At 40.7% G+C, this 288,358-nt stretch overlaps 1 long non-coding RNA gene across 1 annotated transcript; it reads left to right on the top strand.

The window, feature by feature from the left end:
- The first annotated feature begins 62,693 nt into the window (after positions 1-62,693).
- On the top strand, positions 62,694-222,239 carry LOC142101602 (uncharacterized). Its single transcript, XR_012679068.1, has 3 exons — positions 62,694-62,773; positions 63,613-63,696; positions 222,169-222,239. It is a non-coding gene; the product is annotated as an uncharacterized LOC142101602 (long non-coding RNA).
- The last annotated feature ends 66,119 nt before the right edge of the window (positions 222,240-288,358 follow it).

A 288,358-nucleotide genomic window follows, 5' to 3' on the forward strand; every position in this document is an offset into this window, starting at 1 on the left:
AGTTTACATAGTGGAAATATTAGCAATTACTAGTGTCGTCAAGAACAAGATACACTTTTCTTTTTAATTTAAAAAATAAACTTACATGCAATATATGATGTGGAAGAATACACAGAATTATTTGCCACTTCTTGGGAGCCCCTTATCACTTATTACTCATCAGTTATCTTCTTTTCGTGATTCATTCCTTATCACTCATACTTCATCACATTGTCACCCATCGTTAGCCTCTCGTAAATTGTCATACTTACTCTTCACTCTTTACAAACTTGTTTGATTCTGACAAATGATGATGTCTGGGTCTGTCAAATGTGGATGTTCAATTTGATTTTAATGTTTGATTTTGATGAATTATGATGTTCCAAAAGGAAAGTCCTAAATGTGACTATACCTGCATATTTATTAATTGCCATTTTAATCAATTAAAATCTCCTTTACTTTCTGCAATCCAGACAAAGATAGTACTAAGAAACATGGTCTGGAAATCTCTTAGAAGTGGTTGCTAGGACACATTACTGCTCGTCTATAGATCTTTCTGATGTTTTGAAGCAAGAATTTCATGATATGAAATGAAAAGGTTGTGGTTTATGTTTAACTTTAAAAAAAGGCTGAGATCTATGGGGTTTATATATCTCTCCAATATGAAAGAGATTTCAGTTGTCAATATATGACACACATAAAATCCTTTTAGACAGCTAAGTGTTATAGTAAATGACAAAGTTAGTGAGTACTTAATGTAGCACTCATCAGTGTCAATTGCAGTTACCCACCTGGGGGTATATTTACTAAACTGCGACTTTGAAAAAGTGGAGAAGTTGCCTACATCAACCAATCAGGTTCTAGCTGTCATTTTGTAGAATATACTAAATAAATGATAACTAGCATGTGATTGGTTGCTATAGGCAACATCTCCAGTGTTTCAACCCCCCAGTTTAGTAAATATACACATTGCAGTTGGTATAGTTGTGAATTTATTCTGCAGAAATTTACAGTTATAAAATGTCTGACAATAATGATTTCCATTCTAAACTTGCATAAAGTAAATTCCAGTAGCTGGAAAGATATAACAGTTTCAATTGCACATATGTACTTAACTCTAGACACCAACACAAAAATACTTTAACTGTTTGAAAAAATACCATGACATCCCTTTTTTCATATAAGATATTTGTATCTTCCAAAGTATTTCAGATATTTTTATTGAATTTAATGTTGAACAGATTAGTAGTCTACTGTCTCTAACTATACACAGCAGGATAACTAGCAACATAGTACCTCATTTAGACTGGCATGTAAATTGTTGTCTGTATTTTGTTTTGGCATATTTTTAAATATATGTAATCTAAAATGTCAGTTCTCATTATCAACTAGTAAAACATGCACCAGTCTTATGGACACGTAAACATACGTCTCCTAAATGGTGTACAGTATCTTGAGATACTTGTAATCCAAAATAGGATGCATATCACCTTACTGCACCTGCATATGAGCAACCCTGACCTGCCTGTCAAAACCTAAAGAGGCATTGTGTATAGACACATGTTATGTGCTGGTACAATAACAACAAAGGTTAAGCAAACTGTAAAGTTACATAATGCAAATGCACTTACCGGCAACTCTACATGAGGACCATAGTTGCCAACATTGTAAAATGATTTCCAGGGACACTGAGCCACTGCACTGAGCACTGCAATCCCCACTATGCCCTGTATACTGAAGCATACTTGCCAACTCTCCCGGAAAGTCCGAGAGACTCCCAAAATTCGGGTCAGTCTCCCGGGCGAGCTGGCATTTCTCCCGCATCCCAGGTTTCACTGAGAATCGAGTCATTTGACGCGATTCTCGGTGATTCACCCCATTTAGGAGGGGGCGGGGCGAGGCCAATCGCGCCATTTTGGCCCTACCCCACGTCACGGTGGGTGGGGCCAAAATGACGCGATTGGCCTCGCCCTCCCGCCCTCCAGTCACTCATATAGAGTGTAAGATCGTTAGAAATACATGTAATATGTAGACATTTCCAGGACCAAAAGCTTTAAACCCTGGGGCAATGTTCTATGGATCTGTAGGTCCAGATGTCAGAGTACCATGTCACATAAATAGCTAGAGCTCCATGATACCTGTAAAACATGTCTATAATGGCACTAAGCAAAAATAATTGCTATCAATTTACAACTGCTGTGTCAAAGGGGAGTACCAAACCCTTCAATTGCTAGAAAAAAATCACTAGAGCTGAGAACTAAATGTTTCAGCAAGCACTGGTGAAAAGTAGAATGACACCATTAACCAGTACAGAAGCAGAGAGGTTATTTATTGATTATCATTTATTTATATTCATATTACACAGCAATATACAAAAAATATTTAATAATTCAAATCATTACCTGCTCCATTGGAACTTACAATCTAAATTCCGTACCACACACACATCACTGTCTTTATCTCAGCAGCCAATTAACCTACTAGTATGTTTTAGGACTGTAGGAGGAAACCTGAAGGACTACGAAGAAACTCATATAAACATGGGAAGATTTGGTCTAAATCAAACCCAGGAAAAAATGCTAATATCTGTGGTTTGTGGTATAGGGCTCCAATGCCTCTGAGAAAGTTACACTTGATTCCCATGGTTAGGTTCTGTGGCCTAAATGGCCAGATCACACCATCTAAGTAATTTTCCATCATCATCATCATCAGCTATTTATATAGTGCCACTAATTCTGCAGTACTGTACAGAGACATCACTCACATCAGTCCCTGCCCCATTTAAGCTTACAGTCTAAATTCCCTAACATACACATAGAGTCAAAGAGAGAAAGACTAGGGTCCATTTGATAACAGCAAATTAACCTACCAGTATGTTTGTGTAGTGTGTGAGGAAACCGGAGCACTCAGAGAAAACACACACACAAACACAGGGAGAACATACAAACTTCACATATAAGGCCATGGTCAGGAATCAAACTCGTGATGTCCCAGAATTCCAAGTGTAGGGCCCGGTATTCTGGAAAGCCAAATTCAGTTTTTTGTAGAAGAAAAATAATCATAGAGCAGTTAATCTCTGAACAAGTAGACTCATGCTCCATAGTGTCAAGGAAGTACAGAAGGGAAATAATGTATGATTCGTACCCCTCTGAGTAAATGCAGAGGAACAGCATGGTATGTGAGGGGTTTATGGAGAGGTTATTAATAAAGGATGAGATTATTGATGGAGGGAGTTAATGATAGTGTGTCAGGTTATTGAGGGAGGAGTGAATACTGATGCACAATGCAGGGGTTATTAATGATGCACAATTGATGGGCTAATGCAGATTAAGGCATTGGTTGGAAAGGAGTTTTGGAAAACTGGGGTTAATGATGTAATAATGATAGAGGAAATAGAGGTTAAATATTTCAGGGTGTGGTGGGTTTATTGAGGATGAGCACGCTAATTATGACTTTGTGCATGGTTGTTAGTTATTATGATTATAATGATAAAGGAGAGATTATGTGAGCAGGATGAGGAGGAGAAGGGTGACAAGATGGGGATAGTGAAAGTGATATGTTAATAGGGGGATTATGTGGAGAGGAGGATGATGAAGGGAGCAATGGAACTGAGAAGGGGATTGAGTGGGCAATGATGATGCTGAGGGGGGTGGATGGGTGAATGAGTTTGAAGAGAGAGTGTAACATAGAGCATAGACTTGATGAGGATACAGATATGCTATGAAGAAAAGGATTGAGGTGTGCATAAAGAAGGGTTGTGATGTGGTTTAAAGGCTTGTGTGTATGGTCCACTTTTTTTTACGGATACCATATAGGTTTTTTAAAATGTTCCTGGCTCCTAACTTTTTAGGTTGGCTAATAGATCCTAAAAAACTTCTCAACTCCTGAGAAGGGTATAGTGGCAATAGTACAAGTACTACCTGATAATACCTGATAAATAGCTGCAAAATCATACTTAGGGTCATAGATAACCTATTAATATTAATATACAGGATGAAGTGAAAAAATTCCTATTGCGGTAAAACAAAAAAATTAACTTTGATAAATCAGCCCCTAATTTATAAAATGTAAATGGTCTTTGTGTTATTGAGGATTAAATATCAAAATTGAATCTGACCTCTTTCTGTGGTCCTGGCAATAACAGTTAATCACTGACTGTGATATTTATCAACTCAGAATAATCAAACCTTTTCCTCAAATACGAAAAAAAACTTGCTCTAAAAGATGGATTAGGTGAAGTAAAGGGTATGTCATGACAGATTTGACGGAAAGATATTTTGCTGTCTGAAGTACCCAGTAAAGAGATCACAGATATGAAGCCATAAAGTCCATAAAAGGATGACTTTGCAGCTTACCCTTTATAGAAAATAAATGCTTAGTGTCTGTTTAAAAAAAATAAAAAAACTGAATTTATGTGTTTTTCAGAGACCTATGTGTTTAGCTTTGTAATAAAAAAAAAAGTCAGGGAAAACGTGATAGTTGTTTTCATGTTTTACAGCCGACATATGTTGCTGGAGAAATAAATGAAAAGAAATACCAAATAGTTTGTCAGCTACGCTAGGATTCAGGTTAATAATAATTGTAAACTACTGTTTAGCATTTGTAAAGGACAATTAATTATTTATTTTGGAAATTAAATGAATCGAATATTGCAAAAAAAAGTACACAAATATCTGAGTGATGTACCATTCAAACATTGCTTGTACCAGCAAGCATTTTTCTAGCTTTCATTTTACAAATACCACATGATGGCACTTTCTACTGAAGTCCATAGACAGGGTAAGCAATATGGCAGCACAAGTTCTCATTATTCTCCGAACAAATGACTTTGCTAGTTATGCCATTAAAAACCTACATAAAACTTGTGTGCAGAATGTGTAGCCAGTTATCTAATGCTAACAGTCTCAGACAGGGGCAAAAAGGGTCCACTGGGACAATGATAGTGTGGACGTTGCTTCAAAGCGGCGTTGCACTGCTGAAGGGGTGTGACCAGCGACCAGAGAGACATGTTTGGCCATTAAACAGGGTGGCCATGGTACAGTTGAGGGGAATGCGGTGGTTCATAAAGAGAGTTTTCAAAGGTAGTTAGATGGGCAAAATGGAAGAAAAGGAGTATAAAGGGTTGGGAACTCTGAGTGGGCTCATTAAATATATTAACCCCAAACATATTTACTAATGCAAAATAATATCTGTAAGCTTTAATTTAGAAGAACCAGCAGAGTTTGGCCTCATTTGGAATTATACTATTTAGCTGTTATAGGTAAACTAGAAGAGAGGGTATACCCTACTTGGGATGTTTTCTAGGTTCTGGTTCAGAATCAGAGTGAATCAGAACACTGTTTCGGGAGTGATAACCCATCATCAGGTACTAGCATAGAACAAAAATATTATAGATGTCTAAAATTAAATATCATGTGATATTTGCATGACAATCACTACAGCCAACCTAACAGGGGTATAAACTACAAAGAAAAATTTACACAATTTTATGAATAAGATTTAAATTGTTTGTGACCATCACATTAGGAATACATATTGTAAGACACATGTATCATTTTATTTATAGATGGAAACTTATAACATCAACATCCATAAGTTGAAAATGGTAATTATATATCACTTCATTTGGAAACCAATGAGATTTCACATAAAACAATTATGTTTTACATCAGGCTACAGGACTCATGCTAGATGCTATAGGGCAGGAAGTCAGTCTGACAGATATGTGAATTATTGTTCAACCACAGCCTATAGTTCTAATATATGTTATTCCTTAAAAGTTAAATTATAAAATCTATTCGCTAAATAATTTTGTACATACTGCGTGACATATGAACCATTCACAAACATATTAGACATTAAACCTGCAATTATATTCCCTATATCACAAAAGAGGATCTTTACAAGAAACAGCTCAAATTAAATTGTCAATTTACACCTCTAGGGAACAATATGCTTAACTTATATATTCATTTGGCTTCTCATCTGAGGAGCAGTTCATTTTTATCCCACCTTTCCTCTGACTACCATCTATATTTCCTCTATAATCTACCAGCATCATTGAGCCATTGTATATTAAGATTCAAACCAATATTACCAACTGCTAGAGCCAGAAACTAGCACAATGCCTGTAATTACCAACTGCCTGGAGCCAGGAACTAACACTGTACCTGTAATTACCAATTACCCAGAGTCAGGAACTACTACTACACCCCTTATTACAAATTGAGAGGCCAGAAACTAGCACTGTACATGTAATTACCATCTGCCCAGTGCCAGGAACTAGTGCTGTACCTGTAATTACTGTCTGCCTGGAGCCAGGAACTAGCACAGTATCTTTAGCCACAAATTGCCTGGATCCAAGAATTAGCAAAGTGGCTGAATCCATGAAAGTGTGTCTCCACTCTCCACCAACATTCAGAAAATTCAGTTGCTTTATGTTTACATTTTTTCCCACCTCTAACATTTTAAGCTTGTTTGGGCAGAGATACTTGACTGTGTCTGCCATTAGGGTGAAGATAAGTTCATAGTGGGGATAAGCCCTGAAGATCAAGAGCACAGGGATATATTGGAAGAAAGGGTTTTAAATGACATTGATAAAGTTTGAGTGCAAATCTGCTGTTGAATTTGCGGCACTATAGCTCCCAGAAAACTGTAAGACAACAGTATGCATTAGCTGTTGTCCATTTCAGGTGTAAATACCACCTGTGGAGGAGATTCTGTTAGTTCAAATCCACTGTACATTTCAGAGAGTTCCTGAAGAATAAGGTCAGCTTAAGTTAGCAGTTACAAGTACCTGTTGTCAACAAGATTAGTCTAGTGTTCAAGGTTAATTATTTGGGATCTACAGACATCAGTAAAAAGTAGGTTACATTCAAAGTGTCTTTGCCTGCTCTGCTTTCTGTTTATTCGAGTTGTAGAAAACTGTGTGCACATCTTATTCAAAACTCAGGCTCACAAAAGTGACTAAACCCTCTTTAGAGCACTGAAGAGCCCAAAATGCACCAAGCCCACAGCTATGTGCTCCTATATTATATATAAGATATTGTAAATGCATTTGTGACATTTGAAATGTAGGGCAGATCCAATATATCCTCACTTTCATGAGAAGGATGCCGGAGATATGCCGTTTATTTATAAAAAGTTTCTTGACGACATGTACAAATGATAAAATCACAAGTTGAAACATCTTTAATTAACATTTACATTTCAATTACATTTCAAATATGTGCTTCTATATTAAGCTACCGAACATTTCACTTCTGAGTTTGGCTTATATGATCTTTTCCAGGTCCAATTGTACAAAATAAAATTTGGCTGAATTTGGACCAACTGCTGTATCATTAGTTATTGAAATATCAACTACTAATACTAAAGATAAATCATAAACACTGTTCTGTTATAACTACCCCACCTCCCACAATAATTACATTTCAGAAGACCTTATTTAAATAGTTTGTCTATTATTAATGTTTAGTTTGATAAAGCTTGATTTCTCTTTCTTTAACACACACCAGCTTATTTGCCCATTGTAACCAGATAGGTTTCAAATAACAGAGCTTTTCTTCCTCTTGTTGCAGAAATCCATTAACTGACCTGTTCTCATTGCAATAATGCAGTTTAGGCTGATTTAAAGCCTTCATGGCTCAGCAATGTATACTGGTAAATGGATGGGAGCTGACATGTCTATTATATAAAATAATAAGGGGATAAAACCACTCAATGACCATTTTCCCTGCAGAAATAAAGTACAAAAAGTAAGGAGAGTAATAAAGTTTTGAACTCAATAACACTTTTTCAAAGTAATAATCAATAGCAGGTGGTTTCCATACTTTTCTATGAATGTTATATATATCGGAGCCTAGGCTAATAACATTACAAATGCAAGTAAAGGATGCAAAATTTTAAACACCAGATAATTCTGTTTGATCATCCCAATAAGATCACATTAGTCACATGTGTGTGTTTCTTTAGTGTGGTTAGTATACTAAGCGGTATATTTATTAAAGAGAGCTTTTTTAACATGATCTCTTTCAATCCAATCCTTATCTCAAAGATAATGATTGAAAGATCATGTGTATTTATTAAAAAACTTCAACAAAAACAGGAGTCGGTCCCCTGAAAATATCCGTTTTCGGGGGAATTTAATAAAAAAAACCTATAATAAATAGGCCCCTAAATGCTTTGATATATCCCTCTGTCTATTATTTTACAGCTAGGACCAGTCAACTATAATGCTACAGTTATGAAACATATTAAAAACTATGGGCCTGATTCATTAAGAATCTTAAGTTGAGAAACTTCTTATTTCAGTCTCCTGGACAAAACCATGTTACAATGCAAGGGGTGCAAATTAGTATTCTGTTTTGTTTTGGTTATCATGTGTATTCAAGGATGATTGGATTCATTGTATTTACAGTGTGCATTAAAAGCATCTTGATTTATGTATTTAAAGAAAAATAATAATATATATTTTAAATCCATATTTTTTATTACATTTGAATTTGAATACTATGCACAAGCTATCTGAACATGAATCAGGCCCATTAAAATTAAATACATATATTAAGAAAACTTTTTTGTATGTGCGACTTACCTCTGGAGTCTGCACATTGAGTCCAGCCATCTTCTGCAAAGGAGGAGCTACTGTGGCTGGGCACGTGCATCAGCTTCATTTTGGCCATCTTCGTCCACTTGAGAGAAGCAGCTGTGGTGCAGAAGTTAAGTTTGGGTGTGCACACGAGGCACACCCTGTGTGTATGCCTATGACCATCATTATTATTATTGTGATTTCCAAGGTGCTACTGTGCTCTGCAGTACTTGATAGTGAGTTCACCCTGGCATACATAAAACAGGGAACATACAAGGTAGCCAAAATAAATGCAGACAGGAAAACAAAGTCAATAGAGAGCCCTGAGAAAGTTTACAATCTAATAGAAGCACAGTTGAGACAAAAAGAATGAGTGTGGCTCATAGTGGAGATTGGGACAGTTCTGAGGGTGTACCAGTGTGAACAGTACAGGTGGGAGTAGGGTAAACTCTAATAAAAAGATCGGTTTTCAGAGAGTATTTAAAGATTTAAAGGTTTTAGCAGAGTTTGATCAGTTATTGTAGGGAATTCCATAAATGGATAGGGCACGAGATAAGTCTTGTAGACAGAGTGAGAGGTGGCTATCAGAGGTGAGACACAGGTCAGAGATCTAAGAGGGCATGAAGGAGAGCTTGTTGACATGAGATTTGATATATATGTGGTGGTGTAGCAGGCTTTGTCTGTGAGGGGGATTTCTTTGAAACAGATTCTGGGGAACATGGGCACTCAATAAAGGGATTTGCAGAATGGTGAAGTAAATGTGGAGCTGCTGGAGAGGAGGATTAGTCTTAAAGCAGCATTTAAGATGGACTTAAGTGAAGATAGATAGGTGGGGGACTGCCAGAGTGGAGGAGGCTTCAATTTTTGAGGCAGGAGATAATGAGAGAATGAATAAGAATTTTGTTTGAATCTTGAGGAAGAAAATGGCATAGCCTACCCATATTGCAGAGGTGGAGGCAACAGGACTTGGAGAGAGAGACTAGATGTGAGGAATAAAGCAGAGAGTGGAGTCAAATGTCACACAAAGATAGCTGGCTTGTGAGACTTGAGATTAATAGGGAGGTGTGACTCTAGGAGGAGGAAAGTTAATAAGCCATGTTTGGGACATGTTGAGGTTTAGGTAGCATAGGAACATCCATGTAGAGATAACAGAGAGACAGTTTGTGATACAATAGAGTATAGAAGGGGAGGAGAGGTATATTTGAGTTTCGTCAGCATAGAGATAGTACTGGAGCTTCAATGAACAAATAAGTTCACCAAGAGAAGTAGTATACTTTGAGAAAAGCAAAGGGATGAAACTAAAGCTTTGTGGGACCACAAAAGGTAGTGGGATTGAAGGAGAAGATATGCTAGAGGTAGACATACTAAAGGAGCAGTTTGATAGGTAGGAAGTGAATGAGGAAAGAACTGTCACAAAGGCCAAAGAGGTAAAAGTTGTGCGGCAGATGACCGTAATTAACATTGTTGAAAGCAACACAGAAGTCCAGAGGATGAGTATAGAGAAGTGACTCTTAGAAGTGGGTGTGAAAGCTCAATTGCAGAGACTCGAGATAGGGATTGAGAGGAGAAAATATAAGATAGGCAGTTTTTCACAAGTTCCTCAAGTAGCTTGGAGGCAAAGGGGAGGAGAGAAATAGAGCAGTTATTGAAAAGAGAGGCACGGTTGAAAGATAGCTGCTTTAGGAATGGTTAGATGAGTGCATGTTTAAAGGAGGAATGTGCCATTTGAGACAGACAGGTTGAAGAGATGAGCTAGAGGCAGGAATGCAGTGGTGGAGGGGGAACAGTGGGAGGGAATTGGGTCAAATACATGCCTACATTGTCATCAAAAATAAAAATAAACTTACCCAGTAGTAAATGTATTATTATTATTAATATTATTATTATTATTATCTTAAATTTATAAGGCACCGCAGTGTTTTGCAGGGCCATACAGTAGGGAAAACAAGACACTCATAAAACAAGATGATAAAAGGCAGACAAAATAAATGCAGATAGTAAAACAAAGGGTATGACGGACCTTGCTCATTAGAGAGCTTACATTCTAAGTGGAAGAGGTCACAGTTGAAACAAGAGGAGTGAGAGTGGGACAGCTGTAAGGGTGTATTAGTGGGAATAGTATAATCAGTGATAAGTTAAGCTTTAAAAAAAGAGATGGGTTTTTAGAGAACGTCTAAAGATTTGAAATATGTAGAAATGCCTGATTGGGTGTGGTAGGGAATTCCATAAGTGTGGAGCAGCATGTGAGAAGTCTTATAGGAGCAAGTGATAGCTGGTTACCAGAGACGAGACATGGCACAGGTCAGAGGTAGATCAAAGAGGGTGGGAGGGAAAACATTGTGATATGAGATTTGAGATGTATGAAGGGGTGGTGTTGTTGAGGGCTTTGTAGGTGAGGGTGAGTAATTTAAATTGGATTCTCGAGGACACAGGGAGCCAGTGTAGGTAATTGAAAAGTGATGCAGCAGATATGGAATGGTGAGAGAGGAATATCAGTATTATAGTAGGATGGATTGAAGTGTGGCTATATGAGTGTTGAGAATGTCATATAGTAGGAGGTTGCAGTAGTCAAGACAGGAGATGATGACAGAATGGATAATAGTTTCGGTAGCATATTGAGTAAGAAAAGGGTGTATTCTGGCAATGTTTTTAAGGTGGAATCGCAAGGATTGGGAGAGAGTTTAGATGTGAGAAATAAAGCAGAGGGGGGTTGTCAAGTGTGACACCAAGGCAACGGGCTTGGGAGACTGAGGAAATTGTGCTGTTATTGACAGTGAGGGAGATTTGAGGGGAGGTGGTGATTCTAGTAGGAGGGAAGATAATAAGCTCTGTTTTGGATATGATTAGTATGATTACTATGTACAAATACATTAAGGAACTTTCATGGAAAATCATTACCCCAAGGACTGTACACAGGACATGCGGTCACCCCCTAAGTGTAGAAGACAACCAGCAAAGGAAGAGGTTCTTTACAGTAAGGACAGTCAAGATATGGAATTCACTGCCAGGAAAGGTTGTGATGGCAGATTCAATTGATATGTTTAAGAAAGGGTTAGACAAATTGTTAGCGGAAAATGATATCCAGGGTACGACCGCTAGTTAAAATGTAGTCTAAGTATGGATCCAGGGAGAAAAAGGACTGCAATATTGGGTCAGGAGGGATTTTCCAGATTAATACAGACTGGCAGTTGCTTCACCTGGATCCATTTGTAATATAATAGAGGGATCACAAGAGATCCAAAATAGGTTGAAATTGATGGACTTGTGTCTTTTGTCAACCTCATCAAATCATATGTTGAGCTTTAGGTAGTGTTGAGTCATCCATGTGGAGATAGCAGAAAGACAGTGGGTTACCGGAGATAGCAGAAGGGAAGAGGTCAGGGGAAGAGATATAGATTTGGGTGTCAGCAGTGCTGGAGGCCGAATAAGTGAATTAGTGCCTCAAGAGAAGTTGTGTACAATGAAAAAAGTAAAAGGTAAAGAATGTAGCTTTAGATTAAAAAGTTTTTAAAATGATGTCCATAGCAGGCAAAAAATATAACCAAACTGCCCATTTTATCTGTTGCTAACAAAGGTAAAGTGGCTTACAAGTGATGATGAATATGAGTCAGACCCCTCCCCTCAGGTACCTCATGCTTTAAAAATGCAAGTTCAGCGGAGGTTTTCATTGTCACAGTCTGATCTCACTTAGCATTAGTGAGATGGGGCACTGATGTTGAGCGATAAGGCCTGGTTCACATTCAGTGTTCTAATTCATCCCAAAGGTGTGATGGGGTTGAGTTCAGGGTTCTGTACAGGTCAGTCAAGTTCTCCCACAACAAACTCAGGAAACCCTTATTTTATGAATCTCAAACTGTTGCCACCAAGCTGGAAGCACATAATTCTATAGCATGTCATTTATGCTGTAGAATTAAGACTTTCCTTCACTGGATCTAAGGACCCAGACCAAACCATAAAAAACAGACCAAGGTCTCCACCTCTTTCTTTACAGTATTTAATTAGGATGTGTTCTCCTAACATCCAACAAATCCAGATTCATCCCTCAAACTGCCAGATAATGAAGCATTATTTGTCACTCCAGAGAATTCATTTCCACTGCTCCAGAGACCAATGAAGGTGTGCTTTACACCACTCAAGTTGATGTTTGGCATTATGTATAGTGTTGTAGATTTAGATCGCGGGTTCGGGTATAGCTGCCAGACCCGGTTGTTCTTTTAATGTCGGCATTGTGATTGGCGACACTGTAAACATCGCCAATCACACCGACAACATGGTAAACCTGTCTACATAACATAATTGTCAGCATTTAGCCTGCTGACATCTTCATGTTGGCAGGTTAAGTGCCGACATTACCTCCTTTGCAATTATGACCGCCACTGGAAATTTAGAGTGATTATTTACTACATAAAACATTAGTAAAAACTTTGCCAGTCTTTTAATTTAATTTGCTGGGTATTTACATACAAGTTAACCCGTGCATGATACTCATGCATTCTAGTCAAATCAAGCTACTTAAGGTGTTAAAAAGGTTCTTGTCATGCATTTGGGCCTAGCCCAGGCCTCCTCAGGGGAAGAGCGTTACTTCCCGACACAAGCGACCTTTTTTAACGTGGTTTTGTCCACATGTCACCACCTCATCATTTTTCTCCATCAATTCATCCTTCATCTTCATCGCCACATCCTTCATCAAGCTACTTAAGGTGTTAAAAACTCCCCACTGTCACCCCCGGCAACCACCAACCACTCCCAACTGTCACTTCTCCTTCAAGAAATATATAGGTCAGTGTATAACTCTTCCCAGCAGGTGGCGCTGCAGCTTGTTTTGTTTTTGTTCACACACGCCACTAGGCATTTATATAGTAGATATACATGGAGAATTTGTCTAACATTGAGCTCTGTCTTAGTGGTCATATTACATTATATATACTGTATATATACCATTTGTTATGCACAGCTTTAAACTCCACTGCATTGACTTTCCACACTTCTATTGCACAGAACATTCTGAAATCTTGACGATCCTGTTATAGACCAGAACAAAAAATAGTGTACGTGGGGCAAACCTCCCCGAGCCAGTTAATTTAAGACTTAGGAAACTTAGTTAAAATTACATCAGTTGATATATTATATAATAAATAATATTCAAAATATATCATTTGCAGCATTAATGTATTAAAAATGTAATCCTAGCTCCTTGTGAAAAAGTTAATTTTATGTTTTAAATGAATAATTGTATCAAAACAGTTTTTGAAAAATCAACTGGCTGTGCATTAAGTTGCTGATTACTATGTTAGATATCATAACACCTTTTTCGTTCTCAATACACATATTTATTGTATGGACAAATTATTGGTAGTATTGTTTTTTTAAGGCATAAATATTTATTAGTTTACACCATGTATACCAATCAGAGGATTTGCTGTGTGACCTCCAAGTCTCCTCTGATTGAATGAACTGTGGAGTTAAAGTTGTGCTGATGGGGAGATAGAACCTATGGCCAATTGAATGCACAGAAGTCAGCAGGGGATATGTTACTGTGGAAGAGTGGGAAGGAGGGAGGAAGTCAGGGATGGGAACTGCCAGTGTAAAGGAAGAAAAAAGAGAGCTCATGGAAGATACAGAGTAAAGATAAAAAGAGCTGGGTTGTAAAAATAACGTGTGTGTTGCAGGCTTATTGCAGCAAGTTTTTTTCGTTCTGCATTTTGAAACCGCCCATCTAGAATTTTAATGATTGCCCCTGTACCATTCATGATGAACAGATTTTTAAAAAATATTCTTTAATCTTATTTCCAGAGTTTATACAGTTTAATGAATTACATTATATCAGGGTTGTGTTGCATTTATCTTTATGCCTCTTAGGGGCTGGTAGTATAATTATTTATTATTCTTTTGTGTGGAGAGTGAAGACTGTACATATAGCATGACCCTTATTAGTCTACTTATACTGAGATTTTTTCCTATTTATTTCTATTTTCTATTTTTATCTGATCTGATTTATAATTGTTTAATCATATGTGTTACATTTATTTTAATTATATAAATGTGAATGAGTTATATTGTTGTCCTAGATATACAGTATTTCTTTACTACAGATAATTTGATGTCTGTATAAAAGAATATTTATTTTAATGATATAAAAGTGGATGTGTTTTATTGTATCCCTAGATGTACAATATTTCTTTATTACAGATACTTTGATTTCTTTATAAGAAATTTTTTGAATTTGTATGCTACATGGACACATTTTATTATTTTTATGACATCTAAAAATGTATTTGATGTGTTTATTTTTTTCTAATAATTTTTTTTAATAAATCATATAATACTATTGTAAATTACATACGTAATACTTTTTCTGCACTAAAATGCTAGGATTATTTTGATTTTGGACCTGTGGCTGTGTTTTCTTGTGTAGTTCTTATCTTGTATGCCAATCAATATTCAGGATTGTGAACCAAAACATTTCCACTGAACTGAAGCAATGAAACTGTTTATACAATAAAGCCACATAATAGGGAGCGTTTTGGATTCTGACTTTCTAGTACTAGGAAAACCAAATTACAATAGTGAGGGATAACAGTAATAGATGGTGCATTTTCTATGTTTGATTACTGGAAGTTGCTTATGCTTGGGAACAGATAGAACAGCCGTGCGTACCAGTGCTCTCTCTGAGCATTCAACACAGATTTGTAAAAATGTTAAGAATGATGAATGAGGTATAAATAAGACTGCAGGCCAGTAAATGGATTACATTGAGCAGCTGTAAGATTAATAGTGGGCATTATGCAGACACACAAGAATTGTGTTTGACAATAACTAGTATCAAACCCTATTGATTACCTATTATGTGGAGTGTAATAAAACTATCTTACAGAATAAAGAAACAAACAAGTAAACAAGTATAGGTAAACTATGCTATTTAATCTCTTGGCGTTGCATATCATTTCTATTTTGTGACTGTTATAATGCAGTACCTACAAAGTTTAATCTCATTTGCTTTTAATCTATTAGCTGTTTACCTAGCAACCTTTCCTAAATATAGAAAAATTCATGTCATAGAATATGTGATGGTTATGCTTAAAACGCTGTCTGTATACAACAGATTTTCTTTCTAACCAAATAAACTAAGAAACAATATCGGGAAATGCAATTTCTCAAGGTCAATGCTATATAATACATATGTTTTACATGAATGGTTTTAAACCCGATGGGTTGGATTGTTTCATGCTGCAAATTAGAGTGATCTGCGTCACACAGAGGTGTAGAAACGATGAGCCCAATGTCACAATTTGGCTCCAAACAACATACAATGCCTAATCCAGTTTAAGATAGTAAATAGTCAAGTATTTTTTAATGCATTTACAAATGCTATAGAAAAAAAGCAATCAATTTCCGCAACATGTATTATGAAGGATTATATATGCTCACACAGAGGATAATATACAGAAAAAATAGGTTTTAACAAGTTAACTATAACTTTATTTCTTCATATACAGCTCAAAGCAGGAAAAATAAAACAAGACAAATGGAATTAAAAGTAGAAACAAGACAAGAGATTATCCAAGGAGTCACAAAGGTAGGTCCATGTGATGATATTTTACATAATCAACTCAAGACCTTAAAAAATACTTTAAAGAAAGAAATGACAATAGCAGAAAAGATGTATGTACACGTCTTTAATTCTCCAGTAACTGAGGACTTAACTACCGCTTTTTCATAATCGTGTGCCACAATTTGCCTACTTGTTCCCACTCTCTCTATACACTATCCTACTCATGTCCATCTATGCAATCTTGAGCTATCCATGGGCACATTTACTTCTGCATTGGTCATTTGTATCCTAGTGATTTCAGTTCCTGTCTCCATCTCTAATCTCACTTGTATGTCAAGTATTTAAAAATACTGGGGCTCATTTAGACTTGTACTCATATGCACTCAGAGGGCCTAATTCATTAAGGCACACAAAATGAACATACCAGGCCAGATTCATTAATGAAAGTAAAAAATTTTTTTTTTAATTTTGACCCTTGGCAAAACCATGCTGAATTGGAGGGGGAGGAAAATTTAAAATGTGAGGATGGATTTACAAATGGGGTAGACAATGTGCTAGTTCAACTTTTAATTTCAGTGTAAAAATAAAGCTATTAAGTATTGCAACCTACATGAAAAAACAGCCATTATTTTCTTTATGTGCAAAATAATAAACTCATTTGCACTCCTTGCATTGCAACAAGGTTTTTCCTAGGTTCAAAGTTACTTCTTTTTTTTGCTCTACTTTCCTTAACGAATCAGGCCCTTCATGCGTCTTTTTAAAAAAAAACGTACGTAAATCGGGCATACGTACATCCGTATTCAACAAGGAGCAGATGTAAACATACGTCTGTTGTTGAATATGGGTCTACGTGTGCTCTGCTCTAACAGACAATACACTGCAGGATACCTCAAAAACATATATGTTATATTAAGTCCCAAAAGAATCACAAAAAGCAAAACAAAACAAAAACTATTCCATTAATGTCACACAAAACATTTAATATATAAAAAAAATCTTTACAATTTTTCTTTCTGTCATAAAATACATTTATTAGGATGTTATAAATGTCTACTGTACAAAAAAAATATTTTTACAGTTGCATTTTCCTGATTGCAAGCACATGTTCTAGCATGCAAAACATCTGTCATCACTATCACTCTGTACTTACACCAGATAGATAGTCGGTGCAAGTGATATGACAGATAAACACATAACTTTGAAATGCCCAAAGCTTGAATCGTATTTGCTGCATGCACTCATCCTTGACACGCCTTTACTGTATACTAACTACTTGCATACACCCAGACCCCTTCCCATTCCGCCCATGAAATTGCAGGTTGTCGTAAGGGTCCTTTGCTTTTAAAGATTAAATGAATGTTGTGCTGCGTTCACTAGTGCATGATCCAGATCTGTACGTGCCTTAAATGAATCAAGCCCCGATGTACAGTACATTGGGAAAAGACTCATATAAAAAAGTGTATTTATGTACATATGTTGAGTTGGACGCATCTTAAGATACATCCAGGTAAAAAACAGAGTGCACTCAACATCCTAGTATGTCTTCTGGGATCAAATGTTACAGTTTTTAACCAAATCCATCATTGGAGGGCTCAGAACAGGCTCTCCGGGTCAATATTCTGCCAAATATACAGCAACGGGAGGTCCGATTGAGACCCTAAACCCCTTAAAACTTGACCAGGATCCAACTGGACCACCTTGCATTGGTTTCATCCCAATCGGTGCAGGGGTGTCCAAATGCATAACCTGACAGGCAAACAAACATACCAATGAATTGTATATAAGCCAAGCAGGGTCACCCAGAGCTGCTTGGGTCCGACTTGTAATGTGTAGCAGTTTTTATATTTATATTAGCCAATTATTTGGTGAATAGACAAAAAAATGCTATTTCGAAAAGATGTGTTGCTTTGTCGAGTTGTCATTATGTTGTGAGGTTTCCTATCAGTCAAACAATTGTTTACAACCAAAAAATTATGTTTTCAATATTTGTCGCTCTGTCAAATTGTTGCCATATGGTCTAATAGCTTATTTGTCAATATTAAAAAACCATATAAGATTTGACAGCTTGATTTTAAAAGCCTTGGAAGATGTTCGCCAACAAACTTCTTATATATTGTAACAAAAGGAGGCATTTAGCTGGCAATATGCAGAGAAAGCAGGGAAGTAAAGTAAAACATTTGTGCAGCAATGCACCTAGATTGAATGTAAAGACCTATGTGTAACAAACAATAGTTTAAGTTTGGTTAACTTACATGATAGAGAAATCCTTCCTCTCAGCAAACAGACAGGGTGTGTCTGTTTAATGCAAACAGAGCCAGTGAAGGGGCGTTTCCTTTTAAAGAGAAGGTGGGTGTGTCACCCAGGGCTGCCAAGAGGAATTCAGGGCCCCGGTACAACAAATTCATGGGGCCCCCCTTATAGTCGAGGATGTAAAAAAAAAGGAGTGGGGTCATGCATTTGGGGGCGTGGCAAATGCGCCATTGGGGTGTGGCTAACAAATCAAAATCACTAGCCTCTGAATTCTCCAGAGCGTCACATTTGTCCAAGCACTCCTGACTTTCAGGACATCAAGCACCGCAGTGTAGTATAGAAAGAATGCAGTGTGTACACAAAGAGTTCAGTCTTGGCCTGCACCTTACATTGGGCAGAACACTCACCAAAAATTGGCATTGTCCCTACTAGAATCACAACATTTCACATACTGTCCTGCTCTCTCCTACCTGTTCTTCTCACTTTCTCCACCTGTGGCTGCATGTTTCTTTAGTTGCGGCTTGTCTGGATCCTTAAATGCTGGGGGCCCTATTTGGAAAAGAATAGCTACATTTAGATAATTCCAAACAACCCTGGCGTTAAATCAATACCATCCACGATTAATAATTAGGCCTTCCTCCAGCTCCAATATTACAATAATGTGCCCCTTCATCATCGTCATGCCTTATGATCACACTGCGCCCTCCATGCTGCTTTTGCCCCCTTCACCTGGCTCCCCTTCATCACACTATACTATGCTGCTCCCCCCCCTTTTTGCAATCCCACTGTGCCATGCCTCCTCCCCTTTTTAACCCCACTGTGCCATGCTGCCCCCTCGTTTTTTAACCCTTCCGTGCTGGGGCCCCCTCGTTTTTTAACCCCTCTGTGCTGGGGCCCCCTCGTTTTTTAACCCTTCTGTGCTGGCCCCTCCTCATTTTTTAACCCTTCTGTGCTGACCCCCCCCCCTCATTTTTTAACCCTTCTGTGCTGGCCCCCCTCGTTTTTTAACCCCTCTGTGCTGGGGCCCCCTCGTTTTTTAACCCCTCTGTGCTGGCCCCCCCTCGTTTTCCCCCCTTTACTTACCTTTTCCTTTTCTTCTCCCTTCATTCTTGGTCCTGGCTGCTGCTCTGCTCCATGCAGACTGACTGCCGGGGGCGTGACATGATGACATCACGCCCGGCATGCAGTCTGAATAGAGCAGAGCAGCAGAGAGGAGGGACGCGCTCACGTGAGTATGTTTATATATTGTTAATTACCCTGCTCCCCCCACCAACGATCGAGCCCCCCCACCAAAAAAAAAAAAAAATTTTTGAAAAAAAATTAGTTTTGAAAAAAAAAGAAATAATAAAAAAAACCCGGCAGCGCGAGGGCCCGGCGTGGGCCCCCTGACATGCCCGGGCCCGGGTAATTAGTACCCGCTCCCCCCCCTCTCGGCGGCCCTGGTGTCATCTGTCCATCAAGCTAAGGCTGGGGGGAGGAGTATCAGGTATAAAAGCTTGTTTGTATCATTTGTGCACGGAGACCAACGCTGGGTAAGCTGGCTGGTCCTGAGAGAGAGCTGGTCTATGTATAGCTAGCGTTTAGGGTCTCCAAGTATTGCTGTGAAATCTGTACGGTGTCAAAACATTTACCATCCTGACAATAAAACTACATAAAAAGGAAGAAGTTGTTCGCGTGTGCTTCTGCAGTGGCGGGCTCTTGCCACAATATATTGTAGTATAATTGTATTGGGGTCGCTGTCCTCTGGGGTGGACAGTTGCACTTCAGCAAGAGAAATCACATATGTCCAACGTTCCAGGTTAATAGCCTCAGCTAGTTTTATTCTTCAGCTTGCAACACATAACAAAATCATAAACAAAATCCTAGCCATCTGGCTACTAGATAACACAGTGTAATATACTCTCTAGAGTGAGGGGCCTAATGTCTCTCACTTTAAATCAAACAAGTGGAACTCACAGCATAAATTGCAGCTTCTCTCAGGATACCCCTGATCTCCTCCCCAGACAGTGAGAGACTGTTTGCATATTCTATCTGCATTTTAACAAGCACCTCACAGGTGCAACTTCTGATCATTCTGTTTAGAGACTGGCAGATCAGAAGACTCAGACTGGGCCTTATGTATGGAGCCCACCCTTCTCTTTCTCCATACATAACAGCAGAGACCCTTACCATGTTTTATTAGTGCAGGGAAATACCCTGTGGGAAGCTTTACCTACACTTCTACACATTCTCCCTGGTGTTTTTACGTACACAATGCCGGAAGCCTGGGACACATACCAGCCATTTAGGTTCCTTCCAGTGACTCTGTCACAATATGATATATATATATATATATATATATATATATATATATATATATATCTATAATATCAAAAACACAGGGGCGCTTCCATAGTGTATTATCCAAGTAAAATGTTTTATTCCAAACATTAAAATAGCACGTACCAGATGGCAAAGGTATTCAGGCATAAATAGTACAACAGCTCTGATATTCACATACGAACAGCAATATTTGAAGCAGCTCGAAGTCAGAGAGTCTCCATAATCACCTCTACGCGTTTCATCCCTTAGAACTTCGTCAAGAGGCGTGGATCTTCGTATCACAATTCACCTATTTCTAGGGAGTGACTAATTAATTAATTAATTCACAGGTGGAGCAGATGCCTTTGAGAGGAGAAAATCCATTCAAAAATATATTTTTTATTTTTATTATTTTTATTATTGTGGCTATCTTATATGATGGCTGTTTTTATTAGTTGAATTTTACTGTTTTAAATTGTGTATGTACGAATTGGTATATGAACCTGCTCTATAATAGATTTGAAAATGGTTGTTAATTTGTGCATTTACTAAGAACATCTAAGGAGTGGAGATTGCTCCACCTGTGAATTAATTAATTAATTAGTCACTCCCTAGAAATAGGTGAATTGTGATACGAAGATCCACGCCTCCTGACGAAGTCCTAAGGGATGAAACGCGTAGAGGTGATTGTGGAGACTCTCTGACTTCGAGCTGCTTCAAATATTGCTGTTCGTATGTGAATATCAGAGCTGTTGTACTATTTATGCCTGAATACCTTTGCCATCTGGTACGTGCTATTTTAATGTTTGGAATAAAACATTTTACTTGGATAATACACTATGGAAGCGCCCCTGTGTTTTTGATATTGTAGGTGTGTTGGTTGTTTCCCCGTGGAGATCGGGAGACGGAAGGGAAGATGCGCAGACTATATACTGCTGGTGTTTAAGTAAATTGCATGAGAAGAAGAGTTGGATCACGAACAAAGTACGTTGGAACTTTTAATATCTACTATATTTGACTTGAGCGCACCGAATTGTTGGTATTGTATATATATATATATATATATATATATATATATATATATATGAGTTATAGGTCTACAACGGTTGCAAATAAAAATATTTATATTTATTACATAAAATACATTAAATCACCAGAATCAATCTAGAAAAACAATAAATCTTGCTGGCACGTAACGGATATCAATATCACTTCCTCTTAAATAACCACAATGATAGTATTAGTATCAGAATCAATCTGAGAATAATATATGATGTCTATCAAAACCGATTTATCTTAAATATCCACAGTTACAATAGTCCCAATTCCGATATTTCCTCCGACCATAGAATCTCATAATCTTCAAATGAATGAATAGCTGTCCCGCCTGTTGGGATAATTGTCCATTGGAGCTCCTATAGATGTATATCTCCTCCACTATTATGCCAATCTACTCAATATATTAACAAACATACCAGCATCAGCTAGCTCCCTTCTCTCAGCTAAATCCCAGCACCTGCAATCTACATCATTATCCTCACCTGCATCAGTGTGTACATCATTCTTACACAATATTAATTCAACCCCGCTGGAATCCACCATTACATAAGACTCTGTACTTTGATGTAATTGCCGGTAATGGCCTTCCCTGTGGAATTTGTAGTTTATTTTACAATAGAGCTGTCACGATGTTTGGGCAATTCTTTAGACCAGACCAACTGTCAAATTGTTCTGCTGACTCATCTGTATCACCACTGGGTGTCTTGTGAAAGGCAAGTTTTTTCCTAGCAGCAGTTGTCAAAGAAACTGAGGGAGGATGAGTCGTCGTGTCATGTACTACTTGAGCTGTCAGCTTGCTGACCAGTAGCTCTTTGCATCTCTTTGCATCTCTTGAGATCTGGGTCAGCTGGAAGGAAAGAGAAGACTTAGCTCTTAAACCTAGGATCATGCACAGCTGCCAAAATGTAGTGATCCAATTTCAAGATGTTGATAACTCTCGGATCCTGGCAAAGTGAATAAAGTGCTTGAATTACAAGACCAACATAGTTAGCAAAATTGCTTAGATTCATATCGTCCTTCAATTTCTCTAGCTGCTTTTCCAAAAGTCTAATTAGGGGAATCACTTCACTAAAGCTAGCAGTGTCTGCAATCACTTCACAGGTGACTACTTAGAGTTGTTTAAGCACCTTGCACAACACGGAAAGGATTCTCCACTGCGCTGGACTAAATTATCCCCCCTCAAAATCGATTCTGCTTGCAGCAGCTGCAATCTCCTACATACTGTTGCAGAATGACCCAAATTATTTCGGGACACAGACAGCACCTCCTGCATGTCACTGTCAATTTTTAAAAAGCTCGGTACCACCAAGTTGATTGTGTGAACATAACAGGGAATATCATGGAGTTCTCCCCGCTGTAATGCTCTCAAAATATTGGTGGCGTTATCACAAATGACATATCCTCAGGAGAGTCCAAATGGGATAAGCCATGTTGCAATGACATCCCTTAGTTTTTCTAACAGGTTGTCAACGGTATGCCTCTTAGTGTAGCCGGAGATACACAAATGTAGAATACCACTTTGTATTTGCAACAGGATGAGGGGGATATTTGTGTAGCTGACGACGGCGCTTATGAGGATGTTGATAAGGATAATGATGAGGATGATGTTGTTTGGCAAGAACTGCTTCCACTGGTACAGGACTTTCACAGTGATAAGATGAAGGCGATTGTCATGCCTGGGCAGAAGACCAAAACATCCACCTCTTATGTGTGCAATTATTTTTACCCAACCCTGACAACAGTTGTCTAGCCATTTGTAGCGTTTGTAAAGCCACACCGACAATACCCTCCTCGTCAATATCCTCACTACTAATCGGAGTTAGTCCTGCATTCAAGTTGCTAAGGCTAGATGACTTCTTCCCTATCCAGGAATTCTTGAGCATTAGTCCCGCTGCTGCTGCTGCTGGGGGTGGATCTTCAACCCAGAAGCAGACCAAGAAGAAGACTACTAGTAGTTTACAACAATTGACTGTTAAACAATCCTTTGCAAGAGAAAGCTAGTATGAAAGCTGTCACCCAGTTGCAAAGCAGATCACAGATGCCATAGCGACTATGCTAATATTAGATCTGCGTTCAATATCCACAATTAATGTAGCTGGTTTAAACAGTTATTGAGGTCCTGTCACACGCCGGACTCCCGCTGTCTCCCCGGGAGCCAGCGCCTGTCCCCGCTGATTCCGGAGACCTCCTCCACCAGGATCCCCCCTGTTTAACAAAACTCACTTACCTGGTTCCACGCCGCTGCCACCGTCCAGCGCTGTCTGTTCCCCTCTTCCGTTCAGCGCTCAGTGTCCTGCGCATGCGCAGAGCTGTCTAGTGCTTTTCTGTGCTCTCACTGCCCTCTATTGGCTGCCTAATAGGAACTGCACCATATCTAAACCCTATGACCAGAACTCAATGCTGGTTCTTTCAGTCAGTCTCTGACTCTAGTATTGGATACAGCTCCCGTGGTTTTGCTCCTCTCCGAGTTTCCAAGCCGCTATCCCTCCGGGAACACCACCTCTAGGTGGCTACGCTACCGAAGCTCCGGTCAGCACCCCCAAGTGGCAACTATTTTTTACTTCTGCAAACCAACTTCTGAGTATCTACGTTGCAGTACCTTCCTGCTATTTCCACTCCCAAGTGGCAACGTCGCTGAACATTACCTGCATCATCAATATCAAGTGGCAAGTTTATTCCTAATTGATTCTACGCTCTCTCTATTGTGGTTCACTGGGAACTTCCTTAGGGGACCGCGACCTGCAAGTGAAAGCCGCAAAAGCCCATATTCCCTTGCGGGAATCACTGGTGAACACCTTTCACTTGTTAGACTCCGCGCCCCTAGCGAGAGTAACGCCAATCCCGGCTGAACTACTAGGATACGGTTTTAACCCTACTGGTACGTGACACTAAGAACCAGCCATGTCAGATCCTGATAGAGAACCTTCCGCCAAGGATACGCTTCAACACTTGGTTGGAAGAGTGGAGTGCCAAGATGCAGTTCAGATGCAACCTTTACAATGTCTGCAAACTCTGGCTACCCGTTTAGACGCACTACAGGTGGCTCCGCCTCAGCCGGCTATTCAACCACAACCACAAGTAGCTGAGGGTCCTCCTGCAGCTGCTTCCTCTCTGCGTTTGCCAACTCCCTCCAAATTCGATGGTGACCCTAACTCCTGCCGTGGTTTTTTAAATCAATGCTCCATCCAATTTGAGTTATTACCTCAGAATTTTCCTACCTCCAGGTCAAAAGTGGCCTACATGGTCTCACTCCTATCCGGCCAAGCCCTAGCATGGGCCTCTCCTCTGTGGGAGCGTAATGACGAACTCCTCAACGATGTTACAGCCTTCACCTCAGCATTCCGGAGGATTTTTGACGAACCAGGACGAGTGACATCTGCTGCTACAAGCATCCTAAGACTCCGTCAGAACTCACGGTCTGTGGCTCAATACGTTATTGAGTTTCAGACTCTATCCTCCAAACTCCAGTGGAATGATGAGGCGCTTGTCGCTGCCTTTTGGCAAGGGCTGTCAGAGAAAATCAAGGATGCCCTTTCGACTCAAGAATTACCTCCCACTTTAGATGCATTAATCTCTCTCTGCAACCGGGTAGATCTTCGGCTTCGGGAAAGATCGTCCGAAAAAACTTTCCTAGACGTGCTACCCTTCGGCTAGCTCCTCGCTTTCAGCCACCCACGTCTATGGACGAACCTATGCAACTGGGGCGCTCCCGTTTAACTCCGGATGAAAGGGAGAGAAGGATGAAAAATAAATTATGCCTATATTGTGGAGATTCTGGTCACCTCCTGGCTTCTTGCACCCGGCGTTCGGGAAACGACAAACCCTAGCCTGCACTGGAGAGGTCAGTCTGGGGACTCTTACTTCCTCTCCAACTTCTTTTCCAGACCTAACCTGTTCCTTTCCTGTCACCTTGCATCTACTTTCAGGGCCCAGGTCGTCCAAGGCCTTGTTGGATTCAGGAGCAGCTGAGAACTTTATATCACAATCGCTAGTAACACAACTTGCGCTGCCCACTGTTGCGCTGAGGAGGCCCATGGCCACTACTAGCATCGATGGCTTCCGTCTCCCTCACGGCAGTATTCTTAGACGTACCAAACCTATCTCCATGCAAGTGGGGGCCCTCCACTGGGAAAAAATTTCCTTTCTCGTCCTGCCATTGACCATCAGCCCAATCATCCTTGGATTACCATGGCTCCATCTACATTCACCCCATCTGGATTGGCCTTCATCACAAATCACCGCATGGGGTCCAGCATGCTCTCACCACTGCCTGACACTGGTCAAGCCTCTCGGCTTCACGCAAATTCCAGAACCCACTACTGTTATCCTACCACACCAGTATTCTTCGTTTGTTGATGTCTTCTCTAAAGTCTCCTCCGAGCGTCTACCACCCCACCGACCTTGGGACTGTCCCATCGATCTCCTTCCGGGGAAAACCCCTCCTCGAGGCAGAGTCTATCCGCTCTCACTACCCAAGACAGAGGCTACTACATGTTACATCAAGGAAAATCTGCAACGCGGCTTCATTAGACCTTCCTTATCACCGGCCGGAGCCGAGTTTTTCTTTGTGAAGAAGAAGGATGGAGCACTCCGTCCTTGCATTGACTACAGAGGCTTGAACACCATCACTATTAAAAACCGCTACCCTATTCCTTTGATCACCGAGCTATTCGATCGCATTAAGGGTGCGAGGATCTTCACTAAACTCGATCTCCGCGGTGCATACAACCTGATTTGGATACGCTCTGGGGATGAGTAGAAGACGGCTTTTAATACACGGGACGGTCATTACGAATACCTAGTAATGCTGTTCGGCCTATGCAACGCCCCTACTGTTTTTCAAAGCTTTATTAACGAAATCTTCCGTGATTTGCTTTATTCTTACGTAGTGGTATATCTAGACGACATCCTAATATTCTCCAGAGACCTTTCTTCTCATCGCCTACATGTGGCTGAAGTTCTTTCCAGATTACGCATCAACCGTTTATTCTGCAAGTTGGAAAAGTGCATTTTCGAGGCCTCTAAATTGCCTTTCCTGGGCTATTTAGTGTCTGGATCAGGCCTACAAATGGATCCCGGGAAAGTTCGTGCTATAATCGACTGGCCCCAACCAACCACACTCAAAGCCATTCAACGTTTCCTGGGTTTCTCCAATTATTATAGACGGTTTATTGTTAGTTATTCCCCTATTGTGGCACCTCTGATAGCTCTTACCCGAAAAGGAGCAACACCACATGTTTGGTCCCTAGAAGCGTTAGAAGCTTTCCACTCTCTCAAAAGAGCCTTTTCTTCGGCACCTATCCTCCAGCAACCTGATATTTCTCTTCCTTTCTTTCTAGAAGTGGATGGATCCTCCGCCGGTGTGGGGGCAGTTCTTTCTCAAAAAAACTCCCAAGGCAGGTTCCATCCATGTGCATTCTTCTCCCGCAAATTCCTGCCAGCAGAGAGTAATTACGCCATCGGGGACAAAGAACTTCTGGCCATGAAGTTGGCCCTAAATGAGTGGCGCTATCTTCTGGAGGGGGCTCGTCATCCAGTTACGATCTTCACGGATCATAAAAACCTACTCTATCTCCAGACAGCCCAATGCCTGAATCCACGTCAAGCCCGCTGGTCGCTTTTCTTTACCCGATTTGATCTGCGGGTCACTTTCAAACCCGGAATAAAAAATAAGAAGGCGGATGCATTATCTCGGGCTTTTCCAGGAAATTTGGGAGCATACACTTTGCCGGAACGTCCTATCTTGGACTCTAAATGTCTAAAATTATTTTCAACAACTCCAGCCCCTATTCCCCCTCAGGGGAAAACATTTGTTCCTCCTTATTTACGGAAGAATCTCCTACGCTGGTCCCATGCTTCACGATTTGCAGGTCATTTTGGCTCCCGTAAAACGTCAGAATTACTCTCTCGACAGTACTGGCGGCCCAATTTACACTCCGAAGTTAAAGATTTTGTAGCTGCCTGTCCTACCTGTGCTCAAAACAAAACCCCCCGCCAAGTCCCACAGGGGCTACTCCACCCTCTTCCACTACCTACCAAACCGTGGACTCATATTAGCATGGATTTTATCACTGACTTACCCCCAGCTAATAAATTCAATACCATCTGGGTCATTGTGGACCGCTTCTCTAAAATGGCACATTTCGTTCCACTCATCGGTCTTCCATCCTCAGTATGTCTGGCTCAACATTTCATAAAGGAAATTTTCCGACTACATGGCTGTCCCGCTGAAATTGTCTCGGGTCGTGGGGTGCAGTTTGTCTCGAAATTCTGGAGGTCCCTCTGTCATCTTCTGGGCATCCATCTGAAATTCTCTTCCGCATATCATCCCCAGACCAACGGCCAGACGGAAAGGGTAAACCAAGATCTTGAAACGTTTCTCAGGATATTTTCCTCAGCCAATCAGAGGAATTGGGTGGATTGATTACCCTGGGCGGAATTTGTTCACAATAATTCCTTTCATGAATCCACATCATCCACTCCCTTCTCCGTGGTATTTGGGCACCATCCTCGCATGCCAGAATTTTCAGCCCTCCCTCCCACCCAAGTGCCAGCAGTTAACACCCTTCGGCAGGACTTTCTATCCATCCGGTCTCGAGTTCGGAAGGCTCTTAAAAAATCCTCCACTCGCTACAAGTTAGCGGCAGATAAGAAACGCAGAGCTGTTCCTCTGTTGAAGATTGGCGACAAGGTATGGTTATCTACGAAGAATATTCGTCTTAAAGTACCCTGTATGAAACTGGCTCCTCTCTACATTGGTCCTTATAGGATCATTCAAGTAATCAGTCCGGTTTGTTTTACGTTACGACTACCATCCACTCTGCGTATTGCTAATGCCTTTCATATTTCCCTATTGAGACCGCTCATCATTAATCGATTCACTGTGCCCATTACATCTACTACTCCTCTTTCCCTCCAACAAACTGATGAATTCGAGATCAGCCATATTCTGGATTCCAAGAGTTCTAGGGGAACAATCAAGTATCTAGTTGACTGGAAAGGGTACGGCCCCAAAGAACGCTCCTGGGTACGGGCTGCAGACATCTGTGCTCCTCTTCTACTGAAAAAATTTAATTCCAGATTTACGAAGAAACCAGGTCCTAGGTGTTCAGTGCCCACCTTTAAAGGGGGAGGTACTGTCACACGCCGGACTCCCGCTGTCTCCCCGGGAGCCGGCGCTTGTCCCTGCTGATTCCGGAGGCCTCCTCCACCAGGATCCCCCCCGTTTAACAAAACTCACTTACCTGGTTCCACGCCGCTGCCACCGTCCAGCGCTGTCTGTTCCCCTCTTCCGTTCAGCGCTCAGTGTCCTGCGCATGCGTAGAGCTGTCTAGTCCTTTTCTGTGCTCTCACTGCCCTCTATTGGCTGCCTAATAGGAACTGCACTATATCTAAGCCCTATAACCAGAACTCAATGCTGGTTCTTTCAGTCAGTCTCTGACTCTAGTATTGGATACAGCTCCCGTGGTTTTGCTCCTCTCCGAGTTTCCAAGCCGCTATCCCTCCGGGAACACCACCTCTAGGTGGCTACGCTACCAAAGCTCCGGTCAGCACCCCCAAGTGGCAACTATATTCTACTTCTGCAAACCAACTTCCGAGTATCTACGTTGCAGTACCTTCCTGCTATTTCCACTCCCAAGTGGCAACGTCGCTGAACATTACCTGCATCATCAATATCAAGTGGCAAGTTTATTCCTAATTGATTCTACGCTCTCTCTATTGTGGTTCACTGGGAACTTCCTTAGGGGACCGCGACCTGCAAGTGAAAGCCGCAAAAGCCCATATTCCCTTGCGGGAATCACTGGTGAACACCTTTCACTTGTTAGACTCCGCGCCCCTAGCGAGAGTAACGCCAATCCCGGCTGAACAACTAGGATCCGGTTTTAACTCTACTGGTACGTGACAGGTCCTGTGTCCCCGCTAACAAATTCCATCATGACACCATTTTACTAGAAAAGCATTTACTCACCTCTACCAGTAAGTTACATAAAATGTAATTATTGGGCTACAAAATGCCATTCTACCCACTGTACACTTACCCACAGATATGTGGACAAGCGGAAATGGGAAACTAAAGATTATATGACTGTGACAGCCCACTGGGTTGGTGAATTTCCTTCAACAGCAGCAGCATGTACCCGACTATGTCACATTTATCAGAGGCATGCTACTCTGTGTATCATCTGCTTCACTAAGAGTCATACCGATGATAACCTGTTTGAAAAACTAAGGGATATTATTGCAACATGGCTTATCCCGTTTGGACTCTCCTTAGGATATGTAATTTATGATAACGCCACCAATATTGTGAGAGCATTAGAGCTAGGTGAAATCCATCACATTCCCTGTTGTGTTCACACAATCTACTTGGTGGTGCAGAGCTTTTTGAAAAATGGCAGGGACGGGAATGTATTTTAGTCCAGCGCAGTGGAGAATACATTCTGTGTTGTGCAAGGTGCTGGAACAATTTGAAGTAGTCACCTGTGAAGTGAGTTCCGACACTGATAGCTTGAGTAAAGTGATTCCCTTAATTAGACTTTAGAAAAGCACCTTGTAAAATTGAAGGAGGAGATGAAACAAAGAAATTACGCTAAGTATGTCGGACTTGTAGATGATGTACTTTAATCGCTTCGCCAGGATAGATGAAAACAACTTCTGGAAATCGTTTCACTACATTTTGGCGACTATACCTGATCCTAGGTTTAAGAGCTAAGTCTTCTCTTTATTTCCCACTGTCTCAGATCACAAGAAATGCAATGAGCTCCAGGTGAGCAAGTTAATAGCTGAAGTGATACCTGACACAACGGCGTCCACTCTTTCAGTTTCTCAGGCAACTGCTGCTAGGAGAAAACTAAGCTTTTTGAAGAGACCAAAGGATGATGCAGATGATTCAGTAGAACATTTTGACATTTGTTCTGGTCTAAAAGAATTGCCCAAATATCTTGACATCTGTGTCGCAAAATGAACTTCAAATTCCACGAGGAAAGCCTTTACTGGCATTTAGATCAAAGTACAGAGACTTCTGTAATGGTGGTATCCAGCCAGCATTAATTAGTATGGAGTAATGATGATGTACACACTGATGAGGGTGAGGATGATGAAAATGTAGATTGCAGGTGATGGGTCCTAACTGATTGAAGGAAGCTAGCTGATGCTGGAATGTTTATTAATATTTGGGTAAAATGACATGTTGTCAATTTTATGTTTTTCTACAGTAAAGTTTCAGGTTTTTTAAAGATGTGTTTTTTTCTTTAAAAAGTTAAAAGCTGTTTTTTTGCATTTTTGTTTTTGACATTTATATTACAGAGACTTCTGTAATGACGATTTCCTGCGGGGTTGAATTAATATTGTGGATGATGTACACACTGATGAGGGTGAGGGTGAGGCTGAAAATTATGACAACAACATCTTGCCACTGTTGAGTTCATTGACAGCACTGTTACCTGAGCTACCTTAAGCCTATTGTTACCTTGATTTTGTGGGGGGGTCAAACAAACCAAGCACTTTAGTCACAAAAGTGACACTCTTTGTCGCTGAGTGCTTGGTTTGTTAAAGTGTGCATTTCCTTTTCAAAATCCATTATAAGAGTGGGTGGGATGGTCCCAAAGCTGTAGAATTACCACAGTTATCCAAGTAATGGGTGGACCGATCAAAGGAACCTTAACTGATTTAATGAGCCATTCGCAGTTTCAGTGTGCTCTGGGTGACGGCGATCTTCTCATCTTCATCTTCCAAATCTTCTTCTGCAAGGGCCCTTGACACACGCATTTGTTTTCTCAGGTGTCTTACCTGTTCTTTAAACTGGACATATTTATCATCCTGCCTCAGGGTGTCACAGTCTGTCTGAAGCCGTTGTAATGCCACTCCAGTTGTAATGTCCATTCCTGTGTCTATATAAGTTTGGCAGTTCTTCAGAGATGAGAGGGAGGTATCCACAGAGGAGAAGGAGATCAAAGATGCAGCACGAACAGACATGGTTTAAAGTTGGGCTAAAGACAGCTAAGCTATTGGTAGCTTGTTTTGTGGGGGTCAAAGCAAACCAAGCACTTCAGCCACAAAAGTGGCACCACTTGTCGCTGGGGTGCTTGCTTTGTTAAAATGTACACGTCCTTTTCAATATCTTACATAAGGGTGGGTGGGAGGGCCCAAGGACAATTGCATCTTGCACAACTTTTCTTTCTGCCACTCCTGTGTGGAAATGTTTTCTAGATGTGCTATGAACTGCCGTGTGTTTGTGTCATTACTCTGTTGTTTATCATCCAGCCAGGTCGCTGTAATCTTTGCTCGAAAGTGGATGAAAATAATATTGTGACCTGTGAGGTGGTCAAAATTGACTGGAAATGTCTGAAAATTTGTGTTATTGAGGTTAATATTAATGTAGGAACAAATAAAAAAAGCTAAATTATGTGATTTTTGCACCTTTTAGCTATTTTTCTAAAAATACAGATCCAAACCCAAAGCCAAATCCAAAACACGCGAGGGTGGTTTTGCCAAAACCAAAACACAAACTTAATCCAGATCCAAAATCAGAAACAAAACACGGGAGTCAAGCCGGACCCGACTTTTAAATGTAGTTAACCCTAACCCTGACCTTAACTCCTTACCCTAATACTGCTAACCCTAACCCCTAAAATAATACTTACATTAGATGAATAAGAGCCGGGTCCGTCCATCGCCACTTTAAGACAAGTCGTGTTTTCATGTGACGTCATTTTCCACAGTCGGCAAGACATCGGATCTTCACATAAAGTCATCTAGATCACGGTAAGTCGTTTTTCTTTTCAGGTCGGGTGTAGCAATTCTTTGGAATCCTCATGTTGTTGTAGTCCATGTCAGGGTTGTCAGTATCGTTGAACTGGCTACCACCATGCACACCTGTTGTTAAACCCTTTAAAAAGTAATGGAGTAAACAACAGACTGCAGCAGTCATTATGGGAATTATGTTTAATTGATGCTAATAGACAGTCAATAATTTCATTAACTGATCTATTATGGACGTGATGCTAGTAGATAGTGCTGTTGGTAGTCATCATCACCATCACTTATTTTTGCACCAGACGTCCAGCACAGGCAATACATGTACGCCTCCCAAAAGGCATGTCAGTGTATGCTTTCATGTGTAATTGAGTCTCAATCCTACTGTACTTCACCTAACCCATCCCTTGCCCTGTTCCACCTCTCAAAATGTAAGGAGTGGTTAGTTGCAAAAATCTTGATATAGATGTATGTGTGTGTTTTTGTGGTGCACATGCACAGTACAAGCATGCTTATCTTATTCAAATAAAGAGATATAGGTCCACCTCTAAATGATTCCAATAATGCATATTTTTAGGCTTTCATTACTGCAAAAATTATGTTGTTTTGCATAACCCTTTCATTTCAAGCAAGGTCAGTTTGGCAAAGTTTCTTATTATGAACTAGATCTTGGGCTGATGTTTTCCCACCTCAAAATAACTTATCTTTTACATATACAAGAAGATGATGGTGATCAGCCATGGTTCATTAATTTTCAGGTGCACTTTCCTTGGAAAAGGTTACATAGGCTTACAAATATAATGAAAAAAATTAACAAAGACTCTATACTATATTCATGAATTATATAATATCTAAATGAGCTCCCGACTTGCAGAATTTTAAGAGAAAGAGGTAAAAGTTGTTTTCAAGGAGTTGATGCAAAAGAGATAGTAGGTAAGTGATGTTTTACCTTTGCTGGCATGAGTACTCCCATCTGGGACTATAAAGCCGTGCAAAATTAAATGAACCGCTCATCGGTTTATGGTACTTTTAGATTACACAATTGTTAAAATTTTAATACCATACTATGTACTTCAAATGTCCACAGGCCGGTAAAGGAAAATATTACTGAAGAAACTAAACAGTATGAAAGCTCTGAAAACAAAAACAGAAAATTGAAACTCTCCTTGACTGTCAACAAGGAAAGTGGAGGCTGACTCAGTATCTCCTATAACCAGACTGTAACTAGGACTGTGCAAGAGGGGCAAGTGCTCAGGGTCGTGTAAAGTTGAAAAGGGGGTGTAGAGACATGAATGTTTGATGTTAGTTGAGTTACAATTGAGGGCTAGGGGGCGTCAAATTTCCTCCTTTCCCCCAGGTGCTAAAATTTCTACTTATGACTCTTATTATAGCTATAGAATATATAACTTTATTACATTTTGATGAAGAAGTCTATTGTTTACCAGCCATAAGGGCTGATATTAATACAATTTTTGTAAGGTTATACAGGGGCATGTCAGGGGTAATTGCAGGATTTCTAGAGTATTCATTCCACTATGTCCGAGTGTATGAAACGGGCATGGCTATCATTTGAGACAGTGCATGGCTGCTCACCAACTTTCCCTTCACCTTCAAACACATTGGCAATTGTAGTGAACTGTCCTGATTCTGGTTGGATAGTCACAATTTTATGTGACTGTTCCAATCAGTCAGAACTTTCTTCCAACTGCAAGAATAGTTAGAATGGATGTTCTGCTTCACACTGTACTTATTAAGGGCAAGCTGCTTGCATCTAACTGTAGTGTATGTTGCTTGCCCTTAATGAGCAGTACAGTGCAAAGCGGGACATACATTCCAAATATCCTTTGCGTCGGAATAGTCCTGACTGAGCGCGATAATCGCACGATAATAGAACTGTCCCACCAGAATCAGGACAGTTGACAGACTGTGGTGTGCTCTCCCACCTGTTCTTGTAGTTTTCTCTGCCTGTGGCTGCTGGTTTCTTAAGCTCAGTTTCTGCTTGTCTGGATCCTGGAATGTTGGGGCCCTGTTTGGAAAAAAGGAAATACATAAATTATGGAAAGTCTAGTAGTGAGTGAGCCTATTTAGGCCTCCCTCCCCCAACCATCCCATAAGTTAAATTAAATAATTAGGCCTCCCTACATTGAACTAGCCCAACATTAAATAAAATATAATATCCATTTTATATATAGACCTATTTCCTCCCTACAAGCACCAACATTAAATTAATAGCATTCACATTTAACAATTAGACATATTTCCACCAATTAGCCTCAACATTAAACTAATAGCTTTCACATTTAATAAATAGACCTATTTCCACCCTACCAGACATTAAATTAATAGCATTCACATTTATTAGCTTTACCTTATAAAGTGTAAGACTGTCATGCGTAATTTGTTTATGTAATCTTGCAATACATTACTACACTATTAAATCGTTACTGTTGTTTATTACTGTGTATAACAACTAACACTAATATAATGTTAAGACAACATTGCATAATGTTGGAAGACAAATAAAATTTAAGGACAAAGGCAAAACCAAGTGGAAAATTAGGTCCCTGCACTGAGAATGGCTGAGATTCTCAAGCAGATTAAAATAGCAGGAAATGCATCCTAATTAACTCCCATGCATTTAATAATGCTGATTTGCTAAATATGTTTAAGTAGCCTGAGCCTGCAGCATATATATAATAACAGAGGGGGCAGAACAATGCAACCCAACCCAATATTAAAACCTGGGCAGGGGGCCGGCAATATCGTTTAGCCTTCCAAATGCTGCAGGAACATGATGGGTAAGGGGTTAGTAAAGGGGCCTCAGAGAGAGCTGCATCCCCTGTCTCACCCCCTGTGGTAGTTCTGTCACTGAATAAACCATTGTGGCTCTGTTGGTTGGCACACATCGGTAAAGATACCCAGTAAAAATTAAAGCAAAATGTTTTGTATGAATACTAGACACATCTCAATTTATCACATTTTTGTGAACTGTCACTCAGTACTACATTACTGTTGTCAAGATCATAGTATATTGCAATTTAGGGGTAAGCCTAAGTACCTGTGTTAGGAATATTTCTACCTCTGCTATCCCTGATGGTCTTATTTTGTTAGAAAGGATCAGAACATAGTAAGGGTCCTTGGATTACTACAATCTCTAGTATGTCATGTTTGCTGGAATTGATTATAACATATATTTTTGCATGTTAAATATTCTTCTTCAATAAATATTAACTTCTAAAGCCTAGAGAATAACAATATATAGTAAGTATTGCACCTAACATGCAGAATAGAGACACAAATTGCAAGGTATAAATTGAAAATGAAACAAACTAATTAGTGTGTTAGACCATAAACTTACCATCTATCTATTTATTTGTAGGAAAATGACTAACATTTAATCTTACACTGGCTGTTATCAGTGTATTTTTTGTAGCAGTGGTATATACAATATAGATTTATTTAATGAGGTGTTAGTCTATATAAGGTGAGCATATAACTTTAGCCATACATCTCAGTACTTGATTTCCTATTTATTCAGAAGTTTGTTTTGTATGAAGCACATATTAAATGTCTGGATAAATCCTCTTTCTAATGCAGAGAATTATGTTCTGAAAGAAGAAGCTAGGTTTCCCTTGAGCATCATAAATGTGAGGACTTGATCAGTAGGGGGAAGTCTTGTCTCATATACCAATAAGAGAAGCTGGAAGAAGAGAAATGGAGAAACTAGTAGGGAATTGAAGAATATTAGCAGATGGACAAACATGCTGAGCTGGAAGCTGCAAAAACTCCCGTTTTCTGACTGAGAATAGAACAAGAAGCAGCTACACAGGTGAAAATGTTTAAAGCTGTGTTTGGGGATTACCAGGACTACTGCTTGTACAGTACTTGTAAAAATTGTGCACTGTTATACTGCACAACTTTATATATAGCCTTAAAGTATACAAAATGTTTTCCAATACATAGAATTTTATATGCGTTTCATTTGACCACAGTAGTTAAATAAGGTCAAGTTATCATTTTGACATTTTAAAACATTATCATTCAGTTATTTACATTCTTAAGAGTGATCTGCATATTTAACATGCTTTGTTAACAATATAACTAGCATAACAATACAATCTATACTAAACTAATTTTCAATTTGCCTTTCCCAGTTTAACTGTTTACAGTGTATTGTGTTGGGGCTTATTAAACGCATTGCAACTATTGGTACCATTTCTCAAAAATGTAAGTGGTATATGAATCATCTGGGTTACAGTCATCTCAAAATAAAGAGACTGAATGCTGAAGAATGATTGTCCACACAGTGAAGTTAAGTTCAGAAATGCCCAATTCAAGCTACGTGGAGACACTATCTTCTTAGTTAGCTGATACACAAGGTTAGAACAGGGGAAATCGGCGGGTGAAATCACAGTTCTAGGGATACGTACACATTATTAACAGGAGCCCTGCAAATTCTTCTACGTGGAAATTGTTAGCAGAAAGCCCTGACACAACTATTAGAAATTGGCCAAATAGCAGTGAAATTTCATGCAAATAGAGTTTCACAAGTGAAGTGCTCATTTCACAAAGTTGCAAAGAAGTTCAGGTAATGCAATGTTAAAGTTACAATTTTGCTTTGCTATTCTGCACTGTGTTTGTAAATATGCATTTCACAAAATATATAGTCTTTAATAGAGCTGGAATAATGACGTTCAATTAATTCTGCAGTGTTCTGTGGTGTGGTTAGGGTAAGATTGGGAAGATTTAAGGCTTAATTCTGACGGTCAGATGATGAAAATTTCACAGCCAAATGATGAATTAAGTAAATATTACATGGTATAGATTTGAAAATTTTACTCATCTTTAGTTCCTAATACCTATTCATCTGAAAGGCAAGTGTTTCTCTGAAAAGAACAAGGCGACTAAATTACGTGATGTGACATTAACAGTGAAAATCATTGCAGGTTGCACAAGTACTGACTTGGTTTATTATGTTCTACAACATATTTTCAAAAACACACTACACATGCAATCATTAAAAACTAGAACAGAAACTGGTAATTGGTTGCACCTGTCCAGACTAACAGTCCAGCGCTTAGTACTAGAACTTTGTGAGAATACAAAAGATGGAGTTCCTTTTCATGTTCAGTAGGAGTTCCCATTATCTCCACTTACAACCACCCAACAAGGTATCTGGGTTAATCCACTATGTCGCTGAAGTATAGCCATTGCGCATTCCTCAGGGATATTTATTAGCCTTTTTGAAATATTTCTCCTTGCCACTAGTAGATGTCCTAAGTCTCCTTAGTGTCTTTTTTTAGGACCTGATCCTGCTCTTTCTTGTCTGCTGTTGGACCTTGAGAGAACTTGGCACTGGCTGTGTTCCTTTCATCCTTGTTAGCTCAATGAGTAATTATTTCCCCAGCCACCATCTGTCAGGTGCCGCCCGCGATCCCTGGGATGGCCGTCTGTGTCTCCTCTATAGCGCGTCTGGTTGCCTAGCAACCAGACGCGTCACTTCCGGCCGCTCAGCTGCAGCTACAGTGGAGCGTTCCCGTTGCCTATCAACGGGGCGCTATACTGAGGGCAATGGCACTAATTATGACAGCGCTACAGTGCTGACCTCCCATTGGCCCACAGCAGTATATTAACCCCTCCTGGCCCTCCTACCAGTGCCAGAGTTTCAGGTCCCTACCCTGCCTCCAGCATTTTGTCAGTGTTCCAGTTTATTGCTTGTCTCCTGATATTTGCCTGCCTGCCTGTGACCCTTGTGACCCGGATTGCCTTTGACTACCCCTTTTGGATATCCCTGTGTACCACGCTTCCAGAACACTACTGACCCGGCTTGACTCACCTTCCCTTCGGATTCTCCTTGTGTATCTTCATTGCCTGCACCGTTACCGAACCGGCTTGTCTGACAATTCTTTCTCGTGCTTCGCTATCTGACTCGTGGAAGGACCGCGACCTGCGTGTCTCCTGCAGCTGAGTCCATACCTCCTTGCGGGGGTCCCTGGTGAATATCAGGGGCACGTTAGACTCCGCACCTTCCTCCGAGTAGTGCCAACGATAGCAGGTACGCTATACTAGTCGTGACAACATCAAAAGGGTTGGAACTAGCTCTACCAGATACATGTTCCCTTAACAAGATGAGGCTAAAAAAGGACACACAGCTTATGCTCTAAGTGGAGCGCTATTGAGTGAACTTATAATGGAAAATGATCCAGGGATACTTGTAGATCATAGAATCAGTAATATAGCATGGAAAACCCTTCCACCACTTCTAAAGTCAGAAGGGGGATGGTCTCCAGAGAAAAGCATAGTTTCTCATTTGTATAAACCTCTAGTGAGGTATAACCTTGAATTTTTCAAACCAATTCACAGAAAGTATGACCTGGAACTGGAGAGAATGCAGAAAAGGACAACAAAATTGATAAGAAGTGTGTAACATCTTAGTTATGAAGAAAAACTGTCCAAGCTAAAAATTTTTACTTTAGAGGAAAGACCATTAGGGGGGATTCCTTTGTATAAATATATTAATTGACCATACAGAAAATTCTGTGTCAGTCTGCTACAAAATGATTATTTATTATAAGAGCCATGAGATTGGTTTATGTACTCCGGCTATCACTAGTGCTGGAAGACACTGTAGATAAATTAAAAGTATGATTGGGCATCTCTTTAACAAAAAAAAATATTTAGTCTTTATCAATAAATATACAGTATACATAGCATAACATAATAAATATGATAGTATGTTTGTTTATCCAAAGAATTTGCAAATACTTAAGGGAACATGGATTATGTTTTTTTCCTTCCTTGTTTGAAAAGTTGAACTAAATGGACGTTGTCTTCTTTTTGTGGACAATTCTGTAAGTAGATCATTCCTCCTGAGAAAGTGAACTTAAGGACCAAAGCCTGGGTAACTCCTAATTTCCTCACACACAGATACTGACACTGTCATACAACAAGATAGTTCTATTTATACCCCATTCATACTGCACCAAAATCCAGGGTTTTTGCCGGGGCGAGCTCAAACGACCCGGGTCTTGTTGCAGTATGAATGGTACAAGTCAAAAATCCCGGGTCTAAAAACCCGGGATTTATCGAGGGGTAATTCTCAGGTCGGACCCGGGTTGCCTGCACTATGAATGGTGCAACCTGGGTTTTTCAACCCGGGTTGCACAGAAAACAAGTTGATTGGCTGTCTGCCTGTCTCTGGAGGATGATGTCATCGGTGGGAGCCCGTGGAAGAAAAAAAAAACAGTCACCTTTCAATGGCATCACCATTTTTCAGCCAATGAAAACTGCTCTGGTGATGACTCCCACAAATTGCCAGGGCACAGACTTGCGCAGTATGAATGGGGTAAACCCGGGAAATTTCCGGGTCCGAGGTGCAGTATGAATGGTGTTTCTGAGCTGGGACGCTCCGAGCCCCGGCAAAAACCTGGCTTGAAAAACCCGGGATATTGCCGGGGCGGCAGTATGAAAGCGGTATTATTCAGGTGTCAAATAATTTGTAGGGCAATACACCAATCAGCCACGAAATTCCTAAAATAATTTGCAAGATGCTGTCACATGTTTAGATCCCGTCAAACAAAAATAGACCAGAGTGCTTAATCATTGAGGGGAGAGACAGCATATGTCCTGGAATCTGGACATCACACCCAAAAAGCAGGAAATCTCTCCAGTATAATTTTCTCAAATTTGTATTTCAATTTCATATTTTAATTTGTTGTATGTTTTATTTGATGTACTTCAAATGTCCTACACATACCTGATGTAAAAAGATGTTCATTAATATCTGTTGTATGTGTAGTACAATTTTATTTTTTACTATAGTATATAGTATAATTTGTTTTGCTCTTAAGAATATCACAATAAAAGATGTGAAGCATTGAGCCCCTTAATGCTTTACCTACATGCTGTATATATTTCTCTATCTTATTTTACTGTTGAAAAGATAAATATTATATTTTGTTGCCATGTCCTACCTGATATTTCATCATACTGATGCCATTCATGTGCATGTGACACCAGACACCAAATTCCCAGATAAAAAAAGCTCTAGAACCTGTGGTCTTCATCTTTAACAGCCCCCTTTCCATTAAAGCTCAGTTGCCCCATGTCTTGTATATATGAGAATGTTTTATTTTCTTTAAATAGCAATTAATACCTTTTAAGCATGTATTGGATAGTAAATTTTCTTAGCTGTCATTCTACAAAACCTTATCTGTTTTTCAAATCTCACTAGAGGTTGCAAAAAAGTTTGGCTGCCAGTTACACTAACACATGCTTAAAGCTCTTAGCATGTCAGGTGAAGATGTGCGGGGCTGGGGGGTGGCTGGTTTACAGTACACAGAACATACAGAGCTCAGAGGGGAGTTTCAAAGGCTCTATGATCACTACATTATATGCAATGTGAGTGCATTTGCCAGGGTAGTCTGTGGCACTGTGCAGAAATATGAAGTATTAATAGCCTCCTGAAGAAACAAACCAACAAAAAATGTTAAACACTAACAGTCTTCTTATAGCCTGTCACAGTGATTTATGTTGAAAAAACACACCTTATTATTTCATGGGAATACTGCTTTAAGATGTGCTTTTATCAAGGTTATTTTAATAAAGTCCAAAAGGGACAATTCTGACCAGGACAAGTGGCTGGGAGTTGGGGGGCATCTTTACACTTCCTAGTAATGGAGTCTGGATTGCTGAGGTCCTAAGAGCTTCTTTTTCAGCCCTAGGATGACAAGTGCATCAATGTTTTAAAGAGCAGAGTCCACATTTTCAAGTGATATGTAAATTTGAAAAGTTCCACTTAAAATAATTACTAGCCTCAACAGTAACCCCAGTATTAAAACTTAAAATGTCCATATCAGGCAATACAAGTAGCTTAAAAAGGAAACCACTTTAAAGAGATGTTGGGTTTATTATAAAAAAAAATACCTTTTTATGGGTATAATATCGTTTTATTGAAACGGTAAACCAATATCATACGAGTAATAAACAGGTAAGTGGATAAGTGCAAGGCAAAGCTAAATACACTTTGTTAATTCTTCATTTTCCAAAGTGGAATACAAGGAAGTATAATGAGGTACCAGATCAGTAATATGGATAGACCCTACGGCTTGAGTAATGTCAACAACTGTAACAGAGAAGAGAGAGTACATTGGTATGAACCAAGCAGTTATATCCACTTGATGAAAAATATGGTGGTGGGGAAAAAGAACAGGATAGCAAACAAGTGTGGGGTGGGGGAAGCAAGAGGGGAAAGAAGGGCAAAGGGAGGAATCGGTGTGTGTTGTAAACTAGGGTCTCTCAGAGTCAACCAAGGGATTATATATAAGAAGTCACGAGTAGAGACTATTTTCAATCATCTCATGATTGTATGGGAGTATATACCATAGAGTTGATGAATTCTAACCAGCTGTCCCAGGTGGCGCAATAGGTTCAAATTTGTCGGTGGAGGACAGGATAATGTGAAACAATTTAGAAATATCATTACTCATTAAAAGATTGAACACTCTTTGCAGGATTATATTAAAATTTGGTGTTTTAGGAAAAATATACATGTCTGTATTAATTGCTTATTTACAGGACATATGAAACATATATATAAGTGGGTGGCATAACTGGATTGGATTGAATTACAGTTAGCATGTTACAGTACTTGGATAATTAACATGTTAAACTTCTCTACACCATACTTACCAACTTTCCCTGAATGTCAGGGAGACTCCCTGAACTAGGGGTGATCTCCCTCACTCCCTGAAGAGTCTTGTAGTCTCCCTGATGCTGAGCCAGTACAAGACGTGGTTGGCTTCGCCATCTATGACATGATGACACAGTTCAGAAATTGTGTCCTATGTCCATGTATTGATGCCTATGGAGGAGGCCATTTTCATGGAGACCAAGATTTAATCAAAGACTGACAGGTAAGACAACATGACTTCGGTAATGGAGACCAAAATGTAAACACACTTCAATCTCTAGAGATTCATTAGCTGCTTTTCTTTAACGCATAGTTGCCTACTCTCCCGGAATGTCCGGGAGACTCCCGCATTTCTGGGAGACCTCCCGGGAGAACAGGGCGACCTCCCGCTTCTCACCCACACAATAGATAAGTGGTGGAGGTGGAGTGCAATGACGCAAATATCGCGTCATCTTAGCCCCACCCCCTGCTGTAATTGGCCAAAATTGTGACAGTCATTTAGGGGGTGGGGCCAAAATTATGCGATTTGTCAAGCCCCGCCCCGCACGCCCACCTCCCCCGGGATCTCCCTGAAGCCAACAAGGAAAAGTTGGCAAGTATGCTCTACACTTCTTCTCTACACTTCACATGCACATTGTCAGACTACACAATCAGGGAAGTGATCAAATGCAGTGTTGATAATGCAGAGAGTTTTCATTTTGCTGTAGTGACAGGTTAATAAAAACATTTCTAATTACATTAAGATGATGGCTGAAAAAGTGGGCATTATGATTTCAATATTACAGTTTTACCTGTGTAAATATAGATTCAGACCTGAATTCTCTAAAAGCAAAAGGGCCTACTCAAACTAAGTACAATATTGTAATGTAAAAATTACACTGATCCCTGCTTGATCAAGGGGTTTATTTACTAAACTGCGGATTTGAAAAAGTGGAATGTTGCCTATAGCAACCAATCATATTCTAGTTATCATTTATTTAGTACATTGTACAAAATGACAGCTATAATCTGATTGGTTGCTATAGGCAACATCTTCAGTTTTTCAAACCCGCCGTTTAGTAAATATGCCCCCAAGTATTTGTGTCCTACACGAAAAAACAGCCAGTATTTTCCTTATGTGCAAAATAAAAAACTAATTTGCTCCCCTTGCATTGCAACATGGTTTTTCCAAGGTGCAAAGTTACTCCTTTTTTTGTTTTACTTTCCTTAATGAATAAGGCCCGTTGTCTCATTGGTAAGATCACATTTTAGTCTCTGGCTACACAATAGAACTGCAGAGTCAGATGTAATGAAACAGAGGCTTCTTTGGGAGATTTTTCCCTTATTTTTATATATGGTGCTTTTGTGGTAATTATAGAGATTGCAGGTCACTTCCTCAGATACCTCATTAATCAAACAGTAAACAACATAAAGTAACTTTAGAATTAATATCATAGTCAAAGAAGGTCTCTTTTATTTACTTTACCAGGTGTATATTTTTGTTATAGCACTGTTTTCCAAATTCTAGTTCTAGGCAAACAATATAAATTGTCCATTCATAATACCATACCTAAACAGAAGTGGAAGTTGCTCAATCAATGTATAGGTTTATAGCAGGTGCTTGAAACAAAGAACAAATACAGATAAATATCCATATATTTGCAAATGTGTGCAACTGAGATTTCTTCATTTTTATGTACAAATAGATATAGCAGCTTCTTTCCTGGTTATAGCAGTGTGCTGGGGATATTTCTCTATAATACCATACCTCCCAACATTTGGGTATGTATCATCCTTAGCAGAGCAGCAGTGGACGGAAAATCTCTCAATTTTTCCACAATAAAATGCCGCTGTATTTTAAATACTGAGCAAACATTAACTTACATAGATTCTGAGTCAGTACAAAACAAGTCAAGTGGTAGTGTGCAGCTGGTATAAATGCTGATTATTATACAGAATAGGAAAATACTCATAATTATCTCTAACATGAAAAATAATAATTGTACTGTGCAGCAAAAATCAGTGTCTTATTTTAGGCATTTCAAAGATCAATAGGGGGTAAGCCAGATAAACAGTACACAAAAAACACCAGAATGGTCGATAAAAACAATATCAGGAAAATTAGTTGGAGAAAACCTGTACGTTTGGGGAAGTGTACAGGGAAATATTGAGAAAGGGTGATAAGTAGGGATGTGCACCGGCGACTTTTGGTGTCTCGTGTTTTGTGTTTTGGATTCGGATTTTCGTGATGTTTTGGGTTCGGATTTGTTTCGCAAAACACCTGCCAAAAGGTTTTGGTTCGGATTTAAGGTTTTGGATTCGGATTTTTTTTTAAAAAAGCATAAAAAGTTCAAAAATCAATTTTTTGGGCTTATTTTCACTCCTACGCTATTATTAACCTCAATAACATTCAATAACAAGCATTTCCACTAATTTACAGTGTATTCTAAACACCTCACAATATAGTAATTAGTCCAAAACGTTGCAACGAGGTATCTTTCTGGACTGCGTAGTGGAGTGGTCCCCACAATATAATAAGAAAACCATCAACTGGTCTTAATCGCACCAAAAAATGTACCTGGACTGCGTAGAGGAGTGGGTCACCACAATATAATATGAAAACCATCAACTGGTCTTAATCGCACCAAAAAATGTATCTGGACTGCGTAGAGGAGTGGTCACCACAATATAATATGAAAACCATCAACTGGTCTGAATCGCACCAATAAATGTACTTGGACTGCGTAGAGGAGTGGTCACCACAATATAATTTAAAAACCCTGAACTTGTATCATTCGCACCAATAAATGTATCTGGACTGCGTAGAGGAGTGGTCACCACAATATAATAAGAAAACCATCAACTGGTCTGAATCGCACCGAATAATGTACCTGGACTGCGTAGAGGAGTGGTCACCACAATATATATAATAAGAAAACCATCAACTGGTATGAATCGCACCAAAAAATGTACCTGGACTGCGTAGAGGAGTGGTCACCACAATATAATTAATAAAAAACCCTCCACGGCTCTGAATTTCCCAAAAAAAAAATTCTGGACTGTGTAGTGGGGTGGCCCCGGTACTAAATTTGATACCGGGGCCACAATATAATAACTAGTTACACCCTCAACTGGTCAGAATTCCACCAAACAAGTATCTGGACTGCGTAGTGGGGTGGCCCCGGTACTAAATTTGATACCGGGGCCACAATATAATAAATAGTTACACCCTCAACTGGTCAGAATTCCACCAAACAAGTTTCTGGACTGCGTAGTGGGGTGGCCCCGGTACTAAATTTGATACCGGGGCCACAATATAATAAATAGTTACACCCTCAACTGGTCAGAATTCCACCAAACAAGTATCTGGACTGCGTAGTGGGGTGGCCCCGGTACTAAATTTGATACCGGGGCCACAATACCTCCTCCAAGTTCCAAGTGTAGTGTTTATAACATATTAACACTACACTAATTCTAGCACGTCAAACCCTCTTGTTTTAAATAATGACAGGGCATTTAACTTTTGATTAAATTTTTTGAATTTGTTGACATTTTCTTTTACTTTTTGAACATGGCAAACGACTGGTCACATAATGCCAAAAAAATACTTGCAAGATGGAATTGTCCTTGGGATATGTTGTTGAAATAGGACATGCACACTTTAACAAACCATTCATTTCAGCGACAGGGCCTACCAAACAACTGTGGCTGAAATGATTGGTTTGTTTGGGCGCCCACACCAAAATAACAATTAATCTCTCCCTGTACAAACTAAACTTGCTCTACTGAGGAAAGATGTCGTCCTCATCCTCAACTTCTGATTCCTCTCCCCCTACAGTGTGTACTTCCTCCTCCTCGCACATTATCAATTCGTCCCCGCTGGACTCCACAACCACAGGTCCCTCTGTACTATCTGGAGGGCAGTGCTGTACTTCATTGAGGAATTTATTATTCATTTTTATAAACATCATTTTTTCAACGTTGTGAGGAAGCAACCTCCTTCGCCGCTCACTGACCAGGTTCCCTGCTGCACTAAAAACTCTTTCCGAGTACACACTGGAGGGGGGACAACTCAGGTAAAATAGAGCCAGTTTGTACAGGGGCTTCCAAACTGCCTTTTGGAGTTCTACCACGTCACTACCTCTAGTTAATTTAGATTGCAAGGCTTGTAAATACTTTGAAGATAAAAAAAGCAGGCTGCACAGACTGTGGAGCTAGAAAGTGAAATTAAATGGACCACGTTACTTTGGTGGCTATCTATGCACCCCCCGACCCCCCCCCCCCCCAGCCTACACTTGTAGTTGAATATAAAAAAGGCAGGCTGCATAGACTGTAGAACTAGAAATTCAAATATACAAAGAAATGGACAAAGGCAGTTTGGTATCTGTCTGCATCAGATCCCCTCTCCACTAGGAGTAAAATAGAAAACTATTCAGCCGTCATATAATCTAGAATATAAATAGAAATTGAGAAAGGCAATTTGGTATCTGTCTGCATCAACATCCTCCTCAGGGCCAGCTACATCAATATCCTCCTCCCGGTGTACAACATTCACACCTTCATTAGCCAAATCTGTAACTGGACTGTGGGTGATCCTTCCAGCATATGCAGAGGGCGTGCTGCAAATGCTGGATGGAGTCATGTCTTCCGGTACAGTGATGGGAAGGTCAGGGTTCACAACCAACAACACCCTTGGACTTGCCTTGGGGATTTGTGATGTCATCTTGTCACGGGCGCTAGGAGTCTTTACCCAGGGATCACCAGGTGATAAGCTTACCAGAGCAGTATAGGTGGTAATATGGTACTCTGGTAGCGGGGTGATCACGGAACAGGAGACAGCAGATGATAGAGATGCTCGGGAAAGTCTATGACTAGCAGCACTGGTAATATATATGTAGAAATACACGAGGAACTGAATGGACAAAGGACACGTGAGGGTAGTCAGTGGTCTGCGGTAGCAAGTTGTACCACTGCTATAGTGAGGAGGAATGTCCAACAGAAATGAGGAGGTGATGAGAGTCAGTGGTCTGCGTGTAGCAAGTTGTACCGCTGTCTGGGTGAAGGAATGGGATCCAGGTGAAGGTATCCGGGGAGTCAGTGGTCTGCGTTAGCAAGTTGTACCACTGCTATGTGAGAGGAGACTGGAACAGGTGACACTGGAAACAGGAATCAGTGGTCTGCCTCTAGCAAGTTGTACCACTGAATATATATGTGAGGAGGAGCACGGGGAGAGACTGCAATACAGAGGATACACGGACACCTTGAACTTGATCCACAATGACATGCACAATATAGTAATGACTGAACAGCTCTGCAATAATACAAAGTCATAGAAACTATCCGGGCAAAAGATAACACAGTCAATGATGGCAAAAGTCTCAGCGGATAGTAAGCTCCAGAGGAGAACAACTCAGTCCAGCAAGATATGCAATACACCAGCACAGTCAATGAGAAGTATGCATACCGTGGTTCAGGAGCAGGCTGTCAGACAGGAGTGCAGAGATACCTGAACGGCTGGAGGCCGGCAGGATGCGAAGTCCCTGGAGGGTGAAGCGGTAATCAAGTAGGTGCAGCGCACAGGTAAGTAGACCAGCAGGGGAACAAATACTCAGGAAGCAGTAGTATGTAGAACTGGACTCCTGGAGGACCCTGAAGAGTAGCGATGGTCTAGACGAGATGAAAGCAGTGAGGCGCAGATCCGATGCAGACTGGCGAGTAGAGACCAGCAGGAACACTGAGAAGCACGGAGAGCGGATCAGCTGCTGCAGACACAAGTAGAACTGAGGAGTAGCAGCCAGCAGGACTCTGCAGGTACAAGGAGGTAGCGGATAGCAACCAGCAGGTGCAGCCACGATGAAACACGGGAGAGTAGAGCTGAGCTGGAACTGTTGAGCACGGAGAGCAGCGGATAGGAATCAGTTGTAGCAGTCTCGAGGAAACACGGGAGAGTTGAGATGAGCTGAAGACTGTAGCGCACGGAGGCAGCAGATAGGAATCAGCTAACAGTCACGATGAAACACAGGAGAGTTGAAGTGGTCTGAAGACTGTAGTGCACGGAGGCAGCGGATAGGAATCAGCTAACAGTCACGATGAAACACAGGAGAGTTGAAGTGGTCTGAAGACTGTAGTGCACGGAGGCAGCGGATAGGAATCCGCTAACAGTCACGATGAAACACAGCAGAGTTGAAGTGGTCTGAAGACTGTAGTGCACGGAGGCAGCGGATAGGAATCAGCTAACAGTCACGATGAAACACAGGAGAGTTGAAGTGGTCTGGAAACCACAGGAGTAGAAGTGGTCTGAAAACCACAGGAATCAGCAGCGCTGAATACACGAGGAAACACAGGAACACCTTCAGAGGCTCATGGGGAATGAGACTCCAAGATCAGGCAACGAGGTATGGACAGCAGGTGCTTTAAATAGGGAGTGTTGCCTGATCAGCCAATTAAGTTAAAGGAACAGGTACTGAAGGTTTTGAAAGGGCTGCGCATGCGCAGACCCTCAGGATGGTGGACGGCCACGGTTCCTAAACACACGGGAAGAAGCACTCACAGTCTGGTGAGTGACAGTACCCCCCCTTTTAAAGGTGGGCACAGAACGCCTGGAACCGGGCTTGTCCGGATTTTTGGAATAAAACTTCTTAAGAAGAGCTGGGGCGTTGAGATCTTCAGCTTTGATCCATGAACGCTCCTCAGGACCAAAGCCCTTCCAATGAACGAGGAAACGGAGAACTCCTCGCGAAATTTTTGCGTCCAATACATGAGTAATCTCGAAATCTTCCTCCTGAGGAACTTGAACTGGCTGAGGTGCTGAAGGAGGAGCCGAGAAACGGTTGATGATGAGAGGTTTGAGCAAGGACACATGGAAGGCATTGGAAATACGAAGGTTCTTAGGAAGTAGAAGTTTGAAACAAACTGGATTTATCACTTGAATGATCCTATATGGACCAATAAAACGGGGAGCGAATTTCATAGATGGGACCTTCAAACGAATATTTTTGGTAGATAACCAGACACGATCTCCAATTTTCAGTGGTGGAATAGCCCGCCTCTTCTTATCTGCGAAAGACTTATATTTGGCAGATGTCTTCTTTAAACAGGTTTTGACCTGAGACCAAATATTTTTGAAGGTCTGACAAACAGTCTCTACAGCAGGAACTTGGGTGGGAAGGAGGGCAGGAAATTCCGGAAAAGACGGATGGTGACCGTAAACCACAAAGAATGGAGTTTTGGACGATGACTCATGGTACATGTTGTTATGAGCGAATTCAGCCCAAGGAAGCAATTCTACCCAGTTGTCTTGATTGGCTGATGAGAACATCCTTATAAAGGTCTCGAGATCTTGATTGACCCGTTCAGTTTGTCCGTTTGATTGCGGATGGTAAGAAGATGAGAGTGCTAATCGTTTGCCCAAGGTTTTACAAAGGGCCGCCAGAATCTGGAAACGAATTGTACTCCTCTATCTGACACAATCTCAGACGGACATCCATGAATACGAAAGATTTCCTTAACGAAATGTTCAGCCAGAGTAGACGAGGAAGGCAAACCAGACAAAGGGACAAAATGAGCCATCTTCGAAAATCTGTCTACCACTACCCAAATAGTATTACAATTTTTACTAGATGGCAGATCAGTAACAAAGTCCATACTAATATGGGTCCAGGGCTTGGACGGAATGGGTAGTGGTTGCAGCAACCCCGCTGGAGTTCTGCGGGAGGATTAAAAATGAGAACACAATTCACAAGAAGCAACAAACTCTTTGACGTCTCTCCTCAACGAGGGCCACCAGTAACTTCGAGAGAGAATCTCAAAGGTCTTGCGTTCACCAGCATGTCCAGAAAAACGAGAAGAATGGAACCACAAAAGGATTTTCCTCCTAAGAGTAGGAGGCACGAGGGTCTTCCCAAATGGTAGCACTTTAGTGGAAGAAGCAGCCAGCGAGATACATTTGGGGTCTAGTATAGAATGGTTGGAAACCTCTTCAACGTCAGAGGACGTCACAAAAGCTCGAGATAGAGCGTCAGCTTTCTTGTTCTTGGCAGCTGGTTTGAAGGTTATGATTAATTGGAAACGGGAAAAGAAAAGAGACCATCTTGCTTGACGAGGATTCAAGCATTGGGCAGACTGTAGGTATGACAAGTTCTTATGATCCGTGAAAATCGTCACAGGGTGACGAGCTCCTTCCAATAAGTATCTCCACTCCTCTAATGCAACTTTGATAGCCAGCAACTCCTTGTCCCCGATAGTGTAATTTTTCTCCGCAGGCAGGAGACCCCGAGAGTAAAAGGCACAAGGATGGAATTTTTGTTGCTCCGAGCGTTGGGAGAGAATGGCTCCTAAGCCCACATTAGAGGCATCTACTTCTAGGAAGAAGGGAAGTGTCACATCAGGCTGTCGAAGAATGGGAGCAGAGGAGAAGGACTCTTTAAGAAATTGAAAGGCTTGGAGGGCCTCGGATGACCATTGCTTAGTATTGGCCCCTTTACGAGTCAGGGCCACAATAGGAGATGCAATGGACGAGAAGTCTTGAATGAAGCGTCTATAGTAATTGGCAAAACCTAAAAAACGCTGGATAGCACGAAGAGTAGTTGGCTGGGGCCAATGTAATACAGCATTCACCTTTTCTGGATCCATTTTCAGGCCAACTCCGGAAACAATATACCCCAAAAATGGAATCTGGGGCAACTCGAATGAACATTTTTCTAGTTTGCAGAATAATGAATTTTTCCGGAGTCTGGAAAGGACCTCTGCCACATGTTGATGATGAGAAGGCAGGTCCTGTGAAAAGATCAATATGTCGTCCAGGTAGACAACGACACATACATATAACAAGTCCCGAAAGATCTCATTAACGAAGCCCTGGAAAACAGCGGGGGCATTACACAACCCGAAAGGCATTACTAGATATTCATAATGCCCATCTCTGGTGTTGAACGCTGTCTTCCATTCGTCACCGGGCCGGATTCTAATTAAATTATAGGCACCACGAAGATCCAACTTGGTAAAGATCCGAGCTCCCTTGATGCGATCAAATAACTCAGTGATCAACGGAATGGGATACCGATTTTTAATAGTAATGGCATTTAATCCACGAAAATCTATGCAGGGGCGTAGTGATCCATCCTTCTTTTTTACGAAGAAGAACCCGGCTCCAGCGGGAGAGGTGGAAGGTCGAATAAACCCTCGCTGGAGATTCTCCTGGATGTAATCAGATGTAGCTTGAGTTTCAGGTAACGAAAGTGGATAGACCCGACCCCTAGGAGGAGTCTTGCCAGGTAGAAGATCGATCGGACAATCCCATGAACGATGAGGAGGAAGACGTTCAGACTGAGCTTTATCAAAAACATCGGCAAATGAAGCATACTGAGAAGGGAGTCCCGGTGAGGAAGATGAGATGGAAGATTGCTGTATTTTAAGAGGAATGACTTGAGAAAGACAACGATGATGACATTCAGCTCCCCAAGACGTAACTTGAGGAGTGCGCCAGTCAATCTGGGGAGAATGACATTGAAGCCATGGAAGGCCTAAGACAATCGGACTTGTCGTAACAGGAAGAATTAAAAACGAAATCTCTTCATGGTGTAGCACACCAATCTGAAGCGTTACTGGAGACGTACTCTGGGTGATGAGACCATTGATGAGACGTGATCCATCTATAGCAGTCACAGTAATCGGTGTTTTCAAAGTAATCACTGGTAGGGACCATTGATTCACTAGGGATTTAGAAATGAAATTTCCTGCCGCTCCAGAATCAATCAGTGCTTGAGACTCAAAGGATTTGGTAGCAAAGGAAATCGTAACATCAAAAGCGCAGACTTTTAATTTCGTAGAAGATGGAGAGGACTCCAGGGACCCTAACTTCACCTCTCCAGAACTAGTTAGGGCCTGGCATTTCCCGATTTCTTAGGGCAAGAACTGAGCATATGTGTGGAATCAGCACAATAGATACAAAGTCTATTCTTTACTCTTCGGTTCCTCTCCTCTAAAGTTAATTTGGAACGTCCTATCTCCATGGGAATCACAGAAGGTGAAGCTGGACGAAATTGAGGGGTTGAGCGAAGAGGTGCTTTAACTGAAGTTGTTTTCTCAGATTCTCTTTCACGAAACCTCATGTCTACACGATGGCAAAGAGAGATCAAATCTTCTAATGACGTAGGAAGCTCTTGGGTAGTCAGTGCATCTTTAATTTTATCGGAGAGCCCCTGCCAGAAGGCGGCAATTAATGCTTCAGTGTTCCACTGAAGTTCAGAGGCTAATATCCTAAATTGAATGACGTACTGGCCTACTGTATGAGAACCCTGACGTAAACGAAGAATGCTGGAAGCAGCGGAGGTCACACGATCTGGTTCATCGAACACACTTCGGAACATAGAAATGAATTTGGCACTATCTTGTAATACAGGATCGTTTCTCTCCCACAGAGGGGAGGCCCAAGCCAGAGCTTGTCCAGAAAACAATGAGATAAGATAGGCCACTCTGGAACGATGGGTAGAAAAATTTTGAGGTTGGAGCTCAAAATGAACTGAGCATTGGTTGAGAAAACCCCTACAAGTTTTGGGGTCTCCATCGTACTTTGACGGAGTAGGCAGGTGTAGCGTGGGAGCTGTAGACACCTGGGATGGCACTGGGGAAACGGAGGAAAGCACAGGAGCTTCAACATTAGCTGTAACGGTCTGTCCAGATGTTCCTTGGGAGGCTAACGACTGGTAGCATTGAAGTAACAGCTGTTGGCGAGCATCCTGTTGCTCCACACGGGTGACCAGATGCTGCAGCATCTCTTTGGCTGTAGGTTCCGTATCTGGGTCTGTCATGGCCTGATCTTACTGTCACGGGCACTAGGAGTCTTTACCCAGGGATCACCAGGTGATAAGCTTACCAGAGCAGTATAGGTGGTAATATGGTACTCTGGTAGCGGGGTGATCACGGAACAGGAGACAGCAGATAATAGAGATGCTCGGGAAAGTCTATGACTAGCAGCACTGGTAATATATATGTAGAAATACACGAGGAACTGAATGGACAAAGGACACGTGAGGGTAGTCAGTGGTCTGCGGTAGCAAGTTGTACCACTGCTATAGTGAGGAGGAATGTCCAACAGAAACGAGGAGGTGATGAGAGTCAGCGGTCTGCGTGTAGCAAGTTATACCGCTGTCTGGGTGAAGGAATGGGATCCAGGTGAAGGTATCCGGGGAGTCAGTGGTCTGCGTTAGCAAGTTGTACCACTGCTATGTGAGAGGAGACTGGAACAGGTGACACTGGAAACAGGAATCAGTGGTCTGCCTCTAGCAAGTTGTACCACTGAATATATATGTGAGGAGGAGCACGGGGAGAGACTGCAATACAGAGGATACACGGACACCTTGAACTTGATCCACAATGACATGCACAATATAGTAATGACTGAACAGCTCTGCAATAATACAAAGTCATAGAAACTATCCGGGCAAAAGATAACACAGTCAATGATGGCAAAAGTCTCAGCGGATAGTAAGCTCCAGAGTAGAACAACTCAGTCCAGCAAGATATGCAATACACCAGCACAGTCAATGAGAAGTATGCATACCGTGGTTCAGGAGCAGGCTGTCAGACAGGAGTGCAGAGATACCTGAACGGCTGGAGGCCGGCAGGATGCGAAGTCCCTGGAGGGTGAAGCGGTAATCAAGTAGGTGCAGCACACAGGTAAGGAGACCAGCAGGGGAACAAATACTCAGGAAGCAGTAGTATGTAGAACTGGACTCCTGGAGGACCCTGAAGGGTAGCGATGGTCTAGACGAGATGAAAGCAGTGAGGCGCAGATCCGATGCAGACTGTCGAGTAGAGACCAGCAGGAACACTGAGAAGCACGGAGAGCAGATCAGCTGCTGCAGACACGAGTAGAACTGAGGAGTAGCAGCCAGCAGGACTCTGCAGGTACACAGAGGTAGCGGATAGCAACCAGCAGGTGCAGCCACGATGAAACATGGGAGATTAGAGCTGAGCTGGAACTGTTGAGCACGGAGAGCAGCGGATAGGAATCAGTTGTAGCAGTCTCGAGGAAACACGGGAGAGTTGAGATGAGCTGAAGACTGTAGCGCACGGAGGCAGCAGATAGGAATCAGCTAACAGTCACGATGAAACACAGGAGAGTTGAAGTGGTCTGAAGACTGTAGTGCACGGAGGCAGCGGATAGGAATCAGCTAACAGTCACGATGAAACACAGGAGAGTTGAAGTGGTCTGAAGACTGTAGTGCACGGAGGCAGCGGATAGGAATCCGCTAACAGTCACGATGAAACACAGCAGAGTTGAAGTGGTCTGAAGACTGTAGTGCAAGGAGGCAGCGGATAGGAATCAGCTAACAGTCACGATGAAACACAGGAGAGTTGAATTGGTCTGGAAACCACAGGAGTAGAAGTGGTCTGGAAACCACAGGAATCAGCAGCGCTGAATACACGAGGAAACACAGGAACACCTTCAGAGGCTCATGGGGAATGAGACTCCAAATCAGGCAACGAGGTATGGACAGCAGGTACTTTAAATAGGGAGTGTTGCATGATCAGCCAATTAAGTTAAAGGAACAGGTACTGAAGGTTTTGAAAGGGCTGCGCATGCGCAGACCCTCAGGATGGTGGATGGCCACGGTTCCTAAACACACGGGAAGAAGCACTCACAGTCTGGTGAGTGACACATCTGTTTAGAAGGCAGAGTTCTTTGCTGTTTTGTTGTTGTTGCTGACAGCATAACTCTCTTAAATTTTTTGTAGGGGGGGGAGGAGGAGGGCTTAGATCCTTGGGTGTAGCTGGACCACTAGTCATGAACACGGGCCAGGGCCTAAGCCGTTCCTTGCCACTACGTGTCGTAAATGGCGTATTGCCAACTTTACGTTTCTCCTCAGATGATTTTAAGTTTCTCTTTTTGCTATTTTTTGAGAACTTGGGCTTTTTGGATTTTTCATGCCCTGTACTAGGAGATTGGGCATTGGGCTTGCCAGACGACGTTGATGGCATTTCATCGTCTATGTCATGACTAGTCGCAGCAGCTTCAGCATTAGGAGGAAGTGGGTCTTGATCTTTCCCTACTTTATACTCCAAATTTTGGTTTCCCATTATATGTAGCACAAGAGAGCGTACCCCTAAGCCACACACACTCGGCAAAGCCTTTAAAAATTATATGCGGCACAGGAGAGTACCACTGGACTTATACTGCTGAATCAGTGAACTTTGTAATATAGCAGTACCACTGGACTTATACTGCTGAATCAGTGAACTTTGTAATAGCAGTACCACTGGACTTATACTGCTGAATCAGTGAACTTTGTAATAGCAGTACCACTGGACTTATACTGCTGAATCAGTGAACTTTGTAATATTTCAGTACCACTGGACTTATACTGCTGAATCAGTGAACTTTGTAATATATCAGTACCACTGGACTTATACTGCTGAATCTGTGAACTTTGTAATAGCAGTACCACTGGACTTATACTGCTGAATCAGTGAACTTTGTAATAGCAGTACCACTGGACTTATACTGCTGAATCAGTGAACTTTGTAATATTTCAGTACCACTGGACTTATACTGCTGAATCAGTGAACTTTGTAATAGCAGTACCACTGGACTTATACTGCTGAATCAGTGAACTTTGTAATATATCAGTACTACTGGACTTATACTGCTGAATCAGAGAACTTTGTAATATATCAGTACCACTGGACTTATACTGCTGAATCAGTGAACTTTGTAATATATCAGTACCACTGGACTTATACTGCTGAATCAGTGAACTTGGTAATATTGCAGTACCAATGGGCTTATACTGCAGGATTGGTTTTGCAAATTTTGTTGTACTTAAAAAAAAATGTAATTAGATTTTTGTATTTTTTTTTATAACTATTTTTTAATTTTTTAAACACTTGGGAATATTGGGGAAATAAGAACTATGCCCTTAGAAGCACAGAGCACAGGACACAGGACCACTGGACTGAACAGGACACAGCACAGGACCCAGCTGCACCACTGAACTCAAAATTGACAGAGCACAGCACACAGCACCACTGGACTGATACTGCAGGACACAGCACAGCACAGCACAGAACTAAACAGCACAGCACAGAACTAAACAGCACAGCATGAGATCTGCCAGGACAGAGGACCACCTAACACACCCTCCCTCTACCCTGATCAATGCCCGAGTGAAGATGGCGGCGACTAGCGGGGAATTTATAGGTTCCGAGTATCGCAAGATCCGACAGCGGGATTATGACTCCGAGCCTCGGTTTCAAGTTTTCATTTGGCGCCAATACCCGGATCTGTCTCGGATCCGACTCGGATCGGCAACCTTCGGGTGGGCTCGGATTCAGGAAATGCGAGTGCGCTCATCTCTAGTGATAAGTACTGACAAGGCGCAGGAGCCAGTAAGAAGGTACAAGAGAAGTACAGGATACAATTGAAATATTGAAATGATGAAAGGTAGAGTAACAGTGTGGAAGATAGGAAGAGAACAGACAGACAGGTGAATTACAGAACAACTGATTCAAAAGAAGTAAAGTAGAGATATAGACTAGTTAGTCACATAGTTTAATAATTGTTGGCAAGCTTGTCAGTAAGTAAAATATTGTTAGTCATTTAGGGGCTCATTTAGTGGTAGGGTGAAATGCCAGGGTTTAAACATAAAATATGCTTATTTGAACAGTGCTTGCACATGAAAAATGCATCCTAGGCCAAGTACAGTAAAAGCATTCTACTTAGAAGCAAAGACAGCTACAGCTAAACCTGTCAGAAACATATCATATTGTGGGTATTCTACCCCAGGAGGAAAGGTTCATGCTAATGAAGCTAATTGCAGTTAAATAAAAAGGTTTGAAGTTAATATAAAACCCTACATCACCCCCCAAAAAATGCTCCCAGCACCAGCACTCATTGCCTAGCTTGGTAGCGCCAATTGCCCCCCCCTTTTAGCGCTCATTGCCTAGCCTGGTAGCGCCAATTGCCCCAACTTTTAGAAAAGCTAAGGCCATATTGAAGTACTAGAGTTCTTCTCAACGCATGTGCCCAGTGGGGTAATAAATAGTTCAAAGACAGATTTCAGCATTTTCTGCTGGTGCTCTACAGTCCCAGTAAGCCCTGGCAGCCCTAAACTGCTTGGGTATGCTGTTGCAGCCTGTCAACTATTAATCAATTCAGAGATCTCTGTCTACCATTCGTGTCAGGTGTTTTCACCAGCAATATGGCTTTTTATCGCTTTGTCCTATACATTCAAGGGGTTCAAGGGGTTACCACCAGCAGTAGCACTGCACTGCATGGAAAAACCTATTTAACAAACATGACTTTGTTACATTTAACGTCACAATACTTTTTGTGTTATCACAATCTCTGAATGTTTTGAATAAAGCACTTTTTGAATATGTAAAGATTTTAAGATTTTTTTTTTTTACATTTTTAGATTTTTTTACCTATTTTTTTTTTTTTCAATTTTACTGGAACTCAAACCCCAAATCAGGGCTTTCAGTTGCAGGATTCGCTAGTTGTCTCTTGGCTGAGGCTGGCCAGACAAAGCAGTAGGTCATCTATTCCCCTGCAGATGAGTTGCCTAGGCAGCTGAGTATACCATGCACAAAAACACCTCCTACTTACCCTGCTAACCCATGGTACCACCAGACATATCATAGAAACAAATGTATCCACATATCCTAAAGGATACCACTTGCCTCATGGTGTAAATATGGAAGAACCCTTACCCACTGCACTTGCTGTGATGATTAATCATATTTGGAAAGTCTACCATCACTTGGTGATTTCTTTCACCACAGTCTGGCAGCCATAGGAAGATGAGTTTGATGACTCTCTTGACATTTGAAAGCTCTCTAACTTTCTCTGCAGAAAAGATATTTAAACTCCTCTCTTCTAGGGTCCATGGTCTGCATTCTGTTTGTATAGAGCTTTCTCTCTCACTTGGTAGGATCTAGGATTGGATGTGTCCCTCCTGGCTCCATTGCCCAACCTCTTTTCCCTCTCTATCCTCTCTCCCCCTCACAACATCCTAGGTTTCTGCTGTATAAAATGTCTATGTTACCATGCTCTTAGAAACACATTATTGTTCCATGTGCCTAAGTAGATTTATGTAATCCCTTGCTGTAATTACATGTATGTATTTTATTGTGTGTTCCTAAGGTTCAATAAAGGTCTTTAAAAAAAAAAATCATTCTTTTCCCACTTTTCATAAATAGGCCCTTATGTTAGTAAAAAAAATGTCCATTATGTTAAATACCTTTTATTTGTCAGGCTGCCTATTATGGGCAGAGTGAAAAGTAACAAGGATTAAGGGGGAATATTGATAGGAGATAGACAGAAACAGCAAGAGATAGGGACCAACAGAACAGGATCAGAACGAGTAGGGAGTAAGCCACAGCCTCATCCAGTAGTGATCCATAACTAGAGAGACACTAAGAGCAGCAGACGAGTCGTTTCAGAGCCACCTTGGACAAAAGCAGGAAGGTATAGACTGGGAACTTACAGCAACTTTAATGCTCTTCAAAGACATAAGTAGTACCATTAATGAATAAGTCAGCTAAGCAGATAGGTACTATTAAGGATCAAGCAAAAGGATACAAGGATATATTCAGGATCTGCTCTGTGATGATGGACAACAAGATTATAATGAACATTCTAACCCCTAATTCTGTCAAGGACAGCAACTGCAAAGATGAGACATTTTCACTGGTTTAATTATTACATTTCTTAGATAAGGGTAATATAATTATAATCTATTGTTGTGTCTTACCTTAATTCAAATATAGTATCAATTATGATTAAATATTTGTTTTGCTTAGTAAGTACATCCCTCTGCATTTCCCTTTGCAACTATCCTTTGTCCTCCTCCCCACCAAATTCCTCTGTAGTTGTTTCTATTTCCTCCAATAAAATTATCATGCATTTAAAAGTGTCTAGCTTATTATGGGGTCTTGTGTTGGTTGGGGTACTGAATGGGGTCAGTGGCATTACCTCTCTAAAGAGAAAGACACAGTGGACCGCAGACCACCATTCGACAACAGGACCTAGGGAGATTACATTTTTATTGGTGGTATTGAACTCTGGACTATTATACAGTAACACATCCTCAGGAGTTTTGAGTCATTTGTCTGACCTGGAGGCTCCTAATTCACCGTCAAGCCACACCTGGAAAGCACATTGAGAGAAGATTTATGCTGTTTATACAGCCATATTTTTAAATGCAGAATGGCCACGGTTTCAAAGCACACCAGGTTGGGTGCTAAATGTATTATTTTTATCTTTCATGGAGCATATTCCCGTTTGGAACTTTTTCTAGGGGATATATCTAAGTGAGAGCAGCACTGTTTGGGTGCAATTATTACAGGCTTTTTTGCACTCTATATTTGTTTCAACATATGCTCCAAAATATTTTTTGTGTGAAGTTGTATGTTCTCCCCATGTTTGCGTGAGTTTCCTCCGGCTGCTCTGTTTTCCTCACAGATACTAAAACATAGTAGGTTAATTGGCTGCTGACAAAGTTAGCACTACTCTGTGTGTCATTGTCTTTGTGCGTTAGAGAATTCAGACTATAAGCTCTGATGGGGCAGGGACTGATGTGAATGACAAATATTCTCTGTACAGCGCTGCGGAATTGGTGGCGCTATATAAATAAATGAGAGATGATTATATCTATATATGTTGTTCACATTTAGATTGCAGGTTTCGGATTCATTGTGGATATTGTCATTTATTGATACTGTTACATAAATACATTTGGATACATTTGTACACAAGTAGAAATTTTGCAGTTGCGTTATATTTTGCATACAGATGAGAAAAGCTAGAGGTTTTTACTATGTTATTTGGAATGCCCCTACAATCATGAAATCTGTACCTCAATGTTTGCACAGGCATTACATGTTCCATCTAGTCTAAAGATTCAATTGAATGGAAGCCTCAGGGATTACATCCAAGAAAATTACGGTGGTTTCAGCCAATGAAACAATCATGTTTCCAGGAAGTGAAGCCACAGTAGTTTCTGAATGAAATCGTTTGGCTTTTTTGTAAAAAAAAATGTTTCAAAACTGAAATGTCATCTGCTGTGCCTTTCAAGAATCAAGCGTGTGCAATTAGTGAAAGTGCTCAGCTTTTGGACAGTAGTGTGGCCAGAGGGCAGCCAGTTGATCAGCACAGCGTTAGGGGGATCGTAACTAAGATCATTGTTTTAACTACAACGCCTAGAATGCCAATAGAGCCAAAGCAAAATGAAAAGCTATTGAAAGATGAGCCTGTATGATGACTTCCTGCGTGCTAATTGGCTTGTTTCTATTTCCAAAATATTTTAAAGTAACAGTAAAATGTTAGCCCCCGGCAAGACATTGAAACAATGATAATAGGTAAATTGAAACTCAATGACATATTTCACTCATCTCTGTTGATAAGTATGTGTATGTGTTCCTGTATGTATGTACAGCTATCGTATTTATAGTGTGTAACTTCGAGGAATGATGCCTCTGGAATAAACACCTTCTCCCATCTCTCCATTATAATATTCCTGCTTTGCTCCTGCTAATATGTACATGCAACTGCATTATTTTCAAGTTTTCAGACTTTTTAATGTGCACTGTTTTTATTTATCTGAACTAGAATAAACACATGTCTACAAAATTGCCAAAGGCCAACTTCATGAATAAATTGCAAAATATGTCAGAGTATTCATACCAATCATGATATTTTGCTTTTGGCAGCTGTTTCGAGTAGGATATGTTTTTCTTTTCTGCCTTGACATTCAGATTACATCAAATCCTTGTACCAGAATTTACCATTCATGCAGCACACATAAGTGATTTAACATAGTAAGCCAGGTGTATATTGTATATAGCTGTTGTATATTGAACCGTACATTTTTCAAATTAAACTATTTATTAGCTTAAATTACACTATATATAAATGACAAATTTCTAATTATTAATTGTGCAATGTAAGCTAATTTGTTATTTGCTTATTAACTATTAATTATTTTCTTAAAGTTAACCTTAAACTATGTACTGTTACATCTAGCAGATATAGACATAGAGAAAAAAACAATGTATAAAGTACTTGATCACAAGCAGCTGGAAAGTTTTCTGTGCCAAGAACAAACTTGTGTACCCAACATAAGTAATAGCACATAAAAATGACTGTATGCATGTCAGTGACATGATCAGATTAAGGAAATAAACAGATTATCTGCACTGCCCAGTAAAGAATGTTGAGGTGCAGCCATTATGATACAGTGCAGAGGGAACTCCCAGAACCTCCTATAGATAAAAGAAAACTCCGCAAAGACGTTAAATAATTAAGTGGAGAGAAAGTTTCACTATAGTGTGCAGTTGTTGCTGATATCGGGTGGTGTAATGAAAAGGGACCTACATGTTTTGTCTGTAACCAGATGGGGCTTCTTCAAGGATAGTCTATGAATGATCAGATTAGTCAATACTGTTAAATCTTTATCAGCTTGCATTTTGGGAGAAAATTGAGTTTCAATTACATATCTGCGGATTATGTTTCATGGCTTCTTACATTGTTTATGATATTTATGGATAATCAAAATGTGTGTGCCCAGCAATGACTGTTGTGAAGCCAAAAACATTTTGTAGTAAATAGTATATTATAATGCACTTTGACCAAAATTAATTTATTCATAATTATTATATTGGAAGAACATTACACTACAGCCAATGTTCCCTCTAAGTAGTACGTCCACTCACTTTCTACAGCATCCCTTACATACTTCTTCATTTTCCGTACAGAAAAGAAACAGGGGTGAGAGTCCTCTGGCTAAAGTAGAAAGAAAGCACAACAAATCTCCAACATGTCCCTTTTGTCAATTGCTGTCAATCTGTCACTTTGACTACTCTAATCAAAAGGTACATTGTATGGGCTGCACAGCAGTCTGAGAAGATGTAAAGCAGGTCAGGAGGGGCATGTGAGGCACAGATTGGTGAGATGGGTGGTATGAGGCACAGACTGGTGTGGAAGGAGGAATATGGGTTACAAGCAGGTGAGGAGAAGGACATGTGGTCTATAAACGGCAAAGGATTGGGCATCTGTGGCATTGCCTGCTGAGGTGGAGAAAACGTGGGGGTATGGATTGGTACTATACGGATTATAAGTAACACAGTGGAAAAAATCAGAGAAGATTAGATTACATTGCTCAACAACATTTTTATTTTGCTTATGTTGCATTTATGCCACAGGCAGGCCCGGCGCTCCCATTAGGCAGCCTCAGGCAGTTGCCTAGGGCGCTGGGACCTGCAGGGCGCCGCTCCCACTGACTAGATTTGAAAATCTAGTCAGTGGAGAAAAGTGTGAGAGAGGTGCAGCGGCGGCCGGGTGCCGACACTGTTTCTTCAATGTCCGCCCGCCCGGGCTGCCCGGCGCATCGCACAGCTGATCACCTGATCACTCACGTCAATGATCAGGTGTCAGATCTTCCCATCGGCCGCGGCGCCTGTGCTGGCAGACAGTGTGAATAAAGTTTTGTAATACCCAACACCCCCCTCCCTTCCCAGCATGCATCGGCTGCTCCACCCCTCTCCCTTGTGGTAAAGAAGGTGAGGAGCGGTGGGCAGCCATTAAAGAAGAGCCTCCCAGCCTTCAGGATCCAAAACAGTAAGTATTTATCTTTTTTTGGGGGGTATTATTAATTAAATTTAATTAATTAAAGTGTGTAGTAAAAAAAAATGTTGGGGGTGAGATTTTTAATTATTATGTCACCCTTTTTTGGTCTATGTTCAATTTAAAAACTATGGTGGTTAAAATAATTATTTTATTGCACCTGATGCTCTATATTTGACTTGCTTAAAGTCAATAATAGAGCATGACGTGCCAATAAAATAATTAGATAGATAGAGCATGAAGTTGCAAATAATATTAATTTTTCTCCCACGTAGCTTGAAAATTAAATATAGAGCATGAGGTGGAAAATAGTATTTTTTCAATGATATAAACATTACTATTTGCCACATCATACTCTATATTTAATTTGCAAAATATGCGGTGGAAAAATGACTTATTTTGCACTTCATGCTCTAACTTTGATTTAAACACTATTGTGGATAAAATAATTATTTTATTGGCACCTCATGCTCTATTATTGACTTGAAGCAAATCATGGTGCTGCAGTGGGGGGGGGACAGAGGACATGGGGCTGCAGGGGGGGAGAGAGGACATGGTGCTGCAGGGGGGAGGACAGAGGACATGGTGCTGCGGGGGGGAGAGAGGACATGGTGCTTCGGGGGGGGGAGAGGACATGGTGCTGCAGGGGGGGCAGAGGACATGGTGCTGCAGGGGGGGGGCAGAGGACATGGTCAAGCAGCAGGGGGCAGTATGCTGCAGGGGGGGACATGGTCAAGCAGTAGGGGGGCAGTGTGCTGCAGGGGGAGCAGTGTGATGGGTCATTCTCACAAGTTTTTGTTCCCATATCTAATACTTGGATACTTCCCCTCTAGAAATCCTGTGATTGCCCCTGGACAGCAGTGGAGTCTGGACAACGTTCTCTATGAAACATCACGGCAGCCAGACCGCTGTAGAAGGTAAGGGTTATCTTTTTTTTTTTTTACCAATAATGAAGTGTGTGAGTGTCTGGGAAGTGGGTATTTGGCGTGTCTTGGGGTGGGGTGGAGGGGGGGGGGGGGCGGTATTTTGAAATTTTGCCTAGGGCGCTGAGAACCCTAGCACCGGCCCAGGGGGCTTCTTATAGTATTTTTTGTGCTGATTTCATATCTATTTTCCAAATTTATGTGGAGGGTAAGATATTTAACTTGCTTTTAAATTGATAATTTTTCAAAATATACACAATATAATATTTGTATAGTTAACTCACCTAAATGTACTTTTAGTACATTTTTATTTATTTTCCTTCTGTATTGGAATGTCCCTTTTTAGTGTTCCCAGTACAACGGTATTAGATTCATTAAGACCTCTCCTACATTGCACTAGTATAAAATAAGTAAGTAAAACAGAAAAATGGTTAAAGCATTGTTTATATTTAAATAATGACTCCTCAGACATCTCTTTTATCACTTTATTAAAAATATTATGCCCAGTGGATTACATAATGTAAGAAATTTATTTTAGATAAAGTGATATTTTGTTAACCTATTGGGTGTGTATTTTATTTAACTACTTATTATATATTGGTACAAGCAGGCTCACCTGGCATTGTGCGTATATGATTTGTATTTCAGTGTTGATATATTAGCAAATTATTTTGTAAATAGACCAAAAATAGAATTTAGAAAATAAAATTTGTTGCTTTGTCTTGTTTTGTTATGTTATGTTATTTTTTAACGATACAAAAAGTGAGAATAGTAAACATTCTCAACACATAAACTTGAACTCGACTTATGGATATGAAAAGATACACCTTCTAAAAGGCACATGTAAAGAAAATATTAATTCTACCTAGGATGCATCTCTAAGGAGCGTGCTTTGCTTGCGTGTGTATGCCCTTACTGTACTGCATTTGCAAGTGAACTTCCCTGGTCTGCCTCTCTAGGTGCAAGGTTCTGAAAGTATGTGATATATGTAACGCTAAATACTAGTTCTTTAAAGCACACTTTTAGTTGGAGCAAATGGCTTTCAATCCAACTCTAAATGAGGACTTACTTGTATAATATTTATTACAGCTTTATTGGCAACTGTTTTCGTATCTTTAAATGTTTGTAATTGTTGCTGGTTCATTACTGTGGTTTATTAATACCATGTGATGAGACTGAGCATTGCTCATTACAAATACAGTGGTTAAATATTGTTCAGATCATTACTGCTCCAGCAATTGGGGGATACAATTAAAGGGAACATTGTTTACAGTAAGATACCAAGAATATTAAGTTAATCATGTAATGTTTCTTCATAAGGTATCATTTCAAAACATATTTAAATGTCGAATACACAAAGCTGGACGTCCACAAAGCACAATTACCTAGAAAACTGACTACAACTTCACTACACTACACTGCAATCATTCTGCAATAATATAGCAACATTTGTGATTTCCTCCAACAGTGAATGCATCAAGAATTCCACTTTTATGAACATAAAGAGTGAATTCAATTGGCCGTGATACTCTCGAAGGTAACACGGCCTGCACACTATTGCTGTTACTACGGTAATGGTGTGCATTATTACCATTAGTATGGTCATTTTTAACGCTGATTTTTGCTTTCTGTTTGGGGAGTCGTAAGCAGAAAACCGGGTTAAAATTACTGTATAAAAGGTAATAGTGCGCAGGCAGCATTACTTTCGAGAGTAACGCAGCTAATTGAATTCCCCCCAAAATGTGTGATTATGCATTTGCATGATAAATATGAAAAATATAGTGAAAGTGTAAAAATGTCTCTTTAAAGTCCAGGGGGTAAAAGTATCAAAGTGCGAGTTTGCCATCGTGTTTAAATCGCGGCAAATTTTAAAAAAACTGGAAATGTATCAAGCTGCGATTTTGACACTCATGTTCAAAATCGCTGGTCATCTCTGGCGATTTTGAGCGATGTAAACACTCCCGAGTTTAGCTAACTCTCCTGTGTTTGGCAAACTCTCCTGTGTTCTAACAGTGAGTTGTAAACACATCACTGTTACAATGACCTGTCATACTGCTGCCAGAGTTCCGGCAGCTGTTAAAATGTTAAAGAACAGATAAAAGTTTTTTTAAAAAAACCTTGAATTTACTGTATTACAGGTTACGCAAGTAGCGTAGAGCATGTGCAATGCTCTACGTTACTTGCGTAAGCGCTAAATACAGTATTATGTGATTTCCCCACTAGCGTGGAAAAATACCATAATACAGTAGTTAGCTCTTACGCAAACGGCGTAAGAGCATTGCAGCTAGGACCTCCTACTAGGTAGGAGGTGTTTGCAGGGCCTCAAGTTTATTTTTTTTAAGAACTTCAATCAAGCCTAAAGAGTCGGGATGTTACAAATATGTGCCCCTTCTGGGCGAAGAGTTCCTGTTGGAAAAGATTCCCTTATGGAGGTACAAATGGCTGGGACTGGGGCAAGCCGGCAAGATGGATTTACAAATACTTAAGGACAGGACCAAGCCATCAAGAAAGAAGACATCATCGGTAAGTATTTGGGTTTTATTATTTTTAATAAATACTTGTGGTTTAAAAAAGGGTGGTTAGTGTCTTTATTGTGGGGTTTATTATTTTTAATAAATATGTGTGGTTTGTATGAGGGTGTTGTGGCTTTGTAAACTTTTTTCTTTGTGGAACTACAGGGCCCAGCAAGCCAGGGATGTCAGGGCATGTTGGCACTTGTGGTTCTCCAAGTGCCAACATGCCCTGGCTGCCGTGGGTATGCTGGTGCTTGTAGTTATACAAGCACCAGCATTGCCACATTGTTTTTGGCAACCTGGCTGGCTGGGACTTGTAGTTCCACAAACAAAATTGGTGTCAGTTTTTTTTTTTACTACTTTACGTCGTATTACCCTACTACCCACAGCCCAGGGGTAGTAGGAAGAGCCCAGGTGCTATCAGCACTGGGCTGGTTCTTTCTAGGGGGGGGCCCGTTCGTTTTTTTCAGCGGACCCCACTCCCTAGGGAATCCAGCCCAGCGCTGAACAGTCTAGGGTTGGTTAGTCATAATGGCAGGGGGACCCCTGCCGCGCGTCCCCCTGCTATAGTGCCGCCAATCCTGGCTGGTTTGCCTAGTGCTGGTAAAGTGAAAATCGGGGGAACCCCACGCAAAATTTTTCCCCGATTTTCACGGGACCAGCACTAGTCAGGCAGCACTAGGGTTAAGCATAAATAGCGGGGGGACCCCACGCTTTTTTTTAAAAAAAAAAACTTTTATCTGTTCTTTAACATTTTAACACTGCCAGGGCAGTGTAACAGTGATGTGTTGATACAACACGCTGCTATCAAGCAGCGTGTTGTATCTGGCGTGTTTAGAAGCAAACTCTCCTGAGTTTGCTTACTCGCAGCTTCATACATTGTAGACTTGTATAGCTGCAGTGGCAAACAGTGGTGAGTTTGATCTCTGGCGATTTTGCAAGTAGCGATTTTGACAGAAGCAGAACTCTGGCGATTTTGTATGAAAACTCAGCTTCATACATCGGCTAGTTTCAACTCTCCTGAGAAAATCGCTGGAGTTGCAAACTCGCAGCTTGATACATTTACCCCCAGATAACAGTACTTTCACTTCAGTACCACAGTCTTTGTTAATTTCTTAATTTTTAAAATTAAAATACTGCTTGTTGCAGGTATCATTTATGTCCGAAATCATAACTCCCATCATTCTAATATCCAGGACAGGGGACATGGCCACTCCCCCAGAGAGCTGCCTAGGCTGTCCCTTAGATATCTCCCTTCCCCTCCCAGCATTGCAGCACCAGTAGCAGGGCGACGGCACCCGTTCATTAAATGTAAGATATCTCCCAATACTTCCACCCATGGGACAAATATGTTTGCAAGTGAGACAGCTGGACAGAGCCCCAAAATTGGGACTGTGCCGCCGAAATTAGGACAGTTGGGAGGTATGCTTAAGTTGATTATGTAAGTGAGAGAGCAATGGGACTTTATTACAATTGTCACATTTGTGTGTTGTAAGTGCATGGGTATTTGTGCTCATTTAAATGAGATTCCATCCATCAAATGAGCTTGGTTAGTATAAAAGCTGTCCAATTGAAAGTATTTCTGACTACTGGCACTTTCTGTGCACCTGTAATGAACAGTACTTTTGTGGATAGAGGTGATGGGGTGTGTGCCTTGCAAGATGCACTCGCTCTATCCCTCAATCGTATTTTTTTATCCTAATGCACAAAACAAGATCTTGATTTTGCATGGGGGCTTAAAACAAGGTGTATAAGAGTATCTAACCCAAATTCAGCTAAAAATGCCCCGATCTACAAAGCAGGAGATTCCTGCCTTTGCAGTCTGCAGACGCTGAATCTTGAGACTTGTAATTATAAAGAGACATAGAACAAGTTTACTGGACAAGGATTGGTTGAAGCCATTGGAAATCCCTTTAAACGTAATGCATGATATTGCACTAATAAATGCAAGATGTTATTAAATACTGTAGTAATATTTTTGAAGAAGGTCTTAGCAACTTTATAGGGCCACCTCAGTCAATGCAACTTGCATTGCTGATCCAATAATGTATCTACAAGTTAGACATAAGCAAACATTTAAAAACCATTCCAAAAACATACTAGTTGGTTAATTGGCTGCTATTAAAATTGACCCTAGTCTCTCTTTCTCTGTCTGTGTGTGTATGTATGTATGTATGTTAGGGAATTTAGACTGTAAGCGCCAATGGGGCAGGGACTGATGTGAGTGAGTTCTCTGTACAGCGCTGCGGAATTAGTGGCGCTATATAAATAAATGGTGATGATGATGATGATGATGGAACATTCACTTCACTCCACATTTGGGATAGGTATTTTATACATTTAGTGGAATTTGTATTCCACATAGAACACCCTCTATCATGTTTTTCACATGGAATTCGTGCTAGACTGAATTGCATAATGAATTGACACAGTAATTATCCCAACTCTTTATATACAGTAAACTAAAGCAGAACATGATGATTATATGGCAGGAACTGTGTACTTTTGCGAAACAGCCTTTTTGAATCACTTGAAATTCCATTGCCACTTCACTGATGTCTACTATATTTGAAATCACAGAATGCTGCAATTATTCAAAGGTCAAATATAGGTGACTTAGTGCATTATGAATTAACAAAGCCTGCCAATTGCACTTGTGATGCCTCTTCATATGGCATTGGTGATGTTCTAAGTTACAGTGTACATTGAGGCTATAAAGCCTAATCACTTATTTTTCAAGGGCTATGAGTACAAGGAGGAACTGTCCTAAAATTCATAAGGAAGCTATTGTGTGGTAAAGAAATTGCTTTTACTCAGTACAAATTTTGCTTTTATAACTGACCACAAGTCTCTGTTGGGACTAGAAAAATGGGCATAAAAGAAATCTAACCTTGCTATTAAATGCTGTAAGGAAGAGGTCAGCTTTTATCTCAACCCCACAGTAGACTTCAATGTAGTGTAAGGAGGATTTTAACTATGCATTTTCCATTTTATAACCAGCTTGTAATGAGCTCTCTGCTGTTTGGGTCCTGTTCATTTGCTCCCTCTGTGTATTACCACTGACTCCTGATCTCCTGTGTCATAATCTCTGGTTCATTAGAACATCCTTGATTTCTGACTATGATTAACTCAAGGCAGACTGTTGCATCATTCTGCTTCTGTCATTACGCCTCTGGAGGAAATCTCGCTCCCTGGCTGACTTCCTCCACTTTAAATTCATACTCTCTTCTTTCTCCTCTGCCCTCTCCCTCGCTAAACAATCCTTCTTTAAGTCCCTCATTTCTTCTCAGTCCTCCAATCCCCGCCGCCTCTTTGCCACCTTCAGCTCCCTCCTCTCCCCCCCCTCCACCTCTGTCCCGCCTTCCCTCTCCGCTTCTGACTTTGCCACTTTCTTCTCTTCCAAAATTAAGGCCATCAGACTGAACATCTCCTCCTCCCCTTCTCCCATCACCCTCATCGCTTCACCTCCCCTAATCAACCAACTCTGGTGCTCCTTCAGCCCTACAACCGGTGAAGAAGTTCGCTCCCTTATTCTTTCCTCTCCACCCTCTACCTGCCCTCTCGATCCCATCCCCTCCCACCTCCTTCGCTCTCTCTCTCCAACGGCCTGCTCTTACCTAGCACACCTTTTCAACCTATCACTCTCCTGTGGTGTAGTAGCCTCCTCTTTTAAACACGCTCTTATCTCTCCTATCCTCAAAAAACCCAATCTTGACCCGACCTCTCTTGCTAATTATCGCCCTATCTCTCTTCTCCCCTATGCCTCCAAATTACTTGAGTGGATTGTCTGCAGCCGCCTAACCAGGCACCTCACGGACAATTCCCTCCTTGACCCTCTCCAATCTGGCTACCGCCCCCTCCATTCTACTGAAACTGCCCTGGCCAAGGTTACTAATGATCTCCTATCAGCCAGATCCAAGGGTCACTTCTCCGTACTCATCCTCCTTGACCTCTCTGCTGCCTTTGACACCGTGGACCACCCCCATCCTGCTGCAAACTCTTCTCTCTCACGGCCTCTCTGGTTCTGTCCATGCCTGGTTTGCCTCATACCTCGCTAATCACTCCTTCTCTGTATCCACGTCTGGTTCTTCCTCCTCCCCTTACCCTCTCCCCGTAGGAGTCCCTCAGGGCTCTGTTCTTGGCCCTCTACTCTTTTCACTCTACACTTCCTCCCTTGGTGCTCTCATCTCCTCCTTCGGTCTTCAGTATCACCTTTATGCTGATGACATTTAACTCTATATCTCCTCTCCTGATCTTTCCTCCACCCTCCTCGCTTGGGTATCCGACTGCCTCTCCGCCATCTCCTCCTGGATGTCTGAGCGCTTTCTCAAAATCAACATCTCTAAAACTGAACTCATTGTCTTTCCTCCGCCCAGACTCCCATCTCACCATGACCTCTCTATTGTTGTCAACAACACCACCATCTCCTCTGTCACCCAACTTTGCTGCCTGGGTGTCACCCACGACTCCTCTCTCTCTTTTGCCCCCCACATTCATTCCCTTGCCCAAGCCTGTCGCTTCCAACTACGCAACATCACCCGCATCCGTCCTTTTCTCTCTCAGGATGCCACCAAAACTGTCATACACGCACTCATCATCTCCCACCTCGATTATTGTAACCTCCTCCTCACTGGCCTCCCCCACTCCCCCCTCTCCCCCCTCCGCTCTATACTCAATGCGGCTGCGAGACTCATCTTCCTCTCACGCCGCTCCTCCTCTGCCTCCCCTCTCTGCCTTGCCTTACACTGGCTCCCCTTCCCCTACCGAATCCTTTTCAAACTTCTCACCACCACTTACAAGGCTCTCTCCAACTCTACTGCCCCTTATATCTCTAACCTCCTCTCCATTCACACTCCTGCCCGCTCCCTGCGCTCGGTCAACGACCGCCGCCTCTCCTCCAGTCTTATCACCTCTTCCCACTCCAAAATCCAAGACTTTTCCCGTGCAGCCCCCCTTCTCTGGAACGACCTCCCTCGTTCCATCCGTCTCTCTCCTACTCTGTGCTCCTTCAAACGTGCACTCAAAACTCACCTCTTCCTCAAAGCCTACCATCCATCTACTTAACCCCCATCTCCTTCCTTTAGCTCGTCCTCCCTTCTCTCCTCTTGCCTCAACTGGCTCCTCTTGTGCCTGGTCTGTTTACCCTCCCTTAGGATGTAAGCTCGTATGAGCAGGGCCCCCTCCCCTCCTGTCTCCATACCTGTTCTTCCGCTCCGTCTTTACTGCATATGACTAGCCGGAGTTTCTGAAGTATTGGTACTTTTTGTTCATTGTTCTGTATGGTTTCACCCTGTATAGTCTACTGTTAGTACTGTGTGCGGCGCTGCGGATACCTTGTGGTGCCTAACAAATAAATGATAATAATAATAATAATTACAGGGTTAATCTTCCATTACTTGCCAGGAATATTAATCTGCTCCCAGCATCCAGTGACTACTACTCTTGTCTGCTAATCTGTTTTAAAATCACATTTACAAGCCACTAACTTATTATCCCATGTATTTAATTTGGCATGAAAGGAATAGCCCAAGACAAGGGGGAGATTTATCAGTGTGGTTTTGCAAACACAACAATTTTCGGTGTGTTTTTGGGAGTTTTAAAATTGCAGATTTGACATCGCCATCCCAATGTTTTGACATTGCAAGAATACAAATTACTAAATGAAAAAGCTCTTCCTGCATGGGTCACATGCCATTTTATGTGAACAACAGAATTCGCTGCATTGCATACACCATTCAGGAGATTTGTGCTTACTGCTTTGAGGTCCTCTGGCAGCAGGCCTCCCTAGTATCTGTGCATAACATGGAACTATGCTATGAATTAGAGCACAGAGCACGTGATGCAAGAATCTTATATTCCAACCAGTTTTTGCAATGGGAATCTGCCCATTCGCATCAGCCCCCTCAAACCTTACTGAGCTTACTCTTACTCTACCTTCTTCCATTGGCAAAGCAGAGGCTGTTTGGACTAGGCGTGGTTGGATAGTGTCAGTTGGGAGTTGGAAGTAGAGTGTGTGGAGCTGAGAGTTGAAAGTGAGAGACAGAGGAAGACGTATGTGCCGATGTGATGCAGTAAGGAAGAAAACATCAGTTGTAGATTAGAAAAACATTGTTAAAGCGTATCATATAAAAAGAATAGCCGTGTTGTAAAGTAAAATCGTCGATAGGCAGAGTGCAGACAGATGGAACGGAATAGCTGACATCGTGAAAGAGACACAGGACAAAGATATATGAACTTCACAAACTCACAATCTAAGTGTTCCATTCATAAAACAGTCACTGTTAACGTGAACCACAAGATAGACAGATACAGAGAAGTGGTCCATAAAGATTTACTAAAAGTCAGTTTCTGTAACACCCGATTGATATGGACATGTTATTGTTATATTTAATGTGGAATGAAATAACCTACCTCTCCGTAACTTTTGAACTGTCCGGTAACTACTTCTAGACCCAGTCCTGATTCATTTGTAAGAGACTCCAATAAAGTAAAATGAATAGTTGATTATTCTGTCACCTTAAACTCTATATAATAGACTTTTATTGATATTGAAATATTCAGTGAAGATCTTTAACTTTTCACAGATTACAGTAATACATAACCATACCAGCTACACAGATATTTACACAGGTATCACAGCAATAATATTAACAGACAAATGGACAACAAAATAGCACAAGACAACTTTCAGCAATCACAAAATACCAAATACGACTTACAACTACTAATCAAACTCTCCTGTTCTATCACCTCAGACCTCTATCAAAGAAAATGAGGAAAGTGTCCAGGCCTTTATGTTATGCTGTCACAATCCTGTTTGTTTTTTAAGGATTTTTTTTAAAAAAAAAACCTACTTTTGAGCAGAAAAATGGAGCTTTGCAGTAAACCACCATTCCATTTTCTTTCAAGTCAGGGAAGGGCACAGGTGTGTGGGTGCACAAGTCAGGGGATGGAACAGGTGTGTGGATGCACAAGTCAGGGGAGGGCATATCATATGTGTGTGTGGATGCACAAGTCGGGAGGGCATATGTGTGTGGGTGCACAAGTCAGGGAAGGAACAGGTGTGTGGATGCACATGTCAGGGGAGGGCATATGTGTGTGGGTGCACAAGTCAGGAAGGGCACAGGTGTGTGGGTGCACAAGTCAGAGGAAGGAACAGGTGTGTGGATGCACAAGTCAGGGGAGGGCATATGTGTGTGGGTGCACAAGTCAGGGAAGGGCACAGGTGTGTGGGTGCACAAGTCAGGGGAGGGCATATGTGTGTGGGTGCACAAGTCAGGGAAGGGCACAGGTGTGTGGGTGCATATCAAATAAACACACAAAGCATAGCCTTAAATTCCACATTACTTGATGCAACATATATTATTCTCATACAACATATGGACATATGAATACATTTCATGAAGTTATAACTGGTTCAGTATCACCTGTGTAATTTTTGGACGAAGTGAGTACTATGAAAGTGAAAGACTTACCACAAGAGTCTAGAGGTTAGTATAGAGACTTACCAGGAGAGTATAAAGACTTTACCACTCTTAGAGACAGTGAAAGATGGGAATGACAGTACACCCTGCATCGTTACCATTCTCTAAGAGCAGGTTGCCATAATAACAGAGAGAACTTCTAGAGAAAAGGCTGTCCGCTTGGTGAAGAAAGCTATCCTTCTGTCAGCAAGATTATCATATGGCAGTGCCATTCTCATAGTGAAGTCTGCCATAGTCAGAAAATAGCTTGCTATGGGTTCTTGTTCAGTTGTAAAAGAGGCAGAGAAAGTACATGTCCTGAAGAAAGGAGAGATACCAACCTAGAGGAAAAAGGAAAGCAAGTAGCTGACACACATGGAAGAGGAGGCTGCAGACTATCCCCATGATTCCAGGAAGAGTACAGGTGGTAAATGTATCAAGCTGAGAGTTTTCCGACGGGTTTAAAAAGTGGAGATGCTGCCTATAGCAAGAAATCAGATTCTAGCTATCATTCTGTAGAATGTACTAAATAAATGATACCTAGAATCTGATTGGTTTTTCAAACCCACCGGAAAACTCTCAGCTTGATACATTTACCCCCAGGAGTATTCCAGTTGTCTGCTGCTTGTCTTGATTCTTTGATGCATTTTCAGGTTACTGCTGCTGATATTGCTGTTGCTCACTTCACATTATAATATGGTGAGAATATTCCAGATCTTTGATTTGTGTTCAGAGAAACATAAAACTTTCCAATGTTGGTCAGTGTCCTCGGCATGTGTGAGTAACCTGCCTAACACTGCATTGCACCACACCCATGACAATATATTCATGAGACAGTCTGTTTGAGACAGAGGTACTGACTTGCATTGTCCTACACAGGTGAGACTATTCCACCCTCACTTCACCCTACCTTAAACTTAGTAGTGCCTACTATTTAAGGGGCTACTTTACTCCAGTTCACTACACCTGTTCAGGAATAGTACCTTCCTGTGTGTATTGAGACTCAAGTTGCCCCACACACTGAGCATACTACTTGCTCACCTAGCCCTTTCCTCACATTGACTAAATCAGGAACTACAACCACTATTATTATTGCTCACCGCATTTTGAAAGGTATCCACATATGCAGATACATTCTTACAGATAACACTGTTTATCCTAACTTAAAACCAGTTGTGGCATTATTTCTAATGCATTTAAGAGTGAAGCCTGATTTGTCCCCGAATGTAAACTTGCACATTTGTGTGATCAATAAGAGGTCCAACTCCCTTCCAAGTGCTAGATTTACTAAGCTGCGGGCTTGAAAAAGTAGAGATGTTGCCTATAGCAACCAATCAGATTTTAGCTTTCATTTATTTAGTACTTTCTACAAAATGACAGCTGGAATCTGATTGGTTGCCATAGGCAACATCCCCACTTTTTCAAACCCGCAGCTTAGTAAATCTAGCCCCAAGAGTTAATTCTAGTATATTGTCACTTTGCTATGTGTGTGTGTTTTTGGGAAGTCAGGTAGAAGTTTCTCAGAGTCAATCTATTCTACACCCTGCAAGGACCCATGATCTGATCGGGCTCATACACAGTAAAGACTGTGAATGACTGAAGTTTTCAATAGCCTGTTGATCATATAAGGTGTTGGGAAATAAATCTAGCATATCCAGACACTTGAAAACTTGAAATTAGCAAAAGTATTTTCTTATCTATACTGCTAATCAACAGTGTAGATAACAGATTATAACACTACATCATGTAGGTATCTTGAAAATATTAAATAAATAACTTTTTGACTGTGCTTTATAAACATAAATGAACTCTCCAAAATGACATATATATTTTTTTAAACTAAAGTAATGGCTCCATAATCTTTCTCCACCCCTCTTCTTTTCCTAAAATATAAATGGAGCAAATAAAATCGAAGATGTGTATAAAAATGATTAAAATGAGTAAAAGTATCTTGTACCAATTGATAGGATAGTATAATATATTGAGTTTCTGGAGTACTTGAGAATTAGAAAACGTGTCATATCATCTTTAAAGACTAGGGGGTAAATGTATAATGCTGCGAATTTCCGGTGGGTTTGAAAAGTAGAGATGTTGTCTATAGCAACCATTCAGATTCTAGCTATCATTTTGTAGAATGTACTAAATAAATGATAACTAGAATCTAATTGGTTGATATAGGCAACATCTCCACTTTTCCAATCCCGCAGCTTGATACATTTACCACTAGATATAGTAATCTGCCCTACAATTCTAGGTTGGTAATTCTGTCCTGTATCAGCCTAAATCTTAGTGCCCACTGTAGTCGTGCACTTAGTGGGGGTTTCCAGTTGCCCGAAAAACACCCCTACTCCCAGCCTGAAACTTGGCCTGCTCCTGCTCACCAGGAGTTCCCACTGCATTTGCATTTTGCCTGTTTAAGCGTAAGCTGCTACAGGACTGACTGAGAAGCGAGCGGCCATTTCTGAAATGTGATTGACTACTATTTTTTATTATCTCCCAATGAATCTGTGTATTGATCATGCTGATGACCATGTGATCACACAGGAAAAGAGCAGAAAAGTCAGAGACAAGTGCAACACAGCAGTCTCAAGATGCATCAATCTTAAAAACAGTAGCATTTGTGCCAGGCAAACACCAGGAATAACATTTGAAAATATGCATGATAACACAGAGATAGCATAGAGATGGGGCTTGACAGTGTTTGTAAAAACATCACTTCACATTCCGCTACTTATGCACAATTTAATAATAAAGTGAAATATCATATGCACAAGAGAGAATAGAGTCTTGACAGTATTATTAATACATGTGAAAATTCATTTTATCAATATTAAATATAATTAAATACAAATACAAAATGACACACAAATTAAATTAAATCATATTAAAACATTGTTTTCCATTTAAAAATTCCAAAGGAAATCTTCTTTCATGCAGAAGTCTAAGTGGAAATGTGATTTAAGTTATGCAGATAAACAAGCATGACTTAATACAATATAACGGCTAATGATTTAAATACTATCAGTTGGAGAGTTCAATACAAAATCAGAATCAACTTTATAGTACTGCTAATAGTCCTCATAATCATTGTCCATCGTTGCAACAGCCCTAGAGAAACCGCTACAGATTTGCCCCCCTAAAAGATGTGTAATGTAGTGAATATGCCCTAATTGTACTATGCAGAGTTGACCAACTAGTCAGAGACCAAGAGCCAAACAATATTTATAGATACTGCAAAGAGTCAACTTTACCTTTTATATACATGTGCATATACATATACAAAGTATAAATAGGTGCATACAGTACATACCATTCTCACATACAGTGAAAATATAACATCATTTACGATAACCTGCTAAGCGAAAAAGAAAGTATCCAACATTGCCAAAATGCTCAGACTAGTCATCAAAACAGTACAGTTCTGCACTTCACAGCTCTTACCTGGCTGCTCTGTCCAAGGAAAGCCGGGTTCAATGGGCTACTTACAGTCTCTTCACAGTAGCTGCTACTGCATCCGCAATCGCAGTGGAGGGAACTGTTGAAGTGGGGATAAAAAAAGTAATAAATGTTCAACAGGCCCCTCAGAACTCTTCATGTGCCACTCTGACCTCCGTACATGCCCATCAGACCTCTCTACATGATAACAAATCTAGCCACTTGCCCCATTCATGCCCATCAGACTTTTTGAAATGCCCATCAGACCTCTTCACCTGTCATCAGATTTCCCCACATGCCATCAAACTTAACCAAGTGCCCCTTGCGAGCCATCAGACCTCCCCACATGCCATCAGATTTTTCCACATGTCCATCAGACCTCCCCACATGCTTTTGACATGCCAGCAGAACTCCTCACATGACCCTTACATGCCCATCAGCCTCCTCACATGCCACCAGATCTCACTAAAAATATCCCTTAAATGCCATCAGACCTTTACAAATGTTCCATTCATGCCATCCCACCTCCCCATATGCCCGTTACATGCAATAAGACCTCCCCATATGACCCTTACATGCCCATCAGCTTCCTCACACACTACCAGATCTTACCACATGCCCCTTAAATGCCATCGGACCTTCACACATGCCCCTTACATGCCATCAAACCTCCCTACAGTCCTCATACATGCCATCAGACCTCCACACATGCCCCATACATGCCAACCATACCTCCCCACATGCCAACAGACCTCCACACATTGCATCAGTTCTTTCCACATACCCATCAGCATCTTCATATGCCATTTTATCTCACATCCCCTTACCTACCGCTCACACCTCCCGCACTTTGCCAAAAATATATGCTTTCCTCCTCCTTCCCTGATTGGCTGTGACACTGCTACCTCACTCTTTTGTGCAGAGGAAGTCACATGATGTGGCTGATCTCGGTCAGTTGAACAGCTGAATGTTTTCTGATTTGCTCTTGCTGGTTCCCGGAACACTATGCTTTGGTGATACTTTTAGCCAGGAGCCACATTTCAAAGCTAAATGAGCCACATGTGTCTCAAGAGCCATGGATTGGCCACTTCTGGTTCTTAGCCAACACTTGGCCACCTCTGCCAAACCCCATTACGCCCCTCCAGGTGTAAGGAGATGCAAATTGAACAATGCAGAAAATAACTATATAGGGACATATGCATATGCTTTTCAGATGTACATGCAAAGTAAGGAAATGCGTATTTTGTGCAAAAAAAAAAGAAATACATACAACTCTAAATGTGCCTGTTAGATACATAGTCTGAGCATACCACCATACATCCATATCATATTACCATATAGCCCCATAATCCCTCATGTCGCCTCTGTGTAGGACCATAGTGCCACAATATAACTTCATCGTGCAGCTCCATAATACCACCATATTGCCTTCTTGTGCCACTATATAGGCCTATTATATAATCATAATAGGAACATACCTATATCATAGCTGCCTACTCTCCCGGAATGTCCGGGAGACTCCCGATTTTCTGGGAGTCCTCCCAGACTCCCGGGAGAGCAGGCATACCTCCCGGTTCCTGGCCCGTATGGTTAGTTGACTGTTCTGGGCGGGGCTCAGTGACGTGGTGTCCCGCTTGGCCATGCACCCAAAAATCACCAGTAAGATCTCCCCTCCCAGAAGGGAGATCTCAAAAGTTGGCATGTATGACCTATATGGATACCATAAAGACTCTTAAAGCCAACACTCAGCCACATAATACAACCAAAGCCCCATACCACAACAGTACTCACTCCTCATGCTTCTTATACGTTATTGTGCCAGATTGTAAAACTGTTTGTAAAATTAAGGGTGCACTTATTGTGAAAATAAAACACCAGAGATGTCTGATCGGATGGAGTTGCCTACAGGATGTGCAACTTTAGCATGTTAACCAATGACAACAGGTAGATTTTGCCAGGCTATTGTCTTTTTTTCTGCTGGGTAGGGCTCAATCCATGATGTTCTGCAAGCACCAAGAAATTGTCAGATTTTAGGACTTTATGATATGACAGGTCTACTTATATTTGTTCCTGGAAGAGAATACATTTGTAGAAATAATGCTGCATGATAGGTTTAATTTTTAGAGTTTGGGGAGCGTGATTTAAGTTTGTTAAAGAGCATCTGTCTATGGCTATGTTCACTGGAAAACAGTATCAAATCTGACATGCTCGTTATGTGACTTAAAAGATCCCAGGAGAAAGTCCAACCTTTTTAAAGGTGGGCAACAGGACCTCTCCCGGTGGACTCTGGGTGTGCCTGGTTTGGGCTTTTAAAAGAACCCTCTATTTAATGATCATGTCAAATTTGGGGTGTAGCTCCCTATATCCATTTAAGCGTGTGATGTGCTTAGAGCAGTGATAAGCAACCTGCATCTTTAGGGGCTGCATGTGTTGCACTCTACTCTTTAACAGGGCTGTGCATTACCCTTAATCTTTGTAATAATTTAAAATAATAAATACAATTAAAGAGACACCTATCAGTATAATCGTATCATCATACATTTCAAACAAGTGTTGCAAAAAATAATAAATAAGCCTGACAATAAAGCAGAAAAGAAATGAGGGCTTAAGGTGAAGTCCTGGAGGGCCGCATGCAGCCACAGGGTTTCCTGTTGCCCATCACTGGTTTAGAGGCACCTTTCCATCTCTAAAGTGTCCCCTTTATAAGTATACTGAAATATCTTAACAGAGGCCAATGATATTGTGTTTTTTCACATCATTAGGTTGTATTGATTTTATCTGTACAGGTTTCATCTGTTACCACAGCTCAGTGTATACAGAATTCGAAATCATAGAAGTTGTAACGCCAATGTGAAGTTTAACTATCAGCTTGTTACTGATGTGCATATCCTTCATTTCTAGCACCAAAAGCACCTCATTAGGTTAATGTTGTTGCTCCCTTGAGAAAGACCTAAACACAATTATTAACATAGATTTAGTACTAGGTTTTATAACTGACTTTATGTGATTTCGGTGGATAATATACTGTAAGTTCAACTGATATTTATGACAAGCATATTTCCAATTTTTGTTGGAGCCTCTGTTTAAATCATATTCTGTGTTGCAAAAGGCTCAGAAATGATATTTGTTGGTTACCTAGCAACTCTAAGGGTTAGATTTTTACTGCCAGACATTACGATAGGATTTTAAACTGAGCTCTAAGAGTAGGTTTTTGTAAGTGATACAGTATCATTTGAGACACACTTGTGTTTGTAGTACATAAACCAAACCATGAAATATTGTGCAATAAACACCCTAGAGGAAAACGGTGTGCTCTCTGCCCTTGAAATGTGACTACGGCCTTGCCGTTGACTTTTAACATTGCAGTTCTCTGTTATGTTTAGGAGGTTTTCTACTAAAACAGGCAGAAGTCTAATTCAACAAAAGTTTTTAGTGAATTTAACTTTCCAATCTACAATGTTATAAACTGAAACAACATAAAAAACCTGAAATAAACAAAATGTTACTTCTGCAGCAGATACGAATATTGCTAACTGCAGTTCCTGGATGAACAAACGAATATATTTGACAATTATTAGTTATCCATTCTCTTGTTGTTGACATTTTCTTTACAGGCTTGTTGCAAAATAATCTTTCCACAAATCTACTTATTAAAGGATTATCAGGCTGAGCCAGGAGTCAAAAGTTTAAATGGCACAACACACAAGCTATGTATCAGAACTAACCTTAGTTAGGAACCGGATACTTGTTTTTAAAGTGACAACAGGAAATTGAACAAGAACAATATGCTGCAACAATTCTGGTACTATCCTACAGAAGCATGAATTAGGTAAGGACCACAAAGGCCCAGTTCTAGGGAAGTAGAATTGCCAGAGGAGCAAGCTGCCCTTGTTTCATTATTTTTCTAGATTTTGTAATTGAGTCTCTTTTTATTATTGTTGTTATATAAAGCTCCCAAGAGTGAAAGAGGGATAGTATATTTGTACCAGATTTTGTACACAGTATTTTACACTCAAAGGAGAGTTTTGGTTAAATCATACTGTATACCAAAAAACATCTCTTCACCATCTCAAAACCTGGCATGACAAAGGTAAAAGAGGTCTAGACATTGCCGATTAGCAAGGCAGAGACCTTACAGCTACAGAATTCCTTTACATGTTCACTGTGCTGCCTGGAATCCACTTAAAAAAGTAAACATAGTGAAAAAAATGAGACACAATGAAAGCTCACCAAATCAGATAATGTAACTCAAAAAGTACCCTCCAAAACTACTAGTTAAAAAAAGTAGGGAACTGATTGTAGTCATCAAAAATAGCAATACCAAATGCAGCTAAATATCATCAGGAAAAGAAGTTGAAAGGCCTACTAAGCAGAAAACCATCAATCACCTATAGGCAACACAGAGTTGGATTGCTACTAAATGGACTGTGAGAAGAGATCTGCGACAGGAAAAATACAGTGGACATAAAACCTACACACCGTAAGAGGGGGAAGTAAAAAAGAAATAGTGGAAAGTTATCCACATATAGATAGTAAAAGACAATTCTGAAAATGAGATACAACTAATAAAAACACCCCAAACCAATGTAACTGGAAATGCCCAAGCTAAAGTTTACTCTGTTCACCACTTCAAATATGTTATACTCCCAAACACTTCCTGATATAGTCAGACTTTTTTCAAACTTTCAATGTAAAAATGAAAAAAAAAAAGCTACATTTTACTGACACAACTTGACAGAGAGATTCACTATACTGTATTTTGTGATATTTTTGGATTATTGAAATGTTGGGAGGAAAAGAGATGCAAATCTGAGTTTGTGGTCTCAGTGAAGAATGAAGTAGAGGCAATGGGGCGGTTGACAGAAGGAGACACACTGGCAAGACAGATAAAGAAATTGTTCAGAACAGTGGGATACACAAAGCTACGGTACCATATGACTAAATAGGTTACATACTTTGACTGATAGTTCAGGGAAACACAATGACAGGAGAGGAGATACATGAACAGAATACATTCAAATATACTATTTACCAGTAAGTTCTACAGAACAGGCACTGTTAATTATCTTCCTCAAGCAGTGCCTTGAACTCCTCCTGACACAGGAGCGGGCCATGGTTATAGGTTCACCATTTCTGTCACCCTTTCTTCCCTCAACAATCAGCATCCACCATAGCACACAAAGGGGGTGGTTTCAGGTCTCTCCAGTAATAACACATATCACAACTTAAGAAAGCTGCTAGATGTGTGCAATAATATTACCTTATTAAAAAACAAGTAGGTAGGTCCATGTAGGATAGAGGAAGCAGAGCCATTGATCAGCCCCATGGAGCTGACCAAGTAACTTATTTATAAATTAGGGTGAAACATATTTTCATGACCCAGAGAACTTGTACTTTTATTAGAGCATTCAAAAAAAGTTCTCAAAATATCCCTGCAACATAGTGTACTATGTAATTAATGAATGAGGGATTATTTGTTGTTATTTGTTGATTATTTGTGTTGGGACATCCATGACATTCCAATCCCTCTATCGGAAGTGATGATAAATGTTTTTTCTATCAGACTAATTGTCACACACCTCTTTTTCCTCTTGCCTTTGACAGAACTGAATCAGTTGGCGAACTTCTTTAGGCATGACATCAGGGTGCACCGGCAGTGATACTGCCTCCCAGATGGTACCCTCCAACTTGCCAAGATCAGCAAACTTTTAATGGCTTTCGAAAGTGGCAGACTGGGCAAATTCAAAGGCAATTATTTGGAAGAGATGCACATTGATCCAGAAGGTAAGTTGGAAATCTTGTGTCTGATGACTTCTACCTCGGTCATTTACATATCGGTTTCTTTTCAGAACCGGTCCAGCTACAGAGCGACAGGTCGGATAATGAGCAATCCCCTGTGACAGAGGGACAAGTGGTCAAGCAGTTGGTAGACACTTTCATGTCAGAAGAGATGCAGTCTAAGGACCCAGCAATATCAGTGCACAGCCAAGGCTTCCATAGGTTGTTATAGCACACAGTTTCCTTAGGCAAAAGCACTTTGCCTTCTCTGTACTTCGCAGAGTCATAATGGACTGTTTTGCTTCCTGTCAGGTTGTAAATAATGCTTCGAAAAACCTGGGACAGAGAGGAGATCCAAGTTGTAGAGAAGCACATGACCAAGTTTATCCAAACATGCCAGGTACCTGGAAAGTGTGGCTGCAATGCATGCATCATAGCTAAACCATTAGCACTGAAATATCGGAACTGGTCAGGGGTGAAATTCTACATAAAGACTTAAAATAGAGATCAAACATGTTGAAACGTTACGCAGTGGTTGATCTGAACTATAACCTCCACAGCTAGGTGTCGGTGTATACAGGCGTGTGGATGTCCTCAGACTGTCAAAATAAATGAAACTTTCCCCAACATGCATTCCATTTCAGTACTTGGAGCAAGTCAATCTGTAAATCTCAAGTGGTGACAAACAGCTCCTACACATACCCATATGATTTGTTCTGTTAATAGGTCATTAGGAAAGGGGTGTCACATATTCTCTGACCAGCTCTGTGAAATTGGTGGCGCTAAGAAATAGATGATGACGGTGGTGGTATAGGACCTGTCCATAATGGGGATGACGTTGATGATATTTGGCCAGCTGTGCATGTATTTCAGTATATAGAACGGACAATCCCTACTTTGATACTTCATTTAAATTGGGTTGGGTCCTAATTTCTGATGCTGTAAATACAAACGGAAGAAATCCTGATGTGAGAATGCCGACATGGACAATATTCTGACAGTCAGATTTCAGACGTAATGAAAATTACACGAAATATCTCTACACATAATATTGTAACTTGTATACAATTCCTACAGAAACAAAACCTGACACAACAGATGCCTATAATGAATATTTTCAACACTACAGAAATCCTGAACCACAGAAGCCCTACTTGGATATATTCCCAAAAAAATTAAAAAATCTGATACAACAAATGCCGAAAATCAATGTTTCAGACACTTCAGAAATCCCAACACACAAAATCCATACTTGGTGGCATTCCCTGCAAACTAAAAATGTCGACCTATAAAATTATGAATCTAACAATGCTGAAAATAGAAATCCCGACAAGATTAATATATTAACATATCAAAAGCTAATGTACTTACCATAAAAACAGGTTAAGTAAACTGTTAGTTTACAGGTTAGTTAAATAAATCCCTTTAATTATTATGTAATTCTATATGTACTAAATATTATAGATGAGCGGGCTCGGATTATCGCAATCCAAGCCCACCCGAACAGTGCGGATCCGATGGCGATCCGAGCACTGTTCGGGTATTTCCGGCGGGGAGAATCAGTGAAAGCGAGGCTGAGCTCCAAATCCCGCTGTCAGATTCTCGCGAGACTCGGATAGTTTAAATTCCCCGCTTGCCGCAGCCATCTTCAGTCGGGCTCAGATCAGGAAAGAGGGAGGTTGGATTTTTTAGTGGTGCTGTCTGTGTCCTGTCACTCTGTCCTGCTGAATCCAGTGGTTACTTTGCCCTGTGCTCTGTCCTGCTGAGTCCAGTGGTGCTTTGTCCAGTGCTCTGTCCTGCTGAGTCCAGTGGTGCTGTGTCCTGTCCTCTGTCCTGCTGAGTCCAGTGGTGCTTTGTCCAGTGCTCTGTCCTGCTGAGTCCAGTGGTGCTGTGTCCTGTGCTCTGTCTTGCTGAGTCCAGTGGTGCTTTGTCCTGTGCTCTGTCCTGCTGAGTCCAGTGGTGCTTTGTCCTGTGCTCTGTCCTGCTGAGTCCAGTGGTGCTTTGTCCAGTGCTCTGTCCTGCTGAGTCCAGTGGTGCTGTGTCCTGTGCTCTGTTCTGCTAAGTCCATTGTTATTTTAAAATTATTTAAAAATTATAAAAAAAAATATAAAAAAATGATACAAAAATAATTTTAAAAAATTATACAAAAATCATACAAAAATAATTTTTAAAAAATATAAAAAAATTATAAAAAAAGTATAAAAAAAATTTCTACTGCAATATATAAATACATTCACTGTTCCTGCAGTCCAGAAATATTAGTACTCCAATATTTAACTACGTTCACTGTTCCTGCAGTCCAGAAATATTAGTACTGCAATATATAAATATATTCACTGTTCCTGCAGTCCAGAAATATTAGTACTGCAATATATAAATACGTTCACTGTTCCTGCAGTCCAGAAATATTAGTACTGCAATATATAAATACGTTCACTGTTCCTGCAGTCCAAAAATATTAGTACTGCAATATATAAATACGTTCACTGTTCCTGCAGTCCGGAAATATTAGTACTGCAATTTTTAAATACGTTCACTGTTCCTGCAGTCCAGAAATATTAGTACTGCAATATATAAATACGTTCACTGTTCCTGCAGTCCAGAAATATTAGTACTGCAATATATAAATACGTTCACTGTTCCTGCAGTCCAGAAATATTAGTACTGCAATATATAAATACGTTCACTGTTCCTGCAGTCCAGAAATATTAGTACTGCAATATTTAACTACGTTCACTGTTCCTGCAGTCCAGAAATATTAGTACTGCAATATATAAATACGTTCACTGTTCCTGCAGTCCAGAAATATTAGTACCAGAGATTAAACTATGTTCACTGTTCCTGCAGTCCAGAAATATTAGTACTGCAATATATAAATACGTTCACTGTTCCTGCAGTCCAGAAATATTAGTACTGCAATATATAAATACGTTCACTGTTCCTGCAGTCCAGAAATATTAGTACTGCAATATTTAACTACGTTCACTGTTCCTGCAGTCCAGAAATATTAGTACTGTAATATATAAATACGTTCACTGTTCCTGCAGTCCACAAATATTAGTACTGCAATATATAAATACGTTCACTGTTCCTGCAGTCCAGAAATATTAGTACTGCAATATTTAACTACGTTCACTGTTCCTGCAGTCCAGAAATATTAGTACTGCAATATTTAACTACGTTCACTGTTCCTGCAGTCCAGAAATATTAGTACCAGAGATTAAACTATGTTCACTGTTCCTGCAGTCCAGAAATATTAGTACTGCAATATATAAATACGTTCACTGTTCCTGCAGTCCAGAAATATTAGTACTGCAATATATAAATACGTTCACTGTTCCAGCTGTCCAGAAATATTAGTACTGCAATATTTAACTAAGTTCACTGTTACTGCAGTCCAGAAATATTAGTACTGCAATATTTAACTACATTTACTGTTCCTGCAGTCCAGAAATATTATTACCAGAGATTAAACTACATTCACTGTTCCTGCAGTCCAGAAATATTAGTACCAGAGATTAAACTACGTTCACTGTTCCTGCAGTCCAGAAATATTAGTACCAGAGATAAACTATAATGGAGTACCAAACTTTGGAGGATAAAGTAGGGAAAGATCAAGAACCACTTCCTCCTAATGCTAAAGCTGCTGCCACTAGTCATGACATAGACTATGAAATGCCATCAACATCATCTGCCAAGGCCAATGCCCAATCTCTTAGTAGAGGGCATGTAAAATCCAAAAAGCCAAAGTTCACTAAAATTAGCAAAAAAAGAAAATTAAAATCATCTGAGGAAAAACGTAAACTTGCCAATATGCCATTTACGACACGGAGTGGCAAGGAACGGCTTAAGCCCTGGCCCGTGTTCATGACTAGTGGTTCAGCTTCACCCAAGGATCTAAGCCCTCCTCCTCCCCCTCTAAAAAATTTATAAGAGTTAAGCTGTCATCAAAAACACAGCAAACAACTCTTCCTTCTAAAGAGTTGTCATCACAAATCCCCAAGGCGAGTCCAAGGGTGCTGGTGGTTGCGAAGCCTGACCTTCCCATCACTGTACGGGAAGAGGTGGCTCCTTCCACCATTTGCAGCACGCCCTCTGCATATGCTGGAAGGATCACCCACAGTCCAGTTACAGATTTGGCTAATGAAGGTGTGAATGTTGTACACCGGGAGGAGGATATTGATGTAGCTGGCGCTGAGGAGGATGCTGATGTGGTTATCTTAAATGAGGCACCAGGGGGGAAACAGTTGTTGTCCATGGAATGAAAAAGCCCATCGTTATGCCTGGGCAGAAGACCAAAAAATCCACCTCTTTGGTCTGGAGTTATTTCTATCCCAATCCGGACAACAAATGTATGGCCATATGTACCTTATGTAAAGCTCAAATAAGCAGGGGTAAGGATCTTGGCCACCTAGGGACATCCTCCCTTATACGTCACCTGAAGAACCTTCATAATTCAGTGTTTAGTTCAGGACCTGTAGCTAGGACCGTCAGCAGTCCAGGGACACCTAAATCCCTTGGTCCTGTTGTATCCACACCAGCAACACCCTCCTCGTCAATTTCCTCCACGATCTCGATCAGAGATAGTCCTGCAGGCCATGTCACCGGCATGACTGAGTCCTCTTCAAACCAGGATTCCTCCGGAGGATCCTGCAGCGGTACGCCTACTACTGAGACTGCTGCTGTTGCTGCTGGTAGTCGGTCATCTTCCCAGAGGGGAAGTCGTAAGAACGCTACGTCTTTCACTAAACAGTTGACCGTACAACTGTCGTTTGCCAAGAGCACAAAGTACGACAGTAGTCATCCTATGGCAAAGCGGATAACTGCGGCCGTAACAGCTATGTTGGTGTTAGACGTGCGTCCGGTGTCCGCCATCAGTGGAGTGGGATTTAAATGGTTGATGGAGGTATTGTGTCCCCGGTACAATATCCCGTTGAGATTCCACTTCACTAGGCAGGCGATACCAGAGATGTACAGAGAAGTACGAAAAAGTGTCCTCAGAGCTCTGAAAAATGCGGTTGTACCTACTGTCCACTTAACCACGGACATGTGGACAAGTGGTGCAGGGCAAACTAAGGACTATATAACTGTGACAGCCTACTGGGTAGATGCATCGCCTTCCGCAGCAACAGCAGCAGCTATATCAGTAGCAGCATCTTCCCAACGCCTGCTCGTTCCATAGCAGGCAACGTTGTGTATCACCGGTTTTAATAAGAGGCACAACGCTGACAACCTCTTAGAGAAACTGAGGGAAATAATCTCGCAGTGGCTTACCCCACTTAGACTCTCCTGGGGATTTGTGGTGTCAGACAACGCCAGTAACATTGTGCGGGAATTACATATGGGCAATTTCTGGTAAAGCATTGCAATTCCACAAAGCATGTAGCTCTTGTGGATGAAGCCCTTCGTACGCTTTGCCAAGATCCGAGGGTGGTCACTCTTTTAAAGTCAGAGAAATACATTCTGGCCACCGTGCTCGATCCTCGGTTTAAAGCGTATGTTGTGTCTCTGTTTCCGGCGGACACAAGTCTACAGCGGAGCAAAGACCTGCTGGTCAGGAGATTGTCCTCTGAAGAGGACCGTGACATGCCAACAGCTCCTCCTTCATTTTCTTCCACACCTGTGGCTGCGAGGAAACAGCTGAGATTTCATAAACGACCCACTGGCGGGGATGCTGAGAACATCTGGTCTGGACTTAAGGACCTGCCAACCATTGCAGACATGTCTACTGTCGCTGCATTGGATGCTGTCACCATTGAAAAAATTGTGGAGGATTACTTTGCTGACACCATTCAAGTAGACATGTCAGACAGTCCTTATTCTTACTGGCAGGAAAAAAAGGCAGTTTGGAAGCCCCTGTACAAACTGGCTCCATTTTACCTGAGTTGTCCCCCCTCCAGTGTGAGCTCCGAAAGAATTTTTAGTGCAGCGGGGAAGCTGGTCAGTGAGCGGCGAAGGAGGTTGCTTCCGCAAAACGTTGAGAAGATGATGTTCATAAAAATGAATTATCAATTCTTCAATCAAGACCAGCACTGGCTTCCAGAGACTACAGAGGGACCTTTGATTGTGGAGTCCAGCGGGGACAAATTGATAATGTGTGAGGATGAGGCAGTACACAATGAAGGGGGCTAAGAATCAGAGGATGAGGATGAGGACGACATCTTGCCTCAGTAGAGCAAGTTTAGTTGTACAAGGAGAGATGAATAGCTTTTTTTGTGTGGGAGCCCAAACAAACCAATCATTTCAGCCACAGTTGTTTGGTAGGCCCTGTCGCTGAAATGATTGGTTTGTTAAAGTGTGCATGTCCTATTTCAACAACATTAGGGTGGGTGGGAGGGCCCAAGGACAATTCCATCTTGCACCTCTTTTTTTTCTTTGCCAGCTCATTTTGTGGGGGTCCAAACAAACCAATCATTTCAGCCACAGTTTTGTAGGCCCTGTGGCTGAAATGATTGGTTTGTTAAAGTGCGCATGTCCTATTTCAACAACATAAGGGTAGATGGGAGGGCCCACGACAATTCCATCTTGAACCTCTTTTTTTGGCATTATGTGCTCTTTGGGGCCTAGTTTTTCAAACTGCCATCCTGTCTGCCACTGCAGTGCCACTACTAGATGGGCCACGTGTTTGTGCCGCCCACTTGTGTCGCTTAGCTTAGACATCCAGCTACCTCGGTGCAACCTTTTGGCCTAAAAACAATATTGTGAGGTGTGAGGTGTTCTGAATAGACTGGAAATTAGTGGAAATGATTGTTATTGAATGTTATTGAGGTTAATAATAGCGTAGGAGTGAAAAAAAAAAAAAAAAACAGTTCTTTAGCACTTTTTCTGCTTTTTTAAAAAAAAAAATCAGAACCCAAAGCCCTAAGTCAGAACCAAAATCTTGAGTGGGGTGTTTTGGCAAAACAAATCAGAACCCAAAACCTCAAGCTAATCAGAACCCAAAACCCAAAACACAAAAGACTAAAAGTGGCCGGTGCACACCCCTATATATAACATAATAATATTTAAACCATTAAGTCTGGTTCTTAGTAAGAGGATACCAATATTATAATATAAATGGTATCAATAAAAGTTTGATATAGTAAAGTTATTGTTATAACAGGAATTCTCATTACTTATCTTTTTACATTCTTTCTTATCTATGTATAAGTATATTAGGAAGTAGTTACTTAACAGGCTTAGCTTAGGGTATCAAAGATTCTGATCACACAATAATAACATGATCATACTATAATAATACATTTTTGGCTTTTGATTATTTTGCTCTCTATTATTATCTTACTTCTGCATGTTCAACTATCTTCAACAGAAAAATCTATGTATCATTTTTTTACTTAAGTATTTTGTTGTGGCAGAATTCACACTGGATGTTTGTGTTTGCTCTTTTCTAATATTTTTCTCCTTCCATTCTCAAATTCTTCATCTTGTTCCATCTGTCTCTAAACAATTAGTCAGCAAAGTGAATCTCCCCATTAAAGCTGACTGAAAACATGCATCTTTGTCTAACTTGGTCACACATATTTGACAGAAGCTGCCATTGAAGCAGTCAGGCAGCATGACTGCATCACACTGAACCCAGTTAGTGTTGTCTGGTGATGACACATTATAAATCATTGGTCGATCTGTTTTTTTGCACTTGCAAAAAAAAAGATTGACCCATAGAAGAAAAGAATGATCATAGTAGAAAAGAATTATAAAATTTAGATCTGACAGCATTAATAAAATCAGATCAGAATTTGATTATCCTTTTCTATTATTAGTAGACAGTGGAAGCCAACACATGACATGATTCTGGGCCAATTTGGTATAACATGATGGCCCGATCTCCATGTATGAAGTGATTTCAAGAATCAAATTATAGATGCAGGAGAATAATAAGAAAACTGAGTATGTCTATTTATTCTCAAGTTCTGTTAAGAAATAGATATATACTGCCAAAATAGTGAAGCCACCATTAAGGGTTTGTGTGTGAAAGACTTTAGTGTAGTACCTTTGTAGATTTATATATGATTAGGGCTGTTTTGTTTTTCATTCTTAGATGCCTTTAGTTCAGTATTCCTGGGTGTGCTGTAATGATACGCACTGTAACAGTCTTGTGTGTCCCTAGTCACCCATGAAAAGCAATCTCTGTCTACCAAGCACAGAACAGAATGGGTTTCTGTGATGGATATGCAAGATGAGGATATTGGACCTTATGTAGTCAGACGCAAGTCTGACTCGTAAGCACAAAAAGTGATTTAGACTACTACACATGCGCAGTAGCCAAGGATCCATCTCAGTTTGCATTCAATCTGAGACAGATCACCACCTTGCACCTCTCTATACTTAGAGAGGAAGGACAGGGGGAGGTAGTGGGCAAGCTTAGCATGAAAAGGCTTTTTCCATGGTATGCCAAGTTGTAAGCAGCCGCAGATAAGGTCTTTAGGAGAAGTATCTGTTGTGGGTACTTTCACTTGATGCAAGCTCTGTCCTGATGATGAAAATAAATAATTACATTTTAAAAACAAATGGCAAGTCCCTCCCTAACACCTTAACCAACCCAAGTGCTGACAGCCTAGACTGGTACTGGAAAAATTGGGAAGATAAAAATCCTGGGGTCCCCCCCGCAAATTTACTATTACCAGCACTAATCTTTGCCAGCCTGGGCAGCCTGCCCTCTGCCATAATGTCAAACCTACCCCAGTCTTGTCAGTAAGGGGCTGGATTCCATATGGAGATCAGGTACACAAAGAAATGCATTTCCCCCTAGGTTTAATCAGTCACGTGCGGAAAGCACTAGGGCTCTTCCCACAACACTGGGGTGGTGGGCGTGGAGTAATAATAATAAATTAAACATTAAAAACCATTTTGTCCCATGTGCACTACAGGTCCCAGCATGCATAGGCTGCCATTAAGTGTTTGGGCATACTGGAGCTTGTAGTACTACTAGCAGCAGAATACCTATGGTTGCCAGGGCATGCTGGCACTTAGGAAACCACAAATGCCAGAATGTCCTGACAACCAAAGCATTCTGGAACCTGTAGTGTACCAAAGAAAAATGTAAATAAAACACAGACACAAGTGTAAAAGTGTAAAAATAATTTTATTTGAAATACAAACACCCCAAAACATCTCTCATTCACCCTCTTTATTTCTCACTTAGATCCAGACTCCTCATCTATAATAAATCCAGGGATCGTGGGCTTTGCAAAATAAAAAACCTTCTTACAAGTCGCACAACCAGCTCCTAAGGGGTGGTAATCGTTTTTACAATTACCACCATTCCGACACGCAGAATTCCTGAAAAAAAAAACCTGAAAGACTGAAAAAATGAAAGATGATTAAACAGAATTTACCTTCAATCCGGCGCTGGAGATGACCGTTGGAAACAACAAGCGTCGGATTGAAGGTAAGTCTGTTTAATTTTCTTTCGCTTTTTTCAATCTTTCAGGGTTTTTTTTTGCAGGAATTCTGCGTGTCGGAATTCTCACTATAGTTATATCGTACCCAATCCCTACTAAGAGCTCCCACCACAAATTTAGATCCCCATGTTATAAATATAACTGAAGCCCCGTAAGAGCTCATTTGCGCTGGGAGCTCTGAGGAGCTAGTATTGTGTCGTGTATCAGGGTTTTTTATTTTGCCAACCAAGGATTCCCTAGGTTATTACAGATGAAGACCTTGGATGTATTTTTTCTATATTTTTTTTTTGGATGTTTTTATTTCTAATAAAAGTTTTTTTACACTGGTAATTTACATTTTTCCTTGGTGCACTACAGGTTCCAGCAGGTCTTGGGTGCCAGGGCATGCTGGCACTTGGGAAACCACACATGTGCCTTTGCAGCCTTGTAATACTACAATCGCCAGCATTCCCAAACACTTAATGGCAGCATGGACATGCTGAGACCTGTAGTGCACCAGGAACAAAATACATTTTTAATTTAAAATCATTATTATTACTCCACACCCACCACCAATGGGTATGGGAAGAGCCACAATGCTATCGGCAAGGTGCTAAGCCTAGGGGCTCACCCACATTTTCTTTATGTGGACCCAATCTTCCTAGGGAATCCAGCCCCATATTGACCAGTGTGGGGCTGGTTTAGCATTATGGCAGGGGGGTCCTATGCTGCAGCTTTCTCTGCTATAGTGCAACCAGCCCGGGTTGACAGAGCATAGTACTAGTAATAAAAAATTTGGGGGGACTCCATGCTATTTCTACCCCGATTTTACTAGTCCCAGTCTAGGCTGGCAGCACTAGATTTGGTAAAGCTGTTTGTGTGTCACAGAGTATCATGCGCACTGGCTTGATACAGAGGTGTATGGTGTTAGGGGATCCTTTCTGGAGGTCTCCTTGGATGTCTGCACTTGTTTGGATGCTTGTTTATGTTGTGTCTGTTGCTGCTTTTGTGGATTTCACAAGGGTTCCGAATCTGTGAGTACTAGTTTGCAGCGGGGTGTTTCCGTAGCACAACTTTGGGTGTAATGGGAGTTGTTAAAGGTGTGTAGGTGCTGCCGGGAACAACCTCCCCTCTTGATCCCAATCCACCCCTCCTCACCCTGCACAGTTTATTTCTCCATCTCTCTTTTCCCCCTCCCCTACAGGTATATCAAATCAATAAGCGGACAGAACAAAAAGAAACAAAAGCCCATAAGACACCACAATGACTCAATTAGACAGACAACAATCAGCAAACGCTAAGCCAAGACTCAACACCAACAGCACCAACACACCTTCAACAACTCCCATTATACCCAAAGTTGCGCCGGGGAAACACCCCACTGCAGATAAAGTGGTGTGTCTGTGCAATTTGCACGGTATTCTGAGTCACATGGAACAAAAGATATTTTGCTAATTTATTGAGCAATTTCATATTTACAGATGACACTAGATTTTTTTTTTTTACTTTTACATAATATTTTATAAAAAATACAAGTGTCAGAGCAGCAGCAAATATTTTAAGACCTATCCAAAGGCAACAGTTCCTACAGTCCTTGGTTGCTTTGCAAATTGAACAGTCTTTGTTTCCTCCAATTAATTTAATTTGTTTAGATCACAACGAAGAAATCCTCAATTCCCTGACACGTCAAACTACGGTTCATTCTTAAAACTGAGGCAATTCCTCATGAATCCCCAGCCTGCCACAATCAAAAATCCTTGTCAAAGTCCAGCTTATCAACAGTGTCTCATTAAATCACAGGTGCTTTCTAAGTAGAACCATAGAAAGTAATACAATCTGAGCCCATTCTTCAATGTAAGCAGTTATTCCCACTACGGATAAACTATTTTGTCTTACATAGCTCATCTTTTTTGCATAAAACATCTAATTTGCTGTCATAGCAGATTAACAGTTGGAAAACATTTTTTTTACCACAAAATGAAAAAAAAAGTTATTAGGTTATCTCTATTATTAATGTCACTGCATGCTGGTCTGAAAACGGACAGGAAAGAAATTCTTAGAGTGCTTTTAGAAAATGAGGTTTGTTAAAATAAATGTGTATAGCTTGTGAAAGGGAATCATATCAGTATTTTTCAATGTTGAATGAAAAAAATAGCTGAGTATGTGATCCTAAAATCTCAATATATTTTAGCTTACTAGTTCAGTTGTACATACCTTTCTATAGGTGGATGGTATCTGTTTATCTGTTTATTGATTTAAATTTATATAGAGATCATCTCAGTATACTAGCAAAGTTAAGAAAAGTAATCATGTTCAAAGATTTTTAAATTGTTCTGTGGAACATTTGCCTCGTTGCAATTTTTGCAATTCGCCAGTGAAATTAATATATCATTAATTCACTGTTGTCATCCACAACATACAAATGTGAAAATTAGCAAAATTGTATTCTATTCAATGAAATGTTGAAACCAAAAAGTTTACCCAAAGATTGCATTACCATAAAATTTAATTTGCGCAACATTGTACTGAATCTTCATTAGTAGAAAAGGCTAGCCTAGCTTGCCAGCCTTCGAGGTGTGTCAGTTTTACCAAATTACAACAAATTATTTTTTATTATGTCTGTCACACAGCATAGATCATAGATCCACATTTATATTTTTATATTCATATTGTTTATGGGCAGTGTCGAAGGTTGACAATATGGAACTTTGCAGTGAAAGTTATATCAAGTAGTCTAAGGGAACAGAAAAAGTAAATTGGATGCTTCTTGACTTTTTGATAACACATTAATTGAGGGATAGAATAACCCAACATGAGAAGCATAAACCAACCTTTATTCATTACACTGGTTAATAAAAAAAAATTATATGTATATATATACTAGCTGAAGTACCAGGAGTTGCCCGTGTTTAAATCTTCAGGCTATTAAGTCAACAATGAGTTGGCTGTAACTGTCAACATTTTGAAAATAATTAGCAGCTTAGAAGCTCTTCCAACACACCCATCAGGTGGCTGCCCAGTGTCGTTTATGTTTTTATATTAAACGCTATCCAAATCCATCCAGTGGAAGGCTCAGAACATCAAATTCTGCACAGCGTACACCAATGAGAGGTCCTACCAGGACCCTAACCATCCTAAAACCTGTAAGGGATCCAACTGGACCACCTCGCGTTGGTTTCATCCCAATTGGTGTGGGGTGTCCGAATGTATAACCGGACAGACAAACAAACCAAATCCATCTAGTGGAAGGCCAAGGATAGGCTACCCGGGTCAAAGTTCTGGCCTGCATACACCAACGGGAGGTCTGCCTGGGACATTAATCCCTTAATATGTTTTCTTGGATCCAATGTTACCTGTCTGTGAAGTTTTTGTCCAAATCCATCCAGCCGAAGGCTCAGTTAAGGCTCCCCGGGTCAAAGTTTTGTCAAGCATACACCAATGGGAGGTCCAACCAAAACCCTAACTGCTTTAAAACCTGCCCAGGATCCAACTGGACCACCTTGCATTGGTTTCATCCCAATCGGTGCAGGGGTATCCAAATGCAAACAAACCAAATCCATCCAGTGAAGGGCCCAGAACAGGCTCCCCAGTTCAAAGTTCTGGCCAGTGTATACCAAGGTCCAACCAGGTCCCTAAACCCCTTAATATCTGCCCGGTATCCTACTGTACCACCTTGCGTTGGTTTCATCCGAATTAGTGCAGGGGTGTGAAATGATATTCACCTACAAACAAACAAACAAACAAACTTCTTATTGTGTATATATATATATATATATATATATATATATGTGTGTATATATATATATATATATATATATATATATATATATATATATATATATTAGTTACTAAGGATAATTGAACAAATTCAGGGTATTTTGTGGTTGCTTAATTCAAAAAATAAAGTTTTATTTTCGAATTGTCTCTAGTCCTTGAGATTATGGAAACCCTCAATTAATAGGGAACCAAACCATAATGCGTGCATATGGGAATGTACCAGCAAATTCTAGAAGGTGAGACATATGAAAATTCTAGAGTATTCCCCCTCCATATATAAGTAATCGGTCACCCAACCAGCAATCAGGTGACAGTTGACAGTTGAGTGGCTCGCATTGTCTATTGTATTTTTTTTTTCTCTCGTCCGTATAATATATTTGTATACATGTAATTAATGTAAATAAATCTATTTGTATATGAAGTGGTTGCAGTGACAATTTGTAAATGCAGAGTGTTTCAAGTAAGAATAAAGTCAATTAACAATAGAATCATTCTCCCACCACTCCTTATCAGGCTTGGATTAATGAAACAATTTGTTAAGGCCTTGTACAAAGATGGTGATCGCTTCAAATACATTTGTAGATAATTCTCTAGGCTAAGTATGGAAAATCTAAAAGCTGTAATCAAGTAATGTTATCAAGGATTCTAATTTTACAAAATTTATGAACGGTGTTGAAGCTTATACCTGGTGCAGTTATGTCTCAGTTGTCAAGAACTTCTTGGGTAACCACAAAGCAGACAATTATGAAGAACTGGTGCAAAACATGCTCACAAATTTTTAAACTTTGGGTACTAATATGAGCATAAAGGTACATTTTCTCCATAGCCACTTACACATATTGCAGGATTATTTTGATGATTTTAGTGAGGAACAAGGAGAAAGGTTTCATCAAGATATAAGATGATGCAGGAAAGGTATCAAGACAGATGGGACAGACATATGATTGTTGACTATTCCTGGAGCCTCCAGCAAGAATCCTGGTAAACTACATAAAAGACAATTGTGCAAACAACGTATAACTATGCATTAATTGTAATTATCCAAAACAGCTTACTATGTTTATCTATTATTATACCGAATAAATTGCGACTATGTATTTCATGTGTTAACTTTTGCAGGATTTGAAACAATTTCAATGCAATTTGTAAGTAGGCTCTGTCTGACCATTTCATTTGTTGCATTTTTATGTTTTTCAATGGGCTATCAATTATCTTAAAAATTAGAGCCAATCTAGCAAAACCAATGTCATATTCGGAATCAGTACCACAAAGTAACCGCAAAATCACCTTATTATGATTGGCAATAAAATGAGTGTTGACCAGTATTATTGTCCTCTACGCTCCTTTTGTTTGAGAGTTTCTAATAATACTTTGTTAAGTCCTGTCACCTTTAAGATGAGAAATGGGTGAGAATGATATCTTAATAACATTTCAGAATTCAAAAGACCAGATCATGGACAATTTATTTAGCACTTACTAAGAGTCCATGCATTTTGCATCCTCCATATAAATGAATACACGATAGTCACGAACCACAGAATTATAAATGTGTGCAAAATGTTTTTATTTCCTGCTTAGGAGAAGCCAGACTTGAAAATATTTTTATTAAACACTAGCTATTTTTTTTAGAAAATATTTATTTTGTAGCCCAAAAGCCAAGCATAACAAGGTTACCATACTCACAATACCAAGATCCATGTTGGGGGGTAGACAGTTTTAATTTTGGAATAAAATCCAGTTTTTACCTACATTCTATGTATTCATTTTTTATTATGCTTCAACGGATAGAGACTAACTTTTTATTTATTTCCTCATATTTGTTTGAGGTAAATATTAACAGAAGAATGCATAGTTTTTAGCATAGGTCAAAAGCATGTAAATTGATGTGAATCTAAAAACATGAGTTGAACGTGTGTTGTTTTGCTGTGTTTTTTTTAATGCTACATTCATTTCTAAAATGCATGCTAAAATGCAAGCACAAATGCATTTTAGATATGTATCAGATACATATATGTTTAATATGTGTTTTTACTTGCATTTAAAAGAAAACATTAAAAAATGCAGGTTTTTTTGGTCCAATATCCTTATATTCTTCTAACAATTCTCTAAATTTTATTCATTGGTGGTAATCCTTCACAATACACCAGATTAGCACCATGGTCTATTGGTAGATGGGGGTATGACATCCTTGAGGTTGTGGTATAATTTAATTAAGGGCAAAGGTCCAGTGGTCCACACATTTTCAGAAACAGTTAAGGTAGAGCAGCCCAAGTTTGATCATAAAAGAAGGTGTTTCAAAATCCCACTCAGGTACCTTGGACTAGGGTTGTCTTGAAAATCTGCTGTAATATTGTGGTGTCCCTTCCTCCAACATAAAGTAATATAAATTGATTGATTCAGCACTAATCTCTGGTGTACTGGTACATGAATTGGTGAGTGTTGGTTGCATTTGAAGTAATCTAATAGTATTCTGGATCTGCATCAACGGTAACATGATATATGCATTATGTTAGATTGTTAACACCTTCATAATTAATTGTTTGCAAAAAACAATTTATAATATCAAACTTCCATTGCCTACATATTTCATCAAAATACTCTATTAAATAAAGGAATGTCACGGTGTACTAGGAATAGACAAATCACATAACCAGAAACCTTTCTCCATTCATGAACCATAAACATGGTTGAAAATATGGGTAATTACTATCAATTATAATTCCTTATGAAATGTCTTTTACCTTAAACTCAGCAATGCTCTGAGTAACTGATGTTTTAAATAACTATCCCACCGTAAACTAACTAGCATGATATTATTAAATCTTAATTTTGGAAGACGCTACTTATGTTACATTCACCAGAGACAATGCAATTTCTCTCAGGATCTAATAGTGATTGCTTGTTTGCCCCTCAGGTTTTTTGTCCCACAGAAGATGGCTAAAGATCTGTGTCCACTGTCAGATTCTCTTGTCAGTTCTTTGTCTTTCCCTGGGCTCTGAAACCCTGTGTAGCTGTCTCTTTTTTTTTTCAATCTTTCCCCACTTGCACTTCACTCTGGCTGTATCTTATTACTTGCTTTTGTAGCTGCACTTTCTAAGCAAAACATTTTTTCTCTGTACCTGTCTCTCTTTCAGCTCTCTTTCCTGTCATTCTCTGTCAGCTCTTATTTTTCTCACTAACTATAACTGCCCTCACCTGATGTTAGTATGGCAACTCATGCAAAATTAATATTTCAAACTAATAGAACTTGATCAACCCATAAATTGTCAATTATAACACCTGCCATTCTTCACAGTATTAATATTTTATAACTGGATCACCAATGCAACATAACCCATTAATAAATATGTTTACGTAATAGTTGGTATATATAAGACAGAAATTATAGTCTTCCTCCCCTCCAGGGCTCCCTCACATCACCTCTTCTCTATTTATGGTAAGAATACTACTCTCTTCTCTATTTCTCAATTTCACTGCATGGTGGTTATTCTTGACTCCTTCTCTCCTTCAAACCTCATATTGAGTCCTTCTCCAAATCCTGCTGCTTCCACCTGCGGAATATGTCCAAGATCCAGCCTTTTCTCACTGTAGAAGCTACCAAAACTCTTATTCACTGTCTTGTAATCACATGTCTTGGTTACTGTAACCTCCTCACTGCTCTCTGGCCTATCCAACTCCTACCTTGCCTCGCTTCAGTCTATCCTTAATAACACTGCCCTCTCTATTTTTTTCCTTTTTACCTCTGCTGTTCCTCTCTGTCAGTCACTGCACTGGCTTCTCTTGGCTTACATAACTAAATTTAAACTCCTCATTCTCACCAACAAAGTCGTCAGCCAATCCTACTACCTACATCACTACCAACACTACTTCCAGCCCCCTCCACTCTGCCAGTGAACGCATCTTACCTTTAATTGTCAGCCTTTAGTTGTGCCTTTAAAACTCATTTATTTATTCAAGTCTATCAGCCCTCCCCCTAGCTCTTTTACCTCTACTATCACCTCCACTCCCGCACTCAATGCCACCTTATATGTGTCTTCTCCTTTCTTTTAGGATGTAAGCTCTCATTAGCAGACCCTCATTCTCATGTTCTCCTTCTGCTATTTCATTACCCTCTGTACATCTAAGTCTGCTTCCCTATCCTTGTTTCTTGAGCCCAGGCCTACTTCACATTGAGCATTTCCATCACTCTTACTCACTGTACTGTAAATAACTTGATTTTCATTTCCAAGTTATCTGTATGTAATCTGTTAATTAGTAGATGTCTGGTCTTTGTATAATTATGTTTAGTGTATTAATGTATTATACATTGTATTATGGATCATTGCTGTTTGTGCATTGTATACTTAAATGTCATGTATGGTGTGGCAGAACCTTTGTAGCTCCTTATGAATAAAAATAATTATAATAATCCTATGCTTTAATATCCCTGTATACCCAAATGGCCACTACCATTTAAAATGGTAAATGGCATTGATTTGCGGCTTTAGTATTATTGGCTAGGAGAAGAAAATTAGTCAAATTTACAGTTGATGGTACTGAACTTTAAAATATACATACGTGCAACAATGAACAGTATTTTAGCAGACAAATGTAAAACTTTAAATTAATGATGAGAGAGATCCTAAATTGTTATCGAAAAGTACTTTGAGTGACATTTTAACTCTGCACCATGCACATTTTCGGGTGGGTCCACAAAGCTAGAAGTAGATTGATTTTATGGAGAGAGTTCCAAAGACAGGAAAGAGTGTGTGCACCTCAAAATATTCTCATTAGTCAAATATGCCTTAAATTACCAACTGCCTAGAGCCAACAACTAGTGCTGTATGTTAGATTTTCATCTACTTTGTATTCTGCTTGCTAATCAGATCTCCTATGCACTTAAGGTGTGTCTCCACTGCTGATGGAAGGCTTCACTTTATAAGCTCTCACCTGCCCTGCACTTATTGCCCATAATAGCATTACACACTAGCTTCCTGTTTTTTGTATCTCTATCCTGTGTGATTGTGACCTTGTATTAAGCAGTTCCTGGCTTTGCATTCAGCAATCTCTTGGTTCCTGATACCTGGATATGCATCTGCATGCTATTCATATAACTTTACACAGTATCCTTCAGGAACAGCCTGCAGTAATTATCTTTGCTCACTCTGATGGGCATTCACAGAAAAGTCTGTGCATATTTCTGTATTGCTTCAAAGACTGTTAATCCTGCATTACCACATATATTATGTTATATTCATTGTATCCATTGCTTGGAATATGTGTTTTCAGCTTGCTTCTCTTGATTACTGCAATATCCAGTATGCTAGTATTTAGACCATCATTAAATGCACTTAACTGCAATAAACCCCATTATGTTTTTACTGCAACATCACCTCAAAATCCTGTGAATTCCTAACACTGTACCTGCTATTACCAACTGCCTGGAACCAGAAACCAGCACAATGCTTGTGCTCACTGGCTTCCCAGAGTCAGGAAATAGCACTGTATCTGTGATTACCAACTGCCTGGAGCAAGGATCTAGTGCCGTACCAGTGATCAGCAGCTGTCTGGAGCCCAAAGGTAGCACTGCACCTGTGATCATCAACTTCCAGAGCCATGAATGTTGTGCCTGTAGATGCTCATTGCCTGGAGCTAGGAACTGGCACTGTGCCTGTAATTCCCAACTGTTGGAAACTGGTTACCTGCCTGTGGTTATCAACTGACTGGAGCCAGGAATTAGCACAGTGGATGTATTCAAAAACATGTCTACCCCACCCCTTAGATTGTACGCTCCTTTGAGCAGGGTATTCTCTCCTCCTGTCTTCACCACTGTTAACTCTGCTCTCCAGCTACTTAGCCCTCCTCCTTGAGGACCCTCTTTCCCGCGTCCTTTCTCGCTCCTTCCTCTCCCCTCTAGGGGTCTCCCTGTCATCCGTGCCTTCCCTCTTGGACTCCGTCATTGGCGGACCTTCCCCTCTCCCCTCCTCCGCCCCTCTAGCGGTGCTTTGAGCTCACTGAGTTACTGTGATTATTGTTTACTGTACTGTGCTGTCTCACCTCGTATTCTAATCTCGTTTGTCCCTGTACGGCGCTACGGATACCTAGTGGCGCCCTATAAATAAAAATTAATATTAATAATAATAATAATGTATGCCTCCCAACAGCTGCGATTGTTATTTCTCTTTCTGCATATCAAGTGTTTCTCGCACCGCTTAGATTGTAAGCTTGTTTCGCCAGGGTCATCTTTAACTTATGTTTAATGTCATCGTGTGTTGTCTGTATCACAATTGCCAATTTGCACAGCGCTCAATAATATGTTGGTGCTTTGTAAAACAGCATAATAATAATAATATTAATAATAATAATAATGAAAAATGTGTACACTTTATTGCATTATGTAATTATGTCTTTATAAAGAATAACTAGTCCTTGACAATGAAAAATACCAGGCAATGAATGCAAGTATTAAATCAGCATGTCTGTTTCACATTCCTGCAAAGTGTTATAGATTCTGAATATTGACATGAAGGCAAAAGTAGATAGAAAAATATAAAGAAGGAAAACATTTCCCTTGCCTCTAACTTGGCAGATTTGATCTACATAACCCTGGAGCCAAAGGAATAAAATCTACACACTTTCTCACATTAGCTTTCCCCTCCCTGCAACTCCCAAAGGGAGTTCAGTCTCCAATGTGAGATAATCTGTGGATCAATGAGGCTGGATGTAAAACTCCTACTAAGCCATGTTTTCCCAGCTGGGGGTAAATTATTTTCCCTGTATTTAAACTTCCTAATTTCAAATGTGAGTTTGTCCTAGAAATCTAAAAAAAAAAAAAGAAGAAAAAAGATTTTGTGCCAAAACAACGTTAACTATTTCCTAAAGAGATGTAGTGTCAGCATTCAATGAGAAAATAGACCTAGTAATTTCAAACTTATTTTTTTACACATATTGATGCAACAAATAAGTACAATATATCTAAGTTTGTGAACAGGCCACATTTGCATATCATTGTTTTAATTTTTTAATTTTGTATCTTAATAATTTTTGATTTACATATTATAAACACATATCCTAGTAGGGTAATGTGACTGGATACTTTACATATGGAGATGGCTATCCTTGGCTATGGAGAGCTATGACGGTGTGTTGAGAAGGTGCTGATATGGGGCTGCTGATATGCTAGACCTTGTAGTCATTATTTATCCTTTTAAGGTGTTCTCTCATCTTTCTCTAACATTCATGACCTATGGAGAAGCATATATGCAATACAAGTATTAAAATATCAGGCGCAAGACACACATCTCCAAAGAAGTTAGTTTACAAAATGCAGTGGGTGTACTTAAGGGTCCAAGTTTTGGTAAAAGTTTCCCTTTTACCAATTGGCAAATGTGCTATGAAGCTTTGAAGTTTAGCACAGAGTCAAGTTATGAAAACTAAATGATGTGAAAGAAAAGAGGGAAATTAACTGCCATCAGCAGTTTACTCAGCTCAGGGACCCTTTTCAATTGAAATTAGACATACTGGGCCTGATTTGTTAAGGCATGCAAAGCAAACATACTGTGTATTTTTTTTTAAAAAAAATGCACATACATCGGGCATATGCACGTCCGTATTCAACAAGGAGCAAATGTAAACATACGTCTGTTGATGAATACAGATCTAGGTCCACACTATTCTAAGAGGCAATGAATACACTGCAGGAAAAACGTTAAACAATACAAACATGTATATTAATGTTTATTGTAGATAAAATGCATTTTTACAGCCGCTACTGATTGAAAACACATGTTCTAGCTTACATACACAACTGTCATCACTAGTAATCGGCACTTACACTAGATCTGTAGCTGATGCAAGTGATATGATAGAAAATCACGTAACTTTAAGATGCCCAAACCGTGAACTGGATGCTTCAGAATTGGATGCCTTTATTGTACATTGACTACATGTATACTCCCATTCCCCTCCCCTTTCCACCCCTAAAAATATAGGCTGTAGTAAGGACCCTTTGCGCTGGCAAATGAAATAGACAGTGCTGCGTTCTCTGGCATATGGTTTGTTTCTGGGCATGTGCAGAGAGATTTTATGCCAAATACTGCACAAATCAGCATCTACGTGTCCCGATCAGCATGCTGATTCATGTGTAGACATTAAAAACATTTTACGGGGCATGGCGAGGATGCCATTTGTGCAGGACACATACTTCGCAAGCTCCATATTCCACCCTTACAAACCCCACCAAAAACGAAGGCACCCTCATCCCCCTTCACACCAGGCTGACTGTGGAAGGAGCTGTGAGTCAGGAGGACCCACACAATCTGAGCCTGGCATCCCAACCTACAGTTCTCACACAATACTATAGAGAGGCCTTCCTCCGTCTTCCCACCCGCAGTGCATCCCCCTGCCCAGCAATTCTCCTTCCCTCCTAAGACACCCTTGTGAACCCACTCCTGGGAATAAGATTGCTCCTGCACACCTCTGCCCACCTGCAGATAACAGAACATAGTCTCCCCTTGGTCAGGCCATACCACCTACGGTGCACTACAACTTCCGGGTCGAGTGTGGAGAGCCCTTCTACAACATCGAACAGAGGTGGCTTACCTAAATAGCACCGCAGTCCATCGGAGCGGCCCTCATCTGCATCAGTCCGGCCAGGCTTGTTGCGCGGCTGACCATGCTGCATCTGCAAACCGGAAGTGGCCACTCCGCCATTTCCGTTTCATTTCCGGTGCGACCAAGCACAGCACCTCAATTGACCACTAGCATAGAGACACATTATTGCACACGCTACAGCTATCAGGAAATCTACAGCTATCAGGAGTTCAGTTTACCATTGTCTGGGCGTGCCAACCCACGTGGAACTACTCATTTTCAGGACAGCCGCAGGCATCATGCGCTGGAAACTTGGCCGCCTGACTCCCAGAGCCAACGGGACCCCTGCTGCCAGCAACCTGTAGGGTTTGGACCCTCTACACACCCCTGGCTGCGACCTGAAAACAGTGGGTGCACCTGTTGAGAACAACCTGCCACTTGGAGCTGCGCCTGAGAGCCCAGACAGCACCTGTCTCTAACAGCAAGTATAGATCTGTCTTTTCCAATCTATGTACCTGATCTGATAGACACTGCCTATCACCTCTCACAGGGTTGTAAGTGCTAATTTGTTTCCTGTGCAGCCATATCACCTTAGGCTGATATATCTCCACATACTGACACTCTAATAAGCCTTTAGCATCACCATTGTGCTGTTTTTTGCAGTACATAAGGCTGTTTAGTTGGTACAGGGGCGCCACCTGATGGAGACATTTATTTATTACCCGGCTTATGGCTAAACCTGGTTTCGTGGGATACTGAAATTGCCTATGTGAAAAAGAATTGCTTGAGCCCTGCTGGAGCTGAATTGCACCTCACAGCAGGACATCTACAGCACTCTTTCTTTTCATCTAACATCTTGCAGACTTTAATGTTCATCTAGGTCATCCTGGTTCACCCCCTGCCTGTCTGCTGCATAGTCACTACTCGACTACCAGATTCCTCATTACCCTGCCTTTAACATGAATAGAAACGCTGGTAGAGTTCGCCGGTGTACAGTGGGTGACATTACACAGCATTTCTCTCATCAAGACAAAACAACTATCTTCCCCTGCCAAGGGGCCCAAATTGATTCAGATCCTTAAAGTACAATGGTCCCCTCCACTAAAGCCAATTTTGCCGAACTACACAACCTACTTGTGGACCGCACTAACCCCTTCTCTGCAGACCTTCAAAGGGCCATAGGAGACCTTAAATCAGAAGTGGTCACAATATCTATAAATACCATGGTTCTCGAAAATAAGGTGGAGTCTACACTTAAATTCCAAAATGATGCAACTCAAGACATGGACTATTTGTTAATGGAAAATGATTTTCTAAAAGACAAATTGAAGGATTTGGAAAATAGAGAGCGCCGCAACAATCTTCGCTTATGTAACATTCCTGAATCAGTTGAACCAAAAGAATTAGAAGAATATGTAAGCAAATTTTTCACTTCACTATACACTACACTGTCTAACTACCCCATACAGATAAAATGGGTACATAGAGCATTGATGCCTCGGCTGAAGGACATCGATTCTCCCCAAGATATGATCTTACTTCTCTTATCCTTTAAGACTAGAGACATCATCTCCTCTGCGATCAGGAACTTTCCCTATGTACTTTACGAGGGATGTCACATTCAGGTGTTCCAAGATCTTGCCCCTTCAACGATCGTTAAACATCGAGACCTCAAAGACGTGACCGTACCCTCAGAGACAATGGATACAAATATCATTGGGGGTTTCCTTTCCGCTTGGTAGTTGAAGTGGGAGGTCAACAATTGTCAATTTGTACCCCAAACTAAGGCAAAGACTTAATTCACTGGCTCAATCTCTCACGCCCAGGACTGGATATTGGAGAGGGTTCCCAGAGCTCTATTGTACAACAACCCCCGTGATTAGCAGTTCTGACTCCCTTTAATGGAGGAGCCAAATATGTATTTTTCCTCCTGTGTACAGAATATTATGCTTTGTTGTTAAGCTGTTTTTTGTCTAATGGCAAATGTTTAATCTTTAATTTTCTAAGGTAATTTCTCCACTGCACTTTTTTAGATGCAGCTGAAACTGGTTGTTTAGCACATATGTACTTTTTTTCTACTTTCTCATAGATAGGCAGGAGGCTTTCTCTGCCCTCTAGGCCATGCACCCACACATACAGGGAATTATATACCTTTTTCCCCCTAAAAGCTTGCACGTTTAATCTCACTCCCACACTTTGTGCCTTGAGATAGTTTATTATGTAGGTGTGTTCCATCTAGTTTACAGTTATCCCAGTTCAAAGGCACTCTTCCTGTAGGCTAACTCTCTGCCTGTGAGACTCGAGCCTATGCATTCACCCTCTTTTCTCCCCTGTTATTGGCCTTCTAACCTTAACCTCACCTCTTTTTTCCCTTTACGTTCTTCCCCCCTTACCTTCTCATAGCTTACTAACTTACATCACCCCATCTAGGGACCTACCTTCTCTACTTTAGCGGTCCCTCCTTCTCCGCGGGGTATACCCCCCCCCCCCCCCCACACACACACACACACTTTTTTTTTCTCTCTGTTCGCTCCAGTTTATTTTGGCTCCATACATAAAAGCTATGTCTTTCACAATTTTCTCTCTCAATGTCAAGGGCTTGAAGGCTCCCCAAAAACAAAATGTCCCATACTTTTTCATACAAAACACAGGATTAAAGGTGATATTATTTTCTTGCAGGAAACGCATTTCAAGGCTGGCTGCCATCCCTCCTTCTCCACCAAGTACTACTTCTCTCAATCTACCACAAAAAATGGCGTGGCAATACTGCTTTATAATTCTGTCCCCTTCGTCTTGTCAGCACTCAAGAATGATCCTGAGGGCCAGTTTCTCATCCTAATGGGCAAGATCGGATACCTTGAACTAACTCTTGCTAACATTTATGCGCCTAATACAGGTCAGATGACTCTTCTCATATTTTTTCTCAGTGTAATTAACTTTAATACTGTTATGTCACCTTCCTTAGACAGATCAGTTTCCAGACTCTCCCCCTCCCCACCCCCAAACACAAAAACTCGACAAAAGCAGAAGCCCGAGGCCGGACAATTTGACATCTGGAGAGCGCTCTACCCCTCATCTAGAGATACCACCAATCCTATTCCCGGATCGATCTATTTATGGGTTGTACACACATTTTCTAGCACATAAAGCAGGTCAACATCATCCCTAATACGTGGTCCGACCATTTTATCACTCTCGATCGACCTCTTTCATAAACCCCTGGGCAGGACCTCTTGGAAGCTAAATGAGATTCCTCAAATTACCTTCATTCAAGGAGAATACCTCCAAAGCCATAAAAAACTACTTCGACTTTAAATCAAACTCAGAGGTCCCAATCTCCACTATCTGGGAGGCCCATAAAGCAGTATTATAAGGAGACATTATCCAATTTGCCTCATGTAGGAAGAAGGAGCATTTTGAAATACTTAATAACTGGTCTGCCCAACTTAAAGGACTAGAAACCCTGCATAAACAATGTAATTCGCGCCTATTATTTCAACGTATACAAAAAGTTATAGGGAAAATCCAGATTCACCTGGAACAGACTGAACGTCAATTACGCTGGCTTAACCAGCCTTTCTTCGATAAGGGGGACAAAGCAGACACACTTAATGGCCAGTAGACTGAAAGCCAAACGACTACCCAAACAATCACTTCTCTCAGGGACAAAAAAGGTAATATGTCCTACGATCCTAGAGTCATCAATGACATGTTCCGTAGCTACTACGAGAACCTGTACAACCTTCATGGAGGAAAACGCCCCTCGGAAGCTGACTCTCAGGCCATCCATGCATATTAAGACAAGTGTTCCTTGCCCACACAGTCCTCTCAACAGATCTCCTCCCTAAATCAAGATATCACTGATGAAGGAGTTATATTTGCCCTAAAATCACAGAAAAACTCTAAAGCCCCAGGCCCGGACGGCGTCATGATGTCGTACTACAAAATATTCTCCAGAGAACTCGTGCCCATTTGATCCACATGTTTAATAATATATTACAAGGAGGGAAGTTTTAAGAAGAATCCATTTCATCCACCTTAGTGGTTATCCCCTAACCTAACAAAGACCCAATATGCTGTGCTAACTGTCGTCCCATCTCATTAATTAATGCTGATGTAAAACTCTTTGCCAAAATTTTGGCTACCCATCTAAATGTCTATATGTCAACCCTGGTTTTTCCTGACCAGGTAGAATTTGTCCCTACCAGGTAAACTCTGGACAACACTAGACATACTATAAACATTATTACATGTGTTAACCAACACAAAATCCCCACTGTCATCCTAGCCTTAGATGCCGAAAAGGCCTTTGACAGGCTTTCATGGCCTTTCATATTCCACACACTCAGGCACTACGGTTTGAGCGTGGCGTTCCTATCTGCTGTTCAGGCTATATATCACCACCCTTCTTCGACAGTGCTGACCAATGGCTCATTGTCATTTGCTTTCTCCTTGAGCATTGACACAAGACAGGGGTGCTCCCTATCGCCACTGTTGTACACATTGTGGCAGCTGCTATCCTGCGAAACCTGGATATAACCGGGATTCAAATAGGGCCGTGACATTTCAAGTTATTTTTATTTGCTGCTGACGTCTTGTGAACACTTTCCAACCCCTTAATCTCACTTCCGAATTTTCTCAAGGAGTTGACGGAATATGGTTCCCTGTCGGATTACAAAATCAATAACTCCAAATAGGAGGCCCTGTCGCTCCAAGTCTCTAGCTCAGTTAATGCCACACTAGAATCCTCATTCACTTTTAAATGGCGCCTTAGGCCCTACGGTATTTAGGGATCAAGATCACTGAAGAGTACAAACAGCTGTTTTAGGCCAACTATATTCCTCTTCTTGAATCAATAAAGCAGACCTTCTTAAGTGGAACTCGCTTTCTATCTCCTGGTTCGGCAGGATTAGTGTCATTAAGATGAACATCCTATCCCAGGTCTTATACCTGTTTCAACCGCCCTCCAGGCCTCAAAAACATAGTATCTCGGGTCTGGTGGAATGTATTATATGGAATATATTACCACTTTCTAAAAGTGTGGGACCCCTGGCACTCCTTCTACCATTCTTCACTGCCTGGTACCCAGTAAAACACTCCACTTGCCTACAACACGTGAGTCTTATATATTTTTTTCCATTTATTCTTGCACCTGCTATGCCCCACAGAGATGGAGACGGGACCCCCTTGGGGCATTTCTTACCCCTTTTTTGGGGACACAATTACCTTCCATGTTTTTCTATGCTTTTGGATGGTTAATGCACGGGACTCATCATCTCTTGGGGCCACACTGAACCCCTCCTCTTTCTTTACTCCTTCTCAGCTTTTTCTTTCTGCTCCCCCCACCCCCTTTTCCCTCTCCCTCTCCCCTTCTTCTGCTAACTCCCTCCCTTTTCTCTTCTTTCCCAGTTAGGGAAAAATATATAACAAAAAAAAAATATATATAAAAAATCCAATGACATGTATCTCCACTAAGAGGAAATGAGGCATTACGGATGAAACTTTCCTGTCTTTCTGGGCATATTGCTATGGACATTGTCTTTGAAACTGTTACACTGTCAATTCAACGCCCTCTGACTGTTTTCCACTGACTCATTGTCCCTTCTATGCACATATTGGAATGCATGTTGTTGAAAATAAAGAGATTTAAAAAAAAACAAAAAACATTTTACATGATTTACCTTCAGATCGGTGCTCTTCAATCTGTGATAACCATCGGCTGAAAAGATTGTGTCTCAGCACACACCATAGAGATCGATGGATACTGCTGGTAGTTAGTGCTTACACACTGCAGAATTGGAATTACATTGTTCCATTATTGAACGAGACTTTTAGTTTGGTTTGAAAATCAAATGAAATGACAGGATGGGCTTTGGAGCGATAATTGTTCATCGTTAGAGAGTACACACTAATGCGATATCGAGCTGAACGGTCATTTATTGTGTGATTGGCCCGATAATCAACTGCAAAACCTGTAGTGTGTATCCAGCCTTAGTGTATGTTGTATGTAGGTATGACTTTGTCCCAAGAACTGTAGCTGCAATAAAGCAGTTAGGATCACTAATAAATCATATTTCCATTTCAGTAACACAGTGTAACCAACCCATAAGACATTTCATGTTATCAATCTACTGCATCCTGCATCCAGTATTAATTACTGGATACTGGGTTTTGCTATATTGTATTATCAATACTGTGCATATTGTACATATAGCAAGACATAAATATTTGTGTAATGTTGTATACTACTAAATTACTCAACACTTATACCTCCTCAAAGGTAGCAGAGTCATTTCAACCAAGTCTTCTGTTACATGTAGGCATAAGTATACTGCAGCTTATCAACATTGGTGAAATAGACAGTATATTGTGAGGAGGAAAATAAAGTTTAACTTAATGATGGGAATGGTCCAAATGTTATAATAATCTTGTTAAATGGCAAAGTTTTCACTTGTGCATGACATTCACTTTGTGTAATAGATCATACATTTCTTGCACACCCTACTCAATTTCAGCTCTATTCTGTGAAAAAAAAGCACTATCCTAGCAAACACCTTCTTTTTCTGATATAATGTAGAGTCAGTGTCGAGCTGATCAGAATGCAAATAAGTTGAGAAGGTACAGAATTGGTTAGCTAGTGCTGGCAACCTTCATTATCATCAGTGTGTATTTGCACCAGTCATTAGGCATCCGCAAGTAATGCACTTAGTGACAGGTGGGTCTGCCTCAGTTTGCAATATGCAAACACAACTTTACTGTACTCAGTCTGCATTTGCACACCCCTTTCCTGCTCCGCCTCATCAAGCAAAAGGAGGTACAAGTACCAAATCTGCATAGATAAGTACATGTACACTTTTTTGGAGACATGCAGAGTACAATTTTTTATTTTACTTTACACTAACAGGGGTGCACCCAACTCAGCATGTATCTCATAATGTTCAGTTGTTGGATATTGAGAATTGCATACACCATACAGAGCAAGAGAAGTGGTACTGTACAAATGTTCATAGTACAGAATAAGAATATTAAAATAAAAGAAAAAAAGTTTTCCCGAACTACAGATGTCAATACATACAAAAGACAGATACCAATCTATTTTTACACTTTCGTGAATAATATTAAGCAGAAAAAAATAAATACTTGTTACCAAACTATATATATGAATGTCACATTATTAGATAACACGGAATACATTAAAAAACTTTAAATACTTTTAAATATGTTTCCAGTAAAATAACAAATGCATGAAATCTAACAAAACTCGCAAAACCTTACCAACAGCTATACATCAATTTTGTTACTGAACATCAATCCCGTTATTCAGTTCAACAGTGCCACCAGGTGTGCATTTATAGACCAAATACCCCAGTCCTTTATGTATCATTAGATGCTGTTGGCTGCACTGCAGTGTAAGGTATAGTCTTAAAATCCCAGTGCAATATACACTTACATTGTCACAGGCAGTCAAAGGGGTGCAAGACGTTGCTGTAAGACAGGTGAGAAAAGACACTGAAATGTATTCATATCAATAAAAACATTAAAAAAAAACATGTGTAACAAGCGCTTGTATGTTGTAGAACAGTTGCCATGAGAGCAAACCAGCTGGGTAACATCTTTGGAGAAAACTGAGAGTCTTTCTGTTTTTGTAATCAGTTCACAGTTTGTCTATTTGTTTGGAGTTTCATAAATTGTAAATGAACAGGCCAATGATTAATCTGTTGCTTTAATTTCCTTGATGCTTCAACCAGTAGGCAAATATGAACTGATTCAGCCAATTAAGTAGTAGAGATTATGTTATTTCATTTGATATCTGTTTGGCTTCTCCGCCAAGAATCCTCTCTGCTGAGCAGGTCAAGTACAGCCATCAGCAGTACAGCACTTTATTAGCATAACAAAAGTGTCTGATCACCAGTTTGTGCTCATTAAGATCCATTGTTATGCTAAATATGTGACAAGGCGAAAATTCCTCACAATTTCTGGACAATCACAGAGATAACTTCTCTGCCCAGGATCCTTATGCTTATTAACTGAGCAGTGCAGTAGTAGAATGGGATATAATATAAGTAAAATAAATGAAGTGCTGAATGTGCAATTCCCATATCTTGAAGCTGCTATAGAGATCTTGTTACATAGTCAGCAAGGAACACCTTGATCTACATGATTCATCCCAAGAGCAAAATTTTGCTCCCTTGCAAGCTATGACATTTTTGGATGTACTATAGTTTCTCTCTTATCCATACAAATGGGCACATAAAATTTTTTCAAAAATGGATCACTAAATTGCATTTGCATAACAGCCTCACATTTGTGCATGTTTGGAAATAAGAATAAGGTTATTAACAGCGCTTCACTATCAATTGCAGCTAGAATGTCTCTACTTTGACTACACAATAGTTGAAAAGGGTAAAACATTCGATATAAAAAAATGTAAAGAACATATCCAGCGCTATTTCTCTTTCATACAACAAATAAAACACTGAGCCAAAGTGATACTTAGGCTTTGGTATCAATGGAGTGGAAAACCCTCATATATCCTCAATTTAGAGTATGGATATTCAAAGAAAAAAAAAAAAAGAGATAATAGTGCAACACTCTATGCATGCTGTATAAATATCTACAAAAAAGTAAAGTGATTGTAATTCTTTTCCACGTGATTTAAGTGCTCGTTCAAGCTTTAATACCCCTCTTGTATATAAACTTACAAGAGGTCCACTTTGCAGTGGTAGTCATCAGTACAATGACCATCATTCCGACCGGATTTTGAACACCTGCCAGGTCCTCGCATTGCCCCCTTAATACCGCAAATGTGATTGTCGTCATTTCATGTGACTACAATCACACTTACGACATTTTCTACTGTCGCGGTTTATAGGAGAGCTGTTGGAAATTTTCACTATCACCTTATAAGTAAGTCTGCATTTCCTACAAGTTGGAATTATAGCGATCGTCATATTAGTGTCACTATACTTCTTGTCGGAATGGTGGCCATCATAATGATGTACCCCAACCCCACTTTGAGTACCGCAAGATTCTCATGTAGATGACAATTCCTGATAGTGTAGTCTGTCCATCTCAGGGTACACCATCCAATGCATTTTGACCCAGGTAAAGGGTCTTTTTCAATGTTTGTAAATAGCTTTAAGCGATTTGTAAACACAACTGAATGATTAATTTTACCCAATATATCGGAAAGACACTGCTTTGAGTATTTAGATACTCTCATTCCTGCTAGGAAAGACACAGCAAATCATTGGGTATGAGATAGAGTTGGATATACATCATGCCATTTTGCTCATACACAAATGTGAATGTGCATTTTCACACTTGGATTTTCAGTTAAACTCATCCTTGATCCATTTTCTTGATGTGCAAGGGGACACTTGTGTCAGATGCGTGTGGCTGAAATACTGATGCAAATTGAGCATGTAAACTACTATCATTGGAGCAATTATCAATATCAAATAGAAAATGAGGAGAAGAATGGAAAATAACTTTCATGCAGAGGGTTATTTGTTTTTCACTTTATTTATTTTAACTAACCATTCACCAATGATTTCTTTATGTATGTTTTGTTTAAAAAAATACCAGTCCTTCCTAAATTTCTGTAGAACTCTATTAAATATTTTAATCAGTGGAAACGATTATTCTGAAATATTTGTCAACACTATTTAAATAGATAACATGAGGTTGGTATTTTTAAATCCGAAAAATCGCAAATAGAATTGAAAGGGAAAATTTTACAATATTTATCCAACAGAAATAGAACCTTCTATTTTTTTCTCTTTCCCCACAGTGTAATTGTATATAATACCTAAAAAAAAAATCTCATTTTATAATGGCCTGCAGATAATTGCAGGCCATTATAGGATGTAAGGCCACTTATTCTTTTAGTAATAAAAGGTACTATACTTGGTTTTATAGTAAATAATGCATTCTGTACTTTAGTAATATTTTTAATACCCATATGTAGCAAGCGTGTGGATCTATAATGTTTCCAGATGCAATCACAAGTGGTTAAATGATCAGATACACCATTATTAGAGGGAATGAACATTTTGCAAGACTTTGTACACTGAAATATAATGGTCTTGGAAGAGAAATCTTGGTGATTTTCTAAACATGTGCCTAGAAACATATATACTTCATTTCAACTTGTTCTTTAACTTGCTCTCATGGGAATGTCAGTTTCAGGGAGAAGCAGGGAAAAAAATATTCTTATCGCTGTAGGAAAAAGCTTCAGAAATGTTTAATTCTTAGGAAATTCTGCAATCTAAGTGAGGTTAAACAACTTGTTCAGACAATGTTTCCCTTAATAGAGGTTTCTTGGACATCCTTGAGAACTTGGTGAAATAGTAGTGCTAAACAGTCGTTGTATGGTTATTAATTAATAACACATGGTTGCTTTTTATGTAGGGTAGCAATTAATCACTAGCAAGTCCATTTTCATATGGCTCTACACCATATGCAGTGGCGCACGCAGGGGGGGTTTCTGGTTCTCCAGAAACCCCTCCCCTCTGGGAACCAACGATACAGTACAGCAGCCGCGGCGCTGTCAAAGAAGCGCCCGCGGCAGTGCTGTATTGTAGTATAATACAGCACTGCCGCGGATGCTTCTTGACAGTGCCGCGGCTGCTGTAGGTTTCAGCCTCGCTGAAATGGAGCTGCTGCGCATGCGCAGCAGCTCTCTCTCGCTCTATTTTTTTTTTCCCGGGGGGGCGGAAACCCTTTCTTCTAAACCCTGCGTTCGCCCCTGCTATGGAAAACAATTCTTTAGTTCTTGTCCTGTGTCTTCCAAGCACCTATTACCTGTATGGTATAAGTTAAAATGTCTTGTAAGCACTTAAGACAGTCTGTGTGCCAACACAAAGTGATCAAGTAGATGTAGATGCATACAATGTGCACCAGAAACTGACATGTAGTGTCATAGCATATATAGCTTCTTGGTAGGATTTAGTCTGTAAATTGGTACACATAAATGTATACTGTAGTTAGACAGTGTATAGAATGTATATTATCAAAAACAATTCTGAGTTTATACTTTGCCAATGGGATGAACAGTTCGGATTCTGAGAAATCTGACAAGATCGGGCATTGGGGATTCCAGTTTAAACCAGTCATGACTTTCTTGAGCCAAAATCGTATATGAAAAAGAGGCAGAACATTATTTCCAGGAAAATGTTAGGTCTCGTGAGTTTTGGGTCAATATCTTTCTTTCAGCTATATTAATCCCTCCTGTTCTCATGTGCCATTTTAGAAAAGAGAGTGTAGAGAGGAGGGTGGCTGCAAGGCTGTGCTCCAAAAAGTGCAGTTACACTATAGACTACAGCATTAGGTTGGAAGACGTAATTTACATAGATAGCAAAAGAACAGCTGTGATTATTTTATTGGAGTTTTTTCTATAGAGATCAGTCAGCTAGAATAGTTTGCTGATCAATTGGGTTTCATTCTGTCAGAGAGTTTAGAGTAGTGGCTACTTGTTGTTATTAATGCATATTTATAGTATGCTACTATAGACATAATTCTGAACTAGCCTTTAGTAGAGGAAAACAGGGTGCTTTTGCTGTCTGACTCTTAGCAGACTCTGCATAAACCAAAAAACAATTATATTTATAATTTTAAAATCTAAAGTATTTCTATTGAAAGTAATCGTGTGATTGGCAGTCTCAGTGACATCTTTAGTAAGCAGGCAAAAAACAGGGTGTTTTTTGAGTGTGACCAGAACTCACCAAAGAAATATACATATATACATATATACAGGGCTTTTTTTGTAAGAAGAAAGGTGCCAGAAGTCACATCTTGTTAATTTTTTATTAAAAAAAGATCTTTTGTACTGATGTTATACGACTTATTGAGCCACTCTATAATGTACTATGCCGTGATTAGCGTATACAAACTGTACAATGGTTCCTTACCAACACCTCTGTGCTAGATAATCAAATACTTCTCACTAAGCACCGTGCCTGCAGAGTTAGTGCAAGGTTGCTCGGCAACCCAAGCAAATCTTCAACCTACCGCCCTTCCTCCCCCCAATACTACTTTCCTTGCCCCTCACACACTTGACAATTGTAAAATAAAAATAATAACTCTTACCTCCTCCTGGCTGACTGGCAAGGCTGCATTCCAGATGCACTGATGTCTAAAGCACAATGCTGTCCAGTCTTCACTGCTGCCTAGGAGCAAACACAGGATATCTAGAGGGGAGGCCCCAAATGTTAGATTTAATAATACAAAACAAAACAACTGGATACCACTCACCAGTTACACCCTGACATGTCCCCTGCTGCCTACCAACTTTTGTCACATATGCCCACTAGCTATTCTCACCCTTTCGCTGCCCCCCTCATTTTTTTGTAGCCCACTTTCTGACCCCCCTCGTTTTTCTGTAGCCCTCTCTTTATGCCTCCCTCGTTTTCTTGTAGCCCTCTCTTTCTGCCCCTTCTTTTTTGTGTAGCCCTCTCTTTCTGCCCCTGTCGTTTTTGTGTAGCCCTCTCTTTATGCCCGCTTAATTTTTCTGCAGCCCTCTTTTTCTGCCCTCTCATTTTTCTGTAGCCCTCTCTCTCTGTCCCCCTCGTTTCTGTGTAGCCCTCTCTTTCTGCCCCCTTCATTTTTCTGTAGCCCTCCCTTTCTGCCCCCTCATTTTTCTGTAGCCCTCTCTTTCTGCCCCCTCGTTTTTCTGTGCCCCTCCCCCGCTCCCTGTAGTCTGTACTTACCTTCTATACTTCTTTTCTCGCTTCTCTGCTTGATTGCGGCTCCTCTCACTGGCAGCATTGTGACTTCACAACCAGGGCCGGACTGGCCATCTGGCACTTCTGGCAAATGCCAGAAGGGCCGATGGCTGGATGGGCCGGCCTGACTCCTCCTGTCCTTGTGGTGGCTGGTTCCTCCCCAGGAACCAGCCACCACTGTTGCGCGCTCCTCAGCTCCCTCCTCCATTATGCTGTATGATGTGAGCTTCCTGTTTTCCTTTTTACTGAAGGGAGGGGGGTCGCGGGGGTAAGCAATTTTCGGGGGGGGGGGGGTCGCGGGGGGGCGAGATTTTTTTTTGGGGGGGCACAATTTTCGGGGGGGGGTCGCGGGGGTGCCACAAATTTTTGCGGGGGGGCAAGAGTGTGAGAGAGCCAAAGGGTAGGGAGTGCTAGGAAAGGGGGTGAGAGGGCCAGGGGGTGCTGGGAGAGGGGATGAGAGAGCCAGGGGGTGCTGAGGGGGGTGAGAGAGCCAGGGGGTGCTGGGAGAGGGGTTGAGAGAGCCAGGGGGTGCTGGGAGAGGGGGTAAGAGAGCCAAAGGGAAAGGGGGTACTGGGAGAGGGGGTGAGAGAGCCAAAGGGGAAGGCGGTGCTGGGAGAGGGGATGAGAGAGCCAAAAGGGAAGGGGGTGCTGGGAGAGGGGGTGAGAGAGCCAAAGGGGAAGGGGTGCTGGGAGAGGGGGTGAGAGAGCCAAAGGGGAAAGGGGTGCTGGGAGAGGGGGTGAGAGAGCAAAAGGGGAAGGGGGTGCTGGGAGAGGGGGTGAGAGAGCCAGGGGGGAAGGGGGTGCTGGGAGAGGGGATGAGAGAGCCATGGGGATAGGGGGTGCAGGAAGAGGGGTGAGAGAGCCAGGGGGGTAGAGGGTGCAGGAAGACATGTGAGTGCCAAGGGGGTAGACGGTGCAGGAAGACGTGTGAGTGCCAGGGAAGTAGACGGTGCAGGAAGACGTGTGAGAGCGCCAGGGGAGAAGGTGGTGCAGGGGGTTAAGTGAGAGTGACAAAGGAGAAGATGGTGCAGGGACATAGGTAAAAGTGTAAAGGGAGAGATATCTTAAGATTGGGAATATCAGGGATGCAGCCATCATAAAACACAAGTAGTAATGAAGAATGGAAATGGACAGAGGGGATAAGTGTTAAAAAAAAAAAAATCAAGCCTTCATACTTCATTCACTTATATTTTCCATACCCCCACTTCTAAATTTCTGCTTCGACCACTGTCCTCTGTTCCTGCTCCCGACTTCCTGTGTGAGCTGACAGCTGCTGATCCCTTCTTGCCCAGCGCCCAGTAGGAGAACAGAAAACAGGATGCCATAATCAGGTAAGTTCATATATTTTCTCGTGTGCAATGTGTTTTTAACCATCCTTTCTTGAACTGGGGACACTACAGCGTATCCAATAATGTTTAACACTATGTATTGCTCATTATTGCGCTGTAATGTTTGTTGCATATTTATCTGTACAGAGATTTTTAAGTAAGAGAAAAAAAACATTGCTTGTCATAAATTTTATCTGTGATTGTGTCAATATATCTATTTTTTATTGCATTGTAAATGATGTATTAAGCTGGTCTTGGGACTCACACTCAGTATTTGATATGCTGTACCAATTTTTATTTGTGAATGAGTTTTTGTCTGGGCACTACTAATGATTTGGGGGCACAACTATGGCATAATGTTATTTGGGGGCACTATTGTGGTATAATATGATTTGGAGGCACTGTTGTGACATAATATGATTTGGGGGCACTACTGTATGGTATATGTTTTGGGGGCACTACTATGCCATAATATGATTTGTGGACACTTCTGCATGACCAAATATGAATTGAGGGTAATACTATGTGGCATAATATGACCATGGGGCACTACGATGTGGCATAATATGAACTGGGCACACTACGGTGTGGCATCATATGAACTTCTGCCAAAGGCAAGTATTTCATTGTTGAATATGATGGGAACCCAAAGAAGTTGCTGTATCGGGGCCCAAAATTCCTCTTGTCAGCCCTGCCTGTGAGTCAAGGGGTTAGACGTCTCCAGGTAAATAATCTAAATGTTTCCTATCTAATCAAACTGATGGATCACATCCAATTATCTCTCACCCACCTCCTCTATCCCCCTCAATTTATATACTGTGTTATTTAAAATGAATAGAAAAGACGCATATCCAGTTACTGTAGTAAAAAAGAATATTTTTCTCTGACATTTTGCTGTAGATGGAAATACTTTTAATGCGGCCGTGTGGCTTCAAATGATCATTCAATAGTTATGTTTTTTTTTTAGATATATGTTAGAGTTTTATTTCATGTGGAATGATTCATGAAAATTCTGCCATTACTATTTAATTGAGGGGAAAGGGTACCTGTTACCTATATGTGTGTAAGTATTCTGTTTGTTGTTGCTATTTTGTGGGAGATTTGAAAAAAGCAAAACATTGGTTTCTTACAGTGGCACCTGTATAATTGGTGGTATTGCTGTAGTATGGGGTGGCGTGCTGGTGGCAATGTTGTAGTGTGTTTGGGGCTTAGTATTGTTAATAAGTAGGAGAGGGTATGCTGTAATGTGGGGGGTGATGCCGGATGCTGTAATGTGGGGGGTGATGCTGGACGCTGTAATGTGGGGGGTGATGCTGGACGCTGTAATGTGGGGGCTCATGCTTGACGCTGTAATGTGGGGGTGATGCCGGTTGCTGTAATGTGAGTGGATATCGATTTAGTATGAGTGTGTGGGGGGGGGTTATTTATTGCTGTAATTTGGATACTAATAATGTATTGTCATGGTATTTATTGATGTAATTGGGGTGCTAACAATGTAATGTTCAGGGTCATTAGGAGAAATAAATACCCCCCCCCACACACACTCATACTACATCATGTTGTACTGCACCAGCAACGCGCACTGCGCCAGCATCAGTGCGCAACAATATAGTGCATGGAGCCCACAACACGTGGGCCTGTGTGCTTTAAATGCCAGGGCTGATTTTTAGTCCCAGTCCGGCCCTGGTCACAACGCTGCTGGAGCTGGAAGCCAGCACAGGACATACACAAAGATGTGGTGCTGCATTGTAGCAGAACCGCAGAGAATTTTTTTTTTAAAAAAAAAGTTGAAGTGTGAAAACCCCTCGAAAAAAGGTGCCGGAACGCCGTTCGGAGCGCTCTATGAGAAAAAAAGCCATATATATATATATATATATATATATATATGTATATATATATATATATATATATATATATATATATGTGTATATATATATGTATATATATATATATATATATATATATATATATATATATATATATATTATAAGGGCACAATTGTGCTCTTATATTAAGGTTACATGTAAAAAACATCATTTTGCCATAGGGAATCTGTGAGAGGGGGGCATGGTGTTTTAAAAAGTATTAAAGCTATTAAACTGAAATTTGGCATGCGAATGGAGAACTGTCCACAGGTGCCGCGTGTGAAATTTCAGAAAAAAATAATAAAAATTACAATTTAGGAACAATCTAAAGTTTAAAAGTACAAGGATGTAAGCTCGTATGAGCAAGTCCCCTCCTCTCCTGTCTCCATACCTGTTCTTCTGCTCCATCTTCACTGCATATGACTGGCCGGAGTTTCTGAAGTATTGGTACTTTTTGTTCATTGTTCTGTATGGTTTCACCCTGTATAGTCTATTGTTAGTACTGTGTGCGGCGCTGCGGATACCTTGTGGCACCTAACAAATAAATGATAATAATGATAAAATTAAAAATCTCGCCATTTTTTTTCCACTTCCTGTTCTGCAAAAGTCGCCTTTTTTCTGGGTTTTTTGGGAGACTGTAACTCGGTGTACAGGGCATTTAAAGACACGCGGTAAGTTTTGTAAGAAAGCTATTAGGGCTGAGGAGTGCCTTTGAGGGTTCACAAGTTTGAGAAAGTTACAGTTTTTTTTACAATTTGGTAAAACATGCACCATTTTAAAGATAGGGGATTTCAGAAAAGTTCATGACGTTGCGCATGTCAGATAGAGTCTTGTGCTGGGTGTACTGAAAGTGGCTTCACTTGAGAGCACAAACATGGCTGACCAAGCTCTCGCTAAGAAAAAATATTCTGTGAGCAGGAAAAATTAGCGACATTTGGGGGGTAGAGGGAGGATGTCTGGGGTTTTGGGACTGAGGGGGGGACACACTAGCATTTTTAGCCCTGGCACCACTCTTATTTCAAAGTTTAATCCCAAAGAGCCCGTTTTAAACCTCCTGCCCCTCAGTGACGTCAATTAATTTATTCACTGCACTGAGCCGAGGGGTGGGAGATTTAAAAGTGCTCAGGTTCCTGCGGTGATTTACAAAAAAAAAGCGTGGGGTCCCCCCTCTATTTACTTTTAACCCAAGTACTGCCAGCCTACTGCTGGTTCCGTGAAAATCGGGGGAAAAATTGGTGTGGGGTCCCCCTGATTTTCACGGAACCAGCAATAGGCAAACCAGCCGGGGTTGGAGGCACTATAGCAGGGGGACACACGGCAGGGGTTCCGCTGCCATAATGACAAACCAACCCCAGGCTGTTCAGCGCTGGGCTGGATTCCATAGGGAGTGGGGTCCGCCAAAAAAAAAAATGAGCACCTTCCCCCCCAGGGACACCCAGCCCAGTGCTGATAGCACTAGGGCTTTTCCTACACCCCTGGGCGGTGGGTGTAGGGTAATAACGCCGATATAAATGTAAAAAAAATAAACAGACGCCATTTTGTTTTGTGGAACTACAAGTCCCAGCCAGCCAGTTCACCCTATACAGTGTGGGCATGCGGCTACTTGTATAACTAGAAGCACCAGCATATCCACGGCCATTTGGAAATGTGAGAATGAGTAGTGATGATTTAGGCATAAAAGTTGAAGATGAGTTTAGAACTTGCAAATGTGCAAGAGGATGAGGGGGATAATTGTGGATCTGAAAATAAATGTGCTGTAAGTAGATATAGGGAGATTGATACTCTAGGTACCTCTTACCCATTATGTCATTTGGAGCGAGTTTATTCAAGCCATTTTTTCTAATGTGGAAAATTAAATCTAATATCAAGCAGTGCATCATAAAGTTTAACCAAATGGATAGACAGTTGCAATACTCATCGGGGTCAACACCCTTATCATCAAGCTTCTCATTATTATACCGTAGTCTAACATCCAATTCTCCAATTCCAACTTACTGTCCTAATGTTATCCATGATTCCAAAGATACATCCTTGCATTCTACAGCTGCAGCTGCTGAGGGTGATACATATATACAGAAGGGGAGCAGGAAGAGTTAGGACCATCGTTTTACATAATTGTCTGTGAAGCAACCATTTGTAAGAGGAACCACGTATGACAGTCAGCATCCTGTTGCACAGTACATGACTAAAGCCATGATTGCTATGGTAGCACTGGATGTGTGTTTAATTTCTACAACCAATGCATTAGGTTTCAGCAAATGAGTTGAGGTCATGTGTCCAAGCTACCAAATTCCATCTTGATTCCATTTCTCCCAAACAGCAACTCCTCAGGTGTACTGTGAGCTTAAGCAAAAAGTAATTCAGTCCCTATAAAATGCCATTGTGCCAACTGTCCATTTAACTATGTATATATTTGAAAAATCCGGACTGGTCAAACAAAAGGCTACATGACTGTGACAGCCCAGTAGTAGGATCAGTAGTTTCACCATCCTCCTCCTCATACTTTCAGTATAGTGGTGCCAGCACACAATGCCAGGTCTTTGGCAGGTCTTTCACAGGCAAGCTACACTTTGTATCGCTGGTTTCACAAAAAAACATACTGGTGTCAATTTGTTGGAAAAACTATGGAATGTCAAAGCAAAATGGCGCCCCGCTAAGACTCTCCTCAAGATTCCTTATTGCCAATAACGGAACGAACATTGTGTGTGCATTACAACTGGGTGAATTTCAACACGTACCATGCTTTGCACGAACAATAAACTTGTGCTGAGTTTCTTAAAAATGAGAGGTCAGTGCAGGAGATGTGGTTTATGACCCATAAAATTTGTGGGCTTTTTTCGATATTCAGGAACACACGTAAAACATTGCAGCGGCTGCAAAAAATATCATCTGCCATGCCCCTAACTGAAGCAAGAGGTAGTAACAAGGTCAAATTCCGCACTTTATATACTTCATCTACTAGAGGAACAGCAACAAGCCATCAAGACCACATCAAGCCATGAAGATAGGGAGAGCCGGGACATGTTACCTTACTCCAGAACATTGGAGAATCCTTATTGTTTTATGCAAGTTACTGAAACCATTTGAAATTGTAAAGCTGTCAGTCAAGTCATACCCTTAATCAAACTACTGGAAAAGCAGCTGGAGAAGTTGAAGGAGGAGATGAAACTTAAAGATACTTCAAAGTATATCGGCCTTGTAGAGTTAGTCCTTTATTCACTTCAGTGGAACCAAAGGGATAGCAGCCTCTTGCAATTAGATCACTATATTTTGGCAACCATGCCCAATCCTAGGTTTAAGCCATATGTAATGTCTTTCTTTCCAACTGACACAAAGCTGGGAACATTGTGAGTGATTATTGGACGAGACTATTCACCAAAAATGTAGAAAAACTGGTGTTCATCAAAATGAACTACAAATTGAATGTTGCCAGTTACAAAGAGAATCTGTAATTCTGGATTCCAGTGGAGATGAACTAATATTGTATTATGATGATCTTAAAATCAGTGCCGATGATAATGATGAGGGAGATAATGATATTTTCACCATTGAGCAAGATGACCATTGTTAGCAAAATCCACGTGAGTAATTTGTTAACATCCCTATCTATTCTCCAGTTCAACAGCCAACAAACAAAATGTTGGCTTTTGTAGGGCTCAAGCAAATCAAGCACTTCAGCCACAAAAGTGGCAGTCCCTTTCGCTGAAGTACTTGGTTTACTAAACTCTGTGCATGTCAGTTTTAACATATGGATGGGTGGGTGGGCACAAAGACAATTCCACCTTGTACTATTTTACATTGTTACCATGGTCTATCATCTTGTGTAAATGTGGTCCACAGCTATATATTCATTTGATCAACTTATAGAAAGTTGACAACATTAGGTCAACAATTCAAATGTCAAGGGTATTAATATATTATTGTAAACCAAATATTACTGTCTACATTTAAATAGTCAACCTAATAAATACTTATATTTATATTGCCACGCAGCTGGTACCACATACAATATGGGATATACCAAGAGCGGGTTTATTGCCAGCAGCTGGTACCATATATAATGGGAGATATAACGAGCGCGGGCTTTTTTTTCTCTGGTTTTGTTTTAAAATATTGCCTTTTTGTCATAGCAGCTGTCCATTAAGCCTATTTAAGGCACATGTGGGTGTGGTTCACAAGCCAGCCCTTGCTAGATGTAAACCCCTATACCTGGGAGGTGAGTGCATCTGATTTTAACTGCATTTTAATGGTTTTTAAAGCATATAGGTCAGTGTAGGACCTGCTTATAATGAGACGCCCTTGACTTTGGGATGCAGGCTTAAATCTTTTGATCATAATATGAACTAATACCTCATGTTTTCATTTTGCTAGACACACACAGATATGCAGTTTAAAGGATAAGCGCTGACAACTGTCTTTTTGTTTTGAAAAACCTAATAAATACTGTCTACATTTCAATTGGCATCCTAATAATACTGTCAATGCCATTATTGTCGACTTTCCAAGCTGTCTATATTAGGGAACCCACCATATTTTGTCAATCATGTAACTGTTGAACATATGTATCATACCTGGGTGGGAGGACCCAAGGACAGTTTCATCTTCCACAGTTTACATTAAAGTCTTGGTCTATCATCATTTGTTAATTGTCTACTGTGTCACACACTATGGTTTTAGCCTCTCTTACCTTATCCAGTAATGACACCTCATGGCCATCCATGCCCCTGATGGCTGCCTATGGCCCCTTTTAGTCCTGTATCACTATCTGTAAACATACAATCCCTGCAGTTCTGATACATGTTTGTGACTAAATTGGATTGAATTCTGACAAACCCGCCACCAACAACTCCACTTACATGATTCAGACAGCCTAGCAGTACACAGGGCACCTACTTAAACCAGGAACTGCTTGTTGCACATTGCCAGAACAACTCTCATCCTTTAGGTGAAGGTCTCCTGGCTCAGATTCTGTTCCTGACTGCAGGTTCTCCTACCAGCATTACCAAGTGCTCTCCTCCTGACTGAATATCTCCTGCCAATATTACCAAGTGCTCTATTCATTACTACAGTAACTCCTACCAGCTTTAGAAATTGCTCTCTTCCAAACTGCTGTATCTCCTAATAAGTGCCTCTGGTCCTGTCCACAGCATGCTTCCCTTGCATCTATCCACCAGTACCCACAGAAGCTGTGTCACTCTTCCAGGTAAGGTCTAGAAGATCAGGTGCTTCCTCAAAGCTCCCAGCTTCAATTTCTTATGTACTAAGCCAGCTAAGCCAAAGGATCCTGATCCAGGTTTCCAAAACCTGACACTTGTGACATATTGATCCTACTGCTGTCTGTCTAATGAGCTCTGATGCTGACACTGTCCCTCTGCAATGTGTCGCTGCTGTCCATCTCCAATGTGTCGCTGCTGTCCCTCTCCAATATGTCACACATGCTGCCTAATGGTTACCTACTTGGTGTATCTTCTTTTTTAAAATGAAAATGTAATTGATGTAGACATCTTTGATAAGGATGATGATGAGGGTGATGATATTGTCATTTGTCACAACTGAAGAAGATGACCACTGTTATCCAAATGCCCATGAGTAATTTGTTAACATCCCTATCTATTCTCCAGTTCAATAACCAACAACCAAAATGTTGGCCTTTGTGGGGGGATCAAACAAATCAAGCACTTTATCCAGACAGTGTCAGTCCTGTCACTGAGATGATTGGTTTGTTATACTATGTGCATGTCCTTTTTAACATATGGGTGAGCGGGTGTGCCCAAGGACAATTCCATATTCCACCATTATATATAATGCCTTTGGTCTATCATTATCTGTGAAATGCTAAATGTCTGCTTAAATGTCAAATGCCTACTGATGCTACTGTCCATCTCATGACCTCTTCTTCTTACTGTATCTTCACTTGTCTAAATGTCTAATGATGCCACTGTCAGTTTGTTGATCTCTTCTTCAGCTTCTTGTTGCTTCACTATCAAAGTGCCCTCTGCCATTAAACATTTATTGTGTACATAGTCTTTCTATTTTTTTTTAACATACATTGACATTTTAATCTCAAATTGGACATTAGTTATAAAACGTGACCAATATTTTCACAAAACTATTAAAAAAAATTAACATTAACAACCCTTCAGTAGAAGATATAGGATGTAGATTTACATGGTAACTGGCAAATATATACAATTCCCAGTGTTTTATTCACAGAGAAAGCATACCGGAATATTTTTCCATTACCTAATTCATTGCATAAACAACTCTTCCTCTCCCCCTTATTTGTTTTCTATTGAAGTCCCCTAAGGCTCTGTCCCTGGCGCGCTGCTCTTCTATTTTTACACCTCTTTACACCACCTCTCTCTGTGAACTTATTCAATCATTTGGCCTCCAATACCATCTCTATGCTGACGACACACAAATTTATTTTTCATCACCTGACCACTCTCCTGCCTTCCTATCTGAAGTATCCAACTGTCTCTCGGCTGTAACTACCTGGATATCACAGCGCTTCCTCAAACTAACCAAATCCAAGCCCATCATCTTTCCTTCTGCCATTGTTGCTACTCCCCTTCATTGGCTACATATCCATTTCAAAATTCAATTCAAGCTCCTTATCCTCACTTACAAAGCCCTTGCCAACACTTCTCCCCTTTACATCTCTTCTGACCTTTTCTCAAGGTACATACCTACCTGGCCATTCTGTTCTGCCTCTGACCAGTGGCGCACGCAGGGGGGGTTTCTGAGTCTCTAGAAACCCCCCCTGCGCTAACTAAGTGGCCACTGTCCTATACAGCAGCCGCGGCGCTGTCAAAGAAGCATCTGCGGCGGTGCTGTATTGTATACAGCACCACCGCAGATGCTTCTTAGACAGCGCCGCGGCTGCTGTATAGGACATCGCTGGCGAAACGGAGCTGCTGCGCATGCGCAGCAGCTCTCTCTCGTGGGTTTTTTTTTTTTTTTCGGTCGGCGAGGAGAAACACCCCTCCGAGAATCCTCCGTGCGCCCCTGCTGACCTCCACCTCAATTCTCCTCTCATTACCTCTTCCCATTCTCTTCTTCAAGACTTATGCCGTGCTGCCCCAATAATAATACCACTGTCTGTCCAATGACCTCTACCTGTTACTGTAGCTTCAATGTCTATGATGGATGCCCTGTAATGTTCAAAATGTATTGAATTATAATTATAATATATTTTTTTAATATTAGTAATATATTACAGCCAGATCTACCTTACTTGTAGCATAAACAACCACTAATAAGTAAAACAAGGTATTTGAAAGTTACACTCTTGGCTCCCGATGACTACTCTGCCCAACTAGAAGTGTGTAGTCCTTGAACATTTTTATTATGGGTGTAGCCCACCTCTATCTATTTACTTATCTGTATGTCTATTCATACCACTGTCCATGCAATGACCTCTGTTACTGTAGCTTCACTGTCTATAATGGATGGCCTGCAACATTTAAAATGTATTATGAGTGTAGTCTTTGAGCATTTTTAATATGGATACAGTCCATCTTCATCTAACTTGTCCAAATGTCTACTGATGCCACTGTCTGTCTAATGAATCTTCTTCTTATTACTGGTGTAAATATGTTGGAAAAACTCAGGAATGTAATTTGCAGCATTCATCAATCACATAGAGATAATTTATGCACTCTGTTGTTTCACTAGGGATTTTATTAAACTGCCATGTCACTCTGTCACTAATTTTAACCAACCAGCTCACTAAAGGCTTTGGCTAAAATTGCTGAAAATTTGGACAGTTGTGAAGAGTTGTGAAGAGAGCATTAGAAAATAGACTGTAAATGACTGAAATTAATGTTAATGTTATAAATAGTAATGTACGGGCAAAAACAGATATGCTGGTAAAGACGTAAGGACAGTGTTTTGTGCAGTAGGTCACAAATTTTAAAGGGAACATAATTAAGTTCCCATTCTTCCTCCAAGTAAGTTATTGTGACCTATGATCCCTAGAAACATGAAGAGGATCTGCTACAATGTGTCAAGTTTGTCAATACAATGAACTTACTATTGTTGTTTGACTCCTAGGCCTTATAGTTCACTATTACAACTCTCTTACTTCACTTGTGCCAAAATCCTTTCCATTCTTTGGACAGACTTTTGCCATTACTTTTTCAGAGGAAGCAACCCAACAGTTTGCAGAGAAGAAACAGCAGGTGGTCTGGAAACGTAATCATGGACTAGTGTAAACATTTTTTAACAAAACTGTGTATCTGCAGTCAGCCACATCAGTTTCTGACTTAAATTGCATTGTAAACCATGTAACCTGTGCAGCGGGAAAGAGTCATGGTAATTGTTCTATAAGGACAAATCTAAATGGTACATTTTATAATAAAATCATGTTTCTAGATTATGATTCAGCACAAAGAAAAAGCACTTAAAAAGGATACTTTTTTTATTTGTGCATTAAAAGTTAATCTACGGTTACTAGTAGTTGTATGATTACCTGTGGTCTGGGAGCTGTCCTTTAGGATATATCCTGCAGGTAGTATGCATGTTAATTATGTTCCTATAAGTAAGGATGTGAGAAACATTTTTAAAATTGGTGTTTTCCTATCTTATTCCCCACATATGGAGAACTACCAGGAAATGAACCATTGAGCTTGTTCAACTGGTAGGAACTTGGGAACAAAAATATTTTATGGTATCTTGATATTTATTGTGCTTGTTTTCTAATGTATTTGTATATCATGTTAATCCAGTGGTTCCCAAACTTTTGCAGTTCGCGGCACCCTTAGCGTCTCCAAATTTTTTCAAGGCACCCCTCCAAAATAATTATTGAGCAGTCCTGTTTTAGAAGTAGTTGGGTGAAAAAAATGTAATAAGTATTTAGGTCAGGACAGAAATACTTATTTAGTTGTATGCAAAAATGCCCCCTCTGCATCCAGACACTCTGACCTCAGGCACTCTGCCCCCTCTGCATCCAGACACACTGCCCCCTCTGCATCCAGACACAGTGCCCTCTCTCACACTGCCCCCTCTGCCCTCTGTCACGATGTCCCCCCTCCTCTGCCCTCTCTCATGATGTCCCCCCTCCTCTGCCCTCTCTCACGATGTCCCCACTCCTCTGCCCTCTCTCACGATGTCCCCCCTCCTCTGCCCTCTCTCACGATGTCCCCCCCTCTGCCCCATGTCACGCTGTGTCCCCCTCCACTGCCCCATGTCATGCTGTGTCCCCCTCCACTGCCCCATGTCATGCTGTGTCCCCTTCCACTGCCCCATGTCACGCTCTGTCCCCCTCCACTGCCCCTCTCACGCTGTGTCCCCCTCCACTGCCCCTCTCACGCTGTGTCCCCCTCCACTGCCCCTCTCACACTGTGTGCCCCTCCTCTGCCCCGCTGTCACACTCCTCTGCCCCGCCGTATGCCATCTGTCTGCCCCGCTGTATGCCCTCTGTATGCCCTCTGTCTGCCCGCTGTATGCCCTCTGTCTGCCCCGCTGTATGCCCTCTGTCCGCCCCGCTGTCTGCCCTCTGTATGCCCTCTGTCTGCCCCGCTGTATGCCCTCTGTCTGCCCGCTGTATGCCCTCTGTCTGCCCCGCTGTCTGCCGTCTGTCTGCCCCGCTATCACACTCCCTCTGACTCCTCTACCGCGAGCCATCCATAGGAAGAAACAAAGAGCACATAAACTTACCAATCCGCGCGGCGCCGAGACCCAGCAGACTCCTCTCTCCCGCAGCTGTCACTGAATATGGACGTCAGTGACAGCTGCGGGAGAGAGGAGTCTGCTGGGTCCCGGCGCCGTGCGGATTGGTTAGTTTATGTGCTCTTTGTTTCTTCCTATGGCTGGCTCGCGGCACCCCTGTGACAGCGCCGCGGCACCCCTGGGAGCCGCGGCGCACACTTTGGGAACCGCAGTTAATCAAATGCTGTTTTACTCATATGTGTAGTAAAATGACTAAGGGTTAATACTTAATTTCATACTTCATAGAAAGAAAGCAGCTTAAAAGTATGTATCTGATATAAAGACTATGAGAAAGGAAAATAACAAACTTGTGGATGTCCTCATGTAGAGGGGGAGGCAACAAAGGCTCAAAGATGACAATGTAGCATAAGCCTTATTAGTAGGACCTTCATGAGTTAAAAGTATTTCTATATGTAACATTCAAAGTATCATAGAAGAAAAAAAAATGTTGCACTTGCCTAGGGAATTATGATTAATTAAATGTATGATCTTAGGTGCAGAATGTGTGCTGATATATAAATAACAGATCAGATTCAGGAAATAAGCAGGACGATTATAGGTATATTCTGTCAGAGTTATCATCAGAAGTCTAATCCCATGGTTAGCTTTTTAATGGGTAATCAAAGCATCTGCAAGTATTACTATATCAATGTATTGCATTACAATGCAGCTAATATATACTAGGTGCACATAATATACCAAAATACATGTAGCAAAGTATCACAACATGCTGCAGAAGTTGTCCAGGTATACGTTTGTATAAGTTTGACTGAAAGTAAAAGGAAGAATAAGGACTTAAGAAAAGATGATTGCACATTAAAGTAGCCTAGAAATCATGCACACCAAACATGTGTATATTAAAGGGAACAGCAACAAGTGAAAACAAGCTCCAGACTGGTTAGCACAGGATAGTGTCTCTTTGGGGGAAGTGTATCACAAAATGGCATGTGCCCAATTCCCTCGCAGAGGCTATAAATCCGTTGCTGAAAAACACTGAAGTGCCTCCTGGTCCACTAGGCTTTGTGTAAATGGAAAATTAAATTAATAACTCTCAAGCGCTCATGAATCCCCAAATAAATGATATCATAAATACTTTAAAAACCAATTGAAAAGCCACCCTATCTTAAGAATGCCAATCCTACAAGTAAACACCAATGATGTAAAGAAATGGGCGCCTTTAGAGAGATTGCTATAATTTAGATTGGATTACAATTTGAAAACTCGGAGTTTGAATATAAATTAAGTTATTAATAATTAGCAAACATATCACATATATAATTCATCTAATGTAATACATCACAATAGCAATCAATAAAAAAATAAATAATAAAAACCCCACATAATATAATCTTCTGCTATATGCAAATTCATATATAATGATGTCCAGAAAGAAATGGGTTTGTTTCCTTGGAGCCGCATTATGTTAATATATATTTCTGTTACGTGTACTCTATATACACCAACTCAAAACACATCAAACATCACTATTTAGAGGAATGCAAGTGAACAGAACTGATCTTTGATAAAGTCATCATATGATGATGAAACGCGTCAGCCCATTATCTACTTGTTACTAAGATTGGGTTTGACAAGCAGCTTTTTGATTACCTGGGCATATACTGCTCATTTCACTGCAAAGAAGGATTGTACAATATTACTAAGAAATTGCATAGTATCCTATACGAAGCTGTAGGGGGAGACCGCGACTGAGGAACATTCTACACATTTTTTTGCCTAACCTTTTAGCCAACTCAGATATTGTAGGTATATTTCAATTTTCATTATTTATTAGCTTAAAAGAGATTTTGTGGGCAGCTGTTCTCTCATTTATATAATCTTCAAATAATAAAACTTTTGGGACTCTGGAGAAGCCTTGCTTAATTGAAGTTGGTGCATACATCACATTTATCTCTCCAGACTCTGAAACAGCTTATTGTTTAGGCCGCTAATACAAGAGCCCAGTTAATTTGAAACAGCAAGATTTAGTTGAAGGGAAGTTGAAGGTCAAACGGGTTAGATGAAACTGAACTCTTAATATAAAAGTTTGCAGAATGAGACAGCTATTCAATGCAAAATTATGATACTGAGTTTTGTTCCAACTAAATTTAAAAAAAAATCTATTGTATGAGGATAATTTCATATCTAGGGACCTCTAACATGGGGTACTACAGGAGTTGTGCTGATCATTACATAGACTTCAACCTGACCAACCCTGGCTATATTCTGGCACAGTCATTTGTCTATCAAAGGAGAAAGGGAGGGCCAAGGATGGTTGCTTGCTCACAGAGCACCCATAGTTGACTCCCCAATCGCCCTCCATCTTACCACCTGGAACCAAATGTTGACACTAACTTGCATCTATTCGTGCCTAGGTTGATTGCCCATTTATGTTGAACACTCCATCAGTTAAATGCAAAATCTAGGCTTGTGAGATCAAGTGAACAGCGACTTGCAGCCCTCTTCCTCACTGCAGCCAGCAGCTTGCCTCTGATGTACAGTCATACTTCTCTCTGAAGTTGGCACCTTGCCACGAACCCTGCTGCCTAACTCCACATCCAACTCGGTGGCTTGCCTTATACATGATCTACACTCCTTCCCTTAGCATTTACACCTGACAGAATTGCATGGCAGGTCGTTTTATTACCATACATCAAAATATACACTGCTGCCATACATTTCACCCGGACTGTTGACTTACCTACAGCTTACTTACTTCAATAGTAGCCTCTTGTGTGACACAGATGCCTGACCCATCTTGTGGAGTTCGCTATCTATAACTATTCTACCGACTCTGAGTGCACGTACCCACAGCCATTTACACCACCAACACACTCATATGCACCTACTACACCTACTTGCACAAGCTACACCAAAGCCTCCAACTCAATCTTGGTTTACCAATGTGAGGGATTCTTACTGCCCAGTTACTGTGCTTGTGCCTTCTCTGAGTGACTGGTTCCTTCCTGATCCATCACTTATGCTTTCTCCAGTTATTTTACTCTAAGCACAGATAAATCATATTTGCATCAACGCTTTCCTCAGAATCCCTTGTGTTAGGTTGTACTCTCTTATATCTGGCAGAAAATATAAGTGGTTAGCACTTCTGCCTCACAGCGCTGGGGTCATGAGTTCAATACCCGACCATGGCCTTATCTGTGTGGAGTTTGTATGCTCTCCCTGTGTTTGCGTGGGCTTCCTCGGGGTGCTCCGGTTTCCTCCTACACTCCAAAAACACACTAGTAGGTTAATTGGCTGCTATCAAAATTGACTCTAGTCTCTCTTTCTCTCTCTCTGTCTGTCTGTGTGTGTATGTTAGGGAATTTAGACTGTAAGCTCCAATGGGGCAGGGACTGATGTGAATGAGTTCTCTGTACAGCGCTGCGGAATCAGTGGCACTATATAAATAAATGGTGATGATGATGAAGGTAGATTTGGTTCAAGGTTATCTGTTTCCCATCAAACACAGGCCGTACAAGGATATCCAATACTTATGCCTGTGACAGACTCCAGTCTATGTTGCCACTTGAGCATCCACTACTGGGGTACTCCTCATAACTCATCAGCCTCCCTACTCAGGCACCTTATGAACACTGACTGATCTATCCCTTCTGCTTCTACTGTCTCTCATCACTCCCTCCCTTTACAAAGTAAGCTCTCACAGGCAGGGTCCTCTAGCATATGTATCATGTTTGTCCATGCTCCATCTTCCCTGTTATTATTCTGCTCAATTGCCATTTCATAGGCTATTTTTTTCTGTATACCATTTGATATTCTGCTTAACTATACATGCTTCTATGTATGTCTTATCTATATGACTTTTTCTGGCACTATGGAATCTGTGGCACCTTATAAATAAATAAAGATGATTATAATAATTGAAGAGACAGAGGCTTTCATATTAAATACTGCTCTTCTTGAATATGTACTAAAACTTTTAACTTGATTTAGTAAATAGTCTGGATTTTAAATTAAATTATCTAACTAATTAAGTTCTAGCAACAAATGATACTTGTCTTATACCTTTGCTCAGGATGCTGTGAGGAAACTAAAGTAATAGTCGCTGATGTACCACTTGTGGCTAGCAAGTAGCTATGTAAACTATGCCATGTTGTATTTTGCGTCAACTGTTTGTGGATGATGGAACAAAGAGTAAAACGTTATGTCATAACAGCATGCTGCTACCAATTTCTCTGCACCCTTTGTTTTTCCTCTGAGCCAATGCACATGGTTTTGTGAAGCAAGATTACAGCATTTGTGGAGCACACAAGATTTCTCTTGATAATAAGTGTCTTACTCATTTTAGCCTATGAGACCAAAAGTACATGCGGGCAAAAATATTTATGTACTATTATTTAAATAAAATATAAAGAAATGAACAAAAGTGAAGATGTTCCCACACTATCTCTAATTTGTGGCTTATCGTGCTTGATAAACAACGGTCTCTTCCATTAGAATCCAATGGACATCATTTATGAAACTCAAACTACCAAAAACTTAGCACAGAATCAGCTTGGAGGAGCTAAGATATTTGAAATAAGATAAAGGAGAAGAAAGGGCACATTTTTGGGTTATTCCTTGCCACACAGGCATTCAGAGATAATAAGCTTGTTTTTTTTAGATGGAATTGATCACATATGAAGTAAAGTTACCCTCAACAGCATCCAAATATTACGTCGTCCCACAACAAAATGGTTAAAGACTAGGCTAAGGAACAAACTGAAAATCAGGCCTTTTTCAAGGGAACTACAAAATAATCATTTTAGACCTTGATCTATACCTGAATAAATACTCGTACAATTATGCAAGCTGATTTCTAGGTTGATGCATAATAACCTGTCACCAGCACTACAAAGACAATTGTGGCCTTAAGCTCCAGGATTGAAACAGTAAACCACTAGTGAGGAGTTGGCAAACTCACATAAACATGATATTTCTGAATTAGAACATGTCCATCTTTAAAAGGCATTATATTTGGAGGAAATAGATAGCAGTGGCAAGTATAATAGCCTGCAAATACAGAGCATATTTGAACAAATAACAGATTATCAGGATTTCTTCAAGGAGTCTATTCAAACAGTTGTTGCCCAATATTTTCTAATGGACTCTGCACATCGATCTCTCTTGCCCAAACAATAAATCACAGGATGTTATAATCCTTTTTTCAGTATTATTCTACAAATGAACATTTGAAATTTACTGGGTACAATACAAAATTTCATTGCCATCACCACAGCAATGTTGTAATATAGAAAAGATATAAAGCACATAACAGAAAACAAGAGCAAAATGAAATGCTGTATGTGACAGCATATTTTGACCTCTACTATGCTTAACTGAAACCAGTGGCGGATCCAGGGGGGGGGGCGATCGGGGCGATCGCCCCCCCTACCAGGGGCTTGCTGCCGACAGCTGCACACTGTGCAGGTCCGTTCAGCAGTGACAGTGTGCTGCCCGGCTGCTCTGATTGTGTTTTAAACACAATCAGAGCAGCGGGACAGCACACTGTCACTGCTGAACGGACCTGCACATACTGTGCAGCCGCCGGCAGCCTTAGAACACAGAAAGGGGGCGGGGCCTAAATCGCCCACCCCCTAAAATCGCCCCGGGTAGGGCAAATGTCTGGGTCCGCCCTTGACTGAAACTCCCTTTAGTAAGGTGCCAGTGCACAAATATTTAGATAGAATTAAACTGGGTATTTCGGAAAGATTGTACTTTAAAAATTTAATTCTTTAATAATTGGGCCCCATTCATTACAAGTAGAATTTCCAGCCATCCTAAATGCAAGTATAGACATGAGATTTCCTATCTGGAAACCTGTTATCAAATAAGTTCTGAAAAACAAAGATACATTATTAAACAATTGCTACTTCTCATTGATTTGTTCCCTTATACTTAATGTTTTTCTTGCACATAAAACAGGCTGCTTAAGGTTGTAAACGTGTCTTTGACATTAGATTCAGTCTGAGCAACTAATCCATTCATTTTTGAAAACTGGCTACACGCAAAAATGTAGGCAATGAAGTGGGTTAAGCTAAAACAAACTATATATAGACAATCAGAGCATTAGAATATTGAGAGCAATCAATTCCTGCTTGCCCATGCATAGGCAAGTTTAAAGTGTGAGGGGCATTGTGCTAGTGATTTTGTGGTTTTAACTCTGTTAGTAAAGTCAACAAAATCTTAAGAAATAGAATGTTAACACCAATATATTAACACCTTTGGATCCTAGCTACTTCTCACTAGTTTTTTGGATTGTTATTGTAACACAGGTTTTGTTATTTATTTTAAAAGTCCCTGATGAAGTGACGAAAGTTCAAGCTGTGGAGCTGAAAGAAAGTACTATCATTTATAATAATAAAACATGAGTGATGAATAAGCATTACAAAACTGTACTGCATTTTTAACCTTTTACAGCTAAAAAAAATAGATTTCAAACATTAAGGATGAAAAGCGATGTGTGAAAGTCAAATAATTGGATGAAGTAAAGTAAATTAATTAATATTGTTTTACCATGTGATTGCGACTAGTATGCTACATGATGCAATCGCACAGATTAATAACACACACATTTACATTCGCACTTACACAATACACATTTATTTAGGTTCCAATCCACATTTATTTATTAGTAAAATGTATTAGAGATTAATTATACATATATAATATTAAAGATAGGGTATTTATAGTTCAGGTCAGCTAAAAAGTAAAGAGTTTATTCTCATTTTAAAGCTTATTTAATCCGGAATTAACCCGGTTTTGACAGAGTAGCGATCGCATCTAGCGGTCGCAAGTTATAAGCAATATGAGATTAATACTCAAAAGTACTTTGTTTATGGGTCAGTTTGAACTGGTTATTTGGTGGGATGATAGGTAGACAACAGTTGGGCGAAGTTGCCCCCACCCTCTGTTGAAGATCAAATGAACTGACCTATGACCAGCAGACATCTGGAACATCAATAACCCTGGACCAATGAAGACCTCTGTGTTATCTGTGTACATAGTGACATCATCAGTGACTTTTTGCTAACTGAGAATGCATATAAGCAAGCTCCTGGGCCACTGTAAATCCACTATCTACCTGACTACAGACTGAAGCTGAACAATGAACTTGGGCCCAGGACGCACTTGCAAAACTGTAATGTATTCGGTTTTTATACTTTCTTGTTTCTTATAATATCTTTTATGCGTCATTATGGCTTGTTGTGAATCCTGCTATATTTTGCAATTAAATATCTTTGTGCGCTGGAACCACAATAATCACATTGGACAATGTTTATTGGTAAGCGAAAAAATGAACATAACAGATGTCAGCTGTAAATACATTTATTAAAAATACTTTTTTTATTGCAGTGCATTAACAATTGCAAATATTTGTAATGGGAAAAGGTCCTATTTTCTCTTAAATATGCTGTCCCCCTTCTCCTTACATGAGGTGTCTCTAGTTCATAGGTACTGCCCTTTTTTTACATCTGCACAACATACTTAAAAAATATGTGGCACTAAAAAAATCACTAACGTGGGGACCAGGATTCAGATTTGCTGGCATCTGAGTGTTCTATTCACTACTCATATCACGGCTGGGTTTTAGCTGGTATATCTAATGTAGGTAACTTAATAGTCTTCTCTACCATTTACTCCTCCTCAGACTTTAGCCTCATGTATAGCCTGCAATGACAGGACATTTACAAATACTTGCAAGTTATCTTTTTAATGGCCGTTTGCCTGATATCGTCATAGTCTTTTACTTAGGAATATGTGGTAGAGGGATTGGGAAAACTCACTGTTTTCTTTCTGTATACTCACCGTATAACTATCAATTGAAAACACTGAAAGTAAAAATAAACTCTCACAGTAGATTAATGATGGGTGTTATAGTATTTCTGATATTAGCCCCTTGGCACTGGTATGCTGGGGGCTAGTGGGGGCTACTTTTGTTTCTCCTGATTGAGGACAGCTATAGCATTATCAATAATACAAATATTAATAACAGGCATGCATTAGCTGGCAGTCATGAAGTCCTCCCAGCTCCCTGTGTATGAAATCTACATATATAAATCCTTCATGCTATAGTGGGATCACCCAGCCCCACCAGGTGTGGTATGGGGCTGGGATGAAATTAACTCTCCATAACATTGTGCTGGTGCCCTACCTATTTTCCATGGAGGCAATTGTGGATTGGGAAAACTAAAGGCTTCCTGCATAGAACTGGGGACTCCACAAGCACCACTCTGGTGCAAGCTGGGGAATAATGCAGAGTAACATTCCCCAGCCAAGTACTGGGACACTAAGTTACCCCCTTTAGTAACAGGTGAGGAGTTGAACTGTGAACCCCAGAAGTGACATCGAATGCAACCTCCAGTGTTTTACCCATCCCTTATGCCATTGGGAGGAGAGGAGGCTTAGACCACCTGTTTATCTCTAGCTGTTATGGAATTATAAGTCTTAAAATTAGCTGTGGCAAGAAATTGACATTTTAAAATATATCTACCAGTAGTGAGTACACTGTCGATATTTAGCAGGGCTAACCCTTACCATTGTATGTATGAATGACATTTGTGGTGAGAAATGTAATCTGTGTGATGATGACATCAATGTAGTTGAAATAAGGTTTTCTCCTTTGCATTACTATGGAGGAAAATAATGATGACACTTTGTTGTTAGCATATAAAGTATCATTTACAAACATTTCTCAAAGCTACGATAAATTACAGCATTAGTTTGACAATTGCTTTCATTGTATAACCATAACTGGACAGATACAAGTTAATTGAGTTGTTATATGATGGAATGCCATTCCGCTACTTTTACTGCTTTTATTGTAAAACTATCAAATCCCAGTCACTTACACAATCTTTACAACCATTTCTATATTTCCGCTTTGACCGCTGTGCTAATGTTGGTAAATAACCCTCATAATGTACACAATAATAATAGTAGCTATGCTATCCTTTACTGAACAATACTTCAGGAGGTTGACCTCTATGTTCAAGGTGATTACTGATGTAATCTCTGATGTCATAGGAGATGATGTGTGTAGGGATTGCTTATATAATACTAGTAGAAATGTCTTATGTAATATCATCTTTGAAATGACTAATGATGTTATTTCATTTTTTGAAGCAAGTCAGCAGAAAATCCTCGAGGGTGGGATCAGATAAGGGTCTTTATTTAACTTTGTACAGAACTTTAATCATGCTTTTAACCATTTAATAAAACTTTGCAAGGATAGATAGATAGATAGATAGATAGATAGATTTGATCCTGCAGTTACCAGTAATTTTGACATCATGATTATGTAAGTATTGACCTTGTTTTTTTGTGATTATACTGTACCAGATAGATAGATAGATAGATAGATAGATAGCAACAATACGATACAGTGGTGCTCACAGAGGGAATTACTCCCTGTATCTTATAAAATGAAATGAGCAGAGGTTTAACCAGAAATATACAGTAAATTATAGTCTAAAATATATTCTTGAGTTACTAAGGACTCCCAATGTCTGCATTTCATTTACCCTTTCTAATTTATTCTTCAGATACAATTTGGAAACTCATTTATATTAATTCAGTAATATGCTAAGTCATTACCATATCACAGAATTATTGAAATTGTGTAATGTATTAAAATAGCTATTGAAAACTCTAAGATCAAATTACTTTTTATAACTACTTCAAAGTTGGTTGTTTAAATATGATATCCATTTTTGATTGGAATAGGTTAAGATAAATTATATGGATCATTACAGTTTAATTTTAGATTCATGACGGCTAATACATTTATACATGTGCATTATACAGAAGGAATATATTTGAAGAACTTTAGCTTTTATACTGCAATGTTATAGCTTTGTTTTCTTTATAGAGGAAAATTTAGAGCGCCTGGTTTTCTAAAATAGGCAGTGTTTTCTCTTCAAGCTATAATTTGGTATTGAATAATGCTCGCTTTCACATAAACCCAGTACACTCATTACGTACTTGTTCGTCCATAAGTACAACTATGCAATCCTGTCTTCATAAGCCTTTGGGAAATTGAAAACATTTTTTAAGCAAATATGCCTATGATTGTTTCATAAAATCCCTAAACTACTGTAGTTTCCTTGCATATCTATTGACCACTGCTATATTTTTGAGCCTATACAGATAATCAATGTTTTATAATGCCTCATAAACTAAGAGATTTTCACCACTTCTGTTAGAGGAAGTTGTTTAAATATGTAACAGTACAAGATGAAAAGTAAATAGTGGTAATAAATACACTGCTTAATTGGAACTATAACTCGATCCAATTTAACAAAACCATCAAGGAATTATATATCTTTATTAAATGGAGTTCAGTAATTGGAGTTTTTGTTGTTTATTTTTATTTTTTACAAAACAAACAGGACCCTCACCTATTGTTTATGAACTTGACACATGATATTAGTGATATAATCTCTATTATTATTTTTTAGATCTTCTTATAGGCTAGTAAACTAAAATAATAGGCTTAACAAAAGGTGATATATATTTGCACCAGCACTAAATTGCATTGCCACATTTGCGGAGCCTTGGGGACTGCTCCAGGCAGCAGTTTCTCCAGGGAACGTATTGTTCCTGGTCAAAAATCAGGGCTGTGAAGCAGGTTGTGAGTGGGAAACCATTTAGAAACCATAATTACAGGCATTGCTCTTTTAGATTCTCACACTCACACTCACACTTACATTCTGCAGCCATTTCAAAGTGGTGAATGAAAATTACCCCATGTACCGTAGCCATTCAACCTTCTCATGCGTTCGCTGTCACAAAGCAGCTGCTCATGAATACTGTCCCGAATAGGAACAACCAAAAGTTGAGAGGTATGCAAAAGTGTCATGATGCGTGATAATTCTTTCTAGCCATTGTATTTAGATATCTTACACATAACATTTAATAACTGTATTATTCAAGTGGTAAAGTGTAATAAACATCTTTATTTGTACAATTGTACATAGATTTAGGTCTCTTGCATATTTATCTGTTTACACAGATAAATGTGTATGGGAAAAGATTCCCAAACTGTGTTTCTCAGCTGTAGGAAAAACTGGTAAGTGTCCCTGGGGGTTATGTATGATGGAAAAAGGATGGGCTCCATATACAAGTCCCAGTTCGGGTCCACTGATCTACCAATCTCATAGCAGACTAATCAGGAATTACACCTGTAAAGTGCTGACAAAAAGCTACTAGGCAGTTTCCTCTGTCAGACCTAGGGAGGAGGTTGGATGCTTCCTGAGAGACTCTGCAAATGGTGAGCAATTACCTCTATGTATTGTATGTGTGTGGGACACAAGTGCTTCACAAGAGAGAGAGTCTTTTTGTGTGCTTAGTGCCGGACTAGCAAGGATTTTTTTTTCTGTTTATGGCCATGTCCCTGCACATGTGTAGCTGCCATCTTTAAATGGTCTCTGGCATTGGGAGAGTTAAAAAGCACTTACTTTCCCTGGTGGTCCAGTGGGGGGGAGCCTTCACCCACTGGCGGGCCAGCTTGCAGTGGCTGCTGGAGGGGCTTACACAGAAGCCACTTTGGGTCCCAACAGGTTGAGCTGCATACTGAAGCTCAGAGAGCTCCAGGAATGGCAAGCCAGGGACTGCTGCCCTGGGACCTGGTCCCTCTTCCTCTGGTACTAATTTGGGCCAGGTTAAGAGCCAGACCCCAGTGCACATTTTCGGGGTAGTTTAGGTGCGAGATTTAAAAGTTAAATCTCCTGCCATAGACTTTCTGGCACCAGGGAGGAGAGGAGGCTGAGCCCCCTTGTACTGGCAGCTCAAGGACAGGGGAGAGCACACTCCCTCCTGCCACTATCAGCAATGTAAAAAGGTGTTAGCCCCTCCTGGCTGATTCATGTGCAGGCTGCATGAATCAGCTCTGATTGTTTAAAGGGAAAGGAAGTTAAAGGGGCAGAAGGCTGGATTACCTTCTGCCAGGTTATGTGTCCAAAACTGTATAAAAAGAGTCCTGTATGACCATGTTTTTTATTATTCTATTTATAACTTCTGGAGATCACTAGTACCTCAAACTAGTGTATAACTGACCTTGTATGAACTACTTGAGCTAATAAAACATCACTGCTTCAAGATACTGCTTTTAAACCTACTTACCTGCTGTAATTCCTGTGACCTACAGATTAGACCACTCTAAACCATTATCCGACTGTTCCGAGGTTGGGACCCAGCATCGAGTACCAACACTCTGCCCACTACACTGCAGCTCTGGCCAGTGTCAGGGCCACCTTAACAACAGTATGGGCCCCCGGGCACAGCAGTGCACCGGGTCCCCTATATATAAATATATATAAAAAAAAAAAAGGATATATATATATATATATCCCCCTCTTAACTTACCTTTACATCGCGATAAGTTGAATCCTCTTCGCTGTGCTCCTCCATGCTGTGCTCACAGTGAATGTCTGGCGTGATGACGTCATCACGCCCGACATTCACTGTGAGCGCATCACGGAAGAGAGGACCAGGGAGTGAGCCGGATCGTCACCTGACCTGAATGGTCAGGTGACCGCAAAAGGTAAGTTGTTTTTTTTTGTTTTTTTTTCATTTTTTTTTCTTCTTTACAGGATTTTTTTACAGCAGCAGACCTGCCAGGGCCCCCTTTCCCCCTGGGCCCCCGGGCACCTGCCCATCATGCCCAATGGGAAAAACGGCCCTGGCCAGTGTGATAGGCCAGGTGGAACCATCCACAGCAACCCTGAAAAATTGCAAGGTGCTAAATCGGGCGAATATGGAGAATGTTCAAGTGTAGTAATGTGTTTGTCGATCAAAAACTGCTTCACAGAAAATGCTGTGTGAGCAGGCGCATTATGCTGATGAAGAAAGAAACCATTTTTCCACAGTTGCGGCCGTTTCTTTCTGACTCTATCAGTTTTTGCAAAACTTCCTTATAATAATGCTGATTAATTGTTGTGCCTTCTGGAACCCATTCTTCCAAAATTACACCCTTAATTTCGAAAAAAACAATGAGCATTACTTTGAATTTTAACTTGCTTTGACGAGTTATTTTCATTCTTGTGATGACGGTGTTTTCCAATGAATTGACTGTCTTTTGGTGTCAGGATCGCACTGGAAGACCCAGGTCTCATTACAAGTGACTACTTTATGAAACAGGTTTGGATCTGTGTCAAGTTGCTGCAGAATGTCAACACAACATTCCTTGCGATGTTCTTTTTGCTCTGGTATGAGAACCCTTGGGACCATCTATGCACAAACTTTCATTATGTTAAGATCCTCACGCAAAATTTACCATACGGTGTCTTTGTCAATGTTCAAGGACTCAGCTATCATTCGAACACTGAGTCAGTGGTCTTTTTGAACTATCTGACTGTTTTTTTCTACATTTTCTTCGGTTCTTGAAGTGTAAGGTCGTCCAGGGCATTCATCATCTACAACATTCTCACATCCCTCGCTAAATCTTTTGTGCGACTCAAACACACGCGCACGAGACAGGCAGTCATTCCCATAGGCATAGTAAGCATTTGAAAACATTCTGTTGGTGTTTTGTGCAATTTTTAAACTCTGCATTTTTCGGCACTCTAGAGAAAACACAACCAAACTAAATGGTGACTCACAATCAACTGAACGTCATAGAGTGTTGCAGCTTGTCATGCAGGTTCAAACCAGTTCAAGGTTACTACGTATGCAGTTATAACCGGTTCTGACTGCTTTGATTACTACGTAGAATCACAGTCTCGTTATTTAATAGACATACCATATATATATATATATATATATATATATATATATATAGTAGCAAAGAGGCTTATTTATCACACTTTTCTATGGGGAAAGAGATAGAAACCCAGGCAGTCTGCAGGAGCAGGCTGCAGGCAGGGTTACATTTTCCCTGGACTCCTCTTTCAGCACATATACACACAGATGTTCCACTAGGGTCTAATTAGTTTGTTGTTTGTTGTGATTTGTTAGTAGTGCTGGGGTGAGATATAAAAACACTTTTTGATAGTAAAAGAAAAAACCCAGCAGTGTCTAACTGTAGTTGGTGAAATATCTAAGCGGAAAAACAGTGGTGCTGCCTTTGGGAAGTGAGTGGTATCCCTAGCATCAAAAGATACAGATTGTGTACAATAGCCCCTGGCTATTGTACACAACCTACTGATTCTGTTCTTAAATGCAATATAGTCAATGAATGTTGAAGTTTCACTTTGTTTATTACAAACATGATTGTCCTGCAGTATATAAACCTTGTAACACAAATCATATGTGATTCTGGCCAGATCGTTATTTACATAACTAAAGGTTCTGAAAAAAAGATAATTTAATAATGGAAAGTTAGTCCAGATAAAATAAATAGTCTCTAATAGTCCCAATTGGGAAGGTGCAAGGGCTCTGGTGTGATGGATCCTGGTTATCCATGGTCTCAGTGTTCTAACAGACACAGTTCATGAGAAATCCCAGCGGATATTGGAGGTGGTAGTCAGCATGGTACGCTGATTGATCCAACAAAAATAAGAAGAGACACTTAAAGTTTGTTGGCTAACTCGGCACTCCATCCTCTCCTCCTTCTTGCTGTGCTGGAGGCAGTGTTGATGTCTTTCGAGTGAAGTCCTTGCGCATGTGCACTGTGTATGCTGTGATTCCATGTGTTGTTCTTTTCTCAGTCTGCAGCCGCTTACGTCCTGTAGGCGGGTGATTCTTCCATGGTGACAGTGAGAGTGAGATAATCGGCGGACATGTTGAGTTGGTCAATAAAGTGTAGTCTCACACAGATTCAAATGGTGGTAGTCTGTGTTTTCCAGCACGTTTCATCTCATATGTAGAGGCTTCCTCAGGGATATATCAATAATGAGCAATTAGTCAGCTTGAAGGTTTAAATAGCCCTCCTAGCAGTCACTAATTGGTATTGCACTAAAAGTAGGAGGTGCTGATTTGCCGATTAAAATGGATATGTGGAATTCTTGTTCTGTGGTCCCATGTGCTCTTATAATAGAAAGTCCATATAACTACATCTGTGCTTTTGCAATAGAGTCCGATGCTGCACCAAACTATATAATTAGATGGTACAGTCTTCACAGAAAGAGCAGTAGTATAGCATAAAGACAAATATCAGCAAAAATCTTAAGCTATAAGATAGTGGACACATTGCTCATATTCATACTAATAAGTGCGTATAAAGACTGCATCTATGTATACTTAAGCTAGTGATTGGTATACATAAGGTAATGTGTTTGGAAGTATATAACAGAGTGTCCTAGTTTTTATTTATTTTCAACTATTTTCAATTCTTCAGAAAACTCCCTAGGTCAAAGTCTAGATTAAGCCCATATAGTGCTAAGGATCTTACCTCATATTTAATTTGGCTTTGACTTTTTTAATTCCTAAGAATTTTAGTGAGGTGGGATCTCCATTGTGGAATTGTGCGTAATGTTGTGGCACACTGGGATCTTCTACTTTCTTTTTAATGTTTCTACAGTGGTCTGCAAGCCTGATTTTTAGGGGTCGAGTAGTTCTTCCTATATATTGTTTGTGGCAAGGGCATTGGAGGAGGTAGATCACCCCTGCTGTGTTGCATGTAATTTTTTCTTTAATCAGGAACTTCTTATGATTATGGTTTGCCGTGAACTCTGTAGTGGGTTTGGTGGTATGCACATGTGTGTTCTTACTAGTAGAGCACTTGTTGCAGAAATAGAAGCCGCCAGTGTTATCATTAAGCCATGTGTTCTGAGATATGCGCTTTTCTAGTGGTATGGTGCTCTGGACTAGGCTGTTCTGGAGATTTTGTGCTCTTTTGAAGGTTAGTTTGGGCTTATCGGAAATAAATCCTGTAAGTTTTTCATCCTTCGGAAGTAGTGGCCAATACTTGGACACTATGTTGCTGATCTTATTTGCATGGACACGTGTGATAAATCTCAGACCGTCATCCTTCTGTTCTTCTTTTGGCTTACATTTTGTTGCAAGTAGGAGATTTCTGTCTGTCTCCCTTGCTGCTACAATCGCATCTTTGATTAAGAATTGATTGTACTCCTTTTCTTTGAATTTGACAAGTTCTCTGCCTGGGCCTCGAAATCTAGGATGTTAGTGCAATTTCTTCTCAGCCTCTTGAATTGACCCCCAGGTAAGCTTTTAATCCACAGGGGGTGGTGATGGATGGTAGCCAGTATATGGTTACAGCAGTCAACTTCCTTTATAAATGTTTTTGTTTTTATCTCACCACTTTGCACAATAATTTCTAAATCTAAAAATTCTACTCTCTCACTGCTGATAGAGGTGGTGAACTTAAGATTCACTTCATTAATGTGCCTAACAAAGAAAGTGAGTGAATCAATGTCTCCTTCTCATATGACTATCACATCATCTATATATCGACGCCAGACCATAATATGGTCTAGAAAAGGGTTGGCACTCCAGATGTTGAGGTTCTCCCAGTGTGCCACAAACAGGTTTGCGTAACTTTGTGCGAACTTCGTTCCCATTGCGGTCCCGCAAACCTGTCTGTAGCACACTCCCTCAAACCAAAAATAATTATGGTTCAGAATGAATCTGATTGATTCTACAAGGTGATTTGTTCTTGTTTGAGTGATGATTCTGTTCTCAGAAGATTTTATTAAAGTGTCTTTTTTTCAGAACCTTTAGTTATGTAAATAACGATCTGGCCAGAATCACATATGATTTGTGTTACATGGTTTACATACGGCAGTACAATCATTTTTGTAATAAACAATGTGAAACTACAACATTCATAGACTATATCACATTAAAGAACGGAATCAGTAGAGCGCCAGGGGCTATTGTATACAATCTATAAACATATCCCGAGGCTATAACTTTGCGTAATATAAAATCTAGAACAATAGAACAATAGCAAAAGAACTCCTTCTGTATTGTACCAGATTGATGATCCCCAAAGAAATCTTGACTGATCAGGGTACTCGCTTTATGTCCAATCTAATGAAAGAGCTGTGCCAGTTGTTAAGAGAAGAAACGTTACACACATCAGTATACCACCCACAGACTGTCAGGTTAGTGGAACGTTTAATAGGACACTCAAACACATGGTGAGAAAGCACAGGAAAAACAGGACTGGGATGTGCTATTACCCTATTTAATGTTTGCAGTGAGGGAGGTACCCTAAGCATTTACAGGGTAAATGCTTAACCCCTTCGAATTGTAGTATGACAGGCAGCCAAGGGGCATTTTGGATATTCTCAAGGATGGCTGGGAGTAACAGAGTCCTAAAGAACCCAATGTGATCCAATTTGTGTCCCAATTGTATGACAGGTTAGGAATGAACACCTCGATGGTACAACATATGCGTGAGGCACAGACAAAAAAAAGAATTATGACAAGTCAGTTGTAATTAGGGCTTTCCAACCAGGTGACAAAGTTCTTGTCCTGGTACCTACATAAGAGAGTAAGCTCTTCGCACATTGGCAGGGGCCATATCAGGTGATTAATGCTGTTGGGCCTGCTAATTAATAAGTCAGGAAGGAAGGCAGGAAAAACCCCATTCAGACATATCATGTCAACTTGCTGAAACCATGGCATGATAGGTAGGAGCCACAAGCTGCGTTGGTAAATGCAGTTGTGCAGGAAACCAAAGTTCCCATAAGGGACGACCTGTTGCCAGAGCGGAGATGACAGACTGAAGAAATGGTTCAGATTAATCTTAATGTGTTTTCTGAGATACCTGGACATACCATACGGGCATACGGGCAGCATGGTGGCTTATTGGATAGCATGTCTGCCTTCCAGTTCTGGGATCATGGGTCCGATTCCCGACCATGGCCTTATCTGTGTGGAGTTTGTATGTTCTCCGCGAGTTTGTGTGGGTTTCCTACGGGTTCTCCGGTTTCCTCCCACACTCCAAACACATACTGTTAGGTCAATGGGCTGCTATTAAAATTTACCTTAGTCTATCTCTGTCTAGTGTGTATGTATGTGAGTTAGGGAATTTAGACTGTAAGTTCCAATGGGGCAGGGACTGATGTGCATGAGTTCTCTGTACAGCACTGCAGAATTAGAGGCGCTATATAAATAGCTGCTGCTGCTGATGGTGATGATGATACCATGCTCATAGAACACGACATAGTTACACCTCCAGGGATAGTGGTGAGAGTAAGACCATATCGCATTCCTAAAGCTAGACATGTAGCAGTGAAACAGGAGATTAAAAAAATGTTGGACCTCGATGTCATTGAGGAATCCAATAGCAATTGGAATAGCCCTATTGTGTTAGTGGCCAAGCCAAAAGGGAGTATTCATTTTTGTAATGATTTTAGAGAATGAAACAAAGTTTCCAATTTCGGCACATATCCAATGCCCAAAATTGACAAACTAGAGGAAACCTTGGCCAACAGTCAGTACCTTACCATGTTAGATCTGACCAAAGGTTACTGGCAGATTCCCCTTTTACCATCTGCTAAAGCTAAAACAGCATTTTCCACCCCAGACAGGTTGTTTCAGTATAAGGTACTATCTTACAGGCTACATGGGGCTCCCGCCACCTTTCAGAGGGCCATGAATCGGCTCTTAAAACCTCACCAGGAGTATGCAGCTGCATACTTAGATGACATAGTCATCCACTCCCAGGACTGGGAAACACATCTACCCAATGTGGCAGTATTAGCCTCACTCATGGAGGCTGGTCTAACCACCAAACCCGAGAAGTGCGCATTGGCCATGCGTGAGCTAAATACTTGGGGTATGTTTTGGGACAGTGTCAGTTCTAGCCCCAAGTTGACAAAGTAAAGGCTGTCAGAGATTTGTCCAAGTCTGTGTAGAAAACCCAGCTGAGAACCTTTCTGGATCTAGTTGGGTACTATCGCCGGTTAAATGGTAATTTTGCCACTAGGACTGCTCCTCTTACCATGCTCCTAAAAAAGGCTTGTCAAGACCAGTTAGTCTGGTCAGAAGCTACAGAGGCTGCCTGGTGGGATCTTCCAGAGGCTTTGTGTTCGACACTAATACTCCAAGCACTGGATTTCAGCATGAGATTGTATGTCTAAACGGATGCCTCAGGAGTAGGTTTGGGTGCTGTGCTCTTGCAGAGGTTTGAGGAGACAGAAAAACCCATCCTCTACTTGAGCCACAAACTTCTGCCCAGGGAGAAGATATACTCTATGGTGGACCAAGCATGCCTAGCAATTGGTCATTGACTATGCACCACTGAAGTGAATGCACAGGAACAAGGAGGTGAATGCCTGGGTAACTCTATTGTTCCTAGCGCTGCAGCCCTACCACTTCACAGTGGAGCATAGGCTAGGAAATCTGCACAAGAAAATGCAGGTGCCCTTTCTCATTGTGATGCGTTCTCCGCAGTGTCACCGAGGTTGGCAACGCTAAGGGGAGGAGTATGTGGCAAAGAGGCTTATTTGTTACACTTTTCTATAGGGAAAGAGGTAAAAACCCAAGCAGTCTGCAGGCAGGGTTAAATTTTCCCTGGGCTCCTCTTTCAGCACATATGCACACAGGTGTTCCACAAGGGACTAATTGGTTTGTTGGTTGCTGTGATTTGTTTGTAGTGCTTGGTGAAGCATAAAAACACTTTTTGTATTTGTGGGCGGGGCCACTGATGCCAGTTAGTGGCTGACTAGTAGTGAGGGAACTACTTTTTAGTCAGACATAGGGTTGTGGGAGAAATGTGATGCTTTATCACTGGTTGTGTGTGTGTATTGTGACATAAGCTCTGGGAAAGTGATTGAAGACAGATCTGTATTTCACAGACTTCTGCCTGGTATATTTTAAAAGCCCAGGTTGATTGTTGTGTTTGAGAAAACTTGCTCAAAGTTTGTATTCAACATTAGGAAAGCCTGGTATGGGTCCTTTGGGTTATAAATGGAGAGAGAAGGGCGGGCTCCATTCATATGGCACATTTCAGGTTTTCCAGAGAGCTAACAAGATGCTGGTTAATCAAGTGTTGCACCTGCAAGGTGTTGATAAAAGCTGAAAGGCAGCTTAATCAGTCTTTCATTACCTGGGCAGGAGGTCAGATGCTTCCTGAGAGACACTGGAAAATATGACCAGTAAGCGCTGTTATTTTGTGTGTGTGTGTGAGACAAAAGGTCCTTCACATGGAAGAGGGTGTTCCTGTGTACTAGTTAGAAGCCGGACATGCTACAATTTTGTTTTATGTTTTGCTTATTTTTGATGCTGGTGAAAAAAATCTAGCTGAGACTATTTGAACACTGGACTATTGTGATTTATCTGGCTGGAGCGTGTGAAGTGCAGTAGTCTAATCCCAGAAAGTGGTACTTTAGCCCAATGGTATGACATAAGGTGGAGAAAGCTTGCAACTACACTTCAAATTGTGGCCATAATAAATTCTGTGAAAATTTAAAGTGACAGATACCCAATTTTGGAAGAGACTGTTATATGTACAAATATTATAAACCTTAATACAGGTCATCATCAGCTGATTAAAGAAGCTAAATTCTGCCCTTCCTCTGCACCAAAAGGTAACATGGAGGACGTAGTTAAAGCACTGCTAGAAGCTACCAGGAGGCAGCAGTGAGCGCTTGAGGATCCACGGAGGCAACAGCAAATGGTTATTGAGGAGGCAACAGCACCAAGACCATAAAGCAGCCTTATCTGGCAAGGCTTTCCCAAAGGTCACAAATAGCTACAGCAGTATATGGGCTAGTCATTTTCTTTAATAAATTACCAAGGGAGATGATGTGGAAGCCTATTTAGCAACTTTTGAGAAAACCGTTGAAAGGGAAAGTTGGTCTAATGTTCAGTGAGCAGGCCTTTTGGCCTCCATCCTATCTGGGTAGTCAGAAAAGGCATACTTTGATTTAAGCCATGCTGATGCCAAGTACTATGATATGCTTAAGGTTGAAATTCTGACTTGCTTGGGTGTCCCAATGTTTGTCCGGGTGCAACCAATACATCGCTGGGGATGCCGAATGGATAAAACTTTCTTTTCTCAGTGGCATGACTTAATCCACCTCACTAAGAAGTGGCTTCCGCCTGAGACTTTCACAGGCCCACAAATTGTGAAAAGAATTGTGATGGATCGATATTTACAGTCCCTGCCTGCTGTTCTGTGCAAGTGGGTAAGCCATGATGACCCCAAGACATCAGACCAGCTTGTGGAGATGGTGGAGAGATATCTGGCAGCCAATGAACTGATGAGTACACCCCACCTGCCCCTAGTTCCTCTATGGCAATCTCCAGTAATTTCTGGTAAGACTGTTTCAGGGGAAAAGGGTTCTGAGTGGTGGAGCTAAAACATCCAGAGACTGTGGGCTCAGAACCTGGAAATTGGCCAGTTATGCTAAGATGGTTCCCGCCTCATATAAGGCTTGATGAAAATGTGATTAGATGTTTTAGGTGTGATGGCTTAGGCCATATTGCTGTTATTTGTCCACTTACCTCCGAGCCTATGCAATGTGATACTGCTTATATGCATCACAGAGTATCTTTCTTTGCCTAGCACTAAGACCAACAAGATGAGGCAGACAAAAAAATGTGTTAAATTACTGTAAAAGGCAAATGGGTAAATACTCGGCTAGATTCTGGTAGTATTCTTTTAAAAGAAAAGTTGGTGAGCCCCTTAAAGCATCAAGGGAAAACTATGGGTGGAACTTGCATAAATAGGGATAATTGCCATTATGTTACCATTAAAGTGAACACAGAAACACAGTATGATTCCAATGCATTTACTGTGAGATTAGCTCCCTGTTTGTGGTTTAATGTGATATTAGGGAGAGATTGATCCCATTTCTGGAAGCAGTGAGAGACTCAGCTAGTTGCGCATGTAAATAACCCAGCTCCATTTGATAATGTTGCTGATGCAGTGCAGTGGGAGTGTTCCCTGAGTCTGAAGTATTCCTTTTCTCAAACATGATTGGGGAGTCAAAAAATGTTTGAGGGCAGCAGTGGAGCTCGGGATAATGTACCTTCTACTGAAAAGTTGAAAATGTTGCTGAACCAGTTGACTGTATACCTGAGCATCAAGTGGGAAATATATTTTTGCTTCAGAACAGTTAAAAGACCCTACACTGGTAAAGGCTAGAGAAAATATAAAATTGGTTGATTTCATTTCATAGGCTCCAGAACAGGGGGTTAGGTTAATCTAAATCTAAAACCCTATAGAACACCAGAGGCCTAATGAAAATTTGTGTCGAAAGAAATTTAAAAAACGTTGGAATTGGTTGGAATTGAAGAGCCTCATAGTGAATGGTCAAGTCCCATTGTGCTCATTCCGAAACCTGATGGGAGTTTATGCTTCTGCAATGACTTCTGTAAACCAAATAAGATGTCTCAATTTTATGCATGTGCCCCATATGGATGAACTTATTGATAAATCTGAGAACAACACGGTATTTAACCACTCTAGACCTAACCAAAGGATATTGGCAAGTACCGATGACATACAGAGCAAAAGCAAATGCAGCTTTTTCCACTTTGGGCGGGTCTATATAAGAGGTTACCATTTGGGATACGTGAAGCACCTGCCACATTTCAGCAACTGATGGATTAAGTTCAAAGGCCCCATAAACAATATCCTGTGGCTTACCTTGATCATATAGTCATCCATAGTCCTGATTGGCAGTCTCACTTACCCAGAGTACAAGCAGTGTTGGACTCCGTCTGTGGGCCATGGTTAGCAGCTAGCCCAAAAAAGTGTTACTTGGGGATGGAGGAGATGTGAAGTACCTGGGGTACACTGTAGGCAGAGGTTTGATAAAGTCCAAGATAAATAAAATTTAGGTATTACAAAAATGGGCAAGATCTTTGAGAAAGAGACAGATATAGAGAGAGAGAAAGAGAGAGAGAGAGAGACTCTAGCCGTCAGTCACTTTGTGTTTGCTGCAACAGAGTGAAAGAGAGCATAGTGGACATATTTAGCTAAGTATAAACATTACAGTTATTTCATCCTTTTTAGTCATCTTAGTAATACACAGCCTTTGATATATATTAATGTCAAATAGTGGCTTTGCATCTCCAATAAGGCGTACCATGCAACTTTCATGTAGTAGCAAGGATCACCAGAAGGAATTGCCTGCCGTCAACCCAGCTGTATTTGTTGACTACAAATTTAGTGAAGTGTGAAGCAATGTTGAAGCAAAAGTGTAAATCCAAGATTATATTACCGGAACTTTGCCCCTCTGCAAAACAGACTGCTCTGCCCCAAAACTTGATTTTCACGAAATTTTACATCAATTTGCTAAACTTCAGAACATGTGGTAAATAGTATTTAATATATAGCAAATTAAGTTATGTTGAAAAGTCTACCACCAGTCTGTAAAAAGAAATTCTTTATTGCATTGTTAGAATAAAAACAACAAAATATCCAGAGAATAATCAACACTTTAGGCCCTTCCTTGAAACTGTCAAAGGTCACAAGATCCATGAAATACCCTTAGAACAATATACAGTATATTTAATACTTCACTGCAGTGCAACAAACCTCTGTAACTAAATTAAATTTTGCTGATCAGCAATAGATTTGAGATCGTACAATGTGAAACCTTTTTGCATGAGAGGGCAATGCTCATTTTATTATTGGATATTAATTATGAAATGTCTGACTCAGACATACCTGCCTTTACTATTTTGGCTTCAGTAAAAGCTGATCTTTTCAACCAAGTCTTCAAAAACAAGACACATATAATAGATGTGTCATGTTCTCAATCAATGACAGTGATATAGCCCTGATTTTCAAAAGAAGTGAATATAAAATAGAATCATATTATTATTATATTCTTGTAGTAATTGAAGTGTTAGTTTTTAATATTGAAAACTTAGATGAAGACCTGCTGTTTACTAGCTTAAATCTAACAGAAAAAAGAAAGGTTACTTGTTGGGTGTGCACATGTTTAAAACTTCCAAATTTTATTTATAATTTAATTAAAAGAATAGGTTGGTAACTAGTCATGAATAGTGACCATTCATGTAGATCAGTCTGCAGGTAAAAGGATCTAATTCTTTCATATCAGGGAACTACATTATATATCTGTTACGTTATTATATACATATTGTTTTTCTTCTTTAATTTTTTTTGCAGCTGCTTCTTTTTGTGTTTCCTGGGAATGTAGTGGTGGTGAGGCAGTCTATGCAGTTCGTGCATAAGCTGGGAAGTCTCATACTACTAAATGCAGCAGTGTCATTCATTCATAGAATATTGTACTACATCTTGTAGTACAATATTCAATGAATGAATGATGCACAGCAGTGAGTACTATGTTATGTGAACACCTATGCAGGGACCGCACAGGCTGCCTGCATCCATCTGCATAAGGTAGTAGTTAGATCCCGGTCAGAGTCCCTGTGACATCAGGAGGTCATGTGATTGCAGCAATCACATGGTACACAGGCCAGGAGCTGCTGCTGGAAACCCTCCTTTTCCTGCACTGAGTTACTGATGTAGAAAAAGGTAAGATGAAGGGGTGATAGGGAGGAGGCATGTGTAAATCATGTGGGCAGAGGGGTTATGTGTGTGTAAAATGTGCGCAGAGGGGGTGTGTGTGTAAAGCATGTGGGCAGAGGGGGTATGTGTGTAAATCAAGTGGGCAGGGGAGTATGTGTGCGTAAAGCATGTGGGCAGAGAGGGCATGTGAGTGTAAATCTGCTTGGCAGAGGGGGCATGTGTGTAAAGCTGCTTGGCAGAGAGGGTATGTGTGTAAAGCTGTTTGGCAGAGGGGGTATGTGCATATAAAGCATGTGGGCAGAAGGGGCATGTGTGTGTAAAGCATGTGGACAGAGTGGATATGTGTGTGTAAATCATGTGGGCAGAGAGGCATGTGTGTGTAAAGCTGCTTGGCAGAAGGAGGATGTGTGTGTAAAGCATGTGGGCAGAGGTGGCATGTGTGAGTATAGCTGTTGGGCAGAGGGGGACATGTGTGAGTAATGTTGTTTGGCAGAAGGGGGAGCATGTATATGTAAGCATGGTAGGCAAACAGTACCTGTGTAAGTAAAGCCGCTGGGCATTTCTGTAATGACAGTGCTACAGGGCTCCTTCCCTAGACTACAGGAGCCCTGTAGCACCAAAATGATTATATTCTTTAATAAGGATATATTAAACTATTCCTTGCCTTGCGCTTTTTCCTTCCCCCCAAGCACAAAATAGCCCAGTTCTGAAAACACTAGGTCCCCCCCCAACACCTCTCTTCAGTGGGTGCTGGAGTAATAAAGCATTAAGAAATAAATAAAAGTATTTTTGCTTGTGCAATATTGGCCCCAGTAAGACATGGCATACTTAAAATGCTTGAGTATGCTGCCACCTGCAGATATACAATTACCAGCATACCCATGATTGCCAGAGCATGCTGGTACTACAGGCACCAGTGTGCCCTGGCATCCATGATCTACTGGGACCTGTAGTACAACTGCAAAACTTGTAAAATAAATACACAAGTACAGTGAAAAAAATATTTCATTTAAAGTAAAATCTCCCCCACATCATAGTTCATCACTTTATTGCTCACCTAAATCCTGTGGGGATCCTCTTGCTTCTTGTTTTAAATCCATTGGGAAAAAACCCCCAAAAAACTGTGTACAACAAAAACATGCTCCTTGTGGACCTCTAACACAACTGACAGGCCACATGGGCCATCATCGTCATCATCATTTATTTATATAGCGCCACTAATTCCGCAGCGCTGTACAGAGAACCCATTCACATCAGTCCCTGCCCCATTAGAGCTTACAGTCTAAAGTCCCTAACATACACACAGAGACAGACAGACTAGGGTCAATTTGTTAGCAGCCAATTAACCTACCAGTATGTTTTGGAGTGTGGGAGGAAACTGGAGCACACCCACGCAAACACAGGGAGAACATACAAACTCCACACAGATAAGGCTATGTTCGGGAATTGAACTCAGGACTCCAGTGTTGTGTGGCAGAATTGCTAACCACTAAGCCACCGTGCTGCCCCATCTGGTCCTATTTAATACAATGCATCCCTGCTCTGATTGAAACGCGTTCTGTATTGATTAGCAGTAGCGTCACAAGCATGACATTCACAAAGTAAGAACAGCAGTCATCTGGTCTATCCATGTGTATATATGTATCCAATCAACAGGCATAGCCAATGTGCAGCATGGCATCATTTGCTATAATATCATAATAACAGTAGACTAACAGAATCAGTTTATACAAGTTAACATATGGAAATCAATTTAAGCAGCAGAGACTTGTGTCATTTACTTTATCCTAATAAACTTTCCTGTTGCCATTTTAAACAGATCTAGTCAAGCAATACCACATTTGACATATGTCTCATGTACCTGCTGTATTTTATACTATGTCTATAGTCAAATATGACAACAATACACATGTACCAAATCCTTGATTAGCTGTCAGTGAAAAGAAATTGGATGTTTTGGCATTTAGTTATTTACATCATTCAACTATCATCTAATTTCCCTTTAATTAACAGGCCTATAGTGATTAAATATTTAAAGTTTGCAATAAACCAAACGCATAGTGCAAAGATGCTCCATGTATGACATAGATACAAGCTGACAGCCAGTGTGCAAGCACCATGCAAGTGTCCATGTTTTAGCAATTCTGGGCATAAACATCATTATACAGTGCCTTAATGTTGACAGATTTTTCTGTGCAGTGAACTAGCTAGAAGCAATGTAACATTCTTGTACATTAGGCAAGTTCTCATATCCCAATCAAGCCAATTAAAAAATGAATGACAAAGAGGTTAGTAAGATGACAGCAATGTTGTATCAATGACAATTAATTAGGCTTGTAACTGAGTCCTGGTTAGATATTTGGGAATATGTATAATGATGAGGCTCATGTTTACAAACCAGCACTATGTCAAGTATCCTTTGTTACAGTATCTAATATTTGGGTTTGTGAAATGACGTTGAGAAAAATGTCACAAAAGCATGTAAAACATTATTTTCACATATGTACGTTTCTGTGGTTGTACAGAAGAGCAAAATAGATGATGATGATGAAAGATGGAACTGTCTTCTGCCATAGAGTGTATAAAAAAAAGGCAATTTCTGTCCCAGACTTGCCATTCTCAGACTTTATGCTTTGCTTGTATGTAATTATATTTTATATTTGCTATAAGTATATTATTAGCTAGCGCTTACAGTAGGCTAATGGTTGTGACCATAGCTTTATTTCAAATACTAGACCTTATTTAGAGTTCAGCGGATGTATGTTATGCAAAACCTTACCCCAACTAGGTTTATTGCTATCAAACTTATGAGATATATTGGAGAATGTATAACACATTATTTGTTAATATGAGGGATCCCATACCCACCCAGCCACCGATTTGTTGTTTTTCATCTATACGCCAGCATATATAATCATGATGAGCAAGTCTTTGTATTCAATTATATTACAATTTACACACATTATAGGCAAGTACATGTTATAAATAAATCCAATAAAATATCCTTAATATATTTTAATGCCACTGTGTGAAACTGCACAGTCATTTTCCTAACATCCACACACCGTATTATGTTCTTTAACCTCTTATTGTTTGGACATGTAGGGACTTATGAGTGCTATGCTTCATTTATTAGAATCACATGTTGAGTAGCAGATTTCCTGATTTGTATGAATAAACTACTCACAGTTTCTTCCTTATATTCCCTCGACATCAGTTATTTTTTAAATATCTTAATGAGGAGCCCTGGTTCTATCAGCATGGGGCTGGACAAAAGTATGTGGGGGGGGGTCCGCATTTTTTTGCAGACCCAATTTCCTAAGAAATCCAACCTTGTGCTGATCAGCCTGGGGCTGGTTTAACATTATGGCAGGGAGACCCCATGCTGTGAGTTTCCTTGCTGTAGTGACACCATCCCAGGCTGACGAAGACTATTGCTTATAATAGTTAAATCAGGGGCACCCTGCATTTTTTGTCCCCATGATTTTGCTAGTACCAGTTTAGGCTGGCACCACTAGGGTTGGTTAAGCTGTTTGAGAGGGGGGCTGACCATTTTTTTTCTATTATTATTTATTGCCTTTTTAACATGTATTGGCATTTTTATTGCTTACATCTATTTATTTATGTTGACATTTTGAATGTCATCTTTACAACCCTGTCCACATTTTACATGTCAACATTTTAACTGTCGACATTATAACATGTATATATTATAACTGTCGAAATTATAACTGTGTTGACATTATGACTGTAGGTATTCTGAATGTTGACATTTCATATCCAACCCAGATTAACAAACAGACAAAGAGTTAAGGTGGGCCTGCTTTCAAGTTTACAATCTGTAGAAGTTTTTCTTATTCATTTCAGTAAGCCCATTAATTTAAATGGTGTTTGCACTGAAATGAATGGTGCATTAAAATGAATAGGAAAAGCTTCATCTACAGATTTTTTCAGAACAAGCCAGATTTGTTATAGAATAGTCTTCTTAAAGGATTGTTAAACATTTATAAACCCTTCTGGAGTTGTCAGGTGAATTACAAATGATTCTGCTTATTTTCATGTCCCCAGATTTCCCCGCTTAATTAATTGTTTTCTATCACCTATGATTCAGAAGTATTTGAGTAATTTTTACAAATGTCAGACTACTCTATAACTCATATGTTTGAAAGGAATCTGATAAACTCCATTTATTGTTTTCCTTTACTAGCCAAACAGGTATTTGTGCCCATACAATATAAATATTAGCATATTAGCATATTTGTGGAAATAACACTGAAATGAGTGGGACCACTGCATACATTTTTTTCCAATCTCGCTGGTTTTGAACTTACCAGATATCCAACACCCTGTATCCAACACCCTGTGTTGGTAAATATGTTGGAAGCTGTGAATGCGCCGACTGGAGGAGAAGAGGAGCGAGGAATTAAGAGTGGAGGACTGATCAGGTGGCCACCTGTTTTTGGAGACCGCATTGGAGAGGATCTAATTGCAAATACTACTATAACTTTTCTCCCAGGGAAAATGTAAAACTTTTATTACATTGATTGTTCCTTGTACCATTTGAAAACTCCTTGAAGTGTTTTCCTGAGACTTTTGATACACGTCGGATTTGTAGCCAATTAACTGAAGAAAAGGTACATTAAGAGATATCTAAACTTCTCTTGGAATGAAAATTTTACATTAACAAAGATATATTACGATGGCTTATATCTTCAGGGCTGCCAAGAGCAATTCAGGGTCCCGGTACAACAAATTCATGTGGCCCCCCTTATAGTTGAGTATGCTAAAAATTTTGCGCAGCAAAATTTTTCGGAGGTGTGGTCATGCATTTGGGGGCGTGGCAAATGCGCCATTGGGGCGTGGCTAACACATCAAAATCACTAGGCTCTCAATTCGCACGAGCGTCACATATGTCCAAGCACTCCTGACTTTCAGGACATCTAGCACCACAGTGTAGTATATTAAAAATGCAGTGTGTACACAAAAAGTTCAGTCTTGGCCTGCACCTTACATTGGGCACAACACTCACCAAAAATTGACATTGTCCCTACTAGAATCACAACATTTCACATACTGTCCTGCTGTCTCATACCTGTTCTTCTCACTTTCACCACCTGTGACTGCATGTTTCTTTAGTTGCGGCCTGTCTGGATCCTTAAATGCTGGGGGCCCTATTTGGAAAAAAATAGCTACATTTAGATAATTCCAAACAAACTTGGCGTTAAATCAATACCATCCACGATTAATAATTAGGCCTTCCTCCAGCTCCAATATTACAATAATGTGCCCCTTCATCACCATACCTTATGATCACACTGCGCCCTCCATGCTGCTTTTGACCCCTTCACCTGGCTCCCCTTCATCACACTATACTATGCTGCTCCCCCCCATTTTCAATCCCACTGTGCCATGCCTCCCCCCCTTTTTAACCCCACTGTGCCATGCTGCCCACCATTTTTTAACCCCACTGTGCCATGCTGCCCACCATTTTTTAACCCCACTGTGCCATGCTGCCCCTCATTTTTTAACCCCTCTGTCATGCTGCCCCCCCCCCCGTTTTTACCCCTCTGTGCCCCCCTCATTTTATAACCCCTCTGTCATGCTGCCCCCCCATTTTTAACCCCTCTGTGCCCCCCCTCATTTTTTAACCCTTCTGTCATGCTGCACCCCGTTTTTAACCCCTCTGTGCCCCCCCTCGTTTTCCTCCCTTCACTTACCTTTTCTCCTCTCTGCTGTCCTGGTCTTCTCTGCTGCTCTGTGCTCCATTGCTCCATACTGACTGACTGAATGCATGCTGGGCGTGACATGATGACGTCACACCCGGCATTCAGACAGTCTGAATGGAGCACAGAGCAGCAGGGAGGAGCGATGCCGGATTCGCAATCACATGAGTATGCTTTTTGGTTTTTTTTTAACTACCCTGCTCCCCCCACCAATGACCGAGCCCCACCCCCACCCCCAAAAAAAAGAAGAAAGAAAAAAAATCGGCAGCGCAAGGGCCCGGTTCGGGCCCCCTGACATGCCCAGGCCCAAGTAATTAGTACCCACTCCCCCTCTCGGCAGCCCTGTATATCTTAATACTGACATTTTAGAGGAATTTTTGTCGAAAGCTCCTTTTACTTACCAGTATTATATACAATATATTTGTTGTGTGTTGCTTATATCTTAGAATTTTTTATTGTATTTTTATGTTTATTAAATATATATTAATTGGAATACATTGCAGCTTGTGTCCATTTTTGAACTCTGCCAGCTGTGTATTTTACATTAACCTACATAGGGGTATAGAGTGCTGTCATTAAGTTTTGTTTTTTGAATTTATCAGGTATCTAACACTGGTGATCTTATTTTTGTTAATTTCTAAAATTGATTTATTAAGTTATAAATCAGATTAATAAATTCACCTATTCAATACATATCACTAAGACATTGGAAATTTCATTGATTTTGCAATATCTGGTGAATATTTTCGAAGTTTGGAAAACTGGTAATGCAGAGATCAATTTGACTTTAATACATTTGATAATTAGGAAATCATCCTATAAATCACTAAAAAATAGTGATTTGTATCACTATTTCTGCAAATAGACCCTTAGAAGATGATGCGTTAAATGTAAAAATGTAATTATTTTTTCAGTTTACAAAATTAAAGCAAATGTATGGTTACTGTGAGTAATAGCAATTTTCTCCTGTGAAAAAGTGCACCCTTTTTAACAGAAAGTTCCATGGCTGTCCTTAGAATATAAATGACAATAAGGACAATAGTCGTCCAAAAATAAGACTCTGCACCGCTAGTTAGAAAAAGGGTACACTCCAATTATACCAACACAGGAGAAAGAGATATATTCAAAACATTCAGGCAGCTCTGTCAGTGCTTGAGCACCCACAATATTTGTACTACCGCTTCTACTAACCATGTCTGTGCACGGCAATTTTTGTTGTATGGAGCCCCAAGTGTACCACCAATAATTTTTAAGTGTTGGCTATTGTGATCAAGAATACATCTGGAAGGCGCTGAAAAGAACAAGGAAGCCATACACAAATCAATCAGCTTATTAAATAATGTATTAACAATTAAAAATGCACCTCAATATAGATAATGACAAAAGAACAGTGCAGTGGGACATTTGTAGGCTATACCCCACCAGCATATAGTCAGGCTAACCTGGAAAGGCTTGCAGTCAAACTACATGTTTTCAAGGTGAGACCTTTCTCATCAGGCTCAGGGACACAAGTGGTTACTGTGAGTTCTAACACCTTTTTCCTGTGCCCAAGTATTCATAAAAATCCACTACTGAATTGTAATGTATTATGATACACTTTATTTAATTCTTTTGTACACTGAAAAAAGGATTAATTGGTCCATAAAAGCCTTTATAGTATAAAATATTAACACTAATAATAAGAACATAAAAGAAGATTTATTTTACTAATATTTCAAAATCCTTAGGTTTATATTTACATATATTGTGAGTCTAAGAAAATGGGTATCTCTTACAAATAAGAAGGTTGGTAAAAGCAATATACTTTTATTTCATATTGTTTCCCGTTACATTGTTCTATTATCTGTGGTTAACCTCAGTTCAACTGTGGACCCTTTAATCATGTAATTAATTTAGACTCAGCAACAGCATTTAAAGTTTGGGCTTGGAACAAACCACAAGATGATCTATTCAATTAGATAGGAACAATGTGCAAAAAACCCCAGAAAAGCACTGTTTGAGTTTTCCTCTATAATTTGTTTATCCCAGCACGCAAGCGAGTGTTCTGTCAGTTTTACATAAGTAATTTCCTCTGAGATGCAATGTACAAAACCACAAGTCTTAATTAAAATATTGTGGTTGGTAAAATTGAGGCATTTTGCTTTTTTTGAATTCTGATTACCATGCAGAGCCGTACTGCAGAAACTCTGTAATAATTCAAATATAATACACTGCTTCCTCCAAGGATATTTTAGAAGAGAAATAAATAAACCTGAATATTTATCGGACCTTACATAGCAATATTCTTTGTTTTTTCACAATAGAAATCAGAATTTATGACTTCTAACAAAAAATATTAAGTTACTTAATATCACTGTTATGAAAAGATTTTATCTCACTTGTCCTCTTGTGCTCTTTAAATATTTGCATAAAAAGGGTCAAATATATGTTTTACTAGCATACTCATGCATTCTATTAATAAATCATGACATACAATAGAATCTATAAAAGTTGTCAGAGAGATGAGGCCACATTCGGTAGATAGATGGAAAGCCATGCACTGGACCTACAGATTGACGACATCTTGTGTAGACTATAGATGTTCCCTGAGGCAGATGAACCACACAATGACAGCTGTTCAATCATGCTAGAATTTTAAATAAATAGTGCTGTATATGTACTGTAGGCATAATTATTTATTATGGGCCCTACATGTGACCCCATGTAAATTAAAATTACAGAGAATTGTCAAATTAGGAGAATTAAAGATGAGCAAATATTGTAGGATTGTATTCAAATATTGATTGTTCACATGTTTTAATCAATTTTTGTCGAGTACAACAGGGTCTGTTAAAACTTTCCAAAGATCTCATTTTCTTTCTGTGAGTAAGGCTAGGTACACACAACTGTGTTTTTAGCCGATTATTGAATAAATCAGATGATAAATCGGATTCGGCCCGATAAAGTAGAGAATTTAAACCAGCATCAGAATATCGCACACAATACAATTAATTTTGTAGGTTGATTAACTAAGTAGATTGATTCACTTTGCTGTTTACCGAAAATACAAACAAAAGGGCAAATTGCAGTAGATTTGCTCATGGTTAATGAAGACCCACGATGGAAATGTGCTCTGCACAGCTTTGTAAACTACTCCCACTGTGGTGGTTGCAGTCTAGGTGGGCCTAATTTTCAACCTGCACACCACATTATTACATGTGGGCAGCATGGTGGCTTAGTAGTTAGCACATCTGCCTCACAGCACTGGGGTCATGAGTTTAATTCATGTCCTTTTCTGTGTGGAGTTTGTATGTTCTCCCCGTGTTTGCGTGGGTTTCCTCCAGGTGCTCTGGTTTCCTCCGGGTGCTCCGGTTTCTTCCCTCAGTCCGAAAAAAATACAATACATAAATAGCTGATGATGATGTGTATTACCTGTTCAAATTACCGAAGCTCAGGTCCTATGATGATGATGAAGATGTTGCAATGAGTGATGCATGAAATGTGTGTGTGTGTGTGTGTGCAATAACGTCATTTAATATACTATGTGTGATGTCAATGCATGGTATGCTATAATACTTTGTATATAAGTAGGTATAGGGAACAATCATGAATGGGTGACATGTGAGAAAGCAATGGGTATTCTCAGAAAGACTTCACTAAACTTAACACACAATTTTCATAACAGGCAAGGAATCAGCATAAGGCATAGGGGTCAGCGTCTGATTATCTTGATTTGTTCGGACACAAATGTAAGAAAGAGGCATCAGATTCATCATGATAGCACAACATAATCTGATTTTTAATATACTTTTATTTAAAACTTGTACAATAAAAATATATAGGTACTTTTACAGGTCATTTCAATATTGAATATGATTAGATTCTACTGAAAATGAGAGAAAGAAAACAGACTAGTAAAAGTCAATATATTTGAAATTCAGACATGAAAGCTTGTAATCTTAAAATCCAATACATTTCCTGTTTTCATTTTATATAATTACCTAATGTTTCCAGTTAATGAGATGAACTTAGCAATGCATTTTTCTTAGTCACTGCCCAAACTGAAGCTGGCATATTAAAAAAGGCTTTTTTTCTATTTAAGAAAATAAATTGCTCTGTAATATTTGTAAAGGGTTAGTGACTTCAAACACCCTCTAATGCCTGAAGCTTTCAAACAGGGCTGGTGCTGTGTGAAGCTTGTATCTTCTCCTTGTGTTTCCTCTGGGTGCTCCAGTTTTCTCCCACAATAGCAAAACATACTTGTAGGTTAACTGTATTTCGATGAAATAGATCATACTTTGTGTGGCGGAGAAGCTCCACTTGGCAAGGACTGATGTGAATGATTAAATCATTATTTGTAAAGTGCTGTGAAATAGGTTGCAACGATATAAATAAAGGACAATAACAAAAAAGAAATGTTATCAACGTCCTTTAAAGCTGATTTGAATGGATACAATGATATCTCTTTGCAGAAGCTAAAATACAAATTGTTCAAGAAAATATCAACGTGAGATTTCCCCTAATGAACACTGTCTGTATTGGATTGGTGTGAGGCCAGAAGCCCTCAAGTCATGTTGGAGTTTTGTAGAAACATTGCAACTACCCTTTTCATGCCAAATTGCCTTAATACATCACAACGAATGCCAGCTGGGCTTTATCAATAACTAAGCTGAGCTGCAGTGAAATTCCCCCCAAAACTATATCTTTCTTGTAATGTGTGCTGTACAGAAATGTTTCATGGAAACCACATGGTCTTTATGTATTAATCAACTTAGCAAATACATCTGTCTAGTATTATCTTTCTAGGCCAAGATTTGCTTAACCATGTTAAGGATAGCTGTAGGGCAATAGCATTCACATCATTTGGGAAAAGGGGCTAGTTAGTGTATTTCCTAAGAATGGAGTCTAATAAATGATTAGGTCTCAGCTTCGCAGATTCCATTAGATATTCCATTAAACCCTTATCGGTCTAAAAAGGTCTACATACAGAGGCAGCACATTAAAAGGCTTAACAACTATTCCACGTTTCGGTCGGAGCTGGCCCCGCTCCTTACCAATCTATATAATAATGTTTTGATGGGAGGCAACTTCCCGGCTGAGATGTTAGAAGCGCAAATAATAACAATCCCCAAACCTGGAAAGGATCACTCCGATTGCAAGAATTATAGACCTATAGCACTACTTAATACTGATCTAAAGATTTATGCTAGGTTAATAGTTGATCGTCTGAATCCTCTCCTACCTCAGTTAATCCACCCGGACCAGGTGGGCTTCATATTGGGTCGCCAGGCGACAGATAATACGTGACGTATTCTAGATGTGGTGAACCTTCTATCCGGGACTGGAGAAGAGTAAGTAATACTTTCTCTAGATGCAGAGAAGGCGTTCAACAGGCTCCACTGGCTCTATATGAAAGAAGTTTTACTTAAATTTGGGTTTCAGGGTAACATCTTACACTCCATATTAGCTTTGTATCAAGGCCCTTCTGCAAGAGTATTTAGCAACGGTTTCCTATCCTCTCCCTTCCCTATCTCTAATGGAACAAGACAGGGGTGTCCCCTTTCCCCTCTGATGTTTGTTATGGCCATAGAGCCTTTAGCACATACTATCAGACATGCTTCTCGTTTCCCAGGCATCACATTTCACTCCTATACACATAAGTTATGTCTATTTGCAGATGACGTATTTCTATTTGTCACCAGCCCGGAGACCTCGTTGCCAGCCCTGAAGTGTATCCTAGATGACTACAGCTCAGCTTCACTATATAAATTAAATATGACTAAATCTGAGGCCTTACCTATTAATATACCGCAATCCTCATTATCGTCTTTGCAAAATAAATTTCCGTTTGCCTGGGTAAAGGATTCTCTGCCGTATTTGGGCATCTATATTCCCCCTCCCCTGTCTACAGTATTTGAAACTAACTTCACTCCAATTTTTTTGCATCTTTCCTCCCTATCTAAAAATTAGCTTAACTTCGAGGTCTCCTGGCTGGGTCGCATAGCTGTTTTTAAAATTATGTTATTACCCAAACTAATGTATATTTTTCGTGCTATTCCCTATATTGTACCCAGGCGATTGATGGCCCGCTTCCATACGTTAATGATGTCCTATGTGTGGCGGCAGAAACGCCCCCTCCTCTCCCATAAACGTATGGCCCTATCTAAACAACGTGGGGGGCTGATGCTTCCTAACCTATCTAGCTATCAAGAGGCGTGCATATTGAGCCATCTGCGGGATTGGGTGCTCCCCCCACCTCTAAGCCATGGGTGGACTTGGAGAGACCCTTGTGCCCCAGCTACCCGCTGCTGGACCTTCTTTGGACACCCAGGCCGGTCCGTCCATCTGTTGTATGCAGGCTACGGTCCATTTCGGATGCCATGCAGGTGTGGGATAGAGTTATAGGGCTGCATCCAAACTTTGTTCTCCCGTCTCGTTATCTCGCTCTACAGGCAGTGGGTCAGCTTATCCCAGACCTAAATTTGCTGCTTGTAATGCTAGAGGGATTTCCTCCATGTCGGATTTATTCGCCCAAGACCTTTTTCTTTCCTTTCCTCAGCTCCAAGCTCGTTATAGTTTGCCATCCTCAGAGACATATAGGTATTTGCAAATCAGTCACTGGGTCAGAACTGTCTCTAGGACCCCCTACTCTCTTATTTCACTCCCAACACCTGTCATTGATAGATTGACGAAGGGTAGTGGGAGAGGCGGAATAACATTCTGGTACCATTACATTTACTCCCTCATCCCCCCAACTACAACATCTGCACAAACCCAGTGGGAGACGGATGTGAAGCTAGTGCTCACTGAGCGACAATGGGAAAGAATTTATGTAACTTCTCACCGTATGTCTAAATGCATTAATCATACCAAGATGCAGGTTAAACTTCTCAACAGGTTATACCTTACCCCGGAACGGCTACACAGGTTCTGGCCAAGCCAATCAAAATTGTGCTGGCGTCAATGTGCCCAAATAGCAGATATCTTCCATGTATTCTGGTTATGTCCAGTGTTGTGGAGTGAGGTATTTGCTTTGATTTCTTCAGTTTTGAAGACTCCTGTTGCCCCAGACCCAGCTTTAGCTCTCCACCACATCTACCCGACTTCTATTCCAATGCACGATCACTACATATTGGGTCACATTTTGATTGCTGCTAGAGCAGCAATAACACAAAATTGGAAGTCTCAGGCTCCCCCTACCACTGCTTGCATCATCTCAAAGATACAGTACAGCTTTGAGATGGAAACAACAGACACGCCCTATGCCTCATCTGCATCAGCTCCCATCATGAAATGGTTTAGGTAGCACGTGTACATTACGGACGGCCCTGGGTCTCCTCAGGATATTTCTGGTTTCCCAACAGATCACTCTCCAGCGGCTCTTATAGAACCCCCCTTGACAGTTGATCAGCCCGCATCCCCTGCTAGTCTATTTATGGCGGAGACACCTCCAGAAAGCCAAAATGTAGGTTGACATGCCTTGCTACATTTTTTTTTCTATTTTAAAATGTATACTGTTAATACTGTGTGCCTTATCTTAATTCAGTGATCCTCCTCCCCCTGCGCGGGGATTCCCATGTGTTTTTCCCTATGTCTGTATTTCCTTTCCCCCCTTCTTTTTTTTCTGTACCCCATATACCCATGGAAAAATGTAATAAAAATATTGATGCAAAAAAAAAAAAAAGGCTTAACAACTGATATCCTGACTTCCTGTACCTACTTACTCTTATTTAACTATAACCTTAAATAACTGACATGAAACCTGAGTGTGGCAACTTTAGATATGGTGGTGAAGAGGAGAACAGTCAGTCCTACATCCACCAGGCAAAACCCAACTGTCCCAGCAATTAACCATGGGACCTCATTAACTAGGGGACAATCAATCAAACCCCGGGTTCAAGTAGGGGACAACCAAATCAGACCCTGGGCACACATATCTACCTTAGTGGGATACCACGTCCCGGGCGTACAGAACCCGCCCATCTTCTTGGCTAAACGGAAAGCAACCACAAGGCAATCCACAGGGGCGTACCTTTACAGAGACTATAGCCAATTCACTCGAAGAGAGGCGGGTTCAGCGTGCCCATTACCGAAATGTGCGCCCCAACCACTGGCCATCGACTGTACTATGTTTTCCAGCCACACCCACATCTCTAAGAGTCGTGGCCCGCCACCACACCTACACCTACCTATGCTAACCTCCTACATGTCTCCTACAGACAACGACAGTGTCCTCATCGCTCAAGCGAACTCCCAACGGCCTATAGAGGAATGGGCATGGGAATCCAATTCGCGGGTGCTCCATCCACCAGCCACCTAAAGGACACATGAACCGGGACAACACGGGACAAACTATCATCCGGATCACAACTGCCCCATGCCCTTCAGGGCAGAAATGCCAGACTCTGCTAGGAATTATATCGGATCACATCCAAATTGAAAGAGTGCATCCCTACCGCCTGCCCGAGGAACGCATATTACCATACGTAAGGAAATACTCTGAAAGTAGAGCGCCCTTGTTTTTAACTAGTACTTTTGTTGATAGCCAATAGTTCTCTTTATGTAACTTTATCCAAATGCCCTGTGCCTTTGTAAATTAAGTCTAAAATTCAACAAATTCTGTCTTGGACACTCTACAAACCCAGTAGCTTCATACGAGGAGCACTGCTTGATCATATGAACCCAGCGGTGCAATGCATACTGTATCTGTATCATCAAACCCTACATGTATCTTTAGCCGATCATCATATCTGTATCCGTATCCTGTCTCTGCATATGTATCTATATCTGTACCTATCTTTATCAACACCAAGATATTCACTTAACAGAAAAATAGAAAAATTATCTAAAAAAACTGTCCCCACAGATGCAGATAGAACAGCAGATACAGACTTTGTGTAATATAAAGCTGAGAAATGTTGCACTTTCACATTGCAGATAAAACAGGTTTGTTCCACCGTGTTGGTAGTGTAATCCGCCAGCACAGGCCTGCTCACAAATAAAGTTAATATGCCATAGTGTCTTTAACACATGCTGAGAATATTCAGCCACCTGAAGAAAAACTTAGATCGGGTGGACAGCACCGTGGTGCCTTAGGTGATATATCGAATGCCACTATCTTTAATAAAGGATAACCTGTTACCCCATGGACTATAGAACACATAGCAAATATAGTAAATACCACTGAGAATTACTGTTAGGGAATGTATTACAAAGATTATCTGCCTCCTTTATCAACACAGATGACACAAACTGGTCCTGTTTTTCTCCAGTTCATTGGAGTATCGCTCCAGTAATTGGCCCTCAGTGTGTAAAATTGTTTCATTGGTCACTCACTTAAACAGAACCTCCTGGGAGTAACATAGTTAAAGTGTAGATCTGTATCCAAAACAGCTGGATACCCGATCGCCCGCTAAATGTCCCTCAAAATAAAAATGACCCTGGTTGGCATAATAAACTTGTATGGCCCCTGCTGGTAGAGTATTAGAAAATAGTGTACTACCTATGCACATGCAAGAACAATCCCACATCCACCCAATAAATGAACCAGCAGGAGCCTATAGCATTCAACTGAATGCTATAGGTAAAATTATCATTTGATGACTGCTGTTCCCAGGAAGAAGCATGCCCCTAAAGCCTGTGTGCTTAATAAGTCTGCATGCACCATGTCAACTGCGAGAATAGAGGGAACTTGCTTAGGACACACCCCACTCTAAACCAGTAAGCTATGTCGCATAGCTGGCAGCTTCTCCATAACATCGAGTGTACTCACTGCCCTTCCTTATAGTAAATCCCATCTGTATGAACTGCATCTATTACCAGGACAAAATGAAGTGTAAGAAAAAGTGCATACATATACTAATATACTCACAGTTTATTGAGATGTGCCAGTACAAAAATATACATCACAATTATATTATGGACAGTCAAACCTTCAACCATCATATAAAATGTCATATAAGTTCAGCAGGGATTCTGCTAAACAACTCGTAAATCCTGTCACAAAGGCATTAATGAGCAGTCTATTGAAACAATCCCTATTGGGCACGTCCCTACATGTTATATAAGAAATTGGCTCATATAAATTGATATATGGTAATGAGAATAGAAGAGGTTAAACAATAGGGGCCCTGACACTGCTGGCACCAAGCAGAGGTATAGCGTCATAAGAAATTTATACCTGTGGTAGAGGGGGACTGTTGGCAGAAAAACTGCAGGTAATGGACGCACTTATTACTGTGGGCACTGCTGGCAGTGAGGAAGGGGGGGCACAACCTTATTAAGTAGTTTCAAATCAGTATCTCCATTTAAATACAAAAGGTGGGGACAGCATGTAAGGAGCATCCCAATGTATGCAAGCACCTTAAAAGCACAGGTCAGTGTAAATAAACCCCCCCTTTTTTTTTTAATTAAATTGACATTTGAAGTAAATACGTAAGATGATTCACATGTCCCCTTAATGCCATGAGCTATGTGTCTGCCTAGATTGACAAACAAGATGTGGCAAGTAGTAAGAAACAAGCACATGTGCAACAGAAACTTCTGTGAATATGTTTGTGACCTGCATAATCCTAAATTGCTAAAGAAGAGCTGGGGGGTCATCCTTGCTACATGATGAGTGCAAAAATTGATATCACATAAAATCTTAATTAACTTGAAAATTACCCCACATGTATTCTATAACCATTGATTCACATACCATTGAATGGCTGGCAGGGGGAAGTGAAAAAGCACAGAGGAAAATTATGAAGACTAGAATAGGTGTTATAAAGAATATCTGCAGGCAAAACCCTCTTGAAATACAATAGCTATCATAACTAGAACAGCCAGAATAGTACACTTAGCTCTGTGGGCTCCTGCAGCCCAACATGTTGAACTCAAGAGGAAAAGTGCAATGCTAGTGTGGAAACTAAGGGATGGAAGGGCTGAATTGAAAGGGGGTTTACAAAGCACGGCTATGTGGAGCTAAACAGGGAGGAAAAAAGACAGGAGATGTATAGAATAAGGAAAGGGAAAGAACTAGACAAAGGAAGAAAGCCACAGGAGAGGAAATACAATAAAAAATGCAGCAGAGTACAGGCAGGAGACACAGGATACACATCCATCAACTTCCAGACTGCAGAGACTGCTTAATTCTCTGCCCATCCAACTTATAGACCCTGTCTACCCCTCCCCTATTACAACAGATGGCCATACTCCATAGATATTTATTAACCCCAGCGAATAATCCAGTTTCAAGATACAGCCTCAGCCTTTAAATTGCCTTCAGGCTTATTTCAACCCTCAGTTCTTATTATTTTAGACATAAGGCACAACCCAGAGACCCCACAGTGAGGAATATGTGCCAGATCACACTACAATAACCCCACCTGCTCCATGTTTCAATGATATTGGGATAGGGTTAGAAATAAACAATGTGATCAACACACTATTTGTCTATCACAAATTTGCACTGTTTGTAGTAATGGCTGTCCTTACCAAAGGGTTTTGATGAGCTACTAGTTCTCAAGGCTTTTTGTATCTGTGTTAGTTTCTAGTCCCCAAAGACTAGTATCTTGCTCCACTTTTGAACAAAGTACTGTGATGTATATTATTTTAAAACCTAACTAGAGTTAGGACCATTTTAAGACATGAATGAAGCTAAGAGGCTCATGCCGTGTTGGGCATATGTTTAGCATAAAATATGCAAATTTGTACTCTGCATGCCCACAAGCCATATACCATTGTCCATATGCAGATTTGGTACTTACGCCTCCTTACACTTGGAGAGGTGAACCGGGGGATAGAAGAGACATGCACACATTAATGGTGTGCTGCAGTAAATGTGAACTGAGGCATGCCCAGTGATGCATGTATGCCTGTCAGTTGCGGAGGGATGGTGTAAGTACATGCCGATCATGACTACGATCTCCAACACTAGACAGCTGCTTCTGATTGTCTGACTGTGGATTCACCTATGAATCTGATAAGTGTTTTGTTCATTGCCCATGCCTATATTATATGATTTTTCAAGTGTATTTTGGAATTAATTTGTTGCTACTTTCATTCATATGCAAGAAGGACGGTTAAACTTACTGTATTATAGAGGCCTTTTTTAATTAAAATTTTAAAATTAAAAAAAATTCAATTGAAATGAAACCTAATAGTGAAAGCATTTTTTACCATTAAAACAAATGTTAAAAAATGTTTCTTGTGCTTATGACCTGATTTAGTGTAAGTGTATCTGGATGTAAGCACACCTGATGTAAACCTGGTGCACATGTGACTGGTGCATAAATGAATGCATCTTGGGATGCCTCCAACTTAGCATATGGGAGTAAATGCAATATTGTTAGGTGTCCCTTTTTTAGATCTTATTTTTTATGTATATGTGTTAACTTAGCATGAGCCCCCAAATGTTTGCAAGATAGCAGTGCAACTCAAATGAATAATATGTTCAAATTCTTATTATTAGAAATCATTCATGCTATGTGAGGGGATTTATGTATTCTTTGAATCAATGAAAATGTATGCACTTTCAAAGGCAAGGAATATGTTTACAACTTGGATTACGTTTAGAGTTGGGCTTTGATGTAGAATTGTGGCAATACCTAAAGCTTAGGGTTCCACCTTTTAGGGCAATGGAAGTCAATTAAATATCACTGAGGGAGAGGTAGTCTATACTTCATTGGCCAAATTCACATAAAAACTTAATACTTATAGTAAGGGCACCCTTCTGGTGATTCATACACAAACAACTTCTTGTAGAAAACAGTGCTTTTACTGTTCCATCACATTGACAAAGCACACTTTCGTCAAGATGTCACCAGGAATCCTAACCTCGCAACTCCCAGTTTCCATCTCTTGTCACCGGCCTCTAGCTGACGTCGGTCGCAAAGCATAGCAGCACAAAAAACATTTTTATAGTTGAGTCTACTCCTACAGCTGTAGATTGACGGACAGGTGACACTCCCACCTTCCTTTTAGAAAGATGTCTCCTCAGGTGCTCTGTAATTACTCTTCATTGCAGATACACCTTGTCAGCCTGCTGTAGTTTTGGAAAAGACGCTTTCAAAGCATGCAAGTTAAATCACACTTTATACTTTTACTTTGTCACACATGTCTTACACCTGTATAGCTTAACCTAGGTGTACTGCAGCAACTGTGTGTACCCTGGTCTGCAGCCTGTCAGCTGAATTGCTGATTCCTCTCTTAGAGACCTGTGGTAAACCATTCCCTTTGTCACATATCCCTTCCCCTAACGTAAGGTTGTTAGGAGCACAGATTTCTGTGACAATGCATCTGTATTTTTGTGCAAAATCCCAGGTCTATATTTCATTCAATTCAACTGAGGATTGACCCAACCTTGTCCAAAGACTTATTTATAATGTTTGGACTCTTCCACTACCACATATCACCTTAAGTATCTTCTTAAGCTCACCAACCCGTGTATGAATGGGGATTTTGTTTTCTTGCCTTTTGAGAACCCTGTTTTGTAAATGCCTGCTCTCCCTCTCTCTCCACTCATTGCCCCTATTTTTTGGAAAATAACGCTTATATGCCCTTTCTAACTGTGGCTGTACTGCAACATTGCGGTAGGTTTTCTGGCACACTGCAGAAGCCCTACAAAACCTCTTCATGGCTAGGGAGACTGGGGCCGGTAAAACCTACATAGAATATGTTCCTTTCTTCTCCCTTTCCCTAAGTGTCTGTCACCCATCTGAGAGTATGCTGTTCCCAACACTAAGGGTACATGAGCCTGTAGAACTACTAGCTGTTCTAGTTTTCTCCATTTCACAGTAGCTTTTCAAAACAAATTATTTTTGACAATATATAATGGTGTACAGCCTGCTGAATTGACAGTAGTCGCCATAACATCAACCTTGTTAGCTCCTTTAAAGCTATGTTTTAAAGTTATTTCATCTCTCTGATCACATGCAAAGTTTAACACACGCCACAGTTTTGGATAGACAGACCAGTCCATACCCTCACCAACAGGTGGGGCGTGCACCTCTGCAATATTACCAGCCAATGCAGATTCTGACTGACCAGGTTTCCATGAAAGTCCTGCCGTGACCGCCAGGAAAACATTCTGGTTTGCTGCTCCCTAAGATCGAGGTCCAGATGTTGTGTTTTTTTTTGGCAAATCATATACGACCGGACTTCTGACCAGTGTATCAGTTGCCGGTATGTCCGCCCGGATTTGTTCACCAATGACTTCTTTTAACAGTGGAAAGTCTCACCCCAGAACATTCGGATATGGCAGCTTAGGCACTATGGCAGCCACAACCTTCATGGCTTGGCCTTTCAGGCTATTGGCCAAAAGAGTCTTTTAATCTCCTATTTTTTTATGTGTGCAGCGCACTTTAACCCTGGACAACAGGGAGACATTGGCTCTAGCCAGGACAGAACTGGAACCCAGAGTAAGGTCACTTCCAGAGTCCACAACTGCCTGGACTACCTTGTTATTCTCCTGCACGGTCACTTTGATCATAGGTGATCCACTGGTTGTAAAACCCACAGGACAACAACTTAATAAGAGAGACCCAGCTTTGGCAAGTGAATAGTTCATTGGTTTCCGTGGTCTAGTACATTTGATTGTTAAAGCTCTCCACACTCAAAACATCTCCTGTCAGACACCTTAACAGCTGGACCTAGATTAGTGGCAGTGTTCCCTTTTGGGCCCTTGACTTTGGGTTTACACACTTAAATGCTCTCATCCTCTGTGTTCACCAAACCCCTCTGAGAGGATGTCAAGGCCACTGCTTGTTCACCTTCCTCAGTGTATCTAGAAGAAAGAGTCTTTTCCTAAATTAACAATTGTTCGAGCTCTTCATTCTTTAAAGCCAGATGAAGCCTCTCTAACTTGTACTTCACAAGGTCCTTTACAGACTCTCTTGCAGTGTGCACCTCTTGCTGAAACAGGACAAGCTTTTGTTTTAAAACAGCAATTTTGTGGTCATTACCTGCTGCTATCTCTTTAAAAGCTGCCACTACTTTTCCCCTTTCTTCATACAATTCTTGCAATGCATGCAACTCATCTTTCAGAGACTGAAAATCCACAATTTCCTGCTCTCTCTGTTGCAGTCTCTCTACAGTTTTTTTAGAGCCTCCCCTGTTTTTCCTTATTTTCATATAACTGTTGCAATACATGCAGCTCATATCCCAAGTACTCAGAAACAGCTTCTTGGGCTTTTATCTTTTCATCAAACTGTTGCTTTAAATTACACACTTCTTTTAAAAGACAACAGTTTTTCTCTCTAAACTTTTTCTCCAAGCAATCATATTCTTCCCTGGCCACATAATCTGACTAAGGTATTACTAGTTTTGTGCAGAGAGCATGAGATTTTACAACTTCATCTCTACTCTGCAAACTTCCTTGCAGGTTTTCCAAAATTTCCTGCTGGGACTAAATTTCAGACACACTTATTTGTAAACTGGCAATTATTAAAACAAACAGGTGTACACACAGGCAAACAGCAATTTCTGTGTAGAGGGTTTTTCGATGGACCACATCCAACTCACAGCTCAGTGAGTAACCAAGGTGTGGCACTACAATGCCCAGCAATTTTTAACGCTTTTGCTTTCTTTACAAAACAAAACCAGGTGCTGAACAGTTCACAATAATATTGCTCCCTTTTCCTGTGTCTCCACAGACAAAATTTTTTTCCGTTCTACAATATAGAAATCTCCCCACTGTAACTGACAGCTTTTGAACAGTCTGGTGTGTGATAGTGATATTTATTACATTTCACTCACCTCCATTAGATCTGGTTGGCTGGGTGGTCAGTTGTGCATTCTCTGTCCTTTACAAATCTTCATCACTCTGTGCCATCCTGCTTCCCCCTCTTCATCACTCTGTGCCATACAGCTGCTTTCCCCACCCCCTTCATCACTCTGTGCCATCCTGCTTCCCCCCTCTTCATCACTCTGTGCCATCCTGCTTCCCCCCTCTTCATCACTCTGTGCCATCCTACTTCCCCCCTTCATCACTCTGTGCCATCCTGATTCCCCCTTTTCATCACTCTGTGCCATCCTGCTTCCCCTTTTCATCACTCTGTGCCATCCTGCTCCCCCCTCTTAATCACTCTGTGCCAGTCTGCTTTTCTCCCCCTCTCCCTAAATCACTCTGTGTCATCCTGCTTCCCCCCCCTTCCTTCATCACTATGAGCCATCCTGCTTCCCTCCCCCCCCTTCATCACTATGTGCCAACCTGCTTTCCTCCCCATGCCTTTGTTCCTTTACTTACCTTCCTATTGGCTTCTTTCTTTCTTCTCTTTTCTTCTCTTCTTGTCTTCTGTCTTCTTGCTGGCTCCTCTCTGCGCCACTGAATATAGGGCGTGAATGTCATGCCCGATATTCAGTGCGAACGGAGCGGGGAAGAGCAAGGAGCGGCGCCGGTGCCTGGATCATGTGAGTTTTTCTTTTTTTTAAAAGTGCCCTGCTCCCCTCACCAACGAAGAGGACGGAGCCATCAGGTGTCAGGGCCCACCGGGGAATACCCTGGCTCCCCATGAAGCTTGTGTTTCAGCTAAATTATTAACAAGTGTAAAATGTTAAGAGCTGTACTTGGGCATGATCACGTTGTTATGGCTTCATCTAAATAGTACAGTATAATATACCCTCAAAAGTTAAATTATATTAGGGTACTTATAACTGAGATAGTTATTTACAATATAGAATTTACAGTATCATTGGAACCATGAGTTCTTAGATTGGGTGACACCAATATAAAAACTGCCAATTTAAAAACTGGACAATGAGGTAAAACTTGACTGGGCAAACAGGGAACATGAATTGTAGAGCCCATTAAGGGAGCTATATATTGCGCTCACTGGCTTTTAGAGTTAATGAAAAATCTGAGTCTAATTATAATACCACCCAGAAAAGTAAGTCTTGTATACTAGGTATGCCCTATAATTGGTGAGACACTGAGTGGTGGGTTGTTATAAACCAGCCATCCCTTGCAAATTTTGTCGTATGCCAACACCCTGAAAATTTGTAACTTTATCAGAGTATGCACATACAATAATAGATATACTGCAAAGGTACAATGGGTGAGCCTAAATGTGGATATCCAAGTAACAAAAGGGTAGATCTTCACCATCCACTATGAGCTGCATCCGTGTTCTAAAACCAAGGAAAGTGAATATCAAGTGGCAAATGTCTGCACATGAAAATATTAAACTGCAAAATGAAACCCTTTGGTGACAATGGGAGGAAGGTATATTTTTTTTCTACATGTATTAAAGGTGGAACCCCATTTAGTCTATGGTGAGGCATGCCAAGCTTCCCCTGTGTGGAAGCCATAGTCCCAATACTAGTAAGCATGGAGACTCTGCTCTTCTCATCAATGTTAACCCGATTTCAACATCCATAAAACCCAGCGATAAGCTGGCTTGGTCACTGAGCTTAACTCGGAAGCAGTCATCATGTGGATTTCAAACTATTTCCTCCTCATAGCTAAAATGTTGAGCTGATGGGCCATGGGTGGATTAATGATCAGGGATTAGGGGACCCGGTCGCAGCTGGGTAAACTGGTCAAAGGAAGGGCTATGCAAGGGGCAAATTGGGAGGGGAACTGAGTTCAGCCATGGGAGTGGCACAAATCAACCCCTGGTGAGTGTGCGGGGCATGTAGCTGTGCTCTTTCATAACTAGCTGGTGTCACTCTGGCATCAGGGTAGGGGTGCAGTGGAGCTTGGGTTAATAATTGGGTACCCCAATTTCCAGGACTACCCAGAAGCTGTGCCCCCCAAGAAATTAGGCAAAAAAGGAGCTAGGGGGGTTTGGGGCTATGTCCCTGTATTTCTGGTCAACTCAGCATTGACATCATGTGCTGGCAAGGGAGGGTTTAATACACTACATATCCCCACTCACAGGGGTTAACTAATACATCACCATCTGCTGGGCAGCAGAGGTATACCGATTTGTCCACCAGTGGTAGCAGTCCCGCCCTGGCAATGCGAGGGGATGAACATCACCTCACAGAAGCAAGTAACAGGCTGCTTTTGCAAGCATTAGCTTCAGAACTGGTTTGTGTCAGAGCAGGGGCCTACTTGTAAGCTAGTTCTCCATGAGGGGGGGGGGGGGAGACATCTTGGAGCCTGAATGGGCAGGAAACTGAACGCTTAGGCCGGAGCATAATCTGCCTTCAAAAGGCAAGGGGAGGGGGGGGGGAATCAAATGGAAAAAGGAAAAGAAAGGGGGGGGAGAGGGGAGATGTAAAAAGTGCAGACGAATGAGGCAGAAGAGCAGCTAGAGTGGGTTGATATATAAATAACTCAGAACACCCCAGTGATGGATCCCTTTGGCTAGCAGGGACCTTACAGAAAAACTTAACCCTTGATAGCTAAGTATTTGTATATGTGAGAACAAACTTATGTAAGTGTAAGTGTGTTCGGCTTTAGGGACTCTCTTGTCAGACTGGGGTGGGGCACTTTATGATAGGTGCACCCTACACCGTGGATCTAGTTGTTATAGTGTGACGAGCGCAACCTGACTTAGCACAGTTATGGATACCACTTTTATATGGGTACCCCCGCAATAATGGTGACCAGCCCAGACTATGAATGCTGGTTTCAATTTGGGTAATGGAAGGGCACTATTTAACAAATATATACATTATATATATATTTTTTTCATTTTAATTACGCTGCAGTCATCATTATCAAGTGGATGAAGATGACTGGTGTATTTTTATCTGCAAAGTCATTTGAGTTCTACATATGTTAAGACATATTAGGCCACAATTTTGTGGACGTAATTTTACATATACATTAGGCCTACTCTAAATCAGTTCTTACATTTAGTAATCACCTGACTGGAATTACTGGGCCCCATTAAACAAGGAATAAAAAACGATCATACTGTACATCTGTATTCAACAAGAAGCAGATGTAAAGATGTGTCTGTTGATGAATACGGGTCTAGATGCCCACTGCTGTAATAGACAATACACTTCAGGAAACATGTATACATATAAGGCATATAAAGTCCCAAACTATTAAATTAATGTCACCTGTTAATATACAAAAAGAAAATTTCCTTGTGGTGCTTGATATGGCTGTAGTTAAAGGACACTGAGTGCAAGAGGCCTGCAATCCTCAGATTAAACAAAATGTAACAAGAAATATATATGCACTAGTGAACCTATTACAACAGAAAATGAATTGTGACCTGTGGATCTTTTTTACCATTTATTAAGCAAAAATTAAAAAGCAATACACTATATATGTAGCCATAATAAAAAAAAAAAAATCACATGTGAAGTAGTTATCATCATCATCATCATCACCATTTATTTATATAGCGCCACTGATTCCGCAGCGCTGTACAGAGAACTCATTCACATCAGTCCCTGCCCTATTGGAGCTTACAATCTAAATTCCCTAATATACAAACACACAGACAGACAGACAGAGAGGGAGAGACTAGGGTCAATTTTGATAGCAGCCAATTAACCTACTAGAATGTTTTTGGAGTGTGGGAGGAAACCGGAGTACCCGAAGGAAACCCACACACACACGGGGAGAACATACAAACTCCACACAGATAAGGTCATGGTCAGGAATTGAACTCATGACCCCAGCGCTGTGAGGCAGAAGTGCACTTAGCCACCGTACTGCCCTAGTTATAAAATGCAAGTTGAATCTGAGAGAAAACAACCACTCTACACATTTACATGGGAGATAAATTGCATGCAAAACTGCTCAGATAGGTTTATATTAAATTGCTTATCTGGAGTATACTCCATTGATGTTCTTGACGCATCCGATTGTTTATAGCCGTGATCACTGTGTGCATGGATGTAAATACTTATAACGTGAAAGGCAAGGACACTGTATTTGCTAGATAAATCGGTAGTCTAGTATGTCCCAGATTCTGGTATTCAGACAGTACTCAGTATGAATGCATAAGAATATACACACATTCTAAGTTGTACCCAGACTTGTGGGAAGAAAAATTGGTGTCTTACCAGACCAATAGGAACTGGCCATTGCATTACTGTGGTTGTTTACAATGGGAACTGGCACCTGAAAAGTATCTTTTGGAGCGGTGCAGTGATGAATGCTCTCTCTCTCACAGTGCCAATGTCGGGTAGTTCCAAGGATCTTTGTGATCGCATAGTCCATTGAGAATGTCCTCCTTTGCATACAAACGGCTAAAGCAAATGTGAGGAGATGAATAATTAATAATATAGGGCCTAATTCATTAAGGAGAGTTAAGTAAAAAAACTGAGTATGTAGTCTCCTGGACAAAACCATGTTGTAATGCAATGGGTGCAAATTAATTTTCTATTTTGCACATAAGTTAAATACTGTCTGTTTTTTTCATGTAGCACACAAATACTTGATAGCTTATTTGTACACTGAAATTTAAAGTTGATATTTGTGTACTACATGAGAAACAGACAGTATTTAACTTATGTGCAAAATAGAAAACTAATTTGCACCCCTTGCTTTGTAACATGGTTTTGTCCAGGAGACTACTTACTCAATTTTTTTAACTTAACTTTCCTTAGTGAATGAGGCCCATAGTCATTAATGTCAAAACATTATTTTCCCCATATATATATACATTTATTAGGATTTTATGAATGTCTACTGTACATAAAATGCATTTTTACAGTTGCTCCTAACAGCAAACACATGTTGTAACATCCCTACGGGACAGTCATCACTAGTTATGGACACTTACACAAGAACTGTAGCTGGTGCAAGTGATACGACTGAAAAATATGTACCTTGGAGATGCCCAAAACTTGAATTGGACGCTGCTGTGTGCGCTCAAGCTTGGCACGCCCTTACTGTACATTGATTATCTACATACGCTCAGTTTCCTCCCCGTTCCATCCATGAAATCTTAGGCTGTAGTAAGGGTCCCTTGCGCTCGAAGATGAATTGAACGTTACTGCATTCATTGGCATATGGTCCACTTCTGAGCATGTGCAGTGCAATTTTACGCAATATACGGCATGTATCATCAATTACCTTCCTTGATGATTCAGGCCCACTGTATGCTCCAAAGCATCCAGTTGTTCAAAACAGACTCCTGTATACTGAATATATTTGTTTACAAATCACTGATTTAAACAGTCAATATTTGCAGTAGGAAGGGAAACAGATTCAGCTAATTGTCTTTTTATAGCATCTTACTAACATTACATGTGCAATGAAACTGTTGATTCTGCCTTATGAGATGGGTCGACTATATGGTATTTAAAATTTTGCGCTGTTAATATAGCAAATCAAATCCACCACCACAACTCTATCAAACGGAGCCCTGAGGGAGCCAAAAATGCAGAGAAGGAAAATAAAAATAGGCATTATAATAATGACACCTCCTGCCATGCCCGAAAGAATTTGTAATTATTATAGTAAATAATATCCTATTATAGTAAATACTATATTATCCAAGTAAATAATATTAAATATTAAAGTATTTAACTCCAAGCAAAACTAAAATTATACTGTAAAATTTGCTCCTATGGACTAGCGGAACTTAGTTGTCTAGAGTCTTGCAGTTTGTGAGATACAGCCCCCTCCCCAGCCAATTCTCATGCTAGGGACAGCAGTAGAATTTTCAATTTCAAACACCTGTTTGGTGAATGCCTATGAAGTTGTCCAATCAGAACTAACGGCACAAGAAATATTAGAGAAATTAAATTCAAAATTATCCTGCCACCACCAGCAAGAGAATTGACCTTTGAACAGGCAACTGGGGATTAGGAGGTCACAAATGGTGGAGATCCTGAACACCAAACAAATATTTTTCTGCTACAATAGTTAGTAACAGGGATGGCTAGAAAATTATTTTAGCTCCTTATAAAGCTTTCCTTTAATCATCATATAGCAACTGTTTTCTAATGGCAAAGTAATTGCAAGATGTGCTCAGCATCAAGTAATATTTAAAAACAACAGGACAATGGGTCTTGGTGCAAACTATTTTGTACTGTATAACAAGTAGACTATGGAAAGATATTTCAGCCAAACATAAAAGAGCAGACTACACTAGCATGCAGGATAAGCATTGGGTGCATAAAGATGCAAATACTATATAGAGGGCATAGAAATTAAATGGATTTAATATAATCCACTTATGTTATGCTTTTCTTTTTTTTCCATTGCTTAAAAGTATATTTTATATTACATTTTATTTAATTTAGAAAAAATTCTGCTTCACTTGTAAAGCATTTCTACCATGAATATAGTATTCACAGAAAGGTGGAAATATTACATCTCAAGAGCCTAGTACAGAAAAACACGCAGAAAAGAAAATCTATTGAAATAAATCCGTTGTAATCTGTTTGGTGTGTGATTATCCAAACTAATACTGTCACAGTAAAACGTTTTAAGTGATCAGTTTCCAAAAGCATTATTTTTAGGTTGATTAGATTTTCAATGTGGTTTTGGTTGCTAAGATACAGAGTGGATGGTTCAGAAAGGTATGTACCTAGCTATGTCCCCTGCTTCTCTTATTATGAAAATGATTGCTAGCTTCAAGAGTTCTTGTTTGTTTTCCTAGTAGATACTATGCTAGAAAGATAAAGTGGCATATTATTTATGGGGTGAAATCTGATTTTGGACAGTTCTCCTCTATCCTGCTATTGTGAATTATCGTACACAGTTCCGGCAATATGAATACATATTTGTAAGAATATATTTTAACAATGTCCTCCAACAAGTTAGGGCATTGTAATTTTACAATTCATTTTTTTTCCAGTTTTTTATTCTGCAGCTGAAAACTTATGTTTTAGCCTTTAACCCTATACATCCTTTTCTCTAGATGATCAAAAAGAAAACAAGCTAGTGGTCCTATCCCGTCTGTCCTTGTGGTATAGCATCACAATCTGGTTGACTGCAGATTGTGAATGCTAGTGCTTACCAAACAAAACAATTTTCACCGCACCAAGCTCAACCCCTTGTATATCACAGAGATCTATTTGTCTCATCAGATGGGGAGGTGCTCCTACACATTGCCAATATATATCTTAAGAAAAGGGAAAAAGGAAAAGGGGAAAGGGTAGGAAAATGTGTCTATAGGGCACTCTTTTGGTACACTATGTACTATGTATTTCTGTTAAGAGTAATATCTTTATTAGAATAAACAAATAATTCGTAAGCGAAATAATTAAAAAACCTACAGTAAATGAGAATATTGACCAAATAAACTGGGTAGAACACTGTTAAAAAGTAGTAAAAACCATACACCATAGAGCACCTCTCCTATTAGCAGATTTGGAGGTAGATAAACGGATTAGGAGGCAAGACAGGTATCTAGATATTAAGTGATACCTAACCCCAGTCCTCTATATTGCTCAATTTATATACTGGAACATAATATTACACCATTACTATCTAGCAGTAGAGGGGTTAGAATATGTACCTCTGCACTATTAGTTTATTAATATCCACACTATAATAACTAGTGCAGTACCTAGTTCCACCCCTAGGAGCAATAATAAGGGACTGCTTGTATGAGAGGAGATTTGTATCTAGTCATTAAAGGGAAACAATGTGTCCTGTAATAAACCTATGAAATGATAGAAGGATTGGATACACAATAAGGATAACCCATCATAGTTTTTTGTATACTGAATCAATACTTTATATGATATTAGTGCAGCTCATTTCTCAACATTATTGACAGAACATAGTGAGACAGCATGGTAGTCTTTTTTACTACTTTTTAACAGTGTTCTACCCAGTTTATTTGGTCAATATTCTCATTCACTGTAGGTTTTTTAATTATTTCGCTTACGAATTATTTGTTTATTCTAATAAAGATATTACTCTTAACAGAAATACATAGTACATAGTGTACCAAAAGAGTGCCCTATAGACACATTTTTCTACCCTTTCCCCTTTTCCTTTTTCCCTTTTCTTAAGAATGCTAGTGCTTGTCAGTCTTATAGTCATTGCTATTTTACGCAGCTCTAAGGTGTGTCGGCATTGTGGCAGCCGAATAAATGACTACCACCGGCATGCTAGGACAGCCATGTTGCATCTTGCAGATTTCATCATGCTGGGGGCAAATGACATACTGTTGGACAATATTGCTGGTATATTACACTTCCCTTGCCATTATTACTTGTATATTAAATGTCGCTGGGCATTATTGCTGTGGAAATTCTATCCTACCTCTCATTATAACTATCATTTTACATTTTGCTGGGAACTATTACTAATTTCACATTGCTGGGAGCAAACTACATGTTACTCGAAGTTATTACTTGCATATAACCTTTTTGGGGACAGTTGTACAGAAAATTGAGCATCACTACAGATGTAGTAAATATTACTGGCATAGTTCACCATGCTATGTATTAAAGCAGGGTACATTGCATCCTTCTGGGCATTTGTACTGCATATTAAGTCTTGTCAGGCATTATTACAAGGGAAATTATATCTTGCTGAAGCAAATTACATTCTGATGTGCAATATTACTGTCATATTATATCTTGTGGACATTTCTGGACAAAATACATCTTGCTGGGGACGAATTGCATCCTGCTATGTATTTTATTGTGAAAACTATACCTTACTGTGCAATTATTGTGTATATTTGTACATTTGTACAGCTGTAACACCTGCAGGGAACAGGACAGATGCACACAAATATCTTACCTTCCAAACGATGGCCACCTTCTGTCCGCTTCTGAGTCACCCCAGCCGCTCTCCTATCCCAGCAGACAGCAACCGAACCTCTGTCCCCTCACTCCACTTCCCTCCAGGCACTCCAACTTCCGATCCCTGCTTGCCTACTCCTCTCCATCACCTGTGGAAGACAGAAAACAACACAGCCTCCCTCTACTCTACAAGTGAGGCTAGAATGTACCACCCACACAACTGGCACTAGCTAACAACAGGTGCCCCGACCCTACAACAAACAACTAACGGACGAGTAACGCAACCTCGCTATAAACTGGGTGTAGTGTACTCCCTTAATGTCCTCCCTCTTCCTACAGGGAACACCAGCTGGTGTTCACGTTCTACTCCGGAGGATTGATCCTTAACCCTCACCCAGATCGTACCGAGAAGACTATCTTCTCACTATGGGGTCACTCACGGAATCCAAAGGACCAGTTGCCACCTGCACGACCGGGGCTCACTGAAGCATTGCACTACCTGAGTGTCAGCTTCTGCTCGGAACCACCAGTGGCCACTACCGGGACTCGAGATGGTCACCTTCACCCAAGTGTAACACCACCCAATCTGGAACTGCCAGGGACCCTGTCGGAACTCAGACTGGACACCCAATTGGAACCACGGGATGCACCCCTTGAACTCAAAAGTGCTGTGCTGCACTGCCAGTGAGGTGCCCAATCACTGCCTCAGGAATTCCTTTGTAACCTTGGGCACCTATGGGATGGGAAGACTACCATGTGTCCTTCCCTAACTGTGTGTGTGCTCCTAACTACCCCTTTGTCCCCGCAGACACAGAGTATTACAGGTTTACAGTCAGAAACAAGAGCCTACTTTTAATGAGGGATGACATCTTGCACCTGTAAATAAACATACACACCACAACCGAATACAATGCACAATACTGTATTTCAACAAACAGGCGTAATAACACTCTGCTACTGTATCTGGAAGGCTGCCAACGGAATACACGCTTCTGCTATCTAACCAGCTGGTCTGTATAGCAATAATAGGAGCCCTCTGCTCAACTGTTGCCTAGGACTATCACCTAGACTCACTTACACAACTCTGGGACTGCACCCTTTCTAACTCAGGGCTCTCACATTCCCCCCAACTTTTTCCGTTGTGGTCCCCACAACTAATGACTTCCTCTCTACGTCCATCTTCAAGGGTCGCTTACTGGCATCCCTGTTTCGCGTCCGTCGGATCCTCTTTGGTAACGCCCTCTCGCGCAGGATCCACACCATCCTGGCAACTTTTTCACCCAAAGCCGATATCCAGGGGGTCTTTTCCTCGGCTTCCGCTGGAACCTCGAACTCGTCCGATACCTCTTTGGTGACTCTGGACTCTTCTTCACAGGGTGGCAACATCCACCACTCACCAGCTGCACTTTCCAGCATACCATCTTCTTTATGCGGTACCTCTTCAGTAGCTTTCTCTCCCGGGGTACTGATGGCTTCTATCTTCTCAGGTACCACCGGGCAGACATCTTCACATGTCTTTGGATACAACGCATACCAGTGGAGAGTCTTCACAGGTCTCCCTTCCTCTTCAGGGACCAGCTCCTCCACCGTCACCGACCAGCTGTCTGATGTATCTGACGTCTCCCATACCCAGGTTCCTGCAACCTGCTGCCGTGGGTATTTGTGTCGAGAATCTTGCTTGGACGGGATGATCACCTGCGATCCAACATTCGGCAGGCTCCGACGATCCTTCCTTCCTGACTCCGACTCCACTGGAGACCATCTCTCGAAGACCTTCTCTTCTTCCCACTCGCCGAAGACCTCCTCATCTTCCAGGCAGTTGCGTGCAAAGTGCCCGGACAGCCCACACTTCCAACACCATGTTTCTTCCACCTGTCACAGCTGAGTGCATCCTTTCTTCTTCTGCTTCCCAGAACATTCCAAGGCTTGCTTCAGGAATGCTGCCACTTCCTCACACGAGATGACACAGCTGGGTGCCTTGTACCGCGGAATGATCCCCCAATGAGCCATCGTTGATCCTGCCGACTACGGAAAAATGTAACACCTGCAGGGAACAGGACAGATGCACACAAATATCTTACCTTCCAAACGATGGCCACCTACCGTCCGCTTCTGAGTCACCCCAGCCACTCTTCTATCCCAGCAGACAGCAACCAAACCTATGTCCCCTCACTCCACTTCCCTCCGGGCACTCCAACTTCCGGTCCCTGCTCTACTGCTCCTCTCCATCACCTCTGGAAGACAGAAAACAACACAGCCTCCCTCTACTCTACAAGTGAGGCTAGAATGTACCACCCACACTACTGGCACTAGCTAACAGGCGCCCCGACCCTACACCCAATTGGAACCACGGGACACACCTCTGGAACTCAAAAGGGTTGTGCTGCACTGCCAGTGAGGTGCCCAATCACTGCCTTAGGAATTCCATTGTAACCCCGGGGACCTATGGAACGGGAAGACTACTGTGTGTCCTTCCCTAACTGTGTGTGTGCTCCTAACTACTTCTTGTCCCCACAGACGCAGAGTATTACAGGTTTACAGTCTGAATCAAGAGCCTACCTTTAATGGGGGCCTGACGTCTTGCACCTGTAAATAAACATACACAGCACAATCAAATACAATGCGCAATACTGTATTTCAACGGAATACACACCTCTGCTATCTAACCAGCCGGTCTCTTTAGCAGTAACAGGAGCCCTCTGCTCAACGGTTGCCTAGGACTATCACCTAGACTAACTTACACAACTCTGGGACTGCACCCTTCTTAACTCAGGGCTCTCACGCTCATTCCACCTACACTTCTTAGTGCCCTCTTTACTAGGGGCCTTATGCCCTCACCCTATGGGCTCTCTGCCCAGCTACCTAGGGCCTTGTGCCCTTTCACATTATGGGCTCTAGGCCCAGCTACCTACAGGGCCTTGTGCCCTTTACTACCTAGGGCTTTGTGCCCTGACTATGGGCTCTTGTCCACTAACTACAGGGCTTTGTGCCCTTTTCTGCCAATGAGATTAAAGCCCAACTGACTACCTATGGGCCTTATGCCCAGTTAACACTAGGGCCTTGTGCCCCCTAACAATGGACATGGGCCTAGTGCGCAACAGTTCCCCCGGGCCTTGTGCCCGACCTAACAGCAAAGTTTACTTACCTGTTCCGTACAGGATACTCTGCTTGCCTCCCGACATCTTCTACCGGTCTTCTTAACCCTCCAGCCAGCGGTGCCTCTTCTGCAGTTCGGTGCAAAGCTTCCTGCAGTTTTATGGGCGGGGGCACTCTCAGCTCTTACATGGGCTTCCCGCCATCGTCTCCGGTGCTGTCTTCTTGTAGCAGGGTAGCTCTTAGCCCTGACAAGGGCACCCTGCCACCTCTGCCGCCGTCTTCTTATTTTTCTACAGCGTGCTCTCTCCGTGGCTCTGCCGATGAACGGAACTAAAGATGGTGGTGCCCCGCGGCGTAAATAACCGCCAGTGCGCTGATTGGCTCGCCGCGGCGCTAATAATTTAAACGGCCGGAGGTGAGCCAGGAATGGCTCACTCATTTGGCCGCCGATTGGCCAGCAGGGGGCGGTGAACCCTTATTGGCTCACCTGCCCACTGCTGCCTGAACCTGCGGGGAAAGAAGAGAAGTACACTTGGTGCTGGATCGAAGGAATGGTGAGTAAATTTTTCCTTCTTCTTTCTTCATCCTCTTCACGGGCACAGCAGCGGGACCCATCTTCGCCCGCTTCATGGGAGCTGCGGCGGGGCACATCTCCACACATCCAGAAATTACTTGCCAATTTACTATTACTGTGCATGTTGCTCTCATCAGATCTTTCTTTGGAGGTGGTTAGTGGACTAATATCAGTCAATGACACTGACTCATCTGAGACATTGACAGATCCTCAGGAATGTGCAGGAATAAGGTGCTGGACTGCCCCTTTAACTCAGTCTTGAGTGGTAAACATTATCTAGTAGGTACAAGGTAGCAGTGAGACATCAAGAACTCTCACAAGCAGAACCCTCCCTACTAAAAACAAAAATATGAAATACAGTGATATACAGCGCAAATACAATGATGGTAAATATGTGTTTAGCAGCCTCCTATATTAATTGCTCCAATCCACCGGAGCAGAACCTATTGTAAATGATAATGAATAAATATAGGAACGGCGATTCACAATAATCAGTACATGCAAAGACGTAGCCACTCAGAATATTAACCCAATACCTCCCTTGTATAGGAATATTTGATGCATATATACATTATAAATAAAGTCAAATAAATAGTGTTTCCTCTTCGAGAAGTTCCCCGTATGACGATACACAAAAGTAAAATCAAATAAATAGTGTTTCTTCTTAATGGAGTTTTCCGTATAACGATACATACAAGATTCCCAATATGTGTTCAGAGATTGTTATTATCTTCTCTTTTAGCAACGATGTACTAGATGGATCCGGAGTTCATAAAAAGACAATAAACAGAATCATAGCGCAGACTGAAGCGACATATAGTGTTATATGAGAAAAATTAAGTTTCTTATTTAATATGCAACACCAAAAAAAACAGGTGTGTTGTCCACCACCCAAATGGAAAACACCCCTCAAGGGTATACACTTACAAGAAGGTGAATGCACGTAATATCGGGAATAGATTTCTTTGCAATGGATTTCTTCTGTTGACACAGCTTTCATATAACAAACCAGGTGAGCTCCAGAGTGTAGAAAACGGATCAACAACCTGTGGAATGTTTCCTTACTCTTCAATCTTTCTATCGGCTCAGGATGTTTTCAATTGGACGATCTCCACTCAGACATATGTGGAATAAGAGACGCCAATAGTGTGTCACCTTAATAACAATTTTATTGACACACTGACATATAACATCCAAATTCAAAAATAAATAAAAGCAAACAGTTTAAATTAATGAAACTGCCTGCACGTCCTGTGCAATAGATGGCCCCTTACCCTGACACACTATTAGCATCTCTTATTCCACTTATGCCTGAGTGGAGATTGTCCAATTGAAAACATCCTGAGCCGATAGAAAGAGTGAGTAGTAAGGAAACATTCCACAGGTTGTTGATCCATTTTCTACACTCTGGAGCTCACCTGGTTTATTATATGAAAGCAGTGTCAACAGAAGAAATCCATTGCAAAGAAATCTATTCCCGATATTACGTGCATCCACTTTCTTGTAAGTGTATACCCTTGAGGGGTGTTTTCCATTTGGGCGATGGACAATACTCCATTTTTTTAGGTGTTGCATGTTCAATAAGACACTTAATTTTTCTCATAGAACACTATATGTCGCTTCAGTCTGCACTATGATTCTGTTTATTGTCTTTTCATGAACTCCGGATCCATCTTGTACATCGTTGTTAAAAGAGAAGATAATAACAATCTCTGAACACATATTGGAAATCTTGTATGTATCGTTATACGGAAAACTCCATTAAGAGGAAACACTATTTATTTGACATTATATATATGCATCAGATATCCCTATCCAAGGGAGGTATTGGGTTAATATTCTGAGTGGTTAAGTCTTTGCATGTACTGATTATTGTGGAGCACCGTTCCTATATATATTTAAAGCCCTCCCTACTGTTTGTTTTTTTATATGCACTTATTTTGACTCAGGAGTAGGGTATAGTGAGGGTATTGTTTTCACCTAGACACACTGGTTTGAAGAATCATCTCCCCCAAAGCTGCCTGGATTCATGCTGATAGTGTACCATCTAGACACACTGGTGCAAAACCAAGGTGTTTTAAGCTGTACATTATAAATTCTGAGCTATTGCAGTGCTTTGCTACTGCCACTGGTTGCTTTCTAGCACTGTATTGCTGGATGCTCTCCATTCCTGTTTTTGCTTTGTCTGGTTATCTAAACCTGCTGAAGTTTGGGAGTCAATGGTATTAAGGAGATGTGAGTGCTTGACCTGTCTTCACTCCATGTTTTTTTGCTGAGTATCCTACTACAGTATTTGCACTGTACTTCATTTCAGCTCATCAGTTTCTCCCTTTGTGTTTGCCATTCTGGTACCTGCTTACAATGGGTATCATTGCTGAACTTCTTCCAGCCCGTCAACTTCCTTGTTGATAATTACTGATCCAAATGTGAGCACATCTTCCAATAAGCAAATGCACTGAGATTTGTTGCAGTTTGTTCATTGCATGGCCAGTGATTTCTTATTTGGATGATGGATATATTCTATGACATGATGCTGTACTTTCTGGAGTCTATTAGCATCTGTCTGCATTCACACTTATGATTACCATTTAGGGTCTTCAAATGCATTCAGTTTCCATCAGTGCTGTCACAAACTTATGTGTTGACTTGTTACATGAAATCTAAATAATAATGACCTTTGAATAATCTGCTGCCTATTCAGAATATGAAATACTGGACTGTGCATATGTATGTATATATTTCTACGGAAGTATTGAAGATAGCTTGCTATTTAAAGACTGAACTTTTATAATTTTAAACCCGTGTCATCTTGGTATTGCGCTACCTGATTTCAGAGGTACAGGATATTGGCAAAAGGAGTCTAATCTTGCCTGAGTTTAAAATTCTTCATGACAACACCCCCTAGAGAGAAGTCCTATTCTTAGCAGGCTTCAGATTCAGATATGCTTGTTTCTAAACTTGTCTTTTGGCACCAGAGCTCATAGGCTGGTCTGGTTACAGCGGTAGCAAGCAGCGTTGGGTGCCCCCACAATAGGCGCAGCCGGCATTGAGATACGCCAGGCTGAGATGGTCCCATTACAGCAGATACTGCTATTTTTTACTATTTACTAGTTATTACACTGCAGGTATCCCTGTTATAATGGGACCATCAGCCTTACATAGCCTGCTGCTGGTTGCAACTTTTGCAGTGGTACCCGAACAACCAAACCCCCTACACGATCCGCAGGGTGGGAAGAATGGACTTTGTGCAGATGAAATGAGACAGAACAACAGCCAGCGAAGGATTATATATGTTCAACCTAGGACACTTCCCCGCCAAATCCCATTGGCTGTCCCGGGTCTACAGAAAAGACTTAACCTTTGCAGGTAGGTGGTTTGTGTGTGTGAGCACAAACTTAAGCGTTTAAGTGCACTCAGCTCTATTGCCGCTCTTGTCATAATATTTGATTATAATATATAATACAATATTTTATAGTAATTAATCCAGGCCGTTACAAAGTCTTCAACTACCTAAGTATCACTTGATAACTTGTGTCTTTATGTACTTGATGTTGACATAGAAGCCAGTGAGCCCAATCGTTGCCCACCCTTCCAGGGATGGGCCAGTTGTCGAGCCCTGGGTGAAGCCTCGGTGGATCCCAGGGCTAAAGGGAACCCCCTTGCGGCAAAGGGGGTCTGAAGACCCTTGCCCCCTAAGGGTCCTTTTGGATCCGGGGGTCTGGGACTAGGGCCTTTCCTTTCTTGAGGAGGGCCATGTACCGCACCCTTGTGCACATTTTTTTAAGTTTTCACTTATTTTTTCGGACACTAGGGCACGAAATCACTGCTTTTCGGGCTTTCAATAAAAAAATAGGTCTATAACCGGAGCATTGTGTAAAGTTTTCCTGGGCTTCGGTATCACTGTAATGTTGGCCTGAGTGGTAGCTGGGTCAAAGGATGCCCCCTCTAGAATTTGATTGAAAAGGGAAGTCAGATGTGGAGAGAGGGTCACGGCAAACTTTTTATAATATTGGGCAGTGAATCCATCTTGTCCAGGGGCAGATAAAAGCTTGAGAGACTTTAGAGCTGCTAGGACTTCCTCCGAGGTAATTGCAGCATTTAGAGTAGAGAGCTGGTGAAGAGTAAGTTTAGTTAGAGGGGCATCGGCCAATTATGAGTCAAGGGTGTCCGACATGAGGTCCCCCCGAGGGCTGCAAGGCAGGGAGATTATAGAGAGGTGGAAAAATCCCTGAACTCATTGACAATATCCAGGGGGTCATAGGTTATAGAGTTAGAGGATTTCTTGTGTAGCTTATCAATAAGAGCATGTGAGCGTTTCTGCCACAGCTTCCTAGCCAGCATGGAATCCACTGTGTCAGCTTTGTTAAAAAAGTGCTGCTGAAACTTCTGCAGAAGGGAGGCTGCTCTTCGTGACAATAACGTCTTTAATTGACCTTTCAGCGAGTCAATCTGTGGTAAAAGGGTGGGATCATGATTTATTTTATGAGGTCTGTAATGCATTGTTCAAGGGAGGATATTTATAAGGTGGCAAGCTTTTTAACTTGAGAAGATGAACTGCAAATAGTAGCTTTATGGGCTTCCCATATGACACCTGGCGCCACCGGTGGGGATGAATTTTCCTGAAAGTAGTTAGAGATTGCTAGTTTGATTTCAGCAAGAGCAGTCGAGTTTAAAACCAGTGAATTGTCAAAGCGTCAACGTGGTGAGCATGGATATTGCTGTAACATATCAAGTGGGACATATACTTCCACATGGTCAGTCCATGAGAATGGATTGATTCCAGCATAGGCGACCATTTACGTTAGCGGTTGAGATATGTAGAGCATATCAATGCTGGAGTATAGTTGGTGGGGGGCATAAAAATGAGTGTAGTCCAGCGCAGTGGAATTTTTAAGACACCAGGTGTCATAGAGGGTATGTTGTTTCAGCAGCGTAGACAGAGTCAGGGAGTCGCTAGAGGAAGGGGTTGGCGAGGGTCGGGAGGAGGAGGAGGATTTGTCTAAGTGTTGGTCGAATATGACATTAAAGTCACCCCCCACAATGCTATGATCATGTGCCAGTCGCTCAATGTGTCGAAACAGCTTGGTAATAAAGGGACCTTGTCCCTGGTTGAGACCATAAATGGAGACTAAAGTGATGGGTGTGGAGTGAAGAGTACCTATCACCAATAGAAACCGACCCTCAGGATCTGCATAGGAAGAAAAGAGCCGGAAGGGGATTTTGCTATGGATTAGAATTGCTACCCCACGTTTTTACAGTCTGCTGAGGTGAAGAAGATCAGGGAAAACTGTTTATCCTGGAGCTGAGTATGAGTACCTGTGAGATGGGTCTCCTGAAGAAAGACAATGTCTGCTTTTTCACTACTGCAGGCTCCCAGGACTATGTTACTTTTGCGTAGGGAGTTAAGGCCATTAACATTGATGGAAAGGAGTTTCAGGGTCATGACATCAAACGGGGAGTGTTTTCTGGACAAGAGGTAGACTGCTTGCTTTAATGAAAGAGAGAGTTGGACCGCTTGCTATAATGAAAGAGAGAGTTAAACCGCATGGAGATAGGTAGGGGAGACAAACAGAAAGGGTGAAGTAAAAATAACAGAACAGCTATAGCTTCCTGAATGGTGAGAGCTGGAACACAAAGTGGGGGAAGAAAGGTAGCCAGAAAAAAAGGAAAAAGAGGAAGCGCTCAATTGAGCAAGAACCCTGAGTCAAAGAAATCCTTGGCGGATTCAGAGATTAAGTAGAGAAATTAAACATTTCAAAGTTATCAATACGAGAGGGTGCGTAGGGGGTGAACCTGAGTCATAAGGCAAAAGAAGCTAAGACCGTGGACCCACAGTAAAATCTTTAAACACAATAACATAAATAATGAACCAGAACAACAACAGTGTGTGGTGTAACAAACAAGAGGCATAAGAGACAATATAACAAAACAGGCAACGGGAGGGGGGTAGAGGGAGTGGATAAGAGAGAATGAATATTAGACTCATAATTGTGTGTGTTTTGAGGTGGGCAAATAGAAACCAACAGAGAAACCATGTGCCTCAGGAAGTAACACAAGGCAGGATACATTTAAAAACAATACTGAGGAGGTAGTCAGGCAAGGTAAATTCTGTGAACATATCTATCACAATAATAATAATGAACAAGATAACCATATGTCGCATGACAAATGAATTCTAAGTCTAAACCAAGCTATAGCTGACAAGGATAGAAAGGGAGGGGAAGGAGAATAAGGGAGGGTGAGATGGGGAGGGAAGAGAAGGGGGAGTGGGTGAGGGAAGGGAGGTGAAGGCGGGAAAGGACTAGAAGGTGTTAGTCTCAACAGACATTTGTATGTGCAATACGAAGTGTACTAATAGAGACAATAGAAAATAATTTATATCAGTAAATAGCAACAGGCGAGAAATAAATAAAACAGTGCTGAACAAATGATCAAGCAAGATCAAGCCATTTTTGAACTCCAGCTGCAAGAACAAAAAGAAGACGAGAAGACACAACAGAAAAACAACAGTCACATTAAGGAGGGGTGGCATCTAGGACTTGATGGCGTGAAGCTCGGGCACATTCCGGTTGTGGTGGAGCTGGATGCTGGGGCTTCAGGGATCCAGACTGCGGGGCGGACATTACAGGAAGGATCTCCAATTTGGCAAGCAGGGAGTGGCCCTGATCCAGCATCTTCACGTAGTATGTGGAGTTAGCTGCGAAGATTTGCAGTTGAAATGGAAATCCCCATCGATAGCAGATGTTATGCTGTTGAAGATGCCTCGTGATGGGCTTAAGATTTCGCCATTTTTGGATGGTGGACGGTGCAAGGTCCTGGAACAACTGAATGTCCGTGTCCCGAAAGGGGACCACAGATTTGCCCCGGGTAGCCATTAAGATACATTATCTGGTGCGGATATAGTGCAGGCAGACGATGATATCCCATGGAGGTTGGCCGGTTGTAGGCTTGGCTCTAAGAGCTCTGTGAGCACGGTCAATGAGGCAGTCCGCTTTGGAAAGATCCGGTAGTATGTAGAGAAATAAGTCCTTAATAAAGGAGTGGAACTCCGTCAGTGGGATCTGCTCGGTCACATTTCTAATGTGAACATTATTGTAACGGGAGCGATTCTCAGAGTCATCTTGTTTCTCTTTCAGGGCCTCCACCTCATCATGAAGGCAGGATGATTCTTCATCAAATACAGTCTGTGAGCGACATAGATCCTCGTTTTTTGTTTCAAGAGCATTCGTCCTGTTGCCCAGTGAGGGTATTTCAGATTTGAAGTTGTTGATTGCTTTAGGAAGTTCTTGACAGAATGGTACTTTGACGCCTTCAAGAAGGTTGGTCATGACAGCTTGAATTTGTGGGTCCAGCTCAACTACACCCAACAGCGGAGAGCCTGATACTTCTGCTTAATCAGGTAGAGGAAAAGAGTCTTTAGATTTTGAACTGAAAAAGTTGGATGAAGCACTTTGAGTAGGTTGCTTTGGCTTGTTAGACATTGTTGGTTCGGAGGGAGCACTGTGAAGACTTGAATAGTAGAGGGAATGGAGGGGGTGAAGGACAACACAAAGGGGGAAGAGGGAGGCCACACACTAGGCTCAGGTTATTTGTGAGGGGTCCGCCCGAGTCCAGGCTGGTTGTAGAGGGTTACATGTGTTGCACCAAGGGGACAAACAGTGTATTTAGAAAAAAGGGCCAGCAGGAGGATTTGCATTTCAAGTCCCCATCAGTCGCTTTGGGGTCCCAGAAGCTGAGGGCCCGAAGTGAAGGGCTGGAAAGAAGTCCTTGTGCACAAGGTAGGGAGCACAAATTGCGCTGAAGGCAGCCAACAGTTCCGGCGGGGTTGGGTCGTTTGCAGGTGAACTCAGAATGGTCCCCAGAGGTGAGAGAGACTATAGGCTTGCGCTCTATATGGAGTCCCCGAATCGTCGTGATCACCGGTGTATGAAATGTTGTAAGGGATCCCGTGGATTGGTCAATGTCCCAAAAACTTTAGCCCCTTGGATGTCACTTGACTTTGGCTGACTTTGGCTGATAGGAGGTCATTGGTGACTTTAGCCAGGGCAGTTTCAGTGGAGTGGAGGGGGCGGTAACCAGATTGGAGAGGGTCGAGGAGTGAATTGTCTGAGAGGTATCTGGTGAGATGACAGCAGACTAACCGCTCAAGAAGTTTGGAGGCATAGGGGAGAAGAGAGATAGGACGATAATTGGCGACGGAGGAGGGGTCGAGGTTGGGTTTTTTGAGGATAGGAGAGATGAGAGCGTGTTTGAATGAGGAGGGTACAACACCAGAGGAGAGTGATAGGTTGAAGAGGTGTGCCAGGTAGGAGCAGGCAGTTGGAGAGAGAGAGCGAAAGAGGTTAGAGGGGATTGGATCAAGAGGACAAGTGGAGGGAGGAGAGGAAAGAATAAGGGAGCGAACTTCATCGCCTGTTGTGGGGCTGAAGGAGCTCCAGAGTTGTTTGATAGAGGGAGATGAAGCAGTAATGGCAGCGGGAGAGGGGTTGGAGGAGGAGATGTTGAGTCTGATGGCTTCAATTTTGGAGGAGAAAAAAGTGGCAAAGTCATCAGCTGAGAGGGAGAGAGGGACCGGAGGGGGGGGGGGGGGGAGAAAGGAGGGAGTTAAAGGTGGCGAAGAGACGACGGGGATTAGAGGACTGAAAGGAAATGAGGGATTTAAAGAAGGTTTGTTTAGCCAGGGAGAGGGCAGAGCAGAATGAGGAGAGGATAAATTTAAAGTGAAGGAAGTCAGCCAGGGAGCGAGATTTCCTCCAGAGGCGTTCTGCAGTGCGAGGGCACATTTTAAGGAAGCGGGTGTGTTTGGAGTGCCATGGTTGGGGGATGAGACAGCGTTGGCGGATGGGAGAGGCAGGGGCGACAGCGTCAAGGGCAGTAGTGAGGGAGTGGTTGTAGAGACAGGATGCCTGGTCAGGGCAAGTCAGGGAGGGAAGGGGAGAGAGGAGAGAATCAAGAGTGGAGGAGAAGGAGATGGGGTCGATTGCATCAAGGTTGTGCCTGGTGAGGGTGGCTTTAGGCGGGGGGGAGCAGGGGAGGAGGACAGAGTGAAAGAGAGGAGATGGTGGTCGGAGAGTGGGTAGGGAGAGATGGAGAAGTCTGAGAGATCGCACAGATGCGAGAAGACAAGGTCGAGGGAGTGACCAAGATGGTGGGTGGGGGAGGAGGTCCACTGGGTGAGACCAAGGGAGGAGGAGAGGGAGAGAAGTCTGATAGTGGCAGGGTCTGAGCAGTTGTCGATGGGGATGTTGAAGTCCCCGAGTATGACGGAGGGAAGGTCAGAGGAAAGGTATTGGGGGAGCCAGGCTGCAAAGTTATCCAGGAACAGGGAGGTAGGGCCAGGGGGGCGGTAGATGACGGAGACTTGGAGATGGATGGGGGAGAAAAGACGAATGGAGTGAACTTCAAAGGAGGAGAAAGAGAGGGAAGGTACAGTGGGAATTGCGACTCAAGTAGATTTAGATGCAGATGCATGTATATCTGTCAGGAGGTATATCTTTTGCGGGTTCTGGAGGGCTGGTGTAATAAGATGCAATGATGATGACTATGATAATAATCAGCAGCACTAGGTAGCTGTTTCTGATTTAATCACAAGCATAAAAGACTATTAAGTGCAAACCTTGCATCTCTTTTAAATAAAGGCACATAGAATTACAGTTGCTCTTGAAAACACATTATTTAAAATGTTTCCAAGCAACCAATTAATGGTTAAAAAGGGATTTCCTTTCCAAGCACTTGAAAAAAAAGGATATCTCTAATAGATCGAGTGCATTCATTAGCACTTTTTTTTATTCAAGTAAAAGAATCACAGTTGCAATACCCATGTAAAATATAGGCATAAATGGGTAACTCCTGCCATACTCTGCTACGCACCCATTTCAGAAAGGCTTCCATTCTCTGGCAAAATTTGAGAACACTCCATATCGCCTTCTTACCACACCACATATTAATAGGTCCTCTACAGGTGCAATCATTAGCGTGCTTTGCTTTATTTACTATTTAGTTTAACATTTCCTATTTTAGTTATGAAACCAAATTATACATATATATCATATTACACATATGATCCATATCATTCATGATCTCAAAATATATGAAACACTTCACAAATTTACATAAATTATTAGAACAATGTCATTAAACACATTTTGTCCATTAATTTTCCAAAAATACATAAGTCAAAGATGTCAGCAAAACTGCAAGGTATTAGCATATTTAACATACATATCCAAGATGTCTCTCTTTTCCTCAAATTTGAAAGTCTGCCCCTTTACCATTCTCTCCCATTACATATGGGAACCTGTTCAATCCCACAAAATTTAGAAGCAATGGGTCTGCACAATGTACTTCTGAAAAATGTCTACATATTGGATGGGTTGTGCTTCTATTTTTAATAAACCTTTTTGTTGCTAATATGTATGTTCTCTTAGTGTTCAATAGTCTACACTGTGTATAGTATATACTGTGTACCACAAAGACATACCAGTACATACACCACATATGTTGAATGGCAGCTCAAATCACCCATAGTACAAAAAGCTTGTCCAGCACATTTTGCCACAGACTTTCCAATTACTAGAAGCATGTCTTTGCCATTACTCACCCGGGAAAGAGGGTGCAAATTTATATTTTAAACTTGGCCCCTTTGTATAAATAAATATTGGTTGTTCAGTTATTAAGGTTCTAAAACTGGATCAAGTTGCAATATTCATCTACTTCTTTTTATAATGCTATCCATCTTCCTATAGTTTTTACTAAAACCTGTAATAAAGCTCAGTGAAATAAGGGGATCAGATTATTTTGCATGTGTTTCCAGCAATTCCACCCTATCTAAACCATCCACCTCCTTCTTGAGTTTAAAGCTTGAATCTATCTAGAAATATGGGTGCATCTGTTTCATAATCTCTTCTCTTAGTACAGTTCCTGTGAATCTGCATAAAATAGCGTTTGGGAATAGATTTCAACCAAGATACTTTATGCCCTCTTCTAGGATTCAGATGCGTATTCCCATTCACCTCCTTGAAATGAGTATGAAAAAACTATTTTCAACCTTTTGACTGAACAAATCCAAGAACACCACATTATTGTATATGTGCAAATAAGGTTAAATATGTTCATATTCTAATAATCCAATGAACTTTTTCATTTTTCTGATGGGGTACCTGAGCAAATAAATACCAGGGAGTAAATGTATCAAACTTTTGAAAAAGTGGAGATGTTGTCTATAGCAACCAATGAGATTCTAGTTATCATTTATTTAGTACATTTTACATAATGACAGCTAGAATCTGAATGGTTGCTATAGGCAACAACTCCACTTTTTCAATCCCGCAGTTTGATAAATTTACCCCAAGATCATCAATACCTCCTCAATACCTTAATCCACTTACAAAAAGGATTATTGCAAAATGTTTCCAAATTTCCATGAATAAATTCACCATATTTGGTGCTACCAAGGTTCCCATTGAAACACTCAGAAGCTGTGAATAGAAAGTATATTTGAAACAATTTTGGTTTAAAAGGAAACATATACATATCATCATAAAATCTTTTTCTCTGAACAATAGAATTCCTTAAAAAGTATAAAATTGCTTCCATTCATTGATCATGTTTTAGAACTGAGTCTAATGATTTTATATCACATCACAAGCCAATCATTAGTTTCCCATGTTATCTCTTCAAACTCATTAGTACTTTACAAAAGATGGTAGCAAATAAACTCTAGATTGGAGAAAAATAGTATTTAGACCAAAGTGAGGTAAAGGACTTAATTCCAGAGATAATGGGTTTTCCCAGCGGGCCTATAAAACTTGGAAGTTGGAAGGCCAAAGTTATTGAGGTTAGGAACAATAATAATAAAACCAATAGGGGGAAATGATAAAATAGTAGCTATGAGATGGGGGAAAATAAAAATAAATAAATCATATTGAGAAACTGAAATGGCCATCATAAGTTAGTTGGTAGTAGGACCTCTGTGAGGGAGGAGTTCCTGAATAAAAAATAAATTGGATAACCACCTGGTAAAATGACTATCAGTCTGGAATCTAAATCACACATAGTTAAACTAGAAAGCAATTTGAAATGCTATGGAAAAGCTTCTATATAAAGATGATTTGTGGGAAGCACTCAGCACAGGTAGAACATATAGCAAATCAGAGCAATTTATTAATAAGAAAAAGAAACTATCACATCAGATAATTTAGTTGATTTGTATAAATCATACCAGATCTACTCCGATTTTGATCCAATAGATATCTTGCATATTTTATCTATTGTCAGGAGGTGCTACCGAAATACATAATAATCTAGGTACAGAAGAGCAAAAGAAAGTATGTATTCAAAAACGTTGCACACGTCTTTAAGATATGTGAATATTTATACTGTTCAAAATAAGGGACACACAAATTCCACAAAGTTCAAGAAATTCAGAAGATTTTTTTATTTGCAATTCAGAGCAGTCAGACAAAATATGCAGGCTAAAGCAGTAGACAGGTTATTGGTGGAAGACACACAACTGATAAGGAAATAATTCACAGCAAAATGCATGTCAAAATCACTGCGTACTTTGATGAATAAACTTTAATTGTACCTACTGCACAACTTATATAGTATGAATTTGGGAAAAAGAAGAAGGTGCACTTCTTAAAATTAATGAAATGTGTACAAGTGAATAAATTAATTTTAAAAAAGTGCAGCCAGAACAGTTAAGACCACTGTGTATGAGAACAAAAGAAAATGTCGTCCAACGCTCTAAAGCGCACAATATATAAATCACTATGTATCAGCAATAACATAAATAGGAGAGTTTTCTATACAATAAAGCTATATTGGAATACGCTCACCTGCCAACATCAAGGCATCTCCTGCAGGTGAGTCCCTTGCCATTTTAGCCACAAATGTAATCAGGGACTCAATTAAATACTTCCCTGAGTCTCCATTTTCCAAAGCATGCAGCACCTGAGGGGAGTGGTCCAACTCCCAAAAAACAAACTAGAATTTGTGAAAAAGAAGAAGGGGCGCTTCTTTAAGTGAATGAAATGTGTACAATTGAATACAGCATGAGACTGAAACTATCAGTAAATGGAAGAGCATAGCAACACAATTCTAGAAAGTACATAGCAGTTGAAAGGAAGAGGACTTTATAACAGTAGTTTAGCAGTTTCACGGCTGTGAAGCCTTCTTGAATTATAAGGAGCTTTAATTACTGCCAATGAAGCTAAACCTCCATGAGAACTCACTTCAGAGTTTATCCAATGAAAGTTAATTGATAAATATAGTGACAGAAATGAACTCAGAGCTGTAAAATATAAATGAAAGTTATTTATGAAGCATACTCTATGGGGGGTATTCAATTGTTGCCGTTAACGCGCTAAAACAAGAAAAAACGAGCGCTCTAAAAATATTAGCGTTAATACGGTAATTACTCTCTAAATTTCATCTCGTAGCTCCCTGAGCTGCGAGATGAAATTCAGCGAGTAAACTACCGTATTAACGGTATTTACGCGCATATTACCGTATTAATGCTAATATTTTTAGAGCGCTCGTTTTTTTTTTGTTTTAGCACGTTAAAAGCAACAATTGAATACCCCCCTATATGCAGGGCAAAACTGCTTGCTTTTGGACATGTACATCCTGACCAGGGCACATCTTGGCATATTCTAGTTTATATCTACAATAAGAAGCCCCAGACATTTCCGCTGTAGTATGAATACTGTGAAGAAAAGTTGCAGCTTAAACTCAACTACTGGAACGCTGTAAAAAGTATTTGAATAAACTATGAATGAGAAACTGAAATGACTAGCAATGCCTATGACACAATGAACATATTGTAAGATGCAGATGCAGATATAAATACAGATAAGAACAGAGACACAAAAAGGCCACAAATCAATAACCATATGTTTGTTTAACTTGGAAATAGTACTATATACTGGACCAGTAGAATGCAAACCATAGTATCCCTTTCATCAACTGAAGCTAAATATATTGCTGCAGCTGAAGTTTGTCAACATGTTTATTCATAGGTTTGGGCATGAACATTCATGTATCAATCCATATCCTGGGAAACAATCCACAGAGAATCAATCCACATGTTAAACGCAATGGGCCTGATTCCTTAAAGCACGTAAACTGTGATTTTGTGCATATAATGCATGCAATTACTCTGCGCATGCCCAATGCAGTCACGTACAATTTATCTTCGAGCGCAAAGGACACTTGCCACAGCCTACAATTTCAGGGAGGGAACAGAGTGGGGAAGGGGCATTTGCTGATAGCCAATGTACAGTAAGGACGTGCCAATCTTAAGTGTGCGCAGCAGCGTCCAATTCAAGCTCACTCGGGTACTTGTTTTTCAGCCGTATCTCTATCTCCAGCAACAAGTCTAGTCTAAGTGTAATGCTATTACAAATGTTTGCAGTCAGGAGCAACTGTAAAATTCTAATTTATATACAGTAGACATTCATAACATACTTAGAAATGTATTTCACTGGAAAAAAAGTTAATAAAAACTATTTTTAATGTTTTTATCATTAATGTCTATATTATTAACAGGTGACATTCATTGAATAATTTTTATTTTTTTCTGTTCTTTTGTGATTTTATATTTCACATAGATATTGAATGTATCCTGCAGTGTCTTGTCTAGAAGAGCAGACCAGACCAGACCTACACCCTTTTTCATCACCACACGTATCTTCAGATCCACTCCTTGTTGAATTCAACAAATGCACATTGTACACAGTATATGAGCCTTATTGAGATCAGGTACCACCTTCAATGAGACTTACAAGACAAAAGCATTACTGAACTGCTGTCTTACTGTGACTACAATTACAGATGCATTGACTAAGCCACTAAGACATCATAAGAAACTCATGACAGTCTGAATCCAGTACATTCCATCAGTCCATTGATAATTTTTGACTAGGGTCAGAGCACCTGCTTGAATTCATTCTTCATCTCACTCTGTGCATCCAATTTGTCCTCACTGGGCAAGCAGATAATTGAAATTTTCACAGCAACACAAATAAGTTTAGGAGATGAATTCTGAATTTGTGGGAGGCGATGACCTGCCCAATTGTGTGATTATATTAGTGAGGACAGAGCTCCATGTGATAGGGACAGTGTGATGATGTAAGAAGGATGTGAGCATCCCCAAGAATAGAATAATTATGTCAGCCTCCTGTCAACCTGATGTGGGAAGATTATGATGTCACACACATCTTATATGACACAAAGTTCATGCAACCATCTTATTTTGTTTTGTTTTCATCTGCAGAAAAAAATGAATTAGAACAATTAAAAAATATATATCTTGTGAGTTTGGTTGAAGCAGATGTTAAATTGATTGTTGGTGGGTTATCTGGGGAATATTATTTCTTTGAAGAGAGGACCAATGATATTGGGAAATACCATTATATTTTTTCCCTATGACAGGATTGACAAGATTACAACATGTTCTTTGTAAAACTAATGTTGTTTGTGAATGGTGCACCAATCAATATCATAAATCGATTCCTAAACACATTGAAAGGTACATGAGTTATTGTGCCTGGATGCCCATTGAAAGCTTGCCTTGGCAGCAACACATTTTTGTCTATATAAATTTAGGCACTAAATAATACAAAAGTATATACAGTGGGGTCTATGCATCAAACTATGATGAGCCATTAAAACGGAGAATACACCAATTTTCTTTGTTAAATGGCCATTGCAGAATGCATCAAAGGCTTATTGCGGGAGATATCAAAGATTTCTCCTGCCATAACCTACTTTACGTTTGTCTTTGCAGTCCCCATAGATCAATATGGAGACTGCAAAATTCTGCAATGCATGAAGCTTTAATATGCTTTGCATTGCGCAGACAGGTACCACCATATCAGGATGACGTTTTTTTCCTATGGGATTCTACTGAAGCCTCTCTGTCTTCGCAGAATCCGTTACAGAAGAAAAGCTGTGCGCATTTACACAGCACTTCCTCCTTTCACCAGCAGCACTAGGCTGCCAGTAAACAGGAATAATGCTTTGCAGCACAGGGGTCACTTCCCAGAGGCTCCTAGAGTAGCCCCAGCATGGTGCATTTCAGAAGTTTGCATTTAAGTTGCACTGCAACTTATTGATGCATAGACCCCTGTCTGTGATATGAAAAAAAAGTCAGCTAATAACAGAATATTGATGAAATGCTGCTATGAATTTTCTAAATATATTGTTTTATGGTTCAATATAGTGCACAGAAGTCTATAATGATATTCACCAATCCACTCAAAGACGTTAAATCAATATACGCTAACGGTAAAAGCAAAGAATACTTTATATTTCACTACAAATATGGATTAAAATAATGCAGTCACATTAGAAGTTTGTTTTCTATCATTCAGCCTTTGCATCACCTGGTAATTATTGGGCTGTAAATATCCCCTGCAGCTAACTGGATTCCTTCTGCTCTGTGATTTAGAAAGCTTAAGTTCTGTAGAGCGCTCATTCTATATCTTTTTATTTAGCGGTACATTTCCTGCTTTTCTTTCACTTAATGACTAGCTATAAACAAAGGCTTAGAAGATTGATTGTATCACACATATTCCTCCCTACATTGGCCTTTCCAGTCAGGACTGTCTGTGGAGACCTTCAAAGCATGCTACAGTACTAACTCATTTCCTTGCTGAGATTCGAAGTTACTGAGGTGAAAATATTTGCTTTTCTCAGGCTCCCTTTTGAGGATACTGATTATTCTGTCTCTGTTGCAACATCTCTATCTTACTCTGCTGTTTACTTCTCATGTATATTATTTTTTTACAGCATTTGCTTCAGATGTTTTGAAGTGAACTATTTTATGGTAAAAACAAATCCTGCCTATGCCATTAACAAAAGGAAACAGGAGCTAGGGCAGGGTGTAAAGAAAGGGTAGGCTTTATACTAACAATGCAAAGCAACAGTGCTGTTGTAAAAGGACAAGGAAAAAATAATGGCCCGACTGTATTCCAGAAAAATATCTGTTCAGTGCTGCATCATTGTCAATATTATTGTCAATTGTAATACAAATAGTGGCACCGTAACCTTTATTTTCAATTTGCAATTTTATTGAGAGTAGGAAACAAAATTTAACACTGCAAAGTAAAAAGTTAAAAGTACAAATTAAAAAGTAACAAAAAATAAACAATCGTGTAGCCACATGAAGGTTTACGGTCACTTATAAATCCACTTCAACCTATTTGCCCATCCCTGGAAAAAAACATTCTAAACTATTGTGACTCAATTGTATAGAGCACGGATGAGTTCCAGATATCAGAGAACTTGGCGGGTCTCTGGCAGATCATTATTTTTTCCATTGGTTATGTAAATCATCATCATCATCATCATCACCATTTATTTATATAGCGCCACTAATTCCGCAGCGATGTACAGAGAACTCACTCACATCAGTCCCTGCCCCATTGGGGCTTACAGTCTAAACTCCCTAACATACATACACACACACACACACACACATACACACACACACACACACACAGACTAGGGTCAAATTGTTAGCAGTCAATTAACCTACCAGTATGTTTTTCCTTTTTAGAAGTGGTGGGGATCTGGGTCCTCTATTTGTAAGGCAGCAATGGATTTCAATTTCCATTATAACTTTAATCAGATGAAGCTCTAGACCAGTATTTTTTCGTGAAAAGTTTAAATGAAAATATGTGCCCTGTTAAGAATACTTTTTGAAAGGCAGACATACAGTGAACAACCACATCAAAACCACTGACAAGTGAAGTGAATAACATTGATTATCTCATTGCAATGGCCCCTGTCAAGGAGTAGGATATATCAGAAAGCAAGTTAACAGTCGAAGTTGATGTGTTTGGAAGCCTAAGGATCTGAGCGACTTTGACAAAAGCCAAATTGTGATGGCTAGAGGACCAGAAGAGCTACTGTAGCACACATTGCTGAAAAGGTTAATGCTGGCTATGATAGAAAGGTGTCAGAACACACAGTGCAGTGCAGCTTGCTGTGTATGGGGCTTCATAGCTGCAGACTGGTCACAGAGCGCATGCTGACCCCTGTCTACCACTGAAACTGCATACAATAGGCACATGAGCACAATAACTGGACCATGAAGTAATGGAATAAGGTGGCCTGGTCTGATGAATCATGTTTTCTTTTACATCATGTGGACAGCCTTGTGGGTGTGCATCGTGCACCTCGGGAAGAGATGATACCAGGAATCATTATGGGAAGGAGGCTAGCCAGTGGAGACAGTGTGATGCTGCTTGGATGTGGATGTTATTTTGACACATACTACCAACCTAAACATTGTTGCAGACAAAGTACACCCCTTCATGGCAAGAGTATTTCCTGATAGCAGGGGCCTCTTTCAGCAGGATAATGCACCCTGCCACACTGCAAAAATTGTTTAGGAATGGTTTGAGGAACATGACAAAGAGTTCAAGGTGTTGACTTGGCCTTCAAATTCCCCAGATCTCAATCCGATTGAGCATCTGTGGGATGTGCTGGAAAAATAAGTCCAAGCCATGGAGGCCCCACCACGCTACTCGATGTCTTTCTGGTAACTCATATTTTTGCAGGAATTTGACTATCCTCATGGGCCTATATTCACTGGGGTTCATTAGAAAACAAACATTACCAATACCTAAGTTGCTCGACACGGAAAAAGGATAGGGAGCTTTGGCACTGTGAAAAATAGGATTCCTCAAAAATGTCAAAAACCAGGATTGAGAGCTATTAAAGTAAATTTTTTCTGCACCGCTTTCCATGTTGTCCATGTAGACATCAATAGAGGGTTATCTAAGATGCCCTTAGAGAGTTCAGCTTTGTACGTGTGTAGAAAAGAGACAAGAGACAACGGCATGACCCGTTAGATAGAAAAGAGAAATCTTAGAGAACATTAGTATAAGAGGTTGTAGAATTGAGCCAGTCTCAAATGATACGCAGAATACTGGCGTAATTATATAATCTTAAATTTCTAAGATTAACACCCCCATCAGTGTTAGGAACTCCCAAGTCAGTACAGTGAAACTCGGGAACTACTCAGAAGGCCAGGTGTTCGCTGGAGCCCCTAGTGGTGGGGACAGACTGGGCTGCGGGCCGACTGAGGGTCGAGTAGCGTATACTGACTTAAAGGAGTTTCCCAGAAGTGGAGTGATTGGTGGACTGTAGTATAAGAGAAATCCAAGGTCCAAAGGTCACAGGCACAGAAGCAATATCCAAGGGCAAGCAAAAGGGTCAAACTCACAGGCAGAGAAGCGAAATCCGAATTCCAGGCAAAAGGTCAGGGTCAGAAGAGAAGGGTCAAAGGTCCAATAACTAGCAGGGGTCAAACACGGGTGGTCAAATCTAAGGTAACAGGAACCTAAATGGATAGCACAAGCAGGCAGCAGGACTGAGGACAGAACGCTATAACCGGCAATGAGGCAGCAGACCTCATTGCCTTAAATACATAGTTGGCCCAATCAAAACTTACATGCACCCCTGCAGACTAACAAGAACATAGCACCAGGCCAATCAGGGCTAATCCCTGATAGGTGCACCCAGATGCAGGCTAATGCCTGTAACTATTCCCCTAATTAGCCCACAGGCTGTGTCCACTTTTGCGCATGCGCCCGGCTTCCAACAGCGCCGGGACGCAGCGCTATGTAACAGGCGTCCGGCCGTTGCCTTGGCAATGGCCGAGTAGGAAGGGGAAGTGACGTCCCGGTCGTCATGGTGACGGCCGGGACACTGGAGCAGGTAGGAAGCGAGCCGCGGCGGCTGTGAGTACAGCCGCGGCTCGTGACAGTACCCCCCCTTGAGGAGGGGTTAAGGAACCCCGACATCCAGGTTTAGTGGGAAACTTCCTAAAAAATTCCTTAATGAGTCTTCCAGCGTGCAGACGTCTCTGCGGTATCCAAGATCTCTCCTCAGGGCCGTAACCCTTCCAATGAACGAGGAATTGGACTTGACCCTGAACCCTCCTAGAATCAAGGATTCTTTCAATAACATATTCGTGGTCCCCGTTCACCATCAGAGGCCTGGGCCTGTTAGAGAGGGACCGATTAAACTTGCTGGGAGCAGCGACTTTCTTCAGAAGTGAACAATGAAAGGTCGCAGGTATTTTCAAGGAAGTGGGTAGTTTCAATCTAAATGCCACTGGATTAATTTTCCTCTCAATTGGAAACGGTCCGATGTATCGGGGCCCCAGCTTCCTACAAGGTTGCCGCAACTTGATGTTCCGTGTGGATAACCAAACATGATCCCCCACTTTCAATGAACAGGGTCTACGGTGACGGTCAGCAAAGATCTTGGATTTTCGGGAAGCTTGACCTAGTGCAGCGTGCACCTTTTTCCAAATGGACCTTAGCCTGGCCGTAAAAGCCGGCGTTCCGGAATCTCCACAGGGAACAGTAGTAGAAAAAGAATTGGATTTTGGGTGAAACCCGAAGTTGCAGAAAAACGGGGATGTGTGAATAGTAGAATGGCAAGAATTATTGTACGCAAATTCTGCCCAGGGCAGGAGAGAGGACCAATTGTCGTGAAATTTAGACACATAAATGCGCAAAAACTGTTCCAGAGCTTGGTTCGTCCTCTCTGTCTGTCCATTCGACTGAGGATGATATGCTGAAGACAGACTGATAGAGATCCCGATGGACTTACAAAAGGCTTTCCAAAACCGGGCAATAAACTGGGATCCTCGATCTGATACTATATCTTCAGGAGTCCCATGAAGACGAAAAATATGCATCAAAAACAAGGTGGCCAGGGTCCTGGCATCCGGTAGCTTGGGCAAAGATATAAAATGTGCCATCTTACTGAACCGATCGACCGCTACCAGGATGGTGTTATGTCCTGCGGATACTGGTAGGTCAACAATGAAATCCATCGACAGATGGGTCCAAGGTCTGCTCGGTGCCGGCAAAGGTAACAATAGCCCAGAAGGACGGTTCCTATCGGTCTTGTTTTTAGCACACTCAGGACAAGCCCGAACATAATTCTCCACATCGTTTGACAAGATGGGCCACCACAACCAACGAGAAAGAACCTCAATAGTCCTACGGATTCCCGGATGGCCAGCAGAGCAGTTGTTGTGGCCTTCAATGAGAACAGATTTCCTTAAATGGACGGGGACAAATAATTTGTTGACCGGTGTCTGAACTGGAGCGATTCTCTGGAAACGCCGGATGGTTGCTCCTAGGTCCTGGGTGAGACCAAGATGAACAGCAGTTGTAGGAATAATAGACAATGGTTCCGGAGACTGAGGATGATGGGCCAAAAAACTTCGGGACAAGGAATCGGCCTTAGTATTTTTTGCACCTGGACGGTATGTAATAATGAATTTGAATCTGGTGAAAAATAGGGCCCAGCGGGCCTGCCTAGGATTCAGAGTTTTAGCGGTCTGAATGTATTGGAGGTTTTTATGGTCCGTGAAGATGGTGATGGTATGGGTAGCTCCCTCTAACCAATGCCGCCATTCCTCCAGTGCCAACTTAATGGCCAACAATTCACGATTGCCGACATCATAATTACATTCGGCCGCTAGAAATTTTTTAGAAAAGAATGCACAAGGATGTAATTTTTTGCTCCTTGGGTCTTTTTGAGAAAGGATAGCGCCAGCACCGATGTCAGAAGCGTCCACCTCTACAATGAATGGAAGTTCCGGATCAGGATGTCTCAGCACTGGAGCAGAAATGAACGCGGCTTTGAGTGCCGAGAAACTCGCCAATGCCTCCGAAGGCCACTTCGCTGGGTTAGCTCCCTTCCGAGTGAGAGCAGTGATAGGAGCTACTAATGAGGAAAAAGAGTCAATGAACCTACGGTAATAATTCGCGAATCCGAGGAACCTCTGAATCGCCTTCAGATTAGTCGGGAGGACCCAATCCTGGATTGCTTGAACTTTGGCAGGGTCCATGGCGAATCCTGTTGAGGAGATGATATATCCCAGGAATGACACGGTGCTCACCTCAAATTCACATTTTTCCCTTTTTGCATAAAGGTGATGTTCCCGCAATTTCAGCAGAACTTGTCGAACATGCTGACGGTGCTGAAGTAAAGACTCCGAGTAGATTAAAATATCATCCAGATACACAACTACCGTTTTACCCAGGAACTCTCGTAAAACGTCGTTGATCAGGTCCTGGAAAACCGCCGGGGCGTTGCATAACCCGAATTGCATCACGAGATATTCATAATGTCCCGACTGGGTATTGAAGGCAGTCTTCCATTCATCCCCTTTCCTGATTCGAATAAGATTGTACGCCCCTCTGAGGTCAATCTTCGAGAATATAGTGGCATATTTTAATTGATCAAACAACACCGAAATCAATGGTAACGGATACATATTCTTAATAGTGATGTTATTCAGTCCACGGAAATCGATGCACGGTCTAAGACTGCCATCTTTTTTTGACACGAAGAAACAACCTGCGCCTACGGGAGATTTAGAAGGACGTATGAATCCTTTTTTCAGGTTTTCCTCCACATATAGCTCCATGGCCTGAGTCTCTGGAATGGACAAGGAGTATAACCGCCCTTTGGGCAACTTGGAACCCGGGACTAAATCAATGGCGCAGTCATACTCTCGATGAGGTGGAATGGACTCAGCTTTTCTTTTGCAGAACACATCAGAGAAGTCCTGGTAGGGTAACGGCAAGAAGTCTGGACTAGGCTGTAAGATTCTAAGCGGCAGGTTCAAGCAAGACGTAGAACACTCGGGACTCCAACGAGTAATCTCTCCACTTTTCCAGTTGATAAGGGGATTGTGACTGCGAAGCCAGGGATACCCCAATATCAAAGGAGCAGAGGGACAACTAATGAGATAGAAGGAGAGCTCCTCTGTATGGAGAACTCCTACAGTCAACCGAACCATTGGAGTCCTAGCGAGAATCCGTCCCCCAGGCAAGGGGTTACCATCCAAACCACACGTGGTGATGCTTGATCCTAGCCTGATATGCGGAATATCAAGCGTCTGAGCCAAATGTATATCCAGGAAATTACCAGCCGCACCACTGTCAAGAAAAGCTTTCAGGTCCATGGATCTCCCACGGAAAGTTAAACGTCCAGGGACTAATAAAGAATTTTCTGAAGAGGTAATCTGAAAACCCAAGCGCACCTCTTCACCTGCACTTAGGCTTTGGAGTCTCCCGGTTTATTGGGACATGAGCGAACTAAGTGGCCTGTCTGACCACAATACATACACAGGCCTAGTGAGCGTCTTCTGGAGCGCTCCTCCGGAGGCAAGCGGTAAGCGCCCAATTGCATGGGTTCAGAGGAATCGGGCAGAGTGTTGTTGGAGCTAGTGAAAACATCCATAGGAACAGAGGACTCCCGTTCAGCCTTCCTCTCTCTGATCCGACGATCAATTTTTATGACAAGTTGCATCAAGTTCTCCAGCGTGTCGGATATCGGATACTGGACTAAGGAGTCCTTAATTTGCTCGGTAAGTCCTAAGCGGAATTGACTTCGCAATGCGGGGTCGTTCCAAGCGCTATCCGTGGACCATCGCCGAAACTCCGCACAATACTCTTCCGCTGAGCGACGTCCCTGCCTTAGCGTACGGAGATGAGCCTCAGCTGAGGCTACCCTGTCCGGGTCATCGCTAACCCCAACGCTTGAAAAAAGGCATCCACAGACTGTAAGGCTGGACTTGTGGAAGGCAAGGAGAAGGCCCAAGACTGAGGGTCGCCCTGGAGTAAGGAGATGATGATCCCTACTCTCTGTTGTTCGGAACCAGAGGAACGTGGTTTCAGACGAAAGTACAACTTGCAGCTCTCTTTGAAATTACGGAAAGCTGGCCTGCTTCCAGAGAATCGGTCAGGCAAATTCATCTTAGGCTCCGGTGTGTCACCAGCGGGAACTTGCTGGGGCTGCCGGCCTCTGGAAGTCTCTTCTTGGACTGCCAGGCGCTGGGATAAAGCCTGCACCACTTGAGAAACCGCCTGTATCTGGTTAGCCAGAATCTGGGCTGGGGACAGATTCGACTCCTCTCCGTCCATGGCCGTATGATACCAATCTTCCTGGCCGGTTATAATGTTAGGAACTCCCAAGTCAGTACAGTGAAACTCGGGAACTACTTAGAAGGCCAGGTGTTCGCTGGAGCCCCTAGTGGTGGGGACAGACTGGGCTGCGGGCCGACTGAGGGTCGAGTAGCGTATACTGACTTAAAGGAGTTTCCCAGAAGTGGAGTGATTGGTGGACTGTAGTATAAGAGAAATCCAAGGTCCAAAGGTCACAGGCACAGAAGCAATATCCAAGGGCAAGCAAAAGGGTCAAACTCACAGGCAGAGAAGCGAAATCCGAATTCCAGGCAAAAGGTCAGGGTCAGAAGAGAAGGGTCAAAGGTCCAATAACAAGCAGGGGTCAAACACGGGTGGTCAAATCTAAGGTAACAGGAACCTAAATGGATAGCACAAGCAGGCAGCAGGACTGAGGACAGAACGCTATAACCGGCAATGAGGCAGCAGACCTCATTGCCTTAAATACATAGTTGGCCCAATCAAAACTTACATGCACCCCTGCAGACTAACAAGAACATAGCACCAGGCCAATCAGGGCTAATCCCTGATAGGTGCACCCAGATGCAGGCTAATGCCTGTAACTATTCCCCTAATTAGCCCACAGGCTGTGTCCACTTTTGCGCATGCGCCCAGCTTCCAACAGCGCCGGGACGCAGTGCTATGTAACAGGCGTCCGGCCGTTGCCTTGGCAACGGCCGGGTAGGAAGGGGAAGTGACGTCCCGGTCGTCATGGTGACGGCCGGGACACTGGAGCAGGTAGGAAGCGAGCCGCGGCGGCTGTGAGTACCGCCGCGGCTCGTGACAATCAGAAGGGCTTTGTTGAAGCTTAATAAAACTGATATGTGGGTGTGTATTATGCCAGATAAATTCACCATCAAGAAACATCTCCTCTGCTGAGGTTACAGTTATAGGGAGTATTTAAAGGGGATATAATAATTTGGGGAAGCTAACCATTTTTAATAGCCTGATGCGGCCCAGATACGAAAAAGGAAGATACAACCCAGTGTTTCTGCCAGGACCCGTTTAATGAGTAATTTCATATTTGTGTAATATAATTGATGAAGGTTTTTAGGGAGCTAAACTCTTAAATATGTAATGGTGAAATGTTCACAAGATTGTTGTAACGATAATGTTGGTATTATCTGAAGCCCAATAGCCGAGTACACATCCAGCGAGTAGTCAGACGTTTGCCAGATCAGTACACAAGCGGGTGGTCAGACGTTTGCCAGGTTGGTACACAAGCAGATAGACACAGCTGCAAGAAAGTGTAGCAAGTAGTAGGAGCTGAGCAAGCAGAATAACTTCAAGCACATGTCTGATCCAGGAAGTGCCTATTATAGGCCGAAACAGGGAACAGGATCCAAGATGGTTTCTCCTTGATGCCAATCTGGACATTTTGAATAAGGGCAATTCTAAGAGCAACATCATCATCATCATCATCATCATCACCATTTATTTATATAGCGCCACTAATTCCGCAGCGCTGTACAGAAAACTCATTCACATCAGTCCCTGCCCCATTGGGGCTTACAGTCTAAATTCCCTAACACACACACACAGACAGACAGCAGACACCGACTAGGGTCAATTTGTTAGCAACTAATTAGCCTACCAGTATGTTTTTGGAGTGTGGGAGGAAACCGGAGCACCCAGAGGAAACCCACGCAAACACAGGGAGAACATACAAACTCCTCACAGATAAGACCATGGTTGGGAATTGAACTCATGACCCCAGTGCTGTAAGGCAGAAGTGCTAACTACTACGCCACTGTGCTGCCCATAAAAGAGCAAGTTACAAATACAGAGACCTCTAGGGGTCGGAGGTGCAAATATCAGAGTAATTCCTTACAGTATTCCCCCCTTTCAATAACGTCCTATGGACAGTGCTTTGCTGAGTTCTCTGGGTATCTTTGATAAAATTCACGCAACAATCGTGGTGCATGGACATTCTCTTCTGGTTCCCATGAATTGTCTTCTTGACCATATCCCTTGCATTGTATCAAATATTGAAGTTTATTTCTAAATATTCATTAATCTAATATTTTCACTACTAGAAATTCTTTATGTACATCAATTTGAACAGGATTCGGAGGAGGCAAGATCAGGAAAAGGATTTGAAATTACTGGCTTCAGTAAAAAAACATGAAAGACAGGATGAACCTTTATAGATCTTGGGAGTTCAAGTCGAAATGCAGATGAACTGACTTGTTCCAAAATCTTAAAGGGACCTATATATTTTGGTCATAGTTTAGAAGTAGGCACGCTTACTTTTAGATTTAGTGTGGAAAGCCAAACATCATCTCCAATGTTTAAAACTGGTGCAGCTTTGTCTGCAATTCTCTTATAACTGTCTTGAGCATGTTGTAATGTCTCTCTTAATACTTCAAGATTATTTTGTAGTGACTCTAATTTGGATGTAACAGCAGGATTGGAAGAATCCTGTGGAAAATTGGGTAATAGGTTTGGATGTTACCCCAAATTGGCATAAAAAGGACTTTGTCTTGTGGATGAGTGTTGCAACTTGTTGTATGAAAATTCTGTCTTAGGCAGAACATTAATCCAGTCATCTTGCAGATTGCAAATGTAGCACCATATGTATTGTTCCTGGTTGGTACATCTGTCTGTCCATTGGAATATGGATGGAAGGCAGTTGATAATTTAATATTAAGATTAAGATTAAGAGCACTACAAAACTGCTTCCAAAAATGTGAAGTAAATTGCACTCCTTGGTCGGAAGCTACATCATCAGGAACTCCATGTAGACGAAAAACTTCCCTGATTAGCAATTCTGCTGTTTCTTTTGCAGAAAGAAGTCAACAACAGGGTACAAAGTGAGTCATCTTTGTGAATTGATCTTCAACCACTAGAATTGTTGTCATACCTTTGGATGATGGTAAATCCACAATAAAATCCATGGATATTGAACCCCATGGACGAGAAGGGACCGGCAAAGGCTGTAAAAGTCCAAGTGTAGTAGTGCAGGATGATACACATTTTTGAACATCCTTCTTATATTTTGACCTCCAAAAGTAACAAGATAATAATTCCTTACAAACACTTTTGTGGACTGCTAGCCTAGTGCTGCTGCTGCTGCTGGTACATAAAAGCATTGTTCATACTTCCATATGTTATCTCGATAGGTTAAGTGCAAACCTAAAGGGGGATTTAAAAGGATCAGATCCATACTGTAACCCTCCTTGATGTCAGACAACAGTTCCCCAGTGAAAATAGCTCCCAGAAAATTTGACTTAGACAGGATTGTCTCTTCTGGCTCAACCTGCTTTGAGTCTTCCATATATGCTCTGGAAAGAGCATCAGCTTTCCCATTACGGGATCTAGGTCTATAAGAGATAATAAAGTCAATATAATTTAGAAATAAACTCCATCTGTCTTGTCAAGGAGAAGGTCTCTTTGCAGATCGAACAAACTGTAGATTCCGGTGGTTAGTAAGCACAGTAATTTGTGCAGCACCTTCAAGCAAATGTCTCCCTTCATTAAATGCAGCAACAATGGCTAATAGTTCTTTATTCCCTAAGTCATAATTCTTTTCTGAAGCAGTCATTTGACGAGAGAAAAAAGCACATAGATGTAGTAGCATCTTCTATCCTATTCTCTGTGACAAAATTGCCCCTACTGCTGAATCTGAAGCATCTGCCTCAATGATAAGAGGAAGTTCTGGGTTGGGATATATTAATATAGGATCTGTAGTAACTTTGTTTTAAGCAAAGAGAAAGCCCTTTCAGCTTCTGGAGACCAAAGGAAAGATGATCCTTTCTGAGTTAGTTGAGTGATTGGTGTCACAATCTTGGAGATGCCTTTAATGAAATGTCTATAGAAATTGGCAAATCCTATGAACCTTTTATCTTTGACATTTCTTGGGGCTAGCCAATCTACTATAGCCTTGACTTTGCTAGGGTCCATTCCCAAAGTTTGAGATGAGATGATATCCAAGAACTGAACCTGTGTTTGATGCAATTCACACTTTTCCAATTTGATGTACAAATGGTGTCTGCGAAGACGTACCAGTACAGTTTGAACCTGTTGTTGATGTTCTTTTTGGGAATTTGAGAAGATTAGTATGTTGTTGAGATAGATAACAACAAATTGTTCAATTAAATCTTTAAAAACGTCATTTATGAAATGTTGGAATGTAGCAGGGGCATTGCACAGTAAAGGGCACCACCAAATGTTCAAAATGTCCATATTTACTTCGAAAGGCATCTTTTATTCATCACCAGAACGTATACAAATTAAATTATATGCTCCTCGTAGATATAATTTGGTGAAAATCTTTGCTGAGCAAAGCCTCTCCAGTAATTCTGAAATAAGTGGGATCGGGTAACGGTTCTTGATTGTCACTTTATTGAACACTCTATAATCAATACATGGTCTTAATGAACCATCCTTCTTTTTCACAAATAATATATATACACCTGCTTGAGACGTAGAGGGACGAATAAAACCCTTTTCTAAACTTTCATCTATGTAATCCTTAAGGACCTTTAACTCAGGTTCGGCTAATGGATAAATGCGCCCAAAGGTTATGGTAGCCGCAGGTAACAAGTCAACCAGGCAATTATAGGGCCTGTGAGGTGGTAATTTGTCAGAATTCTTCTTATTACAGACATCAGAAACGTCTTTATATTATGGAGGTTGCTGGTCCAATACATGACGAGGGGTCTGGCTTAATCTCGGGAGCATGAGTTTCTAATGAAAATTAAAGGGTCTTTGATTCCCAGTTAATAGGTGGATTATTTGCAGCCAACCAAGGAATTCCCCAAATAATAGGGAACTGGGGAGAAGAGATCAATAAGAAAGTCAAAGTCTTATGGTGATTTGGCTCAATTGCGGGGTCCAGGGGTTCAGTCTCATGAGTAAATTGACCGGAGGTCTCCATTAACACAGTGAAAAGCTTGTCCTCAGAGCTACTGATATGCCTTTGGGATGCTTCCAGAATGACAATAGCAGTCCTAACTCCTTTAACAGAGTGTCTGCCTTGGATAAACCTGAATTGATGAACAGTAACAAGTTTAAGTAAGAAGGACTGCAGTCTGTTGTCCACGATTTATGCCAGAACCTTGAAGACTTGATTAAGTAGACTAATAGGTCTATAAGAGAAGATTAGATCTGGGTTTTTTAGGTTTCAATATGTAAATTGTATTGGCTTTGTTGAAAGTAGGGTAGGAGAGACCATCCTGGTGAAGCTTTCAGAAGAAAGTAACAAGGATGGGGGTGACCTGCACGCATAGCAATTTATAGAATTCAGCACTACAACCACCAGGGCCCGGTGACTTATTATTGTGGAGAGATGAGCTAGTGTGTCTGACCTTCTCTTCTATGGTAATTTCACTATTCAATAGCTCTCTTTGTTTTGAAGTAAATGCTGGGAGTCTAGCAGCCTGTAACAATTTAGAGTGGAGAGCAGGGTCAGTGGAATTAGCAGTGTAAATTTGTTCATAATAGTAACGGAATGCTGTGATGATATCACCTGTTGTCGTAAATCTGGAGCCAGAGAAAGGACTCTTAATGGTAATGTCAAAGATGTTTTTTTGGATGAAGTCAATTTTTATTAGCATGAAAATATTTACATTGTTTTATCTTATTTTAGTATATCATTTATATTTGATGTGGTTTTATTATGTCAATTGGATCCTTGCATGTGAGCTGATGAGAGGGATATGAGCAGGAATGAAGTAGTTAATTCAAAGAAAAGATGTTTCTAATCAGAGTTGGTGAACAAAGACTCTTGCAAGAATTTCTCCAAAATCTCCATTGTATCCAGGAGAGCCAAAAGGAGCAAGACACGCCTATATGCCGTCTCAGCCAATTGTAAAGTGATATTTGTAAATTGTAATACAACCTACTTTTGTTGCTACAAAAGGAACTGTCTGGTCTGTGGACGGGTAGAATTTCAGAGATTGAAATTTGGACTGATAATATTATCACTGCGCAAGCTTTTCATTTATTTTAATTAATAAACCTTTCAAACTTTTTTATTCTAAGAGTTTCTTTAGCTGAAGACATTTAATTATTACTTTATCAAAATTGGAGGCACTGCCGAGATTTCTCACATATATTTCCTGGAAAATTTCTGACCGTTGGTCTGTTAAGATACAGATTTGAAAAAGTGGACATCTCCATTTTGTAAAAGTAGGTAAGAAAAAACTTATTTTGCGAAATGTACAGAACACCTTGTGCTGTTAACAGACAGTGGCTGTTTTTAGTTTTCCATTGAAATTCGAGTTGCAGAAATATGAACTCATATTAGTAATATTATTTTTTTTAAGTTGCTTATGGTAACTGTTTCACAATTTAAAAGTTAGGGTTTAAAGTGTTATATTTTCTCTGTCTGCCACTTTACTAAACAGTACATTCTAGATATCTGTTATTGAAGTATGGTCACTTTGTTTGTAATTGCCTGATTTAAGGGTTCAGCTACTTTGTGAATTGCTTATCAAGAGTATGTATGTATAACTGTTGTGTTAAGGACACTAAGAGATAATAAAAAGTGATTAGACTGTGTAGAGATTGAGGCTATCTTCCCAGACATGGGGGCCTAAATTGACTTTGTGAATATTGGTAGAACTGCGGGGCTACCATAGTACGGACTGTGTGGACGCTTTTTAATTGAAAATAATATAAATATATATTGCGTGGATTAAATTCTCAGTGAATCATGGAAAATGGATTGTCTAGAGGTTCAGAGAGCAAACAGTTCCTGGAAGGAACTGCTAATTATGTAATCTTTAATAAATATAAGGAAGAGGCTGTGTGATTTGTACAAGAGTGGATGAATATGGCTAATCATTGTGATAAGCAGTTTCCAAGTGCAGGGTCCTTTGATAAAAAATATTTTAAATATTGTGCAAACAGAAACTAAAAAATTGAAAAATCTGAAAACTAAATTATTAATGACATATTGTTTGGCTTTGTGGAAAGCAAAAGCAGAACATTGGAAGCCATTAGAAACTTTAAGCAGTGTTTTACAGTCACCTAATTCTGACTTGGGTGAGTCTGAATCTGTTATGTCGAACAGAACCAGAAGGGAATAACTCCTCCCCCATACCAAACACTCCAGCCTGCAACTATGTATCCTGTAGCAGAATTGAAAAAACTGGAAAATTATTGTAACACAGAAAGTGAATCCGAGGATTTACTTACAGAAAATCAAATGGCAGTAGCAATTCAGAGGATTTTGCAAATGCAGATCGTTAATCAGGGTGTGGCTGAAGAACCAGCATTGCCACCAGATGGTGCAGGGGTTGCAGTTGAGCAGGGTGCTGTTGGGGGTTTACAAGTTGGCACTACTATATCTGATACAGTCAAAATGTGAGAGGACAGACAGACAGTTCAATTGTATGATCCAGCAACAGGGCAAACATACTGTAGATTATTGCAAGCATCTAATAAAAATAAACAGCGAAGAGCAGCTAAAACACAGGATTCTGTTACATTGTTGCCTATAAGAAGAATGTTAGTCCCTAGACCAGATGCTGGTGATCCCCCAGTTCCACAACTGCCTTTAGAGGTACCTCTGCATGTTTCATGGACATGTACAGAACTTTGTAACATATTAAGGATTGCCTAAATCCAAAGACTGATTTGATAGGTTGTCAGAAATTTATTAGCGGTATTGGAAATGCACATGAACCCGCGGAGCGTGATTGGCATGTTTTTTTTAGAGCAGTATTACCTGAAGGATTGGATATTGTTGAATTTTGTGATAATTGTACACTAGCAAATGATAACTTGCCGTGTACAAATGATGCTGCTAATCAAACGAATATAACTAATATTCTTAGACAGTTACGAGTAGCTTTTCCTTCTAAACTAGATTGGCAGAAACTTTTTACTATTAAACAAAAAACTAATGAGTCTGGAGAAGAAAATTGTATGAGGACAGCTATTGAAATGTCAAATTATACAGGCATAGAAAATTTTGTAGAGGCAGATGGACATAGACAAATGGCTGTTGCTGTGTTGGTAGATGGATTAGTAGAAACGTTAAGAAACAGGCTTCAAATTGCAACCCCGAAGTGGAGGGGTAAGACTTTTGTAGAAATAAAAGAATTGATTATTAATCATGATGTTAATATCAGTAAGTAAAAGGAAGATTTGAAGCATAGATTATTGACTGTGCAATTATAAACTTAGAGAATCAGACATTGCCAAGGACTTATGATACTAAGTTTGGTTGTGAACCACACCTAAAAAAGGCCAATCATTATTCCTATTGTTGCCCTTCTTTTGGGAGGGTTAGAAACAGGAGAAGGGGGGGTGTCATGATGACGGGGGGGTTGAATGTTCGCCCATATTCACATTGGCAGGCTAAGGGACCTGGCAAGTCCCAATTTTTTTATCCACGCCCCGCCCCCATTGATTTTACTCCTAATGGAAGAATCTTTGAGTCTGACTCTTCAAATTACAACCAGCAGAGGGGGGTCATGGGCTTTAGAAACTCACATTTGCAGCCTGCAGAAACACAATTGCAGTATCCTGCTCCACAATGAAGTGGTGGCCATACCCGTAGTTTACTGAGTTTAGATGTTTTTGATACTACAGATGTTAAACCATTAATTTCATTACATATAGGTGATCAGAAACATCAGTTTATAGTAGATATGGGGGAGGCCAGATCAGTGTTGAACACTCCTGATATTATACCATTATCTGATCACTCAATATCTGCAGTAGGAGTTTCAGGTATAGTGCAGCAGCTACCATTAACTCAAACAGTGCCTGTAACAGTTGGTCCTTTGAGTACACAACATTCCTTCCTTTTAGCAACAAGTGCCTCTGCAAATCTTTGAGGGAGAGATCTGATGTGTAAATTAGGCTGCACTATTTATTGTACACCAGATGGTGTGTTTCTGGATATTCCTCAGAAGTATTCTATTGATGCTCAAGATTTATTACACATGCCAGCACGATTGTTCAATTTGGAACTCACATCCACTTGCAGTTTGCCCATACAGCAAATGTTGGATACAGTTCCAAATCAGTTATGGACCACAGATAGCCAATACACAGGTTTAATGGTGAATGTAGCTCCTGTTTTAGTGACTCTTAAATTGGGTGCAAAATCACCCAAGATTCCACCATACCCTCTTAAATCTGAAGCAAAATTAGGAATTTTTCCAGTGATTCAATGTCTTTTGGAGCAGAACATTTTGGTAAGAATTAATAGTATTTTTAATTCTCCAATTTTCCCAATTAAGAAGCGTGGTGGTCGTATGTTTTAGGCTCGTACATCATCTACGAGCTATAAATAAAGTTGTTGAGTCACAATACCCTGTTGTACCGAATCCAGCAACAATCCTCATGCAAATCCCACCTAATGCTACACACTTCTCTGTGGTTGATTTGTGTTCAGCATTCTTTTCAATACCATTGCATCCAGTTTGTCAGTATTTGTTTGCTTTTACATACAAAGGGGTGCAATATACATGGACTAGACCACCACAGGGGTTCATTGACAGTCCAAGTATCTTCTCTCAGGCATTGCATGATTGTCTTGAAGCTTTTACGCCAAAATGCAGTTCTGTACTGATTCAGTATGTCGATGACGTATTGTTATGTTCTGCTTCATTTCAGTCATCCCTTGCAGATACCAGTTCGCTGTTATCATTCCTGTATCGCATTGGACACAAAGTATCCAAAGATAAGTTGCAGCCTTGCCAGATTTAGGTTAAGTATTTGGGCCATTGTTTGACCCAAAAACTGAGACATCTGTGATCAGAAAGAGTGCAAATTATTTCAGATGTGCCTTTCCCATTATTCAAAGACAAGTGCATGCATTCTTGGGTATGTGTAGTTATTGTCGATGGTGGATTCCTGGCTATGCCATTTTGACATTAGGTATCCCAGACTATTGTAAGCCATTTTCTTTATATTGCACTGAATTGTCTAGTTGTGCAACAGGAGTCCTGACACAGTTACATGGTGACCATCAGAGGCCTCTTGGCTATTATAGTTCCCAATTAGACACCGTTGCACGATCATTACCACTCTGTTAGCGTGCAGTAGCAGCTGCAGCACTATTGGTAGACAAAAAAGAGGATTTAGTCCTGAGCCATGATTTAACCCTCTACGTTTCACATGCTGTTTCAGCTTTGGTGCAATCCGCACAGACACGACATGTTTCTACAGCTCGCTTTACAAGATGGGAGCTATCATTAATGGCTCCTCAGCATCTCACCATTCGTCGGTGTACTACTCTTAATCCAGCAACTTTTCTCCAATTGTGCATGGACATGCACACATGGTGGAAGATGTTGATGAAGGTAACAGTGAGATTCCTGGAGATTTAATGCCTAATCATGACTGTTTGAAATTCTTAAATCACACTTTTACAGCAGGACCTGATATAAAAGACACGCCACTACCAAATGTAGATCTGACCTTTTATATAGATGGTAGCTGTTATAAGCAAAATGAGACTGGAGAGTTGTGCACAGGATATAAAGTGGTAACAGATGAGAGTATTGTTGAAGCAAATGCAATAGGTTCCCCCTACTCAGCTCAAATTGCAGAATTAGTTGCACTCACAAGAGCATGTGAGTTGCCGTAAGATAAACGACTAAATATTTACACAGACAGCAAATATGCATTTGGCGTTGTTCATGACTTTGGTGTATTATGGCGGCTTAGAGATTTTTTGACTACAGCAGGTACCCCGGTAGCACATTCACTGTACATAGTGAAATTGTAAATGCTATTCAATTGTCATCACAGGTAGCAGCTATTAAATGCCAGGCGCACATAAGCAATTCAGATCCAGTTGCTTGAGGTAACAGAAGGGCAGATGAGGTTCAAAAGGCGCAGGGAAAAGACCAGTGTTAACAAAAAAAAATTCACAAGTTACCAGTTTAATGTTGTTTACATTAATTGATGACAAAATTTTTATCAAAATGCAAAAGTTTGTAATCCACAGGATTTGGCCCTCTAGAAGTTAAAGGGATGTGTAAAAGATACCAATGGTCTGTGGAAAGATGGTAAAGGTAGACCAGTGGCCACAAAAGCTTATTTACCAGCGCTGGCAGAAGCATAATTATAATTAAGCATATTATTTTTTTATCCTAAGAGTTTCTTTAGCTGAAGACATTCAATCATTGCTTTATCAATAAGTATCTGATTACTCTATATCTTTGGTTTTGCCATAGTTGCAAGAAGTCTGCCTGCCTTATAACCCAATTTATAAAACTGTGTTTAGAATAGTTCAATCTGAGTTGGGCATTGGATATTAAGAAGCTTTCCAATAAATGTCTCTCTGAATTATAGACATAGAGGGGCATATTCAATTAGGTTTCCGGTGAGCATATCGATGGTAAGATTTTCCTGCGCAACCCTATGGGGTGCGCATGAAAATCCATGTTATTGCGGTACCATGGATTGACTTTGCAGACTGGAAACCTAATTGAATATGCCCCAGAGAGCCTCATCTGTATGGTGAGATATATAGGTAGTAAAAGCAGTGGTACAGTATTATATATTTCGTGATATTCCCATTTCCTTTTGGCCAAGGATGAGATGATATGACCAGGACTGCTTTAGCAGTGTCCCAGTGTGATAGGTTCAATTTAGAGACCAGGAAATAATGAAAGTCTTCGGATTGTTAAAAATAGAAATTTCCATGAGAATAGTTCAGGGAGTAAGTGCGAGCCATAAGGGTAACAAATATAAGGGCATGGTTTTAAATCAAAATACTATTAGTAGATTAGTAGAATGTAGTCTGGGGAGTAAGTGATAAGCCACTAAAAAATAATTGATCCTAGAAAAGGTGCAATGGACAGGGGAATGAAACATGTAAGTCTTGTCAGTAGGGTTTTAAAATCCCCACAGGTCAGTAAGAGTGTGTCTGTGTTCAAAAGATGAATATGTTCCTATTGAGAACCAGATGGATGAGAAGGGAAGGATGACTTATCTACCTGGGGATTCAGAGACTGAGTTGAAGTCACCTCTAAAAATTAGATTTGGGGTGTCACGTTGTTGTAAAAAGGCAGAGAGCGAGGCATAGAAATCGCGATATAGGTAGTTCGGACATAAATATTCAGGAGAGTGAACCATTCTGTTTTAATTGTCATGTCCAAAATATGTAACCTACCATCAGCGTCAACAAATCATTACAGAATTTCATTTTGGAGATTTCTCCAAAAAATGATTGCTGCCTCCTGTTTTTTTTGTACATCGAGTACCGAAACGTATTTGTTAATCCAGGAGTCATGAAAACAATGCTTTGGGTAATCGACCAATGCATTTTGCCTGTTTTTTTGAGTTTTATTCATGTCTAATAGCGAATGCATTTGTTGCACATAAAACAAATGGATAAAAAAATGGGCGCAAGTGTTTGTGATCTGTGTCTGACATAAACTGGGGACATATGCTACATCATTTGAGGGGCAGGACTATAAACATGAGGCAGCATACAACATCTATGGACAATATAGCCCTTTTTTAATTCAGTGGGAGAAGTGGAGATGTGTTCAGCAGCTGTATCTAAAACCTCATGGAATGCAACTCTTGTATTTCCATAAGTAAAGTTGGCTTATCAAAACCTCCAGATTAGTTAATGAAAAGGCCCTGTTTGCACAATGTGCGTGCATGTTAATGGGTACACTTTTGCCCCGATACTGTTCCTTTACTTAATTTAACTAACACTCAGATGTGCAGAACAAGTGCATAGCTAATGAGCAGTCAGTAGTGATGCCTGGAGAACTCACACAAGGGCTAATCACACAGACTATGTTTGTGTGCAATTGCAACCACAGCCATCTAGAGCTCAATAAATGACATCTGTCTGGTACGAGCTGTGGCGGTGCTCAGCCGCCGCGACTCTCTCACCTGCGTCCAGGCCGTCGCTATGACGACCGGGATGTCACTTCCGGGTCTCGTCCTGGCCGTTGCCTAGGCCACGGTCGGGACGCTGCAATAAGTAGTGCCGCGTCCCGGCATTAGGTGCAGCCGGGCATGTGCACAATTTAGCAGGTGTCCTCTATTTACAGCCCCTGTGGCTGATTCTCCTCCCCTGTTTCCATTGGCTAGCATCTGTATTTAGGCAGGGAGGGTTTAGGCTCCCTGCCGGTTATAGTGTCCAGTTCCCTGTCTGATAACCTGCTCCTGTGCTGTTTGGTGTATACCTTCTGGATTGAACTTCTGTGTATGACCCCTGCCTGTACCTTGGACTTTGCCTGCTTGCCTGTGACCCTGATCTGTTTGCCTGTACCTTGGACCCTGCTGTATTGCCTGTGACCCTGACCTTTGGCGTGTTACCTGATTATTCTGCTTGCTAGTGACCTCTGACCTCAGCTTCCGTCTGACCATCCGCTGCCATCTACGCTGCCCCCTGGCCTGCCGCTACGGTTTTGTATTACAAACTTACACTACATCTGGAGTTAAGTCCTGGGGGCATCTGAGTACTGGTGAGCGTATAAAGCTCTATGGGAAAGGAAGCTGCTAAAGGTGAAGACCTCCGTTAACTAGTTCTGTGAGTTTGTGAACAGACCGTCAGCATAACATTGTCCAGTTTCACTGAGTTGGGTTTACAAATTTATATTTCTTATAATTCTTTTTATATATTGGTTTTTATATATTGTTTTAAAAAATACAACTGTGAGCATTTACCAACTGTACAAATCTATTGTTTAACTTTGCTTTCAATTTCATGATTGTTACTGTATATTTCTGACCAAAGACTCATGTTTTGTTCAAAACAATCGGTGGAACAGTGGGTTTCAACTTATGATCTTAACATGACTCCAAACTGCTTTTATTGTGTTAAAAAATAAACTTCAATAGCCACTTCTTTGTAAAGGTAAAAAACTGCCAGAGACAGCCGTGTTTTTTTGTTTTGCTTTCTTTTTGTTTTCTGCCTCTTTATAAAATCACTCCATGGTGGGTCAAGGTTACAAGGACCTTCTTATGACAGAATAGTACCATCTGAGCAATATGGAGGTCATCAATCTATATCTCATTACCAGGCCAGTTGGATTTTTGCCACTGTGGATTTATTGACGCACTTCAGATGCATATTGTGCAATTCTGATGATTAATAGAAGCATTTTGTTTTTTTCCATATACTTTATTTTTGCTATTTTATCTGTATGTCTCTTTTAACATGTATTTAAGTATACATACATCTTTACATACAAACTGCACAATTCTAATAGCTGGATTTGCTGGTACAATATTTAAGAAATACAAAAAAGAATGGTTAATTCAATGACGACATACTAATAATCAAATATATATTACGCACATTTAAATTGCTTTATTTTATGTATGACTTGGGCACAATTTAATATGTTCAGTTCTGTGCATTTCTGTATAAGGCTTATGTTGCAATTTCTCTCATCTCATTACATGGAACATATATAAAATGTATTTCTATTTTCTGTCCTGTAATGTAATGATTCCCTTGCTCCTTTCTGTATTATGATATTAACAGAAATTGGATGCTTTCCTAGTAATTGATATTTGAGGCACAGTCATTTACAGTTGTTTTGCTACCTCCAACAATATCTATAGACCAGGGGAGGAATCCCCCTGGTGAAAAGACATGAAATTATGGTGCATATACTATGTAGTATCAGTCACTGCTTGTTCAGTAATGCAGAAAAGGTCAGACAACAAGAGATTAATCAAATCCTAATAGAAGTGTATCACACTTTTTATTACCTTATATTTCTCATTTCTCCTGACCCTTATTTCCTCTGCTCTGATGCAATATTCTCAATGAGTTACTTCTCAAAAAATTATTGAGCAATTCAGAATCATTTGCATTCTATATGCTGCTTTTCATGCAATGATTGTCACTTGTAAGTTCCTAACCTGTCAAGATATTAACTGATGTTAAAATTGTGAAGACAACTAACTAGTGATGCATCAAATTCAGGATACATTTTTATTAGGGTTTGCCCAACTGAATACAAGCCCTAAGTTTCCTGTGAGATTAACATCTAGGACAGATATTTTATTTTCAGGACTTAAATTAAAAATATCGGGTCCCATTTAAAGGTTGGAAGCATATAGACCATACTAAGGAAAATACTCATGTGAAAAAAATCATGTTTATGTGCATATCTCAAGATATGTACAGTATATATTTGTGTAATAATAATGGAAAACAAGTTTGTTCTATTAAACTCATTGCCTGGCCATTTTTCTTCTTGCCTATCAAACAAATATCTAGCATCAAGACCGGTAGTAGTCATTAATTTAGCTGCCAGAATGCCAACAAACCTTAGAACGATGTAAAAATAGCGATTACTATAAGGCAGACAAGCACTAAATATAGACTTACCATATAACAGACATGCAGTATTTCCCCCACACTTAATTACCGTCACATGTAAAATACGACTTTGAGAAATGTCTCCAGCAAGAAATTACGTCAGTCCTAATGGCCACAGTAAGATTGATGGTTGTAAAGCGGTAATGGCCAGGTCCTGCCACCTGTATAATGTAAATAGTTTTGATACAGATACAACTCCAGCCTTCATTTCTATTTACCTATTTACTCTGACTGTCTGACTACCTGACTCTCTACTTTATAAATTAACTGTCTACTGTTAAATTACTGTTAAAAAACCAACTAATTGACAGGCTGCTAATAGTTAGACTAATTAACTACCATTTTGTTACTATACTGACTGATTAACTGACTACCTGACAAGCTGTCAGTAACCGACCGACTGTCAGGATTATGACCAAAGGTTGGGAAATAACCAGTGGCAGATTGAGGCATTCTGACACATCTAAGCCTATATCCACTGTTTACATCAGTTGTCTTGACATGATTTTATTTCCCTGGCACTCAGATACTTAGCAGCACTGACTAGCACTGTGAGGGCTGGGTTGATTGACATATTGGGACTGGTTCCAGGTGGTTTTATAATGCTGTGGGGAGCACACTCTAATTACCTGTTACTCTGGATCTGTTTTGTTACCTATTGGATTTTTGACCCTGCTTTTTTATTGACCATTCTTGTTTACTACTTGCAATGCTCTTAGCATGTTTACAGATTGTCCTTGTCTGACACCTTCCCTGACCAAAGTTTGTGACCCCCTATTATTCTGTCTGCCACATGCTCCTATTTTGGATTTCACCTGACAGTTCTCCCAATTGTATTCAGTTATTTGTTATCTAGTATTTGCTATGTGTTGATTCAGGGTACTAGTTTTTAGTATATCTTTTGTATGCATCATTTTCTAAATATACACCCATACTATTGCACTAAGACCTATGGGAAATATGGGCTGTTTTAGGTTAAAAGATTTTAACATAAATTTATTGCAACTTTACAATTTAAACATAGGATTCATTCTTAATAGTTTTTTTTTGCCTTTGCCTATTAATAATAATAATAATAATAATGTTCTTGAAGCAGGACACTTTTCAGAAATAGTTAAACTCATGTAATCACTCACATTTAGGAGGTTTCTTGCCTTTGTTTTTATATGCAAAAGTGATGAAAATCCCATTTCACACAGGTAAGTGTTGGCAAATGGTATCACAATCTACCATACTGCCTTTGCCAGTTGTGGAAATGATACTAACTAAGCACATTAGAATTGTGCATTTTCCAAACTCTATTTGAATGCGTACATTAAAAATCATATTCTGTTAAAAATCTAGCGTGATGACTAACATCCCCAATTAAGCACCACTGGTATACATGTAAATTTGTTGGCTATGATGCATAAGAGTGTTCTCTGTTGGTTATAACTTTTGATGTTGATAAAGGTGTTCGGCGGTGTTAATGTGGATGTTATGCCACAACGCTTCTGTAACTCAAACAGGTTTCTGTTTGTTAAAGATGATGCAGCGCAACAGATGCAGCTACTCATAGTTGGTAACTTGTAGTACAGCAGGCAGGTTGGTAATATACTTGGTGGTTCTCTATTTGCAGGTCTGTGCAGGATATTGTGGGCATACAGAGTACTCCCTTATATATTTAAGTAGTGGGGAGCCTCCGGTCACCTTCTATGTGCGTTGGGCGGACTTATATATATATAAATATATACATACATACAGAGAGCAGCTAACAGTACTGCGTCCATTATTTGTACTGGTCAGACAGGAAGTGCCCCCCCACTTCCTGTTTCTTCACTAGACCATAGGGGGTCGTGCTGCGGTTGCCATAGCAATGCAGCAGGGGAGACGGAGCGAAAGCGCTCTTATATGCCAACATTCTCATGGTTCCCTGTGTTACCTCTGGAGCAAATGTTTCATCATAGCATTGACAAAATGTTTGTAAATAAACTCTGGCAACTTGCATAGCTTGGTAATGATCAACTTTTCAGTTTGCAGTATAATTTATATAAATATCATTTCTGTGTGCCCTTTTGTTAATTTAGTCATTGTCCATGTTTCTTGCTTATGCAACAAATCAACTTACTTTTATGCTAACACTACTATTGTGTTTAGATTGTTGGTGTCATTTTTGGTGATGTAGACTGATCAAAATATACACTATGGTTTGTCAGGATTAAGGGTGTGCACCGGCCACTTTTGGTGTTTTGGGTTTTGGGTTCTGATTAGCTTGAGGTTTTGGGTTCTGATTTGTTTTGCCAAAACACCCCACGAAAGGTTTTGGTTCTAATTTTGGGTTTTGGGTTCTGATTTTTTTTTTAAAAAGCATAAAAAGTGCTAAAATCCATATTTCGTTTTTTTTTTTTACTCCTACACTATTATTAACCTCAATAACATTCATTTCCACTAATTTCTAGTCTATTGTGAACACCTCACACCTCACAATATTGTTTTTAGTCCAAAAGGTTGCACCCAGGTAGCTGGATGTCTAAGCTAAGCGACACAAGTGGGCGGCACAAACACGTGGCCCATCGTAGGTGGCTGTGTAGGCTTGAATGGCCTTTTGCTGCTCCTCCATCCTCTGCAGCATATAGAGGGTGGAGTTCCAGCGCGTCACAACCTCTTGTTTGAGGGGATGGCAGGGCAGGTTCAGCCTTTTTTGATGTTGCTCGAGTCTGCGGTAGGCACTGGCAGAATGCCGAAAGTGTCCAGCAATTTTGCGGGCCACCGCAAGCATCTCCAGCACACCCCTGTCACTCTTCAGGTAATGCTGCACCACCAAATTAACGGTGTGGGCAAAACATGGGACGTGCTGGAAATTGCCCATATGTAATGCCCGCACAATGTTACTGGCGTTGTCTGACACCACAAATCCCCATGAGAGTCTAAGTGGGGTAAGCCACTGCGAGATTATTTCCCTCAGTTTCTCTAAGAGGTTGTCAGCGTTGTGCCTCTTATTAAAATCGGTGATACACAACGTTGCCTGCCTTGGAACGAGCAGCCGTTGTGGAGATGCTGCTACTGATGCAGCTGCTGTTTTTGCTGCGGAAGGTGATGCATCTACCCAGTGGGCTGTCACAGTCATATAGTCCTTAGTTTGCCCTGAACCACTTGTCCACATGTCCGTGGTTAAGTGGACAGTGGGTACAACCGCATTTTTCAGAGCACTGAGGACACTTGTTTGTACTTCTCTGTACATCCCGCGTATCGCCTGCCTAGTGAAGTGGAATCTAGACGGGATTTGGTACCGGGGACACAATACCTCCATCAACCATCTAAATCCCACTCCACTGATGGCGGACACTGGACACACGTCTAACACCAACATAGCTGTTATAGCCGCAGTTATCCGCTTTGCAATAGGGTGACTACTGTCGTACTTTGTGCTCATGGCAAACGACTGTTGGACGGTCAACTGTTTGGTGAAAGACATAGCGTTCTTGCGACTTCCCCTCTAGAAAGATGACCGACTACTAGCAGCAACAGCATCAGCGGCAGTAGTAGGTGTACCGCTGCAGGATTCCTCGGATGAATCCCGGATTGAAGAGGACTCAGTCATGCTGGTGACATGGCCTGCAGGATTATATCTGATGGAGATCGTGGAGGAAGTTGACGAGGAGGGTGTTGGTGGTGTGTATACAACAGGACCAAGGGATTTAGGTGTATCTGGACTGCTGACGGTCCTAGCCACAGGTCCTGAACTAAACGCTGAATTATGAAGGTTCTTCAGGTGGCGTATAAGGGAGGGTGTCCCTCGGTGGTCAAGATCCTTACCCCTGCTTATTTGAGCTTTACATAAGGTACATATTGCCATGCATTTGTTGTCCGGATTGGGATAAAAATAACTCTAGACCGAAGAGGTGGATTTTTTGGTCTTCTGACCAGGCATGACGATGTGCTTTTTTATCTCATGGACAACAACTGTGTCCCCTCCTGGTGCGTCATTTAAGATAACCACATCAGCATCCTCCTCGTCAAGTTCCTCCTCAGCGCCAGCTACATCAATATCCTCCTCCCGGTGTGCAACATTGACACCTTCATTAGCCAAATCTGTAACTGGACTGTGGGTGATCCTTCCAGCGTATGCAGAGGGCGTGCTGCAAATGGTGGAAGGAGCCACCTCTTCCCGTACAGTGATGGGAAGATCAGGCTTCGCAACCACCAACACCCTTGGTCTCGCCTTGGGGATTTGTGATGCCATCTCTTTAGAAGGCAGAGTTGTATGCTGTGTTGTTGATGGCAGCTTAAGTCCCTTAAATTTTTTAGAGGGGGGGAGGAGGAGGGCTTAGATCCTTGGGTGAAGCTGAATCACTAGTCATGAACATGGGCCAGGGCCTAAGCCGTTCCTTGCCACTCCGTGTCGTAAATGGCCTATTGGCAAGTTTATGTTTCTCCTCGGATGATTTCAATTTTCTTTTTTTGCTAATTTTAGTGAACTTTGGCTTTTTGGATTTTACATGCCTTCTACTAGGAGATTGGGCTTCGCCCTTGGCAGACGACGTTGATGGCATTTCATCGTCGATGTCATGACTAGTGCCAGCAGCTTCAGCATTAGGAGAAAGTGGGTCTTGATCTTTCCCTACTTTATCCTCCAAATTTTTGTACTCCATTATAGTTAAATCTCTGGTACTAATATTTCTGGACTGCAAGAACAGTGAACATATTTTAATTTAGCAGTACTAATATTTCTGGACTGCAAGAACAGCAAACGTAGGTAAATATAGCAGTACTAATATTTCTGGACTGCAAGAACAGTGAACGTAGGTACATATAGCTGTACTAATATTTCTGGACTGCAAGAACAGTGAACGTAGGTAAATATAGCAGTACTAATATTTCTGAACTGCAAGAAAAGTGAAGATATTTTAATTTTGCAGTACTAATAATTCTGGACTGCAAGAACAGTGAACGTATTTTAATTTTGCAGTACTAATAATTCTGGACTGCAAGAACAGTGAACGTAGGTAAATATAGCAGTACTAATATTTCTGGACTGCAAGAACAGTGAACGTAGGTAAATATAGCAGTACTAATATTTCTGAACTGCAAGAACAGTGAAGATATTTTAATTTTGCAGTACTAATATTTCTGGACTGCAAGAACAGTGAACGTAGGTAAATATAGCAGTATCAATATTTCTGGACTGCAAGAACAGTGAACGTATTTTAATTTAGCAGTACTAATATTTCTGGACTGCAAGAACAGCGAACGTAGGTAAATATAGCAGTACTAATATTTATGGACTGCAAGAACAGTGAACGTATTTTAATTTTGCAGTACTAATAATTCTGGACTGCAAGAACAGTGAACGTAGGTAAATATAGCAGTACTAATATTTCTGGACTGCAAGAACAGTGAACGTATGTAAATATAGCAGTACTAATATTTCTGGACTGCAAGAACAGTGAACGTAGGTAAATATAGCAGTACTAATATTTCTGGACTGCAAGAATAGTGAATGTAGGTAAATATAGCAGTACTAATATTTCTGGACTGCAAGAACAGTGAACGTATTTTAATTTTGCAGTACTAATAATTCTGGACTGCAAGAACAGTGAACGTAGGTAAATATAGCAGTACTAATATTTCTGGACTGCAAGAACAGTGAACGTAGGTAAATATAGCAGTACTAATATTTCTGGACTGCAAGAACAGTGAACATATTTTAATTTTGCAGTACTAATAATTCTGGACTGCAAGAACAGTGAACGTAGGTAAATATAGCAGTACTAATATTTCTGGACTGCAAGAACAGTAAACGTAGGTAAATATAGCAGTACTAATATTTCTGGACTGCAAGAACAGTGAACGTAGGTAAATATAGCAGTACTAATATTTCTGGACTGCAAGAACAGTGAACGTAGGTAAATATAGCAGTACTAATATTTCTGGACTGCAAGAACAGTGAATGTAGGTAAATATAGCAGTACTAATATTTCTGGACTGCAAGAACAGTGAACGTATTTTAATTTTGCAGTACTAATATTTCTGGACTGCAAGAACAGTGAACGTAGGTAAATATAGCAGTACTAATATTTCTGGACTGCAAGAACAGTGAACGTAGGTAAATATAGCAGTACTAATATTTCTGGACTGCAAGAACAGTGAACGTATTTTAATTTTGCAGTACTAATAATTCTGGACTGCAAGAACAGTGAACGTAGGTAAATATAGCAGTACTAATATTTCTGGACTGCAAGAACAGTGAACGTAGGTAAATATAGCAGTACTAATAATTCTGGACTGCAAGAACAGTGAATGTATTTTAATTTTGCAGTACTAATATTTCTGGACTGCAAGAACAGTAAACGTAGGTAAATATAGCAGTACTAATATTTCTGGACTGCAAGAACAGTGAACGTAGGTAAATATAGCAGTACTAATATTTCTGGACTGCAAGAACAGTGAATGTAGGTAAATATAGCAGTACTAATATTTCTGGACTGCAAGAACAGTGAACGTAGGTAAATATTGCAGTACTAATATTTCTGGACTGCAAGAACAGTGAACGTAGGTAAATATAGCAGTACTAATATTTCTGGACTGCAAGAATTTTTTTTATGATTTTTTAATAATTATAAAATTACTATGGACTTAGCAGAACAAAGCACAGGACAAAAGCACCACTGGACTCAGCAGGACAGAGCACAGGACACAGCACCACTGGACTCAGCAGGAGAGAGCACTGGACAAAGTACTACAGGATCTCCCAAATAACCACTGAACAAAACTAACTAGGACAGGGTCTCCCAAACAACCTCCCTCTTCAGTGATCACAGGGAGAATGAAGATGGCGGCCGCGAGCGGGGAATTTATGACATCCGAGTCTCGCGAGATCAGACGCGAGACTTGGATGTCATAGCCTCGTTTTGGATTGCTTTGGCGGCCGGAAGTACCCGAACAGTGCTACGATCCCGTTGGATCCGCACTGTTTGGGTGGGCTCGGATTAGCGAAATCCGAGCCCACTCATCTTTAGTCAGGATACCAGTATATTAAAGTTTGAGCTAACCGGGAGATCCCGGTCCATAGGGTTCATGAATCACACAGGCAAACCAATCCAACAATACCTTTATTACAAGGGGATGCATAATGTAATACAGAATACCCATAATACTCCACTCACAAACAGCAAACACAGGAACCCCTTCGGGCCCCCACTATCTTGATTAAACAACAACAAACCAAATATAAATCTAATCATTAACTTAAACTAAATTTAAACTTAAATTAAATTGTAAATTAAAAATTAAAAATAAAAATAATTACAATTCTAGTCAGGCCACCCCCCCACAAAATAAATTTGACATAACACTCCACCCCTCAATATACACCCCAACACCCAACCCAAATATAACACCACCATCCTTACATACATCACATACTACATCCATTAATATTAGCATCAAAGTCACTAGGCCTCTCAAAGCACATAAAAAGTCGGTCCATCCCCCAACCACCCCTCAATTCCCCATTATCCACCCACTAACAAGCTCCCAAAGTGATTACCATTCTAAAATATTATGCCCCTACATTTATTAGTTCATCGCACTATACTTAATCCCAACTATATCAAAGTAATTAAAAATGAATAAATACCCTTATTAGAAGATAGCGGAGATAACAATAGGGACCCGCTTCACCTTATAAATAATCCGAACAAGCAGCGGCTAGCCCCAATAACAAATTCTCCGTCACCAAATCGGTGAATACCGATACCTTAAACAACCCAATCTACCTTTAACGGACATTCTAGTATCTTAATAAATTAACCCATATCCACATTTATAAGTTACACCTATCCCCTCATAAACCCCAAACCCCCCCCATTTACGTAATCTACCTTATATTCCAATTACACAGCACCCCTATTACACACCGTTTAAAACCCTAAATATAAAGATCACAAACGTATAATATTAGTCCAACACAAATGTAACCTTAATAAAGCCATGCACGTTAACCCTAAAATCCGCCTACTTGTCATCCCCCACCCACTCCCTACCCCCAGCTGCCAGCCAATAAAAAGCTCCCATAAGCTTATAAGGCTTTAATATATATGAGTGCCCCATAGCTACACAGGTCCCCAATCTCAAAACCATATAATTTAATGATACCCCAACGCTACGCACCCGATAAAATCCAAAACCCCAACCAAAATAAAAATAGGACCACATTTAGCATACTCAGCGGCCAGCCCGCAACCGCTACTCACGTCCAGCTTACTAGTGCTGTTAGCTCCAAATAAGCACATCATATAACGCCACTTATAAGCCCCCAGCATATTAAAACATGCTCCATAACAATTCTCCACTTTTAACCACAGACCCAATAGTTCATTAGCGCCCCCACCCCGCCCTCCCGCTCTTTCCCCCCTCCTTTCCAGAAAACCTTTTCAGTATAAAAACACAAGCAAACAGTGAAGACACATCCCCGACGAAGTCTAAGGACGAAACGCGTTGGACCCTACACACCCCACAAAGCGACTCCCTGAATACTCACCTCTACCCTGGAACCATACTTCACATAACTCTCCAGGACCGAAGGGGTAAGCAGGGAAACTAGGGAGAAAACTGAGCCCGCAGTGAAACGCAGAGTGCGCTCCACCAAAACCGGAAGTCCGGTACAAGCGTCTGCCAGGCGAAAAAGCATCCCTGTTTCAACTACAGCCACAACACCGCTCGGGACACGCTACAGAAACCCTCTGACTGCAGCGCCCACATTCCAGGACAGAGAGACTGCCTGACAACTATCAAACTGCTCTTATAAGAGCTTCCCAAGCAAAAGTTACACACCCGCACAATACACATTACCACCCCCCACCCCCACTGACCACCACACATAGTCCATTTTAGCGCCCAATTCAAACACTTAAAACGCATCACAGTACATAAATTAGAGGCCCTCACAATACATACTGCCTCTATATTCAGCTCTAGCCATATAAGAGCTCTTTAACCCCCCACTCATACCATTAGCCACACCCCTCAAAGGAGGTACCTAACCCCCACAATATACAGTGCAAATAGGGCTGTAAACAGGGCAAAGAGCTTTAGACTTACACCGGCAAAAGAGCTATAAATCACTTCAAGCCCCAAAGTATATTGAAGGTACCAGCCCATTCTGTGTTCTCCACACACAAATATCTGCCCCCCCACACCCTCCCCCCTCTCTCACTCCCCCCCTCTCTCTCTTCTTTTCTCTCCCCTTCCCTTTTCTCTCTCCACAGGCTGCGCCACCGCAAAAACAAAAAGTAATACAGAATATTGTACACTAAGACACTCTATCACAGTAAGGAATTAATCTTTTTTTTCCACTTGTGTTAAAGATTGTCTTGGGAGGATTTAGTTAGGTAAACTTTATTTGAAGATTTTTCGTTTTTGGTATTTTCTTTGAAACCATTTTTGTACACTTTTATTTGATTTTTATGTATTCTTTCATATTTTGTCACATTTATGTTTACACAGGTTAAGCAGTTTTGATATATCCAGGTTTTCATATATAACAGATAAACAAAGGACAGGAAACCCCCATGCTCTGTCAGATATGTCAGAATCTTAAGAATATATTATATACCAAGTTTAAACAATTACATAATAAATATATGATTAAAAACATAATTGGGAAATCTGGGGAACCAAACACCTAGAAAAGCACGTTTTTATAATCCATACTTTGTGAGTAATGAGGTGTAAGCTGGTTCAGGTGAAATGAACTCCTTGTTTAGTCACATGACTTATTGTCACTACGCAGATTTAAAATACAGAATTCTGTAAGCTTTTCTTAGTTCAATGAATCCTACCAAAATGCATTTTGTTGCTCTGTAGCCCCAAGTTGGAATGTTTTTTGCTTTTTATTGTTTTCTTTACTACTTCCTAATTTTGATGGTAAGCTGTATTGTAAGCTACTGTGAACAGGACCCTCTTCCCTCATGTCCTCCTCCTTCATTACCTTTGAAACAAGCACACCTGTGTCTTCTCTCCTTTCAAATAGTAGGGATAAGGGAAATGGATGCGGTCCCACCAAATGTGTGGAGTGAAAAATACCCTCTAAGATTGTACAAATAATAATAATTCCAAAATTATGTCTCCTTATTAAACGAGGGGTGCATCATAGCCCATAGGTAAGATTAAAGTAATGAAAGGACAGAAAAGGAAGGGTTTTGATGAGATGCACTATTCACATCCATATACTGGAATAGGGATTATGTGAAGGTCTCCAATATTAAAATATAACTTTTATTCATTACTTATAAAATTACAGCGAAATATAAATTCAAATAGTGTGAAATTAAAATACAAGTGATTAAAATAAATTGATTGTCCCTTCAATAGTCTCTATAATTTGTAATTTCTACGGGTAAAGAAAATTATGATCCTGTGAGAGTATATCGAGTAGCTTGATCCTAAATTCAAAATCAATAATCTAGATTCCAAAACCTCCTATTCCGTAGAAAAAAAGGTTGTTCCTGCTCATATAGTGGAGATTTATTATATATTTTCTTAAGAATCTAAAATAGAACTTCATTAAGAGGACAATGCCGTATTCGGGGTTCCGTCCAGGTTATTAAAGTCAGACTAGCCTTGGTTGTGTGTATAAATTGGCAGTCTACATTATAATAAGTATTACGGCAAGTGTGAGGTTAAAGGAGATTAATCAATCAAATTGAAATCCTCCGTAATTGACTAATCTGATTATTGCTCCACTCATCCCCTTGAAGTTTATAAGATATTGTCCACACTATATACAATAAGCAGATAACTCGTATTTATAATAATCACATTGATAATTGAATGAGCAAACAAGATATGCAAAAGTCATTTATATAAGATCCAGGTATTATCCCTGTGTCGAGTATTTTGATCAAATACTAGTTTGCTCCGTACATGAACTGTTAGACTTTGTTTTTATAACCATCAAGGAATACAAAGCAGAGGTGTACAGCCAATTGAATGATGTAAAATGATACAGGAAATTACCAACTAACCCTACTAATCTTTTTCTTAAAAATTATCAGGACCTAATTAAAAATGCTTTTGACAATGGTGTAATATCCAAAAAAGATTATGATTTTCTGTAGGTAGAGAACTCATAAATATCAACGTTCTATATTCTACCCAAAATTCATAAGAGCGACAAGAAACCACCAGGAAGACCTATAGTCTCAGGGATATGTAATTTAACAGAAAAGGCGAGTATTTATATTGATAACCAATTAAGGGAATTTGTGTATACATTACCTTCGTATATCCGGGATTCTATGGACATAATTGGGAAAATACAAAACATAACTGTAAAAGAGCACACCTGGCTTTGTACCTGCGATATAGAAGGACTTTACAGCAGTATTAAACATCATGTAGGACTACAGGCAGTCCGTCACTATTTGGAAATGAGAATTTAATCTGACCAAAATAACTTTATTTTGGATCTACTAAAATTCATTTTGGAAAACAATTATTTTACATTTGACAGACGATTTTTCCTGCAGATACGAGGTACGGCAATGGGGACAACATGTGCCCCCACTTATGCCAACATCTATCTGGGATGGTGGGAAAGAGAGGTCGTTTTTGTTGAGGAGAATGAGAAATTTACGAAGTACATAACTGTTTGGTTCAGATTCATAAATGACATCTTTTTGATTTGGGAAGGACAGAAATATCTGTTTATCGAATTTATGAATCATCTAAATATAAATGAAATTAATTTAAAATTAACCTATGAGATGAACATGGAGAAAATCAATTTTTAGGATCTGACCATTCTTGTTACAGAAAATAATGAGCTCACTACAGATATTTTTTTCGAAAGATAACAGCAACTAATAGTCTCCTCTACGCAACAAGCTCTCACCTACCCTCCACTATAAGAGGTGTTCCAAAAGGAGAATATTTGAGGACCAAACGGAATTGTGGTCAAACTGAAACCTTCGAAAGAAGAGCAAAAGAATTAAAGAAGAGATTATAACAGAGAGACTATAGCCACAAACTCCTAAAAAGAACATATAAAGAGACCAAGGGGACCAATAGGGACCAACTAGTTTTCCCTCAAAGAAGAACTCAACCCACCAATGATAAAGTGAGGTTTGTTGGCAGTTTTAACAGCCAGTGGAGGGATATACAAAATATATTGCAGAAGCACAGCCATATATTAAAACTAGATCCTGATATACGAGAGGTCTTAGGAGATAAGATACCTATGAGTTGGAGACGATCTAAGAATCTCAAGGATTTATTAGTTCGAAGTCATTTCGATGACAAAACTGAGATTCAATTAACCACCGGAAAAATCACAGGCTGTTATGCCTGTGGGAGATGCAAGGCTTGTAAATTTGTCAAAAAAACTAAACATTTTATTGATCGATATGATAATATTCATTACATACAATCCTTTATAAATTGTGAAACTAAAGGGACAATTTACTGTCTGACATGCACCTGTGGAATAAAATACATAGGCATGACGAGCAGGCCTCTAAAGCAGAGACTGTTGGAGCACATAGGTAACATCAGAAACGCTGAACAGGATGTCAAAAAATTTAGAAAATTAACAACAGTGGCAAAACACTTTTTGAAAACGCACCAAAGTGATCCTAATCATTTATCAGCATTTGGTATGGAACATGTCAAGTTGGGAATTAGGGGTAGTGATCTTAAACAGGAATTGTTAAGAAGAGAAGCAAGATTGATCTTTTTAATGGATACATTACAACCTAAAGGTCTAAATGAAAATACAAATGATACTGTATTTCTATAAACAGGTACTCACCTTGGGAGTGTTTCTTGTGGATGATCTGTGGGGTAGACTGGTGACACTATGTGGAAACTATATACAAAATAAACACAAAAACAAATAAAAAACAATAAATAAAATAAAAATTAAAAAATATAAAAAATAAAAAATAAAATAATAAAAAAAACAAAAAACAAAAGATAAATAAAATTACACCAAAATAGAATGAGATTATAGTCGAGTGTTCAAGTTTTGCACGTATTTTATAATAGTTTGGTATGACAATAATTGAACTAAACAGATTGTATTTATCTTCACCAGATATTACACTAAATTATATTAATACAAATAGTAGCACTTATCACAAAGCTAATTTCACTAGGGGATATTCAACATAGACCTTATAAATATAAAAGTTTAGCACAAAAAATTTAGCACGTTTATACTTTCCTTCTTTTTCACAATATTTTTGAGTATCATTATTATTTTATGCATCAATTCTCTTTATCAATATAATTGATCTATTTAATTACACGGTATCGTTTTCACCGTTTTTGATAAAAACATTTTTATAATATTTATTTACAATCTACAACCAATACTATAGCGATGCATAAACACTTATGCCTTGCATTTGGAAAAATAATTATCTTTTGCCTATCCCCATCAGTCTCTTTTTTATCATATGCCACATATAATATTTTTCCTCCCCTTAAATAAACACAAGTAGTTTGTACTTATTAAACTGTGGGTTGTAATGCCATTAAGAACCCTGTTCCCTAGAGCTCCATCACTATAACTATCAAATATGTTTAACCACATGTTCATAAGGAATATTATTTCCTATTAGCCCTGTACGGTGGAACGTAATTATTACATGTATCTCTTATAAATAAGCGTTATCCATTGGATATAATATTTTAATTATCTTTCACTTACCTAATTGTTAAGCCATTTCTCCTTTCTGCTGGATCCTAAAAGTATTTAAGTATTGATAAGAAATTTGAGACATAGCAATCAATCAGACAGTTTTCCGTTTCTGACGCTCGGATTGGTCAATTTTTATTTAAAAACCCCCGCCAAACGGACAAGCGGGTTAGCCGTGAACAAGCTATATCAGCGAAACGCGCGTTGGTTTCACTGATTCTCCCTCTTTTATGTCCAACTTATATTAGATAGTAGTTGCAATCCTATAGTTAGAACTGTTAGACTCTTATATTAACTAGAACAACGATGTGTTGAATGTCTGCAATGATTCATATCCCTAATGAAAACATGTGCCGCTAACTGAGCATAATTTGTAGCGTGTACTCACGATTCACTGCTAGGAATTGAATGAGACAGATCGGAATGATGAGCATGATTTGTTCATTTGAACAGGCACAAAAAAAATAATAAAAAATGATGTTCTGTCTCAAGAGATCGTATGAGACAAATCACATTGGGAATATACCTTGTGACAGATACATAATGTTATACACTTTAACCACTATATAACTATTGTATGTGCTCGCGATTTGCCCCATTAACATGGATGAAATAAATCTTATAAATGATGTACTTCGCTACATAGTCACAATATTATAAGTACTATGTGACAAGAGTTATAAAAACAAAGTCTAACAGTTCATGTACGGAGCAAACTAGTATTTGATCAAAATACTCGACACAGGGATAATACCTGGATCTTATATAAATGATCTTTGCATATCTTGTTTGCTCATTCAATTATCAATGCGATTATTATAAATACGAGTTATCTGCTTATTGTATATAGTGTGGACAATATCTTATAAACTTCAAGGGGATGAGTGGAGCAATAATCAGATTAGTCTATTACGGAGGATTTCAATTTGATCGATTAATCTCCTTTAACCTCACACTTGCCGTAATACTTATTATAATGTAGACTGCCAATTTATAGACACAACTAAGGCTAGTCTGACTTTAATAACCCGGACGGAACTCCGAATACGGCATTGTCCTCTTAATGAAGTTCTATTTTAGATTCTTAAGAAAATGTATAATAAATCTCCACTATATGAGCAGGAACAACCTCTTTTCTACGGAATAGGAGGTTTTGGAATTTAGATTATTGATTTTGAATTTAGGATCAAGCTACTCGATATACTCTCACGGGATCATAATTTTCTTTACCCGTAGAAATTACAAATTACAGAGACTATTGAAGGGACAATCAATTTATTTTAATCACTTGTATTTTAATTTCACACTATTTGAATTTATATTTCGCTGTAATTTTATAAGTAATGAATAAAAGTTATATATTAATATTGGAGACCTTTACATAATCCCTATTCCAGTATATGGATGTGAATAGTGCATCTCATCAAAACCCTTCCTTTTCTTTTCTCCTTTCCTCAGTCTGTCCCTGTTTCCTGTGCCCATCCTTCTGGGCACCGGATCAGTTTGTACTGACTCCTTATTTTGCACCCCTCTCTTCAAGTTATACCCAGGGCCGGATTTCCCGCTAGGCAACCTAGGCAACTGCCTAGGGCCTAGCGGTCCCCAGAGGGCCCAGTCAGGACTGGCGGTGAGCGGGGTAGGCAAGGCGGAGAAGTGCTCCCCTCCGCCTGCCATACTTCTCTGTCCGCCGACATAGTAAAAGAGACTGCGGCCGGAAACAGACTTTAAAAAAAAAAAAAAAACAGTCACGTGATCGCATGATAGGTCCCGGCAGTCTCTCCTCTTCATTCAGGGGAAACAGAGAGGAGGAGAGACTGCTGGGACCTGTCATGCGATCACGTGACTGTTTTTTTGTTTTTTTTTAAAGTCTGTTTCCGGCCACTGTGTGAGGACTAACCGAGGAGCTGCGTGGTGGAGAAAAAAGAAGACAGGAAGACAAGAAGACCAGAAGACAGAAAAGTGGAATACAAAAGAGAAAAAGACAGGTAAGTAAAACGGAGGCACATAGTGTGAGGTGATAATGAAGGGGCACAGAGGTGACACAGTGAGAGGGACACAGAGGTGACACAGTGAGAGGGACACAGAGGTGACACAGTGAGAGGGACACAGAGGTGACACAGTGAGAGGGACACAGAGGTGACACAGTGAGAGGGCACAGAGGTGACACAGTGAGAGGGCACAGAGGTGACACAGTGAGAGGACACAGAGGTGACACAGTGAGAGGGCACAGAGGTGACACAATGAGAGGGCACAGAGGTGACACAGTGAGGGGGAACAGAGGTGACAGTGAGAGGGCACAAAGGTGATATTTTGAAGGGACAAAAGTGGCAATAAATGGGCACAGTGTGATGATTGAGGGACAAAAGTGACAAGGGCACATCCTTGGATTTATGCGTATTATTTTTGCAAACAACTTAATTTAATATTAATATTTAATATTTCTGTTCTGACTTAAATACTTATTAGGTTGTTTTGACCCAACTACTTAAAAAAACAGGACTGCTCGGTAATTATTTAGGGGTGCCTTTTTCTGCAGCAGGGTGGCCTTGCTCTTTTCACATGTTAGGTACGCCCCCAAAGAGGCAAGCCACACCCCCACCTCCTTTGGCGGCGTGCCGCCGCTGCGCGGCGGCACATGCTTTCACATCTTCTTAACTATAGGGGTATATGGTAGGCATGCGGCGGCACATGCTTTCACTTCTACGTAACTATAGGGGTATATGGTAGGCTGCAAAAATATAGTGCTATGGATTGTTTCAGGGAGGGGGCCCAAAAACAGTATCCTGCCTAGGGCCTTATGAGGTCTAAATCCGGCTCTGGTTATACCCACCACGCACGTCATAGATGCTGGTTTGGCTATTCATTGATGTGTATTGTACAGTTTTTTGTATATTAAATTGAACTGTATTATACTGTATTGTACTGTAATGTTGCACTGTTTTACTTTCTGTAAGGCACTGTGGACCCTTTGTCGTGCATTATAATTGAAACATAATGATAATATTAGGCTTATTTGATGGTAATTTGCTGTGATTATGGCTTCTCTCCAGAATATGTTTGGAAGATTGGCTCCCATTAGTATACTTCTTGTCATCTCCACAAGAGTACAGTGCTTTCATTTTGCAACTCTTGTGTGTAAGGTACAGTTGTTTGGTGTTCAATAACCTGCTCCTTATGATTGTGGTACTCTTCTCATAATCTAATCCAATATCAACTTGTAGCATTTGCAAGCTAGCACTAGAATGTGTTACATGATATATGATGCTAAGAGTATTTAAAGTGTTTTACATTTGTGCTTCATTAGATGTTTAGAGTATTTGGACACATTTCTTTTCATCTAGGGTAACTCTTCCCATCGTCCCTTACATATCATTATGGGTCAATTCTAATGGATAACTTGTTCTGTTCTGAACTTACTTGTAGCGTTTTACTTTTAGGAAGCAGATGCATTTCATACTGTTGGAAAGCAAAATAATGGAAACACTCTGTTTTAGTGACTAACTTGTGTTATTACAACATTAAATTCTGGATTTTATGGAGAGTAGTCTGTACTACATGTAGCCAGAATCTATACATATATTGTATCTGTAAATGGGAAAATAGTAGACTTGTCTTGATTACAAAGTTGACAGATAATAGTGCCCATCTAGCATAGGCAACTATTAATTTATTTGGTGCATTCCGGGACAGTGTCCAAAGTTAATGTCTTTCATGAAAAACATTGTCTCAGAAAATCATATAATTACTGCAACTTGATTAACTGCAGAACTCAATCATCACTGTTTCCAGAAAAAAAACCAGTTTGAGAGTTTCACAAAGCCAAAGTACAGTAGAGCTGTGATTGCCAAACCACTCATTACAGACCATAATGCAAGTAACATTTTCTCATTTATATCAGTCTATTTAGTTTCAAAACCTTTTATCACTGGCTATGAGGTCCTAAATCGATACACCAGTTTGATGAGCAGTGTTTTGAAAACTTAAAAAACAACTGTTATATTGAATATGCTGGCGTTTTATTTGCAACAGCCTATGCAGATACTTTTGCCTTGCCTGTCATTCTCTTCCATTGCTAATTTTTCCAAATGGCTGGTTTTGATATAATAAAAATACTATGAATTCTGCTTTTACTTCAATAATATATCCAGCCTTAAAAGTTAGTTTATTTCTCTTTCTGCCCTGATTTCCTACCTGCGATTGTATTTTGTTAATTCCTTTTATCAAAGTGGGTCCTGATTCTGGTCTAGTTTCAACAGCATTCACTAAAGCTTCATATGATTCAGGAAGGCTGAAGAGGAATAAAGTTGAAATCTTCAATGTTCTCTCTGATTCTACTCAACTGCGCTGACATTTCTAGATTTGCAGTGATTTGAAGTTATGTTCTCTTGCTTTTCCAGATTTTGAAGTATGTAAAATTTTCATAACAGGTATAGTTTACTTTTTAAATTTAATCTTCTGTACATTATCTTTCTGCTTTGATTTTGCTATCTTATGTAAATCAGTAGATCATCTTCACCAATAAGGCTATTACTGCGTTACACTGCCTATATCTCGTATTGCAGTCCTAAATATTGCTTTCATGTTTCTCTATTGAGAACTTCCCACAGGTCACCCTTACATAGAAATGGTTCCTCTTTGTTAGTTGTTAATTATTGCTCAGTTGTGATGCCCAATTTTAAACCATACTTGCCACCTTTGGAAATTTGGTTTCTGGGAGGTCTGGGGGGCAGGTGGACGTGTGGGGGAGGGGCTCGGAGAATTGCTTCCGTGCCCCCTAACCTGTCATTGCCATTTTCGGCTTATACCAACAGGGGGGGGAGCCACAATGATGCAGGAATTGCGTCACTAAGCTCCACCACGACATTTAATTTACCGAACGGCCGGGATCTGGGAGGTTGCCCTGCACTCCCAGAAGTCTGGGAGGACTCCCAGAAATTCGGGAAAACTGTGCATAATCAGACTACATTAATGCCATGACCTGTTAGAATACTGATCGGTAGTTCAAAATCTTTATAAATGAGGACACATGGATAAACTTGGGAAGCAAAAACTCAGCCACATTTGGGGAAAACATAACTATAAAAATATGACTTGTCTAACACATCCAAACAGAGGAATAACAGCATATCAGAAGGAGGATGGAGAAAGCAAAGGGTCACCAGAAGCATGTTGCGATCACATTGTGCAAAATGACCACAGTTCAAATGTACATAGAATTATGGATCAGTATAGCTGCATTTGTGGCGGAAAAGCACTATACACTTGCAGAGGAAAGGCATTCCTGGCAAATTGCGTAGTGTAGGCGCATTTCTGCTTTTTGTTTTGTAAAGCAGTCTAGAAATTAGATTTCAGTTTAAAGAGCATGAGTTCACAGGTGGCAGAGATGGGGTCTTGCTTTATAATTTAAAGGAAAACCTATGTTGCACTTATATGTCGCACTATGATGGAAAAACATTCCAGAAGCACTTAGCAAAATAAAATAGAAATGCGTCAAACACAAATGCCACCTGTAATTATGACAGTCTTCAGACTCTCCTAATTAATTTAAGCCATATAAGGCTAAACAAAGTATTAAGAAGAAAAAGTCAATTGAAATATAAGGAATGGTGCTAAAGGGGTATGCGGTTGGACTTGATGTGAAGTTTGCGCAGTGCACTTTAAAATTTTGTCACCTCTCTATACAGTGAGGCCAATTCCTAGTTTGTGGAGGTGACTCCAGAGAGTATGGAATAAAATTGAACAATTGAGGTGCAATGAGGCAAAACCTAGACGCACTATGGAATAATTGGTCTTTTCTAATGAATCATGCATCAGAGTCAAAAAATTGCTCTGTAGCTATTACAAGTGTACTGCAGTGGTTCTTAACCTTTTTGGCAGCGGGCACCCCTTTGATTTGAGAATATTTTCTTCACAGCCCTTGAAAACATAAATTTATTTAAAAATACATTTACATACATGTTTTTAAAATCCAGCGTAAAATTGAAACAAAAGGCAGATACAGTTAGCTGCGCGGTTATTAAGGAAGTAAAGTGTTTCTGTGCAAAATCCAAGCAAATATGGTACAGAAATCTTTACTCTTTTTTGCTTGCACTTTTACATTTATGTGGTTTTTGATCTTTGTTTTTATATTCAGATGAAAATCCCATCTTACATAGGTATGTGCCCCAACACCTCTGGTGCACCGTGGGGTCACTGTCATTTCACACCAATCTTTTTGGACACTGGTTTAACTAATTACTTGTATAATGTACAAATTTAGATGTAAAAAAGATTTTATTTTAGTGATAACTGGCCTTCCCCCCCTAAGAAATGTTATCTCACACCCCTAGGAGTGCATGCACTCTTGTTTAAGAACAACTGATCTTTAGGTACAGTTTGTTTATATTTTAATTTTATGTGCCATGCAATATGAAATTATGTCAACAATTTTAGTATAAAGATTGTACATCTCTATTTTTTCAGTGTTGAATCATTATTTTATTTTGGTACATCTGTTGCTACTATAAAGCATATATTTCAAAGAACTGACATTGGTTATGATCCATGCTATGTAGCCAGAGAGTCTTGCATGATTTAAAGATGTGTTGATGCTTCAAATTATCATCTTTTTAACCATGGTTTAGACGAGGGATTACAACAGATGACAGATGGTTTTTATTACACGCTTGAACATTTGAATAAAAGACTAATTAAAATGCAGCTAGCAGTGGGCCTCTTACATTTTATATTTCTAACAACAATTTGAATCGTGAAGTCCTCCCCTCATTTACAGGAACGTTGGATATTTATATTTGGAGTAAGTAACTATAATATTATACTGATAAATTAAGCCAACAAATGAAGACATAGGGCCTGAGTCATTAAGGAGAGTAAAGCATAAAAAAGGAGTAACTTTGTATCTGTTGCATTGGAGGGGGAGGTAAATGTAAAATGTGGGGACAGATTTATAGCTGGGGTAGTGCATGTCCTAGATGAACTTTAAATTTCAGTGTACAAATAAAGCTATTAAGTATTTGTGTGCTAGATGAAAAAACAGTCAGTATTTAACTTATGTGCAAAACAATAAACTGATTTGCACCCCTTGCATTGTAACATGGTTTGTCCCAGAGAACATTTACTCCTTTTTTTGCCTTAATGACTCAGGCCCATAGAATCTGGAAAAATTTGGCTACAAACATAGTATTATTATTATAGAATAAGACACTGATGTTGCATCGATATAGCATTGCCATGTGTCTCAATTTTCCCAGGACAGTTGTGGTTTGTCCTTGGAAATATTTACATTTGGTTTTCCTTCAGTTTAGACCCTTATTACTCATAAATTAACATGAGCAATGCCAATATGATTGTTTTAAGTGTCTGACAGTTAACAGAAAGCAGAGGGTTGATGTTATAGAAGAAATACAATGTATATAACATGCATCCCGTTTGATGCTTCAGAACTATGGAAGCTACATAGCTTTAACAGTTGCAGCATTCAGGGTACCAGGAACTCTAAAGGAATAGTTATAAGGTTCCCTGCCATTCAATACTTATTTCCCAAAATTTGAAGTCCTGTTAAGCCCAAAGTACCAGGACATATGGGAATATGTTTGTACATCTTTAACCTTAACTGCAAAATAAAATGATGAATGGAGTGTATAATATGGCCTGAGCGATCAGATTTTATATCAGAATTATGGGGCAGAACCATTAAAGACTGAAAGGTGAGAGCAGGGCCACCAAGAAAGTGGGGGGGGGGGGGGCGGGTACTAATTACCCGAGCCCAGGCATGTCAGCGGGCCCGCCCCGGGCCCTAGTGCCGACGATTTTTTTTCTTTTCTTTTTTTTTGGGGGGGGGGGCTCGGTCATTGGGTGGGGGGAGCAGGGTAGTTAAAATAAAAAAAAAAACATACTCACGTGATCACGGCGCCGGCATCCCTCCTCTCTGCTCCTCTGTGCTCCATTGCTCCAGACTGACTGAATGCTGGGTGGGACATCATCATGTCCCGCCCAGCATTCAGTCAGTCTGGAGCAATGGAGCACAGAGCAGCAGAGAAGACCAATAAAGAAGAGAGAACAAAAGTTAAAAAACGAGGGGGGGCTCTGATGGGTTAAAAAACAAGGGGGGGGCTCTGATGGGTTAAAAAATGAGGGGGGCTCAGAGGGGTTAAAAAACGAGGGGGGCTCTGATGGCTTTAAAAACGAGGGGGGCTCTGAGGGGGTAAAAAATGAGGTAGGGCTCTGATGGGTTAAAAAAACGAGGAAGGCTCTAATGGGTTAAAAAACGAGGGGGCTCTGATGGGTTAAAAAATGAGGGGGGGCTCAGAGGGGTTAAAAAATGAGGGGGGGCTCAGAGGGGTTAAAAAACGAGGGGGGGCTCTGATGGGTTAAAAAATGAGGGGGGCTCAGATGGGTTAAAAAATGAGGTGAGGCTCAGATGGGTTAAAAACAAGGGGGGCTCTGATGGGTTAAAAAATGAGGGGGGTTCTGATGGGTTAAAAAATGAGGGGGGCTCAGAGGGGTTAAAAAATGAGGGGGGCACAGAGGGGTTAAAAAACAAGCGACAAGCAGCATGGCACAGGGGGTTAAAGAAAAGAGGGACAAGCAGCATGGAGGGCGCAGTGTGATCATAAGGGGGCATAGCGTGGTGATGATAAAGGGGCACAGTAATGTGTGTGTGATGGCACAGAGCTTTTGGCAATGTAGTGTGTGTGAGGTAGATGGTGGCTATTTAATGGCTGCTATTTTGTTTGCGGGGTAATGGGAATACTATTTTAATGTTGGGGCTGGAGGAAGGCCTAATTATTAATCATGGATGCTATTGATATAACGGTGGGACTGGCTGTAATTTTCTAAATGTAGCCATTTTTTTCTCCAACATTCCAGAATCCAGACAAGCCGCAACTAAAGAAACCAGCAGCCACATGGGGTAAAAGTGAGAAGAACAGGTAGGACAGAGCAGCATAGTGTGTGAAATGTTGTGATTCTAGTAGGGACAATGCCAATGTTTGGTAAGTGTTTGGTGAGCCCAGTGGGCGCAGGCCAAGACTAAACTCTTTCTGTACACATTGCATTCTTCCTATACTACACAAGGGTGCTAGATGTCCTAAAAGTCAGGAGTGCTTGGACAAATGTCACGCTCCAGGGAATTCAGGACCTAGTGATTTTGTTGTGCTAGCCATGCCCCAATGACGCATTGCCATGCCCCCAATTGTGTGACCACACCCCTGAAAAATTTTGCGTCGCCGTAAAGCGGCGCAATTTTTTTTTCCTTACTCAACTATAAGCGGGAGCCCCATCAATTTGTTGTACCGGGGCCCTGAATTCCTCTTGGCAGCCCTGAGTGAGAGACAACGAACCAGCAGATTGAAAGACCAGATACACTATTGATCTTTTATAGAGGTCTGTGTGCCATCCACCATACCTCTCAGATGCAGGCAGGCATATGTTCCAGAAACACGTACAAAGTCTGCATAGGAACATTTCAAGGTACACACTTTCTAGCTATGCACATAACGATTTTGCGCAAGATATGCTACGCAAACTATTAACGTCCCACTCTAAATTAGCCCCTGTTTCCAGTAGTCTGGGCAGGAAAACCGAGCCTACACTTTTTCCACTTATAGTTAGCACACACCTTAGCTTAGTTAAAGGCCCACACAGCATCTTGTGCTGTTGACTGCTTATACAGTTCCAGGTTAGTGAATGCTCTGGACATTATACCATTATAATACAGGCATGTACACATTAATTTACAGTTACACAAAATAAACAGACTTAACGGTAAATGAATGTGGTGTACCACAAATAGGAATTTAGAAGAATATTATTATTATTATTATTATTATTATTATTATTAACTTATATAGCACTAATCATATTATGTAGCTCAGTGCATAGAATATGTAATCATTCACATCAGTCCCTGCCCCTTTGGAGCTTTAAGTCTAAACTAACTACGATATACAAACACACAATAGGGTCCATTTTGACAGAATCAAATTAATTTAGTAGTATGTTCTTAGACTATGGGAGGAAACCCAAGCAAAAGGAGGAAACCCATGCAATAGGGACAACATATGAGGTGAAGCAGCAATGCTATCTACAGTGCCACTATGTTGACCAATATTAGATTAATATGTAGTTCAGTTGAGATTGCAATATACTTTATGGTTAATTAAAGTGTCTAATCCTGACTACAACAAGCTGGATGTATAAAATTTGTTTCATATAGAGGCACATGATCAGCGCCTCTATATGCAATGAGAGTCAAAGAAAGCAAGATGGTTAGCGCACTTGCAGAACTCCCATCAATTGAATGAAGTTGTACTTGGTGTATCCAAAATGTGTAGAAAAAAGCATATGAGCTTTTGATGCATTCAATAGGGCTACAATAAATTAGAGTCCTGCTGAAAGTGTATGTATTTGTATACGCTTTTCACCACTTTTCACCAGCACCATGTGCTGAGCAGGGCTCCATACATTTGATGGAATGATTCCTGTGAACATGCAGATTGAATGTAGGGGTGTGCACCGGGCACTTTTAGGGTTTTGGGTTTTGGGTTCCGATTAGCTTGAGGTTTTGAGTTCTGATTTGTTTTGCCAAAACACCTGACGAAAGGTTTTGGTTCTGATTTCGGGTTTTGGGTTCTGATTTATTTTTTAAAAAGCATAAAAAGCGCTAAAATCCTGTTTTTTTGTTGTTTTCTACTCCTACGCTATTATTAACCTCAATAACATTCAATAACAATCATTTCCACTAATTTCCAGTCTATTCTGAACACCTCACAATATTGTTTTTAGTCCAAAACGTTGCACCGAGGTAGCTTTCTGGACTGTGTAGTGGAGTGGGCCCGGCAGAGCCGTAACTAGGGTGGTGCGGGCGGTGCCATCGCCCAGGGCGCAAGCCCAAGGGGGCGCAGCAGCCGCCCCTACCTTCCCCTCTGTGGTACAGACCGTTGGCACAGTAAAAAAAAAAACACGGCCGTGTTAATACAAAAAAAAAAAGCAAAAAAAAAACAAACCAGTCACCTGATCTCGCGGCAGCTCCCGGCAGTCTCCTCGCTCCCACTGCATGTCGGGCGTGATGACATCATTTTCAGGATTCGGCGAGGAGCGCTGCTCGGCATAAGTCGTTTCCTCAGAGGCAAGGAGCTACAGACGGAACATCTGTCAATATATCGTCTGGTCTATGCTGGCTACAAGGGCTTGATTAACAGCACAGCTTTGGACTCCTAAGTAAGGTACCCATTTATTGGCGCTATATCTGCACCAGGCATTGCTATTCCATCAGAGGTGATCTGTATGGGAAGCAGGACCGACTGTATTACCGACAGCCCTCACGACGCACATAGCTGTGCTTATTTCTGGATAGGCTTTGACTTTAGGCAGATTGTCTGATATTAACAGCTTCATAACAACATATTCGACTGTGTTTCCGTTCATCCGAGTCAGGTACACTGATTTATTCAACAACAGAGGTATCTATTTGGTCCATGTTCTTTCAGCCCATTGTGGCAAATGCAAATTATGTATTCTAATCGGCTGCAACATATTTGACACAGCAACAGAGGAGCTTTTATCTGTTTATACGTGGGATGTGTTTATTCTCTGAAGACTGACATTGTTCATTATCCTACCAAGTCACCTAAGATCTGTATTGTGACTAATCATCTATAGGAGACCCAATAGCATGGGCAAGGAGTCTTGCAACTAAGGAGTTCTCTGATATTGTATGTTATTTTAAGTATTTTATGCTGAATGCTTTTTATATACTTTAAATGTACCTTGGGGATGTTTATGGCCATAATCATTGTGTATGTTAATAAGTGCACATTTTTTGAATAAATACCACTTGTGTTATACCTAGCGCTTTATTTCCTTTTGTGATTGTATACATTTATATAGGTCTGGAGCCTATCTAGAGCTGCTGGTATACACTCTATCGGTCTAATTAGCGCCCAGCTTTATCTATTCAATAATTTATATTGTGTGGGCAAGTATTGTATTTATATTATGTGTGGGCAAGCATTGTATTTGTAATGTGTATGGGCGCAGGCATTGTATTTGTATTGTGTGTGTGTGTATGGGCGCAGTCATTGTATTTGTATTGTGTGTGTGTGTGTATGAGCGCAAGCATTGTATTTGTAGTGTGTGTGTGTATATATATATATATAATTAGATAGCTATATGTATATAGATATATATATCATGCATTTACAAATATGTGTAGCAGAATTCTTTCAGTAAAGTGCTAGCCACACCCCCACATTAGGTTGGCCACACCCACTTGGCAAATGTCACTCCCACTTTGATGGGGGGCGCCGGTGCCCTGTCTCACCCAGGGCACTGAAATGTCTAGTTACGGCACTGGGGCCCGGTACCCAATTTGGTAACGGGGCCACAATACCTCCGCCTTCAAATGGTCTCAATTCCACTGCACAGCTGCCTGCTCCTACATCCTCTGCAGCATATACAGGGTGTAGTTCGAGCGTGTCAATACCTCTTGTTTTTGACGATGACAGGTCATTTTTATTAATTTTGGATTTGGCAGCAACAGTCACCTTTTTTTAATATCTGATACGCATCTATCTGGACTGCGTAGTGGAGTGGCCCCGGTACCCAATTTGGTACCGGGGCCACAATATATCACCCTCAACTGGTCTGAATTCCACTGCACAGCTGCCTGCTCCTACATCCTCTGCAGCATATACAGGGTGTAGTTCGAGCGCGTCAATACCTCTTGTTTTTGACGATGACAGGTCATTTTCATTAATTTTGGATTTGGCCCCAACACTGAATGTAGTTTAATATCTGATACGCATCTATCTGGACTGCGTAGTGGAGTGGCCCCGGTACCCAATTTGGTACGGGGGCCACAATACCTCATCTAACTGGTCTAAATTCCACTGCACAGATAAAAGCAAAGAACATAGTATTAGAAATGGCAGTTCCTCTTTTTTGGAACTATAAAAACAAAGAACATAGTAATAGAAATGGCAGTTCCTCTTTTTTGGAACTACAGAAACAAAGAACGTAGTAATAGAAATGGCAGTTCCTCTTTTTGGAAACTACACAACAATGACCGTAGTAATAGAAAACTGGCAGTTCCTATTTTTTGGAACTACAGAAATTATGAACGTAGTAATAGAAATGGCAGTTCCTCTTTTTGGGAACTACAGAAACAATGAATGTAGTAATAGAACTGGCAGTTCCTATTTTTTGGAACTACACAAACAATGACCGTAGTAATAGAACTGACAGTTCCTATTTTTTGGAACTACAGAAAGAATGAACGTAGTAATAGAACTGGCAGTTCCTATTTTTTGGAACTACACAAACAATGACCGTAGTAATAAAACTGGCAGTTTCTATTTTTTGGAACTACACAAACAATGACCGTAGTAATAGAACTGGCAGTTCCTATTTTTTGGAACTACAGAAAGAATGAACGTAGTAATAGAACTGGCAGTTCCTATTTTTTGGAACTACACAAACAATGACCGTAGTAATAGAACTAGCAGTTCCTATTTTTTGGGAACTACAGAAACAATGAACGTAGTAATAGAACTGGCAGTTCCTATTTTTTGGAACTACAGAAATAATGAACGTAGTAATAGAATTGGCAGTTCCTCTTTTTGGGAACTACAGAAACAATGAACGTAGTAATAGAACTGGCAGTTCCTATTTTTTGGAACTACAGAAATAATGAACGTAGTAATAGAAATGGCAGGTCCTCTTTTTTTGGACTGCAAGAATATATTGCTCTATAATATTTTTTATACTTTTTCAATTATTTTTTTATATTTTTTTAATCTTTTTTTTAATATTTTTTAGAGATTTTTTTTTTAAAAGATTTTTGGCTGATTAACAAATTGCTATGGACAAATGAAACAAATACAGGACAAAAGCACCACTGGACTCAGCAGCACAGACACTGGCCAAAGCACCACTGGAATCAGCAGGACAGAGCACTGGAAAAAGTACTACTGCACTCAGCAGGACAAAGCACCACTTGACTAAATAAATCAGCAGGACAGAGCACTGGACAAAGTACTAATGCACTCAGCAGGACAAAGCACCACTTTAGTAAAGTTATCAGCAGGACAGAGCACATCAACCTCCCTCTTCACTAACCACAGGGAGAATGAAGATGGCGGCCGCGAGCTGGGCATTTATGAGATCCGAGTCTCGTGAGATCCGACGCGAGACTTGGATGTCATAGCCTCGGTTTGACTTCATTTGGCGCCGGGAAGTTCCCGTCGGATCCGCACTGTCCGGGTGGGCTCGGATTAGCGAAATCCGAGCCCGCTCATCTCTAATTGAATGTAGACACTCTAATGTAACAAACCTAAAAAACAACAGTATTCCTGTCTCTGGCATCAGGCTAATCTAAAGCCAAAGCTTATAATGTTACCCCAAAATATGTTGATTTGGCAGTAAAATGGTAAGCAATAGAAAACTGCTAAATGTATGATCATTTTAGACTTATATTTCTAGACTGGTTTATTATATAAGCCAGTGACTTGTGCACATTGATAAAAAAAAACAAATATAGTTCTTCTATAACTTGACTGAGAGACAGCAGATAATATATGATGCTTTATAAGTGCTATGCTTTAGGGTCAAGAGAAGAGTGCTATGGAGTTGGCACAATGTCAGGGGTGGGCTGGGCCAGACAGTCAAGGACCATTTTGTATAGTACTTGGTGGATGGCCTCTCCCTTGAACCAATCACTTTCTTCATTTGGCTGCGGATCTTATGATCTGTCCCTTCCTCTCTCCACTATGTATGGCTGTATCGACGTAAGAGACCCAGTGTCACATGGGACACACCACATGACAGGTGCCGTCCCATGTGTGCAGAGCACCAAGAGAGGCAGAAGAGTCTGCCTCTCCTATACAGCGTGGATGGAGCAAGGAAAGGTGAGGCAAGGATGGGTATTTTAATATAATGTGTGAGGGAAGAAAGGGGGATCTTAATACTATGTGTGAGGGAATGGAGGGGGTCTTAATATAATGTGTAAGAAAATGGAGGGGGATCTTAATATTATGTGTGAGGCAATTGAAGGGGTCTTAATATAATGTGTAAGGGGATGGAGGGGGTCTTAATATAATGTACAAGGGAAGGGGGAGAGGTATGTTAATATTATGTGTGAGGGAAGTGAGTGGGGGTTCTTAATATACTGTGTGAGGTAGGCTATTTAGTTTAATGGGGGAGTGTAGGTGGGGGCTAATTATTTAATGTGTGCTATTTTATGTGTGGGGTGATGGTGGGGCAATTTAATTTAGTATTGGGGATATTTAATTTAATAGTGGGGGCTGTCAATTTAAAATGCAGTAATATGACCTTTAATTCAATGCGTGGGTGGTTTGGGAGATATAATTTGTATGTTGGGCTGTGTGGGGGAAAGGCATCCTATTTATTAAAGGTGAATATCAATTATTTAATGGCAATGATGTTTGTGGGAATTATTATTGCCGGGGTCGGGGATTCTCTATTGCAATTTGGGTGGGAGGTAGGCTATTAAGTTTATGGTGGACTGTGGGTCAGAGCTAATTATTTAATAGTGGGTGCTATTAATTTATTTGTGGGGTGATGGCAGGCTGGTTGGAAGGAAAAAGTTATATTTATCAATTGTGAATACAATTATTTTAATGGTGGGCTGGAGGGCAGCCGAATTATAAAATGTGGGTACTATTGATTTAATGCGAAGGCTGGTTGGAGTTTTCTAAATTTGACAAAAGAGTGACAAGAACAGGTAGGAGTCAGCCAACTGTCCTAAATCTGGTGGAGCAGTTCCAAATTTGGGTGACTGTCTCGCTTATTCAGGATTTGATCAGACAACAAGAACAATTGAGAGGTATGATCTGCTTCACACTGTCCTGCTCATGAAGGCAGAGCTGCGTGCTCCTAACAGTAATGCCTGTGTGCTTGTCTAAAATGTGTCAAAAATTATAATCGTGTTACATCATAGGGGCATACAATGGTAACTATTGTACAAAGCCAAGCCCAGAGTCATCAGGTAATTATTATTTATGCCATGGTCCTTTTACCAACATTATCATTTTATAATTGGGGATAAATTCATAGAATATAGGATCAATTTATCTCCTTTCTGCTTCCTCCAGTTTTATAGAGGTCTGTGTGCCATCCACTCATACTCTAACCATTTTCCCAGGCCTTCAACATTTCGAAAACTAACAATAATTATCTTAGGGTTTTCATAAAAAGGCATGCATGCAACACGTGTGGTGTGTGTGTATATATATATATATATATATATATATATATATATATGAAACGAGAGAGAAGAAAATACACTTGTTGCCATGGTAACACAGAAGCGCCATGACGGCTTCCGGTCATTCCGAGTGGCTGGTGTTTTATTTATCCTTTTCAACACAATAAGATCCTGGATCTATTTTATTGGTGTTAAGGGAATCTATCAGGATCATTTTGGTCCTGGGCTAATTTATTATAATCATACTACACTATTGTGCGCCTCCTCCTCTACACTCTGTTTCCATGTGTATATATATATATATATATATATATATATATACTTGGATGCATGCACTCAATTTCAATTAATCGCAAGCAAACACATCAAGGAGGTGTGTATAGTCCATTAGGCATATCTATAATTGTTTGAGAGAAGCAAACAGACCAGCCCCAGCCAGAAAAGCAAAAATTTACACAGTACGAAAAAGAATAAAACAGGTAATACCTTACAAAATATTTCCTGCCCAACGATCTTTTCATATATATATATATATATATATATATATATATATATATATATATATATATATATCTATATTATCACTGAAGCTTGGCACTCCTAGGCAAGAACAATATATGCATCACCTTGATGCCCCCCTCAGTACGTCTCTTTTAAAGAAAGGTACCAAATAACAGTTCCTGGTGAAGCTGCCCTCAAGGATTTCAATCAAACAACTGTGTTGTAAAGAAGTTGTTTTAATCCATTGTGATCCAACGTTTCAATTTGCAACTTTTCTCAGGGACATTGTGTTCCCTGAGTGCCACCTCACCAGGAACTTTTATATATATGAGTTTTTAACAGTCACAATTGAATGACAGAACCTGGCATCATTACCATTGTGCATCTAATGTAATACAGTGCACATGGCTCCTTGGGAGCTGCTTACACATAGTTAATCAACCAAATGTTAATTATTTCAATGTCTATTATTATTATGTATACTTAGTAATAGGGTTGGTGTAGCTTAGAGATGTGAAGCTCCGGAGGGGGAGGGAATTGGAAATATTGGGGAAAAAAGTTTTACAAAATATGTATTTTAGAATGATTGATTGATGATTAGAATGATGAAAAACTATGCAATAGAAACACTTGTATGTAAGACTATATGTAATAATCATTCACACAATTATTACAATTTCTGTACACTCAGGACAGACAGTACAACTTTAATATTCAAGATTCATTCTGTTACTAGGTGGTCACTGCCACTTTCACGGAAATATGATTTTGAGTACTTGCTCTATTGTGTTTAATTTGGCAGCTATTATGCTTCTATTATGTAGAGATTAGGTAACATGGTACTTATCGCCCGATGTTCAAACATTTCAAAGAAGAATGAATAAGTCTAAAGGCTTTGGAGATTGAACCTACATCCTCCTGGCCCTATGAGCTTGCGATCCAAAGGTACAGAAGCAGCACAAAGTAGCTGAAAGCATAGTTTTATATTAAAATGAAAGGGTTCCATTTTTGTTTGAATTCAGTATAATCAATATTTTAGCTGCATTAGTATAGTTTATGGAATTTATAACTGAGCTCCTACTGATCTAATGTTTTGGGAAATAACTCCCTGCATATCTATCTTCATTGCTAAGGTTAATTAAGTTATTCAGTTAATTCAGAGAAAGCCTCTAATCTTCATCCATTTATTACTTTGCACATGTAGTAGCTTCAATTATATATATAGTATGAAAAATAGCCATTAAACAACATTTTTCACCCTCAGCGAAATGGTGCGGCCATCTCTACAATATGGAAACATTTAGACAATGCAAATTCTGAAAAAAATGATGTCCAAATACATTTTTGTATGCAAGAATTGTCCTGCAGACATCAAAAAATCCTTTATTGGTGTAAGTGATACAGTAAATGATGTCTAGAGAACCACTCCTGATTTGTTGCCCAGCTATTAGCTAACAAGGCTTACAGGAGCTTAGTTCATTTTACATTGCGAGCTCCATGGGAATGGTCCATTCTATGTGTTTATTTGTTTATTTTCACTTTATGGTTTACCATCTTCTTATTGGATTATGTCAGACCAAGAAAGAAAGATTTTAGGAAGTATGTATTATGTGGGCTGCATTTATTAAATATTTATGTGGCAAAATATATTATCCATGGTGGCATTAACTAAGATTACTGTGATAACATTGGAATTAGTTTATACATCATCTACATAATCATCATCATCATAAACATTTATTTATAAGGCACCACATATTCCACATACAAAAAGGCTACGTGAATACAAAACAAATAAATACCAAGGCACAAATTAACAAAAATACATGTAATTAACATAGTACTAAGCACACTACTGCTTACCTTATGCAGTGTACAATGTAACAGGGACATTCTGACATTACAAACAGGAGACAACGGGTAGAGTGGATCCTGCTCATGAGAGCTTACATTCTAGAGAGAAAGGATAGACTGAAGGAGTAGACAGGGCAGAGATGCAAGAGACGGAGCAACTGCCAGTACAGGATTCTTTTTTGGTATAAAAGGGTTATGATAACAGAGGGCAGTAATTGACCCCAGAACATTTAAGTGCCTAGGTTGTGTTAAAAAAATTAACAGTTGAGCCTTGCAAGAGTTAATATTGCTGCGTCTGTTTGTTATAGTTGACCAGCTAATCAGAAAGGGTGTTGGGGGGATAGCCTGAGCTGCGGAGGTTTTATAAGGATAGGAATAGTCTGGTTACATTCTCTTGCCACTGGAAATTCCTCCGTGTCAGGTTGCTGTGTGACTTTTGGTGGTGTAAGCTTTATTTTTTATTATTTTCAAATTTTCTGTATCTTGCCACCATGATATCTTTGTTAATTAATTTGGGTTTTGTCTCTTATTTTTGTATTTTGTCTTAACTTCTGTCTCTTTTTTTCTTCCTACTTATGCAACTTATTTTCCATTTTTCTTTCTTTCCCTTTTCTTTCTTTCGAACTGCCTCCGGTGTTTTTCCTCATTCATTGCTGTTTTTCTCTATTCTCTTCCTCTGGCTCACTGGCATTAACATCCACACTTCCCCCCTCTCTGCCTCTTAGAGATTCCATCAGCTTTCCTCTGCCATTCGCGTCGCCCCTCCCCCCAGTGTCTGCCAGTTTTCTGTCCACCAAAACATCAACCTGCCCTATCTCTAACAGGACAGCGTAGGTCAACCAATCCTGTTCTGGTTGCAGTAGGTCATAGGTGGCTGCGAGCACAGAGCCCCCCCACCTCCCCTTCTCCCCATGTCACTCATTAGTCTGCCATTAGCTAGTAACAGCTTTACCCTGTATATTGTCCTATAACAATGCTGACATAGGTGTTATGGTACAAGGTATCTAACTCCATTTTTAAGTACACTATCACAAAGCACACACAGTGGCCTTACAGGAACCACATGCACTACAAATGTAAAGGCTTTGGGAATTTATTACACTTTATCAATTTGATGCATGAGATTATTGGGAGAAAATAAGCAAATTTATTAAACATAGATGCTAATAATTTAATGTCAAGGCTGGTTCAGAGGGAAGGAGGTCTAGAGTGGTCTCCCTTTGTTTGGCTTTCAAGGAGGTGAATAGTAACTCTTTTCCAAATAGGGTCCCAGATTTCCAGGATCCAGCCATGCAGCAATTGAGATTAAGACACCAGCTGCATCATATATTGGAAGCTACAAGAACAAATGAGAAAAAGCATCATGATCTGCCAACTGTTCTAATTTGGGGGGACTGTCCCAAGCACATTGGGCTTTACCCCAGTTTATGCAGAGAATCCAATGATTTCACTCCAGATTAGCCTCATACGCTTTTGCACACATATGGCTAATGTGGCCATATACCTTGTTTGTATTTCATTTTATATTATAGTTTTACTCAAAAAGGATTTCATGTGAAAGTTTGACTGATACCACTAAATATATGCATCTATTACTGTAAAGTTTTGCAGGCATTGCACAAGCTTTTAAGGTGGAAAGGGACCCACCCATATTATATTGTGCTTGATTTGTTATTTTTTTCTGTAAATGATGATGATGATTTTTATGGCATGAGGGACAGTTAGGGTATATTGCCTGTTCTTCATTTTTCTTACAAGCAGCATGAACCAGTTTCTGGTGTACGTTTCATATAAGGGAAGATGGGAGAGAGAAGTAGGTGGTTGGAGGGAGGCGCTAGCTATGTCCTAAATATTGCAGGGCATGCTCCAACACAACTAGCCACACATCGTTCAGTTGGACAGCACTTCTCACATTAGGCCTGTCAGGTGCCGTCTCCGCGCTCTCCACAGGCACCAGAGACAGACACCTTCTCTCCGCAATCCACGTCCTGTTGCCTAGCAGCAGAACGCTATCTCTGCTCACCTGTCTGCAGCCAGCATGTCTAAACCACCAAAATCTCCCTAACCCAATCAGGAGGCACCTTAGGGTATATAAAGCAGCCTCTGACATATGTCTAGTGCCAGAGTATTGGTTCTTCCAGCTCCAGCATTGTTGTTCCTGTGTTACTCCTGTGTATTGACTCCTTGGCTATAGTTTGACTTCTCTTACGGATCATCCCTTGTTCTTCGCTGCCCGCACTGGTTTTGACCCTTGGACTGTTCCTGACTGCGATTTGCCTTCTCTCTGTTGTACTGCGCTCCTCTGGTTTCGACTCGGCTTGTTTGACTACTCTCCATTCACTGCGCTGGTTACTATCTGGGAGAACCACGACCTGCGCATCACACGTATCAAAGCCCAAACCTCTTTGAGGGGGTCCCTGGCGAACACCGGTGGTGCGTTAGACTCCGCGCCTCTCAGGTTAGTTGCGCTAATACCAGTCAGTGATATTCCTAGTGAAAGTCGTGACAAGGCCCTTAAGAATTTTCTACTTCAGGTCCATGTGTTTAATTATAACTACAAATGGAAGAGATCGGGAGCATCCTCTGCCTGTTTGGCTGCCACAACTGTTACTGGATATGATGAAATATAGTGAATGTCTAACACTAATCAGTGTTGGAACCTGTTTAGAGGGTATGACAGCATCTATGCACTGACAAACCTCTTCTCCAGTGAGTGGAGAAATAGCATGGGACTGAAGGAAGTGTAAGTAATTTATTTGAGTCACTACCATAGATATTTATAATGTCGCCACCAGAAACTAGGATTGTCTGAAACAGAGATTTTCGGAGTCTCCATAGCAGAACCACCACAGAGATGGGGTCTGCATTTTATAGGGCCTCTAGAACAGAAATGGCATTTAATAGTGATCACTAGAATACATTGAGGCAGATGCTGAGTTGGACGTATAAGTGACAAAAATTATGCTAAGAAAATGCATGTACAAAAGCATACCTGCATGAATATGTTGAGTTGGAAGCATCTCAAGATGTGTCCAGATCTGCAACAGAAACATAGGTGCCAGGTTTACCTCAGACAAACATCAAATATTCTTATTCCCAAATCAACAAAGAACATACAGGTGCATCTTGTGTAAACTACAACCTTTTGAGAATGTAGAGTGCAGCGTATGACACATTTTTTGATTAAGACGGCTCATGTATTGTGTACTGTAGCTGCACCACTATTAGCTCACATTAATCAAACTGTTTAATAATTATGTGTTTGCTTCAGTAGGTTAAATACATCTATTCTATGTTCAACTATACAAGCAGATTGAAACTTTATTTTCAGTTTTTTAACAAACTCTTTTAAACAATTAAAAAAAACTATTTTTTGGTTAAAATAAAAGAAAAAACTATTTAAATTTCAGATTAAATTGATATATAGTTTGGCTGGAGCAAACCCGATAAAACTCATCTGTTGATGGATGCCATCAAGGTATGTCTAGGCGCTTTCCATAGATTCATCTATTGACATAATTTCCTTGTGTCATGCAGCTGTTTCAGAAAAAATGGGAGATTATAAGTATGGCAACATCAAATGAGTATGCTCTAAATGTAGAGTTCATCCATCATTGTTAATAATAGGGGTTTGGACATAGGTTTACTATTTTATTTGATTTAGTCATTATGTTTCCACTATATGGAATATAGGCTTTTGGATTTTGCATTCATATTGTATACACTATGTACAAAAAGTAACAATGATACATAGGTTTACATTATAAAGCAGAATGTATCAAGTCTATCCCGTGGCCATAAAACGGAGAAGCCTCTATGGATTACAAAACCACAATATGTCTCTTGCAGAATGTCATCATTTTGAATGTAATAAAAAATTCTAATTGTGACTGACTTTTTTCTGTAAGCAAAAACAGCTTTTGTTTAATTTTTGCTATAAGGTTAAATACTTAAAATATAAAGATAAATTAATTCAAAGCTCTTTATACTTTCTGAAGTTATGCATAAACACACATTTTGCTTTCCCACCCTTGATGCCCCTACAGTGTCAGGCCGAAAATATCAAACATCTTTTTTCAGCTATAATAGGATATTTAATTTATGTACTTCATCTGGGTTCCATCTTGATGGGATGGACTTATCCGATTCCTCCCTAGGGCTGACCTCCATGTCCTCCTTAACCTCCTCCATCTTCTCACCTTGGTCCTCCGCCACTCTGTTCCCCTGCACCCTATTGTATGTGGCATCCTGCACCTCCTCATATGCAGCCTCCTGAATGCCATTGGGTCTCGTTACCTTGGCCCTTTTCCTGTTGATGCCACTCTTCTGCTAAACAAAAAAAAATAAAAAAATTAAGAATTGTGGGTTATCTTTTATTTTTTTTAAATTGTTTTAGTGTAAAATTTCAACATGTACGTGGTGGAAAAATAGAAAAGCACACTTTTGACACTCGAGAAATGAATCCTGTATATTAAAATAAACTACTAACTTACCCCTAATAATCTTCCGCCGCAGTCTTGCTAGTAGATCCACCTGCCATTTCCTCAAGTTGCTCCATTGCCTCTGCTGTGCAATTGTCAGATGGAGGATTGTTACTACTTGTGTGTAGATGTCTGCACACAGCCCCATATACTTGGGCCTTTAGCTTTTATTAATCTGTTCTCAGACATGTGGTCAGGCATTAAAGCAATATCCTGTTACTTATCTTTATTTTTTATTTTGTTTTTTAAATTATGGTTATAAAAAGTAAGTTTAAAATCCAAACAAGTATCTTGATTACATTTTGGATTTTATTAATGATTAACAATTGAAATTAAAATGAGGGGGCGTAGATAGGACGCCATGTCGGACGGCAGCACTTATCGGGCTCCACTCACCTCGGGACCCATATTATCCCTATATTAGGGACTCCCTTGCCCGCCACACTGCCCCAAGCAGTGGCGGATCCAGGGGGGGGCGATCGGGGCATTCGCCCCCCCTAGCAGCAAAAAGCTAGGTCCCAGCCGCCGATTAAAATGGGAGGGGCGGGGCCAAGCGCGAGCGGGGGGCGGGGCTAAACGTGGGCCAGCCAATTAGAGTGGTCCCAGCCGGCGGCCACAATGGGAGGGGGCGGGGCCAATCGCGGGCGGAAGGCGGGGTTAACGCAGGCCAGCCAATCAGAGCAAAGGAGGGGCGTGATTATGCAAAATGGCCCCCCCTAAACATAAAGTCTAGATCCGCCCCTGGCCCCAAGTAAGCTTCCAGTCACCTGAATCGCTGGTGGACCTCCTGGGCTCTCTCCCGACACTCTGAACACCGGTGTCTCCTGGAGACCTGCTGTGTATCTCCGTGTCTCGGCCGGCACCTTGCCCCTTGTGACAGTCCCTCCACTCCCACCCCTCTGGCGTAACTCGCTCCAGGACGGCTTATCTGCCTGCTGGCCGCCCACGACAACATCGGAGCCTATTTCCGGCCGAGACCCCAGCCTAAATTTTTTGTCTCCTGGCAGACACCTCCCTTCCGGTTTTGCGGCAACATCATCGGCTGATCCCAATTCCACAGGTGAGTGGTGCCCCTACACAACCTCCTTTGCCCTTCTCACCCTGATGTGGGCTACTGGTGGGAGAATCTACAACTACATTACCTGGACTGGGTTTCCCTGACAGAGTTCATGTAGAAACAGCCTTCCCTCCCCCTCTTTACACATTCCTACTGAGTAGTTTGAGTGGCAGAATACTTCTCCATACGTGAGCCCTGACTTCAGCACTGGAAACACAGCTGTCCTTATATTGACTCCTTGGCTCCACAGCCTGTGCTCTACTTTGTTTCAACTCAGCACTCCGCTGTTTGGACTCTATCCACTATCCCTCGCAGAGGATATATACATCTGATTTAAACTCCACCTGATTCTTCAGTTCAATCTACCCATACTTTGTTTCAACGTAGCACTCCGCTGATTGGACTCTATCCACTATCCCTCGCAGATGATATATACATCTGATTTAAACTCCGCCTGATACTTCAGTCCAATCTACTCATGTTTTAACCCCACATGTCTCGTGGTCGTATTCTGACACATTGCCCTGAAAGTACCGCCGCTGCCTCTGCCGTTATTTGCTCCTTTCGGTTTTGTGTTCCCTTGGAGTCTCCATGTCTCACAAACCAAAGAAAAATCCTCCGCCTCAAACGCCCAGTATGTTTTCCAGAAGCTGCAAGGCTGCCCCCCATCTACCTCTGCCCCGGCATCTCTGAGTTCTGACGCAGACTCGACGCAGCCTTCTAAGGCCCAGAGAGTGAAACAAGTGAAGGCTACCATCCAATCGGAATTCCGACATTAGTTACAGAGTTACGCACGGAAATTGCTGCTTTGGGCGCTCGCACTGATTCTCTGGAAAAAACAACCACCGATCTCTGCACTGTCCAGACTCAAACTGACCAGGATGAAGCAGCTATTCATGCCGACCTGGACACTCTCAAAGACCAATTTGAAGATCAAGAAAATCGCTCCCGATGGAACAACATTAGACTCAAGAATGTTCTAGAGTCAGAAGAGCTTCCCAATTACTTGCAGGGCCTTTTCTCTACCTTGGCTTCAGACTTACCTCCTGCTGATCTCCGATTAGACCGTGCCCATCTCGCGCTCCGGCCAAAACCCCAGTCTTCTCAACCACCTTGAGATGTCACCGTACACCTTCATTATTATTCCACTAAGGAGAAGATTCTTCTCGCTGCTGGAGATCATCGGGACATTTCCTGCTCTGGGACCAACCCACTATTTTTCCAGTACCTCTCTCCTATTGCGTTGAAGAAACGACGAGACCTAGCTGACATCACTCAACCTTTACGCTCAGCTGGCATCCGTTATCGCTGGGGATTTCCCTTTCAGCTCTCCTTTTCCTTCGACAACCACACATATTCATTCAAGACCCCGGAACAAGGTTACACAACAACGGGACCTGTTACAAACTCTGAAATTCCCCGATCTCCAGAGCTCATCCTCCACCTCTTCATCAGTGACCCACAAACGTCCTCCACAAGCTGAATGGTTCACTACGTAAATAATACTGCTCGGACTTTCTCTATTTTTAGCGTTCTTCATTTGTCATTCATGCTTTAATCTCTAATGTCTCACGTTTATTCCATGTTACAGTAATTTAATTTGCTCGAGGTCTCACTGTGACAGGGTTGACCCAGAGCCCTCGACTAATCCCGTTCGTCCACGGGTTACTTCTGGGTCTCATGCCCTTTCTTTTTGGCTCTCCCCTCCCGTGGTGAGACCCCTGATCAAGCTCATTGTTCACAACCCGTGACACGGTTTTATATGTTATATATATTGTTGGAGTTCTTTTAGTCCTTCTCGTTTTAGGTTTGGTTCTCTACTTCACCTTCATTAGATTCACAATAATATCTGATGTTGCGCTATACTTGTCCATTGTTCTGCTGGATGTCCCTAGACACGGTTTTGCTCCACTCCTCTACACTACATAGATATAATATAATACGTATTTAATCTGTTTTTTTTCATGTGGTTTATGCTTTGCTCTTTGTTATTTTTAATGTGTTTGGTTTGGATGTAAACGTTTCCTTATCACATACTTTCACTGTGTACTTTCAATGCCTTTTGTATGACCTGCTATCCCGCTCCCAGGACCCCTTATTGGTTGCCTTTCCCTTTCACTTTTGGCTGTTCATGCCTTGCCCTCCTAATAAACAATAAATTATTAACAATAACTATAACTATGATTATTGCGCACCCAAAATTATTATTATCAGAGATTTGTAAGGTGCCACTGTGCTCCGCAGCACCGTACAGTAGGGAAAACAGGACATACATAAAACTAGGACATACAAGGCAGACAAAATAAATGCAGAAAAGAAAACAAAGAGTAGAGGACCTTGCTCATTAAACAGCTTGCATTCTGAGTGGAAAAGGGCACAGCTGAAACAAAAGGAGAGTGTGTGTCTTAGATTGGGACAGGTGTGAGGGTGTACTAGTGTGCAGGGCCGTTATTGGGGGGGCGCGGCCAGTACAGCTATGAGGGGCCCCGACAGACTAGAGGGCCCGGCCCCCTGGACTTTCCGGGCCCCTTAGTGTGACCGCTTCTCTTCCGTGATGCTGCTGCTCCCAGGCTCTGATTAGCTGAAAGCATGCGTTGAGGTGATGTCATCAGTGACCGGGAACAGCTGCATCGCGGAGGAAAAGGTAAGTTAAATGAGCATTAATTTGATAGGAGAGGGGGAGATAGGAGAGGGGGACACTTATTGTGATTGGAGAGGGGGATAGGAGAGGGGGCCGCTTACTTTGATTGGAGGGGGGAATAGGAGAGAAGGACACTTACTGTGAATGGAAGGGGGAGATTGGAGAGGGGGACATTTACTGTGATTGGGGGGATAGGAGAGGGGGACATTTACTGTGATTGGAGTGGAGAGGGGGATATTTAGTGTGATTGGGGAGGGGGGTGCATGTATGGCAAAGAGGGAAGAGGCATGTATGGAGGGGCCCTGCCAGATTAATTAATACTGGGCCCTAGGTTTCTGATGGCAGCCCTTCTAGTGTGTATAGTATCATCAGGGATAAGGAAATATTTAAAAAACAGGTGGCTTTTTAGATAACCTCATAAAGATTTGTAGGCTGTGGGAAAGCCTGATTGGGCGTGGTAGGGAAATCCTTAAGTGAGGAGCAGCACGAGACAAGTCTTGTAAGCGCGAATGAGAGGTGGTTACCAGAGACTAGACAAGGTGCAGGTCAGAGATAGATCTAAGAGGGCGAGAGGCAGGGCCGGATTTACCGCTAGGCAACCTAGGCACTTGCCTAGGGACTAGCGGCTCTCAGGGGGCCCAGCTGGGGGGGACAGGAGCAATTTTAAAAAAACAGACTAGTGGGGGGGATGGGGGGTGCCGCGAGTTGGGGGAGGGGGGTCTGATGCTCCACGATCAAAAACATTGGTGGTCAGTGGTTAGCAACAGGCAGCCAATCGCTAGACTGCCTGTTGCTGTGCAGCAGACAGGAAGCAGGACGTCTTCACTTCCTGTCTGCTGATCTGAGGAGCGACGCTGGCACAACTACAGGTAAGTAAAGGGGGAAAACTGCCCTGCATATCTATAGGGAGGGAAAACTGCCCTGCATATCTATAGGGAGGGAGAGGGGGGAACTGCCCTGCATATCTATAGGGAGGGAGGGGGGGACTGTCATACAAATCTATAGAGTGGGAGGGGGGAGGGGGCCCGCCATGAAAATCTATAGGGAGGGAGAAAGGTTGATATGTGTGAAGGAGGGCAGAGGAGGGGGGCTGATATATGTGACTGGGGGAGTTTTTATGTGACGGGGGGATAGCTACAGAGTGGAGGTAAGGAAAATAGCTGCAGGGGGGATGGATGCAGGGTGGGAGGTAAGGAAAATGGCTGTAGAAGGGTTAAAGAAAATGGCTGCAGCACAGGCTAAGGAAAAAGGCTGCGGGGGGGGGAGTGGTTAAGGAAAATTGCTGCACTGGTTATTAAAAAAATAGAGCAGCTTTGGAGGACATAATCTCATGATTGTGTGGTGGTCACATGGATGCTCTCTGTGGTCTCAGCAATCACTAGAATACTAAATATTAGTGAGATGGGGCTGGTAGAGGTTTGTATTTAATTGACCACAAATATTATGTTTGTTTGTATTATGTGTGTGTGTGTGTGAGGGGCCACTGCGTGTGTGTATTATGTGTGTGTGTGTGAGGGGCCACTGTGTGCGTGTATTATGTGTGTGTGTGCGTGAGGGGCCACTGCATGCGTGTGTTATGTGTGTGTGCGTGAGGGGCCACTGCGTGCATGTATTATGTGTGTGTGTGTGTGAGGGGCCACTGCGTGCGTGTATTATGTGTGTGTGTGCGTGAGGGGCCACTGCGTGCGTGTATTATGTGTGTGTGCATGAGGGGCCACTGCGTGCGTGTATTATGTGTGTGTGTGAGGGGCCACTGCGTGCATGTATTATGTGTGTGTGTGTGTGTGTGTGAGGGGCCATTGCGTGCGGGTATTATGTGTGTGTGTGTGTGTGTGTGTGTGTGTGAGGGGCCATTGCGTGCATGTGTTATGTGTGCGCGAGGGGCCACTGTGTGTGTGAAGGGGGGGGCCCAAAACGATATCTTGCCTAGGGCCCCATGAGGTGTAAATACGGCTCTAGCGAGAGGGAGAGTATTTTGATATGAGATTTGAGATGCATGAAGGGGTGGTGTTGTTGAGGGCTTTGCAGGTAAGAGTGAGTAATTTGATTTGGATTCTGGAGGACACAGAGAGCAAGTGTAGGGATTTGCAAAGTGGTGCAGCAGCTGTGGAGTGGTGAATGAGGAAGATCAGTCTGGCAGCAGCATTTAGGATGGATTGAAGTGTGGATATATGGGTTTCGGAAATGCCATATAGCAGAAGGCTGCAGTAGTCAAGATGAGAGATGATGGGAGAATGGATAAGAGTTTAGTAGCATGTTGAATAAGAAAAGGGCATATTCTGGAAATGTTTTTAAGGGGGAATCAACAAGACTGGGACAGAGTCTGGATGTAAGGAATAAAGCAAAACACAGATTCAAGTGTGACACCAAGGCAGCGGGCTTTGGAGACTGTGGACATTGTGGTGTTATTATCAGTGAGAGAGATTTGAGGACAGGTGGTGATTATGGCAGGAGGGAAGATAATCATCATCATCATCGACATTTATTTATATAGTGTCAGCAGATTCCGTAGCGCTTTACAATTGGGAACAAACAGTAATAAAACAATACTGGGTAAGACATATATATGTAGAGGTAAGAAGGCCCTGCTTGCAAGCTTGCAATCTATGGGACAATGGTTTGATACACAAGAGTAAGTACTACATCATATTATATATTTGTCCAGCTAGATTGCAAAGATTATAAAGTATTTACTGGGCTGTATGCTCAGTCACACAACTATGTTGTTCAGAGGGTTGTTGTCTTATGTTAGCTGTGAAGAGGGTAGTATTAAAGTAATTTTATCGTTTTCAAATAAGCATTGCATAGGCGATTGTATTGTGTTTCTAACACACAAAGTGATTTTATTTTAGCAGATGTAAATAGTCAACAATTCAATACATTATTATATTATGATACAGTACAGTACAGCCAATACCAAAAGATAAATACATACCGCTGCTATCGCATTCGCTCGCTGCGCACCTACGGGATCCAGTGAACAGTATATCTGTTAGAATACTGCGGTCAGTGAAGACTGAAGACTGGGTGCGCAGCTATGATCATATATACACATGTAGTGTTACAGAGAACAATGCAAATGACGTGGCTTGCTTCTATAGGTCCAGACATCAGATGAGTCCAGGCTAAACAGGTCATAGGCTGATTCAATCTAAGGAATTCAAAGGTGGGGGTCATCTCTCCAGGGGATGAGCTCCTTTCTTCCCGCCAATGCTCCAGTTACATCTCAGTAAATTAGCATTTCATAGCCAGCATCATACAAAGGTTTATTCCCTAACATCAATAACTAGAGTATGCAATATGCAATCTCTTCGGCGATGGAACTGGACAGCTGCCGATGAATAGGGTTTTAATATGATACTGGGCATGATACCTTTCCTATAACCTGAACCTTGATTATCACTGAAGTGTACATATAATCAATATATATATAGACTAATAATAAACCAAATACTATCTGCTCATAAGTTACAGTGTAACGGAACCAATATGAATATGAATTATATAAATAACTAAATGTTGTAAAGCGAGTGTGTGCATGCGTATTTTACAGTGCGATCGCACCATGCCACGTGTTACGTGGCGTACGGATCTGTGTTACGTGGCGTACGAATCGCAATCGCACGGCAAAACAATATTAACCAATATACTTTCGTTCATCCAATTATACGACTTTGACAGTAGTAATAGGGTAACCTAGGGAGATTAAGAGGGTGGTAGAGGAATATTATAAGCTTGTCTGAAGAGGTGGGTTTTCACAGAACACGTAAAGGTTTGAAGACTAGAGGAAAGTCTTGTGGTGAGAGGGAGAGAATAATAAGCTCTGTTTTGGATATGTTGAGCTTTAGGTAGTATTGGGACATCCATGTGGAGATAGAAAATTAGAGATCAGTGATCTATCCATGGTCTTGGTGGTTAGATGTTTGGAATTTGCATGTTTGGGGGAAGAAAATGACTGTATGAGTGGATAGGAAGTAAGGGAAGGTATATTAGAAAAGGATACATATTTGCCATAATTAGTTAACATTTCCCAGAATTTCTGTATATATTGGAATTGCCACAGGCAGTGAAACCTATGCGCATTAGAGCTTTTACACCTTTGACAAATGCTATCCGAGGAGAGGCCAATCAGGTGTTATTGTAGTGGGGGAAAGATAGGCCTGATGTGGTATTTTGTACGCTATGTACTGAGAGTTGGTTGGTTGGTATGATTTTTAGCGTGAGTTGAAAACTATGGAAGATGTCTTATGTTGTTAAGTTGGGGAAGTGTGCTAACCGTTTTTGGATTCCTGAGAACTCTTTTTCAGGTGTGATTTTTTGTTTAATATTTGCGTAAATGGTGGAGATAGAATTGGAGACGTTAGAAAGGTGAGAGTTTGCATAGTTGGTGAGGTCTTGTTGGTGCAGGATACAGCGGATTGCTCTAAGGTAGTGGTTGGCTTGTATGTATGCACATTTGTATTGGGAGAGGGAGTCATATGTACTTCTTGGTACTGTCAGTAGCCGCAGCAACTCTGTTCTGTCCAGCAGTCTGTGTCCCGGCTGTCATGACAACAGTCAGAACATTACTTCCAGTATCTTTGTCCGGCGGTCACCTTGGCAATGGTCGGGACATTCTTCCATTTATTCTGCGCTGTGTACTGTCAGGTGTGTACAGCGTGCGCATCAGGCTTACATTAATTAAGCAGCCTCCTGGGGCTAATTATTGCACACTGGATTCCTGTCTCCTAATTAAATACTTTAAATATATATGGAAGGGAGAGCATGGTGACCTGCTTTTGTTCCTGTGCATGCTCTGCATTAATGAGCTAAATCTTGCTATGAGCTTTGGCTTGTTTTTGGACCCTGCTTGAATGCTGATTGACCCTGACCTCTGCCTGTCTTTTGGATTACCCATGCTTGCAACCTTACCTGACCTCTGGCCTATCCCTCAGTTATCCTGTTTACTACTGACTCACAACCTTTGGACTTTCCCTGGTATCTGCCTCTTGTATTCCAGTTGCCCTCCACCCTGCATTATGATTACGTTTGGTACATTTTTGCCTTTCTAGAATGAAGTCTTGGGAGCATCCGAGTACCTCCAAAAATAAACAGTTCTACTGGAAATTCGGTTGCTAAAGGTAAAAACCTCTATCCAGTCTTGTTCTAAAAGTTTATCTAAGTAGCTTTAGTCATAACAATTGTGTGGGGGTTTTTATGGATGCATTTTGGAGATCCAGTAATTTGATTAGTCCAATATAAGCAAAACTGATGAATGGTTTGGTCGCTTTTCCATCTTAAAAATCCAGGTTGCCAGAAAATGGGAGGAATAGCCAGTGAGTATGGTGTAGCTTGAGTGTCTTTCTAGCTATTTTTCAGGCTCTGCATGTGGCATTAATAAGGAAGCTATCTATCTGGTGTTCTTTTAATATACTTACAAAACCATGAAGTGTGTGGCTAAGGGTAAGGGAGCCACACAATTGAGAATCTAGTAGAATGTTAATGTAATTGCTTTTGTTTATAATATATTAGACTGCGAAGTTGGCAGGCAATATTGTAATATTTAAGATTAGGTAGATTAGCACCAGCGTTCTGGGCCGACTGTTGTAGCTTAAACATACTCTTTCTAGATTTCTGTCGATGCCAGATGAAGTCACTGATGTGTTTTTTAAGTCTTTGCAGGTCTGCCTTTCTTTTTATTAGAAGTGGAGTAATACAGGATTTTAGGACATTTTAATCAAAATGCAACGACCCAGAAAATTAATATTAATATTAAGATCCTGCTATGTATCCCTTCTAATTTTTTGTATGACTAGTGTGACATTTTGAAATATATCTGATTATAGTGTTCAGGGAGGTTTATCCCTAAATAAGTAATATATTTTTGGGCCCATCGGAATGGGAAAGTATCATGTCAAGCTCGTTTTGCCTGTCTATGTATTGTCAATGCTTCAGATTTGTCATAATAGTAAATCTTGCAAACGAGGTAATTTTGTTGATATTTGATTATTATCAGTTTTATAGATTGTCTAGGATTAGAAGTATAAAGGAATAGGTCATCAGTGAAGGCTATAATTTTAACCTCCCTATTTCCCACCATAACGTCAATTAATGGCCTTTCGCAAGATTAAAAGTCTGAGTGAGTCTATGGCTAGGATAAAGAGGCATGGTGAGAGGGGGCATCCCCGTTGAGTGCCTATTTGTAAAGGAAACGTAGCATTTATGTTGTTGATCGTCATGTGTGCGGTAGGGACTGAATAAATGGTGCATATAAGTTACAAATGGCTGGTCCAAAATGTTGGCATTTTAATAGGTGAGTGATATTTATATATCACTCACCTATACAGTGCTATTTTATCTAACGCTTTTTCAGCCTCTAAATTATTTATGATATTATTTTGAGCTTTAGTCAGGTGTGTGGCATTGATAGTGGTTACGGCAGCTCCTTTACGCCGATGACATTCAACTCTACCTCTCTTCCCCTGATCCCCCCCTCCTCTCTCGTGTATCTGACTCTCTTTTCGCCATCTCCTCTTGGATGTGCTTATGTTTTCTAAAAATTAAGAGTTCCAAAACTGAACTCATCGCCTTCCATCCTTCTAAATCTTCATCCCACCTTTATCTCTCAATCACTGTTAACAACACCACCATCTCATCTGTTCCCCAACTCCTCTGCCTTGGCATCACTCTCAACTCCTCCCCCACATTCAATCTCTTGCCAATCCTGGCACTTCCAAATACGCAACATCGCCCATATCTGGCCCTTCCTATTTCAGGATGCCACCAAAACTATTATCCATACACTCATCATTTCCCATCTTGATTACTGTAGCGTTCTCCGCACTGGTCTCCCCTGCTCTTACCTCCCCCCCTTTGTTCTATACTCAACGCAGCTGCAAGACTAATTTTCCTTTTACGCCACTCTTCTTCTGCCTTCTCTCTCTCCCTGGCCTTACATTGGCTCCCTTTCCCCTACAGAATCCTCTTCAAACTCCGCACCCTCACCTACAAGACCCCTCCCACTCCACTGCCCCATACATCTCCATGCTCCTCTCCATTCACACTCCTTCCCATTCCCTGTGATCGGCCAATGAATGGCCGATCGCAGGCTCCTCTCTAATCGCCTCTTTGATCAGTTTGAGCATCGCGCAATTTTGTATAAATTTAACAGCCTCATCTCTATTTTCTTGCCCTGCTGAATATTATTTAAAGTATTGCATCAATGTTTCGCAGACTGTGACTGGATTGGATATCTGAGTTTTGTCTTGTTTGAAAGTGTTTTTGAAAGTGTGATCCAAGTTTTATTTAGTGGTCCTCGTACTAGATTGGTAAGCAGTTTCCAGGATTTATTCCCACATCTGTGAAATGCTTTCTCAGTAAGGAGTGTGTCAAAAATTAGTTTAGCTTGCAAATAATTAGTTTTGTTGGTCTTGTTATTTTGTCTTTTATCCAATAAAAGATTTGTTGGAAAACAAAAAAGTAGTCCCACCCTCATGTACCATGAGGGTGGGAGTGAAAAATATATTCACTCTGAAGAGGTTTGTTAAGACACCTGAGTCATTAAGGAGAGCAAGGCAAAAAAAAGGAGTTAGTGTGCTCCTTGACAAACCATGATGAAATGCAAGGGGTGAAAACTAGTTTATTATTTTGCACATAAGTTAAATACTGGCGGTTTGATTCATTAAGGAACTTAAATAAAGTTTCTTATTTAAGTCTCCTTGACAAAACTATGTTACAATGCAAGGGGTGCAAATGAGTTTTCTGTTTTGCACATAAGTTAAATACTGACTGTTTTTTCATGTATCACATAAATACTTGATAGTTCATTTGTACACTGAAATTTAAAGTTGATATTTGTGTGCTACATGAAAAAACAGTCAGTATTTAACTTATGTGCAAAACAGAAAACTAATTTTCACCCCTTGCATTGTAACATGGTTTTGTCCAGGAGACTTAAATAAGAAACTTCTTAATTTAAGTTCCTTAATGAATCAGGCACTGGCTGTTTTTTAATGTAGCACACAAATACTTTATAGATTTATTTTTACACTGACATGAAAAATTGATCTAGGACATACCCTATCCCAACTATAAATCTGATCCCACATATTAAATTTACCTCCTCCTCCAATGTAACCTGGTTTTGTCTAGGTGCAAAGTTACTCCTTTTTTATGCTTTGCTCTCCTTAATGACTCGGGCCCCATAGGTCAAGTGATCTGGGTTTGTTGTGAAGAGAGGTATATTATGAGATGTGGGGATGTGTGAGGAGTTACTGAACTCAGAATTGTCCAAGACTGGATCACTGACTGAATTGAAGTATCATACAATACAAGTTCTGCTTTCCCCATTCCAGAAGTTTTTGAAGGATAACTGCAAAAAAAGTATGATAAAATTGGGAGCATTCAAATATAACTGTAAATTTAGCGAAATCAACAAGTAAGTCTAGTAAAACATATCTACCTTTTGGTTCAATAAATTGTCTATCAATAGAATAAGTAAGTAACTTATTAATCAGATTTGCAGTTCCTCTCAATTTCCTATCTCGGAGTCTCGCAGAGTAACCATGTCATCCACTGACCATTGCATTTCCTGCAGAAACACAACATGAGGGTTAGGTCTTTTGAGTTGAGAAGTGACTATTTTTCCTTTTGTCAGGGTGAATTAGTCCTGCCATGTTCCATGAATTAATGTTAAGGGATCTAAGTACAGTTTCATCATCCATGGGTTGGTTTATTGGAATGGATATTTTGTGATTATCCAATTTCCAGTTTCAGCACAGTGCATTGTATAAAGCTTGTGACTTGGTGGGGCTTCACTCCATCCCAACTAGCAGAGTCCTGGGAAAGTAGTTCTGGAAAAGTTTAAGGGGTGATATCAGATGAGCAATCAAAAAGTAAACTTTAAACAAAATTTGAACAATGTTGGGCTGTCTGCATATGCGTGCATCGTGGGTAATGTGGATTGCTGGCAAATCCCTCTGAGGTAAGAGAAGCAGGATGTGGTGTTATCCAGCTTTAGATGTCATATTAATTAATGTAAACTTTAGCTTTAATCTGATCATCAAAGAGTGAGGTTTTTCCCTTTTGGACAATTCTCAGCTTTGCCAGATATAAGAGAGAAAACTTTATATTGTTTTCAACAAATTGTTTGCAGAAGGGGCAAATTTGTCTGCATTTGGTAGTGATAAACATCTTGAACTATCAGCAGCCTGACTCCTAAATAATAAAGATCAGGAGTATTGCGATAATAGGCTAGTATTTTGACAGCATAATTTAGTATTCCGATGATCACTAGTCACAGAAGGTTTGGATCCTTTTGACTTTCAGGACTAACTCTGTGCACTCTCTCAATGGCCAATGGGCTGCCTGATGTGTCTATGTCAGTGATGGCTAACCTGTGACACTCCAGGTGTTGTGAAACTACAAGCCCCAGCATGCTTTGCCAGTAGATAACTAGCTGATAGCTGGCAGAGCATGCTGGAACTTGTAGTTTCACACCACCTGGAGTGTCACAGGTTAGCCATCACTGGTCTATGTTGTGAAGTAGGAATGTTAGTTCATATCCATGACAGAATAAGGGATGACCACAGTTCTTAAGTTGTTGCATTCAAAATTCAAGATCCTCTGTTCTCACTAGACTGGAGACTTAGGTAGTCTTCTTGTGGAATGGAGTGTGAAAATTTTGCTGCTTTCAATTGAGATTTACTTAAATAATTTTCTACTGAATTGAAAGTGAGATAAAGTACTGGTGAAAGTCTGCAGATCTTGGATGTTAAGGGACATTTGGTTTGGTTAGTTCTGGGTTCCTCAGTGAGGATGTTGTAGTGTCAGTTCTTCCGTGAGTATCAGAGTAAGTTGACAAGTGTCTGGTCAGATGTGGGTGAATGAATGGAATGGGTGTTATTAGCTAGAACTCTCTGGAATAAGTGTAAGAGTTAGATATAGTGTGGCTCCAACATTCTTGAGACCTTTTCAGCTTAGTTATAAATATAAGATGTTAGTTTGGAAAAATATTGCAGGTGTAAATTCTACCACTGCATAGATGGCGTGGAGTCATGGTGAAGATGGCGAAAATTACCTATAAGGTACACCTCTCGGGTCCCATGTCTCATTGTTATTGTTATAGTTAATGCTTAGTTAGCTGGAGTATTTCTGTGGCCTTTCATGGGATTATGACTTGGGACCTGAGATTATTGACTTGATAGGTCATGGCAACAGATACAGACATCAGACAGTAACAATGTCCGATGTGGGAGCCCACTGAGTCACGAGGCTCTGGTTTCCGGACAGGTTCCAAGTGAGATCCTGGAATGAACCTTCATCTGGCAAGAGACTTGGAGCACATAGGGTTTCATTTGTTCGACTGGTGATGAGGTCTATGAAGAAAGAGGACTTGCTGAATTACAGGCTGCCAGTAGGCCTCAGATGATTTATAGGCTCTGGGTATCAGGCAAGTTAAATGAGTACCTAGTTGGCTCTCCGGGATGTGAGAGGGCAACAGTCCTTATCTAAGCAAAAACTTGAAACAGAGAGATTTTCTGATGGCAAATGATAAATTAATGTAACTCAGTGGAGCATGTGTATCTTGTCACAATGGCTCATAGCACACACCAACTGATATATACATATATACTGAAAACAGGACTGATACATTTATATTGATCTCTTCTATACCACTCCTGACATACTCAAGAGACAGGAGTCTTGCTCACATATTATTTTCAGACAATTTCACTCATATGTCATATGTATTTGAGCCAAAGTTTCACTTTGGGCTTCAGGGTTAGGGTCAGCAAGAATTTATTTTTTTTGTTCGGTGATGGATAAAGGTAGGTGTAGGGTACTAATTGCCTTTTGAGTATGTAACAGGGTGACAGTGAATGTTAATTCTCATTTCTTGTTTTTCATAGAATATGTCTTTACCATTGATTCGCCATATTACAATTTACAAGTACAATTTTACATGTTGCCTGTGATGTTTGTAGTAATAGGGTTCTTGCTATTGAAATTTACTGAACAAGTAAGTAGTGGATACATACAAACAACATATCTCCTTTTGTCAGTACCTGCATGTATTCTGCTTTTTCAAAAAGGCCAGACTCTTTAGATCCAATTTAAAATATTAAAGCAGATGCTACACCAATGTACATTATAGAACTGCTGTATAATGGACTGAGAATCTCAGAAGTGTTCCTGCAAATTTAGAATTTACATTTTGTTATGACAGTTTATATTACAGATACCAAGTTATTTTTGAAACATATAAAATGTGAAAGCATCAGAAGGAGCAAATGCTGTACTCGCTCTTTTACTGTCTTTTTAGCAAGCTAATCCATGTTTTCTGTTATACACACAGAAGCAGTGTACATAAATAGGTGCATAGGGTTCAAAAAGGGAAGAATTTACATTTGCACTGTACATGTTTTTAGCTTCATAATGGACTCTTAGGGGTAAATGTATCATACCCCGGTTTTCTTAACTCGCGGGAGATTGGCGTCTTCGCAGCTTAAATTTAAAGCGGCGCTGCCTTGTAAAGGGAAGTTTCCCTTTACAAGGCAGCGCTGCTTTAAATTTAAGCTGCGAAGACGCCGATCTCCGTGAGTTCAGAAAACCGGGGTATGATACATTTACCCCATACAGTATATCAGTGTGCAGTGCAGCTAATTTAAGAAGTGGTGAATTAGCAAGTGCCGTAAATGCTCCCCAGTTTATTCATATATCATACTAGCCAGAATTTTAAAACAATTTTCCAGGTACACTGAATTCATAGCACCTTATATTTCAAGAGTATGCTATGCCATCTCCAATCTTTGTACATTGTTGCTAGTGCTTCAGGCATTCTTAATTTCATATTGTTATTGACCCAATTCCCTCGAGGTTGCAAAAAAAGACCTGACAGCTGTCTGGATCCTGAAAGCCTAAATCAAGGGGTCCACAAGGTTGCATACGGCAGAAGACTGACTAGGTTATCTCCCTAGCACTGAAGAGTTTGTGACAACTGTTCATGATACACTACTTTTGAACAGGTGACCCTATATATTTATGAAAGCTACTGCACAAGAAAAACAAAAAAACAAGGTTTGGCCAATGGATATTTCACTTTGAACATTTTGCAGCCAGTCAGAGAATTTTAGACCTAACTGGCTACAATCAGAGTGAATAAGCCCAAAATAACAAACATTCCCGATCATTATTTGATTGGGATGGATGGCAAATCTAGTTGAATGATGACCGCATTTGACTGTGAATGCATTAATCTGCTTAACGGTTGATGTGTTTCTTTCTTAATATTCTTACAACCACTAAAAGTTATCTTACCACAATAAATAATAACACAAGACTTGTTTGGCAAAATGAAAGGTCAGAAATGTATTGAAAAATTAAATTGATCTAAATGGTGGCAAAAATAAGCAGACCAATCAGCCTTAGACCATACTACAAGCTGTAAACTTTGAACCAAATATTGGGACACTACCAGGCAAAATCTACCCCATTTGGCTGATGCCCGCCCACTCAAGCAGAGCCCATAACCCCAAAGGGGTATTCTCACTAATTGCCCAATCCCTTTTAAGGGAGAGTGCCTAACATGCCACTCAAATGTGTCCAAATGGCCGCTGATTGGACTAAGGAACCTAAGCCTGCCACCAACTGACCTCTCACAGCCAAACAAGAGAACAAAAAATCTGCTCAACAAAATACGATACTCCCACATCCGACAAGTGCACACCATCTGCCCTATAAAACTGCGTGAAACGGGCCTTGATTTCAGAATAACTGCTAACTTCACCACGGAGATCCATGAACATTTTCCTCACTGTTCTATTAACTTTTGACCAAGCCTTTTCAATACGAGCTGGTTTATCAGCTCCTCTCCAATTAATTCTAATGATGATATCTGACCAAATTAAGTGTACTGCTGGCCAATGCGATTTAATGACCTCTACATCCGCTTTAATATGTGCAAAGAGGTCCAAACCTTTCATCTCACCCAAGTCGTTTCCTCCCAAATTAATTATCAGAATGTCTGGGCTGCCAAACTTAACCTTGCTATTAAAAACAACCTTTAAAAATTACACCTAGTGTAGTCCTCAAAAGTCTAGCCATCTGATTAAATTAGCATGGGGCAAAATGCTTGAGTCATGAGCGAACCATTTTTACTGGCCCAAAATACAAATGAATGGCCAACCATCCAAACCATCTTGACATCCCGCTGAGGACCTGTAACATGGAGTGAGAGTAGTGAGTAGTGAGAGTAGACATAAAACAACAATTGCAAAAAACACATAAACAGATAGCTAACACAGCGCCAGCCACGCGCAATGCCGGGTAACCCATACGGAGGTAAAACCGAAAACTTTGGGGTACCACCAGCCAATCAGCCCCTCATTAGAGGAAAAATAATGGAAAATCCCTCCGTGCCTCCTTTCAACAAGACAAGCAATGCATGCCATGGGTCAGCCTCACAATAAGCATTACCAGTAAGCTTAGAGCGATATAGCCGGACAAATATATCTTTTGAAACCCTTCAACTTCCATCCACCCAAAGCCATAATATTTTGATCGGAAACTCTTTCCTCAGCTGCTACTGTAGTGACACCTATTCTAAAAGAATGAGTTCCATAATTCACACTACTCAGACCAACCTTAGATAGACAACTCTTATAAATAGCAGAAAACTGAAACTTTGTCAGAGGAGTGCCATTATAGTGCCTAAGCCAATTACTACCAGGGGCCGGACCCATGTCCTGAAACAACATAGCTATTCGCATAGGGCACACTGCAATATCCTAACTAAGTTGCAAATTGATCCAATGCCCATTATCAAGCAGTTCAGTCTTAAACCTATGAATCTTACAAACTATGCTATCACCCTTGACGATAACATTTTTTTGAAGTATCCCCGAACCAATAGCCAATTTAGAAGAAGCCACTAACTGACTTATTCTAAAAGCTCCAAAAAAGGATATGGAGAAAGCTACACAAAACAAGGATGCTTCAAACACATCCGTAGCAACTTCTGAAATGACATCTAACACGCGAATCAAGATCCCCTTATCAATAGGCCTCCTTCTGTCCTCTATAGTTGGAGACAATCTAGCCCAATTCTTGGTAACATCATGAAAACTGTTAAGCTGCAAGAAAAAGGAGATGCCTGACAAGGCAGTCACCATATATGCCTTAGATTTTCCCACTGTAAAACAATGCCAAACAAGACAGAATGAGCTGTTCATCAGTCTTACGTCCGGCATTGCTTGATGAACAAAACCCTTCCCAAGCTTACCAGGCCTCCTTATATTTCTTCAAAGTACCTGGAGCTACCGCATTTTTTGCAAGGTCTTTTATACTGGATTTATAAATCTACCAGACAAAATCACGGCATGGAACACCAAAATTGTTAGCATTAGGGGCTAGATGACGAAACTTCCGCCAATCCAGTTTTGACAAAGCATCCGCAAACCCATTTGAAGACCCAGGCACATGTCTTGCCTTAAACAAAATATTAAATTAAACATTTATAAATCAAATGTCTCAGTAACCTCAAAGCAGGAGGGAAGGTGTCTTTTGGTTATTGATAGCATGTACCACTCCTAAGTTATCACACCAGAAATTTATGTTTTTATCCCTAAGGTGATGACACCACAATTCCACTGCAACAATAATAGGAAACAATTCCAGCAACAAAAGGTTATGTGTGAGGCCCTCCTCCCCCCAAGAAAGGGGCCAAGGGGCGGCGCACCACTTACCATCCAAATAAGCCCCAAACCCAAAGAAGCCTGCAGCATCCAAAAAAAGCTAAAGCTCAACAAAAAAATCATCCTTAATTTCCCTAAAGAGCCTTACAAAATGATGGGCCTTAGGTATCCCAGCTGACTCAATATCAATTTCTACCAGCCAACCTAACCCTTTACCCAACTCAGACAAAATTATAGGTGAAAAGGCCTTAACGAGCAGGAGCCTCTGCATTGGGTCACTCAGTGGGAATTGGGTTGCTTTTCTTATTGCACTCTCTCCTAGGATGTCCTTCCCCACACACAGAACAGACATGCTTATATCTACAAGCTGCCCCTCTGTCACAGTGACCTCCATTATAGGCTAAACATCTGCCCCAAAGGGACTGCCCATATCTATTTGGGTTTTCCTCTGTCTCGTCACACCCATACCATGCACTCCTTTTCTAGGTTGCTTTACCTCAAGCCACACTTCCACATCCTTACATCCAAGATCCATAACAAGCAACCAATCCTGTTTTCTGCGGAATCCCTTGTTGTAACGCCTCCACATGTTACCTTTAGAGCGAGTATACATCCCTTGAATCAAGTAAATGTATTTTATTACATTCATATGTTCCTCTGGCCTGTTCTCTAGATAACACGCAGCAAAAACAAGGCTGCCTTCTAACCAATTTGAAAACTCAGATAGGCTTCCTCACCAATACCAGAGCGTGACTTTGGTGCAGTCAAAGTGTCCTTTGCCTTATTTGTGATGGCAAACATATCCTCAAAACGATCCGTGCGGATTTTGCCAAGCACTTTACTTCTAATGTCCCTAAGGACGGCTGTATTAGAACAGCGCACCACATCATCACCCGCTATTCTGCCTACGGAGATTTCACTTGCATCCCTAGCACGGCGGCAGGCACTGCCCAACTATTAACCTCTCGACCTTCCTTCTGGACCTCCTGGGAACCTCACTCTCAGAGGAAGAAGAGCCTGACTTGAGCGAACACCAGAAACATTGCTGCTATGCTCACCGGCTGCAACAGACACTCTGCGACTATCACTAACCATTTGAGACGATAATCCCTGAGCAGATGTGGATGCGGTTTAGAAGTGAGCTTGCTCCCACGTCTTGATGTCATATGCCCGGCCGAACCTGCAGAGGAGTAAACAAAAACTGAGCTACCTAGACAAGGAACAGCACTCCAAGAAACAACTGGCCATGTTAAAATAACCAATAATGGATTGGACTTTATCAAATTTGACCGAGCAACTGACATCTGAGCAGGTTGCGGTACACTAGTGGGCAAATTTGAAGCAACTGTGCTGGAAGTAACCTGAGGAGCCACCAGGGTGAACGCATAACCCAGTCCATGACCTGGCCCACCAGCAACCAACTGCATGGTGCTATTGGCCAGTGATACTGACAGGGTTAAAGCAGATGCCTGCATTAATTCTGACCCTTCTAAAACTAAAGAGGATATAGCTGTTCAAGAAGGAGCACCTGTGGTTAATAACGGATTACTTTGACATGTAAGAACAGCAAAATAGGGGACATGAGCTGAGAGAGGGGGATAGAAAGGAAGAAAACTGAAAGGTTGGCTCAGAAATGGGCAAGGGAAAGGCGGGGGCACTCTGATTAAACGGAAACCCACCAGAACTGACACTCTGCCAGGGAATAGAGGGCTGTGAGAACAATGGATAAGATGTGCTGCTAGATGCCTGGCAAGCAGACCAAGGTGGAATATGATGCGAAAGATGGGCCCATGACATCACAGAGGGGGAAGAAGAAAAAGTGAAATTTTTCTGAAGCTCTGGCCTGCTGAATAGTGCTAAGGAATGAACGGAGGGAATGGTGGTGGGAACTATTTGTTCAGATGTGCTAGCAATCGTAGATGATGAAGATGTAGAAAAAAGAGGGGAAATATGAGTAACTGAAGGGGATTAGAAACCTATAATCTGCAAAGAGGGGGGATGGGGATTATGGACCAGAAGTGGGGGGTTGACAAAGTGGCAAGGGGACTGAGGAACAAAGGTGAGAGCAGGGTAGTTAAAGATCCTTGCTTTAAGTATGCTGAAACAGCAGCAGTAGTTAAAGGGGCCATATGTGGTGTACTTAAATGAACAGCACCTATTGTGTGCGCAGCAGAAACAGGAAAATAAAACATTTCATTTATATTCTGAGTGACAATATTGGGGGAAGTGGTGAAAATGGAGCCAGGAACGCTGACACCAATGTTGCAGCGGAAATTAAGACTAGTCCCTGGGCCAGGTACTTGGGACATACTGCTTTGATTTGATAAATTTCCGCACCATGAACGGCATGATAAACAGGAGGGGGTGCTTCACTTATTGATGCCTCTCCTCTCCCGGGCGTTCATATCTGCCAGCCGCTCGGGAGGGAGAGAAACCAAATTTAAATTTGCATTGGTGTCAGTGGAGCCAGCTGTGGGCGCTCCGGGAGCACCCACAGCTGACATGGCTGCCGAACTGCTCGGGGTTGTCTGCACATGCACGACGGACCGATCCCGGTCATGCATGTGTAACGACGCGCATGCGCAGAATCCTTCTCAGCTGCGGTGCATGCAGCGGATCCTCCTCACTTCCCGGCAAGTGAGGGGGGCATTATGAGGAGTTTGCGGCTAGTCCTGCACCTGGACTCACTGCCTGGCCACAGCAGAGGGACCCCGGGAAGCCTCTATGAGGCGATGCAGGGCAACCCGGGTTCAACATAATGGAAAGAAGGGGGGGCATCACAGACAGAAATTACTGAGGAGGAAAAGAGAGAGAGAGGGAAAAAAAGCAAGGAAAAAGAGAAATAGGAGGAATAAAGAACATTAAATAAAGGATAAGGCAGATATGAATGTCACAACGAATAAAGAAAAAAGAAGAAAGTAAATATAAAAATGTAAAAATTAATTAATAACAAGAAAGCAAGGCAAAAATAAAGACAGGGATAGAAATATGAGAGAGAAACTAAAGAAATTTTACAATAAAGAGGCGCAGTGATAAACACTATCCAATACTTACCAACCAGGTCAGTCACTGCTATACTCACCAGGAACTTTCCAGACAGACAAGAGAAAGATAACTGTAAAACCTAACCTTATAACCCTTCCCTAGCTATAGCCCCTCCTTTAGACCTAACACTGATTGGCTGGGCCTCATCCAAACCTTCCCTGCTAAGTTAACTCTTGCTAAACTCAATATTTTTCTCTGTTTAGACAACCTAACGTTTATGCTACTTCAGGCCAATTCCTGCGCTCTGTTATACTTCTCACACTGCTCACAGTGCCTTATTGCTTTCCATACTTGTTCCTTTTCTTGTCTTTCTTCAACCTCTTCCCCACTTTCCTCCTGCCTCTACCTTGCCACCATCGGCTACCCTTGTCATCCTTTTAATTGTCCGGGATTTGCCGTTTATAATATGACTTGATTTATGTCACTAGTTTTATTTGTTACCAACACTGTTCAGTTTAAATTGTGCTATGTACAATTTTGTGAACTTTTGTTTGTTTATGTGAACTATGTCTACCTTGGTGGTAGTCATTATCATGATGCTGAAAAAGATGACATCTGATAGCCCGACATGATATGACCGAAGGTGTCGTTCACAACAGCGTGGTAATAGTGACAGCTTAAAAAGGAGTTCCGACGAATGAAGGTCCCAGCAGCCTACAGAGACGTCAGTTTCAAGGGCCCCTATATGATTCATGCTGTTAAGCTGCAAATTTAAGGAGGCTGTACAATGTTCTAGGCTTTCACGGCTTGCTTGCAACAATTTGCCTAGGTGATTTTTTAATAAACCCACCCGGATGCACTGTCCTCACCAGGGCCGCCAAGAAGATTTTTTGGCTCCAGTACAGAAACTTTTCGGGCCCTCCCTCCACATGCGATAGGCAAAAGTGCTGTAGGCCGCCCCCGCCAAAGAGACGTGTTCACATAATGTTGGGGGTGTGGTCAACATGGGGCATGACTGCAATATGTTCAGACATAACATGCTGAGGGTGGTTCAATTGCCGGTGATGTGACAGGCAGAAATTGTGCAGCGCACATTACAGACAATTACGGTAGAAATCTCCACTCATTTTTCTTCGCATGGGAGGAGATTCTGTCATTTCTCCTCCGCAAAGTGTCTTGCGGATTTTCCGGCTGTACTTTGCTGCTAATTGAATTCCTCCATTACGTATTAAATGGTGTTACTCTGTTATTGCAGCTTTCAAACCGTAGTACTGGATTCTTGCATGGATCCTGGAATGTTGGCACCTGTTGGAAAATGTAAATATGGAAAACCGAGCACTAAGTGAACACTGTAGATAACACAGATTATGCAGTATAAAATAAATACATTATAATAAAATGTTATAATTTTCACCCCCCTCAGCTACATCATGCATCAAGTCATTGCCTTCCACATCACGCATCATGCCACCCCTGCCACATCACACCACGCCACCTCCCAGACAGCACGCCACTCCCCAAACATATCATACAACCCCGTAGTTATATCCCCCAGGTACATTATGACCCCACAATACATTTTACAACCCCCCCATGCATATTATAAACCGCCAGACACATTATAGCACCCCAGACACATTATGACACCCCCCTCTCCAGCCCACCTGTACTTACCTACATGCTGCTGACATCAAAGTAGAAAACGTCCTGCGGGGAAGCTATTAGTCTGTCGAGATTTTGTAATCTTGCGAGATTTGGAGCTCCTCTGCAGGCTGCTCGACAGTGTGTGATGACACACACTGTCATTACACACTGTCTGTGGTTGCTCCCACCCTCCCACTCATGGGTGCGTGCGCGACACTTACAGGCACAAAAAATATATATATTTTTTTAACTATAGAGCTCAAGTTGGGCCCAGGGTAGTTTGCACACCCCCTTTCGACACCCCTGTTCCTTACACAGATTATCACTACTTAGACAAGAGCCACAATGCACCATTATTCTTAAACTGTGGAGCTCATTTGTTTAACATGTTTAATTATATCTACAAAATAATACATAATATTTTTATGTTCTGCAAGCCTTCCTTTTACCTGTATTAACCTTAAGCATGGTCAGGCAATCACTGACCTCATGAAAATGAAAATAACATATATATCCAAATCGTAACAATGTTTATTAGACTTTGAAAGGTTACATGTATGTACATAATGCATATTAATTATGTACAATCCATCATTCCTAATACATTTGGGACAGTGTAAATGGCTGATACATATTCCCAGATGACCTGATCCTCTAGGCATTGCAGATAAGGTGTCCACCAGTTATGCTGGAAAACATGAAAGGTCACACACAGAAATACACATTAAGGTATTTACAAAGATTAGCAGACACC

Source organism: Mixophyes fleayi, chromosome 9 (assembly GCF_038048845.1).
Source record: "Mixophyes fleayi isolate aMixFle1 chromosome 9, aMixFle1.hap1, whole genome shotgun sequence".
NCBI lineage: Eukaryota > Metazoa > Chordata > Amphibia > Anura > Limnodynastidae > Mixophyes > Mixophyes fleayi.